Source organism: Camelus dromedarius, chromosome 25 (genome assembly GCF_036321535.1).
Source record: "Camelus dromedarius isolate mCamDro1 chromosome 25, mCamDro1.pat, whole genome shotgun sequence".
NCBI classification, from domain to species: Eukaryota; Metazoa; Chordata; class Mammalia; order Artiodactyla; family Camelidae; genus Camelus; species Camelus dromedarius.
The window spans coordinates 15,694,371-15,982,728 of record NC_087460.1 but is presented as its reverse complement, the minus strand read 5'-3'; the positions used below and the strand labels follow the sequence as shown (position 1 = coordinate 15,982,728).

Genomic DNA, 288,358 nt, shown 5'->3' with positions numbered 1-288,358 from the left:
GCAAAAGAATGAACTTAAACCTTTGCCTTACACCATGTACAAAAATTAACTCAAAATGGATGAGAGACTTAAGTATAAGATCTGAAACTATAAAACTCGTATAAGATAATATATGGGAAAAGTTTTGGCACCTTGGACTTGACAATGATTTCTTGAATATGACATCAAAAGTATGGGCAATAAAAGCAAAAATAGACAACTGGGGCTATCACAAACTTAGAAATATCTTCATATCAAAGAAAACAGTCAGCAGAGTGAAAGGCAATCTGTGGAAGGGGAGAAAATATTTATAAATATGGGATGTAAAATGGGGCGGCCATTATGGAAAACAGTATGGAGGTTCATCAAAATTTAAATAGAATTAAAATTTAAATTCATTAAAATTTAAAATAGAACTACTATATGATGCAACAATCCCACTTCTGGGTATATATCCAAAAGAATTCAAAGAAAAATGTCAAAGAGATAGTCACATAACAGTGTTTGTTGCAGCATTAATCACAATAGCTAAGAATGCCTGTTAACAGATGAATGGATAAAGAAAATGTGGTCTATGCATATGATGGATGTTATGTAGCCTCTAAAAAGAAGGAAATTATGCCACATGCTACCACATAGATGAACCTTGAGGACATTATGCAAAGCAAAATGAGCTATCATAAAGGACAAAATCTGTATCATTTCGTTCATATGAAGTTTCTAAAGTAGTCAAATTCATTGAAACAGAAAGTAGAATGATGGTGCCAGGGGCTAGCGAGGAGAGGAAGTGAACGTTCGTTGTTAACGGGTACAGAGTTTCAGTTTGGCAAGATGCAAAAGTTCTAAAGATCTGTTGCACAACAGTGTAAAAATACTTAACGCTACTAAATTGTACACTTAAAAATAGTTAAGGCAGTAAATTTAAGGTTATGTGTTTTTTTTACCACAATAAAAAAAAGAAAGCAAAAATAATAATAATTACTCATAAGCAAAGGCAACAAAAGCAAAAATAGACAAATGGGATTGCCTCAAACTAAAAAGCTTCTGCACAGTGGAGAGAACAGTCAACAGAGTGAAGAGACAACTTGTGGAATGGGAGAGAATTATTTGCAAACGATAAATCTAATAAGGGGTTAATATTCCAAAATACACAAGGAACTCACCTCAATAGCAAGAAAACAATCAGATTTAAAAATGGGCAAAGGACTTGAGTAGACATCTCTCCAAGAAGACACACAAATGGACAACAGGTATATAAAAGGCTCTCAGCATCATTAATCACCAGGGAGAGAGGGGGAGGGAGGGAAAACGGGAAAGGAAAAGAAGGGAAGGGAAGGAAGTGATTGTATCATTTTATACGTGTGACACTTAAGGCAGAGAGACTCAGGATTAATTAATAATGGAAAACTAAGCAAACAACAAAAAAGACAATCATGAATGTCAGGGAAAACAAAAAGTTGCTCAGAGAAGGAAAGGGAATCATAGCCTCCTAGATGGCTCACTTGCAAGTAATCTTTACATAGTCCTTATATTATAAACACTGAATGCCATCTAACCAAAAATTACGGTAAAGTCTTACCAGTATGATGGGGAAGGGGCCGTGGGAGGAAGGTATGAGGCTATACATGAGCTAAATCCTCACCTTCTTCAGTAGGAAGTCAATTGGTAATATTAAACACTTCTATTAAAAATCAAAAAATAACAGTATTAGCAGGTTATTTAGATATACAGAAGTAAATTCTAGAAGCTCTAAGAATATGTGTGTCTCTGGAGAACTGGAATTAAGTAGGGAGAGTTAAATAGGGAGACTTAAGTAGGGAGAGTGGAAGATTAAAATCTTTTTTAAAGGAATACCACTTATTAAGTCTTTTTAAAGTTTTAATTCTTGCTTTTATTATGTGAAATCTCAATGCAGAGAATTAGGTTTACTTATTTTCAAATCTCTTCATTGGAGGTAATTACTATGTATCACGTATCTAATCCTTGTGTCTGTTTCGCCTTCTGTTTCTTAGCGATTCTGGGCAATGTTACACAATTATCTATGTCAATAAAAATGTAATTTAAATTTAGGTGCCATTTTCCACCTTCGCTCAAATTTAACGTCTATTCAGAAGGTATTCGCGGCAATTTAGTTGACAAATTCTTACCCTAAATAGCTCAAAAATTGCTGTCATCATTATAGTTATTCATTTTATAATTATTTATCCGTGGTAAATGGTCCTTGTATTCGCCCTTAAAATATGACACAACATTTTCAAAGGGTGTTCCTCTATCATTTTTGCCTAAGCCACAGAATGATTATTAAAAGGCACTTAAATAATAATCTGATTGAAGGTTTAATTAACCACTTGGTTTCTTAAATGAGTTTTGGAGATGTGCCATGGTTTTAAATTGGTACTTCAGACTAAGCTGTGACTTGCTTTTAAAGACTGTATAAATTCTAGCACATCGCAAGCACTTGAAAATGAGTGAAGCAATCGACTTAGGTTCTGATATTAACCAGATTTGAATTTTGGAGTCTGTCGCCACAAATTGTGTGATTTTATTTGTAAGTTCTGAAAACTCCAACAGTTACTCAAAATGAAAAAACACAGGCTTCCCTCTGTAATCTTGGCCAAATCACTTAATCTGAAAAAGATGTCGTTTTCTTCTTCTTGAAAATAGGAATAATAACTTCACATTACTCTCTTTCATACTGCTGGCCTCACAGAGTGAAAGTTTATAAAATACTGAGGGCAGAAGGTTTCCTTCCCTTCCCTACTTCTGTTTGAAGGCATCACAAATCAAGAATCAGAGAACAGTCTCCTCCAGACATTTATCTCCAAAGGGAAAAATAGTAATGTTACACTGGAGAAACCCAGTAAGAAGACAGGTCAACATTATGTATCCCCTGAAATGAGACACAGAAAAAGATATAAGATCATTTCCGGGGTATTCTTGCCAAAAATGCAGAATCTCCATTTAATCTTAAGAGAAACCCAAATGAGAAGCATTCTCCAAAGTAATTGGCCAGTACTTATCGGCAGCATCAAGGTCATTGAAGACAAGGGAAGACTGAGTTGTCACTGATTGGAGAAGACTAGAGAGAACTAAATTCAGTGTGGAATCCTGGAATAAACCAGGGGCTTTAGGGGGGAAACTGGTGAAATTTGAATAAGTTTAGTTAATACTATTGAAACAAAGATAGATTACTAGTTTTGATACTTACACAAGGGTTATGTAAGTATTAACATTCGGGGAAGCCAGGTGAAGGGTATACAGGAACTCCTTCTTTTATATTTGCAACTTTTAGAAATATTAGTTCCAAATAAAAAGATTAAAAACAAGGATCAGAGAACAAATTCTTAACTTTTTTTTTTAATGGAAAAGGAGGAAACAAAATATCAATTGCTATGGACTGAATTTACTACCAAAATTCCTATGTTGAAGCTCTAACCCCCGATGGCACTTGGAGACGGTAGAGTTTGAGGGGTAGAGTTAAGTGAGTCATGAAGGTGGGCCCCAATCTGGCAGGATTAGTGTCCTTAGAGGAAGAGCTCTCTCTCTCTCTCTCTCTCTCTCTCTCTCCACCCCTTCCTGCTCTCTCCCCCCTCCCCCCTTCCCTGTCTCCACCACCCCTGCCCCCAAGCATGCACAAAAAAGAGGTCGCAGCAAGGTGATAGCCGTCTATAAGCCAGGAAGAGAGTTCTCATCAGAACCCAACCGCACTGGCACACTGATCATGGCCTTCAAGCCTCCAGAACTGTGACAAAATAAATCTTTATTGTTTAAATCACCCAGTCTGTGGAATTTTGTTATGGCAGCTGGAGCTGACTAACACACCAATTAAGCTATTAATTGGTGATTGATATAACAAACCGCCTTTCACTGGGGTTCAAATCCAAAACAATGTTCTATATGTCTCAGTTATTTCCTAAGGTTTTTATCCTTTTATTGAATGCAGCTATGTTCCTATTAAATAATGGATTCTTATTTGGCTCTAAATTATCACTCTTAGGTCCATCCTTGATTGACAATTGGCTGTTTTTCTCAATTTGTCCCCCAATCCGTTCTCCATCCTACTCTGTGCCCTAGATTGGTGACCTCTGTGGTAGGAAACTCCTCGCCCTGACCCCAGCCCCTAGCCCTCTGGCTTCTGGTTGGAGTGTTGATTCTTCCTGCTAATGCCTCTGCTCACCCCCTTCCGGCAGTGGCTGGTCCTGCAACAACTGTAGCTCCCACTGGCAGCCACTTCCAAGGTCACCACTCTCACCATCTCTGATAACACCCTTTCCTCTCCCGCCCTTCAGCTCTATGAAGGTAATGGCGTCCTGCTGTTACCGACCCCTGGGCGCCTTAACGTTGCTTGTTGGGTCCCTGAGTCCTTTAATCCACCTACACCTCTGTAAATAATCCTTTTAATAAACAGATCTGTTTAAACAATTCAACCGTTACACAGGATGAGTAAGTTCTAGAGATCTTACGGACGGCAAGGCGGCTATACTTAATAATATTGTATTACAGACTTGAAGTTTGCTAAGAGAATTGATCTTGTGTTCTCACCACACACAAAAGTCACAGCTACATGAGGTGATAGATGTGTGAACTGGCTTGACTGTGGCAATCATTTCACAGTGTACATGTGTATCAAAACATTACATTGTACACCTTAGATATCTACAGTTTTTATTAGTCATTTATATGTCAGTAACGCTGGAGGAAAAAGTGCCAGCTGAGTGTGCTGTCCCTTTCCTGGCAGGATTCTAGCCGATGCAGGTATGTTACTCAGAATCATGGGGGGAATTTAATAGGCTTTCTCTCTTCCTCTCCCCTCCCCTCTCCTCCCCTCCCCTCCCCTCCTCTTCTCTTCTCCTGTCTTCTCTTCTCTTTCCTCAAAGAGTCACAAGTACTCTTAACACCTCTGGATTCAAGCTGCATAAAATAACATCATCAATTGCACTCACTACACTATAAACAAGACTGTTTATTGTTATTATTATACAAGTGATTTTGAGATGAACTTTTATGGAAATTTGAAGCTTCTCGTACATTAGACACTTCCCTAAAGCTCTGTAGGAGAAACATCCAGTTCTAGTGACAATTTCAGCTCCAAAACACAGCAGAAATGAAAATACCTACTGAAAAAAAAATGAAAATATCTACCTAATCACAGGGCTGTATAGCCTAATGGTTGACAATCCAGGCTGAGAGATGTACAGACTTGGGTTCATATCCTAGTCCCAGGATAAGTTCATTAGTGTCCTCTTTTTTCCTTTTTTTGATTCCACATATGAGATATCATATGGTATTTTTCTTTCTCTTTCTGGCTTACTTCACTTAGAATGACGAGCTCCAGGTCCATCCATGTTGCTGCAAATGACATTATTTTATTCTTTTTATGACTGAGTAGTATTCCATTGTATAAATATACCATAGCTTCTTTATCTAGTCATCTGTCAGTGGACATTTAGGTTGTTTCCATGTCTTGGCTATTGTAAATAGTGCTGCTATGAACACTGGGGTGCATGGATCTTTTCGAATTAAGAATTCCCTCTGGATATATGTGCAGGAGTGGGATTGCTGGATCATATGGTAAGTAAGTCTAGTTTTAGTTTTTTAAGGACTCTCTATACTGTTTTCCATAATGGTTCCCTTTTCCCCACACCCTCTCCATCAATTATCATTTGTGGGCTTTTTAATGATGGCCATCCTGACTGGTGTGAGATGATAACCTCATTGTAGTTTTGATTTGCATTTCTCCAATAATTAGCAATATTGAGCATTTTTTTCTTGTGACCATTTGTATGTCTTCATTGGAGAATTGCTTGTTTACATCTTCTGCCCATTTTTGTTTTTTCCACTTTTATTTATTTATTTATTTATATTGAAGTAGAGTCCGTTTACAATGTGTCAATTTCTGGTGTACAGCATAATTCTTCAGTCATACAGGAACATACATATATTTGTTTTCATATTCTTCCCATTTTTGGATTGGGTTGTTTGTTTTTTGTCATTAAGTTGCATGAGCTGTTTATATATTCTGGAAATTAAACCTCTGTCAGTCACATCATTTGCAAATATTTTTTCCCATTCTGTAGGTTGTCATTTTGTTTCGCTTATGGTTTCCTTTGCTGTGCAAAAGCTTATAAGTTTAATTAGGTCCCATGTGTTTATTTTTGCTTTTATTTCTATTGCCTGGGTAGACTGCCCTGGGAGAACATGCTAAGGTTTATGTCTGAAAATATTTTCAGTATTCATTTTCCACTTTTAGAAATGGCTTGAGGTGTGGTGACCATATGACCATCTACGTGAAAAAGATGTGGTTAGGAGGGGAAGGTAATAGCTCAGTGGTAGATCATGCTGTAAGTCTATTTAAAAAAGAAAAGAAAAGAAAAAAGAATGCACCACAGGAGACCCGTGACGTGTGGGGCCAGGAGACCATGTGAGCTAAAAATTTTTAAAAAAAATTTTAATTAAAAAATAAAAAAAGATGCGGTTCCCACACCAATAACTGGGAAAACAGAGCCCGACTCACAGAGCAGCTGTAACACTCGACTTCTGTCAGTGCGCTGGATTGTTTACCCCAAGCTTACACAAAAAAAAGTCTCTAGCCTGAGGTTTCTCTAAATACATTTTTCTGCATAATAATGGACTCTTTCCATTTCTGCCTCTGCAACTGAGAGAGAATTGAGAACCACAGAATAATTCGTGATCATTATCTGTATGTTCCTATGAAGAGTGGTAAAGTGCTTATTGTGAGGAATGCATCTGACATGCTCATATTAGCATTTACAGCAGGAGATGTGCACCTCCCTTATCGCTTCATTTGTGGTTTACCAGTTATCCTCTGACCTAGTGACTCAAAGTTGTACCAACAGCCAACCTCTGACTATAGCTCCTTCCTCCTCAAGATGAGCAGCTCTTAAAAACGAGGACCGATGGAAGTAGCAGTCAATATGTGCAGTTTTCAATTTAGACGGTTACTTGGGACTTTTTAAAATCTGTTTTCATATGAGGATATTAATAAGGACAACAAAAACATGAATTAGTAAAAGAAATGTAACACTGAAAAAACTTGAAAACTTGAACAGGAAAATGCTGTATAAGTACAGTAAATACACAGATACTACAATAAAATGACAGTCTATACTGAAGAGGTGATAATCAAAAAGGCAGCGATTATAAGTGCATTTATGCTTGGCCTGGGACATCAGAAACACTAATTAAGACAGAAGGAAACAAGCTGAGAAGCAAAAAGCTGCTGTAGGATAAATTGCAAATAGTCTTGTGTTCAAATCGGTCCATTTTAATGACTCACTTGACACAGCACTAAAATTATTGGAAAAAGTATTTTGATGATTAAAGCAGCATTTTTATTCTTACTTTGGTATCTGTTTATGCAGAGAATAATGACTATAAAACAAGTCTATATTCTGTTTTAAAATTGGTTTTAAAGAATAAACTGGTATGTATTCCTATAGAAATGAGAATAATGTTTAAGGTAATATTCACAACTGAATGATCCTACTTGCTCAGCAGTAATAATTAAAATGGCTAGAATTACAAAGTGACTTACAAAGAGATGCTGGTGAAAAATATCCTAACGTTCACCTTGCCAGCTTTGCAATGAGCATACTCCCAAGTATTTTGACTTTTCAGGCGCGCTGCCCATAAACCATTGGCAGCAGAGGGCGCTCTTCTGTTAAAATCCGAAGTTCTTTTTAAAAAGCTTTTCAAGCTGCATATTCGCTAGCATCCAAGTAACAGTAGTTAAAAGTATTAGCGTCAGTTAACAAGAGTCCGTATAAGCAAGTTTTATTTAGGGGAAAAGGACATCGAAGTAGAACATTTATTAAATGTAATTTACTGAGACCTTTAATTTTTAGCAATGCTAGTCTTCCAAATTAATGTATTTGTCTGATTCATTCCATTAATATTTTCTGTTGACCAACTAGGTGTAAGATACCAGCATATATACTTCTAGCGTCACCCCTGGTATTGGAAAGGCTTGGGACCTTAGCATGTGCTGTGTGCGCTATAAGGGCAGGACATTCTAAAACAAAGTAAAAAAATTAAAAGACATCGTACTTAATGCATTCAAAAGTAAGGCATTCACTATGTTTGGAACAAACAGCAGATACAGTCCCTGTTCTAAGTTTACATCTTAAAGAGATCAACGATTTTGTAGCATCTGGATATGAATATAAAACAATATCTGCATATTTATCTCCCGCGATCAGTGGCTGGGCCGAATCCTGCGTGCCAATGTGCTCCGCAACGTCGGTCTGCTTCCCGAATCCCAAAGCGTGGTCTTTTTCTCCTCCTCTGACCCTCTCCGCCACCACCCCTCTGCCCGGAGCGAACCAGCTCCGGTCAGGGCCAAGTTGCCCAATATCCTCCATCGCTACAAGAGATTCTCTTCCCCAAGAACCGCAGTGGGGAAAGTTTCTGCATCGCCGACTCGTGCTGCCTAATTGGTCCTTTTTAAAAAACAAACAAAACAAAAAACAAAAAAACCCCTAGCTCTCAACCAGGAGGAATCATACACTTTGCATTTTCAGAACACTCCTTGTTTCGTTTTCAAGCTAATGAGGTCTTACTAGTAGTGATCATGCAAAAGCCTTTTTTGAACACCCCAAGTCGCAAGTCATTGGACAGGGCTCTAGCTGCGTGTCCAGGTCTCACGTGGTGCCTCCGCGGGCCACCCAGAGCGTGTGCTCGGGTGAAACCTTTAAAACTTTCTTTTTCTGTGGACAGCAAAAAGACCCAGTGTTAAATGCGTCGGCCCTAGGCTAGCCAAAACTGATCCATCTGGGAGGCAGTCGGCATCCCGGAAGGCCGCTGCATGACTCAAGACTTGAAAGGTTCCCGAGTTCAAGCGACTCTGAACGCCGCCGCCGCCGCTTCGCGCTCGTCGCCCGGCCGCCCGGCCGCCACCCTGCTGTCCCCGCCCGCCGCCCCGCGCGGCCCCGCGCGCCCGCTGAGGGGGAGGGGCGCGCTCGGCAGAGGTCGCCGCCCGGTTGAGCAATCGGGCTATGCAAATAAGCGGGGTTACGACAGCCAATCGGAGGCCGGCTCTGCTGTGACGCGCGCGCCGAGAGCCCGTAGTATTTATAGATCGTATTTAAAGAGCCCTTGGGAGTCTCCCCGGGCTCGGCTGGGCGGTGGCAGCGGCGGCGGTGGCTGCGGGGCTGCATTAACCCGGCGCGCGTGAGGTGGCGGGGCGGTCGCTGCCGGTCCCGTCCCTGTGGGGGTGTGGGGCGTGGAGGAGCGTCCGAGCACGTTCCATAGTAGTTTTTACCCACTTCCCAGTTCGGTCTCTGAAGAGGGGGGGGGAAATGCTGCAGCTTCGACAATAGTTTTGCTTAGAACAAAGCCAGGGATTTGGAATCTGAGGCTGGGGGTGGCGGGTGAGGAGTCGGGGGGGCGGCCAAGGTTTGAACCGACCCCGCCCCGGCCCCACATTTGAGCCGCAAACCGATGCCGTTTCCTGGGGCTGGGCTGTGTGTAGAGGCTGCCTTCCTGGGGGGAGGGGAGAACAATACCGCCTGAAAATCCACAAGTCGTGGAATCTGGGGGCGGGGTGTATTCGCGGAAAATAAATTGCAAGATAGAGCCAGTGGTTATCTTGGCGTTCAGTCGATTGATCTTCAGACTTCCCAGCCAGCGAGCTGCACACTGCAGTGCGAAAGCAGGAAACGCATTACGTCAGAAGAGACAAGAGACCCAAGTTGCAACGGTTGCATCTGCAGGGCTGGCTCTTTCTCCTCGGAGAGGTTCCGCGGGGCTCGGGCCCTGGGTGCTTGCCCGGGCGCGGCGCTGCGCGCTTTCACGCAAAGGGCCAGGAGCTGGCGGCAGCCGGGGGACCCCTGGCCTGGGTGCCCTGAGCGCCAGCCCCGGGCCGCCGCACGTTGCCCTTCCCGGCAGGCTCATTTAGAGCCACAACAAATTCCTTTTAAAGATAGCCCCGCGCTTAGCTGGATGTCCTAAATTCCAGGAAGGACGGGGTGAGGAACCGCACCAAGTGTCACTGCCGTCCTGAGTTTAGTGTGAGAAGGGAAGCAGGTGGCGGAATCCCAGCTGTGTGCGGAGCTGGACCGGTTCTCCACACCTTGTCAGTTACCTCGTTTCTCGGTGTTGATGGACATGTCACAAGAAACTTGTTCTCCGCCACGGACCTAGCTCCTGAGGCCTTGTCACTGCTTCTCAGAAATCACTTGAGGACGAACATGAAGCAGGAGAATAATTGTGAATTAGTACATTCTGTCTCTTGGAAAACGTTAAGGAGTTTGATACTAGCCTCACCTGCTCCCTCACTCAGCTGCTCCCTGGCTCGGGGTCATTACAAAGTAATCTCAGTAACCGGTCCTCCCAGGCTCGAGGTCCACTCCACCCGTGAGCAAAGTTTTGCACAAAAACGGTGGTAACAAGGGCTAATGATGATTATTGTTCTGTGCTAGGCAGCATGCTGAGAGCTTTGGCGGACTGTCTTGTTTAATTCTTAGGATAGCTGTGTGAGGTGAGTACTATTACCCTCATTTTACAGATAAGGAAACAGATTCGGAGAATCGATGTGTTCTCCCTGGGTGGGAACCAGGCACTACCTGTGGGGGCGGGGAGATTACTTTGATCAGGGGACTTTCCAGGCTCACCTCAAGTCATACCAGGAAGACAAGATTTTTCATTCATCCCTGCTGTCAACTACAGTAAACCTAGTCCTAGTTAAACAGGGTGGGTGTCAGGGGTCATGCTTAATCCTCTAGAGCAAGAGAAACTGCTCTGGAACACCTAAATTATTTAAGCCAATTTTCTCATTGCCCTGAGTTTGATACGGTATCTTAAAAAGTCATTTAATGGTTAAATTTAATATAGCCCTTCATTCCTAGCTCAGGCCATTGGATAATGTCAGACAGAACCTGTTATTGTTGAACATGTAGGGAACCTAAAGGAACTGAGTGAGTTCCCATGTAAGTTAGGAGTGGAGCCATGTTCAGAATTAGCTGTTAGCCTAGGTCAGGGTCGGGTGAGTCCTGTTTTTGCTTTTCCTTTTGGTTGTCTTTTCCCTCATCACTGTCATCTAGGCAGGAGAGAGCTAGGGAAGGGAAACTGGTCTGTGACTGGTGTCTGAAAAGGGAAATTCAAATGAGGACAAGTTCAGGGGGAGGAGGTTATTCCTGTGTGCATCATTACGATTTTATGTAATAGAAACAAGTGATTTGAAAGCCAGGCACCCGATAGAAGTTGAAGGCCAGTTGTGCCCCATCCCAGATGGAAGGCCTTAGACCAGCTGTGGAGGGTGAGACCCAGTTTCCTCATCTGTGAAGTGGCAGCCTTGCCCCTAACGTTCCCCTCTGCTGTCAACTCTGCCTCCTCTAGTCTTCTGCAGGCTGGTGTTTCTCAAAGTTCTCTCCTAGGGCCAGTCTCTTCAGCACACTCTCCTGGATGATTTTACCCAGGTCATGGCCCTTTTTACTGTTTGAAGTCTTTGTCCCTTGCCCAGGTATCTTTCCTGAGCTCCAGATCTGTATACAGAACATCTCCACGTGGACACCTCAAATTAAATGTTCCAAACTGAACTGCTCTTTATCTGTTTCCCAGGCGCCTATGACGAAAGATAGGCCCTGCCTCTGCACATCCCCACCCAGTTATTCAAGCCAAAGCCTGGCTAATTCCCCTTTCCCTGATTGTGTTGGTTATACAGTCAATGAATGGCCATCTCCTAGGTCAGGTTGTCAGCTGCCTTCTGGCTACCAGCCCCAAAAACCTCCACCGTGCAGCCGGAACCCCTCCCTTGGTCCTCTTCAGTGGCTCCCATTGCACTCAGAGTGAAGTGTGGCACGGGTTTCAGAGCCACTCAAGATCGTGCTCAGACCTAGGTCTCTAGCTTCTCCCCTCGATGGCACTCCACCTTTCAGCCATTCTTAAATTCTTTCAATTCTTCTAATGGTGCCAGATTCTTTTGTTGTTTCCCTGAGCTTCAGCAGAGGCTGTTCTGAAAATGCTGCTGCACCTCATCCCCGTGCCCCTTCTCCTGACGAAAAGCTCCTACTCTTTCAGTTCTCCTCTGTCACTTCCTCCAGAAAGCTCTTTGGCCTCCACCCAATTCCACGGGCGCACAAAGAACTGTGCTTTCCCATCACAGTGCCGATGCACTGTGTCCTGAGTGTCTTTTAACTGTGCTGAATCTAAGTCCTTATTTAGGTAGTGGGGGAGTGCATCAGAATCATTCAGGGTGCTTTGTCCTCCTGCACCTCAAAGCCCCATCTACCCTTCACCATTCCCAGTCTGCCGTGAGTGTGTTGTAACAATCAGGACTCAATGAGCCCATGCTACTAATGATGTGCTGTGTCCCAGGGGGTGTTACGGGAAGAAAGGTTGAGAACTGCTGCAGTTCCACAAGGAAGGGGTTGTTCTGTCCCTCGTGCCTGGCCCAGTGGAAGGCACAGAGTAGGAGACAGTCAGGAAATACGTGTAAGATTGACTGGAGATGAAAGGCTTAAGTCAAAATGTACATTAAGTCCCCAGGACAGAACAGGCATGGGGTAAACCTGGACTGTCTTTCCCTCCACTTGCTGAAATGGAGCGTCGTACCTGCCATCCTTGTCACCCTTTATCCCGCAGGTAAGTGAAAGTGAAAGATATTTACAGCAGGTTCCTTCAGGCCTGCCGCTTCACTACAGCTGTGTTTAAAAAAAACACCTTATGAAGCCTGGGCCTGATTTTTCACTGACACTGTTGTTAGTGAGCAAACTGCCTCACATTTGTTTTTTCTCTGATGGTGTGTGTGTTTTTGTTGTGTTTTTTGTTTTGTTGCTGTTTTTTTCAAGGAGAAATATGTCTCCCCAGATCGTTTTTAGGGGGAAGCCGTCTTCAGAAGAGGAACTTTATTCAGGTTGTCTCTGAAAAAGTGGGACTGAATCCCGGGAGGAGTCAAGACCGGAGGTGGAAAGGTGTAAGTTGGAGGCTGGTGAGAGCTGAGTCTGGGCAGGGCTCTGCAGGCAGAGGGATGGCTGCGAGGCATTAATGGCCTGGGCTAGTTCGGCCCAAAAGAAAACAAGATGCAGCTGGCTTTGGAGTCGGGGCTGGATTTGAATTTGGCTCTGTGGCCTTGGTTAATGGTATAGCTTCTCTGGGTCTGTCCTTGGCTTCCTCGGTAAAGTAGGGTTCCATTTGTCCATTGGTTTTGACAACCAGTGGGGTATATTTGCAGAAATCTTGTATATGATGTAAATGTAAAATGCTATAGAAATATAGGGTATTATTAATATACTATGTAATTATAAATACAAGGCATTAAGTTATGGACTGGAATTCAATACACATTTATTGAGTATCGTGTGGGTAGGTGATAGGGCACAAAGATGAATGAAAGAGAAAAGGAATTTATACTTACTGATCCTGCCAACTTTTATTCCAGGTATTTTATACTCATTATCTCTTCTAAGAGCACCAAGATTCTGCCCTCAAGAGGTTTATTTTCAGGAAAATGACACAGGTACATATTAAAATTCACATCAAGCAGCTATGAGAATGCCGCACGGTCAGGTGGGAGCACGGGTGATGGAGCTGTCAGAGAGGAGGGAGACATAAAGAAGTAATGGCATTGATCCTTGGGTCTTGGAGAAGAAATAGAATAAGCAGATCCATCAGGAGGGGGAGGACACGTCCAGCGGAGGGGACAGCAATGATAAAAGGATGGAGCTGGGGAGGTGCCAGTAAGTGAGGGGAGAGGCGAAGTGGGGAGGCTGATGGCAGTGGGCGGAGGGAAGGGGCAAAAGTGACACCAGGTCTGATCCTGCTTCTCTTTATATGTCATGTACTAAGAAATAGGGATTTCATTCTATAGGTAGTGATGAGTCAGACTGCCAGGACATTTATTTTTTAGGAGGAAAGTGACACAGTTAGATTTGTCCCTTTTAGAAAGGTAACTGCATGGAAGCGAGACTGGGGACAAGGACTCGGGCAGGGAAGTGACTGCGGTAGTTCAAGCAAGTGGTCGTGAAAGCCTGGAACAGTGGTTTTCAAACTGCGGGTCACAACCTGTAAGTGGATCTTAAAATGATTTTAATGGGTTGTTCTTGTCTTTAGAAAAAATAGGCTTAAATGAAAAAGAAGATATTAAAGAGTCTAATGTAATGAGGATCAATGGTTCATAAAACTTCTGTCTGATTTACTTGTTTGTTATGCATAAATTTTCTGGACAGCTTGAATTTTTAATAAATTCACTTCAATAGACTTAAATCATCTTCAACATGAACAAAGTGGATTTACTTAAAACTTGGCATGTGTAAGTGTCTGTGTTATAATAGAGCCACCATCATTTTGAATACAAAGCATGACAGAGTTGAAGCCATTGAGTGTAATATAGGATTTATAACCTGGAAAAATTTTTTGAATGAAAATGGATAATTATTAGATTTAAATCGTGAGTTTTTGCTTGGTTGCATTTTGAAAATTGTATCTTAGTGACTTGATTCAAAACTTGAACTGCAGAATGCATATCCTGCGTCATGATACAAAATGTATTTCTCACCATGGGTCATGATTGAAGACAGCTTCCAAACAACGACTTAGAAGATTGGGGCAGTGGCTGTGGGGTGCAAGAGAAGGGAAGGGTCAAGGTATCATCAATTTCTGAGGTAGAATTAAAACTAGTTAACTAGTTGGATGTGGCGGGAAAGGAGAAGAAAGGTAGGATAACTCAAGGGTTCCTGCGTTGGCCTGCCAGGGTGCGTGGGGTACGAGCTCAGTTCACTGCAGCCAGCATCTCTTGATAGGAAGCACAGACGCAGAGACGGCTGAGTAAGACATGGTTGGGGCCCTTGAGAGACTCTCCCTAGGTGGAAGAGACTCAAGATGGCGTATGTTAATAAAATATGGCAAATGCGGTCATAAAATTAGGCAGAGGGAGCTTGGTGGCCTGGGTCCTCACAGAAGCTTTCTAGAAGAGACATCCTTGGGCTTGAAGGAGGGCTAGTCATCCAGAAGTAGACAGATAGAAAGGAAATCCTATTGCGAAGAGCAGAGAGCTGGAAAGCAGGATGTGTGTGTGTGAGTGGGTATGTGAGTCAATGTTGTCATTAATTTCGTGTTACTAGAACACTGAGAAGCCAAAGGTGAGGTTGGCCCAGGGAAAGAGATGGGTCGTGAAGAGCTTTGTCTGTCACGCTAAGGAACTTAGCTCTTGTGTGAGGTGAAGGGGGTTGAGGAAGGTTAGGAACAAAGTTTTAGGAAGCTCGCTCTGGCTGCAGTGGAGAAAAGTTCTCACCAGGGAGCTAAATTGAAGGTCAAGAGACTAGAAATGGGGATATTAGATTTAGTTCAGGTGAGAGGTGATGACCTACGTTAGGACAGTGAGCAAGGGATGAAGAGAAATGGATTCAAAAGTGGGCAAGGCGTGGTCACTAGTTGGATAGAGAGAATTCTGTCAGTCGGTGTCTGATCAGGAAAACAAAACCCAGGCCAGGGAGTTTCATGGAAGAAATTTAACATGAAAAACTATTGCAAAGGGTGTAAAATAGAAGGGCAAATAGGAAACAGCTGGAAATCCTGAGATCAGGAGGAGCAAGGTGCTACCCCTAAGACAAGAGGGACCAAAGGGACAGGTGATGTCCAGAGTCTAGGAACTGTGGTTGCCTGGTGGGAGCTGGCCCACGAAAGAGATTCAGTCCCTGAAGCGAAGAGAGGGAAGTGCCCTCCCCTGGACCTGTTATCTCTGTTGGCCAAGCCTAACTAGGAGCTAGTTGGCACGGGGCCTGGGAAATGTGGCTTGCTGTGTTTGGCCTTTTGCAGGAAGAACAAAGCAGAAGAAGGAGAGAAAATAGATCTGAGCGTAAACAGTCAAGTTAATTAGGCATGAGGAAAAAGAAGTAGATATATGGGGAACGTATGAAACTCTCATCTTGCCTGCTTGTGCAAACAGTATCCTGGAAGTACTTCAAAACCATTGGATAATTGTGCATTTTATTCTTCATTTGGACTAAGAAGACATTTCCTCACATTTTTTTTTTTTAATAGCAATTTTACTTGGAATTCTAAGCTTCTGTAAGGGGCAGAGTTAAAGCATCAGGGTTATAGCTAGTTTCAGAAAACATCCAGATCGTCTCTAGTAACACCTCTTTTCTACTGCCAGCTGTCTCCCTTCCAGACTCCCCCAACATCCTCCTTCCAGGAATCTGAACTGTGATTCTGTAGAAAACCTGTAGCTTGATATGTGTGGTCATCAGGGTGGTCCAGGGTCTGAGGCATTGTTCTGTCCATCAATCATGCTTTTTTTTGAGGAGGGTCAGGAGGAAATAATTAAAATCCCTCGTTTTATTATCAAAATATTTTAGAAGATTTCCAAACAAGTAGTCATTGGCATTTGATACAGCCACCTGCTGTTTTGCTATCTTTAATCCTAGCCTAGTTTATTTTAGAAACCAGCCTAATGACCAAGATGACTCTTTAAAACATGGAGACTGTGGCAAGGCAGATCCCTCACAGAAGGGAGACAGGGACCCAGGAGCCAATAGTTTGTTGTCGTTTTTTCCTGTTGGCATGGATCCTATCTTTAAAGTATAAGTACTACTACTGGATATTCAAATCTGTCAGTACATGTCAAGATTGCCCTACACAATTATTCACCAAACTTGCTGTAACTTGCTGATAGAGCTAAGTAGATGTCTATGTGAATTAGTTACTCTGCTTCTGTAAATGTCCACAACAGGTACAGTGTGCTGGCCTCCCGGTTGATGGTTTTCCCCATGGTAAGAAGTAGTTGGAATAGCTCTTCCTATAATGAAATATTTCAATGTTTATCTAGTAATCCACAGACATCGTAGGAGTTCTGTCGTTCAGCCAGAGCTCAGTTTGTCTGGTGGTTTCCCATTGTGGGGATTCTCTGAGCTGATCTGGGCGGCCCTTTTGGAATCACATGGCAGGACCCGTTCTCTGCTGATTGTTGCTGCAAACCTTATGTTCCTATTTTATTTAATTCTATGCTGTTACCATCTGGGTGGTTAGGACTTCTAGATGTAATTTGTCTATTTTCTTTTTATAGCCAAGAACACTAAGTGACATAGTAAGACCACGTAGCCTTCTTATGGCTAAATGACACCAGTTCCCATTCCTTACCATGTTTATGCCCTGTTTTCTAGCTTAATCAAGTCTTTGTGCTATACTCTGTTCCCTTTCCAGTTTCTCCACATTCTTTTAAAAATATGAAGCCTTAGGCTGGATGTGAGTTTCTAATGAGGGTTTGACCATCCGTGCATATATTGGGAAAAATTACTTCATGGTTTTTGCATGTCCTATTTCAGTTAGTATACCGTAGGATCACGTCAGCTTTTTTAAAATAGCAGTTCCACATTCCTGACACATTCCTCGTTGAGGTGACCTGTACACCTGGGCAGTGCTGTAAGACTTCCTTTTAACTGTTTTAAGTTAGAGCATCATGAAAGTTGTTATGGTGGCTGTAACTACCCTTCAAGAAAAACATGCTTCAAAACAGATCATCGTCATCAAAGTCTTTATTTTAAGGCTGTTTTTTTTCTTCCCATCGTTCAGAGTCCTTTGCAGGAGGTTGGCTAGCGTCAATTAATTATACGATTTCAAAGTGAAATTTTACACTTAAACTCTGTGTTTGATTTTAGACACCCCACCACCCCTGCCACGGAACACTGTTCATGAAGGGCGCCTCTGCTACTCCAGTACTCAGCTGTCTTCTCCATTAGTTCTTGGGGGTCAGCCTTTTGGGGGGGAGCTTCAACTTCTCACAGACTTTGCTTAAGACTCCTTGTGACTAATGAAATCAGTAGATTTTCATAAAATTTATGTATCTGAGAAAAGTTTCCATTCAAAAATACTATTTTTCATGTGAGTCAGTCACTTATTTCCCTCGCTCCTACTTCAGCTTAATCATGCCTAATATCACTTTTAAATTGTGCTTATCAAAAGGAAAGAATAGTAAATTTACAGGTCCTGATCAATGCTTTCTGATTTCGGACAGTGTTCAGTTTACATGCAGTATCTGGCCTTCTCTTGGGAGTTCGTTAGATTACAAATGGACAGTATCCATCTAAACTTACAGTGCGAACCATTCCTTTCAGTGAGGCTCAGGATTCATTTTGATCATCATATTGATTGACAGTATTGTGCTATCATCCATTTAATTTTTGTCTCTAGATGACTGTAATCCATTTCATTTCTGTATTGGTCAGGGTTCATTTATAGAGAATAAAATCTACTCAAGGTAGTATAAGCAGGAAAGGATTTATTGTGGGGTTTTTAATGGCTTAAGAACCATTGAAATGGCTGAAGAAACAGACTCAAGGTTGAGCTTTAAGGACAAGTCACAAAGCCACTCTGCAGAACTGGCCACCCAGGTAGCTACTGCCTCTTCTCCAGTCAGGAAGTTTCAGGATCCAGACATACAGCACCACTGCCACAGCCACTGGCTTCACAATCACTTCATACTCATTACAGTCCAAACCAGCAAAATAGATGCGCCACCCCCTGCCTTTGAAGCTAGTGACTAGACAGTGGGGGTGCTGTGCTAACGCTGTCACAGAAAAACCTGACACCTCCAGAACGGTGCTTGCCAGCAGAGGCAACAGAAGGATGACTAGCTCTTACAGAAGTGTGCTTCCCTGGCTGATCCTAAAATTCTAGGACCCAGCTGCAAGGAATCTAGGAGACTTTCCAGCCCCTACAGAATAGATGGGCACATTAGAAAGATAATGGAAAGGATGTTGAGCACCAATCTACAAAAGCCATCACAACCACAATCAAATGGCACCTAAAATTCATTGAAATGGAAACAGTTCATACTTCCAAGGCTTGCATGATAAGTGGAAATGCTTTTTTAAGAATAAAATGGCCATCACTTTCAAGGATAAATTATAATTTTGTTATTGATGCAGGGAGAAGCCCTTCCTTGTAACTCTTAAATATACCTCCAAAAAGATTTTGATATAAGATTAGTATTACAATAGCACACCACTCTCGGTAGTGACTATTAATGGACCAGTTCTGTCTTTGTACAACAATATGTGAGCATCTGCCCTGTGCATTACATTGAGGTAGTGCAGTAGAGCTTGTGAACGAGCACACATATCACATTGCCCCTTCCCTCAAACAACTCCCATTATAGCGGGAAATAGAAATAAACAGAAATGAGAAGATAGGGTCTCCAATTGAAAAAAAAAATCTAAGTTCAAATCTCTTATTTTATTCATCAGATGTGTAACATTGTCATATATGTATATACATACCAAGAATAATTATAATATAGGTAGTCTGCTACCTCAGTAAACAAAGTGTTTAGCTCAAAGAAACTAAGTCAGATGAATTCATTTTAAAAACTACCTCCTATATATAGAGAGACAGACAGACAGAGGGAAGATAGAAAATGGTTAGAATTTAGTAGGCCTTTAACAGACTGTAGCTGTTAAGTAGTTGTGATAATAAAAGCAAGAGGAATTCGAAGAGGATGCAATAAATGATGGATAATCAAGTAAGTGATGAAGGTTAAGTACCCTGTAAGACATTTAATCATCTGTGTTGTAGGAGCTGATTTTCACGCAAAGAGTTAAAATTTCCACCCAGATAGGTTTTAAGAAACTTTCTCATCATATTTTCAACAGTGAAGATAAAAAGTTTTTGGACATCATAAAACCTCCAATGACTGTAGTGTCAATTTTTTTCGATGTTATAATGTATTTTCAGCGTTGTTTAGTTAACTCTAACAGCATACTCTTTGATCGAAATAGTTAAATCTAATATTTATAATATACTTATTTATATTAGATATCAAGTTACAGCTTACTTACATTGAAGTTTATGCCTTTTAACATACAGTTCCATGAGTTTTGACAATGCACAGAGTCAAATAATGACAACCACAATCAAGATACAGAACATTTCCATCAGCCCAGAAAGTTCCTAATGTGTCCAGTCAGTGTCCCTTGTCTCACAGCTCCTGGGAAGCACTGATCTGTTTTCTGTTCCTATGCTTCTGCTTTTCCAGAACCTGACATAAATGGAATTGTCCAGTAGCAATCTTTTGTTTCCAGCTTCTTTCATTATAAATATTTTACTTTAAATATTACATTTTATATTATAAATTTTATATTTTTAAATAAAATACATAATTGGGCCTAATTTATTTAATAAGCTTTTAACTAACTTATAAATGTAATGAGTTGGAGTGCCTTTAGTCATCTTTGGCCTTTTACTTAAGAATTAACCCTTTCCCCCTCAAAAAACTGTTGTATTACAGGCAGTCAACAAAACCTAATTAACAGGATATTTTGTTGTTGCTATGCCAAAAGTAAAAACCTGAACTAAATAAAAAAATGGACTTGCATATTTTGGAGCAACTTATGTATATAAGGTAACCTATAGAAAAACAATTCCTTCATGATTCTTTGAAAGAATTGAAATGTTAAATATCTGATACACTTTGTTGTGGTTACAGTAACGTCTGCGAAAAGCATGCCTTTTTCACTTGTAAGAGTTTCAATTTTGCAGTGTATATTCGCCTTGATGGTAACTGCAAACTGTGCTGTTCCCTCTTCAGTTCTGACAGCAAGTTCAAAGTCTATCAAATTTGTTGTCTGAGCACAGGGTGAAGCAAAACTTTCAGCTTAAAAAAGCCTCCTAGTTGTATTTCTTGTTAGAGAAGTTCCTAAATGTACCACTGGGGCATCTTAAAATTTGATTTCAGCTTTAGTTGTGGACATGTAACTGCTTAGAAGCAGGAGGGAAAAAACATTTGAAGTAGGACCCATCTTTTGGTGACTTTTTGCACACTGCAAATCCTTTAGCTGAATATTCCCGGGGTCCTCAGTGACCATTTTTAAAAATAGCTTTATTGAGATAAATTTATATTTCACAAAATTCTCCCATTTCTAGTATGCAATTCAATGGTTTTTAGTATGTTTACGTAGCTGTGCAACCATCACCATAATCTAACTTTAGAACATTTTCATTACCCCAACAAGAAACCTTGAACCCATTAGCATTCACTCCCCATTCCTCATACCCCCGGGCCCCAGGCTAATCTGCTTTCTGAATAACAATGATTTTTAATGTGATAAGACTTTTTTTTTTCACCCTGTAGCTAAAAAGAGGCCACATTTTCCTATTCATGTTAAATTCTGTAATTTTAAATATTAACTTGGTGTAATTCATTGTTACCTTTGTGAGAATGCCTAGATCAATTTGAATTTTTCTGAAAGTAGTTCTTTTAAAAAAAAAGAGAGAGCTCTTTCCTTTTCTTCCTTCTTTGCAATTTTTAAAATTCTTTCTTTGAATCCTTTGAACAAGGGACAGTTGGTGCTCAGGAAAGCAAATATTAGCATGAGTGGTTTCCAAAAACCCCTTCCTTTAGCAATTAACAAGAAGTTTACATAACTAAAAATATTTCAGCAACACACGTCTTCTCAACAAGTTACTTAGTGAAAGTAAACAACAAAAATTCTAAAATATATGAACAGCAGCACTTTTGTGAAATGTGTATTTTAAGGTTTAGTTCTGTTTAGCGTTTGAAGGAAAACCTGTTGGGTGGGGTGGAGAGATACTGCTTAACTACTGCTTTGTATTCTTTGACTGGTGACCTCAGCTCTGGCTTGAGTTTTTACTACTGGTTAAGAAACTGGTGTTTGTAGTTCTGTCTGTAACAAAGATCTCATTGCTAAAAACAAATGTTTAATTATTAGAAATAAGAGTGCCTTAGAGATATACATTGCTCAGGATAGTACACTCAGCAGGAAGAAGGAACCAGAAAACATATTCCGTTTGTGGTAACATGGTCTAAGTTGACATCTTAAAGTTGGCTTAGTGTTTCAGAAGAGAAGGTTCCTCTTAAACTTACTTAGTTATATATTTGTTCAATTATTTTTTGTTAGTTTATATATTAGTTATTATTGTATAACAAATAACCCCCCAAAATTTAGGAGTTTAAAAGAACAATAAGCACGTATTATTTCTTACAGTATCTATCCATAGGCCAGGAATTAGAAAAAGCCTTCCCCCGGGGCAGTCTGGACTCAGTCTTCACAAAGGGCTCTCTCAGGTGTTCCCTGAGGTTGATATGTCATGTAAAGGCTTGACCGGGGCTAATGCTGGCCCACCCATGTGGTTGACAAGTTGGTGGCAGCTGTTGGCAAGAGATGGTAGTTTCTCCCTACGTTGGCCTCTCCATAGAACTACTGAACATCCATGACGTGACACCTGACTCCTCCCAGAGGGAATACTACAGGACAGGGCACAGCTTCAGAGTCACCTAAACCGTTACCTCTGTCTTACTTTATTGGTCACATAGAGCAGCGTTGGTTCATTGTCAGAAAAGACTACATACAAGGGCATGAACACACCAAGGAGGTGAGAATCCCGGGGGACCCTCTTGGAGCCTGGCTACGCAGCTTATATATAAAGCCTTGCAGATAATTTTTGAATGTTACCAAATGCAAAGGCACTACTTTCGTTTCAAATACAAAAAAAAAAAAAGTATTAATATGATATATTAAATATATCTTTATATTATATATTAAACATATATGTATTCATTGTATGTTGTATATATGTAACATAATATACATTATGTGTATATGTAATCTCCCCAGTGAACGGCCAAGGCCTGGTGAAGATGCAAACTATTTTAATTCCAAGGCAATTAATCATCTGTTCATTGAGAATATGCCGTTCACCTAGAACTATGCTAGAAACATTTGTTAAGGGATGTGGCAGAAATGACAGGGTCATCTCAGAATTTTATCTGAAGGATATCTTTGTAACATCTTTCACGAATGATGTCCTCTGCCAAAAGTTAGGTATGGAATTCAGCCCCGCTCCTCAGGGTTATGCCTGTAGCTTCAAATTCTTTGGGGGGAAATTCTGTTTGTTTTTTTTTTCCCGGTCTTGAACGGAAGCAGAATGCCACCTATTAGAAACAGGGACATTTTGTCCCTTCATATTAACACCAGATATAGTATGACATGTCTCCTTTTCGCAGAGAAATGTAGATTCTAGACATGCTTTGTTTTGAGTATTGGGATTCACCCAGCATGAGTAGATACATTGGAATTTTCCTATTCTTCTATATTTGCTCACAAGAGAAAAGGAAGGTATGCATCAAACTGTTCACAGAGGGCATGTGAACAGTAGCTGGTTATCTGCTTTACACCTTTTGTTTCTTCTTGAAGCCGCAACCCACTCCATCCGATGGACCGCTCGCCTTCTTATTCTTGTCAATTGTTCCAAATGAAAGCTGCCATTTTCTCTTCAGTTCTCTCTCTCTGGCTCTAGCAATTGTTCAGTTTGCTACCCGAGAGCCCCTGGCCACAGTGATTTGTTCAGAGATTAGGCTGTGACTCAAGCCAGACCAATCAGAGTGCTTGCTGAGGGTTTTTCTAACCGGCTTCTTTTAAGAGAAAGGCCTCTTCCCTCTCCAGTCACAAAATGATTCTTGAGCTGCCAGTGGCCAGTTTCATTCCCGGTGGAAAAGATTCAGTGGGAAAGAATGGAGTTAACAAGCAGAGAAGAGTGAAAATGGGACAGAGCTGGTCACAAGTCTTGGCTCCCAGAGTCCTCAGGGCCAGCTCACACACTTGCCCCTCCGGAAGCTTGCTTATGGGAGCAAATAAATCCCCGTGTTTGTTTAAGATGGATCAAGTTGGGTTTCTGTCACTTATGTCCATAAACCCTGACTAATACCTCTTGAGAACTTTGGGAGGATTCTGTTTTCAATCTTATACGTTAATTGTACAACTCAGACTTTTTTTGGATGTGAATGATGGAAACTATTTGAGCTAGCATAACCAAAGAGAGAGTTTACTGGATCCAAATGTATGGGGGTTTCCATGTTTCCAAATGTATGGGTGATGCTGGCCTGAGGAATACCCAGGAAGCAAGGATCTAAATGCCATCAAAACTCTCTGCTATTTTTCTTTCTGGATCTCAGCTGCGTTCCTCAAGTATGGACTTGCTTTTGTCATCCAGTGGGGACATGGTCACTGTTGGCCGATTCTAGGCCCACATGTTCTCAGTTTCAGAGAAGAAAGGTCTTCTCCCCATCTTGGGTTAGCAAAATCTCAAGGAGGGGTTCTGATTGGTCTGGCTTGGGTTACATGCCCATTCCTGCGCCAATTACAGTGGCCATGAGTGTAGGTATGGTTCACATGCCCTCTCCTTGTGGCCAGGGTTGTGGAGTCACATAAGAACATGGCAGTTCCTGTCTAGAAGCAATGTCCAGGGTGAGGGAAAAGGAATTGCCCTTCAAATAGGGAGAGAAACTGGCTCTGACTAATCGCTGGGGAAATCATTCAAAGTATGGCAGCAGATGCCAAAAATTTTTGTGTTTTCCATAATTTTATATCATTCATATGTTTTGTAACAAACAGGTGACACTTTGAAAAGATATTAATCTGTATTCTATATTTGTTTGGTTTCAGTATTAAATGCTCTTCTCCGGAAGTAGTATCAAATTTGTAAGGAACCTCAGAAATCATCCGGTTTGACCACTACTAATGCAAAATACTTTCTTACATTGCCCTGGGCCAGGGGCTTGCATATCTTCATGTCTTCAGTGATGATGTGAAGCATGAGTAAAAATACATTTCTCTTTGAGACAAAGGATCGGGACATAAGAACTAAAGCATAAGTTGACGAAACCAGGAGCTATTAATTGATCTGCAGTCTTTGTGTTACCTCGGGAAAATCACTGTCTCTCCGGTTTCCTATTCTTATCAAAAATGAGGGTAACAATGCCAATACCATTAAAGGTTTAAATATATCACTGGGGGTGGGGAGGGCTCTAATATCTTATAAACGCAAAGTACAGGGAGCAGTTCTTTCTTTCTACTGCTATGAAAATGACATCTATTCCATTAAGGTATAAAAGTAGTCTGAAATGTTGGATGGTAATCTAAGTTCAATTGGTATATTCTTTAGTATTTAATGAACACCAACTTGTTCCAGATCCTTTATAGGGTACAAAATGTAGTCTGTGTTCTCCTGGACTTTTGAGTTCTTCAGCAAGAATTTTGTGTGCTGTTCTGGGACACTGTCTTTTGTCAGTAAAGTACTTTTCCCTGAAGTACAGCCAAGATTTTAAAGGCATAAGTGGCATTCAGAATTGTGAACATTTGAAAGACTGTAAATCGGCTATATGTGCCACGAGTGTTTAGAAGAATATGACATTAAGTATCAAAGCACCAAGAATGGTGGGGAGGGCATAACTCAGTGGTAGGGTGTGTACCTAGCATGCGCAAGGTCCTGGGTTCAATCCCCAGTGCCTCCATTAAGAAGTAAATAAGCCAATAATGCACAAAAATTTTTGCTACAGATTTTAAGTGAAAAAGTTAGGTTGCAGGTTTTATATAGAATATTTGTTTTCAATCCTCGGAATGCACAAACAAAGATGCAAGACAAACGAAATGCAAACAAATTACTTTAGATTTGATAGGGCGAGTAATAGTTCCCTCCTCCTCCTTTCCACTTTACTCTGCTTTCCAAATTACCCACAATAAATTTTATCTTGAAATTATTTTTGGAAAAGGTAAATAAACCTAATTACCTCCCACCTACAAAAACAAAAAGCACTAAGAAGGTAAAAATCAATGTGAAAGTCAACATTTAAAGAGAGCAGTTTATGCAACATTATGTTTGTCCTACTTGAATATTCAGGCAAAATAATAATAGTAATAATAACAACAAATGTCCATCTCTGTGGGCAAGAAAAGCTGTGTCATCCCTGAAATTCCAGGGGGGCTCCTGCACCCCTAGGCAAGCTCTTCAGGAAATGCCCAGGGTCCAAGGTAGGACGGGCACTAGTTGGCTAGAGATTTGCCCAAGCGTGCCCTTCAAGTGTGTGCAGTGGGGAAGAACATGAACAAATGTGAATTTCAATCCCCTTCTACCTGCCGGCAGTGTGCGTTTTGACCTGGGTTACTCAGCCTTCATTGGCCTCAGTTTCCATGTCTGAATTTAAATATATACACACAAATATATTTAAGTATATGAAAATAAATTTAAATATATATATCACATACATGTACATATTCTATAACAACTAACTAATTGCGGACTTGTGTGGGTTACAAGAGATGATTATGTGAGCTACGGTGCCTGGGATGTAGTAGACATTCAATTGGTGTTAGTTGGATTGCATTTGTGTTACTCTGTCATGAGCTAACCCCACCTCTCTGAAGGGTAGTGCGGTTTAAAGAGCAAACTGTAGGGTTGTGAAGGCAGAGAGACTGGGGAAATGAATGGCTGGCAGAGCACTCTCAGAGTGAAGGTTTCAGGCAGTCGTGAAAGATCTTCCTTCCAGTGGGTGGGCAGAGGGGAGTACAGGCTCCCTCAGTCTGTCTGCCTTGCTTATTCAAGGCAGCCTGATGGTCTTCTGAACACGTCTAAGTTCCTTTGACCTGCAACCTGGAAAATCAGTGCTTAGTCTGAGTGGAGCCTGTCCTCAACTCCCCACCCCTCACCCCAGACCCCTTAGGTTGCTGTCCGGCTTTAGTCCTGTTGAGCAGCTTCCAGAAGACAGAGGAGAAGGGCCTTAGGACTGCCTCTCAGCATGTTGTTGATGTTAATGCTTTAGTTGCTGCAGGTCTGCATTTTGAAGTAACATTAAAACCAATAGGAGGTGGAGCTAGGGCTGTAACTTTAATTATGGTTAATTAGCAGAACGATACATCTCCCAGTGATTGCAGTTTGAGGGCTACCAGAGAGAACTGTCATTTAGGGAGCCCTTGCTGGGTGCACTCCTTTAATCCAGCAGCACTGTGGAGTGCTCACTGCTTTCCAGAATCTACTCTCCTGTTTTGAAGAGTCAGCATGGCACCGTGGGAACAAGGAGTCTGGTATCACTAGCTAAACTGGCAAGAGATTGCTGCCTTAAACAGAGCTACAAATTCTTCATTTCAGTGAGAAATGTAGCAGACAAATGCAGCAGAATCTCCAGTTCGTTTCTCAGTGCATTCTCTCCCTCTGAGCAGCCAAATGCAGATGGTGGCTTCGTGGGGAAAAGAAATACACCAAGGGAAGGAAGCCAGTCTCGAGGCAGTGTGTCATCCAGGCCCAGTGAGGCTGAGAGCCACCCCTGTCCCTCACAGAGAGCACCACGTCTCTCCTAACTAGGGTGCCGTGTTATTGCTCTTGGACTCCCCTTTCCAAGGCTTTATCTGTTTTTGTAGATAAAGCCTTGCTTCAATCACTGTATATACACAGTTGCTTATATTTTGTTTCTTAGTTATACTTAGTTTTCTCAGTTTCTTATTTATAATTAGTACTCCATTCATGCCTTCCTCAAATTACACTTTAAACACCTTGACTAGGGTTTGTTTTATAAAATTTCCCCCAAAACTGTTTACTCACTCTGGCCAGCACTCTCTTGAGTTACTCTTACATATCACGAATATCATCCATCCTTGACAGTTAGAAAGTAATCTTGTTTTTCTAGTTGCTGGTTTCTTTCTTTTCTCTATCAGCATCAGTAATAAGCCATAGTAACGCTGTATTTGCTCTTCAAGGCTCTGGAAGAAGTAATTAGGTAATTTTAGGTCTATAAATTATGGTGGAATCAAATTTTACCTTACGGATTTTGAGGACTGAGTTGAATCGTATGGCGCTTCGATAGATTTGCCATTCAACAGCTGGGTTTAGTTGGCTAGCATCGTTGTCGTAAACAAACTTGCAGACAATTGAAAAAATGGATCTCTATGACTTGGGTACTAGATTGTTTTCCCCCCTTTGTGACTATGTATAGGGGGAGATTTTAAAGTTCTTTTATTTATTAGCTTATTAATTTATATATTAATTTCAATGTATTAATAATGATCACTATCATGTAAAAATAAGTGGCTGTCTTCAAACTTAGCATGCACGAAATCCTGTGCATCAGGTCCTGGGTTCAATCCCCAGTACCTCCTCTAAAAATAAATAAACCTGATTACCTCCCCCCAATCAAAAAAAAAAAAATTCCAGGGGAGCTCCTGGACACTTTTCTGAAATTACCCCACGATCAAAATAGCTATTTTTTAAAAAGAACTCTATCAAATCTGGGAAGTTTTAAGCATTGGAGTAACAACTTAAAAAGGAGCAAACTCTTGCTACCACAAACTGTGATAAAGGACAATATTGTGATTCCTGTGACTGAATCATGATGACAAATCCAACAGCTCAAACCTGTAAAGTAACTATCTCTGTGTTCTCATTTGCTCAGGGTATTGAATCAAATCTTTCTTGAAATACAGTCTATGTAAATCAGTTACAGTATATCAGATAATAAACTCAGTGGCTTTTTGAGGCATTTTCTCCTGTTTGAATTTAAACTTTTATGTTGAAATAATTTCAGATTTACCAAAATGTTTCAAGAATACAGGGAACTTCAATATACACTTTATATAGATTCACCCAATTTTTTAAAATTTGCTATTTTATCACTGTATTATTTTTTGAACCATTTAAGGGTGGTGTCATGCATCATTCCCCATTATCCCTTTACACTTCAGTATGTGTTTCCTAAGAATGAGAATATTCTTTATATAATCACAGTACAGTTACCTAGTGGAGGAAATTCAATCTTGCTAGAATACTTTAATCTGTGCTGGAATTTTGTCAGTTTATTCAATAATGAACCCTGTAGCATTTTCTCTCTTTAGTGCAGAATTCGGTTTGGGGTCATGCACTGCCTTTAATTGTTATTTCTCTCCATTCTCTTTTAATCTGAAATAGGTCCTCAGCCTGCCTTTGTTTTTCATGATGTTGGCATTTTTGCTTTACAGAAGTTTGTTTTATGGAATATTCCTCTGCTTGGGCTTGTTTGATGTTCCCTTGTGATTAGATTCAGGTTGTGCATCCTTACGTAAGAGATACTGTGTCCTTCTCAAGGTATTCCATCCATGATGGACACAAGATGTCCATCCTTCACTGACAATTTAATTTTGGTAAATTAATCAAGGTGCAGTCTTATTTCTCCCTATTTAGTTACTGGTTTTCCCCTCTTTGGCAGTTACACAATCTGTGGGGCCATGTCTGTTCTTTAGACCAGCGTTTGCACCATATGTCAGACCATCACAGAATTAGAAGAGCTTTTTTTTTCTAAGTTTGTAATGATTCCTACTATGTATGTGTACAAAAAGTTACTGTGACCATCTATGACATTGCTAATAGAAAGCCAGCAAAATAGAACGACTGAAACTATAGACTCTGGACTTGGATGGCTTGGATTCAAATCTCTATCCCACCACACGTCTGCTTGAAAGCTTTGGTGAGTTACCTTTCCTCCCTGTGCTTCAGTTTTATCATCTATAAAATTTAAAAGGGAAGAATACTGCCCTATTCATGGTGTAGTTGTGGAATTAATTGAGTTAATAGTATGTGCCTGGCACATAGTAAGCACACGATAAATACTGGCTTTTTCATGTAATACATATTTGTAGTTTATACATAGCAACACATTTTTTAGGGTATTCTTTTAAAAATACAGGATAGTATCTAAAAATCCAAATAATGAGGTCACATTTTTACATGCAGCTATTGTTCTTCCACTACTAGATTCAAAACATAAACTTAGCCAGGTGTATATGTTTTTTTTAATCTCTAAAGCCAGTGCTTTGACTTTATATTTATTCATTTCTTGAGCAGAATTTACAGCAAGCTCCTAAAAGGTGCAGGCACAGTTGTAGGCATGGGGTAAACAGTGATGAACCAGGATCTCTGGTGGAGGGGATGTTCTAGTAGAGGATATAGATAAAACCAAAGTAATGTGTGAATTAAGATAATTTCAGGTAGCACAAAGTGCTCTGAAGGAAACCAAACAGGGCGGTGCAGTAGAGAGAAACTGGGGGCCGGGGAGGCAGTAACAGATGACTGGGTTAAGGAAAGAAGGCCTTTTATGACCTGTCTTTAATGTCTCTTCATTGCTTATCTGACCAAAAAATTTAGACTTATGTTTGGAGCCGAAACAATGTGGAACAGATCTCCCCTAGTGCATTACTCTCTCTGTAAATAAGATAGCATCGTGGTTATCTGACGGTTTTCAGTATTGCCGAACGTGTATCGGTTAAGCTGATCTTGAATAGTGCTGCTCTTAATTGAAACTGTGCCCTTTTATCATCATCTCTTCTTAATTAAGCTGCTGGTGTTGATTACATAGTTCTGTTTAGAAACCAGTTGCATAAACACTTCTTCCTTCCCTCAATGTATTTTCTATCCTAGCTGTTACGGATGCAAGTCTTCCTTTAAAATATGCTTCCTGGTGTCCAAAAGTAAACCCGCTTACCTCACAGCACACATCAGCTTTCCCTAATTTCTCCGTGGTCTCCCGTTTGCCTCCTCCAGGGCTTCACTGGCCTTAGACATTAGAACATCCTCAGATTATCTTTCATACCTTTTGAGGTCTTACTCAGGGTCTCTCCTCTGACCCTCCTGGATGGGAGGTAATCCAGGCTTGAAAATCAGACATTCATTTGAAACTAGGATTTACCACCTCCCAGCTGAGTGAATTTGGAAGAATTGCTTAACCTCTCTGTGCCTTATCTCTAAAAATGTAGGGTAATAGCAAGGTTTGGATGAAGTTAAGCAAGATTATGTACCTGAAACCCTAATAGAGTATGTTGCCTAGAGTTCAAGGTACTCATCCAATAGGGCATCCTTTTGCCCAGCTCATACCTCTGGGAACTTCTGTACAGCTAATGAGTCTCTCTCCACGGACTCCCTGAAACTGGTCCAGTTCCCTTCAGGAAAGAGTTTCTTATCTTGGGAAGATAGCAAATACCTGGATGATGAGATATTTTCCAGAAGTACCGCAACAGGCTAGTCCAGGATTTCTTAGCCTGGGAACCACAGCCCCTAAAGGCCAGGAGCCCTGAAGGTGCCTGGAGAGAGTGGGAGGTGCACAGGCTTGATGAGCAGCTCTGCCCATTCTGATTGATGGGACTGGTCCTGGCTGACACAGCAGACATGCCTGCCCTTGCTGGTTCTGCTCCGTAGGAGTTCTGCTCCCAGTTCTTGATGGCACTATTGATACAGCGTTGCCTTTTAATTCCTAATAAATGAGAATTTAACGGTTTCATCATCATCCTTGGTTCACAGTACTGATGCACCTACCATTTGCCCGTCTCTTAGTGACTCAAATTCAGTAAGAAATCGTGGGATATATGGGGAATGTTGAAAAGTATTTACGATAGCCTAAGGCAGCAGCTGGAATTGTTTTCTTTTTGTTAAAACTAGATGTTTGGTTCTGACTACAAAATAACACATCCTCAAAACTGGAAAAATTAGAAAGCAAGCAAAATGGTTATGTACATAGTATTCCAGAACAGCATTCCTCAAAAAATGTGATCTGCTTCAGAATTTTCTGTTTGCTTGTTAACAATGTCACTTCGTAGGGCCTCTAGTAGACTAAATCAGAAGTGACATTTAATGAACTTCACACGGGACTTTTCAGGCAGACTAAATTCCCATAACTTGGCCCCTACCATATATTTAATACGTTTCCTGCCCTTCAGCTATTAAACCTTTTACTTCCAAATATCTAAAAGCAGGTAAAGATTCTGAAAATGTCTGTTTTGTAGAGTGATTTGCAAGTTTTTGTAAACCAGTCTGCAAGTTTCTAGTGAATTAATGCTTTGATAGGTAAAAAGCTTTCTACAATAAGGTGTAAGAAAAACACTGATCACCCAGGAAAATCAGGTGCCAATTTACATACATTTGCAAGCAAACCCTGCCCATCTCTTACATGGAGAGGCAGTGGTCTTAAAAGCTGAGGGGCGTCCACTGAGATTGCATTAGCTCTTTTATTTGGGTTTTAGCTCACAGATACCAAGTGTAAGGCTAATGCACAAAATGCACTCCTTATATGGGGAAGCTGGGGCCAAGTTGGGCTCCACCCGGGCTTGAGGCCTCTGCATTTCACCACCCCCTGTCCAGTGTTTGTTTTGAGTCCTGTGGCTTTGAAAGAGGTGTGGCAACCAGGGTGGAGATTCCAAGAGTGCACAGTGGCCAGACTTATTATACCTGTAGGCATGGCTTTGTCCCTGTGGATTTAGGACACTGTGTACAAGGATGATGTTTCGAGCATCAGGACTCATTGGCCCCAGAAATGGTTCACTAAGTCTGAATTTTTTTTTTTTTTTCCTCAAGCCAAGTTGCATAAAGGAAAGGACTTAGAAAATGGGCTTTGGGGTCAGATAAACCTGACTTCAAATTCTGACCCCATCATTCCAAATTCTGTGACCTTAGGTCTCAGTTTTCTCATCAACAAAACAAAACACAATTCCTAACAGGAGGGTAAGGATTAAATGTCATAATGTCTGTAGAGTGCATGGCACACAGGAGTCTTAATAAATGGTGCTATAATTATATCCTTTCACTTAAACTTTGAGCACCTACTCGAATACAGACCTGAGAAGGGAGGAAGGATGGAATGAACCTAACACTCACAGGTGGTTTTTCTTTGGGGGAGAGGGGAGCCAATCTGAAGGTACTAGCCTCTTGATGAGGACTGAGTGACCATCCCAGGTCCCGGCTCTATGCCAGCTCAGCAGTGACTTCCCAGGACTTCCCAGGTATCACCAAAGGACAGGTAATGGCTGCAGAGACAGAGGGAGAGGAAATCTGAGACTTCAGGGCAAAGCCCTAAGCAATTGTGCTAAACAGAAAATTTTGCTTTCTATTTTACCATAGGTACATGTTTCTCTTTATGTAAAAATGGTGGTTTTCCCTCCCCAAATCTTCATGTTAAATTGGTATTCTAGGGAGCCAGCACTATGTTTATCCTAAAGCCTCAGATGCCTCGGGGTGAGGCCACACAGCAGTTTGAGAAACAGCCATCTAAAATCTAACAGAAGAGCCCACATTCCTCCTTAAGGAATCCAAGTGCTGTTGACTTCTCTGCTCTCTGTCCCTTCCATGTGCCTTCCCACTTCCCAGACAGGAACTTCCACGCCTTAGGTCTTTTTTCCTGGGGTGGCACCCTGCCTGAAATGAAAGAACTTCCTTCCAACTCTCTCTCCTCTTCCCTGCCTCCCCTCCAACACCTGCTCCACCTCTAACTCCCAAGTCCAGATGAAAAGACATCCTGGGTCCATCTCACAGTAACTCTTCCATTGCTCCAAGGAGAAGGACCTAGCTTTTTTCTTCTTGTATCCTCTAGTGCAGGGATACTTAGCAGGCACTCAATAGTTACGGATTTAATCACGTAATGAAAGGAAGACAACTGTAAAGGAGCTGTTTTAGAAAGACTTCTCCTCACACCCAGGATTGTCCTCTGGGCAAAGAAGGTAGAATGAGCCCAACCTTTTCTGAGGAAGGCCTGCTAGTGCATTGAATGTGGACCCTGGAGACCTGGTACAAACAAAAGGGCTTTGCATTAATTATATGGCTTTATTATACTTTGTTCTCCCATTATATATTTTTAGGGAAAGAAAACTTTTAAGTTAAACCTTTTACATTTTGCAGATAGATCCAGTGTTGGAAAGTGAGGTAAAAGAGATAAGTTGCTGAAACTGATTCATTTTTGTTTCCACCTTTTTAGTTTGTCACAGCAGGCAACATTCAGTCTTGCAGTGATTTTTGTTTTTCTTAGAAGTTTCCCCCATTAAATAGATAAGTAATGATGTGCAAAAGCTCCACCCCCCACCCCCCCCTCCACGGATGTACAGCTGTTGCGAGAGGAAAGAAATGAAGCCATTGTAAGACTCCACTGCTCTGAGAATCTTGCTATATATGGCTTTAAATAGACAATAAGCACTGAAAATTGTTGGATGCAGCAGTTCAGTTCATTTAATTGCAGATACTAGAAATAACAACCGCCAAGAAAAAAACAGCAAAAAGAATAAATAAATCTCCTTTCAGACCCATTTGCTCATAAAATGCATTACTGCCCTGCAGGTCTGCATTACCTCCTACCTACCAGGGCCCTAGCCATCCTATATATAGTGCTGGGCATATCAACATCTTAAAGAAATACATGACCAGACTTACACATTTATTTTTAATTTTCATTTCTATTCTTACTTATCCATACTCTAACTGCTTTAGGGCCTATTTGAGAGTCCAGTTCAAGAATTATTTATTGAGCTTCCATTATGTGTCGGGTTTGTGCACATAGTTAATGATTTTGATTCTTGATCTACAGTAACTGACAGCCTAATCAGAGACATGTAAAGAAAGACATACAATAGACCTCATTTACCAAGCCAGAAGACCCAAGGCCTTCACTACTTGACCTGATTAGTGTGTGCTTTATCTTTCTCAACAAAATTTTGAGCTTATGTCCTGCTCTACAAATCTCAAATTCACTGAAAAATGCAAATCTGTATAAGCACTCACTGATGTCTGGAAGGAGGCAGCAAGAAGGATGGGAATTTGAATGTTACTGTGGTATTTTTCATTGGAAAATATGCAAGATAAATGATTACTCACAGTATAAGCCTAGCTTTAAAAGAAGCTTTTAAAATTTTAGGCAAATACTGTAATAATTCTTTCCCATTAAAATGGAAAGTATACTTCTAAGTTAAAAAAAAAAAAACAGGAAAAATTTTAAAACCATGAATGTTTTCTTCAAAAATTTGCCCCTAATTCAACCTTATTGAATTACTTAATGTTTTCAAAAGTAGAAACTGTCAGCCTTTTCAGGGATGTTTTCTGAAGTTACTTGCTAGTGACTAAGCAAGGAATTTTGAGTAAGATTGCTTGCCACTAAGTATGGACCATTTCTAGGTGGCTCAGGGTATTGCTGAATTTTAATTACTGCCTTTCTCTTGCCTTAGTGAGCATCACATGGTAAAACTCCATGAACAAAGACCACAGAGGCCTCTGTGGTTGAAAACTGATCATAGAGAATTCACAGAGTTCAGAAAGAAAGGTGTGAGGGTACGAGGTAAATCTTACCAGATTCCTCACCCTAGAGAACCCAGACCTGTAAGCGCTCAGTGAGTGTTGAGGGAGGCTGATCATTTACCTTGAAACTCAGGTGAAAAATAACCACTGTGAAATGGCTTAAGAGCTTATCACACACAGGAACTGTGTCCAGTTGGAGATTTTGCTTCCAGGAGCCACTGAATGTCAGTACTCCAGGAAGAAAGTCAAAATGCTTTGATGAGATCTGACTTTCCTAGAGGAAAATAGGGCTGGTGTCCTTTAGCCAAGACATTTATACTCTCGCACCTTTACAAAGAGATCTGCAGAGAGATAATTTACTCATTAAAACTGCAATCCGGGCTTGACTTACCAAGTGACTGTAATACCTCTTCTTTTTGTGACCCGCCAAGCTTGGGTTGGAATCAGGCATTCCTATTCACGCTTCTGGCTGTAGAAAGGAAAAAGGATGCTTTAATGATACTAGTGAGCCATTCCATTTCAAAGCTACGTTTGCAGTTATCTGCTACTTGTAAAGTAGAAGTGTGGTATCAGAAGCTAGACCTCCAATAAATTAAATCTTCAATGAGTTATGGCAGAATTGGGGGAAATCATGGTATTCTTGTCCTCTTAGTGCTTTGAGCTTATTCTTACTCTAAAACTCGACATCCTCTATTCTTCAGTCTCACCATACATTAATCTTTTTCAAGGCACAGATGGTGTTTTGTTCACCACCAATAGATTTCCAGTGGCTAGTACACTTCTTAGTGCATGTTAAATCCTTAAAATAATAGTTGTTAAAGAAACACATGGACATCCATTAATATGTAATCTAATGACCATTGGGTAAGCAGTGCCGTGTTAGGAAAGTTCTCTTTCCTTTAGAAGCCTAGATTTTTTATCACCAGTCTGAAATATTAATATAAATAGCTAACAGGACTGTTGACTTGTTTCAATGATGTAAAGCATTACAGTAGTTTCTTATACATGACAAAGTGGGGGAAGATTGTACACTTAGTATTTTTGTATGATTCCAAGATCATCTTGGAAGTTCTTTGCATGGTCTTTTTTTTATAATTGCAGGTGTCCATAAGTGATTTTTTGGAAGTTATCTTTACACTCTCTTCCATAGGATTTTTTAAAATGTCTTCAAGAGAAAGGAGGGGAGGGATAAATTAGGAATATGGGATTAACAGGTAGACATCATTATATATAAAGTAGATAAACAACAGGAATTTACTGTAGAACATAGGGAACTATATTCAATATCTTATAATAACCTATAATGGAAAAGAATCTGAAAAAGAAAAAAATACATGTTTATAACTGAATCACTTTGCACATTATACACCTCAAACAAACACAATATTGTAAACCAACTATAGTTCAATTAAAAAAGAAAAACAAAAACAAAATGGGGGCTAAGTATATGTCCCAAATTTATAGCCCCAACCTGGACCTCTCGAGTTCTAGACTCATAGATAAACTAATTCCTTTACATTTCCACAACATAACCATGTAGGGTTCTTGATAATTTCTTTCTCGGGTCAGCTCCTCCCACAGTCTTCTTCTCTATCAGTGGCAAATCAGCTTATAAAGCCATTCAAAATTGGCACCCTATTACTTCTCTGAACTCATCTCCTACTTATCTCTCCTTTGCTCACTCTGTTACAGTTATATATCCTTCCTTGCTGTTCTTTAAGCACACTCAAGAAGCTCCTGCCTCAGGACCTTTGCACTTGCAGTTGTCTATTTGCGATGCTTTTCCCCTAGATATCCCCTTGGCCTGCTCCCTTACCACCCTCAAGTCTGTACATGAATGTCATCTCAATAAGACCTTCCCATCTAAAACTGAAAATTGTCTCCAACCAAGTCCCCACCATTATCAGCACTTTCTACCCCACCGTCTTGCCTTACTTTTCTAGTTTGCACTTACCACTATCCGAACTACACAGAACTTAGGAAGTGCTTAGTAATTATTTGTTGAATGAATGACTATACATGGAATAGTTAGAGCCCACCAAATCTGCCTTACCCACCCAGATCTAAGAAAGTTCTGGAGAAATCTACTGTTAAAGTCATTGTTTTGAGAAAAGTTATAAATACTCAGGAGAATATGATTATAAAGTAAATGTGCCATTTGGGCAAAGATACCATTAGCCAAGAGGTACCCATTAACGCCGTAATAAGTACTACTTGTCAGATGAGCGGGATTTATCTAATCAAAAACAAAGCCCCGAGGGGTGGGGACAAATTGGTTAGAGTAAGACAGTGTGGGTCCAGCATGTGAGGTGGGGAAGTAGGAAGAGCAAGACGGCCAAATTTGCCTTTTAAAATTTTGCCGAGGACTTCACTGTGCCCAAGGGCTATATATTCTCTCTTCTTTTCCTTTCGCCTTTACCCTGTGAGTTTTCTCAGCACCTTTTTACAGCCATCTCTACTAACCAAGAAGGAACTGTTCCTATGTCAGTTACTTTTTCCAGCAAAAAAAAAAAATACAATGCATTATTTGTATAACATCATCTGAGATCTAAAACTTCTTTCAGTGTCCACCTGTAATCTTCTTGCTGGAGTTTAAGCTGATTCTTTCTTTGCGCTGTCTCTAACAGAAAGAACATGTCTGTTTAGCAAATAATTCATAGAATATCTCTTCCTACATTCAGAGATCCTCAAATTCTGTACTTAATAGGCCAGCTGAAAAGTTTAAAAGCTCACCGTTATTTGCTTTAATGTGGGGCAGGGAGAGGGGGCAGTTTAGTGGAAGTACTCTAGCCAGTATTTATAAGCCAAATTTAGTCAACCCGCTTTGCTGAGACACTGCACCTCGGTTTTCTCCAGTTTAAATATTCCAGACCTTTAAGCCTTTTCCTGTGAGGCCTGCTTCACAAACCTTTAATTAGTTTTCTGGGGTTTTTTCATACAGTCATCTCAATTCTTTCTTTTCTCCCTAATAACATGAAAACTTTCCAATCAGTAGATTTCTTTTGAGTCTCTGAATTCTAAACATGTATTTATACCCTAGCTGAAGAAAATGATGTATCTTTAAATAATGTATTTTCTTTACCTAAAACTCTATTATGCCAAACAGCTTATAAGTGTATTGTAGGGATAACTTAATCAGGAACCCAGAGTTTGAAACTTAAAATATAGACAGCCTAGGCTTGTGGATTTGTATTAATCCTGTGTGAAAAGTCAGAGTTTTAAAAAATTATCTTTGAAGGAGGATTTTGTGTACAGAAAGCATTATTCAGAATTGTTTAATTAAAAGTTACAAATTCTACACAGTAGTTTTTTTATAAAGTTACTAAATTCAGTTAACAAATAGTATTGTTAGGTCCAGTAAATATTTTCATTCACATTAAGGGCCATCAGTTAATGTTTGATCTCATTTACAGTTAAATGAACTCCTTTGAACATCTTAAATTCTATTTACTAATTTAAAATATCTGTGTTCTTTTTGACAGTCTAATTGTCTGATTTCACAAATGAAATTCTCCCTGATACCAAGTAAACCATAAATCTAATAAAATTAAACTAAGTACAGTGAACTTGAATATCTCTTAACTATTCTAATATGTGTATCAACTTGACAGGACCTCAGCTTAAATCACAAGTCCAAATACATTATGTACTATGTGTTTTAAAGTAGGAACTGAAAAACAAACTAGTCTTGTAAACTCTAGTAGACAAATTCCATACATTGGAAGTACCAAAAATGCTAAGTATATACAGATTTCTGAACATAGAATATGTTAATACGATGAGAAACTTTCCTACTCTTGGAATTGAAAGTTGCTTAGCCGCTAAGGAAGTAATTATGTCATCCTTCACAGTTTGGGGGAATTACCGCCCCATGAAAGTTTTACATTGTCTTTTCAGCTTGCCAAAGCTTCACAAGGACCAGATGGTACAGGCTGAGACAATATTGGATCCTTGTCTGTAACACTGGAGGTGCATACTAGCCTCTAGTAGAGAGTTCATCATTTAAAACAAAAGGTGGTCACTTAGCCAAAGACCTTAGATCTGAGTCATTTTATCCTAATTTTCAAGTCAGATTAGGTTTGTGACACCCACCCTTGAAACTGCCTCATTTGATTAGATTTTTGCATTTCTTTGGCTTTCAAAATATTTAAAGGTCTTTTTAGTCAAAAGCTGGCCTTCTTTTCATAGATTTTTAAAGTTTTGGAACCACCCATCTCTTGTAGGTATTTAAAATAACAATCCATTAAATTCTATCTCTGTCTCATGGATTTGTCTGGTTATTTTATCATAAGTTCTGAAATCATCAAAATGACACCTTACAAATCCCCTTCTAAAAATATATTCCAAGGAAATATTTATAGATGTGCAAAAGAATTTAACCACAGGGATTTCATCACAGTATTATTTTTAGTAGAAAATGACCTAAATGTCAAAGTCTTTTTTGTTATTTAAAAATCCTGTGAAGGCAGGAACCAGTTTGTTTATTTTTTATCTAGAATCTACCTAATGGCATTGCACATAGAAGGTGTTCAATATATGCTTGCTAACTGAATAGATAACTAGGTAATCTCTTGACCATTTCTCTGCAGCAGTTTTGACACTAGAAGCATGGCTTGTAGGGACTTTATATTCTAAAACATCTCTGTGAGCCATTCTTTAAAACGAATAATCGATTTTTTTCTACGTCTCATGTCAAGTGCTATGAAAACTCTCAGCTTTAATCCTCTCCTTGTAGTAATAGGACATGGCCCCAGGCTCCTCTTGGTAAAATTCTAGGTCTCCCACCCCTCTTTAAGATGCAGTTTTGAAAGAAGAAACAGAAAGAGGGACTTCTTGATACTCTTGTCACATCTGTCCTTTGACGGTAGCAGAAGATGTGGGAAGGAGAATGTCCCCAAACCAGCTAAGAGATGTGTCTGCCTTTGTTATCAATTAATCATATCTACATGCTTACATTTCCCAATGTTTGTTCAATAAACATGGATTCCTTCTATAATAAAGTAGAATAGGTTTTAAAATTATGCTTAAGTAATTCTATAATCTGCTTTCAACTTTTTTCACCATGTGTCCCAATGCCCTTGTCGGTCAATGGCAGGGGCATAGATCCTTGACTACAGTGTCACACCACGGGCCATGGAGGCTGGTGCTCTGCTGGGCTGAAATTCATTGTCATTGACACCTTAACCTCTACCACACCAAGAGTGAACCTGGTAACTCAGAGAGCAAAAGGGGGAGTCCAGAAAATATCCCAAAGCTTCAGTGACAGGCTGATTTGGCTCCTGGGAGCTCTGCTCCCCTCCTTGAAATGGAAACACAAGTTGGCAAATTCAAGATCTTTCCCAAGTCTTCAAGTAAACAGGCAGGAAGTTCTGTTTTCCAGGGCGAGGTAGACAAGACAACCAGATGACACTCTGTGGGCTATAAAAGGGGTGTGCACAAACACAGTTGTCAATGTTGAACAAGGGTTAAGATTTACTGTGAATGAACAGAGAGATCAGCAGGCCCAAAGACGAAGGGTGACAAGTGGGAAGAGGCACAGGCGTTTACCTCTGTCTGCACTGGGTGGAGTTGCTGGGAGCCCTTACATCCTTAGCAGCAGCCCTAGTGCTTGTGGGTGGAGTTGGAGTTTCAGCAGCTGCTTATCTCAAAGCCAGGTTATCATAGAATATCACAGAAATTGGTACAAGATCAAATTATTCACCTGCCTTAAAATTCTGAGATGTAGGTAAATGAGAAAATAGCAAATATGTTTCTGGGGTCTCACAGGGACCCTCAGGATTGGGAATCAATAGCACGTTGGATTGTCATCTTCAGATAATTTGTCTGCGGGTCTCCTCCCTATCCAGCCCCATTTCAGTCCCACAGCTGACATTGCTGGACTCCCATCTCCACCCCAGTGGCTCCTGATCTCCCTCCGCACTTTGAATCCCCAGCTCTCTGTGGCCTTCCCTCAGCTATCCACTGGATATTGAAGAACAGGGTATAAAATCATTGTAATATGTGATGTGGACACGGACGTGTATGTGGTGTGCAACATTGTGGTTAAAGGCAGGCTACACCCATGTGCTGATCCTGGCTCTGCTAGTCTCTCTGAGCCTATTTCATCAGAGTTAAAGTGAGGATAATGCAAAGTTCCCAACATTGTTGTCAGAATGAAATGACATCATGTCTGCTGAGGCACCAAGCATAGTGCCCAACTTAATGTGCGACTGGAAGACAAACCAGTATATTTTTCAAAACATGAAAATATGGCCAATAGCGGATGTGTTTCTCAGTAGTCTAGTTATTTTCCTTCTTTAGTCTTACAGCTGGTCTCCCGTCAGCTCTTTCTTAGTTCTGGACAAAAGAAATTTTAGCTATAATAACCACATCCAATTTAAATGTGGTATTCAGGACAACGTACTATACTATTGACTGTGAAAATGCAGAGATTTGGGATTTATGATCCTCCCGTTAAAATGGAGACCCCCTAAAACCAAGTTCCCCTGCCAAGTTTATGATTCACTTCTCTCTCCAAAACTTTATTCCCTTTCTTGTCCTGCCCCTGTTCCCCTCAGGATTAAGGAATATCAAAGTAAAGGGGGGATTGAAACAGAGCAGGACCCTGCAGGACCCTCCTGAGTAAAAAAAAAAAGTCTCTTGGGGATCTCCATTTCTTGTTTGTAGAAAAAGGCTTTAGTCTCCTAGGCTTTCCCGGAGTTCCAAAGAGCAGACTCAAGCAGTTACTAATTAGAGAAATGAGGGAATGCAGAAACAAAGGAAAAGCGGTCAAGCAAGACAGCTTGAACAAGCTCAGCATTGAAACAGAGTCCTAGTCCCTCCTCAAGGGGTAGACATAACAATTTGATGCATATCCTTGAGCTGTTCTGCAGAAACTAAGACCCTCATCCAGGTGGAGAATGGTGACTACATGCTCAAGCACATAGACCCAAGATTAGCTGGAACCAGAAGGTTAATGAATAAGATTCCAGAAGCATCACTCTCTTATCTCACCACCAACCAGTTAGAAGAAGGTCCACAAGCTACAACCCTCACCCTAGATGTTGCCTTTAAAAACGCTTCCCTGAAAGCCATCAGGGAGTTCCGGTCTTCTGAACACAAGCTGCCCTTTCTCCTTGCTTGGTGCCCTATGATTGAACGCTGTACTTTGCTTCACCACAACCCAGTGTCAGTAGACTGGCTTTGCTGTGTGGCGGGCAAGTGGACCCAAATTTGGTTCGGTTAACACCATGTGGCTTCAATATGTAGGTCCTAAGGAAGATCAAAGAAAGGCTTCTTCCTAAACTAAGCTGCTTTGCCCTTGCCTACAGTCTGCTGCTCGTGTAGGTCTTCCCTCTGCAAGGATAAGGCATTTCCTGGCTGCTCTGTGCTACCTTACCCTTCCCTCGCTGAGCACGGCTAGTAGAGCTTACAAGCCGTAAACTCCAACAGAGACTTGACCATGGAGGTAATACTCATCATCTAGTCCCTGTTTATATAGCACTTTGTATTTGTCTCATCCTTCACAACAACCCTACGAAGTAGCTATAATTATCCCAATTGCACAAAAGAAGGCATTAAAGCCAGAAGAGATTAGGTAGCAGTGGTGGAGTTTGGATTCAGAGCATGAATTTTTCACTGCACCAGCCTGTCTTCCAAATATGCTTATTATTTATTCATTTGGGCTTTTTCATTTGTGGATTAATTAGTTCAGTTGTGTCCCTTTCCATAAACTATTAATGGCAATACCTCTGAGCCAATGGCTAACGTTACAGTGAGGTTTTCTTGTATTTGTTTCATTCTTCACTTCAAGTTACAGTCACCGATTAACAAAGCTCCCGCCCTTCAGTTCTTAGGTGTGGCTTATTATGTACTTTCAGGACAAAGCTAAATGCTCTCTATACATACGTATTAAACTAACCAAGTGAATGAAGAAAAAGGGGACTCATAGTGAGAACCCCAAATCACTGCTATCCTCCAAAGTGTGAACCCAAGAACCTAAGTCAATATCTATTAATATTGACTCAAAAAGTCGAGCCCAGTGTCACTGATTTTCCAAATGAAGGACTTGAGTTACTTGTTTTTCATGATGAGGTGAGCCAGTGCAGAGCTAACTCAAATCCTTGCTTCTCAAATGTTTTTTAAAAAATAAATTTGGAAGCTGATATTTAGTTATAGCAAGCACATTCAAAAGGTGGCAATAACAACCGATGTTTCTTGTCGCCCAGTTTTTTAAAATAGCTTACCTATGTGTTCCTTGTTTAGACAGTCGGATATTACTAAATATTACTGAAATGCTACCTGCCAAGATTCAGCCCACAGGAGTATTTTTATAGGCAAGTTACATCTCCCTGAAAAAATTATCGTAGGAATACACAATACCGCCTACATCCCAGGGTCCAAAATCCACAAGCCGCTTCTAAGGACCTATGTCCCCCAGCAGCAGTTTTTCCCAAATGAAAAGAGCTCATAAAAATCTCAAAGGAAATGAAAACATCTTTTTAAAAACTTGAAGCATCAAACCATCCAGTCTCGTAAGAAGGGAGAAAACACAGGCTAAAAATATGCCCATGTTCTTTCCAATCCTGTTTATTACTCATAAGTAAAAATGTCCTGTATATTTTACTCATCCATGTACCATACATTTTATTCACATTTATTCAGTAGCAACAGGGCTAGAGGTTCCTGACAGTACCACGGCTTTGTCATTTGTGCTCATGTGCTTCAGTCCCTCTGGTCTTGGTTATTATCAACAAGAATCACGCTTGTGAATTACAGTTGGGGTTTAGAGAAATTGCATCAACCGTGAAATATCAGACATTTAATGAGTGTTTACCACAGGGGAGACACTGCACTAGGCACTGTGGCCATATTCACAATGAAAGAGAACATTTTTTTTCTCTCTAAAATAAAAGTGAAACCCAGATATTATTACTAGGTGCTTAATAAGATATAAACAGATTACTGATTTCTATAGACCTTTGAAGACTGAGCCATGAAAAAAAAGAAAGAATTTTTTTTAAAGTCTGAGTAAAAACAATTTGTGAGCTAGTATTTTGAGATGATCAGTGTTTGAAATTACAAGATTCTCTCTAGCTGCATTGATTCTAGGGCCCTGTGTATTGCTGTTTAGAGTGGCATTCAGCAAAATGCATTCTAATTTGAACTGAGTGAAACAAAATTGATGCGAATCTCTCAGAGCCTTTAATGTGGTAATGAGTTCCCCAAATGTATTCGACAAAAGAATTTTTTTTAGCAGCACATTTACTAATATCTAATGGTACCTATGTATATGTCCACGTTTGTCTTCCCAGGAGTCTGGAAGTTCAAAGAGAATTTCTTAAAAATTTTGTGCTCCTTTTTGTTATCCGAAACAATTAGAAGTATCTTTTGAACCATCAGAATGACTGCCTTATATCTGAGTAGTGTTATGTGATTTCAGTGTCCTCATTTGCATTTCTGTTTGTGATTGGGTAAATAGCAAGCCAAATAAAATCATGCTATGTTGCAAAAACAAAGATTTCCCAGTAGTTTGAATAGAGGAAAGTGGTAGGAAAACTGAATCATTACATTGAGCATAGTGTATAGACTTGTTGAGCTCAAGAGAAACTGCTCTGGTTTCTAGAGCAGGATGCCGGTGTGTGTTATGTCTCTATATGCGCAGGTATGACAGTTTATAAACGTTAGCATAGTTAAAATTGTAGAACTTTACAAAATTGTTCTCCTGATTATATTTTGCAGGACGTTGTTAGAATTACTAGCGGAACAAAATAAGCGATAGTCACATGTTAAAAAGAAAAAATAACAACAGTGCTAATGGCAACACATCAAAGGATTCATCACATGGGAAAGCAAAGAAATCATGCAGACAAGTAGAAAAAAGCCCACAAACACCTGTCTTTCCACAATTTAATGCAATGGTGACAATTTAGTTGCAGCAAAACAACATCAACCAGGATGTTAATTCTGTGGATTCACATTGTGTTGATTTAATTTGACTTTGACTTATAAATTTGCTCTGGTTTTATTGACAGATGAGAGCCACAATAATTATGCACACTTTAGCTGACAAAATCTGAGAAAAAAAGACACACAAGGGAACTTTTACTCTAAATACTTTCTAGTACTTATATTAAAAGCATTATACTTTCATAAATACGTGTAAGTTTCATTATATTTCATTTCTAGAACATTTATAAATATATAATATAGAAACATTATAACCAGTTATACTTGAAACCGAATATTCAGATACTAATATTAATCTGAATAACATACCTGGTTTGCCTTACTGATGCCACGTTATGGAATCAACTGTTCTGACTTTCAGACACCAAAGTTAAGTCTAAAACTGAAGGCACATAGTAAATTTTGGCTGAATACTGAAGTTGAAGCCAGACCTCAGTGGATCCTAAATTATAAACATATGTGTACTTTTAAATTTTTCACTCAGTGCCTTATGACATATATGTTTTAAAGTAGTTTGGACCCATAAAATTTAATATAGAAAGAGCATTTGTAACACTGGTGATTACTTTTCAAAAATCAAATTATGGCGCTCTCTTTTTCAGTATCTTTTAAGCATAAATTTACTGAAAAGCAAGATTTTTTTTAAATCAAGGAAAAGAATAAGACTATGTCTGGGGGAGGGGGGTAGCATATGTGTGGGAGGGATAGGGGTCCATGGATAAGTAGCTTCCTGCAGTAAAGACCGTGGGCTTTACATCCATACGGTCTATGTTCAAAATTTACTTCCTCTTCTTTCTAGCTGAATGATCTTGGGGAAGTTAACTTATTTTCCAGACAGTTGGTGTCTTTATTTATAAAACTGAGGCAATAAAATTGACCTTTCAGGGTTGTTGATAATAATGTTCAAGTTAATTTATATTGATAATAATAAACAAGTTAATTTATGTAGATGTGTAATAACACAGAGGCCATCACCTAGTAAACAGTCCATAATGTGTGGGGCAGTAATTTCTTAGGGGAAAACATTTTGAAGAGGCCCAGTGTAAGATGTGATCCAGCCTCTGCCTTTACTAAGCAAAGTACATGAATATCTGGGTGCCTTTTCTGCCTTCTGTTTGGTGCTGTGACCATCCACAGAACGGAATTCTCCGGAGGCCAGAGATGACTGAGCTCCTTAGATGAGAAGTGTTGTGACAAAGAACAGTGATGTTCCGACCGGTTCTGTCATCATCGTTGCAAATGCGCCACACGGGAAGACTTTGATTTCACCACCCTCGTTGTCTCCTGAGCTTTTGGCTCAGACAGCTGCTGGAGCCAGCGCCTCCCGTGTCCCTCAGAGAGCTGTGAGCATCGAACCAGAGCAGCCACATATGAACTCCTTCCTACAACCAGGAAAATCCCGAGTCTGCTCATTATACCAATCATATCTCTAGAAAAATGGAGAAGTGGGGAGCACTTTGCAGGAGGTGGGCTGGAATTCACCCCGTTCTGCACAAATTTCAGTTTCTTCCCTGTGAAGTTCAGTCCCTGACCTGCAGTCTGGGAGAACTGGGATTGTTTCCATTATTGTTACCATCAGCAGCCACGTTGTTACTTACACTGTACAAAGATGTTTCTTCTTGTCTTGAAATAGGGCAAATGCAGTGTGAGGAACGATCATTAAAAGTAAAAATATGCCCCCTCATTTTTCTAAGATAATGCTTTAGAAAACGTCGTTGGTCATCTAAGACAAAGCTTAGTTAGGTGATTTAATTGTCACTTTCAAGAATTTACCAAAAATCTCGTTTTAGATTATTTCAGTATTTCTATGGCAAGAATTGTCATTGTATCTTGTTTAATTAATGTATTTGCTGTTTTGCTACAACTGTGTCCTCTTTTGGAATGTTTGTTTTTTTCATAGAATGTTAAATACATTTATTTCATAAGTACCGGGAGAAAATGAGAACACTTTCAAGAGCTGGACACCTGCTGTATTTCATGCATCATGCCAGCAAAAACAACCAACAACAAGCCAGTAAAGGGAGGACCAGGGAGACACAACGTCTGCCAAGAGACGGCCAACAAAACTGGTGAAAGAGGAGGACTCGGATTATTCTGTCTTCTCCTGCCCCTTGGGTGCCCCACAAGCCATTCAACTTCAGCAGAGCATTATTTGCACCTGCCTTATTGAGGAAGCAGACATCAGGCAACATGGGCTTTCCTTCACCATGAATTTCCTTGGGTCGCTGAAGAGAAAGGAGCTCACTTCCTGTCCAGGGAAGCCTTCTCGACTATGCGTGATCTCATCCTCTCTAGTCCTCTCCATGGCCTTGCTCTCCGTCAGTCATCCTTCCATGAAGTTCCAGTCACCCTGACCGGCCTGACTTCTCCTCAACCTGTAAATATTTTATTTTCCCCTTCCCTGTCCTAATGTCCCATCTACTTTTCTTCATTACCAACCCTTCACTTTTCAAATCTAGGTCTACTCCTTCTACTCGCCTAAATTGGTTCTCCTGGAAGTCCCATGGCTTCCAAACCCACTGGCCTTTTCTCTGTTCTTACCTGTCTGACCTCAGGAGCATCTGACTGTTGACCATCTACTTCTGCTGAAATTCTCTTCCTTCAGGTCTTGGACTCCCCTCTCCGACCTTTGACCTCACTGTGCTTCACAGACTTTTCTTTCTCTTCCACCAACTAAATGAGTGCTGCTAAGGGTCTTTCCTGACCCTCTTTTATCTCACTCTCTTTGTGCTCTCTTTTGGAGAGTTTATCTCAATTCTTTCCCCCTTTTGGAAATGATTCCAAAAACTCTTGTTTCCTATCCTTACTTCTCTCCTATTTCAGTGCCTGAATTTCCAATTGCCTGCTACACACCTCCACATCCCCAAACAATTTAAAATTTAAAATCAAAGCAAAAGGAGTCATCCCATCTCTGAACCTTGCGCATTTAGATTAATGCATTTTCCTGCCTCCAGGAGCATTTGGGAGCACATTCAGCTCCCTTATTTCTCTCATTCCCTCCATGAACTTGGTGAAAAAAGACCAGACTTTGGAACCAGATTGACTTAGGTTGAATCCCTCTTCTGCTGCTTTGAACTGTGACCTCGGGCTAATTGCTTAATCTCCCTGAGTTTCTTCATCTGGATTAATCAAGTGCCCATATTTGCCCAACCTACAGATTGTACCAATTAAGTGAAATGTTTCATAAACCACCTTGAATGTGCCTGATGTGCAACAGACATGCAAATAATTTTTCTTTATTTTGCTTTTTTAGTTTTGCTTCCAAATAGTCTCTCCTATCTTAGCATTTTTTTCTCTCCATGTCACTGACATTGTCACCTCTGTTGTGGGACACAGTGGGGTGGCCGGTCAGTGAGCCAGTGATACATGGGTTGGTAAAAGAATTTAGCAGAGATAAAGTATGGGACTAGAAAGGAGTTTATTAGCATATGCTGTCATAGACCTCAGTGGGCCACACAGACGAGAGGTGCCTGTGTGAGCCCCGAGGGCCGGCTATTGGGGTCTTTTATAAGGTCAGGTCACAAGGTGCCTGATTGGCTTGTGCACAAGTCTCTGATTGGTTGTAGGTGAGGTAAGAGGGTTACAGTCCATGAAGGGTGATGGGGTTTATGACTCTGATGAGGTGAGCTGAAACAAGAAAGCCTGAGCTATTGTGCTATTAGGCCTTACCTAGGGCTGTTAGCTTGTTAGGGGAAACACACCCAGGAAAGGATGTACTGTGTCTGTTGAAGGGTCACAGGCAGACCTCTGAAAGCCCAGGAGTTGGGGGGCATTGGACTTTGAAGGAGGTCAGTTGGCCCCATTACCGCTTGTCTAGATCATTGCAACTTTTTGAAAAATATTTTCTTGCCTGTACCATCTCCCAGCCTCCTGTCCATCCTCCTTCCTACTACTGGAGTTCTTTCTAGAGCACTGACATAATCTTGTGATGCTGTAGAGGGTAGATTACAAGTTCCCCGTCTTGGTATTCAAGTTACTCCAAAACCTGGTCCTTTTCAACCTTTTAAAATCAGTACTTCACACACATGTCCCTAAGCCCAGCGTTTTAGCCAGACTGGACTCTTAGCTAGACATTCTTCACTTCCCCACCTCGTTACTTTTGCTCACTCAATGCTCTTTAGTGGCTAGTGGTGTCCTAGGGCCCAGTTAGGTCATGCAGCTTTGGGACTTACTGTCTGCAGCTTAGTGAAACAGTCCTCAGAGGAAACCACAAAGAGGTGGCTTTACGTCACACAGAAATTTTGGGCCAGGAACATTTGTAAGTGCTTTGGAAGTATTAACTTAGTCCTTATAGTGACCCTATAAGTTAGGTATTATTATAATCCTAATTCAAAAGATTGGGAAACCCAGGCATTAAAAAAAAAAGTTATGTATGCCCTGTGCTCAAGGTCATAATAAAGAACTAATAAACAGCAGAGCCAAGCTTCACATACAGATGGTCCAGGGAGTTAAGAGTTTGCTGCTGACTCACCCCCGTGCTGTCTCCCCTAAGTGTCTGCGGGGGCGGTGCCGAGGGAAGCAGCTCCAGCTAAGGTCACCAGCCCACGTGAAGCCAGACCTCAGCAGGCAGGACCAAGATGTAACGCCAGGCAGGTCAGGAATGAGATGCGTGGATGTGTGAGGAGGTCCAAGGTTGACAAGTGCAGGATGAGCAGGCAGGAATGACGGTGAGTGAAGTTCCGTGGCTCCTGACCACTTCTGGCACGGTGCCCGCCATGACTTCTGTTGTGATCAAGTTGGGTGTGGTCCAGGGACCCAACCCAGGCACGTCTGTCTTATTAACCATCACTTGTGTGTCCCTGTCCCCTTTGAGAGGTGAGCCTCCAGAGAGGCCGCATCGTGGGTCCCTCACCCTTGGAGCTGCCACAGTGTCTGACATGACACCTGTATTTAATCAACAAATAATTATCCAGTGCCCATTTGTGTTACGAACCCTGTGGGGCTTAGGACCATTTCATGGTCCCTTCCCTCAGAGTTGCTTTGGTGCATTTTCCTCTAATTGGATCTGTAAATTGTATTTGTACAAGACATCTGATTGCCAAGAGTTTTCTCCGCAGTCTTTGCAGAAGCTATACAAATCCCCTTAAAACTGCAGGGCTGTCTGGAAATGAAGTAGGGCTGAAATGGCTCTGGGGAGTTGTAATTAGAACTGCAAAGGTATCACACCGGTTCCTTGCCGTTTGTGAATCAAACCTGATCCCAGTAAAACTGCTACACTTGGCTCGATTACAAGGGCTGTGCCCTTACCCTTCTCTGTGTTCCCCCTGGTGTCTTGCACAGATTCTAAATATAGTAGGTTTGCTGTATATTCCACCTGATAAGAAATGCTAGTGAAAATTTCACACCTGAACACTTTCTCTTTTTATCTTTGAAGTTTAAAGTTGTTTTCCTCAGGGGAAAGTTAGCAGTTACAACACAGAAAAGTCTCAGTTATTTGTCACAAGTCCCCAACTCTAGAATTTAACAATAGCAGGGCAGGGAAAGTTTGAGATAAATGCCTCTGTTTCACAAGTTCACACAAAGTAAAATTCGTTCTATTCATTATTGACCAGCAACCTAGACACTCGATGTTTTGCTTCTCCTTGGGATAAAAAAGTTTTTATGGCCGTTTCCCCTAAATCATGTAATTATAGGGATTTGGAAATTACTGGATCTACTCTCTGGCCTTCAGGCAGAACTATGTTTAAAAACTTCCCTGAGCAGTTGAGAACCGGCCCTGTTCTTAGAGACCTTTAGAGCAGATGGCACAACCATGACCAGTAACCTGCTGTGGTGTTTAAAAGCTCGGGTCTTACTGCTAATCTAATCTTCTTTTCAACATTTCTGTCTCTTCCTCTCTTCAGTGAGGCTTGACAACAACTGGGTGACTTTGTATAATTACTTCAGAGTCATTTCTCTTTCTCAAGAAGAGACATGAAAACATTTAGGAAATGGAATTACTAAAGTGTATACGCCTGTATGTGGGATCTTCCTGGACTCCAGAGATGCTTTTATGAATATAGAGAAAAATGACTTGCATATATGGTGTCATTGAACTTGGAGTGCAAATATTTGAGATTGAGTCCTGATGCAAAATCTTACTAGCTATGTGGCTTTAAAGCAATATAATAATCTTTATGAGATTCAATTTTTTATGTGTAGAATGAGATCACGGTAACCCACCAGAGTGATGTTTTATATACTGTGAAATATATAAAACATGAGTGTTGGTGTCCCAAGTATAAACGCCCCAATCCTGTTCCATCTCTACTTTAGCTTTGTAGAAGAGATTATTCTTGGTCTTAACATTTTAAAAAAAATCCAAAACCATGTTTCTCCTGGGATGGGAACATGTCCATTTAGCCGTAATTCAACATTATTCAGTTATCACAGGAAAACAGGAAGTTATCCTTGTGTACCTACCTTCTTCATGAGGTTGTACGTTTCTCAGGGCAGGGATTCTGCTTTATTAATCTTTACTGCCCCCGCTGTCGGCACAACGTGCAGAGTGGGTAATTAGCAAATATTTATGGGCTTCAAGAATTGCCCGACTGAATTATTTAGACCACTTTAAATGTTAGCTGGTTACCTAAAGGGAGATTTGATGTGCCATTAATTACCAGCAACTCCTTCTCATCTTCAAGTGTATGGAAAGATGTTTTTCTTCCTGTCCCCTGCGTACACCACCGTGAAGAGCCTTAATATTGAGTGATACAATGTATCCTAAATGCTGAACTCTTCTTTGCCTGGATACTGTATGTTCATCCTGAAAGTGAAAAAAAAATGGTGGTTACACAGATCTGTAAGATTAATTATTAGACAAAGAAGCAAGAAAGATATTTAAAAAGGGACATGAGTGAAAGAAGGAAAGAACATTTAAATGGCAAATATTTCACTCCAGGGATTTGCCTAAGCATTTGAAAATCTTGGGGCCAATTATGTGAACTCTGGAGACTGTTGGGAGGGTAGTTACAGCTCTGTGGGTGCTGGAAAAGAATATGTCTTTTCTTTGCACAAGCTTCCAGAACTCGTTCTCATGAATGCCTAAAATATTTGTTTTATAAAATCGTGTCAGGAGGGCTTTTTCTTCTTCTTCTTCTTCGCCCTTGCTTCAAGAGAAACGATTGTCCTCGTTGGCTTCTTCTCAAATACAGCTTCATGTTAGTGTATGTTGTTGGATGTTTGTAGCAACTTCATGAATTCTTTCGCATTTTTCAGTTTAGCTGTGTGATTTAAGCCTTTTCCACTGAAAATGTAAATTCACCAAAAAGGGTGTAAGTGAGAAATTTTGCTTTACCTGTTCTTTTTGGTTAACCTAATCAACCAAAAGAACTACCTGAGTTCACCTCCCAAGGTCTGGGGAGGAAATGAATAGAGATGTTTTTCCTAAAGATCCTTGGGATTGGGCATCCTGCACATTTGGCCCAAGTGGGCCGATGGTCAAAGAACCTGGGGGGATCCCAGAACCCACGAAACAGTGTTTTTTTGGATGGACACAGCCTATCCATGGCACTTGGACTACATAAGACCATTCATACCCAACTGGAGAAATTTTTGATCAATCATAGACTCTTTGCTGCTCATCATGAGTGTAACCTTACCATTCCTCACAGTGTAGTACTGCAGACACCTAATAGGAAATCCTCTTACCACCCCAGGTACAGAGAACACTGACACCGTTGAAGTACGTGATTTGAATGCTGGGTATCATGCAGAGGATTTACGCATTCTGGGATTACTCTTCACAGCAAGGGAGCCTCTGTGATTAGAGCCTGTCCTCCATCACCTTCAGACCCTTTTGGAAGTTCTGGATGCCATTCTAATATTTAGTGCAAACCAGGGAAGTAAGCCAGAGTTAAACCTTTTGATCGGAAATTAATTTGGAACCCATACCTCACTTTTGAAAGGATGTCATGTTAAATTTAATGCCTCTCCTAGTACGAGAAGCTATATGAAATAAGCCTTCTGTCAAAATATATGTTTCAGCCACGTTCTGATTTACTCTGGGAATTATCCTCTCAGCGTGGGTGGAATTGAACTGAAATTACCTAAGTAATTAAAATAATTGATCATGGTAGTAGGTGTAAGAAAACAACTTCCAATTTCTGCATCACTTATGTGAGTATCAGGTTACTGTGCTTTTGAGAATTGGTTTGGTGAAGGCTGACAAGGGCAGAGCAACAGTTCTCTGGGTTTGGAAGAAGTCTTTCCCCTTAAGGATAGATGCTTTCATGAAGAAAAGAAAATTGCTGAAGCAGAAAAACTACAGAGGTGACCTCTAGGTAGATAAGAGAGAAGACTTCTATGTCCATTCTGGCTAGATGGTGAAAAAAAATCTAGGTGTCTGGAAAGTGGGCCCTACTAGCTGGGGTTAACAAAAGCCTTTTCCACATGGACTCAGGAAGAGGGGTAGGGAGGATGGACCTGCGCTTTGGGATGGTGTACAAGATGAAATTCTCTAAACTACCTTGTTAGCTAGATTTCCTAAATTCTTTTACTCTTTCTGTTAACTTTCTTTGCAATTGCTCAGCCGTCTAGTAAAAGCTCTTTTGAAGCTACAGATCTGTTAGGCCTATTAAGGATTATAAAGAGCAGGAATGGGTGAGAGTTCTGAAGATGACATCACAAAACTTTAACACCAGAGTGATGGCAAAAAACAGTCATCAGCGAGAGTCTCCCAAGAAGGCGAGGAAGCGCTGCGTGACCCAGTGCTCTGACCTCTGCCCTGACCTGCGGAAGCTGCTGGGTTTTACCAGATTAAGAAAAATGATTTTAGTGGGAAGGGATAAACTGGGAGTTCGAGATCTGCAGATACTGACTGGCATATATAAAATAGATAAACAAGTTCATACCGTATTAACACAGGGAACTGTAGTCAGTATCTTGTAGTAGCTTACAGTGAAAAAGAATATGAAAATGAATATATGTGTGTCCATGTATGACGGAAGTACTGTGCTGTACGCCAGAAACTGACACAGCGTTGCAAACTGACTATACTTCAAGAAAACAAGAAAAAGAAAAAATGATTTTCCCTTGCAGGTTGGATTGGTGCATTTAGCCTAACTAGGAATGAGATGTTTCCGTTAGCTAATGAGGCTGCACAGACGCAACTGAAGATTTTGGGATGTGCTGGAGGCATCCATGTGACTTTGTATTTGAGTAAGCCTTTAGTCTAAATGCAAACATTTAGGAACAAAAGGTAGAAAAATCTACCATAGCACTGGAATATGTGTTGCCAGTGGGCAGGTATTTGCTGCCAAGGAAAAAGCCATGTAATGAGGAAAGATCTGTTAGAAAAAACACTGGGGAACTGACCAGCACAAAGTTCATGAGGTCAAGGGGCTGGCTCTTTACAGCAAGGTTTCCAAGAACACTATCAGTACAGAAGGGTAGCTGGCATATAGTAAGAAGCCTCTAAGGTGGTCCCCAAAGACCCCCCACTTCCTGGTATTCACACCTGTGTGTAGTTCCCCCTTGCATTGTACCAAGGTAAGGTTGTGTGACCAATAGCATATGAGAAAGTGATGGTATGTCCCTTCTGAGATTAGCTTAGAAAAAGATTTCAGCTTCCATCTTGGGAGATTATCTATCTATCCATATCTCACTTTTTATCTATCTTTATTTCATCGGTCACTTTCTCTGGGGGAAGTCATGTCATGAGCAGCCCAATGGAAAGGCCAATGTGGTAAAGAACTAAAGCTACTTGCCAACAGTCATATGAATGAGCTTGAAAGCAAATCCTTTAGCCCCAGACAAGACTTCAGAGACTGTAACCCTGACCGTTTACAGGACCGTGATCTCATGCATGACCCTGAGCCAGAACTATCCACTCATTCAATCCAGATTCCTGACCCTCAGAACTGTTTGAGATAATAACGTTTATTGTTTTAAACTACTAAATTTGGGGATGATCTGTTGCACACTGATAAATAATGAAGGCATGGCAGTATGGAGCCGAGAAATCCAGGAGGAATGTTAAATAGAGGAGAGAGACTCATATCTTAGCAATACTCCAGTTCATTCTCAGAACATCTTCTGATATCAGGGGCTTTTGGTTGGACGTTAGATGAGAGGTAAGATGTTGATTAGCTCGTCCTCGTCAGATCTTCCAACAGAGGGAAGAAAATGCCGAGTGTGGACAACAGAAACTCAGTTGGACAGGACCATGTAAAGTCAGAGTCCAAGCTGAGAGAAGCTTTTGGGAATCTGTTCAAGAGTAGAAGGAATTACCTACCAACGTGCAGGAGTAATAGGTGAGTGGAGAAATCCACTTTCCACAAATTGACTTCAAAATGGCGAGGAGAATGGCCATTCAAGACAAGGAGGGGCTCAGCTTGTTTTTCACCAGCAAAGTCGGAGACCTTATGGGGAAGGGTGGCCCGAGAGCAAGGCATTCATGGTAATTGTCTCCAAATAATCTTTCTGCTTTCTGGGGAAAAGAAAAGCACACGGGTCCATAAGCAACCTCAAATCAGAGAGAAGCATACCCAGGGAAGGGGACTTTAAAATCTCAACTCTAAGAAGTCCTTGTCTTACTGTAATTAACTGAAATTTCCAAGTGTCAGATTTCCATGTGAGTGAGGTGAACAAAACAGCCAGCTGGGTTACATGTCTTGCTCTGGGAAAGCTAACCAGCTAAATAGAATACTCCATGGAAATATTGAAAAAGTTTAAGTTTAGAAGAAATTTCCTGACAAAATCTACCCCAGTCAAAGCATGTGGCGTGCTCTGATAAAACAGAAGGCAGGGCAGCCACTGATTGTGTCCTGAGAGGTCCAGTGGATCCTAGGGAAATAGGAGTGGTGGTCCTGGTAGTAAGGCTGTCTCTGAGATACCAATTAAAAGACAGTAGCTTAGGAAAGTTTCCCAGAAGAGCAGACTCTCTCTGAACCCTTCCCTTTTGGGGATGGTGATGAAACAGTGAGAGGTGTATTAGAGGCAAGGAGAAAAAGACATTAAAGATTGAACTATAGACCAAATTATTCTGCCAGTGCCATCTCCAACCAAAGGTTATCCCAGCAGGGGATAAAAGAAATTGAGAAATGAGACTAATGGGGGAGGGTATAGCTCAGTGGTAGAGTGCATACTTAGCATGCATGAGGCCCTGAGTTCAATCCCCAGTACTTCCAGTAAAAATAGATAAAATAAATGAGTAAACCTAATGACCTCCTCCCCCTCCAAAAAGAAAGAAGTGAGACACTAAATTATAAATCTGTAGGGTATTTTGAGAGGAAAAGCAAATAATGGGAAAAAGTTGAGGACAAGTATCATTCTAGCATCAAAATGTGAGGATTTATTCTTATTAGGGAAAGTAGCATTATATTATAGGATTCCTCATCTGCTTCTCACACTTGCTAGCCAATAATTTACTTAGGCTTTAGACAAAGTAGGTCATTGATTATATTATAGGACAATAGGAATTATACAGTGTTAAGAGGAAAATTAAAAGTAGGTTACAAACAGGATATGCAATATAATTCTACTTTTGTTTTTTAAAAACATGTATGTTAGACACAGGGCCAAGATGGCAGAGCAGGAAGACCCCGAGGAAGGCCTTCCCCCATGGGAGGAAAGAGGTGTGATGTCTCCAGTTCACTCTTACATGTCTCAGAAGAAAAGATGTGCGGCATAGATAGACATAATGATAAAGCAAATAGGACAATATGTAAAATGTTGGTGAATCTGAGTCAAGGGTATATGAGAGATCCATGTATTATTGCTATTTTTGCAAGTTTGAAATTGTGTCAAAATAAGAAGTTATAAAAATAACGTTAGGGATGTACTGGAATTGATTTGTACCAGGCATCTGCTCCCAGTGAGCAAGCAGGGATGCAACTCAAGTTTTTAGAAGTTTAGGGGAAGTTGCCAGAATATTTACAAGGAACTCTGGAAGCTTCTCAGATCTGGTGGAATCTTTATTCAGCACAGGTGATACCCTATGTGGCTGTGCATCCCTATGGAAACCTGGGGAGGCCCATATTCCACTGGGAACATGGTAGGTTACTGCTTCGTTCAGATACCCTTCTCCATAACTTTCCATATCCTTTGCTATTCCAAAAAAATTTTTGAGGGTGATTTATTGGCTTTGCATATATCCTCTCTACAAACTTAAATCCCCTGCTGCACTGTATTTTGCCTGGTCTTGGGCGTGTAGGACAAAAATGAGGCCAGAGGAGGTATGGGAATATTAATCAGCTGAGAAATGCTCTATGAGCATCAAAGTTGGAAATATCTGGAAAATAACCTTCTACTCCTGGCTGAGGACATAAAGGGACAAGTGGGAGCTTTATGGATTTTTCTTATCCCTAAGCACCACCGCCTGGCTCCTCCATACTCATAAAGCTTTGTACTACCTCAAGCAATGAGGAAAGATCTGCGGCTAAAAGAAATAAGAATAATTTTACATGAAACATTGACATCAGCATGCTGTAATGGAGATAAAGCAGAATTTGGTCACGAAATACCTGGGTTCAAGTTTGGCAAACCACCCCATTTCCTTGTGTCTTCATTTCTTTATCCATAAAAGCTTCATGTTCTGGAAGGTAGGCAAAACGTTCTTATGCAACAAACAAAACAAACAAAAACCGATAACCATAAAGGGAAAGACTGATAAATTGGACTACATTAAAATCAAGAACTTTTAATCAGAAGACATCATGAAGAAAGGGAGAACACAAGCCCCGAGCCAGGAAAAAAATAAGCTGTAATATAAATAAATGACAAAGGACTCATAGCCAAAATATATTGAGAACTCCTACCAGTCAATCAGAAAAAGATAATCAAACGGAAAAAATGGGCAAGGGATTTCAACACACACTTCACAAGAAAAGATATCCAAACGGCAATAAACACATAAAAAGGTGCTCAATCCCATGACTAGTAATTGGAGAAATACAAATTAAGTTGAGACAGTACTACACACCCACCCAAAAGGATAAAATTAAAGACCAACAACAGTGGTATGCTGACCAATAGCCAGAACAACAAGAACGTTTACATGCTGTCGACAGGAGTATAAATTGGTATAACTAAATGGAAACAATTTGGCATTATTTAATGAGGGCCTATTTTGTGACTAGACAATTCCACTACTGGATATATTTACCGTAACTCATGCTCATGCACCCCAGGACACACGTACAAGAAAGTCCATAAAAGCATTATTTGCATTAGCCAAAACCTGAAAATCATCCAGATTTCCATCAACGGTAAATGGAAAAATAAGTTGTGGGATATTCATTCAATGAAAATACTTCAAAAAAAAAATACTTCATTGCAACGAAAATGAGCAAACTGCAGCTGGAAACAACATTGGTAAATCTCAAAAACATCTTGTGTGGAAGAAGTCAGGCACAAAGGAAAACAGTATAATTCTATTTAAGACTAGTTAAACAAACAAAAAATACAGTATTTAGAAACTCACAGACGTAGAAAACAAACTGTGGTTACTGAAGGGGAAAGGGCTGGGGAGGGATAAATTAGGAGTTTGGGATTAACGGATACACATTACTATGTATAAAACAGGTAAACAACAAGGACCTACTGTATAGCACAGGGAACTATACTCAGTTTCTTCTAATAACATAATGGAAAAGAATCTGAAAAAATATATATATATGCATGTATGCATATAACTGAATTGCTTTGCTGTACACCTGAGACTAACATTGTAAATCAACTACACTTCAACTGAAGTGTAGTTGATTTACAATGTTAGTCTCAGGTGTACAGCAAAGCTATATATATATATATATTTACATATAATTTAAGGATGCATATATGGGTGGTTAAACTATAAAGAGAAGAAAGAAAATGATGGCCATCAAGTAGAGGCTAATGAGAGTTGAAAAAGGCATGAGGGGGTTTTGGGGATCTGACAGTGATTCTTGATCTGGATTTGAGCAAGTTTTATCAGCAAGCAATAGTTTCAATTAATAAATAAGGTTTCAAAAATCGCGTAAGGATGGATTTAGACTTGCTGAGTGTAAAGTCGCTGAGCGTAAAGCTTTGGCAACTGCTTATTGTGTGTCGGTGCTAGGGCTGCACGTGCTGTGTTTCTTCTGGATCCGGTGGTTGCGCGGTGATTAGGTTAATTCCTTGAGCTGGATGTTTTGTGAACTCTACTATGTGCATACGCATTATATTTCCTAACAAAGGGTTTAAGTTCTGTTTTAAAGGATGCAGTTCTCTCCGTCTTACCTACATCAGATGTCTAAGCTAAATAAGAAATGTAAAGGCATTTTAAAACTATAATCTACCGTTCTTTATACTGCTGTTTCTATTAATAACAATAGGCAAATGCCTATAAAGAATCAAAGAGCCATATTTAACAATGACAATACTAGAGTCACATATCCTTGGTTGAAAAATCATATTTCTAAGGGCCAATGGCTACCCGCCGAAAACTCTTGTTAAAATAAATTCATCCTGTCTAGACCAGCTCAGCATCACAAGTGAAAACAGATGACTTAGTTATTTCCTTTTCTTTTTAAAATATGGCTAGTAATGCTCATTTATATGACTGTGGGGCTAAATATGTGAAGATTAGGTCAGAAAACTCAAGGTAAGACTTGAAAATCAAGGAGAAAAATGCTCATTGAAGAGCTAGACGCATAATTAAATTACTATGTTTCTTCTGTTTTCTTGCATATAGCTGAGGTTTATTTTAAACAGTGAGTATTTATTACTGTTGATAACATCGGTGATAAGAGTAATAATAAATAGTGCTGAATTTCAGCAAATGTTTTAGTTAATATCGTTCACTTTGTGAGCTTAGTAAGGATCTTTTCTTCAATTCTCTACCCTACCGTGTCTGCAGTCTGTTGCCTATTATTATTAATAAATTATTAACAAATTAGTACTTTCATACTGCTGCTGTCTCTTCAGTGATTTAGTGACATACATAAAGACAGGAGTTTTTATGGGAGAGATCGCTTCTGTATCTCCTAGGAATAATCCTTAACTTCCCCCTTTCTCCATCCACAACTAATGTCACCTGGTCCTGCTGATTGTACTTTTGTCTTTTTCACAAAAATCTCTGGATTCTGTGTTTTCTTCCTTCTCACTGGAAAGGATTTTAGTTCCCTCCTAGAAGCTATTAAAAAGACCTCCTAACTGGTCTTCCACTTTTAATCTCTCTCTCCACTAATTCGTTCTTCACATGAAACACTTTCCAAAACAAGATTCAGTTGTGTCGGTCCCTCTCCTTAAAATCCTGATGGCTTACTCCAGCGTCTAGTTTTACCTCCTGCCACCAATCCCTCCCGCCCCCCACCCACACCCCCAACATCCCCGTGGACTCCAGAGATAAACAATGCTGCAGTTACACTGAACCTTTGGGCATGGTCCCAGCCCAGCCTTCCTGTGCCTGTGTGAGCTTCCTGTTTCTTTCCACTGGCACACAGTAGGCACTCAGTAAGTGTTCATCAACTTTAAGGCTGTTAGACCTTTATGGAAAAACTCCTGGCTCCCGCAGGCATTTAGTTGCTTTCTGCTTTGGGCTCCCAAAGCCACTGGTTCCCCTCTTTATTATCCTTTTGTAACTCTTTTCTCTTCAAGAACAGGAACCCTATTTTATTATCTTTGTATCTGAATGCTACCAAGCGTGTAGTCAGTGCCCAATAAAATGTAACTTTTCTTATTATTTTTCTATTTTTTATGAACCATACAAACAATGTCAGCAAATCAGTGAGGAAATTCCTTTGAGGGACCTGGCAGTGGCCGCTGCTAGGGAACTGACCCTTTCATTTTAGCCTCCCAGCTGCATGGACTTTCAGTAACTAACAACTGGACGTTTCCTCTGTACCAGTTACTGTGCAAGGTGCTGGGACACAATGAATCATAATCCCATTTTCATGGCTCTCTTACCTGGTGGAATGATAGACCTACCACGGTTGGGTCTGAGAAAAATATTTTCCTATGTGCCTCCGCTCATAGGAGATGCCTGGAATGTCCCACGCAGAAAGGATCAGCTAGCCTTTTTTTTTTTTTTTTAATCTTAGCCTTTAAAATAGCTCTTTTCATCATAAATGCTCAGACAAGCATTTCTCAGCTCCTCTGTCACTTTCAGAGTATCCCCCAAAGAATCTGATTTGAAAAAAGGAATCTTCAGTTGTGATGACGTGAAATTGATCCTCGGTCACACGTTCTCCTTTCTCAGACAGCAGCACTAACCACCATCCTATTAAGTGGCGCCAATTACGTTTGAGAGCACACCATGTGACCAGGGTGCCATCCAGCCCCGTTTGAATGAAATCTTTTAGATTTACAGGCCATGTGGAAAGTAAATAATCACAGACCATCAAGTAACTTAGGGTGAAAGATAAAAGATACGATGCTAAGGCATTCCTTTTGTTTAAGAAAATAATTTTCTTCCTTTGTAATGTAACCAATGTCGTATTTTTTTTTTCCCTAACAAAAAGACTTTAAGGAAAGGCTGTATGTTGATTATTAAACACATACATGTTAAACTCTCATCTTCCAGACCAGGTTGAGAATGAAAGTCAAACATTCTGGTTAATTATCTTCCTGTGTATGTCATTCATAGATGATCAGCTTTCCAAGATTTAGAGTTGATAAAATTCACATAACATCATAAATATAGTGATATAATTCAGCCTGGCCTCGGGAAAAATGAGTTAATAGCTAACTTTTGATCTCTCTCCACCCTGCCCAAAATTCTCTTCATTTTGTCACATTTCCTAAACTTGAACCAATTCAAGTTTTATTTCAGTTAACAAGCTCTGCATTGAGAATACGGACATTCCAAGGGGACTGGTCATTCTCAACCTAGTACCATTCGGTACCAGATTGGTTGTCTCCCGAAAACAGTCTAGTGAAAATTAGGGTCAGATAGATTTTTTTTTCCCCTGAATCCAGCTGAAAATAAAGGCAGTTAGGTAATGAAAGTTCTAATGAATAAGGAGCTAGAAGAAGTGGTGAAGTAGAAGGAGGAACACTGTAGAGAGTGAATTGGATCATTTCTAGTGAGGGGCTTTGGGATACCAAAGGAAAACAGGAGAACATCCGGTACTCAGAGTAAAGATCATTAGCTGGGCTACTTTCAGCAGCAAAATTGGCTTACGCAGAAGTCAGGGAGGTTTTACACACACACAGGGTTCAGCTCCACTTCTCTGTCAGCGCTTGCCTTTGCCTCCCTCTGCGTGTTGGCTTCACCTGCTGCCTACTGAAGAAGGCTGGAGCAATCCCAGGTGCCGACTCCAGATACAACACAGCCGTATCCAGAGGAATGTGGCGCTGCCTCGTCCTCTGTCAGTACAGGATGGCCAAACCTTCTCCTGAAGCCCCCAGGCAACACTCAAGAGGGGAGGGCTCCAAATAGAAGATTCATAAGCTTCAAACTTTTGCCTGGATTTCAACTCTGATTTTAAACTTCTCTTGAATTATTATCTACCGTCATTATACACCAGTCACAGAAACATCTGTCAATAGGATTTTCTATGTACCGAGCACCTGTTAATAGAAACAGTCTATTAAAGGAATTATTGAGGGTTTTAACTAGGACATCGTGCTTCCTTTTTCCAACCAAAGCTGGTATAAAACAACTAATTTTTGCAATAATGGTTTCACAGACAGACTACTACATGTATCCTGTAATTTAATGAAAAGTTAATTTGATACATACATGAGTACTAACATTTTATGATTTCATGTTAAGAAGGGATTATGTGCTGTTTAATTTAATATTTAGGTGCATTTTCTAGTATTCTAGTATCATGGCTATTATTTATTCATTTATTTATTTATTCTACTAGTATTTATTAGCTTTTTATTTAATTTTATTTTTTAGTGTAATGAATTATATTTTTATTAGCTCTATATTTTATACCAGGCACTAGGCAAAACTCTAAGGATACAAAGTTTGGCAAAAACAGAAAGAATTCTCATGACCACATAGATATTTTTCTCAATAGGCTTAGAAGATTTAATCTCTTGAGAGAGACTCATATTTTAAAAATCATCCAAATGAAAACAGACCCTGAAAGACGTAAGAAAGAAAAAAATAAATGAATAGCCAAGTTTTCTTCAAAGGGATAAATGGTCTGATACATGACTAATATTGTATTTTAAGAATTATTTTCTTAAAAGCTTCTTAGGGAGGTGAGTTTGCATTTTGAAGAAAGCTGCTGGGAAACATGAGACTCTCAGTCCCTGCTGCCTCACCTCTATAGATGGTAAACACTTAATGGGCTCAAACTGATGATACCATCTACCATTACACCTTTGCAAATAGTTATCTCATTATCAAATGTGAACAGAATAATGAAAGAGGGGAAGACTCACAGAATCTAACAAATACATATCTGTCCAACTAACAAAGCATGCATTTTAAAGAATTATATTTGTGTTTCACAAAATGTACAAATTTTGACCATCAAGACCTTGGAGGCAGAGGCTTTTTTTTTTTTAATAAGTAGATAATTTATGCAACTCCCTAGTTTTATCATGATATTTTATATTCAATATTCACTTGAATATTTTATACTGAGAAAAATAAGGAGAATTTATTTCTCATTGTCCATTTGTAAAATCTGCTGATTTAGGGGAAAATTCAAAGTAAGGCCCTCAGGGTTAGAAACAAAAATACAATTTTGAAACGACTGTCAAGTGGAAATGCATTCAAACAGCAATTTCTGTTTATACACAAAAAAAATCTCAAAGTTGACTGACACTAAAGCGGGAAAAATTACGTAAACTCACAGGAAATATAAGTGCATCCTTCACATCCGATTCAATTAGATCCAATTTGACTAAATAAATACATTGCAAAATCCAGAAGGGTGTTAATGAGGGCATGACTAAAGACACTAGCAATGAGAAGAGTAGACAATTGAGCAATATTGCTGCACAAGATAAAAGGCAGACTCCTTAGCATGGCATGAAAGGGCGTCACAACCAAGCTTCCGATTGCCTTTCCTGCTTCACCTCTTGCCAAACTACCCCACGTTCCAGTCACTGAGTGCGATCTGGGATTCCCCACATCCTCGCATCTCCCTGCCTTTCCCCCAACATTTTATTTTGGATATTTTCAAGCTTAAAGTTTTAAAGAATTTTTCAGTGAGCACACAGATGTTCACCACCTAGATTTTATTATTGCTGTTCTATTGTACTTATTTTATAGCACGTCTGCCCGTCTCTGTGTCTGTCTGTCCCTCAAAGTAAATGGCAGTCATCAGTAGTCTTCACCGTTAACACTTCAGGCAAATTCATTAACCAGAGATCAGTACTTGTTTATGGCCTTTTATTTTCCTGCTGAGATAAAATTTACATATAGTAAAATACAAGATCTTAAATATACCATTCTCTGAATTTTGACAAATGCTGTGTAATATAAACAACTGTGTAATATAAACCCCTACTGAGATACAGCATTTTAGCATCATTCCAAGAATTTCCTTCATGCCCTAGTTCCCAGTTAATTCCAGCCTCAGCCTTCCAGACGCAACCACTGCTTAAATGTTTTTCCACCAGAGATGAGATTAGTCTTTCCTATTGAAGAATTTCATGTAAATGGAATTATGTGATACATACTCTTCTCTCACCCAGCATACAGTTTTTGAGTGTAGCTGAGTGCATCAGTAGTTCATTTCTTTTTTATTGCTGAGTAGTGTTCCTTAGTATGGCTATATCACAATTTGATTATCCACTCTCCTGTTGACAGACATCTGGGCTGTTTCTAGTTTTGTCTCTTACAAATAAAGCTGCTGTGAATATTCTTGTACAAGTCTTTCTTTGGACATATGTTTTCATTTCCCTTGGATAAATATTAGAGGAATTGCTGGGTCATAGGGTAGCTATATATTTTATAAATAGTCAAATCTCTTTCCAAAGTAGTTGTATGTTACACTTCTCTGCCAGTGTATGAGAGTTCTGGTTGCTCAACATCCCCATCAACATTTGGTGTTGTCAGTCTTTAATTTTAGCCATTCTGTTGGGTGTGTGGTAGCATATTGTTGTGGTTTCTCTAGCGACTAATGATGTTTCTCTAGTGACTGATGATGTTGACTGACGATGATAAGGCCTTTTTCATGTGCTTATTGAATATTTGTACACTTCCTTTTGTTCAGATCTTTGTCTTTTTATTACTGAATTCTAGGAGTTCTTTTTATAACCTAGCTACCAAGCTTTTGTCAGATACAAGTTTTTTTAAAATGTTTTCTCTAGCCTGTGAGAAAATCTATTTATCTATTCATTTTCTTAATAGAACCGTTTGATAATCAGTCTTTAACTTAATGAAGTCTAGTTTATCAGATTATTGCTTTCCATATCCTGTCTAAGAAACTTTTGCCTGTTCCCATGTCAAGATATTTCCCTATGTTTTCCCTTAAAAGCTTTTATGGTTTTAGCTTTCATGTTTAGATCTATAATCTAACTTGGTTTCCTTTTTGTATACAGTGTGAAGTAGAAAATGAGATTCATTTTTTTTTTGATATTGATATATAGTTATTTAGGAACCATTTGTTGAATAGAATTGGAATTTTGTCAAAAATCAAATGACCCTCTTAAGTATGGATTTATTTTGGGGCTCTCAGTTCTGTTCTATTGATTTTTGTTGATATTTATGCCACTACCATAATTTATTTATTACAGTAATTTTATAGTAAGCCTTGAAATCATGTAGTATAAATGATCCAATTTTTTTTTCAAGTTTGCTTTGCATTCCAGGTCCTCTGTGTTGCCATATACATTTTAGAATTAGCTTGTTGAGTTCTACCAAAAAAATCCTTCTGGGATTATAATTTGGGTGGCATTGATCTATAGATCAATTAAGTGCCTTGTCCTTTTTAAAAATTTTTTTTTTCTCCATGCTTTTTTGTATGCTAGTCTCCCTGCCTGAAATATACTTCTTCTGTCATCACTGAAAGGCAACTCCTATGCATTTCTCAGGACTCAGTTCAAATTGCACTTGTGTTAAATCTTCTCAGCCATCCCTCTCCGCAGACAGAATTCATTGCTTATTCCTTCTTTTCAGCTCCACAGATAGTTGTACATTTTTCACTGTAGCTTACATTATATTATACCTGATTTTGGCTTACATGTCTTTCTTCCAGACTAGCCTAAAAGGTCATGAGCAGGGACAGTAATTTATTCAGTGTTATTCCTCATCACCACGTATAGTAACTGGCACGTAGTAAATGATCCTTAAATTTTTATCCATTAAACTCTTTATTTTGTGTCTACTATATACCAGAGGTTACATCTTAGCTGAGGAATACAGAAATAAATAAATAAATAAATAAATAAATAAATAAATAAATAAATAAATAAATAACTATGGATAATGCTAGGTGATATAAAAATAATAAAACCAGAAGAAGGGATAGAGGGAACTAGAGAACAGAGGTACAGCTACTTTATATCGGGGGGGCCAGAGAAGGACTGAGGAAGTGACATTTGAGCTGATAAATGAGTGATTAAAAGGGAGAATCCAGAAAGGCTTCTGGGAGGAGGAGCCTTTCTGGCAGAAGGAACAGGAAATGCGAAAGCCCTGAGGTGAAATCAAGCTGAGACCAAGGAAGGGACAATTACTGAGCAATTAAGCATGTCTAGCAGAGAAGGGAGTCTGGGAAAGCTTCACAGAGCTGAGGCTTGAGAAAATGAGTAGGTGTGTTATTCTAGCAGAGAAGTCAGAGGAAAAATATTTTCGGCAGAGGGAACTATATATGGGAGGGAGAAACATACAGTCAGAGGGGAGAGCGGTAAGAGATGAGATGACAGAGGTAGGCAGAAGCCAAAAGATGTAGGTCTGAGGGCCTGAGAGAGGAGTTTGGATTGTATTCTGGTTGCAAAAGGAAGTTATTAAGGTCAGAAGTCAATATGGTGTATGCTTCGTGAAGACAACTGTGGGTCCCAAGTGACAAGCAGACACTGGTGTGTGAGGAAGAGCAGAGGCCCTCAGACAGTTGGCAGATGGTTGCGGGGACTGGGTGACATAGAGGGGAGGTTTGACTAGAGTTCTTCTGTGGAACTGATGAAAAGTTGTCACCTTCAGACTTCTTGTCTATGATTGACTATGAGACATGGAGAACAGGGTTAAGGATGATTTGTTCCATCACAAGTGGAAGGGAAGCAGAGTATGAGGGTGTGTCATGGAGCCACTGACTGAGGTGAGGAGAAGGAGCACATTTGGGCAGAGGGTGTAGGAAGGGAGAGAGGCCAAGAATCAGGAGTTCCACTGTGGAAATGTTAAGCTTGAGGTGCCTGTTAGCTATCCAGGAAGACAAGCTGAATAAATGATTGGATGTATGAGTCTGGAACTCAGAGGAAAGGTCAGAACTGGATGTTCTTGGGAGCCATAAGCATACGGCAGGTATCCAAGGCCATGGGCCTGGATGAGATCACTGGAGAGAAAAAAAAGAGGACTGAGGAACAATGGAGGTCTGGAATGAGGAACTACTGTCATAGGATAAAATCAGAAGGCTGTGATGGCAAGGAAGCCTAGAGAAGGAAATGGTCCCACAAAGACCGTAAGTAAGAGATCAAATCGAATGATGGGTGGAGATTTGCAAGTAAGAACTTTGCAAAATGAAATTATTTGGCAACCTTCATAAAATCCATTTCAGTAGGGTGATATTCACAAAGCCTGATCATAGAGGATTGAGAACAAGGTGGGAAAGGAAGCTGGTAACACGGACAACTTCAAAATTTTGTCCTGAAAGCGATCAAAGAAGTCTGTAGCAGCTAAAGAGGATTTGAAGTCAAAGGATTTGTTTTCATCATTTTTTTTTTTTAACATGGATGATGTTACGGCATGTTTGTACACAGATGGAAATAACCCAGCCACGAGGGAGGGAGTGAAAGATAAAGGAGATAATTTAGGAACCAAGACCCTTGTTAAGTTCTCACCAAAAGTTTAAAGATTAAAAAATACATATATTTGTGAGGTGATAAATGTGTCAATTAACTAGATGGCAGGAATCCTTTCACAATATAAACATGTATCAAATCACTAGGATGTACACTTTAAATATCTTACAATTTAATTTGTTAATAAAGTTGAAAAAATTTATGAAATTTAAAAACTATTATTTTTTCAAAAAAGCTTTTTGTAAAAATAAAGCAGACACTGAAAGGTACTTAATTTACATAAAGAGAAAAAAGAAGGGAGGGAATGCATCAGCTATGTATACCCTAAACAAAATATGCTGAGCTGATTTCCTTTTTCTGCTCTTTTCCAACTCCTCAGTCTGAAGCGTAATTATAAAGATCAACACAGTATTACTGACATTTAAAAATATACACCCTCTAATTAGTAAATCTATCATTGCCATCTCCATTTTCTATCAGTATTTCCCTGTTGGCAATGACTGAAATGCCATGAAATGTTGGCACCCACTGAATGCTGATGGCATTGATTAAGCCCATCCTCATACAAGACCCCAGAAAACTGAGAGGCAGAGTGTTCTAAAAAATTGCATGCATATAATTCACTTTTAGTATTTAAACTATTAATATACTGATATGAATAAATGACTATTTTCCGTTTGATTTATGACCATATAAACAAACAAAAAACCTTGTTAAAAATGAGATGAAATTGGGAGCACAAAAGGAAGGTTTGGCCTTGGACAGGAGAAGGGACATTTATTCCATCACAAGTGGAAGGGAAGCAGAGTATGTGAGTCCTCATGTAGGTAGGGTGGTTTTGGTGGTAGAAAAACAAAATAAAATAAATGAAGGAGTGAAAAAAAAAATGGTAAGAGGCTCCTGAGGACTTGAGGACTTAGGGTGTTAGGACTAGAAGAGGATTGAAAAGCCTCAGAGGTTTCCAGCACTCGGGAAGAATGTGTGTGTGCTGAGGAGGAGTGCTGCTGAGGACACCACTGACCCGTTCATTCCTTCCTTCCTGCCTTCCTTCTCTCACTCCTTCAACAAGCGGCAGCATGAACAGGACAGACACCAGTCCTGTCCTCAGGAAGCTTTTGGTTAAGATACATAACGGTTCTCCATGACTCTGTTTCTCATGAGACATTACAAGTAAATGTGTGGCTAAAATGTTCCGTGGTCTTTAATAAGAACAAGGGCTATTTGTTGTTCCTGAAATGTGTTCCTCAGTTGAGATAGCTTGAGATACTCTTTTTCATTATAAGAATAGCTTCTTGTGATGACCGCATCATAGCATTTGAAGTCAGTTGGTTTCCAATTCTTGTCCTTATATAGTTATAGGGTGGGCACAGTTATTCTATTCTTTTGAGTAAAGCCAAAAGCTTTTATCTGACCCCCTCCCTGAACCTTACAGGTAACTTGTGATTGCATTCTTTCTTTAGATGCACTGATATAATCATTAAAGTTCCTGCCATATGACTAAATTGAAATACAATAGAGCTTAATGATTAGGAGCATGGATTTTGAAACCAGATTACCCAGATTTGAAGAATGCTTCACCACATACAAATTGGGTGACTTTGGGAAAATTACTTTCTGGGGCCTCAGTTTCCTCATCTGTAAAATGGGAATAATATATAGAGCTAGATACACACAAAGGAGTGCATGTACATGTGGTGAAACCTAAATGAGCTCTGTGGATTATACCAATATCAATTTCTTGGTTTTGAAATTGTACTATATAGTTGTGTTAAGATGTTAACATTGAGGGAGGCTGGGAAAATTGTGCATGGGACTTCTCCATACATTTCTTGGAAAAATTTCAGGAATTTATAATTATTTCAAAATAAAAAGTTAGAAAAATGTGAGTATTAAGAGTACCCATTCCATGGGTTTTCAGGAAGATTAAACGTTCCGATATGTATATCTAAAGTGCTTAGAATGATGCCTGGTATACATTAAGCATTATTTAAATGTTAGCCATCAGTTGAAGGTGATTTTCATTATTTCTGCTCTGATTCATTTTTATCATTGAACTCCCTGAAGGAACCCGTATTTCTTTGATTTAATAGCTCTTGAGGGAACTATGTGTCATATGAATATTCCACATAAGATATGTACATATATTTATATTTATAATTTAGTACAGTGTCAGGTACCCAATAGGCTTTCTACAAACGCTCATTCAACATTCTCCTAGTGTTAGCATCTTATGTAACTATGGTACATTCATCAAACTATTAACTAAACTACAGACTTTCCCTGATTTTGCCAGCTTTTTCCCACTAGTGTCCTTTCTCTGTTCCAGGATCTAGTTCGGGATACACATGACTTGGTTTTCGCGTCTTCTTAGTCTCCTCCTGTCTGCAGCAGTGCTCCAGTCTTTCCTTGTTTTCCATGACCTTGATAATCTTGAAGAGTTGTGGTCAGGCATTTAGTAAGTTTGTCAGACCTTTTTTCATGATTAGACTAGGATTATGGATTTGGGGAAGAATCTTCCAGAGGTGAAGTGTCATTGTCATTGCATCATATCAGAGCATACACGACATCCACATGACGTATCACGGATGACGTTAACCTTGATCACTCTGCTAAGGTGGTGATGCCAGGTTTCTCCTCTGGAAAGTTATGGTTTGTTTTGACTTTCCATACTCTTTTTTCTTTCCATAGTTTGAAAGCTAGTCACTACATCCAGCCCATACCCGAGGAGCAGGGAATTAAGCTTCACCTCTTGAAACAGGAGTGTCTAAAGATATTATTTGAAATTTTTTGTAAGAAAGATTTGTCTCTTATCCCCAATACATTTATGTATTCAATTATTTATTTAAATCAGTGTGGACTTATGGATATTTATTTTATTCCTTGAATTATAAACCAGTACTGTTATCTATTTTGTTGCTCGAAATGTCCAGCTTTGGTCCTTAGGAGTTCCTTTTGGGTTAATGCTTGAGTCTTTTTGACATACTCCCAATCTTTTCTGTTTCTAACCATTCTTTGAAAGCATAATAAATGATGACATACACAAAAACGTGTCATATACAAACTAAACACATTGGCATCCTCTAGAAATGTAATCTGCGTTGGCAGGTAACTTTAATTGTGGCTTCTGCAGTGGATATACTTCTTGATATCACTTCTTTTCGTGTGAAGTTTTGTTTTAAAAAAAGTGGGGTTCCTTGAAATTGTTCACGTATTATTCTAGTAACAGCTAGAAGTACTATTCCACTCAAAAAAAAAAAAAAAAAGAACTTGAAAACCAACTGATAGAATATTGAATATTCCCTATGCTCACTCTCCTGGAAAGTGAGAAAATTGTTAAAGGAATCCTTTAATAATTTTGTTTTCCTATTAAAAATAATAGTACAGTTAATAGAACTGCTCGGTTGAGAGCTGTGACTTAGAGTGTGGTAGGGCCTCATGATCTTAGTATCTTGCTGCTTTAGAAATTCTAGAATAACACTGCCAAATGCTCTCATAATGCCTTTCTAAATATTTATCTGAGAGATTCTTGCAGAGGCTTTTCTGAGCCATCAGGCATTCACGAACATGACTAAACTGGCAGCCAGGCAATTTTCTGGAGAGAAATGCAAATGTGATGAAGATCTTTGCATCATCCATCCACAAGTTAGTCCAGAAAGAAGCCAGGAGGCTGAGCTGGAAGAGGAACAAATGAGTTTATTTAGAAACCTACAGAGTTTAGTAGGCCTGTAATTTTAATAAACTTTTAAAAAAAATCTAATAGTGCAGAATACTTACTTTGTACAAGGCATTAGAACAGACACGTTCACCGTTCTTATAACTTGAGAAGTTAAATCTTTACCCAAGACTGTTATCTTACTATTTTCACTGCAAGCAACGGAAAATCCAAACTGCAGTGGCATGAGAAGTTTATTTCTCTCTTGTGCAAAAGTCCTTGAGCCGATCTGGTGCTTCAAGAGATGAATGGCCTTGACCTTGTGGTCTAAGAAGGCAGCATATGTGTTCTAAACAGGAGGAAGGAAGGAGAGGTCAAAAAGGGCTCCCATGCTGCTCTTTAGGAAGGTTCCCAGAAGCTTCCCGGGGACACTTCGGTTACACCCTCTTGGTCAGAACTTAGGCACGTAGCCATATCAAGCTGCAAATTATGCTGAAAATGTAGTCGTTCTTTTTCTAAGTGGCTTTGTGCCCAGCCAAGTCTTCTAAGGCCACAGAAGGGAAAGACAGCTATTAGCCACAGCCAGAAGCCTCTGCAGTAGTCACCGTGGCAGAGATGGGATTTGAACTCAGAGATGTCTTGTGCTCATATTCTTTCTGAAGCAGATCTGTGCATGGAGAGAAGTACAGGCAACATGTTGACTTGGCCACACTTTCAGCGTTCTCAAGTTAACTGAAAGAAAGGAACATGTATGCAACTGGGGACGCAAAGAAGCTGAAGAAGTGTAAACTGGGTTTGGAAGCTCCCTTTACCTGGGTACAGAGTAACTTTTTTTTTTTTTAATGCCAGATTTGATTTGTAGATTGGGGATGTCTTAAATGGATAATCAGATAGTATCTTATCTTCTTCCTTTCCAATCCTTGTACTTTATTATTTTTAACACCTTTATTGTAGTGTGATTCCTGTACAGTAAAGTACACATATTTCAGATGTACAATTTGATGAGTTTTGATAGATGTATATACACCACAATCAAGATAGCTAACATTTCCATCACTCCCCAAGAGGTGCAAATTTCGAATTCCCAATTTCTCCCTTCCCACCCCACTTCCTGCCCTGGTAACCATAAGTTCGTTTTCTATGTCTGTGAGACTGTTTCTGTTTTGTAAATAAGTTCATTTGTGTCTTCTTAAAAAAGATTCGACATATGAATGATACCATATGGTATTTTTCTTTCTCTTTCTGGCTTACTTCACTTAGAATGACAGTCTCCAAGTCCATCCATGTTGCTGCCAATGGCATTATTTTATTCTTTTTTATAGCTGAGTAGTATTCCATTGTATGTGTATACACCACATCTTCTTTATCCAGTCATTTGTCGATGGACATTTGGGTGCTTTCCATGTCTTGGCTATTGTAAATAGTGCTGCTGTGAACATTGGGGTACATGTGTCTTTTTGAATTATATTTTCCTCCAGATATATGCCCAGGAGTGGGATTGCTGGATCATATAGTTAATCTATTTTTAGTGTTTTGAGGACTCTCAATACTGTCCTCCATAGTGGCTATACCAGTATTCATTCCCACCAACAGTATAGGAGGGTTCCCTTTTCTCTACACCCTCTCCAGCATTTATCATTTGTGGACTTTTGAATGATGGCCATTCTGTCTGGTGTGAGGTGATATCTTATTATAGTTTTGATTTGCATTTCTCTAACAATTAGTGATGTTGAGCATCTTTTCATGTGCTTGTTGGCCATCTGTATGTCTTCTTTGGAGAGATGTCTACTTAGGTTCTTGGGCAGAGAGTAATCTTAATAAGTCTTCAGGTCTTCCCAGAAAGGAAGAATAATACTTTGAGGACCACTGTCCATCATCCTAGACTAGACCCGTGCTGTCCAATAATACAGTAGCCACCAGCTAGCTATATATGGCTACTGAGGACTTAGTGACTAGTTAAGATTGAGATGTACTGTAAGTTTAAACCACATGCTTTGCTTCAGACTCAGTACAAACAAAAAATGAAATGCACCACAGTAATTTTTTATATTGATTACACGTTGAGAGAAAAACATTCTTGAGGTATGTTGGGCTAAATAAAATAGACTATTAAAATAATTTCAGATGTTTCTTTTTACTTTTTTAATATAACTACAAGATTTAAAATTACATATGTGACTCACTTTTGTGGACTGTTATATTTTGATTTCAATTTGTCCTACAGCTGTCCTGCCATTGAAACAGTTTTTTCAAAATGCTCATAGGATCTGTGAGAAAGTTATTTCTGAGATTTCCAAAAAGAGGGATGTGGCAAACTGGCTCAAATGAAAGACCCAGGTTCTTTTGGGGGTCTCTCTCTCTCTCAGCTTCTCTGAAATGTCAATGACATTGACTATTCCTTGGGTGACTTGTGTGGACTGACTCCATTTGGATCGCACTGAGCCTCTCCAGCCCACACTTTGGAGGCATATGGCCATTGTTATTACTAGACCGATGAGGATATTTATTGAGGTTACTTTTTGAAAACACCTCTGTTTGGTTTAGTCACATCCACAAGGGACAATCCATCTGAGTTAGACTCAGTAATAACTCCTGGTCAGCACAGTCTCCTTGAAGAGCCTGATGATTTCTCGAAGATGACTGAAATTGAGTCCTCGAGCACATTTGCAGATTGTGTAATAACTTAATAAGTCTTTGGCTGGCTCAGAAGTACTGAATTCATTAAAGCAATTAGGTGCTCTCTTATTATCCTCTTATCTACCTCTAGCTTCAGACTCCCTTTGGTGGTGATTGATCTACACTTTCCTGTTGAAAGTTTAGTGTTCTCTATGTAGGAAAGGAAGGAGGACTTGAGGAGTTCTGCATTTTTGGTCCAGTAATATTTTATCATATATTTATCATATATCAGCAGTGAGCATATATTTTCCTTGTTCCTCTATTCTGAATATAGTTATATATATGTGTTTATGTAAATATATATACATATTTTGTATATACATCTATCTTATTATTATTTGAATATTATATATATGTAGGTAGATAGATAATCAGTTCTTATGTCCTTAGCATTTTCATCATATTTCATCTCATTCCAGATTTCAAATATTCTATTTGTCCATCCTACCACTGTAACTATCTTTTATTAACTGCACATTATTCAGCACCTGCATTATTCATTTTAACTACTTGCACTAATTACACGAATATCAAACACATTACACTGATATCAAATTAAAATATTGCATCATCTATGGCTTTTAAAATAAGCCTTTGATAAAGGACTTTAAAAGACTTTCTTGTTTAACAAACACTGTCCTTGATGACGAAAAAATCAAAGCATGTATTAACGATGAAAGTGAGGGAGAGGAAGCGGTGGCAGTGAGGGAAGACAGTTGTTGCCTATTCAGGGCGGATTGGTTTTTGAAAAGCACCAGTGTGGTTGGCTTTTAGGTAACTTAAGATCTTTAATTTTTGGAGACCACTATTGTTTGGTTGTCCCCCAATTCTTCTCTTCTTCTGGGACCAGTACCACTTATTTGGGGAAGCTTGTCTGCCTTGAATTCCAACCTAGTGGTTCTGGTGGTAACGGCCAACTGTAGTACCCCAACCAGTGGCCATAAAATTGGTCATATGATGCAGATTGGGCCAATGAGAGTTTTTTTCCCCAGGATTTTTCTATTTGGAATTGAGGAAAGAGAGTTTGTTCTTCATTGAAGAAAGCAAAGGAAAAAGGGTGTGCCTGACCATGTGATAGGTTTGAGAGCATATCACTGACATGCAAAGAGGAACAAATTTGGGGGATGGACAGAGAGTTCTCGGGGTGTTTGTGTATCTCATTTCATTAATATCTAAATATACATCCTACCCTTAATGACAATTCACTTATGCAAACCAATAAATTTCCCTTTGCCTACCTGAATTTGAGCTGTGTTTCTGTCACTTGAGAACCAAAAGTATTCTTGCTAGTATGTTATCCTTTTGGTAGTCAGCCTTCAAGATGGCTGTCAAATCCTCAACCCTGGTAGCCTCACCCTTGGGGTAGCATCCTTACAGAATTTTTGTTTTCTTTTTCTTTTCATCCTTACAGATTGAATAGGAATGTGATCAATAAAGCATAATGGGTGTGACCTCTACAGCTAGGTCATAGAAAGTATTAAGGCTTCTATCTTGATACCTCCCTTTGCTTGTAGAGGAGGAGGTCAGCTGCCATGTTGTACGGACACTCAAGTAGTCTCAAGAGGTGGCCCACATCAAGACAAACTAAGGCCACTTGCTAGCAGCCAGTACCAGCTCTCACCCTGTGAGTGAGCCACCTTGGAAGCAGACCCCCTAACCCCAGAAAAGCCTTCTGGTGACTGCAGCTTCATGAGAGACCCAAATTAAAACCACCTGCCAAGCCACCCCCGAATCCCAGACCCACAGAAACTGTAAGAGATAATGAATATTTACTGTTATTTCAAGTCACTGGTTTGGAGATAACTTGTTAGCCTAAGCAAATATGTTATCTGTATCACAACAGGTAATGCATACAGCCTTGTAGGAATATTGGAAAGAAAAGTGAGAGCCTTACTACAAGAACATTGTCCTTCCCAGAGGGATGGTCAGAGACTAAGTTGGCAGCCACCGATACCCAGTATTCTTATCCCATCTGCTTTACACACTTACCTGCATTTTATACATTAGCACCAACCGTCATGGAAGCTATTAACTCAGTATAGAAGAAAAATAGCAAATCAACTCATTTGAATTCCATTTCATGACAAAGAATAATCTGTTAGTTTAAATAAGATTCTATATCAACTTTTAGTTAAATATATTAAATCTCAGTTGCTGTTACTCATAGAAAAATATTAACTTCTTATGGACATTTAAACACATTTTTTTCCCATTGGTCAATATAGCAAACAATTTCTCTCAGACAAATGAATAATTGAGGACTTCTGATACTATCATCCAAAGAGGATTCTAATCATTAGATTTTCTAACTGGCTTCTCTGCTAGAATATTGGATTTTTAGCTTGCTGTAGAATAATACACAAATACAATAAAAAGTTTTATTTTTTGATGTGATGTTTTTTAAACTTGTTAAATAACATTAAATATTTACTCTTTTTTCCTACTTTTATTCTCCAAGTTTTCTAGTTTTTATAATTATTGCATACATTTCTTTCTTTTTTGGGGGGGATTCAGTCCAGCTTCATGCTCAAATGACAATTCAGCAAATGGTTGTAGGTGGCTGTTCCCTTGGTCTCAGTGTGAGGCAGAAGCTTGAAAACCAAAAGATCCATATTTGTTCATGGCCTCGGCATTAACTGGTCTGACCTCACGTACCTTCTCTGTACTTATTTCTCCCATTTATCAAATGAGTACTTTGAACATGTATGATCCTACAATTCTATAAAATTGGGAAAGTCGCTGAAAATTGAGTCTTCAGTTATCCATCTTGTAAATTGGCAAGTAAGAAAAATCATCAACATTTGTATGTGTAAGGCAATAGATTTTTAGTTGGACTTGTGTTCTTGATGCCTAGAGTTGCATTTTATACAATGATTTCACTGTTGGAAAGATTTTTGAAAAATAAACATTATCAATAAGGTAAAATTAGGTTTTAAAATGCTGTTAAGAAAAAGTACCTAGGAGTCAGAAATGAGTCATAATTATAAAGATGACAATACCTTACATTGGAAAAACACTTAACATTTTCAAGAAATTATGATTTCAATTACAGCTGAATTGCATATTAAATAATATGTGTGAATAACCCAGTGGGGTAATGCCGCTTCCTTATGTTCTTCCTGATTCTTTGATTGTACAATGAAAAGTTTCTGGCAGGCTGGGTCTTCACAATAATAGTACAGCTCGCTATCTATACTACAATATAAATACTCCCACAGCAAACACTCAGTAACTCTCAGTCAGCCAGCATTTTATTTATGAAACTGTTGAAGATTCCTTCTCTAAACCAGTAATGAAAGATTGTCATGACCAGTAGAGTTTTACCGTTTGGTGTTTGATGTGGACAAGAACTAGCATTTATCTAGTTACAGTGATCCTGGTGCATTGTGTGCTGTATTTCATCAGATCCGCATATCAAACCTGTGAAAGAGCTACCATCATTCCCATTTTCAAAACAAAGAAAGAAAGGCAAAAGAAGATAATTAACTTACGCACTCTGATACAGCAAGCAAGAGGAGGACCTGGGGTTTGACGTATCTCACAGGACAGCTTTCAAACTTTCTGTGAAGCTACAGAATCTTTTCTTAAAGCAAAAAGCTTCTGTGCACGTGGAAAATAGAAAACAGATAAATCCCTGGATGCTTCGGTGGAGCAGCTGGTTTTGGAGCTTTACTTCTCTTCCTGCCTCTGCCCCCACCGCCTTGGGCCATCCCCAGTTTGAAAACTACTGGATTATATCATTACACCTTCTTATTCTAGTTTTTCTAAAATCAACCATCCTCGTTTAGTGTACCAAATCGTTCTCTACTAACAAAAATATTTGACAAACCAGAGCAGCACAGTAATAATGCAAAGTAAAATTTGTCAAGCTTTAGAGATTATTATACAGAGATAGATAATGACGATGGTCATGATGACAACGGTGATGATGTTCACTTTACAGAAAAACTGCATTTTGTTTAGTTTCAGAGTTAAATAATAACACATGTGCAGGCCTTTTGAGGCACCTAGCCAGTTTCACTCTTCTCTCCCGAGCAGCATCAGAGTAGTTCTTTGTGCGAGGCTCCGTGCAGGTGAGTTCACCTTGTGTTTTTGCCTTGTATCCCCGTGGATTCGACAGGGATGGACAGGCCTGGAGACGGGTGGCCTGTGGTGTGGCCTGGCACGAGAGACGTGCCCTTTCTTCTCCCTTGCAGTTTGAACATGAAACACCCAGGGAGGGTCAGCACCGGGGAAATGCAGAAGTGAGGAGAAAGAAGACAGGAAACAGAAGCCATGAGTAAGCAAAGCCATGAGGCAGAGGGAAAGTGAGTGGAGTGGAGTCAGTAGCAATAGTTGGAAAAATAAGCAGGTAGAGAGAAAGAGCCAGAAGAGCTGAGTCATGTGTGTGGCAGCCGGCCAAGAGTTCCCGTGAGGTCACCCAAGGGTTGTTGACACGACTCGCCTGGAGCTTTTACTCAGTTGCTGCTGAGCGGCTGTAACAAAACTCTAGTTTTCTATGAGCCTGCCAATGAGACCTTTATCTGTCTTTTCTACTTCCCCATATCATCTCCTTTTAAATAAACCTGCATTTATTGAGCCAAGGGACAATTCTGTTTCTGCACCCCGAAAGAATCTAATTAACACAATATTGGAAGCTTGCACGGTGCTCGGAACATAACAGCCACTCCATATATCGTGACTATTATTATTTTGAAAGAAAGCCTTCAAGCAAGAGCAAAAACTGCAGACTAATGCTCAAATCCAAGAGTCACAGTTGGTTTGCATTTGTGATTTGGTAGCTTTTCTCCCTCCTTCTGCTTTAAAGGGTTTTTTTTTTTAATTTATTTAAATTTTAGGAGAATGCCCAAATTGGATAAGTTTAGGTGTGGAAATAAAACACATGTTCTAACAATTTAGGAGAGATGGATGAATCTCTTGGGATCTGAGGTTTCACAAAATATTTCAAATTATTTTTCAAATATTATTGGCTTGGCAAAAAACAAAATGATTTGCTAAAAGAATTTCTCCTTTTAACATTCAAATGGCCTCAAGGGAAATGTAATGTACATATTTCTAACTCATTTTCCATAACTCAGTATTGTTTAATAGGAATTGACTGATGTTTAAAAATTTGATAGGTTTTTTAACTAAGAGATGTTTCTGGACGGTGATAGTGCCTTTTCAGAAAAGAGTTGAATTAGATGTTTTTTGAAGAGGGTCTCAGAGCTTGGCCTTCAAACCTTACCAAATATTTTTCCTTCCTTTGTGTAACAGAAAAAAGTAATCTCTGAAAAATCTCCTTTCTTCCAGTTATGAACAAAAATATAATAATTTGAATTCCAGAAAATTAATGGCAACAGGGAAGAAACCAGCCATATTCTTAATCTAGGTGTAAAAAAAAGAAAGAAAGAAAAGAAAGGATAAGAGGGAAAAGGAACAGAGAGAGGAAAAAAAAATGAGTGAGATGATAAAGGATTATAGGTTTGTGAACTAAATGATATGTAATCAGCAACCCACATTTCTCTGTGGAATGCAGGTGGTCTCAGAACTGTGTGGAGAGCTCAGCTAGTGTGAAATTACACTTTGATTCGACTCCCCTGGTTCCCTAGTCTGCTCGCATTATAATACTCAGCAAACTTTGCTGAGACCCCCTTCATAACTGACTGCCTTTTCTCGGTGCCGTGCACTCCGTGAAGGTGGAGTCCATGTCTCTTGTTCCCCGTTATCCCCAGAACCAGCATAATAAATACCCAGCGGAGTAGGGGCGCTAATTATTTGTAGAATAAAACCTTATAACATGGTAATGCCTGGGGGTTAAAAGCACAGGCCCTGGAATCAAATTCAGTGTCATTTTCCACCTCTGTAGAGAGGACGCACAGTGCCTGCCTCACCGAGTTGCAGTGAGGATTATAATGAATACATGTACAGCCCTGAGCAAGGTGCTTGGCATGTTAGTAGTGTTCGAAAAATGTTCGCTATAAAAATAATCATTAGTATTTCCTCATAGCAATGAATCTCAGCACTTTTCTTTTTAAAAAAAAAAGAATGTTTTTATAAAAGCCAAGTGAAGATAGATTTTTGTTAAAAAATACACATTGTGATGTAGTTATGCACATTTTATCAGCACAGCCTGAAGTATCACTGGTGATGCTCTCTTGCAAATCTCTCTCTCTCTCTTTTTTTTTTTTTCCAATTGGCTGGTTGGCCACTCTCACCATTCGTGAGTCATTCGATCGTACTCATTTCTGGCTGAATTCAGTTGGCTTGGAACAGGCATGCCAAAAACTGTGAAGGGTTGTAACTCAGATTCTTCCAGCCTAGTAAGTATGTCAGTTGTCTAAAAGAGTGGCCATGATTTAATGGTTACATAGTCAAGAATTCCTAGAGTAAGATTTTTCTTTTTCCAACACTGGCACGACTCTGCCCTTGAACAGAGTGTACTCAGGTCACACTGGAGATGAGGCCGCTGCCCAAATGTCCCTTGGACAGATGACACACAGATTGAAAGGCTATAAATGACTTGCCTGTGAGTCCAAGGATGACGTTAGCTTTTAACTGAACCCAATCACAGGCTGGAGGGCAATAATGAGAACTAGAATTTATTGAACACTACCAAGTGTGAGATGGTTTATAAATATTATTTCTAATTCTTACAACAAACCTATGAAAGCCACTCCATCTTGCCCACTTAACAATTAAGGAAATTGAGACTCAAATAGGCTGTCCTTGCTCCAGAGTTCGCAGATTTAAGATCACTGGACTGTACCGTTGTCACAATTTTTATATAAATCTAGAACTGTTCTGAAATACAAAGTTTATTTTTAAAATAAAATTAAAATAATCCCTTTGTAAATGGGAATCCTCTGAAGAAAAAGTTGATTAAAAAAAATAACTTTCTAAGACATAGAATCTGGGCAAAAAAAAATCACTAGAACTGAGAATAAACCTGGTTCTGTTTTGACTTCACTGCAAAGAGCCTCTGCTCTGCTGCCTTCTTAGTGCTCGCACGTGGGATTTATAATAAGATGGAAACCATTATGTGGGGGAGGTTTTGCTTTGCTGCTGGGCTGTAGACTTTGTGAGAACACGAGTGTTGCTGGTCTTATTCACTGCTCTATCTTTGCCGTGCAATCCAATGCCTGGCATGAAATAGTGCACAGTAAGTATGTATTGCATGAGTGAATGAATGAATGAATGGCCGCTTCTCCTTGGTGGCCTCAAGGAAATGGTATGAGTAGACACCACTCATTTATCAAACATGTTGTCAGGCATTGCTTTCATTAAGGTCTTCAATCAGCAAATAGTGCAGGGACCTGCTGCTTTAGTAAATCCCTTATGATGGCAGTCCAGTCTTGAGGGGTGCTAAGGATGTTCCCCCAGTCTCACCAGCACAACTCCTAAACACACACACACACACACACACTTTCAAATTCTGTCCATTTGCCAGCCATGCTGTCTAACTGGCACCACTTAAAAAATTGCCCCATTGAGTAAATAAATGCTCATTTAAGAAAAGTAATAAGGGGAAAGTCTTACTGCATAGTCAGCCTTAGGGAGGGAAGGAGAACTCTAATAGAGGGGATGTGACAGTTAAAGAGCTTGCTGGAGTCCAGGCGAGGAAAGCCAAGGGGCGTGATTCTAGGCCGTGTGGTGAAGACGGTGTACTGGCGGGTGCCCTGTGCCCTGGGCAACGGTGACTGAGGTCTTCACTGCGTGGCTTCACAGGCAAAATGGCAGAACCCACTCCTGCCTGATTGCAAAGCCAGGCCTCGTTCCAGTCCGCTGTGGAGTGGACAGTGGCAAACTGTCAGCGTGACTCTGCTCTTATGTTCCCAACTCTGTGAAAGCAGGAGCTTCGTCTGACTTGTTCACTGATGCACACTGAGTGATGACATTGCCTGTAAGCACCAAATAGGTGCTCGGGACGTATCTGTAACTTGAAGAAGCCAGGCACGTTCTGTTTTAACGATTTCATTTCCTGATCACTCAGGGAAAAAACAGACATAGGTAAGGAAACCCACAAATTGGCAGCTCTAACAATTGTACCGTCTTTACAAGAACGATTCTTATTTCTGATTCTCTTTGCTTTGTTATTTCTATTTTTTAAAATTATGTGCTGTTTGATTATTTTATAAGTAACAAACTTATTGCTAAAATTTTTAAAAATTATTAAGAACTCTGCATTTCACCACCCACTATTTTTCACCGTTCAGTTTGCTAGATAGCCTTCTGAACACATACGTAAATATTTCTTCCTTCTTACAAAAAACAGGATCATACAACTTTATAATCTGTTATTTGCACTTAACATACTGGGACTAAGTGATAATAAATATGCTTGTATGTCACCATTCTTAGTGGCAACACGATATTCTTAAGTGGCTATACCATATTCTATACTGACAATCTCCTAGGGTCCATTTTTGGCTAGTACAACTGTGCTAAATATGTATCTTATTTGTTTGCAAACATTAAACAAGCTTTTACTGAAGGCTGAGGTCAACAGGAGAGAATAATACAGAAAGCTTAAACCTGGATCCTAGAGCTGGTACTCTCAGAGTCCACAGGCCTCCCTCCAAGGGCCTGTAGGCCACCTTATACTTTAATCCTAGCCTGCTGTCCCACTGTGGAGTTTCTATCCATCTTTTGATTTATCTTTCGAATAGACTCTGCCCCTGATTTTTCAGGGAAGCTTCATTGTCCATTGTCCAGCTTTACCTCCATTCTCCCTTTACTTCCATTCCCATCCAGAAAATGTAATCCTAGCAGGATAGGATTCAAGAAAAAAATGTGTATTTCTTAGGGTGACCTACCCAGTTACAACCAGCTCATTGGCTTCTGCCAGCTCTTTAAGGCTTACACTCTTAGATAGTGAAGGGAATTTCCTGGTACCTCGCATGTTACATTTTTATGTCCTTAGCACCCTCGTCTCTACGCAGCCGATACTCTGAGCTCATCTTGTACTGACACTGACCTGCCACAGGGACCCTGTGCCACTCCTTCTGTTCTGCAAACCTGAGTCATCACCACAAATCTTTCTCTCTTTTCAGGTCCCACATTACCTCTGGATGGACCCCACAGCAATGTATTCATGCTTTTTGGGGGGGGGGGGTGAGGCGTGGTGGGGGAGGTAATTAGGTTTATTTATTTCTTTATTTTTAGAGGAGGTACTGGGGACTGAACCTAGGACCCTGTGCATGCTAAGCACGCGCTCTCACTTGAGCTACACCCTACCCCCCATTCATGTTTTTCTGACTTTAGAAATGCCACAGGCCATGTCTCCATTGAACACAGAGAAGCAATTACTCAATTCAATGAATGTGTATTGAATAACAGACATGGTGCAAGACTAAGTCAGAACAGGGACAGTGAATGAGGACACTGAAGGGGTAAGAGACATCAAAGCAGAGAAAATACATAGGCAGGTAGGTCTGGGAAAGGCAACACAATGTAGCACTGAACCTTTCAGATTACAAGCTACACCAGGACAGGGAGTTTGTTTGTTTGTCTGTTTGTTTGGCTTTGTTTTGTTCTTACACCACTGTACCCCCAGCGCCCAAAACTGGCACATCAGAGACATTCGATCAGCATTTGTGGGATGTGTGAATGAGCGAGATATGACTCTTGACCTCCAGAAGCTTACACTCTAGTGAACAAGAAACAAAGGCTGTGGAATATAATAAATGCTCCTATAGGGATCAACACAGTGGGAGCAAAGGCACCAAATTCAGTCTTGAGGTGGTTTAAGAAGGCTGGGGACTAAAGAATTTGGTCCCCCCAGTTTGCCACAGGCTACAGTAAGGCTGGGAAGGTGCTAAAACAACTATTTCTATCTCCTAGCCAAATGGTTCTGCTCCAGAAACAAATGTGTTGAACTGAGTCAGACCTTTTACTCTCAGTCAGTTTCCTACTCTGTGTAGCTATAACTCAGTTTTCTTCGTGAGTGGGCCTACCTTTAATCGGCCTGTTTCCACGTTACTGCCTATCATGAGAATCCAGATATAAATTTCTATGAATAATTTTAATATAACCTTCCTTTTTATCATTGGTGCAGGCGCTGGGCTTTCTGATCAAGTATTAAGGTGAAGTGGAGAAGGAGAGGAGAGAAAACAGGTCCTTAGGAACAACAAAACCAGAGGGAGGGGGTCTGTGGATTGCTGAGTTACTAAGGAGACCTAATTTCTAAAAAACTGCTCTCAATATTTAAAGGGAAGCTTTCCCATTACAGAAAAAAACTAGAAACTAAAATTAAGATTTGGAAGGAGGGTATGGCTCAGTGGTGGAGCCCATGCCTAGCATGCAGGAGGTCCTGGGTTCAATCCCCAGCACCTCCATTAAATAATAATAATAATAATAATAATAATAATAATAATAATAATAATAATAATAATAATAATAAAGCTAAGGTCATCAAAGCCTTTCACAACATCACTCTGAATATGTGGGTGAGAAGGTTGGGGATGAGGCTTGGTTGGTAGTCATGCTTCTACTTTGGGCTGTTATAAAATAATTTGCATTCTATCTTGAAACTCCCTTGGTGTAGGCCTAAAAAAGAAGAATGTATCCTTTTAGGAAAGGCAGTTATCTCCTAAAGGAAAGCAAATTATGCTGTTGAGCATTACATTATGGGTCCTTGTTCCCAAGTAAACACAGAAGAGGACTTTCTGGCAGAAATTTTCAACTACGAGAGGACCTCTGACTCCAAACACATTGTTAGCGCTCGCAGATTCCTGCAGGAGCAATCAATGCACAGATGGTGTATTCTGTTGAGATTCTTGAAGGGGGCTCTGTATGTTGATGGTTATCAGTTTATGCACGAGACTGACATAGCTGCGTTTGCAAATAATAGACAAGAACATTTAGTGATAAAATAGAAGGCCATTTGGACTATTAACGTTTTCATTATGGCAAGTGGAGAGTGGTGCGTAAAGTTGCGGGTAAGTATGTTTCTCTCTGTTAATGCTATGCATGCTTTGCAACAAAGACTTGCTGAATATAAGTTGAGGGTGGTGGTGGTCATGCATTATGGGTAATATTGAAGAGCTAGGCTACGAAAGCCTGCATTTCCTGGGTAACAAAACATTTAATGTGAAAACTATGTATGTAATTTCCCAGTTCAACTCAAGAAGTTAAAACTGATGGATCAGATCCTGAAATCGAACCATCTAAAGAAGACATCCTGTTTCATTTTTCCAGGAGAAAGGCAAAACAGCCACGCGTTTAGTTTGTTAATGCTTCAGACTGGGACTGTTCTCTGGGCAGGGTCGGTGCTGCCTTGCACCTTCACACAGTTTTTCTCACTCTGCGCGTAACACTCACTCCCCTCGCTCTTTCAGTTCAAGTAGCAACGCTGCTAATGAAAACGTTTCCAACTAAATGTCTAACAAAGTGATTCTGTGTTTCTCTTTTCACACAGTGAGGTAATCATTCCGGAAAAGCAAATAAATCATTCTCTTTTGGGGCGAAAGCCTTCATATTTGATAAGCGATTTGAAAGTAAAATGAGATTTTACATAAACATTTTACACTTTTTATGGACTTACCTTTACTGGTATTCTTTCCAGGAAAGATCATTACTAAAAGAAGCATGTACTTATCAAAAATGCGTACGACAAAGTACCGTTATAGATAATGTGGGTTAGAGAAGTAGAGAAATCTTGCAAAGTGAATATGAGACAAAACCTAGTGGTAAAAAGGTTCTAGGAGAGTAGTGTTAAAGATAAAAAAATAAAAATGTTTTGCTTTATGTGAGCATAGAACCACTACCTAGAAATACACAGAAGATAAAAAGAAGATGGGGAAACAACAAATTGCTCAGAGAGAAATATATATATAAAAGAAAAAGAACTAGTAACTCTCTCTTTTCAGAATGTCATCTGCTTCTTAATGTGGCCCCTCTGGATGGCTGCCAAGTCAGAGCTGGACTGGAAATGTGGTCATAGAATCTGAGACATAAACTTTGTTTCACATTCTTGTTCCATCTCTAAAATTCTTTTCTACTATATTTAAAATATCAACTGGCAATTAGTTCAGCAATTTATATGTATGTAGAGACCCTCGGCTCTAGTGAAACCTTATAAAACTGTTTATAACATACCACAGTGGAGAAAAAAGCAAAATGACAAAGGACCTGCCCCTCCACCCCCACCTTTGGCTTTGCACCCTTCTGGCTAGAATTATATATAAAAGCAGTGCAGTTTTATTTTAGTGTGACTGCTGCTGAGAACAGGGGTCACAGATAACCACCTTACAGACTAAGCAATGCCAGATTGGACTTTATAGCGTTTTGTTGGGAGGTGTAGGATTTATATTCAAGGTATAAATTTGGCACTTCTCAGTGTATATTTATTGAGCATCTACTGTGTGCCAGGTACTAAAACCAGTCTCCATGGAGGATGCAAAAATGAATGGAACACAATTATGTCTTCAACAAGGTTGCAATCCAAGTGGGAGTTATGAAACATTACAATCAGCTACAATAAAGGTATGTCTGGTATGAAGCTTTGATTGTCTGATGTAGTCATAGCCACCTTCAAAGAAACACAGCTTAAAATTGTTACTTTCTGTGTACATGATGCATACCAGTGGATCTGAGACCAGCACCTAAATCTGGAAGTTGTCTGGGCCACAAACTCTGCCCAAGACAGGGGTCTAAAATTGGTGACTCCCTCACTGGCCAGCTTGATTAAGTTCACCTTCCTGAAGTTTGAATGTGAGACATGCAGAGAATAAGTTTGTTGGGAATGTGGCTGAAGCTGAAGATGTAGAGATAGGTGGTTACTGTCATTACGATAGCAGAAAATTAGAATAAGGAGCAAGTCATGGTGTGCTGCTTGAGTAGAGGGGATGGGGACGGCAGATGGCGAGAGCTTCCTCTGAGCCTGGAGGGTCCCAGAACGAGCATTGCTATGTTCTGGATTCAGGTTGTGTTCTCCACTGATCTGACTACAGAGATTGTTGCTCTTTCTCTTACTTCCCTGCAGAGCTTCACAATCTAGTCCTGTTAATTAGGGGAGAATCGCAATGTGCCTATTCCCTGCACACTGAAAAGGCCCTCCTGACACAACCAAAATATAGGTCTAAGGGTTAAATGAAATACCTAGCAGTGGGATTGTTCTAACCTTACAGTTTCAGCACCAGACACTTAGAAGGCCCCACAGATATTGACTGAAAGATGTAGGTACAGTATAATGAGAGCTGAGAAGAGTGGAAATTACTCCTTGTTAAAGAGAATCAGAGACATGCTTTTATGGAGACAGTGTCATCTGAGCTGAGCCTTGAAGTCAGAGGGTGCCTAGTTGGGAGTGAGGGAGGAACTGCTCCCTGAAACATATTTTCCAAAAATGGGACTTCTTAACTGTTTTTAAGTTTTTATGTTGTCATGAAAGTTTTTTAAGGGAAGACGAAAATACATTGGAGAGAACATTAGGAACATAGTAGTTAAAGGGTGGTACCGTTTGAAGGTACAGTGAGTCCTTCAGTATCCATGAGGAATTGATTCTAGGACCGCTGCAGATACCGAGATCCAAGGATGCTCAAGTCCTCTATATAAGGGGCATAGTATTTACATGCAACCTATGTATATCCTCTCATATACGTTTTTTTTTTTTTAATTGGAGTACAGTCGGTTTACAATGTTGTGCTAATTTCTGGTAAACACCATAGTGATTCATTTATACATAGGCTCTTTTTCATTATAGGCCATTACAAGGTATTGAATATAGTTCACTGTGCTATACAGTAGGACCTTGTTATTTATCTATTTTATATATAGTAGTTAATATCTACAAATCCCAAGCTCCCAATTTATCCCTCCCCACCCCCTTCCCCCTGGAAACCATAACTTTGTTTTCTAGGTTTGTGAGTCCCCTCATATACTTTAAGTCATCTTTAGATTGCGTATAATACCTAACACAATGCAAATGCTATGAAAATAGTTGCTGGGTGCACAGCAAATTCAAGTTTAGCTTTTGGCAACTTTCTGGAATTTAAAAATTTTCAGTCCGAGGTTAGTTGAATCCCCGAATGCGGAATCCATGGACATACAGGGCCCGCTGGATCCGCTTCTCCGTAAACCCAAGGCATAGATCTTATACCTGAGTCTCTACTCCGCCCCCATTAGAACCTGCTTCACTCATGTTTGAGGATTAGGGAGGATTCAGACAAAATAAGAATTCCAGGCAGCAGACAAATTCTTAGTGGCAGCAAAAGTAGGGAAGGAAGGAAATTTGGCGTCAAGTAAAGCACCTGAAGGAAGGAAGGAAGATACTAATGGGAAATGAAGGTAGAAAAGTAGCCTCACATTTGAACTTGATTCTGTAAGTATTTGTGCTGTAGGTGTTTATGATTTCTGAAGAAGGGAGGGATGTCAGCACTGTGCCTGAATAGGATTAATCTGAAAATAGTATATGAAGTGGCATTAAAGAGGGGAAAACCATAGTGAGGGTGGGGTTGGGACAAGCTAAGAACCCAGCACAAAAGCCCAGGTGAGGCAATGTGAGTTATTGTCATTGTAAAAGTACATACTTTACAGTGTTACTATTTACTATTTGTGTGTGTATCTTGCATTTATATGCATCCTTATTATTTATTTAGTACAGCTCTTTATGGTAAGCCAGTACCACAGCGATACTGCACATCTTTCTTTAATTTATAGCAATAGGATGGCATGCAAGATGCAAAATTCTCTAGCAGCTTGTTTCTTCAACAGCACATAAGGAATAATGAAAACCACTCCACACACTGTTTACTATTTTGGGTAGAGATGTTACTGAAACCTACCCAGTCCCAAATTCTTTTACAAAGTGATGCTTTTTTAAAAAATTTATTCTCAAATGCTCTGAGAATTCTTAGATTTGAAAGAAAACCAAAAGCAATCTACCTTTGAATATTGAGTTTCATATCTTAATGTTGCAATGCGTAACATCACACCTTTTAGAATTCGATAAACTCACATTTCACCCTGTGAACTTACGTGCATCTCAGCAGCCTGCTTCTAACCATCTGAAAGCAAGCTCACAATGAATGGTTTTCAAGTGTTCTACTCGAGAAATATTTGAAAAAGATGGCCCAGCAGTATATTGATAATGGCATCAAAGCTTTTCTTTTGTTTCTTCTTTTTCTTTACTTTGCAGGACTTCTGATTTCCCTTAGAAAAAGAATGATTCTCAGTCTTTTTCTCTCTGAGGCACAAATGATGGAAGATAATCACATTCATCATACACTCCCATGGGAACTAGCTGCACCTCCTACTCAAGAAAGCGTCAGAGAATTCAAGTCAGCTTGGGAAGCATGCGCTAAGGATAACCTTGAACATGAATTAAATGTTTTAAAGCCAGCCAACTCGAGTATGAGATACTCTAATATTAGTTACAAATGACTTGTAGATATTCACACAACTAAATCATCTCAACGCCTTGCTTGGTTGACAGCTGTGAGCCTAGATGACGTTCTCACCAGCAAGCGTTACTCCGCGTGGGTTAAGTACACACACGACACACTCCCCCGCCATCTGTATGCATCCACCTTCCCAGTCTTAAGTAGACATAGACTCTCACAGTTTTTCATTTTTATCTCTGTTTTCTAAACTTTCCTGTTTCAAACTCTATCAACAATTACCTACAATGGCATAGAATTCGCTCTTTGATTTTATCTGTAAATATATTTAATCACAACAAATTTTCACTTTGAAAATTAGATTGGTTATGGAGGGTTCATTTTGATCTTTTTTCCCATAACATTAACTTCAGGCTAATAAGTATTCTAAGCCGTAAAGAGAAAACAAAAAGTATTTGACATGTTCAAAGGTAAAATCCCTTCTCTCATCTAAAATCATGAGGAAGGGGGGAGGGTATAGTTAGGGGGGAGGGTACAGCTCAAGTGGTAGAGCACATGCTTAGCATGCATGAGGTCCTGGGTTCAATCCTCGGTACCTCCTCTAAAAATAAATAAATAAGTAAACCTAATTATCTCCCCACCACCAAAATAAAAAAATTTAAAATCATGAGAATTTGCACTCTCCTCACAATTTTATCTGTTAATAGAACATATTTGGGTAGACCTACTATTAACTTTAAAATACAAGCCAGGAGAAACAATTGACTCGAGTGTCCATTAGTCTTCGTTTGTTGATGTAATAGCTTACTTCAGAATGGTTTTCTGGAAATACATATTTATTATATTTTAGTATATTTTTGTGGTTGGCCACATTCTTATCATTCTGACACACGTCAAAGTTCATTTTAGGATCTCTTTATTTTTTTATTCAACAGATTTTTTGAGTGTCTACTCTCTGTTCTGGTGATGGGAATTCAACAGTGATTAGAATAGACACAAATCCTAGCTCATGTATAGCGTAGTTCCTAGTCGGGGAAAGAAAGAATGTGATCAAATAAGTAAGTGAAACATATTGTGTGACAGATGGCAATAAGTTCTATAGAAAAAAGAAATGCAGATAGAGAGGAGAGAGAGTTCTGGAGTGGAAGTTGCAGTTTTAAATAAGGTGGACAGGGACCTCACTGAGAAACTGGCCTTTCAGCAAAGACCTGCAGGAAGTGAGGGAGTGAATTATGGGGTTGTCTGAGGGAAGGAGCCTGCCAGGTAGTAGGAACAGCAAGTGCCAAAGCCCTGAGGTGAGCGCCTGCTGGTCTGTCCAGGGAGGAGGACGTGCCATTAGGAAGGTAATAGGGTCTCTTGTGGACATTTTGAGGGTTTTGCTCTTGAATGAGATGGAAAGCTACTGGAGGTTTTTAAACAGAGGAATGACAAGATCTTAATTGTGACTGACTTGAACATCACTGGATGGGATAAAATATGAGTTTGGAGTCACTTTAGTGATGACTTCTAGAGAGCCAAGGTGTTTTATGGAGCTGGGCAAAGATTTAGTGTCTGAGGATTTTCATAATTTTGGTATTTTTTCAGGAAGTCAGGAAGGAAGGAAGGAAGAGAAAGAAAAGGGGGAGCGGGTAAAAAGGAAGAAAGAAAAAGAAGTCAAGTATTGTTGAGACGCTGAGAGTAGAAACTTTCATTATAAGCACAGTATCCATACTCCTGACAAACCTGGTAAATTAAAACAATATGGGGAATATATAGTGCTCTTATAGTCACAATAAATAGATGATAAATGCTTTGTTTTTGCTCACAACTTTCCTTCAAGCCAGGACAAGCCCTTCTACCCGGTTTGTTAGTTAAACTGTCTGCAAAATGTCCGGAAATTATATTTGAAAACGTTTCCTTGGCGTCTTGGGATGTTCAGTTAATTAATGTCTTGTAAAGTGCTTCAAGATCCTCAAGAACACAAAACCACCCTAAAAACAAGAGTTTTCGATTATTGCAAGGAAGGACATGACTTGGGGCATCTGTTTTACCTTTGTATATTTTACAAAATATACAAATCTGTATATCATATTGGTGATAATTTCTCCCACATACCATTATCAATAGAAGCTGTTTAATAGTGACTCGGAGAGCCTATTCTGAGAAGCTAAAGAATCGTTTTGGAAACGCTAACAACGGTATTGGCCTTTATTAAACTGTGGCCCTGTTTTACTAGTGAAAAAAAATTAACAAAGAGCTCTTTTGAACAGCAGTTATCAAATGTGGTCCAGTTACCCCTGGAGATTCGGAGACCTTTTTAGGAGTTCTGCAGGGTCAAACCTATGTTCATAATAATACCAAGAAGTTGATTTCTGTTTTCACTTTCATTTCTCTTATGAGTGTATAGTGACGTTTTCTAGATTCTAAGTGTGATGTCTAAGCAGATAGAATGCAGGAACAGATATGATCTAGTTTCTTCTATTAAGCCACACATTCAAGAGACTTGCAAATATGTTAAAAAAAAATGCTACTCTTCTCGCTGCTTTTAAAAAGATAGTTTTTTTCACTGGATACTTGACAAGGCAAATAATCTTCCACGGAGACTAGAAGAATTTAGGAAAAAAAGAAAAAAGTGACTTGCTTCTTTCAACTGAGGACATATGAAGACTGAATTAGACACCTGGTCCCAAAAGGTTAATAATGCCCCTAGATTCCAGAATGTTAAATTGACCTGCACAAGTAAAGCTCTGTTGAATGCACATTGCCACAAATGGAATAGAAGCAGCTCACAACGTATCTAATGACTGTGATTAAGGAGAGATGGAAACTAGGAAAATCAGGCTTGTAATCTACAGGTTGTCCAATGAGCACCTCCATGGGGAATTAAAAGGAAGCAATTTTTAAAAATATTTCTGATAATCTAATTTTCTTCAAAACAAAACAAGCATTAAATGAAGTACTATTGCATTAGGTAGACAGAAACAAAAGTTAAGACGCTTACATTGACTTGCAAAGACCTCACTTAGAATGAATTATTAGTTCTTTTATTTTCTTTACAGCAAATTATCAGCAAATCTGTACTGACTACTATGTGCTAAGCTCTCTCTGGGCGTTGAGGATTCGGGAGCGGGGAGGGGTCCCTGTCTCATGAAATTTATATTTCAGGGGAGGAACAGACAAACAAACGAATGACCAAGATAATTTCAGATGTAATATGTGCTAAGTAAAGGAATAAAACAGGCCACTGTGCTAAACGGGGACTAGCTGAAGGGTAGAAGTAAGAGACCAGGGTGGGGAGTGCTGATGTGGGCTGGGTGTTGGGGAATCTCTCGCTGATTTGCTGGTGTTAAGCTGCCACCTGGGAGAAAGGAAGAGGCCAGAGAGCAGGAGAAGGCAGGTACCAGGCCCTGAGGAGGGAATGAGTCTGACACCTACCTACGGGGAAGAAAAAGGTGACTAATCTAGTTGGGGGGTAGGGCAGCTGGAACCTAGTGAAGAGAAAGGTCACGGGTGGTGTGATTCAAAGGAGGTAAAAACGACCTCATGAAACGCTTGAAAGAGTTCCACTTTTCTTCTGAGTGTGATGAAAAGTCTTTGGAGAGCATGATCTGGTCACATGATTCAATGTGCATTTTGAAAAGATTCAGCCTGGCGGCTCTGCTATGGGAAACGATTGCAGAGGAGCAAGAGTAGAAGCCAGGAAACCCGTTAGCTGATGACTGTTCCCCCGGGGGGGGGGGGGGGGCAGAGGATGGTGGCTTGGACTGCAGTGATCGCAGTGAGGAAGAGGAGAGTGGACAGATATGGAGCAGATGTGTTCTTTGTCTGAAAGAGTGTCTAAAACTTGTCTGGCTCAGACGAGGAGTTTAGCAAATGGTAGCCACTATGTCTTTGCTGCGTTCTTGAGCTCGAAGCTGGCAGAGATTCACGAATTTGTTCTCATTCACAGGACTAGTGAATTCAGCCAATGCCCCATTCCCACTGTCACTGGGTACTCTTAAACCAGCCACAAAACACCTGACCTGAGGTCTTTTTATCTCTCAATCTTTTCTGCATTTAGCTGCCATTCTGATCTTCCTCAGACACAGCTTTCATCATGTTTACCTTGCTGATAAGAGCATTATATGTATTCACGTAGTTACTGAGTAATTGCAGTGAATGAGGCTTGTTGGGGTGGGTGGGGTTCACACACCTAAGATTATTTCTTGCCTCTGGGATTTTAGAATTTACTTGGGGAGATATGATTAACCCATACGAAATAATAGATCTAAAAGAGATGGCATCATTAAGGAAGCTTTCAAAAAGGAGGTAAGACTTGTTCTAGATCTTAAAAGAAGTTAGTAAATTCTAGCAAAGATGCCCAGTGAAAAAAAGGAGCAAGGACATAACAGCCTAGAGTTGTGGCACAGAGAGGAGATTTCCTAGTGTTGTGGCACAGAGAGGAGATTTGCTTGAGGAGAGGAAAGCATCTGCTTTGGGAAAATGTGGGGGACAAAGTCACGGGGCAGGATGGTGCTGGGTCGTGGGTGCCGTCAAAAGTTAGGCACCAAGGATTTGGATTAGATGCAGTTGGATATAAAGAGTTATTAAAGATTTATAAGCAAGATTCAGTCTTAGGTAAGGCTTAGCTGGGGCCAGTGATCATCCCCCCCTCTAATTTTCAAAGTAATTATCAGTGTCTTTAGGTGCTCATTAGGAACTTGGCTTGTAACTCTGGACTTTTCAAATATATAATCTGTATGCGTGCAGCCTCTATGGAGTAGGTACAGAGTAAATGTTTGATGATGAAGAAAGACCTGTGTAAGGAAGAGTCATTTGGCAACGGCATATGACCTGAACTGAAAAGAAGAAAACCAGGAGGTAGGGAAATCCCAAGGAGGCTGTTCCAGTAACGCAGGTGTGAAGGAGGAGTCTAGAAGAGGCAGATGTGAGAAAATACTTAGGAAGTATCACTAAAAGGAGCTTGCATGTGGAGTGGGTTAAACATTTAAATTTTCAAATCAGAATGTTTTGAAGGGTCATGATGCCACGGTGGCGGGGGTGTGAGATGGGAAAAAAATTGGGAGAGGGAATTAGTTTGGGGGAATAAGATGGGGCATTTGGGTTTGGATGGGCATTTGAGATGATGACTGGATATCTGTTTAGAAATGGTCTGGGAAATTAGCAAGAGGAGAATGAAGCCACTAGGTAGAGACAGGGCTGAAGTTTTGTCTTAATGTCATTCTCTACAAGAAATATTCATAGAGGCCCTACTATGGGCCGAGAGGTAGAGGATGTAGAGTTAAATGAGGCACGGACTTTGAGAAGTTAACAACCTAGTGGAGAAAACAGATATGCAAAAAAGGAAGGCACAGTCTAATGAAATAAGTGTCTAGAGGAGACTATGTGCTGGGTAAGTGAGCTAAGTAGCACCCATTCAGTGGTACAAATTTCCCACCTGAGACAACTGATGGGGAGTGTGTGGAGAGGTGGCTCCTCCTGCTTGACTTTCCCTGCTCTGTGTCCTGCTGCTCAGCCACCACTGTCTCCATCCAGGATTGGCACCCAAACAAAGGCAGTGGTCTCTAAGCAGATGTAAAGAAGGCCAGTCACCAATCAGGTGGCCCATCAGGAAGACTGTCCCAGCAAGACCCTTCCTATTGAACAATGAATGACAGATGCATTCAGATCCTCTCTCTTGGGATGCTTTAAACTCAAGTCACAGACAGCAGTCACCAGAAGCAGAGATAGCAGTAGAGGCTGCGACTGTGAGTGAGGAAGAAGCAGGGAGATGCTGATTCGGGAGAATGGCTAAAGCAGCAGAGTCCGGGCAATGGGTGCTTGTCAGTGAGGGGCTGAGCAGGGCACCTGCGCCTGTCATTGGATCACGAGGACAGCAGTGGATTCCTGGATGAACAGTAGTTCTGGCCATATCGTGATATGGTTTTCTAAGGTTTCCTTATTTCCTTTACATAAATCTGCAGCATTCGCCATGTTCTGAACACGTCCTGGCATTTTATGTCTTGTGAGAGCCCAGCTAACACAAAGGCATTCCTGTTGTTTTGGGTTTGATTCTATCTGCAGAAGAGGGTTAATACGATCTTCACAAAACAGAATCAGAAGGACGTGCATGGGTGCACGCGTGTACATGGCTGCCTTCCCGGAGGAGTGGGACGGTAGAGGGCAAAAACTTCAGTTACGTCTTAGCGCAATACTGGAAGCCCCAGGTTTATATATACTTTTTGTTATCCTCTCTCTCTCTCCCCATCCTGGTCCCAGTGTGGGCCTGGGTGCTTGTCCTTGGGGAGGGCAAAGAAAGAGAAAGCCAGGGAGACTATTCAACGTGGCCACCAGGCTTGAGGAAGGGAAAGCCCCAAAGCTCGCAGCAAGTGCAGCTGCCAAGAGAAGAGAGGACTGTGAGCGTCCAGACCAGTTTCCCAGTGTCCAGACTGCTAACCACCAGGTGAGGGTCACCCGATTTGTTCAAAATGAATTTCACTTTAGACCAACTGAATGGACTATCTGGAGGAGGGGCCTAAGAACGTGCATTTTTGTAATTATGCCCGGTGATTCATGAAGTGCCTTCCTTTGAGACCCACGGCTCTAAGCCCCGTGTCCAGGAAAGGGTGTTGGGGAGGAGGCAGCTGGCTCTGAGAAAGCAGTCAGGGCTGGACAGTCGAAGCGCTTGACGTGCGTAGGTAGATAGCACTGGAGGAGTGAAAGGGAAGGAGAGAGGAAGCGTGTCAGGTGAAGCAGGAGTGGAGGGTGCACGGAACAGAGACTGGGACGCAGGTCTGCTTCGGGGAATCCTGAGCCTAGATGATAACTGAGACATGCAGAGGGATGAGGGTTCTGCTAACGCCAGAATTTTCAGTCAGCGTATACGTGCTATGGAAAGCTTTCCCCTCCTCTCTAGCATAGTCCGTTTAAGATTTATGGAGCACCAACTACAGAGAGAACATTGTATTAGCAGCTGTCAGAGAAAACAAGAACTTAGCATGTACTTGAAGTTGGACAAATCTGTGATTTACATTGAAGAGTGATGACAAAGCAACATAGAAATAAGTGAAAATCGTTCACTTAACAAAAACTCATTGTGTCTATTGTGTGCAGACACTTTTCTAGACTCCATAGGGTGTGGTTTATCAGAAAGTGATGTGGGTGAGTTTAAAGGCAGATTTTTGTAGGAAGGTAAAAGAGGCTACAGATACTTGAAGGCATTCTGTCTCAGTAAGGACTTAGATTCACACTGTTCCAAAGCTGGGTACATAGCTTCCTTCATTCAACCTTCCATACATTTACTGAGTGCCTATTATATTTGTAGCTGTAAACGTAAAACACAAAAATCTGTGCCCTCATGGAGCTTATATTCTGGTGGGAGAGAGACAAAAAACCAAAACAAATATGATACATTGATGTTAAGCTTTGGAGAAAAAAAAGCAGGGAGAGAGGATTTGGGAGGAGGGAGAGATGTGGTATCAACCATGATCTTTTGGGAAACTCATTAGAAGAAGGCATTTGAACAAGATTTGTAAGTAAGTGTCAAAGGAAGCTCTGTGGGTATATATTGGGTTCCAGATAAAGGGGCAGCAAGTACAAAGCCCCTGAGGAATAAGCCTGCCTGTGTTTCCCAGGAACAGCCAGGAACCAGCACGTATGTCTAGAAGTTAGGAAGGTGGACTGTAAAATAGAGAAAAGTGTTTGACTTCATGAGGTTGTTGTGATGACTAAGTAAGATGATATGTGCAGAACACTTAGCACCTACTTGACCCAGAGCAGGCATATTCTTTTCCCTTCCCTGTCTACTGCTTCCTCTCTTCTGCCTCCTCCACCTGGTACCAGGTGCTAGGAGAGCGAGACAGGAACCACCCTTGCAGAGTACAGTCCACATAAGGCGTAGGAAGACGGCTGGTACAAGGTTTACTGACATACTAGTTGGGATTTGAAAGAACTGTTTTATTCGTGTTTTGTGACGTGGATTAGAGGGACAAAACTGCAAGTAGAGACTCAGATGGGTGGTCCTATTAGGTACAGGTGCTAGTCTGCCAGGCCTCCATCTTTACAGCTCTCCCAAACCTTTCCAGGTAGTTTATCAACGCAGACTCTGGGCATGCTAGCAGTTTTAATTGTTCCATTGTTTAATGTGTTAACTCCCTGACGTTAACTGATTAATCTGTCTTCTAATTAATGTTTGAATGGTTCTCCTCAGGTCTAGACTATTAAGGGCACTTCTACTTAAAAACAGTTTGTCTTCAGCTTATGCCGTCAGGGGCAACTCGGTACATTTATGGTCACTATTTAGAGTGACCTGTGATGGCTTCGAAATATCCAGAAAGACAACAAAAGCAACAGACCCTCTCCCCCTTCCTTAGTGATGAAAGGATGTGTGGCGTTTGTTTGGGCCTGGGGCTGCGTTCCCAGCCCCAGAGTGCTGAGACTGGTAATCACCAAGGCGTGCTCAGAAAGCCCCGGGCTGGGGAACTGGCGGCCGGGTCTCTCCCTAAGTCACCCAAGTCGCCTCCCACTTTTGATGACTGCATGTTTATTTACTTGCAGGAAAAGATAGTAAATGAACGTGCCCAAGTGTAGGCCGACCCCAGGGCTGGCGGGATTTTCGCAGCTTCTCTGGGCGGACCCGGCAGGGGTGCGGCGGGGAGGCCTCCGGGCCTCCGCGGTGCGCGGGTCCCAGTCTGCGGCTGCGGGCTCGGCTCTGCGGCGGGAGCCGGGGGCGGGCCGCCGCGTGGGGCCTCCAGGGCGCCCTCCCGCCCGCGCGCCGAGGCACCGCCCCGCCCCGCCCCCGCCACCTCCAGCGCCCCAGCCGCCCGCTTCCTCCGCCGGCCCGGCCCCCGCTCCTCCTCTGCCGGCCCGGCCCGCCCCCTCCGCGGCCGGCCCGGCCCCCTCCCTCTCCCCGGCGGCGCTCGCAGGCTCTCTCTTCCCTCTTCCCACACCGCCCTTAGCCGCTCCCGCCCCGCACGCCCGTCTGGAGAGGAATCGAGGGCCGAGCGCATCGATAGCTCTGCCCTCTGCGGCCGCCCGGCCCCGAACTCATCGCTGTGCTCGGAGCTCGATTTCCCTAGGCGGCGGCCGCGGCGGCGGAGGCACAGCGGCGGCGGTGGCGGCGGCAGCGGTGGCGGCGGCTCGGCCAGGAGTCCCGGCCCCCGCCATTTCCGACTGGGAGCGAGCGCGGCGCAGGCACTGAAGGCGGCGGCGGGGGCCAGAGGTTCGGCGGCTCCCAGGTGCAGGAGAGAGGTACGGAGCGGACCACCCCTTCTGGCCCCTGCCGGGGTCCCGACCCTCCTCGCCGGCGCCGGGCGGGGCCGCCGGGGAGTGAATGAATTAGGGGTCCCCCAGGGGCGGGGAGGGGGCGCGGGCGCGGGGCCTGGGCGGGCCGGCCGGCCGGCGGGCGGGCGGGGTGGGGGGGGGTCTGCAGGGGGAGGCGCGGGGACGCGGCGACGCGGGGAATGAGGAATGGGCGGTGCGGGGCTGAGGAGGGTGAGGCTGGAGGCGGCCGCCGCTGGTGCTGCTTCCTGGACGGGGAACCCCTTCCTTCCTCCTCCCCGAGAGCCGCGGCTGGAGGCGGCCGGGGAGAAACTCGCGGGCCGGGCGGGCTGCCCCTCAGGGCGGCCGGGTGCGGTGGAGGTTACCCCCGCTGCTCTCCAGCCTCCCCTCCCCCTCGTCGTCCTTCCTTCTCCCCTCGCTCCCGCACTCTTCCTCCCTTCCCAGCACTCGGCTGCCTCGCTTGCTGCCTTCTCTGCTGCATCTCGCATCTCTAGGACGAAGGTATAAACTTCTCCCTCCAGCGCAGACTGGACGGCTAGTGGTCCTTTTCAGTGTGTAGGGGGCTATATGAGTAAGAGGGGAGGTCACGTTTTGGAGGAGCATACGAAAGTGCTTAGAGACCACTGTTTGAGGTTATTGTGTTTGGAAAAAATGCATCTGCAGCCGAGTTCCTGACTGCTCCCCTCCCCCACATATGGGCTGTGACATTGCTGTGGCCACAAAGGAGGAGGTGGAGGTAGAGATGGTGGTGGAAGAACAGGTGGCCAACACCCTACAATGTAAAGCCTGCGACTTAGTGAAAAGGAAAAAGTTAATCCCAGAAGGTCTGTTTTGCTTTGCCGAGTTAAAACACACGCCGAAAAGCCGCAGAGCAGAAGCAGGGCTTTTTCCTGGCTACTTGAGTGTAGACAGCAATAACTAAAATCGTACTTGAAGTTTAATTTGCGTGTTGTTGCCCTTCTCCCCCATTTCTTCTGTATTACCTTCGTCCGTACAAATTTGACCCCCATCCCAGGAGTTATTACAGTACTCAAACAGCACTCGCACGATTTTTTTTTTAACTGACTTAAAAGAGGAGTTAATTGCCGCAGTCTGCCAGCCAACTGCCTGAAATACTCCTAGGCATGTGCATGCTGTGGTTGAAGTCCTGCACTAGCCTTCTTAAATCTTGATACCCATCAAAACAAAGGGTTAAGAACAGAAAGGTGTTTTCTGATTTTTACACAGTATACATGTTACATTTGTAATGGGAAAAAGAAAATCATTCAAAAAGGAATTCCAGAAGGAAAAAAGTCTTCGTAATCATCATCTCAGAATCAACCTTGTGGGTGATGTCATTCTTAGGTGACTAAGGTCCAGAATGCTGACTCGAACGTGTAATAGACCATAGACATGAAATATGGTTGATACCAGTACTATTTATTTTGAGACGGTATCCATCCACAGGCGTTCTTGGTTTTAAGAGATGGTTAATGAAATGATAATTGAGTTTTATGACCAAAAAAGTGAAACATTTTTTTTTCCTCAACAAAATGTTTGATTCTGGTCCCAGTTCCACCCTTTGCTCCCTTTTGTATTTTTGGGTGAGGGGGCTCCTTCTTGCCTGTGATCTTCAGTAAGACTGTGGGAACTCAGATCTCTCTCGTGGATTTAAATATTGCTTGATTTTTTAAAGTCTAAGTGAAGGATTTTTTTTAGAAATGAGCACTGCATAAAGGAGTAGACCAGAAGGTGTGTGTCTTTCAGAATTCACACATGTATGTACAACTAAGCTCTAATCCAGTATTTGCCCACAATATCTCCAAGGCTGGCAAACTTACTGGTCATAAGGACCCAGACCCTTTTACACGCTTAACAGTTATTGACAGTCCCAGTCTGGAGTATGTCAACATTTACCATAAATAGCAATTAAAATTGAGGATCAAAAAAAGAAATAAGTCCATTATTTGGTAACATAAATAGAATTCTTAATGAAAAATAACTTTTCTAAAACAAACATAAAAATTAGTGAGAAGAGTGGCTTTGTTTCACACTTTTGCAAATCTCTCTAATTGTATGGCTTAGTAGAAGACAGCTGGGTCTTCATAGCTGCTTCTGTATTCAATCTGTTGTGATCATACGTCTGGAAAATTCTACCGTACACTTGTGAAAGAATAATGGTGGATAGGGTAAATCGCATCATAGCAGTATCATGAAACCAGTTTTTGACCTCTTGGACCCTCCTCAAAAGTCTTAGGAACCCTAATGGGTTCCTGGACCACATTTTGAGAACTACTGTTCTACGCTATCCAAATTGTTTATGAGGAGGTGGGAAGTGGGGGGAGCAGGGCACCAGAGGGTACATTTTGGTGTGATTATCCTCACCTATCCCATTGGCTGTGGCCAGTATTTGGAATAAAAAGGGGAAGCAAACAGGATGTGATACATGTTTGTAGTGGCTCTAGACAAGCCTATAGGTGGCACAGAGCAGGCCAGGGAGCAACGGTTGGTGATGTAACAGTTGTCTGGCCTGTCTGCTCTTTGTGAGTGGGTTCGGGAACAGGGCAGGAGTTAGCTCATATGTTACCACTTGGAAAACCATATTACTTTTTTGGGGGTGGAGGGGCCTATTTTGATAATTCTTGGTCTTTAGTAAATAGGATGCTGCATGTATATAGTGTTTATACACAGTATCTGCACATCCCTTAGTTTGGAACTGCTTATCCCTTACTAAATGATTGGGCATTGACTGCCCTTCTTTCTGCAGTTCACTACTTCTAATAGTATCATGGAGTTATTGAGGGAAAGGAGATTAACATAGATAAATTCATTTTTATTTCAAGAAGTTTGAAACAGCTGACTAAAACGTGTTTCTGTCTTGCACTGTTCACCTTGTCAGTTGTCAGTATTTATTGCTACTGCTGGGAGATGGTGTGTGAGAACCAAAGAGTAAAAGTCATGTGGATTACTAGGAATATTCACTTTCATTTTTTAAACATTCTCATTAAAAGCAGTGCTTGACTTTACATATTATATTTTTCTTGTGCAAAGTGCTGTTTTTCAGCACTGATACAGGATTATATACTGTGGATTGATGATCACATTATTTATACTAAATAGTTAATTCAGAATTCTCAAAGTTCTCTTACATTTTATGCTGTTATTTTTCCTAGCAGATAATTTACAGATTAAAATGCCACCAGATACTGTCCTGTAGTGTCTCAATTTTTATTTCCCCAATATACCGTCCAGCTTTATTTGATGATTCTCTCCCCCACCCCCATCTGATTCTTGCTAACTGTCCAGGAAAACTACTGTGATGATGCCTTGAAAAAGTTTTCTACAGCTGTTGGCTACGACAGAGACATTCAGCATATCCACTCGTAACTCTTAGGGGCCCGAGTCAACGAGGAATATGGAGGAGATAGCTGTCAACAAGTTTTGTGTGGGTGTGTCCACGGAGTATAGAGCAGTGTGCTCGACACTTGGACTCAGTGAAGTCATGGCGTGCTCCTTCGAGAGCCATTAACTGCTGCAGAATGGCAGCCTGGCTCTTCAGATAGAACAACCTGAGTCGAAGATAAAAGGACTATGTACACTGAATGCATTTTTCTCAAATGCTGATAGGGGAGTTTGTAAATGAAGTACAGTTCATTGCAGTACACATCTGTAATCAACTGGAGTTTTCATCGTTGAATTTTGTAAGGTATTTTGAAATAATTTCCCGTGTAAAGGTGAATTTGTGTTAAGAGGTATTGATAAGAGTGTTTGGGCTATATTAATCTCATGTGTGACCCATGTTCTAATTTAGTCACATTTTAATTATTTTTATTTTATTGTAAGGCCTGCTGAAAATGACTGAATATAAACTTGTGGTAGTTGGAGCTGGTGGCGTAGGCAAGAGTGCCTTGACGATACAGCTAATTCAGAATCACTTTGTGGACGAATATGATCCTACGATAGAGGTAAATCTTGTTTTAATACTACGCATATTGATTTGTGCAAGCCCATCCTTTGGGTACCAAAAAAAGATTTCTCTGATCATTTTCTGTGACTGCTCATTACCAGGCAGTCATGCTGATAATACTTTTATTAAGTGATCTGAAATGTACGTGGGTTTCAAGGCTTTACCCTGTTGTTATATGTAACCGTGGATATGGAGAGCCCGGCTTGTCTTCTCCCAGGAAAATGATACCAGGATCCGTGGCTTTCACTCTGTGTTAGTACACGTGCATTTTAATTTGAAGTGTTTTTCAGAGGGTGAGAATGTAAATTTACATCTCATCTGTAAGATGAGACATATCTAACAGTCATTTTTTAAAATGTGGTTATTGTTTCTATGGGTTTTTGGTATTTTGATGTCACTTGTAGAGTTGATTTGTCTTGGTGAAGTGCAGTCATTTGACGATTGAACTGATAACACTTAATTAGTAGTATTTTCATGTTTTCTCCTCACAGTGAAGTAGTGGAGAACCTCCAGCTACCTGATGCATTTTAAATAGCTCATCCTTTGCTTTTATGTGTGTGTCTATCAGGTGATGTATATAAAGGTCCCACCACCAGTCCTTACCTCTGCTTTGCAGCCCTTTTTCAATTTACTCAAGGAAATTTTAGAATTGTTTTTATTATAAATTTATTCATGAATAATTTTCAGACTTTCTCAGTTTCATGAAAATGGACCAAAGGAAAGGCCAACAGCAAAATAATAGAACAAAGGCCTGGAAGAGACCTTGAGAGGTAGTATTTCCCACTCACTGCCTTCTGGCAGCACTGTTCTCAAGTGATCTCAAGCAGATGAGGATTTATTTAATCCCAAAGACCTGCAGGAGGAAATGGCACATAACTGTCCGTGTTAACTAATCTCCAGAATGTAATTATTAGTGTATTTTATGCATAGTCTGAATCTTCATGTTAAGTTTAACATAATATCAGCTTGTCTTTGAAATAGACTTATGTTGTTAGACTGTTTTTTTGATGTCTTTACCCCAGGTTAAGCAGTCTTTAATTCCTTAGCTTTTATTCTAGATCTGATATATACCAATTTTTAAAATCAGCTCTGTAAAATTTTTCAGAACTTTCTCTGAGTCCCCAGCTGTAGAATCTAGAATAGCTCAAAATACCCTGTACGGTAATGGGTAATGTCTTAAAAAAAACAAAACCCACCTTGACTGCACTGAGGTCGATTCTGAGGGCACTGTTGTCCTTAGGAAGATGTTTGTGCCGTATAGAACTTTGAGGATTGATTAGGTAACTGTTCATAGGGAAATGACAAATATTTTTGGTACTGCTGGAAAAAAAATGGAGGAATAACCCTTATTTACAAAGATCTGATTTAAACATAGAAGCAACTTTTATTTGGCTTCCAAGTTTTAATAATTTGCATTAGTGAAAGGGACTGAAGCGGACCACCTGTACGATAGTTTCTGCATTTTTCTTGGCAAGTCAGTTCAGTGCTGATGGTTTTGTTTTTTACTTCAAGGAGGATTAAATAGTTCACCTGTTTCTAAAGCCAAGGTTGCTCAGCATACTGCACCATTTAAATTAGAAGTAGAAGGAAGTTTTAATAGAATTCAAGTTAAGCATGGAAGTGTTCCTGGGATTCTAGAATATGATTTTAGCAGAAGTGCCCTCTGTCTTTTCTGGAAGTCTGAGTAATTCCATTACACTGTTTCCTATCAGAGGTCAAGAATATATATAATAATCTGATAATAGATTAGGAAACCTTTTGGTCAAAAGTATTAAAATGCAGTATAAATCTTAAATAAAGTTAAAAGTCAGTCCTTTATTTTGGGGGAAGGTAGAAGAAGGTTATAAGTAAACTCAAACCCATTAACTCTGATTGTGATTTCTGCCAAACCACAATACTTGACTCAGGGAAGCATTGATAACCTGTGAACTTTGAAACTGACTTTCCCTCACTAGTGTAGCCATCTGGGAAGAGGCGTCAGAGATTGCCTCTTATCTCCCAAGTATCTGACACGTTAAATTCTCCGTGTAGTTCAACTAGGAGAAAGGCAGGAGAATTCAGTCGTTTATTTTGATAAATAGATAAGCAAAAATACTGACATGACATTTTTGTAAAAAGTTAAAAAAGAAGGATGGAGGTATCACTACTGCTGTGAAGTTTTGATTGGCAAATGATACAGGTCAGAGGGAAAATGGGAGAGGACATAGGCTTTTTGCACATTTGGAATTCTCATCAGTTTTCCTACATTGAAACAAATAGAAAAAAATTGAGGGAAAAAAATTTAAAAACAAATTTTAATTTGGTAATAACCATATTTTCTAGTGGTTTAGAATTTGCAGAAATTTATACTGTGAGATAGGTAAGGAAGGTAGTCATTTCTTTCATTTTATAGATTAAAAATGGTTTCTGAGAGGCTGCAACTTCCTAAGGATACTTAGCTAGGAAGTGGTAGAATTTTAAACTTTTTGAGACCAGGTTGAGTGAAATTTCCACTGTACCCTTGTATAACTTTTAAAAATTAAAATTAGCTTTCAAGCTAAGAAAATATTTAATATTGGAGGCTGATTGAGATTTATCTATATACCAAAATTTGACCTGAGTGTACTATCTAGGGGCATCTTACTGGCACAGATATGATAGAGAATTAAACAGGTCTGATGCATCGATGGATCATGTTTAAATTTGCACTTGATGATCACCTTTACTTCTATTCTGAAAGATTTTTATGAAGCCCATTGAAGAGTTCCAAGAGGCAATGAAATACCTTGTTAGTGGTGCAGGGTTATTAAAAATTCAAAGCAGTCCCCAAACACAATACCAGGCTAAAAATAATAAACACTTTTATAGTTTGGAGATCATTTGTTATTATAAAGACACCTTCTATGAAGTGTGTTTTCTAAGGTAAAACTTGGCGGAAGACGAAAAAATCTCGCCCAAAGAAAATAGAAGTAGAGTTCAGAACACCCAGTTGGTCAGTTAGCAAATATATAAGTTATCTACCGTATGTAACATACAAATAGATACAGAAAGAAGTATTTTTTTCCAGGCCTTAGTTCACTGATATCTACATGCTTCTGTTAGGTGACACTTATAATTCAGTCCAAATATTATGCCCTTCTTCGATGAAACAGTTTTCTATTCAATAAGGAAGAATGGATTCGTAATTGGATTGATTTGTTCCATCTTTAGTGCTCTGAGCTGTGGAGTGTTTATTCAAGATATATCAGTTTCTTTTTAAACAAAAAATTTCCATGTTAATTATGGAATTTACTTGCTGAGAGCACTATCTAATGTCAGCTCTTTTTCTGGTTGTGAGGAATGGGTGGTGACTTTGCCCCTCAGGGGACATTTGGCAATAATCTGGAGATATTTTTGGTTGTCACAACTTGAGGAAGGGGACTGCTGCTGGCGTCTGTAGTGGGTGGAGGCTGGGATGCTGTGACTGGTGTTTCCAGCAGTGCACAGGACAGCCACTGCAGCAGTAGTGACGTGGCCCAGAATGTCAGCGGTGCTGAGGTTGAGACCCTCATACGTGTTGTGTGCAGCTTTAAACATCCCTTAAGTTGTGCAATTCAAGTCCCTGAATATGGTTTATGTTAGATTTTTAAAAATAAAAGATTTGAACATACTAATAGTTCATTATATTGACGTACTCTAGCATGCTATTAAAACATTCTGTTTTTAAAATAAGGTATACAAAGCAGTTTGGTAAATGCATTTCTCTTCAAGGCTGTGGCCAGCTCTTCCCCCCTTTCAAACGAGTGCCCTCTACTGGTCAACTTACTTCCTTTTATAATAAAACATGAAATTCCAAGTTCGGATATTTTTCCTGTTTAAACTAGGTATAATCAATTTACAAATACATAAATTTTATTTGAGAGTCTTATTTTATATAATTAATGTTTTAACAATCTAAAGTATCAGTTTCACTCTGCTAATATTATGATTACTGTGTGGACTAGGTAGGACCAACTAATTAAATATGTGGGTGAATATTTTTAATTGAGAAAGGAAATGTGGCAGTGTAGGAGAAGATGGGGTGGTTCTGTTGTTAACACTGATTGAGGTTACTTTGTCTGAGGGAATTAAAAAGTGGCACCGTGGCTCTGAATTTCTAGTCATGCACACGGGAGGTACCTTACAGAGCTCAGAGCTTCATGGTGTGTTACGTGGGGTGTTAGGAAGGGCCTATTTGAAAGTGACAAATTGTGGAAGTTGACATTTTATAAATCTTTATAGGACTGTAGAATAGTTGAGAGCGCCTGACTTTTAGAGTAAACTAATAACAAAATTCAGGCACTGTATTTAGGTCAATTTAAGAATAAGTATTTACTTAGTAATAACTGTTGAGACCTGGATATTAAAAATTACTGGATGCGTTTTATTGTAACTTGAGTTTTTATAATTACAAAGCTTTAAAGACATACAAATGAAAGTTGGTAATGGAAATAAATGAGAGGGGAAAAACTTTTTATCCTTTGGCATCTCTTAAGATTACGGTTTTAACATTGCAACTAATTCCTTAATTCTATCAATGTTATTCAGTGCCTGCTCTGTACCATGCAGCCTTCCTTGGGCCTAGAGATACACTGGGAAGCAAAAGGGACCAGCTCACGGCTGTCATGGAGCTTATTAGTCTTAGATGTATTTTGAAGAGCGGTGTTTGTAAACAGCGATCCTTATTACATGTAACTTAGTTTGGAGGCTTTATTGCTTTAGGACAACAGATTTCTTCTGTGTCTTAATTACATTGTCTCATAGTGCCTAGGTTTCTGGAACAGTTATAGTATTGTGATCTTAATATAATAAAATTAGAGCTAGCGGGAAAAATAAAATATTTGAGAGGATTAAGTAGGGATATATTGCTTCCCTAAAATAATTTTTGAACTTTTTTTTTGAAAAATTTCAAACCTATGGAAAAGTAGTCAAAAATAGTGCAGTGAATACTTGTTACCTTTAAACTGCTCATACTTGCTTTGTGTGTGTGTGTGTGTGTGTGTGTGTATGTGTGTATACACATACTTGAATACATGATTTTTTTTAGCTTAAATCTTGGAGAACAAGTTGCAAATGTTAGGACCTTTTACCTCTAAACATCTACCTTCTAGCCCAGGGGTCTGTACACGGTGGCCTGCTGGCTGTGTGTTTGTGTAAAGTTTTGTTGGAGCACAGCCATGCTTGAGTGTATACGTGCTGTCTGTGGCTGTTTTTGCTCCACAGTGGCAGAGCTGAGTGGCTGCAACTGAGACCAATTACTGTCTGGTCCTTTATGGAACAAGTTTCTGACCCTGTTCTAACAACAGGAATAGTTCCTTGTATAACTACAACGCAGGGACAAAATTTGGGAACTTCAATGCTGATATAGTACTTTATCCAATACATAGTCCATATGCAAATTTTGTCAGTTCTCAGAATGTGTTTTTAGCAAGTCTGTTTTTCCCCCTGATCCCAGGATCAAAAATCAGTTGTCACACCTCACAGTCTAGCACAGTTTCTTAGCTTTTCTCGGTCGTTCACGACAGTGACACTTTTTGAAGAATTCAGGCCAGTTGTTTTGTAGAATTTCCTCTCATTGAGTTTTGTCTGGTTGTTTCCTCATGGTCAGGTTCAGATGAAACGTTTTTGGTAGAAATACTGCATAAGTGATGTTACGCCCTCCTGGTGCATCACATCAAGGGGCATGTGATGCTGGTTTGTCCCGTTACTGATGGTGTTATGTTAACACTGATTATTTGGTTAAGGTCATATCTGCCAGTTTTCTCTCTATGAAGGTATTTTTAGTTCCTTCATAATTAATATGTACTCTGTGGGGGGGATACTTTGAGACTATAAATATCCTGTTCTACAACATACTTGCACCCAGTGGGATGTAGTATCCACTGATCATTCTCACCAGAATAAATGACTGCCACAGTGATGGCAAAGTGGTGGGTAATCTAACTCTGTCATCACTTCTGCATTTATGAGTTGACATGTACCATAAGTAAGGGTCCTCTCTTTTCTCCTCTGTCTCCTTGTTTGGTTTGTCTTATTTGTATCAGCATGGACTCATGGATTTTTTTTTTCATTCAGTGTGTTGCAGTCTATTCCTGTAGTGATTGATTTTGATGCTCAAATTTGTTTTTGATATGGCCGGTGGAATCCCTTTCAAGCTAGCCTCCTTTCTTTGACATGTCCCCCTCAGTTTTTGAGCTCTTCCTCACTTTCTGGCACGGTGTGTTCTGGGTTCACCGTGTTCTTTCCCTGTCCCTTCCCTGGATTCAGCCATTTGTCCAAAGAGCCCTAATTCCTTTTACTGGGGAATGGTATTTAGAAATTCAGATCTGGATGTTAAGTGTGTGTGTTGCTGCTGGGGTGTCACTGCTCTAAACCCTTTTCGATGGACAGAACTAATAAATTTTATTTAAAAATCGTGAGTTCATTCTTCCCTACCTTCCTCCATGTCTCCTTTCTCTCATGCTGAGAACCCTGGTTCTACCTTGTATAAATTTTAACGTTAAACAGTAGACAGCCGTTGAAATAATGATAATGTCAGTCTTAAATCCTGTTTCTTGCAGTATTTTCTAAGTAACACAGATTGAATGAATGAATTCAACATTAGGTTATATTTTTATTTGTGCAGTTGGAACTAAATGTTTTTCTCCACTGAGAAAAATAGGGATCCTTTTCATTTTCAAAGTATTCTTAAACCATTTAGGAAAAGATTGAGCTATTGGCTACATAAAAATTAAGACATCTTTAACAAAATTACAAGACAGGTGGAAACCTGGGAAAACTGTTCGTATCATTTATCAATCAGAAAGCTCTCCTCTTTCTGGATTAGAAAAAAGCAAACATCCAAATAGAAAAAAAAGGAGGCTAAAGATACAGATAGCCAACCTATCCACAAACACATACAAAATGATGTTGAAACATATGAAAAAACACTTCATTAAGATAGAAATGTAAGTTCAAACAATAAGCATTTAAAATTTTCATACTGACTAAGAGAGAATGATAACAGGTCTGGAAAAGTCTGGAGAAACGGGAGAAACGTGTGCACTTTATTCTATAGTGGGGCATCCGTGAGTGTATATTCTTAGAAACTTTCTGGAGGTCATCGTTTTGGCAATATGTATCAAAATGGAAACTACTTGTCGTTTGACCATGTATTCCACTTACAGAAATTTATCTGAAAGATTCAATTAGATAAATGTTTAAGATGTATACCCAGGAGTGTTTATTGCAGTGTTGTTTATAATTTTTAAAGTGGAAATAATCTACACATTCACCAGTAGGGGATGGGGAAAGTAAGTTATGGTATATCTGTACAAGTTACACAGTTGTTGAAAAGGATTCGGCAGATCGGTATATATTGACATTGATAAACTGTCCATCATGTAAGAAGCTGCACTTTGTGTGGAGTGTGATTCTAGTTATTTAAAAACAATGTGAATATGTATGTAAAATATGGTAGGACATATGCCAAACTCTCATTCTCTGTAGTGTTTTGGTTTTTAAAATGAACATCTTCTGTTTGAGAGGGAAAAATAAATCCTCATTTTTGAGGGAGAAAAGTCACTAGAGTATACTGTTAGATTACTTTATATTTACCCCTCCACAAACACACTTTTAAAGCCTTAGCACATTGGATAATACAGATGTATCTTAGATAAACTTGGTATCAGTCCAATTAAAGAATAGCTGAAGGATATATAATCCAACACATGGAAGTTACATTGGCATCTGTAATTATTAAGATGTGATCCATGATCGCTCTAGCCTCACATTCTGACCTTGGCATCAAGTGAGGGTTGGGGGAGAATGCCACATGGCTTCACCAGGTTACAGGTGTATTCCTGTCATATCCTTATTTTCAGAATCTGTTATGCTGATTTCCCTTGAGTTTATTCAGATTTTTTGAACAGTTTTATCTCTTGAATATAGTACATATTTTATTCTGTAGTCCTAAGTTAAGATTCAACACTTTATAATTACAAGTATCCATCATTTAGTAAAGAAGGCTTTGTTTTCTTTATTCTTAACTTTAATGAATGTCTTAATGAAAAATTCTGTCGTAAGAATGAGCTCTTTTAAAACACTTTTGCTCCCTCATAAATGTAGAAATCCTTCTTAAATCCCAGGGTTTTAGCTCTTTTCCCCTGGAGCTCCGTTATATTTATTTTGAAATATAGTGAATGGTTTTGGAAAAAGTAGTTCAAATGTCAATGTCCAATGGTTTTTATAAGGACAGCATATTGCTGCTGCTGTGTAGTTCCTAGTAGCCAGTAGCCTGCCTCTCCCTTTTTGGCCTATAATAGCATGTACGATATAAAATGCAAAATAATACAGTTAACTTTTTATAGCACTTGTCATTTTATAAAGGGATTTTCATGGTCTTTAATCCTAATCTGTATGCAAAGGCCTGTTCATTGTTTACCCACTTTTACAGCTAAAGGAACAGTAGTTTAGAGTAGATGAGAGATTAAGTAGTTTGCCTACACTCACACCGCAAGTAAGTGGAGTTCTGCGGCTGCCCGTGGACTGAAGATTCAGGAGTATATCTCTAGCCTAGACTTGAGCCCTGAGCATCAGACCTGTTATCAGAACTGCCTACAGGTCACAGCACCAGAACAACCCACGAACATATGGAATTCAACATGCCCCAAGCTGAACTCCTCTTTTCCTCTCCCTTCCCCTTCTGTTCCCTTCCCTAAACAGTAAGCTCTGCCATTAAAAAAGGTTGAGATATAATTTACATAACATAAAACTCATCCTCTTAAAGTGTACAGTTTGGTAGATTTTAGTATATTCACAAAGTTATGCAACCATGACCCCTGTCTAATTCAGTAACATTTTTATCACCCTGTACCAATTAGCAGTCACTTCCCAGTCCCTTCTCCTGCCAGCCGCTGGCAACCACTAACCTACTTTCTGTCTCTGGATTTGCCTATTTTGAATATTTCATATAATTGATAACACACAGGATGTGGCCTTTTGTGTCTGGCTTCTTTCATGTAGGATCATGTTTTCAAGGTTCATCCATGTTGTCACGTTTCAGTACTTCAGTCCTTTTTATGGCTGAATAGTATTCTCTTGTATGGATATTTATTTATATGTTCATCAGTTGATGGGCATTTGGATTGTTTCCTCCTTTTGGCTATTTTGAGTAACACTCCTGTTAACATTGCTGTAAGCAATGAATGAGGGTTGTTCTGTCACTTTTACCCAGTGTTTCTCAGAACTCTTTGATCTCCATCTTACTGTTGTTGCCTTAGTTCAGATTCTATCATTTCTTGTAAAAGTTTCCTAAACTCACCTCCCAGCCTCCTGTCTGGTCTCTTTCTATAATTTGTCATAATAATGCTACCAGTGAACCTTCTCAGTCTGATCTTCCCTACTGTCTAAAAACATTTCAATGATTTAGTATAAGATGAAGCTCAAAACTCCTTACTATAGCATATAAGACCTTCGTAAGTTGGCCTTGTCCAGTTTCATGTCTTTGTGCATTCTCTTTGCTTCTTCCTGCCTGGAGTGGTCCTCCTGTCTTTCTTAATTCACATAACCAAAGTTGATCTCTTCTTCCTGTTTGCCACCATTGTACTTTGTATTGCATGCATTTCATTGTGTTTTAATTACTTGTTTACATTCTTATCTCTTCCATCAAATCTAGCTCCTTAAACTCAGAAACTTTGTAATGCCTGGCAGAGTATATGACACATAGTAGATTTTTAGTAACTATTCTTATGATGCAAGGGAGAATGGAGTAAATAGGTGAATAATAAATCAGCCTGTGTTTAAATATCCCAAATTCAATACAATATGTGGCCGTGTCTCTTTCCTATTGTAATTCTAACATAACCAGGCTAATAATGTACACCTTTCTAGCTGTCTTTTGAGAACTAGCTGTGTACAGCAACTTTTGATGGTTTATAACCAATAGTGTGGAATACATCATTCTGTGATAGATTCAAATAATCTTTCAGGAGAGTAACAAAATACTTGAGCATTAAGAGAGTAAAAGTAAGTTGCTCATTTTTTTCTATAGCTGTTATTCAGCAGTACATGAAAAGTACTTGTAATACTTCACACAGTAAGAAAATCTTAACATTTCAAAAGTAAATCCTCAAATAATACTTTAGCTGACATTTTCAGCAGTCCTGTTGATATTTACAAGAGTATCTGATGTAATCAGAGGCATGAAGATGGAGATTAAATGGGATAAGGCTTGTAATATGCTTATCACAGTATCTGACGTATAAATAAGGGCTCAGTAAATGTTGGCTGTCGTAATTACTATTAACAGTAACATGATTGCCTTTAGTAAGTTACTAATTTCTTTAGGTCTTTACTCTAGTATGTCTAACCATGTCAAGGTTAACTGCCTGGGTTGGAAAACTAAGTTGAGTCTGTTAAAAGATGAACATACCGAGTAACTTGGTTACTATTAATTATAATAGAAAAACAGCAAAATGATGTCCTGGTCAATGAGTTTATCTTATTCTTGAGTAATGTAGTCCTAACTTTCAAATTTCTCCAGTGGGTCTAGAGATAAGTTTCTGTACATAGAACAACACTTAAAGGCATGTTAATGAACTGGAAAACACTTAAAAATTACATAAGTCAGCACAAGAAAGACAAAAATTCCAAATTGGCAAAGGACACAGGTAATGGGAATAAATATGAAAATATAAAGAAGAAAAACTGTATAATATTATTAGTCCTCAGAGAAATAGATATTAAAGCGATAGGGGTTTTGGGCCTAACAAGATGACAAAAATAAAAATATAAAACTCATTGTTGAGTGAGTGGTGATGAAATGGGTACAGTCTTAATGCTATGTGGAAAAGTAACACAATAGTAATACAATCTGTTGTTTATATTTTTACATTAAAGGTAATGTAAAACTTTTTCATGTATAAAACTTGTATTAATACCTTTATTAAAATACTCAATATGTTATAATTTTAAAATTTACAACTTCATTGTTTTAATATAATTTACAGTATCTTTAACTTGTGTTTACTTGGACTGATTTATAGTGTCTGCATTTATTTACATTGAATGGATTTATTCATTTGTTCAACAGACAGTACTGATTACCTACTGTGTTCAAGGCTGCCACACACATGGTGCATAGTGGTGAGCAAAACAGATGTGAGCCCAACCATCATGGAGTTTAAAGCCGAGTAGGGGATGTAGACTTGAACAATTACACGTAAATACACAGTTAGAAATTACAATATGACCACCAGCTGCTATGTGGAGAATTTATTGTAAGGGTAGCAGCAGGGATCCCTGCTAGGAAGCAGTGGCAGGAGACTGCATGACACAGGATTACCTTGGACTAGGGTGGTGACGGTCAGTGCTTGGATTTGGAGCATTTTTTGAAAAAGAGATAAATGGCATAAGATTGTGGACATTAAATGCTTTTTTTTTTTTTGGTAAGATATTTTAGGATGCCATGTTGAATGTATCTATTGTAATAACTATCATTTTTAAAAAAACAGACCAACCATATTTCCTTAGCATCTTTTACCAGAAGCGGCATTGACTGTGTGAAAGGCTGTGACCAGCCCTGTGGCTCTTGATACGTGCTGCACTTGCTTTCTAGAAGGATTGTACCTGTTTATCACCAGAAGTGTCTGGCTTCTGTCTACACTTAACTTTTGCATACCACAGTATATGTTATTTAGAAACGGCTTTTTCCCCCCCTACAAATAAATAAAATAGTACTTTAGTTGGGAGTAAAGGGAAATACATGGAATAACTTTCCTTCATTTAATATTGTATTACATTGAGTTAGTTTTTAGGTGGCTTGCTTTTATCCTTGTTTCCAAAAGATGTTAATAACCTATGTACCTGATATAAAAGTTTATTCTATTTGAAAGACTGGAAATGACACTAATTAAAAATGTGAAGTCTTAATCCTGTTCTTGCTCTGTCTTTAACTAGTTTCATTGTAGAATCTATGTGGTTTTAAACTGATTAGGCTTTGACAGCCTGTGCTTTCTCAGTGACGATTTTTTTTTAAAGTATTAAAGTAAAATGTGTTGAGAATATTTAGATTTGTGAAAAGGTATTTTGCTAGCTGAGAGCAGGAGATGGCAAACTTCTGTAAAAGGTCACTTGGGTATTTGTCACATACTCTTTTTTGTTTTTAAACAACCATTTAAAAACATGAAAACTCTTCTTGGTTCATAGGCTATACAAAAACAGGTGGCCAGGATTTGGCCTGTGGGCAGTAGCTTGCTGTACCCTTATTTAGACTCCAGTCTTGGGAAAGATTCTACATTGGTGCATAATTTTTTTCTACCTCCTTATACTTCTTTTGTCAATGGGTAACCTGAAGTTGAAACAAAATCTTTAGTATTTACATATCATTTTTGTTATGCTTGTTATCTGCTTTGCCTTAAAAAGTGTTAGTTCTTTTCAGATCATACCTCTCCATTTAACACTTTTGTTCTTAAGTTTTTACCGAGTTGCACTGCCTTTTTATATAGCTCAGTGACTGTGCTTCTAAGGGTGACTCTAGTTAAAATTAACTTGGGAAATAACTGAATTTTTAACCTAAACCTATTATTTGTGATCTGTAGATTGCTCCTCGTTGTTTATAGGTAGGTTGTAGATTACTTTTTTCAGTAACAGAACTTTGCTGTCAATTTAGGATTTAGAAGGGAACAGATAACAGGAATGAATAGGGACTGCTTTTCCAGTTTCTCAGTCCCTTTGATGGAGTGCTCATGGGAATATATTATGAAATGCATGCAGAAACTACTAATACTCCACATTATATGCTTTTGAAACACAAAGTGTTTGAAAATTTTGTAAATGGGAGTTTATTGAGGTATATGTACATCTTGGAGGTGATATCCACGGGCAGATGGTGAGTAATCCCCCAGGCATGCCTTAGGTAGAGATTTGTGTGGCTTAGAAAGTATAATCCTTAATTTTATTGTTGATAGAAAATTTTAAAGGCTGAAGAAACTATCAGCCTTAAGGTTAACGTAAGCTAGTGTTGGCACTTGAGGAACGTGAGGGGACAGCAGTAGGTAAGGAAAAGGCATCTTGGGTCTGTTTTACATGCTTAGTAGCCTCCCCTGGGTAATGAATGGATTGACTCTAAGATACTGTCCTCTGCTCTCCATTTCCCCTCTTTCATTATACTTCAAAACACTGCTTTTCAATTTCTAGTATACAGGAATTCTTTTAAGTAGTTAATTAAGGGAATAAGCTAAAATAAAATGTCAACCAAATGTTCACATCCTTAGTCAAGAGTTTCTTATTTAGAAAATTAAGTAAATATTCATTCTTTTTTTCTGACTGGTGAGATCATTTTTATTATGGGCAATTTTAAATATAGTTTACTTTAAAAGATAAACAGAAGATCCTAGTCTAGTATGGCAATCTTTTCACAGTTTTTAAAATTAAAAGCTAAAGAAAGAAATGCATTTAATGTAATATCTATATTACCCTCCCCAAAAAAAAGATAAACAAGAGATGAGTTATTTCTTAAATTAATGATCTCCATCAGAGACATACCCTTTGTTAACATTTTGATGGATGTACCATCAGTTTTGTAATGTATGTATGGATACATTTATACTGATATGTAGAGATATTTTATTGGGATCATGCTACATACGTATCTTTGTATTCTCCTTATACTGGAAACATTTTTCAAACATTTTACCAAAAGCTTGATTTTAAATGACCACCTTTTAAATGATAGGTCTATAAAGTAATTTATGAATTAAGGGTGGAACAATAAGAAACAGTGTCCTTAGGTTTATACTTTATACCCCTTATCAGCCCTGCCTCTGATTCTATGACTACACATGGCACCAGCCGTTTCCTTATTTTTTGAAGCCTATTTTGGCAGAGGGTGTGTGAAACCTTGTAGTCATAAGTATTAATCAGAAGTCTCAGATTTTCAATTCCAGATTGTTACGTTACCCACCCTCTTTCCTTTACTCCATCTTGAGAGCTGCGTAGTCTCTAAGATACCGTCTCTTCCTCCTTCCTTCCACCTGCCTCTCTTTTTACTAGAGGCCTCCCAGGATTTGCAGACAGGTCATTCTCTTTAACTTTATCATAGTATCCATCTGGCTGTTAAATGTTCCCAGGACTTCAGAAATGGATAAATAAGGGTGTTAAAATTCTCTGTATTGACCATTCTCTTACGTATTCCCTAGGCTGGAAGTAAAATTAATGCATGGTAACTGTGAATTGCTTGATTTTTCTTGCCATCTAAATCATCCAGAATAAAAGAGTTAGTAGAGCTGTCTCATTTTGTAATAATTATTTTCCTTTATAGAGAATTTGGGTCTTTTTGTTATGAATATGGAGATTTACATTGTTGGATCTCTGTATAACACCTTTTTAAAAAAAACTTATTTTTAACTGCCATAAGATACACATTTATATATAATATATATACATTATATATAATATACCTTTATATATATAATTTATCATTGCAGCCATTTTAAGTGTACAATCTAGTGGCATTAAGTAAATTCACAGTATTGGACAACCATTAGCTCTGTTTCCAGAACTTTCTCACCATCCCAAACTGACACTCTATGCCCATTAAATAATAACTTTCCAACTGCCCTCTCCCCCAGCCCCAGGAACCTCTATTCTACTTTCTGTCTCTGTGACTTTACATAGTCTAGGTATCTCAATATAAGTGGAATCATAGAATGGTTGTCCTTCTGTGTCTAACTTTTTTACTTGGCATAATGTTATCAAGGTTCATCCCTATTGTAGCATATATCAGAACTCCATTCCTTTTTATGGCTAAATAATATTCCTGTGTGTGTGTGTGTGTGTGTGTGTGTGTGTGTGTGTGTGTGTGTCCGTGTGTGCCCCCACGTGCACGTGTTTATCCATTCATCTGTTTAATAAACACTTGGGTGGTTTCTACATTTTAGCTATTATAAAATATGCTGCTGTGACCATTGGCATACACGGGTTTGGGTTTCTGCTTTCGGTTCTTCTATTTGTATATCGGGGAATGGGATTGCTGGATTTTATGGTACTTCTGTGTGTGACTTTTTGTTCTCTGTATCCTCGCTAGCACTTGTTATTTTCTTTCTTTTTTTTTTAAGTAGCCATCCTAATGGGTATAAAGTGATAACTCATTTTGATTTGTATTTCCTAAGTGATGTTAGGTATCTTTTCAAGTGCTTATTGGCCATTTATGTATTTTCTTTGGAGATTTGCCTATTCAAGTACTTTGCCCAGTTTTGAATTGGGTTGTTTTGTTTGTTTGTTTGTTCCAGAGTTGTGTCTAACATCTTTCTTAAAAATAAAAGGTGCGCCATAATAATCCAGACTGTGTTTCTCCCTTCTCAGGATTCCTACAGGAAACAAGTAGTAATTGATGGAGAAACCTGTCTCTTGGATATTCTCGACACAGCAGGTCAAGAGGAGTACAGTGCAATGAGGGACCAGTACATGAGGACTGGGGAGGGCTTTCTTTGTGTATTTGCCATAAATAATACTAAGTCATTTGAAGATATTCACCATTATAGGTGGGTTTAAGTTGAATAAAATAGACACTGAGGGGTAATTGTATCTTCCACTTATTGAGTCTTTGCTAACTGCCATGCACAAGTTATCTAATTTAAATTTTAAAATAATTTTTATGAGGTAGGTAATATCCCTGTTTTAGAAATGAAGTTCTTAAGGATTAGAGCAATTGTGTAACTTGTTCTGGATCACATGGTAGTAGTGATGGAATTGAAACGTAGGCCCATTTGACTCTAAAACCTGTGCTCTTTACCATGCTATACTGGAGAAACAAGGCTTTAAGCTAGATCCATCATAAAAATAAAAACCATGAACAAAAATGTGAAAAAGTCATTGAGATGGTGCCTTAAATTTAGGTGCCGAATAGTATATTTAGTATAGAATTCCTTGGAATCGGATAAATGTTGGCCTTAGATAATTAAGGAAAAAAGCTTAACTCTGAAGTTGTAAGATTGAAGTGTTAGAACAATACAGTATTTAAAGAATCTGAGAAATTTGCATAAAACCATCTACTTTTAATAAAATAATTGTCCAATAGATATCAGAATCTTTCCACTTGGTGCTCTTTTTTTAAAGAATGGAATGTGAAGATTATGTTTATGTTATAATTCGTATTTTTAAAAAAACTTTTTAATTCTACATATACATTTAACAACATATATAGTATATGTTTCTAAGATTAAATTTTTTTAAATTAGGTGTAACACTCTTTTGGCCTAGAATCGTTCAATATTTCTGTTTTATCCTTCTGACCTACCTGCATATGAACCTACTGGATTGTAGTTTTACTATATTTCTAGGTATTTGATCTTTCAAGGGACACAGAGAAAAATAACTTGAAGGAGGAGAAAGGAAAATTTGGTGTGATGGGAACTAGGTCTTTTAGCCATATTTTATGAGATGAAGTTGGACAATTTTTGAAAGGTTTTTGTTACTAATTCTTCTGCTATAACTTTTTTTTCTTCCTCCCCAGAGAACAAATAAAAAGAGTTAAAGACTCTGAAGATGTACCTATGGTCCTAGTAGGAAATAAATGTGATTTGCCTTCTAGAACAGTAGACACAAAACAGGCTCAGGACTTAGCAAGAAGTTATGGAATTCCCTTCATTGAAACATCAGCAAAAACAAGACAGGTAAGTAAAACTGTAATAAATACAAACCTCTTCTCTGCAGACTATTTTATGTGATTTTAATCATTAATCATCATTTACTATTACATATTTTAATATTGTCATTTGGGGCCAGGAGGGCAAGAACATTAATACACATACTTGATAGCATTATTGTTATATCAGTTGATATAATTTGTCAGTTTTTTTTCTATTATACTAAAATAGGAAATGAAACAATATTTATTTGGTAAATGTTCTCTTAAGGATGTGGGAGGCAGCCCTTTTTACTCCAGTGCCTGTGGTATTATTTTTGGCTTTGGTTTCTTTCTACACTGAACTTTTTTCTTCAACTCAGCACATCTTATATTCAAGATTCAAGAAATGTGGGAATTTTCTTTTTTTTTTACTGTTATATTTATAAAGTCAAAGAACAAGGAAACAAATTTTGAGTTTCCTATTTTAGAAGTGCTTTTAAGAGTATTATGTCGTATGTTTTCTAGACTGAATTTTGTTGTATTTGAAGAATTTTACTCTGGTAGAATTTTTGTAAGGATTTATTTATTTTTGAAGAAAGTTTTATTAAAGCAAGAGAATATTTAAAAATTTTTCATTTACTGTGTTGTTCTGATAAAAAATATTGCCAGCTTGGTCCTGAATTTTTCAAAAACTATCTTTATGTTAAAAGTAGCTTTTTCTCTAGGTAAAATAAAATAATTGGTATTATTTAACCTATTTGTATGAAATAAGAGTTTAACATATAGAAAAAAATCCTAGAAAGGAATATGTAAGGTTATGATGGGATACTAATATGTTCCACACAATATGGAACCTTTTATGGGGCCTTGCCATATGTGCAACTATGAGCCCAGAAAACCAGTTTCATGGAATTTAACTTCATAATGCTAGAAGCTGAAAACTGATGAACATCTTGTTACATGGTTTAACTGACAAAAACACACTCTAGACCTTTCACTAAATTTTATAAAGGGGGAAATACTTTAAAGTAAACCATCATTCAGCTAGTATGTATGTCTGTTTCCCTAGTGGAAGATCACATGTACCACTTTCTAGTTGTGCAAATTTGATACACAGTGAAAAAAAAAAAAGAATTCTATTTTAAGTTTTCATTTTGGGATTAAAAGCTGAATTTCTGGGGTGTTTGATCATAGTATAGATATCTCATTCTAAAATCTGATTTATAAGTTAAAGAAGTATTTGGTATATACATTATTTCACTTTACTTTGGAGGAATTAAAATTTCATTCATATCATTCCCAGGTCCCAAAGACTGGGTAAAGGTTTGGTTTTCGTCTTCTTTGTACTGGTCTTCTCTGACTTTGATTTCCCTTAGGAGGTACTCAGAAAACATGATTATAGTGTTACAACTTTTTCTCCCATTTGCGTATGAAAAATTTTCAGATATATAATTGAAGGAATTTTATTGAAAACATTTACAAACCTACTATCTAGAATATACCATAAATATTTTATTAACTTGCATTATTTGCAACTTTTAAAAGATACCTTTTAGACTAGCGAACATGTTAGTTTACATTTTCTAAAGAAAAGAAAAAAAATCTAAGGGACTTGGCCTAATGTTGTAAAGGGCTGCAAATAAAGCAGTGCTTCTCATACTTCAATACGCATATGAATCAACTGGGCTTCCTACTCAGATCCAGATTCTAATTCTGAATTAGAATTAGGGTCTAGGTTGAACCTGTGATTCTGCATTTTTAGCAAGCTCTCAGGTGTTGCTCACTTTGGTACGTGGGCTACATTTGCAATAGAAAGGCAATAAAGGGCAGTAAAAGGAAGTCTTGTTATTCCTACAGTGTTGCCCTCCCCTTCTCATTCTGTAAGAGCCTAAGGAGCTGTATCTTCTTTCCTAGTTGTATGGTTACTACCTCAGAAGTATTGCTTATTCTTAGTGTTTGATGTTAGTGCTTTAACATACCCCAGCATCATAACTAATCAGAAGAATACCTGGTTTCCTTTTAAAATAGATGTTTAGGTTTTATACTGGTTTTGTGGGGGGGTGGGGGGGATAGGGAACGGGATATAGTATGTGTGATACCAGTGGATTAACTTAAATTTGCTTTGTAGACATTTTTTATGGATTGTTAAAATATAAGGAATACTTGTACTTTATTTCTTAACCTTCTGTCACTCAGCTTTTCTTGTATTTAAATCCTGTTTCATTGATACTGTTATGTAATTTATGTTGCTAGATTATAATCAGATATTTAGTTTCTGATCTTTGATTTTTTTCTCTTTATTACATGGACTTGTTGATTTGCCTTTCAAAAGTTTATTCATCTTTCTCTGTTGAAATTAACTTGATATTTGCATGCTTTTGGAAGACTTTAAAGAGCTATTCCAAGTAACTGAGAAAATGATATATGTAAATTTCCATAAATTTTACATCCCCAGATTTTGTGAAAATTTGAAGCCCTATTTTCTGCAGTGTTTTATTGTGCATCTGCTATTTATTATTCAAACAAAATAAATATGCTTATCCTTGTTGCATTTAATCAGCAGCTACTTGCTTCACGCCCTAAGTTTTGGTCTTGAGCATGAACTTAAAATACAAACAACAGAAAGTTATATTCAAGTCAGCAGGAACAGGACATTCATTTAGAACTTTTGGTAGATATAAGTCAGGGGCTGGCTGACTTTTTCTGCGAAAGGCCAGATGGTAAATAATTTAGGCTTTGTGAGCCACAGGTGGTATCTGTTGCATTTTTTTTCTTACAAACTTTTAAAAATGCGGAAACCATGCTAAGCTTGTGGCCAGTACAGAAGTACAGGCGGTGGCTGCACTGGGCTTGCAGGTTACAGTGTGCTGGTCATTGACCGTCTGGGGAGCTGTGTTCTTTGACTAGACGTGGGAAGTTAGGTCAGACTTAAATTTTACAGGTGAACATTAGTAATTTTAAAGTAAAACATGTATTCTGTGAAAGAGAAATAGTTTTGCTATGGCTTTTTTAAGGTAAGGGTTGCAGACTATATATTTTACCAACTTAATTAGTTTCTTATTTTAAAAAGCCCATTATATGGCTAGAATATGATAAATTCTATTTTTTAACCATCATTTTAGTCCACATCCAAAAGGCCACTGGTTTTTACTTTCTGCCAGTATGCTGTTTGTGGCCCCTATGTTCCTAGTGTATAAAGACTGCTACCTGGTTCACGTTTATCTGGGCAGTTACGAGGTGACATTTTCCTGGCCTCTTTGGACAGTGCATGGCAGTGTTGGCAAAGGCTCTTGAAACCAAAACACTGACACCATGGTAATGAGCTGTGTGTTTTCCAGTCTGCTAAAATCAAAAGTGGGGAGCATTCAGTAAAGTGGATGACAAAAGCAGAATTCTCTGAGTATCTGCCACTCGCGATTCAGCTTTTTGCTCTCTGGACATCTCAATTTGAGCATAAGATGAAAACTTGTTTTATGAACTTAAAAATATTGAGTGATTAATTTTCTGGTTTTTGCTGTTAATTTCTAGATACTTAAAATTAATTGTTAGAAGACCTCCATTAAAGAAAGCTCATAAGCAAATAGTTTTCACAGAGCAAACTTAACAAAAACACTTCCTTATATGCCATATTTCTTTGTTTAATAGTAGTTGGGTTTGTGTACATAAGATCAGTATTTTGAGCCTCAGCTTTTCACGAGTTAAAAGTAGGTAAAACAGTTACTGAGCAGCTGCTGGGCACCCACTTTATAGCCTCCCAAATAATGATATTGTTGCATTTCAGTGGCTCCTGAGATGGGTTATCATTGGGCAAGGTTTCTTTCCCGTTCAGCAGAGTGAAGTTGCTTTTTAGAATACATCTTGTTCCCCCCATTCCTCTCCCTCAAGAAGGCTAGTATTCTTTCATCTGTCTACAGTTTGGGTATTTGAAGTGTTATTTATTTCCTTGAAAGAGTTTTTGCAGATAATGAGCCATTCAACTGGAACAAACGCTTGTTTAAAATTAAATGGCTTAGTGAAAGTGTTATAGGCACCAGGTATAGAATGGTGTTATTCGTTCGTTCTTTCTCCTGTACTGGGAATGCTCTATTTCTATAGTCTCACGGTATGTTTTCAGATCATAGCTGAGCTGAAAATATTGTCAAATCTCTTGATTTAAAAAAATTCACATTATATGAAAAAAGGCGCTTTTGTTCCTACATGTACTTTTGTTTCAATTGTAATTCTTAAAGTTTTGATAATATTAACATTTGAAAATGAGTATACTTGGCAACAAGCCATGTTCTCAAGAATAAATCATTACATGGCAGTTAAGACCTTAGGAACTACTCATAGTGGGTATTAAACATCTGTTTTGGCTGCACTTAATCTTCTAAAATTACCTACAAATTTTGGAATATAAAACCAGTGTTCTGTGCCACTGGTTTAAGATACACAACAAGGATCAATAACGTTCTCTTGATGTCAGTATGACTTTAAAGCATATTATCAGGAAATAAGTAATTAAAGTCTGAGGAAATATGGTAAATAAATGATTCTTTAAAATCTAATTTAAATGTCTTATTAGTAAAAATGAGAAATGATAAAAGTCACTCTGGAATAACTGTTTCTCAGTGTTGTTAATTATCTTAACCTCTGAGGTCCTCATACTGAATTCTTGGTGGCGGGTAGTAATCATTTCTTTTTAATTACTGGCTTCCAATTCTCTCTGCATTGCTGGAAACAAAAATCATATATTCTGGCATTGGTGATGGGGATGTGCACACTTAAAAAGTAGACACTTTCAAACTAATTTTAGAAATGAGTTACCATCAAAATTTGCTTCTGCTAAATTAGTAGAGGACCAAACCCCTATTTTACCCCATCATAGTGTGTTTCAGTACTTTTACATTGACTTTGTGACTTTTTTAAAAACACAAATAAAAGTTTATATTACTGAAAAATATGAGCTTTACCTGGTTTATATATATATATATATTTTAATTTCTTACATTGATTTTCAAATTGAAGAGAATCATTTGTGAAAATATCTTAAATACATGCTCATGCTTTACGTTTTACATGCTTTACTAGAGCTATTTTAACACTTTAAATTATTTCTCTAATTTAAGCATGAGGATTTCTGATACATAATTTTTAAGGACTTAAGAGTAAAACAAACCCTCTCCTTGAGAATTAATGATAAATATAAAATATTAAAAATTTTGGATACAGGTACAAATGGCTATCTAATTTAAAGTACCAACATATTTAATGATTTCAGAAAATAATTGGAAATTTTAATTTTGAAGTTGGCTTAGCTAGCAAGTTGATTAAATTGATTCCATTAAAAATAGGATATAAAAATTTCCTTGGGCTATCATGCGTTTTGTATTGGATAGCTAAATTAAAAAAAAATCATAAAATGGTATAAGTAACCTGAGCGGTACATTATAATATATAATCAACATATTATTTAAATCCCTACTTCTTAACTGAAATTTTTATGAATTTTAAATTAAAATTTTACTTTAAAGGTAAATTACTGAGTCCCACTGAAGCAGTTCTTAATATATTCTTGAGATTTATAAGAATTAATATACCCTAAAGAATTGAGGTCCCCTTTTTTTCTTAACTGTTGCAGGCAGTGGATGTGCAATGACTTCAGCATGCAAAAATTAAGCCTTAGCTGTTGGTTTACTTAAGTTAATACTTAAATGGCTGATTCTCTGTGCCTAATTGAATTTAAAATTACAAACCATACTTTTGATACATACTAGTTTTTTAGGTACTGGGTCCATTTTATCACGTTTGGTTCATAGAAAGACTGCTGTTACCAATCCCAGAGAGCTAAAATGTGCCAGTCCCCGTTGTGAATCATTCATTCTTAAAATTAAAGGAACAGTTTAAGGTCAAAATTAAATGCGTAATAAAATATACCACTGACATCTTTTCCTAAACATGTCTTTCTTTTCAAAGAATGAGCACACATATTTAAGTTAGTCTGTACAACATGTAGATGAATATTTGTGTGCATTTCTCTTTTAGATGCAGGCTTCTAATTTGGTGCTGATGTTTCTCTGGGCAAACCAGCAGTACAGCTATCGGAACATTTTGTCCTCTCAGCTACCACCTAATTCTCTAGACTGGAGAGGACAATAAAACCTTGACTGAGCCCCAGACAGCCATATATGATTGTGTTTGTTTTCATAGATTTCTTTCCATCACCTTGGGCAGGAAAAGCCCCCTCTGCCCCTTCAGAGTATTTAAATTGGAATAGAACGTATGACCAGTATAGTTGAATATTGTTTTAAAAATTAATTTTTAAGACATTTCAAGATATTTTCATTTTCTGGTAAACGGTCCTCATTCAGCATTTTTATTTAAATAATGTAGTTCTCCATTCATAAAGTCCCAGTCCCAGTCTCAGTTGTGGGCCTTGGAAACTGACTGAACAGTGTTGTGATTGAAGATAGGACTTGATTCCAGTCTCTTGACCCAGCTATATTTTGAGGTATTTTGTGCGTGTGTGTTTAAACAAAGGTTAAATATCCCTTTTGCACCATTTTTCTCCTCATTCCTCACTCAGAGCAGGGGTGGGAATCAGTGGTACATAAGTCACTTGTTTTCCCAAAATCAAAGAACTACTTTAAGTCTAACTTCAGTTTAGGCTTTGATTAATTCCAGAACTAGCAAACTAAAATGACTGCACTAAGTTGATACATAGGTTCCTAATTTAAGTTTTTTTTTTTTAATTCTAATCACATTACAAAATAAAACTGACTTTAAAGAACAAACCAGGATTTAAGCCCATATTTTAAAATTGAATCCCCAGTTTCATTCAAACAATCTGATGTCTGTTTAAAAACAAATTCTCAAGTAAAGCTCATAATTTCAAACTTCTTGCACATGGCTGTCCCAATAAATTATTTTTACCAATGAAACAGACTTTAAAGAAAGTTGTGTTTTACAATGCAGAGAGTGGAGGATGCTTTCTATACATTGGTGAGAGAGATCCGACAATACAGATTGAAAAAAATCTGCAAAGAAGAAAAGACTCCTGGCTGTGTGAAAATTAAAAAATGCATTGTAATGTAATCTGGTAAGTTCAGCATATTAATTTTGGCAGAAAGCAGGTTTTTTCAAAGGTGACAAAGTAGTAACCACCTTAGAACTTACCTAGGTGTGGATTCTAATGTGAAGTATTAAAAAGTAAGAAACTTGTAGTTTGTTTCCCTGGTTAACACATTTATTTTTAATCTAATGGGAATTAATAATAATTGAGGTGTTTCTGATGACCATAGACCATTAGATGACCATTGTCACAGGGTCTAGAGAGAAGAAATGTGAGGAGCCGTACAGAGGGGCCCAGAAGGCGGGAAAGGGCCACTCTGACGGTGTGTTTTTCTTTTGGACATTCCACAAGCAAACTCCTGTTCTGTCTGTGCTTTCTGACTCAGTGGCATCGTCACTTTTTTACCCAAGTGAGAAACGTGGCAGTCTTGGGATGATTACTAAACCCCTTTTTCACCCCCATCTGGAGGCAACTACAAATCCTGTTAAGATGTTACATTCTAACTTTAGTTACATCATTGGTTCAGGCCCCTATGAGGTCTTGCTGGCACTGTTGTAACCTCTTACTTGGTTTACCTTTTGCTGCCTTCATTCACAGTGTAACCAGAGAGAGATACTTAAAAGAAACGTCATTTTCTTATCTTTAAATCTAATCACCTGTTACTATAGAGCAAAGTCTCAAGTTTCATAGCGTATATATTGCTCCTAACACCTTCCTCCCTCTTCAGCCTTTGGCCTTTTCTCTAAAAACTCCTTGCCTGAAATGTTTTTGTCCTTATGTAAATCAGTACCTCGTTATTTCTTACCTTCCCTTGAGTCTCGGCTGTTGCTCTTGTTTGGAAAGCCAGTGTTCTTAGCTCCTAGCCTTCCTGATACACTTCCATGATTGTCTAATCTCTTGTTCTCTAAGAATCTTTCTTTCAGCCCCATAGACTGGGCATAAAGCTCTGCCTGTGTGTTCCCAGTATACTGCTGGTAACTGCTCCATGCTCACCATGTTAAACTGAAATAACCCCTTTTATATTTGAGTCCTGTACGGTAAGAATCTTAGCCAGAATCATATATTTTTAATCTTTGCATGTCCATGGCCTAATGAGATTCCTGGCACACAGTAGCTGCCCAGTTGGATTTACTGAGTGAAATTTCTCAATTTCCATTGTTAAACCAACCCATATTAAATTTGGTCTTGCTCAGAAAATATTTCACTGAATTGATGCCGTAAAGTACATGCCAAAGCTTAAGATTTTGATGCATATTATTTGTAACATGTAATGTTCTGTGAGAACATGAAATAAAATTATAGAACATCATTTATTGTACTGATTAAACTAAAGGTTGGTATTCTTTATGATATGAGTTTAAATTTTGAAGTAATATATTTTCCCCAAATATAAAATAAACATCTGAATAATAGCCTAAGTTCCAAAAGATACTATGTGGTATACTGATGAACTAAACTCAGAAGAAACAAAGCGTGACTGGCATGAATTTTTATTGAGATTTGTGAATGCTTAATATTTTTTGAGTATCACTGTGTAAAGCAATATTTTAATTTAAAAGTTGTGGTAAAACAACACCATGATGTAGTCTGAAAAGTAAAACATTTAAAAATAATAGTAGGCTTGACCAGATTTAGGTGATAGTTTTTTTAAATTCTCTCCTCTTATTGTCTTATTAGATGATTTTAAAAGTAGAACTATTTAGAATAAGCTTTATGATTTAGTTTTTATTTAAAGCAAAGGTGAAAGCATATACTTTTCTAACATTTCTGATTTGTGCAGACTACGTTGTCAGTGACTGTGGTCTGAATGTCAGATTGTTGGGCATGATGAACCGAGTCCTTAATTTTTTCAGTGGATATGGATAGCATCTACATAAAGAAAAAAGTACTTGGGTAATACTTAAAATTTTAAACAAAATATTTTTACAGAATTAATTTGAGAAAGGTAAATATGTACAAATTAGTTTCTCTTCATCCCAAAATGATGAGTTTAAACAAAATAATTATTTGTCTTTTATGTGTTGTGAAATGATTAATTCCCACATGAAAAAAGGCATTCAATGCCCTATTTTAACATTTCCCTAATCATTGAAGTCATTAATTTTAGTGAGATTATATAAGAAGGAAAGTTCAGTGCAATATGAATGTAAAGTATTTGTCAGAATCTTAGAAGGTAACATTATCAGATTCTGCCCTCATTGTCTCCTAAATACTTATATATTGTCTTCACCTTAGGCTGTGTCTTCTCTATACCCGTCTCATGGTTCTTCATTTTATCTGCTTCCCCATTTTGGTACCATTGACATTTTTCTTCATTATAAAAGGAGTTGAAATGGGGTAGACTACATAAGGATGTGTGATCAAAGGGAATTTGTGAGGGTAGGAAACTGGAGGAGATCCTCTTTTATGATTCCATGTCATTCTAAGAGTTTATAATTATAAATTAGGCGTTGGTGAGCTATCAAATAATTACTCATTATTATATCATTGGAAGTTTTTTGCTCTTTATATGTGTTGAGGGTTAGCATGAAGGTTTATATAAAGCCTTGACTGTATTGCTGATAAGCTGTCTGACCACTTTTCCCCTTTGAGTGAAACAGAAGCATATGTTACATCAGTAGTGATACCAGAACATGAGTGAGTGCAGTCTGGGGGCTTCTTTGGGGACTTTTATTCACTGGTATTTAAACCAATAATGCTGGTGGCTCTCCTACCACTATTTCAATGTGAGCAAGCCTCTCATTCCCATTCTGTGTTTAATTCTTTAAAAATATTGGTAATACTTTTCTAAATTTTAGATCTATTGTGAAAATTAGTTAAATGTAACTTGAATGAAAATGCCCTGAACTAATTTTGTTATTATTTTGAAATATTAATTGTAGAAGATCTTAGTAATGCAGTAAAGGAGAAATGATATATCACTGTTAAATCTTCAAATTTTAAATTATTTTCAAGATAATATATAACTTAATGAATGTGTTTATATTAATATTCAACAGAGGTGGTTTAAATGAGTAAAAACCCAGTTTTCATTGCTCTTAAAGTGGCTTGATTTATACAGCTTCATTTGGTGCGTGTTTGTTCGTAAGACTCCCTCTAGTGCTAGGTTTGAAAACATTATTAGGTTAACAGGCTTTTTTTTTTTTTTTTTTGATACTACTCAGTTGAAAGATTTTAAAATATATACAGGATCAAATTTTTCTTTAATTTTTTTATTTTTCTTCTATATTTAATTTGCTTTTTAACAGTGGTATGACAAGAATTGACTTACGTATGGATCTTACAGACCAGTATTGCAGGGTTAAAATCTGCTGTCCTGCTGCCACTTTCAGAGTGCCGTTTCTCATGTTGGGTATGAATGATTAGGTTGAAAATTATTCTGACTTGAAATCACTTTTAGCCATTGTTGACTTAGATAACTTGCTTTGACCACAAATAGATGTAGGCCAAAATGACCAAATGGAAATTTCTTCGAAGATACAGCATTTGACTTTACATGGCAAACTTTTGAATACTTAATATACTAAATAAACAGAAACTTAAAAAAAAAATTTTTAAGATTGCCTCCAATTTGGCAGAGGACACCACCGTTAAAATGATGTAGCTCCTCTTCCTACAAAGAGAGGTATCACATTTTTCAAGGTAGTGTGTTTTGTGTTGTGGTCACTGGGAATTTCTCATATCAAAAGTATATGAATTGAAACTAATGCCTTAACATATATTATTTGAAAACTGAAAGCATATTATTGTTTACTTGGTAATTATTTAAATTTAATAGATTTAAATAAGTATGGAACCAAAGCTCAAACATTACAGTATTTATGAAAACAGTACATAGTTGCGTGGCTTATATCAAATGTCTAGAAACTCAGGGAGAATGGAGTATAAATACATATTCACACAAATACATACATATTTTGGCCACTATGGAAAAAATTAGTAGCAAATTAAGTTCTGGGAAAAAGTCATGTGTTAACCATGTATAAGATTCTGTGCCATTGACTTTAGTGAAAATCAGTGTTCCTATTTATATAAGCCAAATATCCATGAAGACATTTAAGAATATATTCAGTCGCCTAAAGAGAAATGTTAAGTATCCTTTCTCAATATTAATGTTTCCATTAGTAACATATCCTTCTGTTACCTGTACACCCCAAGCCATCCTGTATATTCACATTTTAATACTTGTTATTTGTTTCAGGGTGTTGACGATGCCTTCTATACATTAGTTCGAGAAATTCGAAAACATAAAGAAAAGATGAGCAAAGACGGTAAAAAGAAGAAAAAGAAGTCAAAGACAAAGTGTATAATTATGTAAATACAATTTGTACTTTTTTCTTAAGGCATACTTAAGTAAAAGTGGTAATTTTTGTACATTACACTAAATTATTAGCATTTGTTTTAGCATTACCTAATTTTCTTTCTGCTCCATCCATACTGTTAGCTTTTATCTTGAATGCTTATTTTAAAATGACAGTGGAAACTTTTTTCCTCTAAGTGCCAGTATTCCCTGAGTTTTGGTTTTTGAACTAGCAATGCCTGTGAAAAAGAAACTGAACACCTGAGATTTGTCTTGGGGTTTTTGGTGCATGCAATTGATTACTTCCTATTTTTCTTACCAATTGTGAACTTTGGTGTGAAACAAATTAATGAAGCTTTCAAATCATCCCTATTCTATGTTTTATCTAGTCACGGATATGAATTAATTACTAATTATAACTTCAGTTGAGATTTCATGATTGGTTTTACTGAAACATTGAGGGAACACAAATTTAGGGGCTTCCTGTAGATTCATCTTGTTGGCATCGTGTCCTACGGTTTCAGTTACCCTTAATGAATGTAAAGTTATATTGTTCACAAAGGTTTTCTCCTTCTTTCCACTGCTACTTGTCATGGTCACATTCCCCAAAATACTATATTTTTTCTATAAAAAGGGAAAAAATGGAAAAAAAAATACAAGGCAATGGAAAATATTAAAAGGCCATTTACTCTCCACCTTAGATAAATTCCTATAATACTCTGAATAGCTTTCCCTGTTAAGGCAGACCCAGTATGTAATGAGGATTATAACAACCATTTGGGGGCTATATTTACATGCTACTCAATTTTTGTAATTGAAAAATTTTAATGTGTAAAAAATTCTCATAGGAATTAAACATAGTCTCCCCGTGTCAGAGTGCTCTTTCTTAGCATAACTTTTAAGTCTTTTCTTGAACTTCAGTCTTTGAAAATGGTTTTAACTCTGGTAGTGATGTTAAAGATTATTTGGGCCACTTAGCTTAGTAGGTGTTAAAGAGACCGAGGTTGCAAGGCCAGGCCTTGGGTGAACCTTTGAGCTTCACAGAGTTTCACAGGATGGACTGCATCCCTGTGGTCTTCCAGTGTGGGTCAAAAGTGGGAGCCAGGAGAGAGCTTGGATAGCTCAGCAAGGTACATTCTCGTGTGGTAGTCCTACTCAGGAACATCACTTTTATTTAAAAAAAAAAAAAAAACAAAAAAACCCAAAACAAGACAAACCATTATTTTAAATGAGACTTTAGGGTGGGGTGACAAGATTTTAATTTTTTTAAACAATGAAATGTTTAAAAAGTTTCAAAATCTTGAGTATTGGCTCTGGTTCTCTTAACACCGGCTAAAGTAACATTACATAAACACTTCACAAGTTTGGTCCATATTTAAGAATATCTAATACTTATAAAATAGATAAATTAATGTTAACAAAATGATTCTTTCAGTGCATTTAAAATGTTAACTTATTGTAAAATATTTGAAGTGAGATGGTGTATCGAGGTGAAAATATCACTGGACAAGGAGAAAGGTGACTTGGATTCCAGTTAGGTGTCTTTCCCAACAGTGATCTGATGGGCAGATCACTTACTGTCTGTTTCTTCATGTTTAAAGAAGTCATCTCCGAGGCTGTATCTAGCATTACAACTATGTGATTTACATTCAGTTTACATAAGGGTGTACCTGTTTGTCAGTCTCAGCACGGTCTGTAACTTTTTACCTATGTTATCATCTTCAGTACCAGTCTTAGGCAAAATTGTGCAAGAGGTGAAGCTTATTTTTGAATATCCATTCTCCAGTTTCAGGACTTCTCCCATATTAGTGTTGTCTTGCCTGCCTACCCTTCCACATGCCCCATGACTTGATGCTTTTTCTTTTAATAGTTCTAAGTCCCCTAACTTCAAGATTTATTGCTGCTTTGGGTGTCTTCATGAAGGCTTCCCATCAAGTCATATCAGAATGCCCTGTATCTTATTTCCGCAGGCTCAACATAATCTGACAGATACCACAGCGGAATTTGACCTAATCGCTAATTTTCAGATGGTGGCTGTAGCAATTGAATCTTGATCCTTTGAACATCATCTCTTTGCTGCCTGGCCCATTAGTGACTAAGTAGGCATTTTCATACTTGCTTGGAGTAGACAGAACCCTATCCAGTGGAAGGAGAATTTAATAAAGGTAGTGCTCAAAGAATTCCTTACACCATCTGCAACTAGGACTAGCCCTGGTAATAGTGATACATTCCATTGTTTTAAAAACTAAAATCTTACAATGAATCAAAGATACTTTAAAATTTAATTCATACAGCTTACTTTTTAGCAGAACTCATTTATTCAGCAAATATTTGCGTGCCTACTAGATGCCAGGCTCTGCACAAGGCACTGGGGATATTACAGTGTCTCCACACAAGGGACATAATCCTTCAGTAGTGCTTATATTCTAGAGGGGTCTCTTGGTGAGGCCCTTGGCACATGACCCAAGAGAACATAATGCATATTGTAGTTCTGCAAAGAAAGGATTGGTCTCAAAGGTTTCTTTCAGTTCTGAAATAACTGTTTTGCTCTGATTCCAAACTTTAATCAAGCAACTTTTTAAAATTAAGTCAATCAGTTTACTTCATTGTTTTGAAGGAGTAAATTTGATTATATTGTTTATTTTGCATAAGTATGTGATTCTATTGGGGCAGTTATAAAACAAATTAAGTTGTATGTCAGATAGTATTAAAATTCCCATGTGTGTAATATTCTAGTTGGTTTCTTTGTCTAAGTAATTAAAACAGACTTTAAAAATTAAATATTGAATTCTAAACTAGTGGTGTGTATCTGGGTGCAAATAAACAGATGCCTGAACTAATTCACAGAAAAGGAAACTAATGTGTATAAATCAGCGTGATTTCTGAAATACTACACTAAACTACAGGTTAATGGATCATTATCTAGGTAGGGTGTTAAGACCTAATATAGTACCTCCTCTTGTTTCTACACAAGAGAAAGAAATGGCCATATTTCAGGAATTGTAGTGCATAGCTGAGGGGATTTTTAGGACTCTTGAATTTTTGATGTAGCTGGGCAATTTTTTTTTATGGCAGTGGTAATTATTCTTTATTATGTGAATTTTGAATGGTCTAACAAAAGGTTTGTTTTTGTAGAGATTTTAAAAGGGGAGAGAGAATCCTAGAAATAACGTTACCTAATTATTACAGCCTTAAAGATAAAAATCCTTGTTGAAGTTGGAAAAAAAATTGCTAAATTACATAGTTTTAGACATTAACATGTTTGTGGAAAAATGTAGCAGAAGTGTGTAGTATAATTTGAGTGAATATTCCCAATTAGGAATTCTAGGCTCTATTTTAACTGAGTCACACTGCATATACGAATTAGAACCTAACTTTGTAGGTTATCAGAATCTTTGCCACCATTGCACAATTTTGTCCTAAAATATATAGAACCTTTGTGAGGCATGTTAAGTTGCAGTTTGCACAAGTTCATCTCATTTGTATTCCAGTGTTTTTTTTTTTTTTCTTCTAACCATGTTTTTCTAAACAATATATACACATTTAGGTTTTTTGGTAGGCAATAAAAACTGTCATTTCCATTTGTCAAACAGAAAAAATTTCTTGATTATGTATTAAATGATTTTTAACTACCCATTAGTTACTTTAAGCTGAATAACTTTGGTGTTAATATTGGGTAGCATGAAATCTACATTGAGAAACTGAACAGCATACAACTGATAGCTGTAAATTCCTTCATAAAATGAAATTTCTTTCTTTCTAAAGATATATTCACATGAGTTCTTGAAGAATAGTCATAACTAGACTAATACTTGTTTTAGTTTAATAGTTTTAAGTGCCTGTTTGGGATAATAGGCAATTTTAGATGACTTTAGGGAAAACGGAGTTATTACCTGCAGAAATGTCAATTACAGAAGGTCCCCTTCTCTATAGAGCTCAAATGGGTTATGTAATGTTTTATCCACAAGTTTCCAATTCCACTGTCTTGTGTTTTCATGTTGAAAATACTTTTGCATTTTTCCTTTGAGTGCCAATTTCTTACTAGTACTATTTCTTAATGTAACATGTTTACCTGGAATGTATTTTAACTATTTTTGTATAGTGTAAACTGAAACATGCACATTTTGTACATTGTGCTTTTCTTCGTGGGACATCTGCAGTGTGATCCAGTTGTTTTCCATCGTTTGGTTGCGCTGACCTAGGAATGTTGGTCATATCAAACATTAAATTTAAAAATGACCACTCTTTTAATTAAAATTAACTTTTAAATGTTTATAGGAGTATGTGCTGTGAAGTGATCTGAAATTTGTAATATTTTTGTCATGAACTGTACTGCTCCTAATTATTGTAATGTAATAAAAATAGTTATGGTGACTATGATAGTGTGTATTTCTTGATGGAAACTTGAAACATTTGCCCTGCAGTTGACACGGGACAGTTTATAAGCCACAGACGCTACGGTGTATTAGTAAATCTTTTTTGCAACTCGTAAGTTAGATATATTTTTTGTATATGAAAGGTGCTGTGAACATTATGCAAAGGCTTGAAATCTTGTTAGGTTTAGGCCCTTTGCCACGTTAACTCATGTAGATGTGGATGCAAAAGAAAGAAATCTGCCTTTATGACAAAAAGAACAGTATAACATTATTTATTTTTATTAAAGAAGGTAATTGATACACCTTGTTTTAGGGCCCAGAGGGAGCCAGTAGCAAAATTAATAATGGAAATAATTAAATAGGTATATATGTAATGCCAACTGCTGGCAGGCTATTTTGAGTCCAGAAGTGATCTTAACTCTCTATACATATTATTTTAACTGCACCGAAATCATTACCAGATGCTATTTCTTTTCCAGTGAACCTTGAATACGTGCTATTAATGTACCAAATGGGGTTCAGAATGAGGAACTCCCTCAAAAGTTCAGAGGAATAAATTTGTGAGAAATCATTTTGCTTTACTTAAATGTGCATTAAATGGCATTCTCTTTTCAGTAAAATGAAGGGGTAAGAATAAATGGCAAAATTTTATTAACTAAAAATTACATTGTATTGTCATTCAAAATTGGATACTCATCAATTTTTAACTGGTAGTCGGCTACATACGGCTAAACTGCTATTTTAGTATAAAAACTGAGCATAAAGGCTACTGATAAAGCTCTCATTATGTATAGAAGTTGAAACATATTTTAGTTCATTAAGGCAGCTCAGGTATTTGTTACACAGTGTGTATCTTGACATTTTAAGTAAGAATTATTTTTGTAGTATCTGGGATATATGAACAGCTGGCACTGGTTTTCTGTCAAATTAGTCATAGGGATCAGTTAGTATCTGAATAATAGCGTTGTTTCATAGCTCTGTATTTCCTAAGGAAGTATAATGCTTCTAGTTCTTTCATTACAAATTTGCCCCGTCCAATAAGTTCTCTGATCTTCTCTGGGTCCTTCACATCTTTGTTTTTAAGGAAAACATTCTTCAGACGCCTTTTAAAATAGTCTGCTCCTTTTGGATAGTCTCGTCCAAGATACAGCAGCTTAAAAAAGAAAGATTACGTATTTCTGAACAGTCTATGTCATACAACATTTATAAAATTGGCAACACAATTACTTACATTTTTATAAAGATTCAGTACTTCTCCTCTTAAAGAATTAGCCATTTTCATTTATCATGGAAAGCATCCACTTTTATATATAATATATATACCTAAAGAAAAAGAAATGTTTTTACAAATAACTGCATTGTAGTCTTAAAGAATCAAAGAAAAAAGATTCTACATATGGGGAAATGGTACCTTTTTCTTTCTCATCCAGTAAATGTTACTGAGCACTTTGACATTCCAGGCACTGAGGTGTAGCTATGAACATGTCAGGTAAGATACCTGTTCTCACAGAATTATGTCCAAATTAATGCCCGTATGCTTCCCCTATTTACTAATAATGTGAACTAATTCAAGTAACTAGCGTACAATGTAGCAGAACAACTTTTTTCTGAGTTCATTAGTATCAGCTTTCATGCAATTTTCTGTTGTTTTCCTCCAAATTGCTGTTTTTCTGCTTTTATATCACTTCTGAGCTTTCCTCTAGAAAACGTAATACTTTTCTGTCCATTCTTATAAGTGAAAGGACAGAAAAGTTTTTTAAAAGATCTGTATACATGGTTGCAGCTTAGAGACGGAGCTTCATTGAGGATGATGTGAGTCGGCCCTTTGCGGGAGAACCTCTGATGTCAGTATCTTAGGCCGATCCTTCTGGGCTGGTCAGATTCGTCAGACAAGTCTTCCAAACTTCTGAGGATTTGCTAATTCAACGTTAAGAAGTGGAAGAGGAATCAGGGTTTGCATACAACACTGTACACCCAAATTCACCTAATCTTCCAGCGTGGTTCTCACGTACTGGGTATGCCTGCAACCCACTCCAGAGACTAGTGTTTTGTCCAGAAATAAACCTCCAGTCTTCTGGGAGTGAGGGGTGCAGTCACTTAGAGGTGGTTCTCAAACAGTTTTCACGTAATCCTCGCTACCTCATTCTTCATTTCCAATTCCAGTGGCCCTGACCCCAGTAACTTTGAGAATTATGCAGTATAAATTGGCTTTTCTAGTGTGCTAGGTCACATTTGTTTTGCAGCTTCCAAGGTTTTATTGTCATCTCTTTTCATTTTTCTAATTTATATTTCTTTACTGAAAATTCAGTGGAGTTGTGGAAGGGAGTGAAATTAGATGGGTGTATTTAACCAGCTACATCAACACCTAATTTCATTTTTAAAACTTTTTGGGGTGGGGGGCTGAAAGCCATTTTTTGTGTGGTTTAATTTTACTGAAGAATGATTCTTAAAAGCCTTGTGCTTTTAAAATAATTAAGTTAAATCTACATTATAGCTTGTTTGATTCCTGGCAAAGAGCATAGCTCTGTTTAATTCACAATTTGTAATTTGTGAAAGCTTTTAGAGATGTGGCTTAAATTGTCCTTTAGCTGTTGCCCTTTCACAAATTATGCACAATAAAGGACCTGCCCAGCAAAATAAAAGTAGCTGCTGTGACTGAAGTAAATTTGTCTCATTCTTCGGTATGTTAATATATATGAATTTTAAAAGTTTATATTATATTGCATGCCGACCTTCAGGCCTTTATTTTAGCCTTCAGGAAAAATAGGTTTTCCTAGGTTCACAACTGGTGAACAACTTCAATGCAGCAGGGAACTGGGCTTGCTCCTTGACCCTGCATAAAGTCGTGGAGATTACTGTTCTTTGTAAAGAGCCAAAAGAGTTAGGGACTGGGAGAAGTCCCCATCATTCTGAGATCTTGGATGGGGGCAGGCATACAGTTCACATCCATAGCTCTTTCCCAGTGACTTGTGGGCTAAGGATTTAAGCCTTAATCAACTCCACTTCTGGGTTAAGTGAGAACTGTCATTTCACTAGAGTTTTGGTGCCCAAAGCCCTGGTTAATCACTCTTCCGCATGAAGTTCAGACTTGATTCAAACAGAATGAAGCCCATTTCCCCAAAGTAGTTGAGTCTAAAAAGCTTCACACAAAAATCTATCCCCAAACACTTGCCAGCACCAAAGGGCATGTAATCCGAGAGGTGGGTGGCAAGAGACTTTGTCCCCCAACGCTGGTATACTGCTTGGTCTAGGCCTACCCGGAAGCCAGATTATACAAGAGAGCTGAAAGGAGATGGTTACATATGGCAGGGGTAGGTACTGCACCTGTCTGCAAGTAGAAAAGAGAGACGAGGAAATAGGCTTCTTAACGCAGCTTGTAAGGGGTACTAGAGGACAACCAGGCTCACTGGGATAATCTCATAGCAGCGATCCCCTAGAACACAGCCCAGCCTGTTCTCACACATCCATAGCAAATCCTCCTCCCTGGGGGGAAGCTGGAATGAGAACTTGAGCAAGTCTCTCCCCTAGAGGCCCACCATTTTAGGTAATTTGTGATTACCATAACACCTCCTTATCCCCATCAGACTTGACTGAGGTTTTGTATCATATACACTGTAGTTTGGCTGAAAAACTAACTTAAAACAAAAGCTTAGTTCCATACCAAACAGCTTCAGAACTCTATATGAAGTCGACGTTAAGATGTTTTTATTTTGCTGCCAGAGATCTGGAGATGAGATGTCATAGCTACCACACAATCTGGATTTCTGGGGAGAGAGTAAGTAACACTTTAACCTACAAAGACCAGCTCAGTCAGCAATGTTTATTTACTAATACTACATTTAGTCAACGAAATGGGAAGGCATAGCACACTATAAAACTAGATGTCAGACATGAGAAATGGTGCCAGTTATTTTAAAGCATTTCTTGACAGAGTTTAGGTCTAAACCCATGGAGAACTCAGGCTTTGGAAGGAGCTTAATTTCTTAATCACTTAATTTTTTCCAGTTTCCCTGCTGGTGTAAGTTGCTAGAGTTTCTTTATGTGGGTAGACTGACATTCTTGTGCTATCGGTTGGTACAATGAAAACGTGACCTTGACCTTGGGCACATAACTTTAGCAAGTCTTTCTGGGGCTCAGAAACCTTCACACCTGTAGGTATAATTTACCCAGGAATTGCCTCCAACCATTACCACTTCTTGTTTAGAGCTCCTAGAAAAAAAACAAAAAAACAAACGGCATACACCTTGCCCAGACAGTAAACAGAACCATGTCCAGGGAGAAGAATCCGAAGGTCAGTTTCAAAATAACCAACCCTCTGGAAGCCAACTTATTTACCTCTTTGTCTAAACCGCCAGCCGAGCCCCGCCCCCGCTGGCCTGAGCTGCTGAGGCCCAGGCCGCCGGCCCGGTATCCGTCACCTGACCCAGCTCTGTGGCCGGCGGCCCCCTTCTCGAAACCCGCACAGGCCTCGCCCCAACCACTCTAGGGAAATAGGAAGACGGACTGTCAACGTTGGAAGACGCTTACAAACCCTTTCCCACAGCCGGTGGTCCTCGCCCAGAGCAAACTTCACCGCCTCCACACCCCAGGACCCGGAAAACGGAATAAAACGCCCAGGCGCTGCACTCACGCACTTTCCGGCACGCCACAGCCGTAAAATCCTCCGGCCGCTCCGACTCCTCGGTGCGTCCGCCGCTGGGCGGGGCGGCCGTGGGCGTGGGGCAACCTATCAGGGGAAAGGGGCGGGGCGCCGTCCGGAAGAACCCCAGCGCGACTGCGCGGACCCAGATGGGTGGATCCGCGCGCGTTTCCTGGGGCGCCAGTGGGCGGAGCTTGTCGTCCTGACAACCCGGGAGCGTTTTCCACACAACCCTGAGCTGCGACTTGGCCGTCTGCGGAGGTAGTGCTTGCCTCGGCATGGTGAGCGGGGAAAGTGGGGAAGCCGGGTGCAGGGGCAGGCATCGGTTCTCCTGCACTGTGTTAAATGATGTAGTAAGAGCCTATCATGCTTCGTTAGAGGGAAGAGAGTCGGTTTAAGGAAGAGCCTGCACCCTTGAGGGGGATGGGCCTTCCCCTGATCTGTGGCCTTCCCTCCGGTATCCGGCGGGCAGGTGGGAGTCCAAACCAGTTTCTGCAAATGGGGAATGGCCAGTGCAGTCAGATGGTGACTTAATCTCGAACTACTGCTAAATTTAAAAATCGGTTTCAATCTAGTAACTTCCAGTAGTAATAGACGTTCCCATGAAATTGCTTTCTTACTGCAACTTGGATGAAATGTGATTTTGGTTTTGCCTCCTCAGCAATTAATGCAAAGCTGTTGCAGTTTACTCTGCTTTAAAAAATTATGTTATGTGGTGTTTTGTGGAAATTTGAATTGTTTTGTGATCCAGGGTACTCAGCCTGTCCTGTATTTATATTAAGTATGATAAAGCTTCCCGTGTTGTTTTTCTGCATGCCTCAGCGGTCCTGTCTTCTCCAAGAACACAGGCCAACATGTAGCTGTGAGGTGATCCCGTTTCCCATTTTCTTAAACGTGATTTCCGTCGTCGTCTATGATTAAAACTAGAGGAAGCGGACAATGTAATTAGTTAATTATTTTATTCATTAATTAAGGGAAATGAGGGGTGTGTTCTTTGTGCTTGACACTAGGCTGAAGCCACGGACAAAGGTGAATATTACATCCTCTCCCTGGTATGGAAGACAGACTGAGCAAGTTAATTACAATACGGCTTTATAACTGTAGTAATTGAAGTAACTACTGTGGAGTAACACAAAGTTGGAAATGTTGAAATTGGGGAGGAAGAGGAGAGGAGGACAGGAAGGAAAGAGCAGTGCTTTCAATCTGTGTTTTAAAGTATGATTATGAGTTTACAGAGGTTATGAGAAGAAATAGGGCGTGGAGAGCGTTCATGTCAGAGAGAACAGAAAGTAAATGGATTTTAAGCGGACTTAAAACTGCTGATAACTTGAGGAAACACTAAGCACCTGTATTATTTTCCAGTGGGTACGTAAGTCTCTTAGATACCTGTAGCAGTGTTTCTCAAAATGTGGTTTCTGGAAAACTTGCTTCTAATACACCTGAAATACCTGTTAAAATGCAGATTCTGGGAACAGACTGGACTCCAGATCTGCTGTATTAGTTTCCCAGTGCCGCCAAGTAACCAAGTACCACACACTAACTGGCTTAAACCATAGAAATGTATGGTTTCACAGTTCTGGAGTTTAGAAGTCCAAGATCAAGGTGTTGTCAGGGCTGTACTCCCTCTGCAAGTGCTAGGGAGGGATCTGTTCAGACCCCTCTCCTCGTGTCTGGTACTTCTTAGCTTGTGGCAGTATTCTTCCATTCTTCACTGGCCTTGAAGGGGGGGGGGGTTAGCGCGCACGCATCTGTGTCCAGATTTCCCCTTTTTATAAGGACACGAGTCATATTAGATTAGAGGCCCACCCTGTTCCAGTATGACCTCATCTGAATCTAACTAATTACATCAGCAATGACCCTCTTTCCAAATAAAGTAAAATTCAGAGATACTGGGAGATAGGACTTCAATGTATGAATTTTGAGGGGACACATTTCAACCCATAACGTGAACTGAATTACAGCAGGGAGGGGTAAGTGAGCGTGTACACTTTTAGGTCAGGAATATGCATTTGTAACAGGCAACCAGGTGATTCTTATGCCCTTTGAACTTTTTGAGAACTACTCTACTACATGATACTCTTACAATTTGCAGGAGGGGTGAAGATACGTATTTATTCCAAACCTGCTTCACATTAAGAGCATTAGCGAGAGATGGCAATTCGCCCGTCTTTAAAATGTGGCTACCTGGGAACAGGGGCAATGCTATTTACATATTCTGCTTTGTAGTACTTATTTCGAGATGGAAGTATGTTAACTTAATTGATAGCAGATATGATAATAAAACTAGAGCCCATTTGTAAAAATTATGTGAGAGCCAAGTCTCCATATTTCTTATTTATATCATCTCCAGCTTCTGAGTGCTTTGTGTGTAAATCATTAGTAAATATCGCTGAATGAATTAGTGACATGAATGCAATTGTCAAGAAGATAAAATCTACTGCTTTGTGTCAGTTTTAACATTTATATTTTATACGGTGATAATCTTGTGACTTAAACAAGTAACTTATACAAGTCTTCAAATGTGGCAAGTATGTAATATTATAGTCACATAATCTACAAATTCCTCACCAGAAATATAATGGACACATGGGCCAAATCAGGAAATTACAAGTAGTGTTACTGAAGAATACTTGTAATTGTAAATATTCATGGAAATGCTGTACTTCCCAAAATATTTTCCAAAAAAGCATAGATGTGTTTTAAGACGCATTGCTGAATGGAATCATTTTGTCATACTTTTGTTTGCTTTAAATCACTGATTCCCTTTCTACAAAATCAGCAATCTAATTTTACAGAAAGATTATTTCTTTATAATATAAGCTGATTCCCACACTTTCAAACTTGACGTTAGTACCGTACTTGGTACTTCAGAACCCTTTACATCAGTGCCTTCTTGAATGGTACTATGTTTTGTGATGAGCCATTTCATTAAACATGGATCACTGACTGATTGTTATAAGAGTGTAAAATTTGCTTACAAAAGATGCTTCAGTGAGTGAATTAGCTTTGTTTTTCCTAGACTTGCGTATAGTTTTCTCTGAATTCTTTTTTTAAAAACTTTTTATTTTGAGATAATTTTAGATTTACTGTAAAGTTGCAGAGAGGGTACAGAGAGTTCCCTAATAGTCTTTACTCAGCTTCTCCTAATCTTATCATCTTAGGTAATCACCATACTTTTGTTAAAAATGTATGAATTATTTTTCAAATTTACCAGTTCTTTTGTTTTTCTAACTTTTAGGGTCCCAAATTGAAAAAGGTAGGTAGAAATTATTTTCTCAAAATAGTTTTATAAGCACTGACATTGTACAAACAATTTTTAAACATTTTCTGGTAGTTTTATTATAGTTTATAGAATTTACTAAGCTTAGTTTTTAGACATTAATGCTATTTAAATTATGGTATAATCCTTTGTAAAAATAGGACATATTTCAAATTTGACTTAAAAAGATAATGCTGATTTCACAAAGACTTTTTAAAATAGCCTTTAATTTCTTCTTGTGTCCAGATTTGAGGTTTTCAATTACTTGTGCTTGAGAAAATGTTGGATTAGGTAGGAACTCCTCTTCTTCATTTCAGATAAATACACAAAAATTTAATGAAATTTTTTTGTACTTTGTCAAAATTTGAGTGCGTTAAGGGATGTCTAGAATACCTTTTTCTCTCTTCTTCCCTTAGCAGATTTATGCTTTAAAGCAGAGGTTATAATCTCTTGACTGGCAAAGCAGATTTACCTACAGACATATCTCCTTTGATCTAAAAGTTTTATTTTAATCAACTGCCAAACTATTTTCATGCAAAAATGTGATCTCCACCTATTCTTGAAAAATTGGAAACCTGATAACATTGGGCCTACAGTCTTACAAGGCAACAATTGGCGAGACTGAGTAGCAGCTAGCCCTTTTGGAAATACGTAAACTCTTCAGTTTGCTGTAGTCCAGACCATGACCAAATCCCTTGCTTTATTTACCTGCCTGGTCCCAACAGGGATTTAGATTTGGAATGCTGGCTTTAAGGCAGATCTGAAAGGTCACAACTGTTAATTTTCCCCTGTGGAACCAATCATACTCTCTATGTTCATAGCACGTGCATTTGAACATACCTCAATTAAAACTCATGTCATTTTATTACAGTAATTTATAATTGTGAGCTGTTCAAGGTCAAGAGCATATCATATTTATTTCTGTGTCTGTAGCATTTAGCACAATGTCTGGCATGTAGTAGAAATCCAGTCAATATTTGTTAAATGAGTATGTGAAGCCCCATTTACCCTACCCCTACTTAAAAACACTTGGGTCCTTGACTGTTTAGGAGAAATGCTTATATAAATAAATTCAGTATTTATACAATTAAACATTTCTTCCAAAAATAATGTTGTTTGCTTTTCTCAGTCACTTGAACCCACTACCAACCTGATACTGTTTCAGGGGCTCTGGCCATAACGGACCAAAGTTTACGTGGGCTCGGGCCCCATTCTTATGGGGGAAGTATTCTGGAGAACTCCAGTCATTTGTATGTGGGTCTCCAATAGTTTATTAGTTTGTGTGGACGTTCATTTTTGGCTTTAGATTGTGAAATTTTAGAGGCATTGTTTTAAATCTGAAAACTCATTGTTCCAATGACTTTGGTACTTAATCATGTATGTACAGATGTTAAATAAACACTTTGGATTATTTTCTTCATAGTGTTGTTTCTCTTAGAGAATGGTTAGATTCATCCTCTGAAATCTGAATTTGAACAAAGGTGGAAATTACTCACTTTTTAATTATTTCCATTCTTAAAGATTATGGCTTGGGGATGAGGGGAGTCTGTGAAAGGAATTCACAGTATGGTTAGGAAAACATTGAAAGATATATTTTATTCTTCGATTTCTTAGGTTTTTTTTTAAAGGGAAAAAGTAATAAACACACATGGTACAAAATTAAAATAGCCCCAAAATGTAAATGTTCCTCCTATCCAAGACTAAAAGAACTACTGAGTATCTTTTCATACATTTTCTAAGCACTAAAAAGTACACACACACACCCCTTTTCTCCCCGCATATGGGAGCATCCTGTACCTCCTATTTTTCACTTGATGATATTGTATTTTATTAATTCCAGGATACTCATCTTTTTACATTTTAACATGACTGAAATTGACATATGCCTCATGGGCGATAATAACTTACAATCACTGTAGTACTGAGTTGATGTCTGTTTCTTCCAGAGAGGATGTTTGCTTCTGTCAGTCACATGGGCTTACCACCAACCTGATACTACTTTAAATTCTCTTCTAGAGCGTTTTTGGACTGCACTGGTATGAGTCAGACTGCAGATCTCCATGAACTAGCTTGTGCTTTAAATTTTCAGGGAATTCTTTTCCTTCTTTATGTTCATTTTCAGGATTGAGATTTGCAAGTTTCCCTGCTGTATCTTTCTGTTCCTTTGTCTGTACCTAATATCCATGTATATACCGGCGTCTCCTTTTAGATTCCCATCTTGGGCATTTTCTTTTTTGCTATGATTTAAAGGTACATCTTACATCTGATGGCATCATCGATTCTATGCAGTAAATATGTCTTGGGGACCTTTTTTTGTTTCAGCACATCGAGATTACATCCCTTTTCACAGCTGTATCACATTCTGTTGAGAGTATATCTGTGATTTTTTTATATTGTCCCTGTTTTTTGCTACCACAAACAAGGTAGAAATGAAGAGCCTTGTACACGAGGCCTTGCAAACATATGGAAAAATGGTGGTTTTATTGATTTAGCAGTGTTGTAGACAGAGTACAGCAGCAAGACAGAGTCTCTGCCCTCATGAAACTTACTTTCCCGGCTTTATTAACATATAATTGACATATAACATTGTCTAAATTTTAAAGCACACAGTGTGATGATTTGACATACATATGTATTATGAAATTATTACCTAAATAAGGTTGGTTAACACATCCATCACCTCACATAATTACCATTTTATGTGTGTGTGTATTGAGAACATTGAAGATTTACTGTCTTGGGGGGAATTAGGTTTCTTTCTTTCTTTATTTATAATGGAGGTACCTGGGAGTGGGGAGGGTATAGCTCAGTGGTAGAGTGTGTGCTTAGCATGCGTGAGATCCTGGGTTCAATCCCCAGTACCTCCAATAAGAAAATAAAACTAATTACCCACCCCCCAAAAAAATGAATGAATCTTGCAAACCATGATTTGTAACCTAAAGAAGTAAATCACACAAAAGGAAAAATATATTATTCTACTTGTATGAAATACCTAGAGTAGTCGAACTCAAAGACAGAAAGTAGGATGGTGATTGTTAGGGGCTGGGGTTGGAGGGGCAGGAGGGGAGTTAATGTTTAATGGAATCAGAGTTTGTCTGGAATGATAAAAAAAAGTTCAGAGATGGGTGATGGTGATGGTCGTACAACAGTGTGAATGTACTCAGTGCCATTAACTTGCACATTTAAAAAATGGTTAAAACGGTAAATTTTGTTGTGTGTACTTTATGACAGTGAGTAAAGAAGTAAATTACAATCGTATACATAAAGTATAATTGGATTTCTGTAAAATTCAAAAGTAAGAAAACTACTTTTCTTACTGTTTAGACATATATACATATGTAATACAACTTTAAAGAAAAACAAGAAAATTATCACAAATATCAGTGATTATCTCTAGGAGTAACTTTTTTTTTGATAAATCAGTATAACTTCCGGCATATGTTGTGGAAAGGATTCAAAGAACTGCATGATATAGCTGGAACCTATTCCCATTGGCTTTTTTATATAAGCCAGATTTCTCACTTCTTATATTTGTACAAATTAAAATAGAATCTGTGTGAATTCTTGTTTCATTCAGCAATAGCCAACATTTATCCATGGATCATGAACTAACCAGCAAAAAGAAAAAACCCAACCATCTCATCAAGAGATGTATATCTAGTAAATTTTCACTTTTTGTATTTTAATATTTACTCACCAACATTTGTAATATAAAATGTTGCTTTATTAAATTGTATACTGAATATAGTAATAAAATTAACGCAATCCAGAGCAAAATTTGTATTGCTTAGAAACTTAGAGACAAGGAAATTTAAATTTTCATACATATTTTGACAACATAAATATGATAGGATCGACAAAATTTTTCGAATGTATTACATTAGGATAAAACTTGGTGGGGGAAGTGGAATGGAAATATGAATTCAAAGAGAAAAGGATTAAAATTTTTATTAAATGTTGTTCATATTTCTTGAATTAACATTAGGTATTAAATCACTGTAGTATGTGGATCCATCAGATATAATTTAAATAGTGATGGATATATTTTATTTAGTTAGGTTTTTTTTTGTGATGTATGTATTTTAAATAGTGATGGATATATTTAAAAGAGTGATGTAAAATCTTCTTGTGCATACCATATACTAGAAAGTAAAACATTTGCAGCTATTTAAACTTGTGATAAAAAAGTTTTCAATGCCAACTTAAAAATGTGTGAAGCTTTTCAAAATTCTTTTAGGGAATCTATGAACAAATAATTTTAGAAGTTACTGATCAACTATCAGCTGAGGAGGAGAAGCCAGACAAGAAGTCTAAGAAGGAGGGACTTGCAAGAGAAGAAACAAAATCAGACAGTGCCAACCTAAAGCCTAATGAACGAAATATTTCAAGAGAAGGGAAGAAAACGTTGTCAAGTGATGATGACAGAGGAGTAAAATGAGGGCTGAAAATTGGCCATTGTCATTGGAAGCGTGGCCATCTTAAGGCTCCATGACAAGAGAGGTTTTAACGGAGCAACAGAAATGGAAGCCTGATTGGAATGGGGCATGCAGAAAATGGGGAAGTGGAAGTAGTAGGCAACTCCTTTTAGGTGGTCTGATACTAAGGTTACCAACACTGGAGCAGAAGGTGGAGAGGGATGTGAAATCTAGGGAGGTAGAAATCTATGAATAACTAGAGGTGTTAGTTACAGGATCCAAGCCTTAACTAGACAGTGAGGAATAGGATCTACTGTAAAAGTGACAGATGCAGCCTCAGAGAGCTGAAGTTCGTCTACTATACCAAGAGGGAAGGCAGACAAAAATAGAGGTAGGTTCAAAGATTTGATGTGTACAGGAGAGTATCCTCTTAACATTTCTAGTGATGTAAGAAGTGAGGTCAACAGCTGAGTAGGAAAGAGGAAAGGATTTTGGAAGGTTGAAGAGTGAGGAGAATGGAATAGTTGTAGGAATACAGGGTGGTGCTTACAGCCTGTTTAAAATTTGTGGTCACAAATCTGAGCTCTAGTATTTTTCTCTGGCAACGTCCAGCTGCTCATACTAAATAAACGGAGAGTTGCCTTTAACTCGAACTAGGAGTTTGCCAGCTAAGCTCCTCAGAGGGAGGGGAAAATAGGTCAGGTGGAGATATATAAGTTAGTGATTGTGGTGATGAACTGTGAAATTTAACCGGGGTAAGAAAGAAGTTGGGGCGGAGGTGATGAATGGTGAGAAAGTGATAGGGGTAATAGATTGGAGATTCCAAAGGAGCATCCTGCAGTAGGTGAGCCGAAAACCGAAGATGGGCATCCAAGAGTCTGTATATCCCAAGGATTAACCACTCTGTTGATTCCGAAATTTAGATGGTGTGCTTCTGTTTCTACACTCTCACTTAGGGAAAATGGAAGGGAGGTGGTTGTCACCAAGATAGTTCTCGAGTCTGTATGCTGTAGTCCTGATCTCTGCTATACCTAAATTCTCCAGTTTCAAAGCCTGCAAGCATTGTCTGGCTCCTCCACCAGCACTTCATACTAACTATATTTAAATTTCTTTAAACAGTTTCTCTTGCAAATTTGCATTTTCCTGACTACTATTCTTCTTTTTTGACCCTTCTCTGACTCCTTCCTGTCCTTGCCTTCAGTTTTAATCATTATCCAATAAGTTAGCGTATAAAGCATTTGTTGCATCCAGTATCCTATCTGCGTTTCCATTGTCAGGACTTTATTAACTATTGTTAATAGTCACCAAAATGGTATCATCTTCATAATCACGTTTTCCCTAATTCCAGGTTAGTTTTCACAATAACATTCTTAATAGCCACAGCCCTTCTCGAAAACTTTTAGAGGGTTTACAATTCTTTTAGAATAATGTCCACACTCTATAGCATAGGCTCTAGCCTTCTTTTCCATTCTATTTCCATCATTACCTCTCTCTGGAGCCTCCCCAGGGCCTGTCCAGTGCTCTCCAACTCCATATTTTATGCCTGCATGTCCCTCTTCTTTGGATATCTTCCCCTCATATCTGAGTGTTAAAATCTTTGGGGCACAAACTTAAATTCTAGCTGCTCTATAAAAATTTTACTTGATCCCAGCTGCCAAAAACAATCTCCCCTTCCTCTGAACTTGCAAAATAACTCTCTTTATATCTGTTAGTCATTAAAATACCTCTAATTTTTATAGACATGTAGCAGTGTTAAGTACATCTTCACATGTATTTTATTTTAATCCTTACAAAAGTGAAACGAAGTTTTCTTCAGCACCATTTTAAAGATGTGAAAACTGGGAATGAGAGAATTACATTGTATATACTTGTCACTGTCACTCTTGCCTTTGAATAATTTATATGTGCATTTTTCTTGTTTCCCTACTTTGTCCCCAAGGCACTGAGTCGAGGCTTTGCACTTAATAGGCAGTCTTATTTGAATGAGTACAAGACTGGGTTCATGGAAACAAAAGTGTTTTTCCATAATTACTATTTGAGGGATATGTGTTTTAAAGTAATTTGGGTACATGCTAATAGCTTTTTTAAAAGTTGTGGCCTTTGTTAAGTCTGGCAGTAAGAAAAAGAAAATCACCAAAGCTGAACGATTGAAGCAGCTACAAGAGGAGGAGGAGAAACGACAAAAAGAGGAAGGTATGAAGTACAGATGATACTGTTTTCAAACTCAGGTACTACCAACAAAAGGTTGGTGTTTCTGTAATCCAGTCAATACTTTTTACAAACAGTTTTCAGAATTTTTAGTTTTTTTTAATTTAATCTGTTTCACATTAGCTATTTACTATTTAAAGGGTACCCAGAAAGTTCTGTTAGTACACACCAATCACTCTCTGATATATCTTGAAGTAGAGTTGCCAGATGTAATACAAGATGCCCAGTTAAATTGGAATTTCAGATAAATAATGGATAATTTGGGATAATTTGTCCCATGTAATATTTGGGGCATGCTTAAACCAAAAAAAGAGTCCATTGTTTATCTGAAATTCAAATTCAACTGAGTATCCTGTATTTTTATTGGCAAAATATAGCAACCCTATTTTTTTTATTTTTTATTGAAGTGAAGTTGATTCATAGTGCTGTGTTAGGCAACTTTATCTTAAAAGTGTTTATATTCACTGATTAAATTAGAGGCATTGGTGCTTATTGTGCAGTAAGAATTCTGAAACTCAAATTAAATATGGGAAATATACACTAGCGAGAAATACACAGAACAGCCTAAGATCTTATAGATTAATAATATTTATTTGCCAATTTAAAGAGGACTTTCATTTGTTAAAGAATGTCAAATATAAATTAATAAAAGTATTGATTCTTTAAAATGCCAAAAAGCGATTTTAAAAATCTGAATAGTTCAAGTGGTTGTAGCTTTTAGCATGAAGAACATCTGTTGATTTCAGATTCAGACTGTAAAAGTCTGTATCCTCAGGTTTCCATGCTGATTTTTTTAGGTATAATCATGTAAGTCCTTTTTAGGTGACTCATAAGAATTCAGTATCAGAATCCTACATCTTGGGAAAGTTTTACTATATGGAGCTAAACCCATATTCTTCAACATATATTTCATTTGTTGTTTCTTAGTAGTTGAAAGTAAGAGAAAATTAAGGTAATTCCGACGATGCAGATGTCACAAGATTATGGAAATCTTCTGAAGATGTTATCTCTTCTTAATTACCCATGATAGACCTGTCATTTTTCATTGATTAAAATCATTATTGGATTGCTATAAACTTTTTGGAGAAGAGAAATATCATTGTGGGCCAGAAAGTTTGAGAGTCGTGTTAATTTTTTGAAAGAAATCTAGCACCTGTTTTATTTCTACCACATAATAAAGGTTGTGACTTCTATAAAGTATTCCAGCCTCACTGTATCTTGAAAATATTTGAAGTAACTTTAAGGGCTTGAAAACAGACTGAAAATAAAACATTTTGCTGTTCTTTAGAGGAAGCCCGTGTGAAACATGAAAAAGAAGAAATGGAGAGACTTGAAATACAACGAACTGAGAAAGAAAAATGGCGAAAACTTGAAGCAAAAGTGAATACACGTTAATGATATTATTACTGAAGACAAACTACGTGGCGTTCAGATCTGTCTGGCCATTTAATGTTCTTCCGTGTAGCTACTAGTAGCATTTAGGCCTTATGTGAACTGGTTTAACTCATTTAATCCTATCAGAGAGTTATGGTGGGTAAATTATTACCCACATTTCATAGATCAGGAAATTGAGGAATAGAGAGATTAAGAAACTAGTAAGTTACAGAGTCAGGACTTAGACAGTAGTAGCCTGAGCCCGTGCTTATAACTATTAAGTTATTATTCTCACCTTTAATGAAAAAGAATATGAAAACAAATATATGTATGTATATGCATGACTGGGACATTGTGCTGTACACCAGAAACTGACACATTGTAACTGACTGAACTTCAATTTAAAAATAAAAAAGGTATTATTCTCAATGTGTTATGGATAATTAAATAGGGACAAAAAATGTTCAAATTCTACCAAATGTCAAATGTTAAAATTTTGCTTCTCTTTTTCATCAGAATTTTCATTATTGGAACAGTAGGACTGAGATATTTTAATCCCAGGACAAAACCTCATTACTGTTAAAAACTGAAGACCCCCCCAAGGAGCTTTTGTTCACAGGGGTTATCTCCATCAATATTTACCATATTAGATATTAAAACAGAATTTAAAGACATTTATTATATTAAAAGAGATTAAACATTGTTAAAAAACATGAATAAAAAACAAGTACATTAACATACTTTTAAGAAAAAACAATTACAATATATATATATATATTTATTGAAATATAATTGACATGTTATTATTAGTTTCAGGTGTACAACATAATGATTCAATAGTTGCACATATTGTGAAATGATCCCACAGTAAGTCTAGTTAACATCCAGCACCACACACTATATGTATTTTTAAATTAGGAAAATGAGTGGCATTGTTTATATTTTTATAACCTCTTTAATATCTGACTTAACAGGAGACAACGGGATCTCATATCTCCTTCATTATTCCATCCGTTACAATGTGTTGTTTTGACTGAAGTATATTAAAAAATATCTGGCCTCACACAGTTACGTAGTGGGGAAAGGAGGAGTACTGTAGTAACCTTTCAGATCACCGTGGCTAGTCTTCTTTGATACTATACTGAAACTCAGTAGATGGTAGTACCTTAATGTGAAACCAAATCAATGACCTTTACATACGCTATCACACTAAAACACTGATCTGTTCTTAAACTTTGAATAGATCTTGTATCCATGCATGATTTCACAATATGATGCATTGGTTGCTCGGAAAAATTGGTTCACTGAATTATTTCCTTCCAAACGTTGACACATTTTTAGTATTCATTATCCAGAACATCACATGCATTAATATCATCGCCAATCAAATGAGAAAAGTGTTTAAGGATTGGGAAACTGTCTGACTCACTAGTGGTGGACCCAAGTTTTCTAAAATTCAGATTTGTATCTGAAAGCTTGAATTTTACCAGAAACAAGTACTTTGAGCTGTTTCGTGAAAGCGACACACTCACTTTGTTTTTGAAAGAGTGTCTGCTAAAATACTCCAGTAACTGCACACGTGTTTGTTTCTTAAGCTAGCATAGTCCTTTGATAGGTAGCAGAAGTGCGTTATGCTTACACCCCATTTTATCATACAGAAAAATACAAAGGCATATACTTAAGCTGTGACATTTAATGAAACTAGTAACTTTCACTTATTCTTCAGGTCATTCTTATGTGAGTCTGGCTGGTTACTGCCCGCCTCCCCGGAAGGGTAAGACCACCAGTACAGCCCGTGCCAATTTGTGCTAAGGCACCAGCAGCTTTACACCATCTTGCACCATCAGTGCAAATGTGTACACTGCAAAAAAAGCAAAAATGCCTTAGTATAATTATGAAAATAGATTTGACCTCAGATCCTGAAAGAGCCTGGGGGACCCACTGGGAGTCTGCAGATCCCACTTTGTAAACCACTGTTTCAGATTAAACTGCTTGGAAATAACAGTTACATTCATTCTCATTTTAGTATTCATCTTGAGGACTAAATACTTTGTCTAGTACATTTTAGATGCTACTTGTGAGACACAAAGCTGAAATTAAAGACAAGATCAATGTTATGTATTCGCATGCAACAGGCTCTAGAAAGGAGCAATGAAGAACTTGAAGAACTTTATTTATTAGAGAGGTGTTTCCCTGAAGCAGAGAAATTGAAACGAGAGAAGAGATTGCTGTCTCAGGTAAAACTGCTTTTTTATTTTTAGTTAATGCTTTGACAACAAAAGAGGGAGTTGTAATCTGGTATCCAGATTAATAACAAGAAAATTTAAATTTGTCTATAAAAAAATCTCTGATCTGACAAATCTCTCTCTCATCTTGCTTGTAATGAAGTAAATTCATATAGTTTTGTAGAAAACTATTTGTCAAAAATAAGATCCTTGACATTTTTATGTCCTTTGATTCTGATTTAATTTTGGGGACTCTATACTGAGGAAATTATCCTAATTCAGATATATAAGATACCCTAATTAAGATATATAATTAAGATGTATTTTTATATCTTAAGCTTAATGAGCTTAAGGCAATCTAGTGTTGCTCAAAACAGCATAACTTTGGAAACAATATAGATGATGATCAGGATAAAAAGGGAAAATTGTAATAATATGGCAAAAGATTATAGTATAATTTAAAGCAAAAAATTGTGAGTACAGTATGACTACAAATGTTGAACTTGCACTGACTAGAAAATGAATGGAAGGACTCATCCTGAAATGACAGTGGCGATGAACAATTAGTAATAATTTGAGAAGTAGAAGACAGCCCAAGTGTTAGCTTTTGTACACACAGGAGCTGTATGATTAGAAAGGAAAGCAAACCAAAATCAACTCATAAATACTGTTTTAAAGATTCAAGTATGACAATAAATAGAATATCTATTAATTTGAATTATTAAGGCTTATACATTATTTTGATGAAGAGGAAGTTTGTTATTTTACAGATATCTCAAGAAACTAGTTAAAGTCATAATATGTTTTTTGCCTAAATTGGGAAAACTAGGTTATAAGAACTCATACTTTGAAAAAGAAGGAATTTTTAATCTTTGGTTGAATTTTCACCCATGTGAACCTTCAAACATTTTTACTCCACAGTGGAAACACTACATTCAATGTGATGGGAGTCCTGATCCTTCAATATCCCAAGAAATTAATACTTTTATTAGCTTGTGGAAAGAGGAAACCAATGAGACTTTTGAGGCAGTGATTGCAAAGAGTAAACTAGTGCTAAATGTAAGTATTTAAGTGTTATTCTGTACTCTGATATTGACTCTAAAAATAGAGATAAATTAAATTCATATAGTATTTGCCAATTCATAACACTACTACTTCCTTGGCTATGGAGAGGATATTTGCTCATCTTTTTGGTCTCTTTTTTCTTTTTACAACTCCTAAAAACCTCTTGCCACCTTAGGTAAGATCAGCCTAACATAAATCTGAAGTATTAACTGTATGTGCGTCTAACAAGAAAAAAGATCAAGTTGCATCCATTTATGTAGATAACTCGAGTAGAAAATTGTGTGATTTTATCCTCAGCTGGAATTAGCCACTCTTCAGTGATTCAGTACACATTTTTTTAATGTTAACTATGTGCCAGGCACCACTTTTAAGCACAGGAAGTATAAAAATGAGTAAGAATATCTATTTCTGCAAATAGGATGGATAGGCTAGTCTGAGGAGCTACCGCTTTACAGTGCACTTAAAAATGCTAGGGAAAAAAAAAGTTAAAGGACATTTAAATCCATTGCCCATCTCAAAAGAAAGTAAAGGAAAATCTTGGAGGCCATAAAACAATTCAGAAAAGTAGGCAAGTCTCAAAGTTGCTTCCCAGAGCAACTGTTAACCCCTGGTGGTTTAGCATTCATTTAAAGGGACATCAGGAAGCAAAGCCTAGGGTACAAGCAAGGTGACAAGTTGGATCAGGGACTCTTTTATGGCTGAGAGACTCAAAAAGGTAATGTGGTCAATGTGGATAATTGGGGAAAACCTGCTCTGCAATGGGAGATGATAACTTGACTGGTTCACCTTTACTGTTTTTGTTGTTTGGTTTTTTTTTGGGGGGGGGAGGTAATTAGGTTTATTTATTTATTTACTTTTTTGATTAAACCCAGGACCTCGTGCATACTAAGCATGCGCTCTACCACTGAGCTATATCCTCCCCCTAAGAATTTTTAATAAAGGGTGAGTCAGAAGTTAGACTGGAAGAATTTATCAGAATACAGCACAGAGAGGTAAAGAGATGAAAAATATCAAAGAGTAGTTAACAAACATGTATAATGGCACAAAAAGGGCTAGACATATCTTGAAAAGGAGTACCAGAAGGAGATCTAGAGTAAAGGAGAGACAATATTCAGCGATAATGGCAGACAATTTTCCAGAATCCTCAGAAACCAACAAATCTCAAGTTAGGATAAACAGAAAGGAATTCGCACTTAGACACATCTACATAACAGTAGAAACTTGGAGGAATTCACAGTCTTCAGAGTCCTTTTATCCTCTGATGCTTTTGTTTCAATTCCTTACCACATTCTGGTGCTTCTTGTTACTGTGGTTTGCACCTTCTCCATGTTGCTATCAAATGGGATAACTCCAGACGCTGTTAAGGTCATAACATGCTTTGCCTAATTTAATCCGGACCACAAGTTTACGAGATTCATTTTACATATGAAGAAACAGATTGTGACATGCTTACAGTCCCCTACGAGACCTTAGATGGGCCTTATTCTGACTTTGCAAATGCTGCAAAGAGCCTCCCATACATTGTGAGATGTTTGGACACTAATGGATTCATCATACAGTGTTCTTGGCATTGCATATCCTGTCTACCAGGGAGGCTGCCATGGTGTGATGCTGGTCCAGGAATCTGCTGCTCTTTGATTAGCAGGGAGGCAGCAGGATGGAGACTAGAGATCACGAGTGATGAGATGGTTGTGACATCTTCCTATTATGAATGTGGAGTATAGAAGCGGAAGTAATAAATAGTAGGGGGAGATGAGAAAAGGATAAGTAAAACAAAAAGGGGACAGAAGAGGAGAATAATCAGTAGCAATAGGAAACTAAAGCAGGAAGCCACAAGAAAAAGAGAATGAATTGGATAGCAGTGATCCCATTGTAAACACTAAGTTCCAAATTATCCCACTTATTTATTTGACAAACTCTTAGATGACACTTACTATACCAGGCTTTCTCAGCCTGGTTCCAGTTATTCAGCTGAATTTCCCTAATAACACTATGACGTAGGCACCATTATCCCCATTTTACAAACGAAAAAGGCAAGGTACAGAGATGTTAACTAACTTGGCCAAGGTCACACCTGGTAGCAGGTGATGAGGATGGATGCCCAGGTTTTGGGCTTGAGCCCATAACTACCCAGCACTACTACGCTGTCTCTCTCAGTTTAGACATTTGCTATATATTATCTGTCAGTGTTCAAAATTAAATCCTGCCACTTATTAGTTGTTACTTGAACATGCTGTGCCTCCATTTCTCTTAATTTTTTTTTTTTGTTTGTTTGTTTTCTTTTGCTGGGGGAGGTAATTAGGTTTTTTATTTCTTTATTTTTAGAGGAGGTACTGGGGATTGAACCCAAGACCTCGTGCATGCTAGACCACTTGAGCTATACCCTCTCCCCAACACTTTAAATACCTCTCCACTTTCTTCTTACTTTCTGAGGAGTAGGATATAATTCTTAACTTTGTTCCTCTAAAGGTGAGGTACTTTTTTCCTTTGGCTGCTCTCAGGAATTTTTCTTTATCTCTGATTTTCTGTATTTTGAAAATGATATGAATAAATAAAGAGTTTTTTGTTTTTCTTTGTTTTGCCATTTATCGTGCTTCGTGTTCTCTGAGCGTCCTGAATCTGTAGTTTGGGGTCTGACAGTAGATTGGGGAAATTCTCAGTCATTATTATTTAAAATATTTCTCTTGTATTTTTCTTTTTCTTCTGGTATTTCTATTGCATATTTGCTACATTTTTTGGTAATTGTCCCATGGTCCTTGGATATTCTATTTTGCTTTTTCCAGTCTTTGTTCTCTTTGCTTTTTGGTTTTGAAGATCCCATTGATTTATTCTCTAGCTTAGAGATTCTTTCTTCAGCTGAGTCCAGCTAAGGCCTAAGCTTGTCAAAGGCGTTCTCCATTTCTCTTGAACTGTTTTTGATCTTAGCTTTTCTTTCTGGTTCTTTCTTAGGATTTCCCTTTCTCTGCTTTACATCGTCCTCTATTCTTGCATGCCATCTACTTTATCCACTAGAGCCCTTAGCATATTAATCGCAGGTGTTTTAAACTCCTGATTTGATAATTCTAACATCCCTGCCATGTCTGGCTGTGATGCTTGCTCTGTCTCTTCAAATTGTGGGTTTTGCCTTTCGGTATGCCTTGTAATTTTTTCTTGGTAGCTGGTCATGATGTAGTAGGTAAAAGGAACTGCTGTAAATAAGCCCTTAGTAACGTGGTGGTAAGGTGGGATTGGGGAAGGGAGAAGACCTGTGATTCGGCCCTAGTCTTTCAGCAAGCCTGTGCCTCTGGACGGTGAACTTCGCAAGTGTTTGTGGTTTTTCTTATTCCCTCTTAGGTGGGAGGGGATAGCTCGAGCCAGCTGGAGTTGGGTAGTTCCTTTCCCCGGGTGATTTAGGCTCTGATGAAATTCCAGGTAGGCTCTAGTTAATTACTTTCCCGAGATCAAGCCCTGTGAAGAACAGAGTGCTCTGGTTTGTGGGTCCTTTTCCCCTCCCCCTGTCGCAGGCACGAGGGGGTTTATTCCACTTATTTTTTGTGGGCACCATGTTGAGCACCTGCAGGTAAATCTTGAGATAGTAAATCTCGCCATACGCTGGCCGCTCACGCTCCCCGGGCTGCGTCCTCCCGGAAGTTGGTGACTCTCGCCGCGCTCCGCCCTGATCCTTCAGCAACTCTTCCTGCGGTTCATGTTTTCCTAGCTGGCACCGGCTCCCGCGCAGTGGTTTTTCCTCCTGACTCTGCTCAGGTAAACCGACTCCCTGAATTCACCAGTGGGTCTCCAGACTTGGGGACGGGGATTTGCCCTGTGTCGTCCTCTCTGTTATGGGTCAAAGAAGAGTTGGTTTTTCCGTCTGTTCAGCTTCTCCCTTGTTAGGGTGGAGTGGCGTCCTCCAAGCTCCTTACTGGTGGAACCAGATTGCCTCAGTTTCCTCACCTATAAAATAGGCACAATGAACAGTAGTAGTGGTAATTTGCAGAGCTGAATGAACGGAATGACGTAAAACACATAAAGCATTTAGAACAGTTGCTGGCACATAGTAAGCATTCGATATGTGTTAGTAATTCTCCTCCTCTTTCTCCTCTCTCTCCCCCTCACTGTTGCAATCATATTGTTATTCTGTTGTTCCGCAGTCTTAGGTCATGACCAGCTATGCCTCATCTGTTAGCTTGCTAATGACAGCTCTGTTTCACATGGTTGAGAACTCTAATAATGGAGTTTTTAGAGGCTATATTTTATTTTTCCATGCTCTTAAATAATGCAATAAATACAGGGAAGTATTTTTGTATGTTTTACTGGTGATGTGTTTCTCAATTCAAAAGTGATAAACATCCCCCATTTCGCATTTTCTTTGACTTTGTCAGATTGCTTTTATAGTAAACTTACTTTTTATGTTTACTTTTTCTTATAGTTAATTGAGAGATTGAAATTAATTTTATTGGAAACCCCACCATATGATTTGCAAGACAAAAACATAGCACAGTACCAGGGATCAATTCTAGAACTGCAGGAGCTCCTTCATCTTAAGTTTAACATAGCCACAGAAATACTTCTCAGAGTAAGTGTGATGTTTTGCTTTACACGTTACTAACTTTTGTAAGAGTTAAAATTTTATATAGTTTTTAAAATCCAGTATCTTTTTTTTTTTTTAAGAATTAAAACGTTATGGGAAAGTCAGTAGAATAATTTAAGACACATGTCGTTATCCACATTTAACAACTGTAAATATTTTAAAGAAATAAAACATTATCAATATAACTAAGGTACAGGATTTTATTCTTATGCTTGCTGAGGTTTACTGGGACCATTATGAAAATAAATTAGATATTCACTCTAAATGAATCAATTGACACAAGATTACAATGATTGGTAATTACTCTATTTTTGCCAAATATCTTAGCACTAATGATAATATCCAAATAATTGTAGAACCATTATTATACCTAAAAAAGTAATAATTCCATAATATATTCTAATACCTATCCATATTTAAATTTTTAAATACCTGTCCATATTAAATTTTTCCTGTCATGCCGTGAGTATCTTCTATAGCTGTTTTTGTTTTGTTTTGTTTTGTTTTTTAAATCAGAAAACAATCTAAGGTCACACATTAGTTTTGGCTGTTTTGTCTCTGGGTTTCTTTTGATCTAGAACATAGTCACCTTTATAGTCTTGGTAGAATATATTCTCTTTTTTCTGTGTTTAAATTATTTTATTTTTTAATTTTATTGGGGGGTAATTAGGTTTATTTATTCTTAATGGAGGTACTGGGGATTGAACCAGGACCTCATGTATGCTAGGCATGCACTCTACCACTGAGCTATGCCCTCTCCCAGAATATGCTCTAATTACCAGAAAAAAACTGCAAAGAAGGCTTAATCATCACTAAATTTATTGTTAACAGTAATATTCATAATTTTGCAACTATTTTATTTATATTGTAAGAGAAAGTCAGTAAGGAAATGTATTATAATTATTAGTAATCAAGATTTTTACTTTAAGAGAAAAAAGATACATTATATTAAAAAGATTAGAGAGAATATCATAGTGTTAAATTTGTAATGAAAATATCAGTAAGAATGAGATTTCTTTTTATTCCATATAAAGGAACCAGGTCTAATTGGGGTAAATGGCTGATTCAGGTTTAGGGCAGGGGAAGTGAAAGCTGGGGTTACTGAAAGATGGGGTTGAGTAATCTTGTGCCAGGAAGCAAGTAAATACTGAAAGACTAATGGAGTCATATCCAAAGGGACAGGACTGGCTTAAAGAAGCTCCCACTGGGATAATTTGAATATCAGAATGAAAAATGACTGTAATTGATGATAGTACGTTGAATAAATAAAAATGCATCAGTCTACAGTAATACTCCAAAAAGGAAGGCGGAAAGTGGGGTTGGGGGATAGGTTGGGGAGAACAGCTCTTTACAGAGGAATGCCATCTGATAAATGTGGAAGGAATGGTCAGGTAGAAAATCACCATTTTTCAATTCCCAGTGTAATAATTGATAAAGATCATCAATGTCTACCTAAATAATTAGGTGAAAAGTTGAGGAACACATTATTCTCATACTGCCAAAGTATTAGACCACAGATTACTTACTGACTGGAAAAAAACATACTTTGCAAGGTGGGTGGTCACCACCTTAACCAAGTGCTCAAGTCCACGTTGTTAACAGTGGGGTATCGTATGCCTTCTGATACAATGCAGTCTGAAGAACTCAACATAACCCACCATGCCTTCCTGCCAGAAATGGTTCATTTAATGTAATTAAAACTACCTACACCTAACGTCCAGTGTTCAAAAAATGAAGAGGATAGACAAGCGAGTTAAACCATAAGGAAACAACCAGATAAATCCACAATGTGGAACAGCTCTACAAGGCAACTATCCTGGATGCCTCGAAAAGTTAGTGTCAGAAAAAAAAAAGTATGGGAGAATAATCACTTCTTTAAAAAATTAGCAATAAATTCAATCCCCAATACTTATTTTTTAATTTGGAAGTAACAGTATTTATTTATTTGTTTACTTACTTATTCTGTTGAAGTATAGTCCATTACAATGTGTCAATTTCTGGTGTACAGCACAGTGTCCCAGTCATGCATATACATACATATATTCATTTTCATATTTTTTTCATTAAAGATTATTACAAGATATTGAATATTGTTCCCTGTGCTATACAGAAGAAACTTTTAGGTTTTTACATTCTAGGAACCAAATACATACTGGCTTATTCAAAGCCTTTAAGAGAGCTAATTTCTTAAGCCATAGGCATCAACCTATGTTAGTCTTAAAAAATTCTTAAGAGCATCCTTAAATTGTATGTTTAATGTTGGATATCAAGTATTGGACTAGTAAAACACATGATTCATCTGGATTCTATCAACTGGATATTTTGTTTTCTAAACTTGGTATGTTCAGCAATAGGCTAACTTCTGCAGTAACATAATGTACATTTTAATAGAGTAAGGATAAAGAAGCATTATGTAGCTCAAATGAAAAGTCATGACAATGTAAAAATTGAAAAGGGTAGCCTAAGTGTAACCCACAAGGGCTACCTGGGGATAAAGGAGCAATGTCAGTCCCTAGATACCTTAAGAGAAACTGAGTGAACAAGGGGAAGCACACTTAATTAAGTGAATAAGTTTTGTTTAGCGAATATTTTTTAAAACAACTTTTTGTTTTAATTGGACCTCATTTTTACCCAACTTACTCTTTTAAATATTGAAGGGATCCAACACCTAAGTGATAGGATAGCTTATCTAAGTGGCATAACTTATGAGGCCTCTAATCTTTATAAAGTTTTCTTTTCCTCTTGCAGCAAGCTAGTACTTTAGCAGATCTGGACAGTGGAAATATGGAAAAAGTCATTCAAGATGAAAATGTTACTCTCTATGTGTGGGCAAACCTCAAGAAGAATCCAAGGTATTCCATGGGTGATACTGTGGATACTGGAGGTCTGAAGGCAGTAGGGTCACATCGGGATGACCAGGCAGAGGCCTGTCGCATTACAGCATAGCATACTTACAAAATCTCATGTTAGGAAGTCGGCCAACTGGGCTTTGACTCATAGACCTGCCATTTATGTTAGGCAACTTACTTAGCATACTTGTTATGCTTCAGTGTATCAGCAGTAAAGTGATGATTATGTCACTTAATAGGACTGGGCTGAGGATTAAATGTTAACACATGTAAGGGTCATAGGGCGGTGACTAGTACAAATACACACTGAATAAATACCAGGTTTTCCTCTTCTTTTCACACTTAACCTCCCTCCCCACCAAAAAGTAGAAGTGGTGGGTGCTTTCTACATGGCAATCTGAAACAAACAAACAAAAATTTATCTTTGTGAACTGTTAAAAATAAGATTTTCACGTTTATTATTTTTTATGTATTTAAGAGATTGTTCCCCCAATCATTCATTTTCAACAAGTAATACCATTCTGAGGAATGATAGAGATAATGGTAAATTCATGACCACTCAGTTGCTGCTTTATCTCAAACATTTCAAATTAATTGAGTTAGTATCGCCTTGAGTTTTAGGGGGGAAGTGACCAGAATAGAGGTTAGGAGGCCTAGTTTCTGGTCCCAGCTCTGAAAAGACTGATCACATGACAATGGGAAAAACTGGAGTTTATTTTTGATATTTAGTCAAAGGAAGGAACGAACTGTTTTCAAAGTTCAATTTGCTACAGAATTCTCTGTGGGTTAATCGAAGTCAATATATTAATATAACCTATTTCATTGTAAAATATGTTAAATATAGAAGTGAAGGAAATTAATCTGTATAATTTAAAAAGAGTAAAAGTATGAGTAGCCCTATATTAACTACCCAGGTTTAAGAAGAGAATTAGGTGGTGTCGTATTACTAAGATAAGGAATAATGGAGGCAGAACAAATTTTGTGGTGATGGTGATTGTGATGGCAAGGGGGTGGTCGGGGTGACGAGTTCAGTGTTTCACTTGCTGAGTTTGAAGTACCTGTGAGACATCAGAGTGCAACTGTCTGAGCCATTGAGAGGAATCTGAGTTGGGTATATATTTTGGGGAGTCTGTAGCATATAGATCAATAGTCTTTAACTTCTTGGAAGTCATAGATTCTTAAGAACTTTAAATGATTACATATGTTCACCCATATGTAAGGGCATTTTTGGACCTTTTAAAGTTCATTCAGGGATGCTTCCCCTAGGAAATGTAAAACTCATGCTAAAAACTCCTGGCAATATAAATAATAATTGAAGCCATACAAATGATAATATGCAGGGAGCATATGAAGAGGGAGAAGAAAAGAGGGCCCAGGATGGAGAGCTGAGTGACGTGTACACTTAAGGGATAGTTAGGAAGGAGGCCATAGAAAGGAACAGAAAGAGCTGCCAGAGATGGAGGAAAGGAGAATGGAGTCATAGATCCTAAGAGAGTTCTGAGAAGGGTATCATCAGCAACTGGTTCAAATGCTGCACAGAAAGCAAGTGCGGGTTGGGACTCAGAACTAGTGTGAAATCAAAGTGGAGAGAAATACTGCTTAGGTATATAATTTCACAAGAGATCTAGAATTTCCTAGAGCCTCATCCTTTTTGTTAAATTAATTGACAGGTACAGAAGTGTCAGATTCTCCGAGACACAGATTGGATTTGAAATTCCAAGGATACTAGCAACATCTGACATTGCTCTGCGACTCCTGCATACTCAATATGATCATGTCACGCCGCTGAGGCCCGTTCCAGCAGCATCACAGGAAAACACCTCCACAGTAACTCCCTTTGTCAAAGGTGAAGTAAAGAGTGTAGAAGCAGCAATCAGCAAAAATCTCCAAGAAGAGTGTAAACAACAAGAAAATGAGTCTCACTCAGTTCATGAGGAAGAAACAAAAGTCATGGAGGAACAAGATGATACTGAAAGACAAACGGTAGGACCCTTGATATGTACATTTTTCTTCATGTAACAAATGAAGAAAAATTCATTCCCTTGAAGCATCTCAAGATTTCTTTTCTAACAACTAGCAACTGTGTGAAAGCCACTTTCTTGCCAGTGGCTCAATTTTGAATGTATAATTTTTTTCTTGCCTTCTATTTATAGTCACTATTCATAGTTGAGCCTGTTGCTCCAACATCGTAAAGTTGAGCACAGGAACTGGTCATTTTTATTTTAGAGTCAATCCTGAAAAGCTTTGAAGCAATTTAATTTTTGTGTATTTATTATACTTCAAACTCACTTAAGGGAACTTGTGATAAATACTTTCACAAACTGAAGGGTTATCTTACGTTACTCTTACTTTATCAGCTTTTGGTGTTGTAAGGTAATTATATAAAATTAAAATTGATATTTTAAAAACTGTTACATTCCTCTTAAAATGTGACATCTTTAGATATAATAATATATTATTTGAGCAATTTAATAATCATATTCCATTAGTTGGTTTCTGCTCTTTTTTCTATTTCCAGGATTTTCAAGCTACTTACTTATTATGATAGAATAAATTGTCTCTTTTTAGAATTTAGTAATACTTTCTCAGAATTGAGCAGCTGTTTTGTTTAGCCATAAACAATTTGCATTTCAGGAAGGACCAGGTTTTCCTACAAGTACTTAAGATATGAAGTGTGCTGGTTTATTGTTTATTTTCTTTAAACACAGGTAAGGATTAAGAATTAAACTGAATACAAATTTCAAATCATAATAAGGATTATTAAGATATTCTAAGAACATGTTTAATTGAAAAATTCCATTTAGAAATTCTATTTGATTACACCAGCATCAAAAATTATAATGATTCTATAGCAAAATAGAAAAAGGGTAAGACAAACAACAGAGTTTAGAGTATGATTACAACCATGAAAAATTTTAAAAGGCATAGGGGAGGAAAACCGAGAAAACTGTATATAGCTGATATTTTAGAGGTGGGAAAAAAGTTAATTTGTTCTTCTTTTAAAATCAGTCACTTTTAAATAAATGCTTTCTCAGCAATCTGGTAGCTTTTACAATAAGAAATTTCATTTTACCTCTCAGGTAACATGCTAGTTTTACAAAAGTTCATCAATATTTCTAATTTTCTTATCTTTCTTGGACATATGGAAAGATTACCCTCCTCACGCCCTTGAAATTAGGTGTGACCATGTGACTTGCTTTAGCTAATAAGATGTGAGTGGAAGTGACATACTGATTTCTAAGGGCAGGGGGGATAAAGAATGAGTAAATCAGCCCTGGATGTGACATTATTTAAATATGCAGTAAAAAACTAACTGAAGACCCTTAAACTTAAAATTTGGTAGGATTTATGATTGAAAATTCATGAAAACAAAGATCAAATAAAAAGGTATCAAAATTATTGTATAAAGAGAGTATCTAAAAATGTTTGATCTTGAGGGGAGGGTATAGCTTAAGTGGTAGAGCACATGCCCAGCACGCATGAGGTTCTAGGTTCAATCCCCAGTACCTCTTCTAAGAATAAATACATGAATAAACCTAATTACCTCCCCCCACCAAAAAAACGAAAACAAAACAAACAACCAACCAAAAGTTTGGCCTTGATCTGATAAAATGATTTCTATATAAAAGAAATTCCAGAAAGCAAGAAGGAAATGGATGAATTTAACATAATAATTGGCACTGAGATAGCTGGCTAAGATTTGAAATAAAATAAATTTCCATTTATGCTTCAGTCTACAGATTAAAAAAATGAATCGAAAGGTTTAAATATAAAAACAAACTAAACTAATCAAAATTCATAAAATAATAAAAGTATTTGAAGAAGACGTAGGGGAGTTATTTTATCATTTTCACGAGATCTTATTTAATCAGTGCATCAAAACCAAAACCACAAAAAAAAAAGATTCAAACGTTTGGATAGCCAAATAAACATCACTGTAAATAAAGTTGAAAGACAATGAACTGAGAAAAATATTGAAACATAGAAAACAAATGGTGTATCTTAATATAAAGAACTCACAGGGGCGGGGAAGGGTATATAGCTCAGTGGTAGAGCGAGTGCTTAGCATGCATGAGGTCATGGGTTTGATCCCTAGTGCCTCCAGTTAAGTTAGAAAAAAAAAAGAAACCTCATACAATTGATAAGAAGACCATTTGCTAATATAAAACTAGGCAAAGGATTGGAGTAGACGGATGAGAAAGAGAGATGCAACTAGCCAATAAAAATATGAAAAGATAACCAAATAAGTAATCAAATTGGAACTGACATTGTACCACTTCTTACCAGCTTGAGCATGAGAGGGTGCAGGCATTTTCACCCACTGTTGTTAAAAGTGTAAATTTGTACAGTCTTTCTGAATGGAAATTTGGCACCACATAAATGTACCTATTAGTGATTTATTATGAAATAATAGGATAAGTAAGTAAAAATGAATGTGCTACAGTGTTCATTGAAGTTTTTTATAGTAGCAAACATAGTTCATAGATTAAGCAAATTATAAAATATTCAAATAGTAGCCATTCAAATGATAAAGATTTTTGTAATTAGAAAATTTTATTGAGATATGCATGACATATAGCATTATATTAGTTTCGGGTGTACAACACAGTGATTTGATATTTCTATAGGCTGTGAAATAATCTCCACAATAAGTCTGATTAACATTCATCACCACATATAGCTACAATTCTTTTCTTGTGATGAGAACTTTTAAGATCTCTCTTACCAACTTTCAAATTTAAAATACAGTATTATTAGCTGTGGTCACCATGTTGTACATTCATCCCAAGAACTTATTTTTAACTGGAGGTTTGTACCTTTTGGCTACCTTCACCCATTTTGTTCACCTTCATCCTTGACCTCTGGCAACCACCAGTCTGTTGTCTGTATCTGCGTTTTGTTTTAGATTCTATGTAAAAGTGAGATCATCTGGTATTTATCTTTCTCTGACTAACTTACTTCACCTCGCATAACATCCTCAGGGTCCACCATGTTGTCTCAAATGGTAAGATTTCCTCCTTTTTGTGGTTGAATATTATTCCATCGTCTGTATATATCACATTTTCTTTTTCCGTTCATCTGCTGATGAACTCTTAACGTTGGTTCCATGTCTTGGCTATTGTGAATAACGCAGTGAATGTGGAGGTGCATCCATCTTTTTGAGTTAATGTTTTTGTTTCCTTCAGATAAATACCCAAAAGAGGAACTGCTGGATCATATGGTAGTTTTATTTTTAATTTTTTTGAGGACACTGCATGCTGTTTTCCGTAGATACTGTACCAATTTACATTTCCACCAACAGCACACAAGAGTTCCCTTTCTTCCCCATTCTTGCCAGCACTTATTTCTTGTCTTTGTGATAATAGCTATTCTAACAGGTAATATTTCATTGCAGTTTCGATTTGCATTTCCCTGATGATTAGTGATGTTGAGCACCTTTTCATGTGCCTGTTGGCCATTTGTGTGTCGTCTTTTGAAAAACGTCTATTCAGATCTTCTGCCTGTTTTTTATTTGGAATTTTTTTTTTTTGGCTATTGAATTGTATGAATTCTTTATGTATTTTGGATATTAGCCCCTTATCAAATACTTGATTTGCAAATGTTTTCTCACATTGGGTAGGTTGCCTTTTCATTTGTTGATTGTTTCTTCTGCTATACAGAAGCTTTTTAATTTGATGTAGTCTCACTGGTTTATTTTTGCTTTTGTTACCTTTGCTTTTGGTGTCAAATCCAAAAAATCATTGCCAAGACTTATGTCAAGGAATTCACCACTTATGTGAGTCTTATGATTTCAGATCTTATGTTCAAGTCTTTAATCCATTTTGAGTTAATTTTTGTATATGGTATAAGATAGTCTCTTACCACATTCATTTACACCCACCACACAACTTTCAGTATAGCTGGGAATAGCAATTTCTTTATGAGCAAAAGCTGTAATTACTGGCTTCCACCATAAAACAAAAGCATCTCTGGCCCACTTTCTACTACAAGGGGCACCAGTCTCTCTCTTATCCCTATGCTAGTAATTATTGAAACTATTAGCTTATTTATACGACTAATAGCCCTAGCCATACAGCTAATGGCTAGTATCACAGCTGGCCACCTATTAATTTACTTAATTAGAGGGGCAGTCCTGGCCCTAGTAAGCATTAACCCTACCACAGCCTTCAATACGTTTGTTATTCTTTTTCTGCTCACTGCCCTTGACTTTGCAGTAGCCCTTATTCAAGCTTATGTGTTCACCCTGCTAGTAAGCCTCTACATGTACACAGTAACACATAATGACCCACCAAGCCATGCATACCTGTCATAAACCCCAGCCCCTGACCTCTTACAGCAGCCCTCTCAGGCCTTCTCATAACATCTGGTCTAGTCATATGATTCCATTTAAACTCAACATTTTTATTATCCTTGAGCTTATTAACCAACATCTTAACAATATACCAATGATGATGAAACATTTTCAAGGCCATCATATACCAATGGTTCAAAAAGAACTTTGATATGGAATAATCCTATTATTTCAGAGATTCTCTTTTTTACTGGCTTCTTTGGAGCTTGTATCATTCAAGTCTTGCCCCTACAGCTGAATTTAGGTGGTTGCTAACCAATAGGCATTCGCCCCCTAAATCCATTAGAAGTACCACTTCTCAAGACCTCTGTCTTACTGGCCTCTGGAGTATCTATTACCTGAGTTCAACACAGCTTGGTAGGAGGAAATCGTAAGCATATACTTCAAGCCCTTTTTCTTACAATCTCTGTAGGAGTTTACACCACTATAAGCCTCAGAATATTAGGAAACACCTCTTACAATCTCAGATGGAGTGTACAGATCAACATTCTGCATGGCCACAGGCTTCCGTGGTCTTCACAAGATCATTGGCTCTACTTTCCTAATCATCTGCTTCCTAAAGTTTCATTTTACATCTCACCATCGTTCTGGGTTTGAAGCTGCTGCCTGATACTGACACTTCATAGATGTAGTGTAACTATTCCCATACGTCTCCACTAGTGTTAATTAGTACAGTTGACTTCCCATCAGCTGGTTTCAGTACAATTCAAAAAAGAATAAACCTTATGTTAGCATGAATATATTACTAGCCCCGTTACTTGTATTTATCGAATTCTGCCTTCCCCAGCTACAAACACAGAAAAATCAAGTGCTTAAAAATGCACATTTGACACTATAGGATCAGCATGCCTACCTTTTTCCACAAAGTTTTTCATTGTGGCCATTGCGTTTCTCCTCTTTGATCTAGAAATTGCCCTAGATCTTCTGCCCCTACCCCGAGTATCCCAGACAATCTAATAACAATACCCATTATAGCACTAATCCTAATTTCACTGCTAGCAATCAGATGAGCCTACAAGTGAACTCGGAAGGGGTTAGAGTGGACTAAATATGATAATCAGTTTAAATTAAAACAAATGATTTTGACTCATTAAATTATGATTAAATTTATAATTATCAAGTTCCTTTAGTCTACACAAATATTATTCTAGCATTTACAGTTTCCATTATGGGCTATTAATATATTGATCCCACTTAATATCCTCCCTACTGTGTCTGAAAGAAATAATATTATCATTCTAATCATTCTAAATACTCATTTCACTCTAGCTTGCATAATCATCTTACTAGTTTTCACAGCCTGTGAAGCTACACAAGACTGTCCCTGCTAGTAATAGTATCAAACACCTATGGCATTGGTTACATGCAAAATTTCAACCTTCTCCAATTTTAAAAATGATTATTCCAACTATTAATACCACAAATGTGATTATAAACAAACAATATAATTTGAATTGATACCACAACTTTCAGTTTACTAGTTAGTTTTACTAGCTTATTCCTTCTTAACCAATTTAATGACAACAGTCTTAACTTTTCATCAGTCTTCTCTGACTCTCTGTCAGCACCTTTACGAACGCTTAACAACAGGATTCTTACCATTAATACTCTCAGCCAGACAGTTGCACCGATCTAAAGAATCACTAGTGCAAAAGAATCCTATATATCACTGTTTATGCTATGGGTACTCCTAATAACTTCCACAGCCACGGAATTGATTCTACTCTCCATCTTACTTGAAGCAAAACTAGTCCCAACGTTAATTACTGTTTCTTGCTGAGGAAACCAAACAGAACTACTCAATGCAGAAATTTACTTTTTGTTTTACACACTTGTAGGATCTCTTCGACGTCTAGTTGCTCTAGTATATATCCAAAGTATTTTAGGTTCACTAAACATTTTAATAATCCAATACTGAGCCCAAACAGTCTAACTCTTGATCCAGTATTGTCATATGATTAGCATGCATCATAGCTTCTACTTATAGCAAAACAGCCCCTCTGTAAGTGACACCTCTGCCAGAGGGCGTGCAGAATCCCTTGCTGCCAGGCTGGAAGTTCTTGCAGCCAGACTGCTCAAACTTGGCTGCGGTATACCACGAATCACAGTAATCCTAAACCTTAAACTATATAGTGTATCCATCCCTTACATTATCCTTATGAGAAATAATTATAAGTAGCTCAATCTGTTTGCGTCAAACAGATTTAAAATCAGTCTTCACACACCCCTCCATTAGCCACATGGCACTTGTCATCATCAGAGCTGTCCTCATCCAAACACTTTGAAGGTTTTGCAGGGGCTGTCACCTTAATATTGCCCATGGATTCAACACCATTTATAGGGTTTTGCCTGGCAAAATGACATTTTTTCATGTGCTTCTGGACCATTTGTATGTCTCTTCTGGAGAAGGGCCTATTCAAGTCCTTTGTCCACTTTAATAATTGGCTTGTTTGTCTTTTGGTTGATAAGTTGTGAAAGTTCTCAATATATTCTGGATAACAGACTCTTATCAGACATACAATGTGCAGCTATTTTCTTGCATTCTGTGGGCTGTCTTTCTGCTTTCTAGATAGTGTCTTTTGATGTCCAAAAGTTTTTAATTTTGAGAAATTCCAATTTATCTATTTTTTCTTTTATTGCTTGTGCCTTGGTGTCAGATCTAAGAAACCATTGCTAAATCCAAGGTCATGGAGATTTATCCCTGTGTTTTCTTCTATAGTTTATACAGTCATCCATCGGTATCTGTGGAGGAATGGTTCCAAGACCACCCTGTGGATACCAAAATCTGCAGATGGTCAAGTCCCTTATATAAAATGGCATAGTATTTGCATATATCCTATACACATATTCCTGTGTATTTTAAATCATCTCTAGACTACTTAGTACCTAATACAATGTGAATGCTATATAAATAGTTGCCAGCAAGGCAAATTCAAGTTTTTCATTTTGGAAACTTCTAGAATTTGGGGGGTAAATATTTTTGATCCACAATTGGTTGAATTTGTGGATGTAGAACCCACAAGGTTTGGAGGGCTGAATAAGTAAGCCTTTTACCTATTTTGAGTTAATTTTTATATGTAGTGTGAGGTAAGAGTCTGATTTCATCCCTCTGTACATAGCCAGTTGCCTAGCACCATCTGTTGAAAAGATCATCCTTTCCTCAATTTAATGTCCTTCCATGTCAAAAATCAGTTGACTATAGATGGATGTGTTTTTTTCTCCACTCTCTAATCAGTTCAATTGATCTATATGTATATGTTTATACCAGTATCATAATGTTTTATTCACTGTTGCTTTGTACTAAGATGTGAAGTTGGGAAGAGTGAAAGTCCAACTTTGATTTTTTTTTCCTAGATCATTTTGGTTTCTTGGGGTCCCTTGAAATTTCATGTGAATGTTAGGATAAGCTTGTGTATTTCTTCCCAGAAGCCTCTGGGAATTTTCATAGGAATCACTTGAATTTATAGATCATATTATGTACCACTGACATCTTAAATCTTTCCATCACCACGGGATGTGTTCACATTATTTAGATTTTCTTTCAGCCTTATTTTATCATTTTCAGGGTATAAGTCTTGCACCTTGATTAAATCGATTCCTATATATTTTATTAGTGTTAACATTATTTAAAATGATACTGTCTTCTTAAATTCCTTTTGAGATTATTCATTGGTAGTATATTACAAATAAATGGATTTTTGTTTATTATATTTTGTCCTTTCACTTTGCTGAATTAGTTGACTAGCTCAAATAATTTTGTGCTGATTCTTTGGGAAGTTATATATAAAAGATGCTGTCATCTGTGTCTGTGAATAGACATGGTTTTACTTTCTCCTTTTATATGTGGATGCCTTTCACGTCTTTACTCATTGCTCTGGTAGAATATCATAACAATGGTGAAAGCCAGCATCCTGGCCGTGTTCCTGAATTCAGGGGTAAACCTTTCAGTCCTCAACGTTGAGCATGATGTTTGCTGTGTGTTTTGTCTAATGCTTTGTATCATATTGAACAAATTTCCTTTTCCTCATACTTTCTAGAGTGTTTATATGATGAAGTTGCACTGGTGTTTGTTGAAAGCTTTTTCTGCATCAGGTTATATGATCATGCAATAATTGTCATGTATTACATTGCTTGGTTTTAACTTGATAATTGATTACATTGCTTGATTTACTACGTTAACAACCTGGAATTTCTGGTGTAGAGACACTTGCTTATGATGCATAATCTTTTTAATATGCTGTTGGTTTCCTATTGCTATTATGTTGTGAAGGACTCATATCTGTATTTAGAAGGAATGTTGATCTGTGGTTTTCTTTTTATGATGTCTTTGTATGGTTTGTTTAAATTGGGGTTGGCATTAGTGGTTTAGAGGGCTAGGGCTAGGGGTTGTATGCAAGCTGACCCTGGGCTGGGCTAAGGTTAGAATTTTTTATTACGGTATAAGGTTTATAATTTATGGTTTACATTTTGATTATGGTTAATGGTTATGGCTGAAGACTTACGGATATGGTTTCTAGTTATGGTATATTCTTTCTGGTTATTTTCTGATTTCAGTTTCTGGTTACAATTTATGGTTTATGGTTCTGATTTTAATTTCTGGTTATGGTTTGGTTTATGGTTTATGATTATAGCTATATGGTTATATGATATGTAATTTTATGGCTTTTTGGTTAATTTAGAGTTTATAGTACAGGTAAGGGTAAGGTATGGGCTGGGGTTTGGGGTTTAGGGTAGGATTTTCCTTGGTAAATCTAACTAAAGCATTGTTAATTTTATCTTATCAAAAAGGCAGCTCTTAGTTTTATTGATCTTCTCTATTATCTTTTCAGTCTCGGTTTCATTTATTCCCGCTCTGATCTTTGTTATTTCCTTCCTTCTACTAATTTGGGGCTTCATTTGTTCTTTTTCTAGTTTCTTGAGGTATAAAGTTAGATTGTTTATCTGAGATATTTCTTGTTTCTTGATGTAGTCATTTATCTGTGAAATTCTGTCTTACAACTAACTGCTTTTGCCTTATCCTGTAGGTTTTGATGTGTTGTATTTCCATTTTTGTTCGTCTCAAGATATTTTTTTTATTTCTCTTTTGGGTTTTTTTTTTTTTTTTTTTTTTTTTTTTTTTTTTTTTTTACCCATTGGGTGTTTAGTAGCATGTTGTTTAATCTCTACTTATTTGTGAATTTTCTGGATTTTTCTTGTAATTGATTTCTAGTTTTATACCATTGTGGTCAGAGAGATGCCTGATAGGATTTCAGTTTTCTTAAATTTATTGAGATTTGTTTTGTGGCCTAACATATGATCTATCCTGAAGAATGTTCCCTGTGCACTCAAGAAGTATGTGTATTCTGTTGCTTTTGGATGGAATGTTCTGTATATGTCTGTTAAGTCTATCTTGTCTAATGTGTATTTAAGGCCAGTGTTTCCTTATTGGTTCTGCCTAGGTGATCTATCCATTATTGTATTGCTTTCTATTTCTCCCTTTATGTCTGTTAACATTTGTCGTGTATATTAGTTGCTTCTATGTTAGGTGTATAAATATTTACAAATGTTATATTCTTTTATTGGATTGACTCCTTTGTCATTATGTAATGACCTTCTTTGTCTTTTACTACTGTCTTTGTCTTAAAGTCTAATTTTTCTGATAAAAGTATAGCTGCCCCAGGTTTCTTTTGGTTTCTATTTGCACAGAATATTTCTTTTCATCCTTTCACTGTCAGTCTGTTTGTGTCTTTAAAGTGGGTCTCTTCTAGGCAGCACATTGCTGGGTTTTGTGTTTTATCCATTGAACCATTATGTCTTTTGACAGTATTTAGCCCACTTACATTTGGGGTAATTATTGTTAAGTATGTACTGACTGCTATTGTGGTAGTTGTTTTCTGGTGGTTTTTTAATTCTTCTGTTCCTTTTCTTGTTGTCTTTCTATGTGATTTTGATGATTTTCTTTATGGTATGCTTAGATTATTTTATCTTTTGTTTATTTACAATAGGTTTTTGATTTGTGGTTACCATGAAACTTACATAAATCAACTTATTTATAACAATCTATTTTAAGTTAATAACAACTTAAGTTTGAACATATTCTAAAGCTTTACATTTTTACTCCCCCCAACACATTTTACTTTTTTTTAATCATTTTTTTAACTGAAGTATAGTCAATTTACAATGTGTTAGTTTCTGGCATATAGCTTAGTAATTCAATTACATGTATATATATTCCTTTTCATATTCTTTTTCATTATTGTATCTTACAAGATATTGAATATTATTCTCTATGCTATGCAGTAGGACCTTATTGTTTATTTTATATATAGTGGTTAATGTCTGCAAACCTCAGACTCCCAATTTATCCCTCCCCACCTCTTTCCCCCCATTTTGTTTTCAACGTCACAATTTACATATTTTTATCTTGTGTATTTCTTAACAAATTATTATAGTTATATTTATTTTTACTACTTTTTCTTTTAGTGTTCACACTAGCTTTGTAAGTGATTAACCTACCATTTTTACAACATTAATCTGAATTTTACTATATATTTTTCTTTACCAGTGAGATTTATACTTTGACATGTTTTCCTGTAATTAATTAGCACCCTTTCATTTCAGCTTAAAGAATTCCCTTTAACATTTCTTGTAAGGCCAGTCTAGTGATGGGGAGCTCCTTTAGCTTTTGCTTGTCTAGAAAACTCTTTTCTTCAGTTCTGAATGACAGCTTTGCTGAATAGAGCATTTTTGTTTTGTTTTGTTTTGTTTTGTTTTGTTTTGTTTTGTTTTGTTTTTCTTTAAGGACGTTGTATGTATTATGCCATTCTCTTCTGGCCTGCAAATTTTCTGCTGAAAAATATGCTTATAGTTTTATGGTAGTTCCTTTGTATGTAACATGTTGTTTTTCTCTTGGCTGCTTTTAAGATTCTTCCTTGTTTTTAACTTTTGACGCTTGAATTACAGTATGTCTTGGTGTGAGCATCTTTGAATTTACCTTTTTTGGAACTCTCTGGACTTCTGGATCTGGATGTCTGTTTCTTCCCCAGGTTGGAAAGTTTTCATCCATTATTTCTTCAAATAAATTTTCTGCCTCCTCTCTCTCTTCTCCTTCTGGGACCCTTATAATGTAAATGTTGGTGTTGTTCCATACGTCTCTTAAGCTGTCTTCACTTTTTCTCACTCTTTTTTCTTTTGCTTGGGTGAGTTCTACTGCTCTGTCTGCAAGTTCTCCAATCCTTTTTTTCTGCTTCATCAAGTCTGCTGCTGAACCTCTCTGTTGTATTTTTCAATTCAGTTACTGTATTCTTCAGCTCCGTGCCTTCTATTTGGTGCTTTCTTATATCTTATTTTTGTTGAAATTCTCAATGTGTTCCTTCAGAAAGGAATCAATTTCTTTTCCCAGGCTCAGTGAGCATATTTAGGACCATTATTCTGAGATCTTTGTCAGGTAAATTATTCATCTCTGTTTTATTAAGGTCTTTTTCCAAAGTTTTATCTTGTTTTTTTGTTTGGGATACATTCCTCTTTTTCTTCACTTTCCTTGACTCTTTGTATTCATTAGATAAATCAGCCACCTCTCCCAGTACTGAAGGAGTGGCCTCCTGTAGGAGATGACATTTATCCTTCAAGGTTGCCCTAGCTCTTGGTTGTCTCTCAATTCTTTGTGATTGTCCAAGTGTCTACTATATTTTCAGTGCCTCCCCACAGTTGAGGGTGTTCAAGACCTGTCAGTGTCCCAAAAGGGAAGAGCTCACTCAGGACCTGGGTTCAGGCTGATTGGAAGCCAGACCTTCAAGCAACAGCTTTTAAAGTATGCAGATATGCATCTTTCAGGGGAAGACTGAGAGATAGTCTTCTGGGAGTTTCTGCTGCCTCTGAGCTGAGCCCTGAGGTGATAGCCAGTTTAAAACTGTTTGTTACTTTGCTCCTATCCTGTTGAATTCATGAATACAAGCTCTTCTAGCCACCAGAACCAGGCCATTCCCTGGGCAGCAAACACAAAAAACAGGGTACCAAACGTAAAAACCAGGGTACCAGACACATGTACAAGCTTCTCCTGGGAATACTGGTGATCAAGAGCACAGCAGAGGGAGACTACAGAGGTAGTGCCTGCCTTCTGAGGTCTCCGGAGAGGATACATTGGGCCCCTAGGTGTGTGTCCAGTTAGAAGCCTGCCCCTCAGGCCACAGCTCTGAAGGTAAAGCCTCATTCACAGAAGCACTGAGCTCCTGGGTCTGTTGCCCCTCTGCTGTGCCCTGGGAGTGGTAGCCAGTTAAGAACTCTTTCTTCATTTGTTTCAGTCCTATGGGACCTGTGGACGTGCACCCTGCTGGCCACCAGAGCCAGGCGATCTAGAGGTGTCTCTTGGGTACAAGCTTCCTTGTGGGACGTACTGGTGATCTGGAGCAAAGCAGAAAGAGAGCACAAAGATACCGTGCCTGCTGGCCTCCGTTGTCGGAGACTAATTCAGTAGGTCCCGAGATGTGTGTTAGATGCCTGCCCCTCAGGCCTGTGCTTTAAGATAAGCAAATAAGCCTCTTTCACAGAAAGTCGTGTTGCTTTTCAGTTGGATGCCTCTGCGCTGGGCCTCTGGTAGGGGTGAGTACACGCACAGGGGCCCTGTAAGAACTGCTTCTCAGTTCATATAGCCTGGTGGGCCTGGTGGGCCTGGTGGAGCCAAGCCTGATGGGCTTTCAAAGCTAGATGTTTTGGGGGCTAGTTTCTCAGGTGCACGTCTTAAGAGTTGAGGTGCCCGACGTGGGGTTCAAACCCTTATTCCTCAGGGAGAAGCTCGTGTTTGTGAGTTCCTTGCTGATCATGGGTTGTGTCGGGGGATGGCTTCATGGTGCGATTGCGGCCTCTCCTGCACGCTTCAGTGTGGGCTTCTTCTCATTCTGCCAATGTGTAGGAGTCACTCAGCCAGTTTGGGGTTTTTTTTCAGAGAACTGTTGCATATGCAGCTGTAGATTCAGTGTGTCCGTGGGAGGAGATGGCTTCCGGATCCTCCTACGTTGCCATCTTGGACTAGAACCTAAATGCTTCTATATGGAAAAATACCTAAGATGTGTTGTTAAGGTATTTTTCCAAGATACAAAACTGTATTTGCAGCAGGGTTTTGTTTTTGTGAGGGAAAAAAATACCTATTTGTGAAATCGTAGAAAACCCTGGCAGGCTATTTAGCCAAATGGTGGCTACCTTGGTGGTGGGGGAGAGCGTATGAAAAAGGTAGGATGGTGGTAAAGTACCGGTGATTTTTTAAGTTCTCTTTACAGTTCTGTATTATTTGAGTTTCCAGTAAATAAGTACAGAACACACATTACTTTCCTAATAGAATATGAAACGGTTTATTTCCTTTTTTGGTTTTAAAGGGGGAAATTTCATGATAAGCCTCAGTGACACTCCACCTGCTCTGTTGTCGTCATGAAATCCCCTTCCTCCCATCATCTCATCCACTTTGCCTGACATCCACGTGTCTCTTAAGACTTACCTCTGTCGATGGAAATTCAGTTAACCATCAAGAAGAGAAAGGAGAATTTTATGCGAGTTAAACTGAGAATTATAACCCAGGAGTCAGGCTCTCAGAAGCTCTGAGAACTGTTCCACCTGTTAGAAGTCGAAGGCGCCGCCATACACATCTTCTAGACAAAGGGTCATCCATCAAATGACACACTGACATTTTGCATAAAGTTCACCAAAGATACACAATCCAGGGAAGCACGTACCAAGTGAGCAGTAAATCACCGTGACCTCTTACAGAGTCGAGAAAGAATGCTGGTCTTCTAAGAAGTTACATCGCCGACATCAGAAGAAAGGGGAAAAAAACACAAAACATATTGACCTTTGTGGCAGGCGTCCCACCTTGGCGGAGGTCTGGTTAACGTGTACCGCAGATGCGCACTGTACGTTAGAGACGGCCCGGTACGGGCAGGGAGTATGTTATGCTTACATTTTCTTGTCCTGCTTTAAAATACAAATTTTATTCCATTGCTTTAAATTTTACCTCCACAAAATTCTTCCCTTTTCTTCAGGCTAAATTAGATGTGTCTCTACTGTGTCCTTATCATCCTGTTTAATTATTAGATTCTTAAACATCAAAGTATGATCTTGAGGACAAGACTATCTTGATAGGCTTTATTTATATTTACAGTAGGCATAGGGCCTGGTACATGTTAGGGGCTCAGTAAATGTTTATTGAATGAATGAATGAGTAAGTGAATGCATGGATGGTGAAGTGAGTGAAAGTAAGTCCTGACTTGAGTGATCTGTTGTGAATGACCTGTGCTGGAACAGTCACCCGTATCAAATACCTCAGCTTCTAGCCACATGAAAATTACTCTGTGTTTTAGAGACATTTAAGACTCTTTGAGTTATACTTGGCTGTGCTGGGAACCATTTCTGCTACTTCTTGGGAATCTACAAGCTTGTCACGAGGGAGTCCTGGGACCGTCTCCCCAGCAGTTGTGACCCCTGGGGTGATCTGGCCTGGGAGGTGGTGGTAGGAAGGCTTCATTTCCCACACCACAACGGCCTCAGGAGAAGCGTGCCCCTTGCAGTCCAGCCAAAACTAAGAGTGAATTTGAGGCAGCATTTATGGATGGTGGTGAGGTTTGTGTTCCTTTACAAGCACAGCAGTATAGGGACTGGCATAACCCTAAATGTCATCCATAACGCTGTTTTCTTGGTGTGGCAAAATATGCTCTGAACTTTAAAAACTAGCATGTAAATTCATGAAATTTAACTTGCATGTGTAAGTGTACATGTGTTTGTGTGAGTGTATTTAAATTAGGGACTACCTGTAAGATCAGGAGGCAAACTTACTATGTTTTGTCTTTAGAGGAAGAGATTTTTTAATTTTTAAAACTTGTTTTTAGGATAACCTGCTTATTTTTATAATTTTATGTTGATATATTTTAATATAAATATTACATTTCTCATATCTTTTTAGTAAATTTGGAGGCTGATTGCAAGGCAAATATTAGTATAATCATACAGAAGTTATGGCCCAGAATACCTGAATTTATGCTTGGTATGTGATATGATTTCAAGCAACAAGTATTTAGGACTTTGTTAGCTTAAAAACTAAGTCTCTTATTCCTAAGAAAACTAAAAACAGAGTTACCATATGATCCAGCAGTTCTACTCCTGGGCATTTATCCAGAGAAAACTCTAAAGATATGCACCCCAGTGTTCATAGCAGCACTGTTTACAATAGCCACGATCTGGAAGCAACCTGAAGGTCCATCAACAGATTATTAGATAAAGAAGATATGGTGTGTATGTGTGTGTGTGTGTGTGTGTTTGTGTGTATACATATATATATATATAATGGAATATTAGCCATAAGAAGAATGAAATAATGCCATTTGCAGCAACATGGATGGACTTTGAGATTATCATAGTAAGTGAAGTAAAGTCAGAGAAAGACAAATATATGATATCACTTACGTGTGGAATCTAAAAAAATTACACGAAGGAACTTATTTACGAAACAGAAATAGACACACGGATATAGAAAACAAACCTTGTACCAAAGGGGAAAAGGTGGGAAGAGATAAATTAAGAGTTACGTCTTCCTTTTTCATGAATCTATTAAGAATTTTGCCACTAGAGGGCTCTTAATACCATATTTTAGTTAATTTAAATGTGTAGTAATAATAATATGATAAATTTTAGGTATTGGTTAATACTGTCTTCTCAATTAATACATCTTGCAAAATTTTTAGAAAAGCCTAATTTAAGTGTAGCACAATTATGAGAAATGTTGCTTTTTAAAAATGATAGTGATCTTCAGAAATATTTTAGTGATTTAAGGGGCATGCATGATAGTATATGGGCCTTTGAACCTTTTAAACTTCAACTTAAAAATAGCCTTTGTTGAATGAAATAATGCCATTTGCAGCAATGTGGATGGGACTAGAGATTATCATACTAAGTGAAGTAAGTCAGAGAAAAACAAATATATGATATCACTTATATGTGATATCTAAAAAAATGATACAAATGAACTTTACAAAACAGAAGTAGACTCACAGACAAAGGAAACAAATTTATAGTTATCAAAGGGGCAAGCGGGAGGGATAAATTAGGAATTTAGGATTAACATACACCTAACTATATAAAACAGATAAACAACAAAGACCTGTACAGCACAGGGAACTATATTCAATATCTTGTAATAAACTATGGTGGAAAAGGATCTAAAAAAGAATATATATGTATATAGATATATACAGACATATATAGATAAGTATATGTAACTGAACCACTTTCCTATATACCTGAAACACTATATCAACTATACTTCAATAAAAAAAGTTTTAATTAAACAAATAGACAAAAAAGTCTTTAGGATACTCTATAAACAGATACCAGATTTAACAAAAACGTGAGTATATATGTACTATATATATTTAATATAAATGAGTATGTACAGTATATAAAACGTATATATGAAATATAAAATGTACTAAGTATCTTCTGTAAGGAATTCATCATGTTCATTGTTTTTTAATGGGCTGACAGTCTTGTGGAGGAGAAGTGCTGCGGTTCCTGTACATTCTGATAGGTGCAATGACAGAGATTAGGCATGAGAGTTAAGAGATCAGAATGACTCCTCTCCTAAAAAAAAAACAAAGAAAAGAAAAAAAACCAGAGTGAAGAGGTTGGAAGTCTTCTCTGATGAGGTAACATTTGAGCTAAATCTTTTGATAGGCATGGAGGAGTTTAGATGGAAAAGAAAGGAAATTATTCTGGTCAGAAGTAAAAGTGTAGAGACATGGAGTAAATAGCCTTAGAGATCTGGGGACTTCTCAGCATCATGATGGATAAATGTAAAATCTGCGAGAACAGCCCATGTGAAAAACCTAGCCTTACCATTCAGCAGCCTTCAGCTTTGCACAGATTGACTGCAGCACCCGATTTCCACGGTCATACCCGCTGCCTTGTTCTTGTTTCTGTACTCATTCAGCAAGTATTTATTGAATGCCTACCTATATGTCCTAGGCACTGTTCTGGCCCTCAGGGGACAGTGGTGAAGGACAAATGAGATTCCTGCTCTCATTATTTACTTGCAAGTCAGGAGAAACCAACAATAAATAAGAAAAGGCTGGAAAATAGCAGATATTAACAATTGCTGTGCGCAGAATTAAACAGGATGGTGTGGTAGGGAGTGACTGGTGGTAGCTAGATTGGGTGGTTAGGGAGGGCTTGTATGATGAGTTATTATTTAAGCTGAGACCCAAATGACCGGAAGGAATCAGCTATGTAATGACGAGGGTGAAAATATTCCGGTCTGAGGGAACGATCACCGCAAAGGTCACAAGACAGACAGGAGGACGGCCAGTGGCCTGACGTATAGCGGGCAAGGAGGAAAGTGGTACGTGATGACGTCAGAGAGGAAAGCAGAAGCCAGGTGAAGCAGGGCTGTGCAGGCCAGAGGAAGAAGCTAAGATTTTATTGTAAGTGCGGCGGGAAGCCGTTAGAGGGCTGAATGTAGGAGAGTGGTGTGTTCTATGGCCTCAAAAGGTTATTCTGGCCACGGTGTAGAGAGGGAGTTGTGAGGGGCCAGAGCAGAAGCATGGAATGGCGTTACATAGTACTGGGGAGGCATGAGAGGTCATGGTGGATTGGACGACAGGGCGGTAAGGGACATGGAAAGGTCGATATGTTTTGAAGGTCAAGTAAACAAATCCTGCTGAGTTTTGATTTTTGCGAAACTGAGCAGATGGTGATGTAGTTTACTGAGATGTGTAGGAATGGGCTGAATTGGTCGAGAGTGACAGTGGAACCAGGGGGGTTTGGGGGAACATGGTAAGTTTGGGACGCACAAGTGGAAATATCAAGTAGGCAAATGTGAACCTGGAGTTCCGAGGAAAGTCAGACCCAGCCACCATGTCTGTGTGTAGACTGGGCGCTTTGCTTCCAGAGTTGAGCATCACTGGCATTGATTTGGGATTCACTGCCGTATAGATGGTATTAAAGCCACAGGAATGAATGAGACTTCAGAAACTCAGGATAGTCATTCTGATCTTTTATCCAAAAGGAAGCATATGATGCTATATTTTTAAAATTCATCTTTAATTCCTTATCAAGAGCCAGTTCCAACAATTTATTCTGAAGCTCTAGTTAAATTATCTTTTGATGATGAAAAAGTTGGATTTCAGTACAATGAACCTCCTTTGTATAGATTTTCTCTTGCTGGACAATAAAATTTGAGCCATCCTATCACATGTGTACAGTATTCAGCACTGACATTTTGCAGATGTGTAATAGCAAGATCACCTGTTCCATTGATGATTGTTGATATCAGTCTCCTGTGTACTTTTCAAATACTTTCATGATTTTTGTGGCTTTTGATTGGTCTAGTTATGTTTTCACTTTTAAATCTTTTATCCATCTAGTGTAAAGTAGGGAGAATCTAAATTTATTTTATTTCAAATCTTAGCCAGCTGACTCCAAACACCATATAAACCTTGGCTTTTCCTATTGATCTGAAACGCCATGTGCTAATGTTCCAAGTGGATCCTAAGGTCTATTTCTGGAATTCTAGTCTGTTTCCGTGATCTTATTCATGACCCAGGTTATATTTTTATATCAAATTCAAATGACGTATATATTAAAAGAATTTCCACATTACAGTATCTGCACATTTTTCAAGTTGCAATGAAAAATACTTTGCTACTGTTCCACGAAGTTCTTCCATGTTACAAGGCAATTCCTTAATCTATTGAACCAAGGTGTCTTTGAAAAGTTATACTTTAGCTACCTTCTCTGCTTCGTATTGTTATTCTGTCAACATTTCCAGATAAACAGTTTTTAGAAAATATTATATTTCGTAGATTTATTATAAATCTATAAATCTAGTGCAATTCAAATAAAAATTCCAGCTGGTGATTGTGGAGACTTGGCAAAACACTATTAAAGTTTATCTCGAGGAAAAAAAAAAAATTCGTGGAAAACAGCAAATTTTGTAAAATGATTATGATGAAAGAGGACTTTTCATTACCAGATATAAACATGAGGATAATATTAAAGAAAGAAGTATTTTTTTCACCCTCATTGCCAACGAACACAAGGAGCTTTGGGATGTATAAAACTATGAAGAATTATAGTATCTGTCAGTGTGGCTTGGAGTTTAATTTTTGTGCAGGAGTATGTTCTAATGATATAGCTGCCGTGACAGGAAGACATTCTAGAACAGTTGTCAAGATTCATAAGGAGCTTGCGCTAGAATGTGCGTTGACCCATTGCTTACTTCCGCAAGAAGTATAACTTCAAAACAGAGTCATTTGAGCTAAAGAATAACATAAAATTGTAAAAATTGTGAGTCGTGTAAAGGCAGTGTGTTAAATACAGGCTTATTCTATTACGTGGTAATGGGGAAGCTGATAAATTTCTGTTGTTCATACTGAAGTATGTGGTTATCAAGGGCAAAGTTCTTTTGAGAAGGCCTAAATTCTTAGTTCCCTCCCAGGTTAGAAAACCAGTTTGATCTAAATGCAAAAGAATTCTCGACTTTTTGAAGATGTGAATTGGAAAGCCTGATTCATTTGGTTTGATACCTTTGGTATTATTGTTGAGGAAAATCCTTCCTGTAAGGAAGAAATGCAACTGGCTTTTTAATGACAGCTATAGCATATCAAAGGCTACCTAGATGTCCCCTGGGCACCTCAAAATCAACAGATCCACCATCAAATTCACTACGTTTCTCCTAAGCCTATTCTTCCTTTTCTTTGTCTTAGTAATTTGTAGCACCATCCACCTTACTGCCTAAGCCAGGCATCTGAAAATCCGTCTTTGCCTGACTCTTGCCTTTCTTCTGTATCCAGTCACCACCCAAGTTACATTGATTTAATCCCTTACCATCTCTCATATATGCTCCTTCCGATGGCCCTGGTTGCTTCTATCTTGAATTAGGCCCTAACCCTCCTACCTTGGACTTCTTACTCTTCACTGACAACCCATCCATCAGCTGACCACCAGAATACTCTTTCCAGACGCAGATTTCTTCCTGGGAGTTTCCCAGGGCGTTGTCTTTTACCCTTAGGAGAAATTCTAGTCTTCCAGTGGCACCCAAAGCTCTCCACAAGCCTCTCTCCAGCTTCCAACCTGTACACCCCCCTACCATGTCTCATGCCAACCATATCTGATGGTTTGGGGTGCTTGAAACCCTCTGTTTTGCTTCATGCCTTTCTGCCTTCACCCACACTTGGAATTCCCTGCCACCATTCTTTGGAAGACCTAAGTATCTTTCAAGATTTAGTTCAGACTTTACACCTTTGGGTAGCATTTCCTATCTTCTCCACCCACAGACTATTTTCGCCACAGAATGGACTGTTCTTCCCTTGTATCCCTGTTGTAGACCCCTTACTTTTCACTACAGCACCCACAAACTGTATTACAGCTCTTTGTTTACCTGCTTCCCTAGTAGACTAGCAGCCCCTTAAGTCAAGGACTCTCTTCCTTTCTTTTTTTCTTTTTTAATTCTTAGTATCTAGTGTTATCTATACAATTTAGGCACGGAAAAATTCTTTGGATGAGTTAATAAGTAAGAAGTTTCAGAGACCTGATGGAAAGGGTTGGCAGAGAATGCAGTAGTGCTGAAACTGGTCCAGAGGAGGTTACAGGGCAATGCAGTGATGAGAGTAAGGGAAAAGATAACTTACTAAGGGGGACTTGACTTTGTATGGTGGATGAGGATGAGAGGCATGGTGGGCCTGGCTGACCTGAAGCTTCTGGCTAGAATTCTGCTATAAGATTCCTCTATTGTTCTAGAAAAGTACAGGTGGTACTTGAGGCCAAATGAAGTTTGCTGGATATAATCCAGTTTGCAAATATTAGCACATGCATACCAATTTTTTATAACAACACTGCATTTATCTAGTGCTTTACAGTGTACAAAATTCTTTACTTTAATTATTTTATTTGACCCTTAGACCAGTTATCTCTCCAAGCTTCAGTTCCCATTTTTATAAAACGAAGATAATAGCTGTGTCTTAGGATTGTTTACAAGATATGTTTGGCATGCAGCCATGTACCAAATAGGTTCTTAGGTCAGGAATTTGAGGCTCATGTTGGTTAAATGACTTGCTCAAGGTCACAAAGGTAAGTTAATGGCAGATTTGGATATAAATTCTGTTGTCTTACCTCCTCTTTGTATGGTGGTCTTTTTACTACACCAGGATGTAAGAAGATACTGTCTTCTACATTACTTGGTGCATGGCATCTTTAATTTCCTTGAGAGGCTTACCCAAAAGCAGGCTTTGGAATTACTCATATTAGAGAGCTTATTGCCAAAATCAAGCAAAATCTGAAACTTGGCTAAAACCAACATGCAAATATAAATAGTGTTTTTATGGCTTGAAATGCTTCCTCACCTCTCTGTTTTATACGTGGGGGTTTTCAGTGGAGAATCTGAGCAGGCTAGTTCCTGCCTTCGTGAAGTTCTGTGGAGGTGTGCTCTCATTTACAATAATGCTTAAAATACCGGTTTCGAGTCCAGTTTTAGGCCGGAACAAGTGTCAGTCTGGGGCCCTGGAAGTGAGGTAGCAGAAACCTGAAGTGGGAACTGAAACAGAAAGAGAGTGAATCTGGGCTGAGTAGCCACTGACAGTCACACCCATCTGTCCTTGTCTGTCCAGGAAGAACCTGAAGCCACAAAATGTGACCTGGAGATGAAATTATTAAGTGAAACAGTTTCAGCAGGTACTTTTCTAAATTACATTTTTAGAATTGAACTTTATTGGGATTTTCTGCTTGTAAAAGAAATGTAGGGGCATTGTAGAGAAACAAAACAAAGCAAAACAACTCAGATGTTGCAGAAGTATATTTAAAGTGAAACTTCTTCCTAATCCCTCTTCAGAGATAACCAGCGTTAGCAGTTGTGTTTTTTATTGTTGTTGTTTTTTGTTTTTAATATGGGCACTCTCTGTCTCTCTCTCTCTCTTTTGACTTTAAAACCATGGGATTACATCATACAAATGTTTTTGTTCAAATCACTTTTTTCACCTAACAATATTTGTTATTGTACATACATACATGAAACACAATACATATTCTCCTTAAATGAATAGTATTCAACATTATTCTAAGTCAGAGCACATGGGTAACCTTACTTTTTAAAGTATCTGTGTAATGCCATCTAATAATGGAACATTATTTAAATCCTTATTAGTAGACAATAAGGTCACTTATAATTTTTTTGTTATCACAAGCAATGTTGCCTTGAACATTCGCAAGCACACATACACAAAAAGAAATTTCTCAACACTTTTGTATTAAGTCTTATTCTGGCAAATAGCAATTGCATACAGTTTTAAAGTGTCAAAATGATAGTGAAGTCTAACTTGTAAATCTTTTAGTTTGAGATTTATGTACATCTTTTCCATTAACTTCATTGTTATGCTACTTTCCCAGTACCTTTTACGGAATCTGCTTTCTAATGTATTTTTTAGCATAATTTTTTATAACAGGCTTCTTGTCTACTTCACTTTTTCCAACATACTTTTGTGTCAGCAGTCAACTAGGTTTGTATCTTTGTAATTTTTCTATAATTCCTGTGAGGTAATTTTCCTGTTAGAAATATGATACTATAGTCAATGCATGAACCTCTGTCAGTAACACCAAGGTTTTCTGCATGGTGCCCCCCAAATAATGCGTATCATAAACAGTCTGAGTTTGGACACAGTATTCTTTCTTTTCAGGTAAATCGATTACTAATTAGATACATCTGAAAATTACATAAGGTCTGCATTTTATTGAAGGTACACAGGGAAAAGGGGCAGTTGTTTACCTGAAATTTTCTTTGGATATTTCCATTTACTTTCAACGCCTAGTCTCCATGGGTTAAATTCAGTGCCATCTTGGTGCGCTTCCTTTGATGGAAGAGGAAAATTGTAATGAGAAACAGTAAGACTAACAGATCCTGAGTTGTTACTATATGTCTGACACCAGTTGTAAACTCTTTTCCTATATTAAATCACAGTGCCCCCAAGTTCTAGAGGATAGGCACTACTATTACATCCATTTTTTTGGAGGAAAGCACTCGGACTAGAGATGTTAATTAGCATGTCTTGATAAGGTCACACAGCTAGTTAAGTGTGGAACCTGTAAGTGGCCCAATCTCCTTTCCTTATCTATCACACTCTATTGAAACAATTTTGGTAAAAGTTGAGAACGGTGATGTGTGACATCACAGATCCCCTGATTGTGCACTGAGAATTCTGGGACAATAGAATTTCCCCTTAAAACTTCTCAACACAAGAGATTATCCAATCCAGTGTCTTCTCTTTCATCTTCCATCCCTGTATTTCTATGAGCTGGGCCTATTTTTGCTGGAAAAATGTTAGCTTTTATTTCGTACATGGACCAAAAAAAATTTTTTTTTCCATTTTACTTTCTTTCAGATTTTTAGCCCTAAAATGTCCAATTTTTAAAAATTCATTTGGTGGTTATTAAATTTTGTGTTAAACCATTTTTGGTCTTTTATAATGTAAGATAGCAGGATATGCCACCCCAAAATATGCCACTTAGGCAGAAGTGTTTTGAGCTGAAAACAATTAAAAAGATGCAGATGCAAGAAAAGGTCCCTCCCCTCCTCCTCTTTGCCTAAAAGCAGGATATAAATTTTCAAAAGTATTCTTCCTCCCCTCTGTACCAGGAGGGGCAAAGGTTAATTCTCAGAGACAACTTGAGACCCTGTCAGCCTGGAGGGGGCGCCACATAGCCAGCTTTACTAACTGCTTTCCTTTGGCCTGTTATTTTTCCACAAATGTATTGTTCTTTGTAGACAATGCTATATAAACCAGAGTTCTAAACCACCTCTTTGAGTTACTAATTTTTCCCAGGGTATCTCCCATGTATACGTGAGGTGTACATGTTAATAAACTTCTATTTGTCTTTCCCTTATTTATCTGTCTTTTATTACAGGAGTCTCAGCCAAGAACTCAGAAGCTAGTGGGAAAATTATTTTCCCACCCCTACAATAAACTACATTTTTGAAGGTTTTGTTTTAATAGTAACACATACTTATTGTATACAAATTCCTAGAATGTTAGTATATGAACTATAAATGGAGCCCTCCCCTGCACCTACCATTATGCATACGTGTTCCCACTTCCAAGGTTAGCTTTGTGAACAGTTCTGAATTAACCACATTTTGAAAAATTTTTGTAGCTAAATGAAAGCTTCCTTTACCACTGTTAGAATTTTATTTTATCTCCCAACTAAGAAAAAACAGAAATGTTATGATCTATTTAGAAACTGAATTAAACTGATTAATTTCAGCCCAGATGTTGCTGTTAGAGAATGCTTGTGAAAAGCCATATTCCTTTGAAGACCCTGAGGTTGATTTATACCAGTTCACAACTCTGGGTGGAGTGTACCACTTGGATATTTTGGAGCTTCCCCCCCAGTGTAAACCAGTGAAGGGCTGGATGATTGTGGAAGTAGGTTGATTCTTGAATCAAAATTTATGAATAATTTCTCACTTTTACTTTATCTCAAATGATCTAACATCTGATGAACTCTAACCCTATTAAGCAAGCACAAAGGAAAAAATGTAATTTTAAACTGTCTTGGATTTATAAATTTGACTCAGATACTAAAGGAGGAATCTGAAATGTTATGAATTTTGAAACTAGAATTCATACATATTAACTTAATTGTAAATCTATAGCACTGTGTTTATATTGTGCCAGTTTGGCCTTAATAATGATATTCTGTTTCAGAGGCTGGCGAACTTTTTCTATTAAGGGCCACGTGGTAAATATTTTCAGCTTCGCGGGCCACACACCAGCACTGCTGCAACTCCTCAACTCTGCCATTGTAACGCTAAAGCAGCCGTGTGTAAATGAATGGGCGTGGCTGTGTTCCAGTTTAACTTTACTTACAACACTGGTGATGGGTTGGATTTTCCAGGAACCATAGTTTGTGGATTCTGGTCTAAATCAGTGGTTCCAGTATGTTGTCCCTTAGCCAGAAGCGTCAGCATCTTTTGGCATCATCTGGGAATTTGCTAGGAATGCAAATTCATGGGCCCCTCCTCAGTCACTCTGGAGGTGAGGCTCAGCCATCTGTGTTTTAGCAAAACACACCCTAAAGTTTGAGAACCACTGGTCTGGATCCTTAATATACAAAGTGTGGTCCATGAGCCGGCAGCATCAGCACCACCTGGAAACGTGTTAGAAACGCGTAATTCGGGGCTTCACCTCAGAGATACTGAATCTGCATTTTAACAGGATTTTCAGGAGATTCATACACACATTCAAGTTTGAGAAGCACTGATCCAGGTGATGCCAGTGCTGCTGGTGCTCAAATACCAGTAAGGATACTGATGGTAGCAGTTGTTCATCATGTTTCAAGAAGTTCCTCATCCCTCTTTCAATAGGTAGCAACACTTGCACTAGTACTGACTTGGTTTAACTTCTGGTGGCCTGTGTCCCAGATATACCTGGTTACGTTGTGGTGGGCCCTTCCTTCCTTCCTTCCTTCCTTGCTCTCCTGCCCTCTTTTCTTTCTCCCTCCCCTCTCCCAGCCCCCTCCCACTCCCATCTCTCGGCTCTAACACATCAGGTACACAGATTGCCAGGTACTGGTCACCTACAACCCCATCCCATTAAGGGTCTTCATGCACTCTTGTATTAGAGCAGTATTTCTTAATTTTTATTTTTTTTCCCATTTTCACCCCTCTTAGGAGCCTTTGTAGACATTTTTTCCCCAACAACATCCCCCATGAAATATTGTCCACAGATATACTATTGTATGTGTTATATGTACTTTTGTGTTTTATACCTGAAAGAGTAGTTTTTTCATAACCCCTCAAACTAATTTTCACCCTCTTAAGGATAATACTGCTGTTCCTTTCCTCTTCTGTTTTTTTCCTCAATCATTATCTTTAATTTCATTGTGACATTTTGTTTGTCAGTCTATACTTAAATGTGACCAAACTGCGATGCTTATTAAAAATAACTATACAGCTCATTCAGCAATGTTTACATCTTTAGCTATTACTAGTCAGCTTCTAACTTGGTGTTATTTTGGTCATTTTCAAAAGATACTCAAAGAAGGATTACAGAAATACGTGTATCCTCCAGAAACTACAGAAGACTTTGAAATGGAAAACGCTTTCCCACCCATAGAGGTCATGCTTAAGGTTCATGAGAATGTCATCTTTTTTGAGGATCCTATGGTTGCAAGGTGGGATGCTGAAGGTACAGTAATGCCTTAACCAGCTTTGATAATTATGTCTCGAAAAGAGGTGTGATAATACAGATCCTTACGTCAAAACAAGAAATGCAGTGTGTAAACAGAGTTTCTAATCTTGCATATTTCTGTGCCAAATCTAGGGTCTTTGTTTTGTTTGCTCTTGATGGAAATGAATAGGGATTGGAGTTTAAAAATTTACTGAGTTTTATAACTATTAGTTCCTATATTAGTTTATTTTATCTGCCATATTCTCTGAACCGTTACTTGATGGTTATATAATTATGTTTTAAGAAAGAAGGAAATGCACAAAAATATCAAGATAGCATAGCAAATCAAAAAAAAAAACCAGCAAATGAAAAGCCTACTCTCTCTTGCAATGGCCAAATAATTCAGATTGGGGTGATTAAAATTTGATTATTTTAATGTTAATAACTTATAAATTGCAAATCTTACTGCAGCCAAGTCCTGGGGAAGGGGAGTGGGCAAATGGGAAACCTGAGAAAGAGGAAAACTAGCCACCGTATGCCTCTTTATAACTTTGACTGTTGAACCATGAAATTATTGCTGATTCAAAATGTTAAATAAGTATCAATAAAGTCAGAAGTACTAACAGAAATACAAGCTAACGATTCACCAGTCATTAACAAACAGCTTATTTTGGGTTGACTGGCTAAACTCTGAAAGGTCTTGTGAATTAAGCTGTGCAGTTCTGAGGCTCTTAGGTGGAAGCTATGTAGCTTTGTCTTTAATGTGAATTATCTTACATCCTATTTATTCGTGAAAGGGTTTACACACCAGGTGATAGGGTGGAACAGATAAGACCACCAAGGCACAGAGCTATTACTTAATCTATTTAGTTATGGTGGCAGAGAATTTAGAGAATATTTTGTGCTTTAAACTTTTTTTATGATTGCTACAATACTCCACATTTTTGCTTTTATAGACATAGCCACAGATATTATTTATTTTAGAAACAATTTATGTATTAAAACAGTATGTTTCTATCAATACGTTAAACTACAAAATATATCAAAATGAGCGTTAGGTAATTTCTTCCTTTCATGTTGCTTTAGAGGTTTCACTTTTCCATTCCATTAATGGTAAGATTCTTAAATATTTATTTATCACATTAAAATTTATTCACACTGCAAGGAAAAAAAGAAAAGAAAAAAGGACATTAATGAACTCATCTACAAAAGAAACAACACTTCCAGACATAGTAAACAGTCTTACAGTTACCGAGGACAGTGGGTGGGAAAGGGATAAATTCAAGGGTTTGAGATTTGCAAATGTTAACCACTATATATAAAAAGAGATTAAAAAACAGATTTCTTCTGTATAGCACAGGGAACCATATTCAATATCTTGTAATAACGTTTAATGAAAAAGAATATGAAAACAAGCATATGTATATCTCTTCATGACAGGGACATTATGCTGCACACCAGAAACTGACCCATGGTAACTGACTATACTTCAATAAAAAAAAAAAAAAATACTCACACTAAATTAGAATTCGACAAGGGAAGTTATCCCAAATGATTCAGGGAAATACAGCATGTAAAATTTGATTATGCAGTAATTATACAGCAGTAATCTGTAACTCCAGTACTTTTTAAACCATGGGGAAACTTTTTTGCCAGGAAATACTAGAAATCTGGAGAATTTATTATAGGCAATATTTAATTTTTACCTTTACAAATTAAAGTTATTTTGTTAGTGTAAAAGCAAAAAGAGGAATTATAAGTCACTTAGTTTTCCAATATAATTGTATTTGTTATATTGAATTTAAGAGTCAAGAACAGTCATTGGAACCCTCCCTGTGAGAAGAGGAGAAACCGTCCCTGTGAGAAGTGGAAATGAAGAGGGTATTCTGGGAAAGAAGTGATTCATTCACTCATTCTATAAATATGCTAAACAATAAGAAAGATAGAGATAAATGAGACGGTTCCTTCCTCCAGGAGTTTTCGAAGTTGTAGGAGAGGCAGACACAGAAGAACGTCATAATACAATGTAGCAAGGTGCTGTATAATAGATGGAGGTGGTGTGGGGCAGAACAGTGACTGGGTCAGTCTGGAGAGTTAAGGAAGGCCTTTTCCAGGATGGAAATTTAAACAGGTCCTTAAGAGACTAAGAGAACATTCACGTGTAAGTCTTTGTGTGGACATAAGTCTTCATTTCTCTTGGGTATATCCCTAAGGATGGAATTGCTGGGTCGAATGGTAAATTGATGCTTAATTGTTTAAGAAACTGCAAAATGTTTTTTCATAGTAGTCATACCATTTTACATGCCTGCCAGCAACATACAGGGTTTCCCATTTCTCCACATCCTTGCCAACATTTATTATTATCTGTTGTTGTTGTTGTTTTTCTCAATTAAAGCCACCCTGGTGGGTGTGAAATGGTACCTCGTGGTTTTAATTTGTATTTCCCTAAAGGCTGGTAATGTTGAGCATCTTTTTCATGTGTTTAATGTACTTTTGTGTATCTTCTTTGGTGAAATGTTTATTCAAATCTTATGACCATTTTTTTAAGTTGGATTGTGTTTTAGTATTGATTTATAAGAGACATAAAAGACTACCTATTATATAATTGTATTTAATGAAAAGTCCAGAAAAGGCAAATCTTCAGAGACAAGAAGTATACTAGTGGTTGCCTGGGGCTGGGGTTAGGAATGGGAATTAACTATAAATGGACATAAGAGACCTTATCAGGAGGATAATAATGTTCTAAAAACCGGATGGTGGTGATGGTTGCACAGCTGGGTAAATTTACTAAAAAATAAGATAGGTGAATTTTATTTGTTAATTAAAAAAAAATTTTTTTGAAGTACAATCTGTTATAATGTGTCAATTTCTGGTATACAACACAATGTCCCAGTCATGCATATAAATACATATATTCATTTTCATTTTTTTTTCATTAAAGGTTATTGCAAGATATTGAACATAGTTCCCTGTGCTATGCAGAATAAACTTTTTTAAAATCTGTTTTTATATATAGTGGCTAATGTTTGCAAATCTCAAACTCCCAAATTTATCCCTTCTCACCCCCTTTCCCCCAGTAACCGTAAGATTGTTTACTACGTCTGTGAGTCTGTCTCTGTTTTGTAGATGAGTTCATAGAAGAAAAGATGAGTCCTTTTTTTTTTTTTAGATTCCACATATGAATGATAAGATAAGTGAATTTTAAAGTTGTTTTTAAAAAGAAAGATGAACAGAGATTCTCTAAAAGATTAAGGAAGAGAACTCTAGGAAGAAAGAACTGCATGTGCTGAGGCTCAGAGGTATAGGATGTGGTTGGGGAAGGAAGAAAAGTGGCTAGAAACAGGTGTGAGAAGTGGCAAAGGATGAAACCAGAAATGAGAGTCAGAGCTTCATTCTGAAGGTCTCACAAGTCGTGCTGAGGGGTTTGGTCTGGATCCTGTAGACAGGAAGGAACTCCCAGGAAAGTTGACTTTTTGTTGAGATTCTACTCAATCAGTCCATTAGTCAATTAATGTGAAAAATCAGTTAATACACATTGTAGTAATTGAGGTGGTTTCTTTCACCTGATTTTTGTAGAGGGAAAAATGAAACTAATGTCACATTCTTCCTAATTATAAAGGTAAACACTGGAAGACTGATGGCATCAGCAATGTGTCTTACCAACCAGAAGACAGACTTATAACATTCAGCCTGGAAACCTTTGGCCCTGTTACCTTGATTCAAGATGCTCACGTTAACATGCCATACCAGTCATGGGAGCTAAGGCCACTTGATGTGAATAAAGTACTTTTGACTGTGACTACAGTATTTACTGAGATTCAAATACAAATTAAGGTAAACCACTGTTGTAGCAAGTCAAATCAAAGAGGGAAGCCTCCTTGGGGACTGTAAGACAGTGTCCAAGCAGTCAGTCATGGTGATTTACATATTGAAATATGTCTTTCATAAAAATATTTAAAATATACCTTGAGCTATAATTTCTAAATGAAATATTAATTGAATCAATAGTAATAACATGTAATAAGTAAAGTGCAAATCGGTACCCTAAAGTTTCTAGGAATAGACCAATTGATGAAGCTACAGGCCTGGTTGCAGTATGACTGTCAGAGTTTTTGATCCATTCGAAAGAGGCTTCTGGGTCTTACCACCCAGCCACTTGAAATCCCTTTTGAGGCTGGTCTCTGAATGAGCCACCGTTGCCCACTACACAGTCTGAAATGGAGAGAGACAGAAAGTAGATTTAGCGGGCACCTGAGGCTGAGGATGGAAATGGGGACTAACTATAAATGGGTATAAGGGATTTTTTTAGGGGGATGAAAGTGTTCTAAAACTGATTTATGGTGATAGTTGCACCACTCAGTAAAGTTACCAAAAAAATTATTGGACTGTGCACTTGAAATGGGTCGACTTTAGAGTATGTAAAATACACCTCATGAAAGTTGTTTTTAAAAAGAGAGAGAAAGAAAGAGAACCTGAAATTCCTTATGAATGTGCCAGGAAGGCTGAAATAGCATCAGATTTTGCTTTTAAAGTCAGATGAGAGAGTGAACTCTGCACACCTTCAGACCGCCACTTTGTAAACGTTAAACCTGGAAAATAATTTTGCATTATTATGTTAAAATTTTATATGTATAAAAAATTATGATCCTTAAAAGTTGCAACACATTGTTGTCAAATAGCTACTATACTTCAGTATGAACATATGCACTACTCTTGGATCATAATGTATAAAATAGGAGACCAGATAGATACTTTAGTTCAATCTCTTGATTGCTCTGATAAGCCCAAAAAGAGGCGATAAACTGCTTAAGGTAACATGAAGACTTTGTGCTGAAGCTTTTGGATCAGACCTAAAACATATCTGTCCTATATCCCTTTTAATATAGGATAAAACAGGATTTTTAAAAAATAGGATAAAGAACCTAACAGCTGGAACTGAAATGATAATGAGGTAACAATTTAACTTACTTATAGAAAAGGTTGTTTTTTCTCCTTGAAACTAGGAAAACCTCTGTAAGTTAGCTTCAATCAAACTAAATAACAAAAGGCATTCTTCTGCTTTGGAAGAAAAGTGGATGTCTCCTGTTTCTTTCATTATTGCTTTGAAAGAAGCTGGATTGAATATCTTCCCAACCGGACACTCTCATTTTTATGTTGTTACAAACTATAAGGTAAGAATGACTCTTTCCAAATTTAATGTGATGGACACTTGGAATGTTAGCAAGTATTAAGTATTATAGAAATCCTAAGGTACACCATGTTTTCTGCATTCACTTACATAAGATTACAGTTAGAAAGAAAGGAATGTATGTAGAATCTTAAAAAAGATAAAAGGAATTCATCTGCAAAACAGACTCACAGACATAGTAAACAGTCTTATGGTTACAGGGGAAAGGGGGTGGGAAGGGATAAATTGGGGAGTTTGAGATTTGCCAATGTTAGCCACTATATATAAAAATAGATTTAAAAAGTATTTCTTCTGTATAGCACAGGGAACTATATTCAATATCTTGTAATAACCTTCAATGAAAAAGAATATGAAAATGAGCATATGCATGTATATGTATGATTGAAACATTATGCTGTACACCAGAAATTGACACATTGTAACTGACTATATACTTCAATTTTTTAAAAAAAGAAGAAAGAAAGGAAAAAATGACAAGACCAGAAATCCGGAGTTCTCTCAAATTTAATCTTCCCCAAGAAAGTAAGCCTGTAGTACGACCTTCATGTTAATGCATGGAGCACAACCCCAGCTGGTCAGTTTAGTGCAGAGGTAGTCTGAGCAACTTCGTTTTATGTATTTTCTTTCTTCCTCCAGACTGGATATATGTAAGATTTCTTAAAAGAGTATATGACATAGCAGTTTCCCAAACATGATAAATCAGGCAAAATTAAACATACAGGGACCAGTGTACAAAACCCACTTCTTTCGGTTTCTTGGCAGAGCCTCCCTGTCTGCAGACTTACGTTACTCGTAAGGCTTTAGTTAACTGAGATGCTTGCATGTTAAACTGAGCTCCTTGAGGGCGAGGACCATTTCTTAATCAACGTTGGTTCTTCTAGTTAGCCCACTCCTAGAATACAGTGCATGTTTGGCAAACATTTATCACATATGAATGAAGACAAAGTAGCTTCTAATTATGAAAGGTGTTTTGGGCAGAAGAGTTCTATACTCAAGAACAAATTTATAATATACCAGAAAATGACAATATAGGTAGACAGAACATTTGAAATAATTGTATCAATAAGAGCATGTACATAAATGAGTAGGGAAAAAAAAACTACCTGGGTTTTAGTAACTCAAACTGCCAATTACTCTACAAATGCTGAATACACTATTCATCTTACCAGAATATAGTATTCAAGAATTTTTTTCTGAACCCCTATATTCTAGACATTGTTTTAGATGCTTAGGAAACTGAATAAAACAAAGGTTCCTGCCCTTGTGGAGCTTACATTCTAGTAGAGAGAGGCAAAAGTAAATAATAAACGTGATAAACAAAATTATCCTGTATGTCAAAAGGGGATGCGTGGTATGGGAGAAAGAAAATGTAGATCAGGAATAGTGGGGTTAGGGCAGCAATCAGTATTAAGTAGGGTGTGGGGGAGGGGGCTCAGTGAGAAGGTAAGACGGAGCAAAACCTCACGGTGGGGAAGTTAGCCAAGCTGGTATCTCTAGAAGGATGGCAGCTTCCAGGTAGAGAGAGAAGCTGAAACAAGGGCCCTGGGGGAGTGTGTCTGGGGACTAGAGGGGCAGCACGGAGGCGGGGAGCCGGGAGAGCCAAGGGAGGAGGAGGAGGAGGTCGGAGAGAGAACGGGGTGTAGGGGGGACGTCAGGTCGCAGAGGCCCTCATGGAGGATTGTGGATTCTACTCTGGGAGAAGGGGGACGCCGCTGCCCGTTTTGAGAAAGAAGGCATGAGATCTTAGAGTTTAAGTGCCTCTCTCCGTGTTGAGAGCAGACGAGACTGTAGGAGGCCAGGGATGGAAGGGAGACTTGAGAGGCGCCATGAGCCACAATATTGGTTTTTATTTTGACAGCTTCCTTTGGTAGAAATGAAAGCTTATCGACAAATGGCCCTGCTAAGTTCCGCTTTTGCATTTAGTTGGAGCAGGTGGAATACAGAATGTGATCCTAAAAATGTTGTATTTAAGGTATAGTATGCAAAACCCCATTAAACTACTTTGCCCTCCCAAAGAAGATAAAATACTGAAAAGCTAAATGAACGTAGACCATGGTTTCTCCTCTTAAAAGGTGAAAACATTAACATTCAAAATGGAGTTTTAAAACTTCATTTTTCTTTATTTTTGTCAAAACTATAAAACCAAACCATGTAAAGGTTATGCCTTCGCTGTCCATTATGGTATCAAATGCTCTTGATTTTAGGTTAGCGTCCTTATCTCCCTTCACATCAACTTAAGAGCAGATGAAGCCTTTCATGAGACTGTATCTGTGATTCACAAACTTCCTCTGAGAGGGTTAGGCTTCCAGTTTAACTTTCTGGCCCATTTCTACTGCTTGATTTAAAAAAAAAAAAAAGTATCTTACCAATTCTACAAGTTGACTGTTGAGTATTTTATCATAAATGAGTCACCCTATTTATTTATCCTGTTCATTATGTGTTTCTCCCATTAGAATGTAAGCTCCTTGAAGACAAGATTCTGTTGTTGCAGTTGTTTGTTATTTATTAATGCAGTTGGTTATTTTCCCTTAGTTTTGTTGTTGTTATAGCCCCAGCACCTAGAACAGTACCTGGCACTTGAAGCCATTCAATAAATACTTTTCAGAGAATTAATACATTTTGATAAGCTCCATAAACACCAAGATATAAACAGTTCCATGCTTAAAAAAAAAAAAGGAGACGTTAAGAATGTTTCTTTTAATGTTGGCAATTTGGGGAACTCAGTTACGCCCTTCAGATAAGACTTTCTGCTGCCAAAATACCTCATAGAGAAATCTGTTCAGTTCCTCTTCTAATATTTTCTTCAGGTGCGGGAACACCTTACAAAAGAAGAACCTAGTCAGAATCCTAACTGGAACTTTCTAATGTTTAGTGGTGACAGGGCCCAAAGTCTCAAGATCAATGAATCCAGTGAGGCATTCTCTAAAGCCCTCAAAGAAGAAACTGAGTTTCATTCTACTTTATATCACATGGTGAAGGATTTTGCTTCTGAAGAAGCAATGGAGAAAGTCAGGCTTTCCAGCTGTCAGTTTATTGACTCTGTATGCCATCTGCTCCTCTCAACTAGGTTACTCAGCTATTCTTAAATCCCCCCTGATAAATGTTACTCAGTATGAAGAAAGGATCAGGCAACTTGGAGAAAAATCAGGTATTTCATCAATAACGTAGAATGAGTGAGTATTTTTCAAATAGGCTATTAAAAGATCTAATCAGTATTTTATATACTCAAATTTTTTTTTTAAGAATTAGGGATTTTTCCCTATGTATACTTAGCCTACTGAGAGTTCCAACTTTTGACTGTATGAAAATTTGAATGGTTCTTTATTTCAATAAATTTTAACAAACAATAATATCTCCTCCTCAAAAAGTTCATTAAAAAGTCATAGGCAGCCTTCCTCCCCATTGTACTTCAGTGAGGAAGGCAGTCACAAAAAGGGGGGGAATATAAAATATCTTACAGTCATTCTGAGAACCTCTGGTTCCACGCTATAATCTCCCAGCTAAAAGTTACTAGTTTACAAACTTCAGATACTGAAACTTTAAAAAAAAAAAAAAATCTAGACACACATTGGGATGTGCTGCAGTCACACTGGTGGTGGCCCATTGTGCTGGAGTCTGGTAAATGGCCACAAGATATGTTCCAGAGACATCCAGGAGTCCCCAGCCTGTGTGGGCGCCGCATCCACGGATTTCTGGAAGAATCGGCCTGTGAAGAAGCTCATCAGCGCCGCAAACAGCACAATGAGCACGACAGAAAGCCAGAGTGCCCTGTTGGCCTCTCTGATGGAAGTCTTGAGGCTCGTTGCCCAGGAAGCTACTGTGCCATAACTACAAGGAAAACACAGATTCAGAATTCAGTCTCTTGTTAGAAACACTCCTTTTGTCAACAGTAATCAAGTCACACATCTGCCCTGCAGTCCACCGACACCGCCTTGTAATGTGCTTCATAATGTGGTCTATCATCTTGGCTTTGCCACAATCTACACACCCCTTTATAATTTTTAAATTATAAGAGTTAAAGAAATGTTGTGGTAGGTAAATATCTGAAAATTATGTGATTTAGGCATTATTTAACTCCTAACAAGTACATGTGAGTATTAATTCCATTCTTTCAACCAGGTAAGACAACTTACATTCTTGTGGAAACAAAAATGTTACTTACTGGGTAGAGCAGGATACGTGTGTGTGTGTCATATGAATGTACATAGAAACGTGTCACTTATTTCTTACCAGGCCCTGGGCTTTTGCTGTACTGAAATTTAAACTCTTTTAAGAAATACCCACCAAAACAAGCTTATTATATTAGCATTGCATTAAGTCTTTGAAAATAGTTAACTCTGTGTTAGACACTGTGCTGAGTATTTTACATGCTAATTCATTTAATCATGACAACAAAACAGTGACATAGGGACCATTATCATCCTTATTTTTTAGACGAAGAAATCGGTGCTCAAAAATGAATGAATTTGCCCAGGTCACGTAGCTGGTTAGAGAGCTAGAATTCGAGCTTGGGCCATCTGGCTCCAAGGGCAGGTTCTTCACGCTGTGGACGCTCCTGCCTCTTGTAGCCCACAGGTTCAGGGATAATTCTTGTAGACCTTACAGAGTTTGTTATTCATCTTAAATTTAACAATTTGAAAGCTCTTTTAGTAAAGAAATATAATTAAGATGATTAATGCTAACCCTGCCTTACCTCTCCCCATTCCACCAAAATGGTATTATTTAGCAAGTAGACAACTTACATCGAAGATACATCCCATTTTGATGGATTATTTTTCTTTTCAGAAAGACTGGGCTTTCTTGTCCTTTCTACTGCTTCTTCTCCAGGTGGTTCTGAGTCATCTTTAGTTCTGTAAATATTGTTTTTAAATATTAAACTATGGACAATGTGCTATAATTATTTATAAAATAATGCTAAATTTTATGGTATTAGTAAGAAAGCTCACAGGTATGTGTTTTGCTTTAGAAAGATTTGATAAATATCTAATTCTGAAAGTCAAATCAGCAAATTGATATTTTTAATCATTCATAGGAATTTAATTTTTAAAAGTAACTTTTTGTATTTAGAAACATAGCAAATGTTTGTTGTAAATAGTTGGGGTGCTAGCCAAAGAACAAATAAAAGGGGGAGATGTACGAAGAGCATGTCGGTCAATTCTCACCACTCACAATTAACCAGGGTTATTACTGCGATTCCTTTCCCTGTGTGTGTGCAGAACCACACTTTGGAAAACAAGTGTAGATGCCACTGTGTATTTTCTTCTTCAACGTGTAGTACAATTTTTCTCATTAAGCATTCGTTTACCACATTTTTTATATTCTATATTAACAATTGATTTTACTCTTTCCTCTGTAGGTTTTTTGAGCAATGCTAAATTCGAGTAACATCAAAGTGTCATTTCTTCTTTCTCTAAAGAAATCTTAATTTTAAAAGTGTTTATGAAAATATGTTTAGTATAAAACTAGCTAAAATAAATAGTACTCAGTGAGCTGGGGAAACAACAGTTGGGTTGACCGTATTTTAAGTAAAATCGTATTATCTAAAGAGGCACCTTTTACATGAACAAAACTTAATTGTTTCATTGCTCATGTTTCATGTTCACTGTTAACTTCCTTGGAATTTGAATATTGAAACCCCAAACTCAAAATCCCCTCACAATTGCCAAAGGGAACTGTGCCTCAAAGTTTCTGTTTTTGTTTTTCTGTCAACCATCTATAGAGAATGCATGGGGTAGATTCTAGTTTGATTTTTAAAGGAAACAAGGCCCAAGAGCCAGAATTCTTGTAAGAGCCTCAAGGTTTCAGTCTTTTGTTTGCAGAGACTTCTCAGTAGAAATCATACTATACTAACAAAAATTTAAAAGTAGATTATAGTCTTTTCAAGGAAACTCTTGTTTTTGTTTAAACCCAGATCAGAAAATATCCATTATGTTAACTCTAAATCTAAAAAAAGTTTTCAATACATGCAGTAGGCTCCCAGGATTATAATTTTTTTTGTTTTTGAAAAAAGGACCGAGGGTAGGCGCTGTGTCTTTTTCATCTTTATATCCTTTAGGCTTGGTAAGCACGTAATGAACATGTGAAAAATGAACTTAAAGTTGTTTCATTAAGATCTCTCCAGATGAGGAAGCTGAGACCAAATAAAGTTAAGCAATTTATCCAACATCACCCAAGCATTTCCTCATGGCTCTCCCTCTTGCCTTCTTCCTTTCACTATAGAAGGTGAATTTTTACTTGTTAAACTTGCTAGGTACAGAGATAGCAATAGAGAATTTTATGTCTTCCCTACTCCTCATTTACTTAAAGGGAAGACAGATGTATATGTATAATGCACATACATTACGTGTGTGCCTATATGTTGTACATAATTCATCTAAGTTGATGGACATTTTATTTTCGTGGCTCTTTACTGACCTTTCCTCCTGAAGGCAAGAAACCTAAATAGGAAAAAAATTATCCTCACAAATCTGGCAAATTCGTCTTTTCTAACTTAAGACTTCAAACCTTGCAGTACAGAGTACCACAAGAGTGAATGTATTCACAAGTAACATTTATATAGTGCTTTATAGTTTGTAAATGCCTTACACACTGAATTATCTTTTTGATGACGCAGGATTGAGCTCATCTCTGTAGAATGAAAGTGACCCCCACTGTTTATGCCCCAGTCACGTCAGGTTAATAAACACATTAAGCTTCACCTACTTTAGTTCACATTTTTCTTCTTCAGCATCTGCCCAGGAATAGGTGCTAATAAATCGATGTAATGAGGGACGATGTTCACTCTGCTTTGAGCCCAAAATACGCCTAAATAAAGATGATTATAGCCACTTGTCAAATTGGATACTTCTGTAGCCATTATCAATTATTTTCCACTACCTAAGCCAATACAAAAATGATGCGTTCTCATTTTTATCTTGGCATATTCACACAACACTTACAAGAAAACAATTTCATGATCATATACCAATTTTTACAATTATTCCACATGTGCTCTGTACAAATCACATGTTACTATATCACTTCTTTCAAACATTTCCTTCAGCCCAATTATAAAACAGTAAGTTTCCCAAAAGGCCACCATGAAAGTACACTTACCAACTGCTTGACCTCCGATTGAATCGGTCATTATTTTCCATCCCAGCCATCTTTAACGTTCAGACATTAAGGAAATAATAAAATAGGAATTTAGTGAAGTAAATTTATATTTTGTCACATGCAAATGAATTTGCTTTGGACTAAGAACGCTTAAGAATTTGCTTACCATTCCCGCATTTCCAATATTTCTGGGCAAAGAGGCAATGGTCACTCTTCGAAGAGAAGATGGCTACCCAAAGGGGGAAAATGTACGTTTAGAAAATTCTCAGTATTTTGTCCTTGTGTGAAAGACTGATGAATATTCTTGTATGTACACATCCATACACTTGACCACTGCTGAGTTAAACTGTAGACATATTTTCAAAGATTTTGTTATGGCCAAAATTGTCTTCCAGAAATATTCCACCAATTTATTTTATTTGGGGGTGGGGGAGGGGGCAAGCAATAACAACTTTATTTGTTAAACCCGCAGGCCGTGGAGATGGTGGACCAACATCCAAAAGAACCATCTTGCCTGGGTTTGGATACTAGTCTCTTTCTTTAATAAATTTATATTCCACCTTCTCCAACCATGGATGAGTATAATTTTTACCAATCAAGTAAGGAATATAAGGTTTTCTGTTTAGGTTTCTAGTAATAAGTCCACTGTTTTTCTATGCTGAATAACCATGTGTGTGTGTGTGTGATATATCTGCTCTGAGAACCACCTATATATTTTGCCTACATTAATTTTGTTAATATTTCTGGCAGAATTTTTTTCTTTTTTGCTGTTAATGCAGCCGAATCTCTTCTCTTTTGCTACTGTTTCTTTTAAGCTTGGGAAGGTTTTCCCCACTTCAAGAGGAGTTAAATATGCACCTGTTTTCAAGCATTCTTTTCATGGTTTCATTTTTTCCATTTAACATATTTAAGAATGAGTATGACATTTTAATAAATGGATATATTTATACATCAGCCTTGAGATTTGTACAGGAAAATGTTATATTTTGTGGCTCTTAAAGTTTAAATAAGTAGAACTTCAGAAAATAAAAGTATCTTAAACATAGGAAATAAAGAAGTTTTATGTGAATTCTTTTCTTAAACCACCAAACCTAATTGAATTTTATAGGTTAGTTGAACATCAAGATATCAAATTGTGGTCCAGAAACCTGAGTTCTAATCATGGTTCTGTCACTACATAATCATAACTAATTACTCTGTGAAACTGATTTTCCTTATCTGTGAAAAAGAGATTTAGATGGGATGATTTTTAAATTACTTGCTCAAAAGTTCGATGAAAAAATTCTGTGAAATCCTGATTTTCAAACTAATGAAAACTGCTATTTGACTCTCAATATTCCGTTCTCTTCTTATTTTAGTAACAGACCCCTTGATTTTGAGTTAGGCATATGTCCTCTAGAGTAAAAACTGTTTTCACCTTATTTCCAACCAAGAATGAAAAGGGAAATGTCATGTGGGACTTTGAGGAGATAAAGCCATCTCAGGCCATAAGGAGGAAGCAAAGCATGGAGGGTCATGACGCGGCAAGTGAGGGGGCGACTGGGCCCAGTGGATGTTGTGAAGCTGCTCTCCCCTTGTGAACTGCTTGTTTCCAACTTCAGTTTTACATGAGAGAGAAACTGTTGTTACACTGGCTTTCCTCTCGCTGCCGGGAAAACTTAATTGATACTGACAAATACAGCAAGGAGTATAAAGCATACATATACAAACATAAACATACGTGCATGTGTACGTCACAATTACATATGAATTAAGGCCTCTATTTTATGATTCATGTTTAAAGCCATGTTGCTTCAAATAATACTCTAAAACCATCTCATATAACATTTGATAGGCATTTGTCAAGTGAATTAGTAATTACCTTAGAGTTTAGGGAAGCCGAACGTTTTTTAATTTGGCAGTCATCTGAAAGGGAAAACATTTGAGCAGTTAAGGAATTACACGTGCAATTTAGTGCAATGGCCTTAATTCTTTACAAAGAAAAGCAATGGTCAGAAAATAAGACCATTGTGGACATCTGGTCATTTATTTGGTGATTCATAACATCAGTAATCTGAACCAGTGGAATACAGTCCTCTGTATCACTGCAGATGTCCACACTGCTTGCCTAGCGCACAGGGCACTAAATGAATGTCTGCTGAATAAAAGACTCCAAAAATCAGAAGGTCATCAAATATTATTTCTAGAAGAGATCAATAAAATGAAAATTCTGCTTCAAAATGTTCATGTTGTCTATTTATAACTATTGTAAGATTTATATAAACCTATAACCCTTATGTTAAGATAGTTTCCATGATCTCAGACATCTCCCTATTTCCCAGTCCACTGGTCAGCTGACTATGCCGCAGTCACTCCTCCTCCCATTGACGACAGTGGTCCATTTACACTACTGTGCCTTGCTGTACGTGTGGAGAAAGAGCCAATTCTAACATATCCCAGGTTGGACATCACTGGGGTCCACTCCATGGGCGGGATTAAGTATATTCTCTCATGTCAGCAATTTAATTTAATGAATTGTTGGTGTCTACCATAAAATCCTTGTCTCCTAATTTGTTTTCTAATTGACATCTTAATTTGGGCCCATAAAGTAACAGGGATGAGTTATTTCTTATATTCTATATATTATATCCTTCTTAAATTCTTCTAATATAACCTTAACATAAGGATGTTTTCCTAAAGACACTGTATAATAAGAATTAGTAAGAGAGAATGAAAGGAGAATGTTAGAAAAACATGATTGATACTCTTATTACCTTCATCTTCAAGAGGGTTAAAAGACCTTTCATTCTGCAAAAGAACCTGTTTTAGTTCTTCTAACTCAGCGTGCTCCTTGGCATACATTCTTTTCAGATTCTCTACATGCTGAATCATCACTTCTACTGCTTTACTAACCCGGCTTTCCTGGCAGGAAAAAACAAAACAAAACACATTTACATTGAAAATACTATTCTCCATACCCAGTTGTAAATCAGTGAATTAGACACGTGCTTACCTTCACTCCATGCCTAGAGCCTACTAAAATGGCGAGAAGGGTTTTGTTTTTTTTTAAGGCATGCGTACATAAGGATATATAGAACATGGAAGAGGATATAATAGCAACAAAACTGAATGCCTGCCAAGTAGGAGGACTCGTGGTAAGTGACTAAGACCTGAAAAACTGAACTCTAAGCAAAGCTGTAAGAAAAGCCAAGAAGCAGCCTGGCTTTTACCACAGAAAGCCGCAAGGGCTCAGGAACTAGTGGTGCCTCTGGAATTAAGCTTGAAGGTAGACACGTGAACAGAAGAAATGGTTGAGAATCTGTGTAAAAAGCAATCAGAGCCACAGATCACCGCCCTTACTCAGGTCAGCTGAGCAACTGCCCCTCTACCGCTTTGGTGAAAGACTACAAGGTTGGATATCTAGAGAAATTTAAACAGAGGGTCTGTGGATGGAGCAGTAACACACAGTTGATGGTGAGTGGATCATACGGAAAAGAACAGACGGAAGCAGAAGTCTGCATATATATATTGAATATTGAGATACATAGCCTTATTCTTCCTTCCAACCACCAAACACTGGTAGCCAGGCTTATACTCTCAAGGTAGGCAGTTGGAAGATTTTTCTCTGAGGAATCTAACATTGCAAGATGAAACTCTTAAAAACTGCTGACACTGAGTATGCCAGAAAAACTTCCTGGCTCGTGTGAAGCTCAGAGCCACCATGAAACTTCCCCAGCCAGCATATGCAGAGCTCCCAGTCAGCTGTATAGCGGGTCATCGCTAGTCAGAGGAAAGCCTCTAGCTTGAGAAAAGAAAGTCAACACATAGAAAAAAAGCAAGCTAAAAGAAATGAACTGTAAGAGGGGCAGGGCATAGCTCAGTTTAGAATGTGTGCCTAGCATGCACGAGGTCCTGGGTTCAATCCCCAGCATGCCTATGAAATGAATGAATGAATGAATGAATGAATGAATGAATGAATAAATGAATAACTAACTAACTAACTAACTAAATAAATAAATAGTAAACATAATTACTGCCCCCCCCCAAAAAAGAAATAAACTGCAGAAAAATGAAAACGCCAAGGAAACTATCAATATCTTCAGAGAGGTAAGATTAACTATTGTATCTATGAAATAGGAACAAGATATTATTTAAAAGCAACATTCTGAGTTTTTTTTTAAGTCTGGAAATTAAAAATATGACAAAAAATATGTAACTCGACAGAAGAGTTTCAAGATAAGGTTGAGGAAATCTCTCTGAAACTAGAGCAAAAAGACTACAAGGTAGAAAAGAGATGAGAAAAGACCACTTCAGGAGATCCAACATTCAAAGAACAGGAATTCGACAAGTAGTCAAAATGTAGAGAACATCCACCAAGTGTAGAAAAGGAAATAGCTCAAGAGAATTGCTGAATTCAGGAAATAACTTGCCAGCTGGGAGCGGCTGAGGATAAATTAGAGAAAAGTAAATAGAAAACAGCATAACAATCATGGTGAAGGGAAATGATTAACTCCATGAAGAACATGAATGTTGTGCAAAGAAGAAAAAGTACTAGACTACTGTCTCTACTATGAACAGAATTTATATGGTCATAATAGTGTTTATAGATAATATTGACCTGATACTATTCATCCACTAATTTTAATTTAAAAAAAAATTTGATATTTTCTACAGACACAAAAAGTAGACAATAAACCTACACATATCCATTAATCAGTTTCAAGAACCACCAACATTTTGCTATGAGTTTCACCTCAATTTTTGAATGCTGTTTTTTAAGAATAGATGGACATCATGTTATTTCACTCTTAAACATTTCAGTAAGTATCTAAAAAAAAGGAGTGTATTTCCTTAAATAATCACAATGCCATGATGACACCTAACATTAACAGAAACACTTTAATATCATCTAGTCCATATTCAAATTTCCCCAATTGTCTCAAAAAAGATTTATTTACAGATTTGTTTGAATTGGAACCTGAAAATGTATATTCATCATATTTTTTCTGTTTTTAGATAATGATGAGTAATATAAAATTAACTATTTTAAAGTGAACAATCCAGTGGCATTTAGAACATTCACCATCTTGTGCAACCATCACTTCTGTCTAGTTCCAAAACATTTTCATCACCCCCAAATAAAACCCCACACCCATGAATCACCTACTCTCCATTAATCCCTCCCACAGAACCTGGCAACCACCAAGCTTCTACCTTTCTCTAAAGAGTTACCCAGTCCAGATACTGTGTAAAAAAGGAACCATACAATACGTGACCTTTGTGTCTAGCACCCATACTTAGTTTAATATTTTCCAGATTCATCTACATTATAGCATATATCAATACATTCTTTCTTTCAATGGCTAAATAATATATTAATGTTGCCATAATAATATTGCAATCTCTTCACATCCTTGTCAGTACCAGTTATTTTCCTTCTTCCTTCCTTTCCTCTTTGTATTATAGCTCTCCTAGTGGGTGTGAATGTCAATATGGTTTTGATTTGTATTTCTCTAATGATTAAGCATATTTTCATGTGCTTATTGGCCACTTCTGTATCTTCTTTGTGAAATGTCTATTCAAGTCTTATTTCCTTTTTTCAGTTGGGTTACTTCTCTTTCTGTTGTTAAGCTATAAGCATTCTTTATATATTCTGGATACTAGACCCTTATTAGTTATATGATCTTCTAATATTTTCTCCCATTTTATAGATTATCTTTTCACTTTCTTGGTAATGTCACTTGATACACAAAAGTTTTTCATTTTGAGGAAGTCCTATTTTTTTGCTGTTGCTTTTGGTGCAGATTATAACATTGTATGAAGGGAGTATCTAGAAAAATATATCACAAAATTTTTATAATGATTGTCACTGCCTAATGCTATCGAGAGATTTTTCTTTACATTTTTATTTGCATGCTCCATTTTCCATTTTTTCTGTATTACATACGTATGTTTTGTACAATAAAGAAATGTTTTTTTAAAAAAACTTATTCCTAGAAATGTAATCCATAATGTTAAGGAAAATACATTCTTTCAGTAGTTTCACCATAACTAGAGAAATGGAGACAAATTACCTGATTAATGGCTCCCAGCATCTCAGCCCTACTGGCCACTCGTGCTGTGCACTGGCTGAGGAATGTTATGCTCTTCTCCAGCTTCTTAATGATTTCCTGAGCCTGGCTGTCATCTTCACAAAGAGGGGTTAAAGACTGCACAGAAAGGAAAGCATTAGTAACTATTAAACCCAAGTATTCAGCAAGTGATTCTAATACTGATTGTGTTGTAAATCCAGGTGACTCTGGTACCTTTATGGAAGGTGAAAAGCAGCAGCAAAGACCAATAATGAATGATACAGAAATATTAGCGTCTTTGTTGGCCATCAAGCAGGTGCTCCCAAAACCTTTTATACTATCTTATAGTATCATATACTATCTTTGATCCCTTCCTCCTTTACTTTCCAAATTTGCCCCTCCTTCATGTGTATTTATGTCTTTCTTCTATGATTAACAGGATGCAATGTAATTCATTGGCAATGGTAAAGAAATTATGCCTATAAATGAACTGAATGCATTATATGAGAATCATAGCTTGAACTTTTAAGAAAAGTAGTGAAAACAGACTGGAATTATATATGACTCTGACAACTATATTTGCTTTTCCAGTGATGACAAGTTGAGATTGGGGTGGTTAGGTAGGTGCACCTTCATTGCCTTATAAATATTTAATCTCAGATCTGTGCCCTTGATCCAAAGACATAATAATTTAATGGCTAAAGAGTTTCAGTAAGCAAGACAAAAAAGTTCTGAAGATTCTGTTTCACAACAGCCATGAATATACTTAACTCTATCGAAGTATACTTATAATGGTTAATATGATAAATTTTTACATAGAATATGGCTTCTACATTTTTATTTCATTTTTCCAAAATTAGCCCTGTTAGTTTTCCAACCCATCTTTGTATTGATGGTGACCTCATTAAACAGAAGAGTAAAAGTAGTTGTTCCACTTCTGTGCGCCTTACAGAGGGTTTGCCCATTATCTGAGAAGACTGGAGTCAGTTACCATTCTCTCTTTTCAGTTACTTAAATGAAAACAGACTTTTGATTCTCTTCTTTGAAGCTTAAAATTGATATTATCTCCTATTGCTCAGTTTTCTGCATAATTACTCTTTTGCCTGAAATCTATTTGAAAATCCAGAGAGAAGGCAGATGATTCATATAACTACTTTAAAAGACATTTATTCACACAAAAACTACTAGAGCTAATAAACAAATTCAGCAAGGCAGCGGGATACAAGATTAACATGCAGAAATCGGTTACATTTCTTTATACTAACAATGAAATATAAGAAAAGGAAAGTAAAAAAACAATCCCTCTTAAAACCACATCCAAAAAAATAAAATATTTAGGGCTAAATGACCAAGGAGGTGAAAGACTTATATGCTGAGAACTATAAAACATTGATAAAGGCAATTAAAGATGATTTAAAGAAATGGAGATATCACATGTACTTGGATTGAAAGAGTTAATAATATTTTTAAAGTGGCCATACCACCCAAAGCAATCTACAGATTTAATGCAATCCCTATCAAATTACCCAGAACATTTCTCACAGAACTAGAACAAATAATCCTAAAATTTATGTGGAATCACAAAAGACCAAGAATTACCAAAGCAATACTGAAGAAAAAGAATAAAGCTGTAGGCATAACCCTCCCAGACTTCAGACAATACTCCAAAGCTACCATAATTAAAACAGTGTGGTACTGGCAGAAAAACATACATATGGATCAATGGAATAGAATAGGGAGCCCAGAAACAAACCTACAGTCTATGGTCAATTTAATCTTTGACAAAGAAGGCAAGAATATACAATGGAGAAAACACAGTCTCTTCAGCAAATGGTGTTGGGAAAACTGGACAGCTTCACGTAAATTAATGAAGTTAGAATATTTCCTCACACCATACACAAAAGTAAACTCAAAATGGCTTAAAGACTTAAACATAGTGTCCACACAGGACACTATAAATCTTCTAGAAGAGAATGTAGGCAAAACCTTCTCTGACATAAATCGTAGCAATGTTTTCCTAGGTCAGTCTCCCAAGGCAATAGAAATAAAAGCAAAAATAAACAAATGGGACCTAATTAAATTTATAAGACTTTGCACAGCAAAGGAAACCATAAACAAAGACAACCTACAGACTGGGAGAAAATATTTGCAAATGATGCAACTGATAAGGGCTTAATTTCCAGAACATACAAACAGTTCATACAACTCAATAACAAAAAAACAAACAACCCAATCAAAAAATGGGCTAAAGACCTAAACAGACATTTCTCCAGTGAAGATATATAGATGGCCAATAGGCACATGAGAAAATGGTCAATATCGCTAATTATCAGAGAAATACAAATCAAAACTACAATGAAGTATCCCCTTACAGCAGTTAGAATGGCCATCATTTAAAAGTCCACAAATGATAAATGCTGGAGCGGATACAGAGAAAAGGAATTCTCCCCACTCTGTTGGTGAAAATGTAATTTGGTGCCACCATGGAAAACAGCAGGGAGATTCCTCTCAAACCAAAATAGTGTTACCGTATGATCCAGCAATCCCACTCCTGGGCATATATCTGGAGGCAACACTAAATCGAAAAGATACATGTACACCAATGTTCAAAGCAGCACTATTTACAATAGCCGAGACATGAAAGCAACCGAAGTGTCTGTCAACAGATGACTGGATAAAGAAATTGTAGTGTATATATACAATGGAATACTACTCAGCCATAGAAAAGAATGAAATGATGCCATTTGCAGCAACAGGGATGGACCTGGAGATTGTCATACTAACTGAAGTAAGTCAGATAAAGATAAATATCTTATGATATCATCTGTATGTGGAATCTAAAAAAATGACACAAATGAACTTATTTACAAAACAGAAAAGGACTCATAGACATAGAAAACATGGTTGCCAAAGGGGAAAGGGAAAGGGGAGGGATAAATTAGGAGCTGGGATTAGCTGATACTAACTACGACGTATAAAATAGATAAACAAGGTCCTACTGTATAGCGTGGGGAACTATATTTAATATCTTGTAATAATGAAAAAGAATATATATGTGTATAGCTGAATCATTATGCTGTACAGAAACTAATACCTTATAAATCCAAAAAATGTATAAAAAAGACATTTATTTGCTTTTATTGCTTACATGCTCCTTTAATGAACATTTTCTCTTAGCCTGATCCTGAATTCTTACCTCTTACTAATTCATAGCTGGGTCAGGCAGGACTTAATACTTGGTGTTGGTTTTAGTCATACAAGTAAACTCATTTGTAATTTTGAAAACCTTATTAATAACATGATCAAATGTGTCGTCCTCAAATAGTACGATTCTCACCTCTAACAGTTTTAGACAGTTAGTGATTTCTTTCTTCAGATTTTCTTCTGCCAAGTCACGGGATCTTTCTTCAAGCTTCACTCTTTTCTCCAAGGTGAACCAGTCGCATTTAAATCCCAAAGATAATCTGAGAAATTCGGCCTGTTGTCAAAATAACGTGAGAGTGAGGGGAGAAAAACTGGATGTGGTCAAATATTTCAGTTTAATCCCAAATATGCAGAGGCATTTCTTTCTCCTCCCAGCGACGTAATGCTGGCATGCATAGACTTTTCTTGCCCTTTGTCATGGCAAAGCCAAACAGACACCAAGCCTATGACAGCTTGCACAAAATCATGAAGTGACTGTAGGTGAGTCTGAAACACTTCTTTTTTTACTCAAAGGAAAAAAACATTTGCTTTAAACTTACCTCTACCTCCTTCTCATTAGTAGAAATGCTGCAGGATAAGAGAAAGAAGTTATTCAAACAGAATTCAACAGAAAAGCCAGAAACGTTAGCAAGCTACATGAAAAAGAGCTTACTTGTCACTCTGTCTAAAGTTAACGGACTTCACAGTGGTTACAGGGAGGGAGGAAAGAGCAGCATCTATTAAAAGACAATAAAATGTTATTTGGTTAAAAAGGCTTAATAGCTAAAGGCACGTTCAATCAACTGTTGTTACGTTCTCTCTCCACTAAACAGGCATCTCATTGAAATATGTCTGAGAAGATGGTCAGCTAACAACACATTTGCTTAAATGTAAGATAATGTTATGCTTTGCTACTGGGATCACAATGATATTAAATCAGAGGCTCACATTCCAGCCTGGGAATAGTCATTGAAGATGTCTGGGAGTCAAAGGACAGCCCGAATTACTTTTCTTTGCATTTGAATGTTTATTTGACTTGATCCTATGGTTAAATGTATACCTTTCTCTGGTACCCTGGTCCTTCTGAGGATCAAGAGTTTAAAAGCAGCAACAACAGGTGTTGTAGTGATTCTGGTGGTGGTGGTGGTAACAATAGTATAATAATTATTTTAAAAATAATATGGTGACAGTAACATCAACAATAAACCTAGTCTCAATCATTTACCACAGATTTACTATGTGCCAGTCCCAGAGCAAGTCTCTTTATAGATATTAATGGTACTCTTCACAACTACTTCACAAAGAGGGCAATATTAGTTATGAAGAGCATTAGGTTTAAAGTTGAAAAAACCTGGTTTAAGTCCTAGCTTTTATGGACAAAGAATGTCACCTGCCATTTCAGTAAATAAAGGATGTTGTGGCCATCAAGCCGTCAGCCCCGGTAGCCGTGGTGCATCCTGAGGGGACTTAAGATGGAGGAAAACAGGACGCTGGCCCTAGGTAGTTAAGTTAAGGTGCATATTCAAGGAATAATTGCAATAAGCCCAGACTCCTGCATCTTCCCATACGTAGAAAAGTGCTAAATTCATTAACTTGAAATATCTGAGTTTTTTAAATAACTAGCAGTAATCTTTTGGATATTCAACTACCTAATAGGTTGTTTTTGTTTTTGCAAAATCTCCTATATATCCTGTCTCCTCCCTTCCCTCTTCAGAACAGTCCCTCAGAGCTATCTGAGAGGCTATGTCTTGGGCTTAAGTCCTCAGGAAATCTGCTGGATAAAACATAATTCTCAACTGTTAGGTTGTGCTTTATTTTTTTCAGTCGACACTTTGATCCTTATAACTATGTGACCTGAAACAAGTCACAACTTCATCAAACCATCTACAAAACAAAGATGATTTTTCTATTTTTCTATAGTAGCTAACTTTTATGAGAACTTCCATCAGGCACTTGTCTAAGTGCTTTTTATATAGTTTGTTCAATCCTCACAGCAAATCTGAGATAAGAACAGTATCTTATCTACAGTTTACAGGCTGGGAAACTGAATCATACCGTACCCATCTCACACAGGTATTGGGGAGAACTAAATAAAACTATGCACATAAAGAATTTAGCCTTGTGCTTAGCACAGTATATTCTTAATAAAGGGTACTTTTAAAAAAATCAATCACTTCCACTTTGCAGATGAGGAAATTTAAAGTCAAGGTTAACATAGAAAACCAACTTATGGTTACCTAGGTGAAAGCGGGGTGGGGAGAGATAAATTGGGAGTCTGGGATTTGCAGATACTAACTACTATAAACTAGACAAACTAGATAAAATATAGGTCCTACTGTATAGCACAGGGAACGATATTCAGTACCTTGTAATGTCCTATAATGAAAAAAAATGTCAAAAGGAATACATATGTGTGTGTATGTGTAAATGAATCACTATGCTGTACACTAGAAATTAACACAACATTGTAAATTGACTATACTTCTGTTTAAAAAAAAAAAAAAAAGACTCAAGGTTAAATAACTTTCCAAAGTCATCGCAAGTCAGAGAGTGACCAAGCAGAGTCATTGACTCTGAAGTCAGAACGCTATCCACTCACTAGTCCATCCTAATTAACGGAGGGGAAATGGGGAGAGAAACATATTAGCACTTATTCTTTAAATACTGACTTATTTACTTTTAGATGGAATAATAAAAAAGATCTGAGTAGCACTTAGCACTCACCACCAACATTGGTGTGGTCCCTAGTTCACAACAGGGGATCTGGGGCTTAACAAGCAGTGCAACATAAATATGGTGAAAATGATACAGACTGAATCAAAATCAGTTCTATTTGGCTGATTTTACCTAGAGATGTAGATCTGTAGATGCCATATCTTTGCTCAGAAAGATTTCACCCCTAAAAATTACCGGCGGGAAATAGGGGTTGGAAGAGAACATCCCTTACCTCCTGCAGCACATTCTTTTCTGTGCTCCTCTCTTGTTCCTGGTTCCGCTATGGCTTCCTAAAACCATAAAGAGATTTTATTGCGGTACGTAGAGTGGAAATCCTCCATAACCAGTCATTTCCCAACTTCCTGTCCTCTCCCGCCCCACCCTGTGGAAACCACTCTACAGCAGCCAAAGACCTGTGCTGGGCATTAGGAAGAAAAGAGGACTGGCTCCAGCGGGGCTTCCAGTCTAGCTAAGGCATAAAGAAGAGAAACACACAGAAAGCTGCCCACAGGGTACAAGTCACCACCACGCAAACTAGGATGAGGAGCCAAATAAATGCAGTACGGATGAAGAAGTTTTCTGCAAAGGGAGGAGAGCGGCATCATGGCTTGAGAAGCATGGAAAGTCCCTGCTGACAAGGAACCAGCTGGAGCTTGAGGGAGAGGCAGGAATGGGTGGGTGAAGAAGTGGGGGTGATTTAGGACCACGGCACCAGCTTTTCAGATGGGCGGCCGGGGAAACTGATGAAATAGCTGATAAGATGGTGTCACGCTTGGCTTTTATTCCAGTGTGTTTTAAGGTCACTGACCAAGTGTCCTACAAACGTATCTGTATAACAAAAATCACCCTAATAAGAGAGTGGGTAATGTACTGCTCCTGGGGAAAACCAGTGGAAAAACTATAGATCATCATTTTTCAACATTCTCAGAAATTTTCCATAAAAAGCAAGTCCAAGACGAATTTCCTTGGTAGGGCCCTTGATACTATGTCGTGTAATTTTTGGACAATTGAAACTAAGATTTTGATCAAATGTAACAAATGCAGTAATACGGGTAAAACATTAGATCATTCTTATCAACATGTAAATCATCTTAAGTTTTTTGAATCCTCCCTCAACTCATGACGTCTTCTGGCCACGGCATTTTCTTTCTCTCCTGCGCTTCGTGGCCACGCTTCTGGGAAGAGGTGTCCACAGTTGCTGTTTCTAATTCTTCATCTCCTGTTAGTGACCAATGAACCACTCTGCCCCTGTACCCAACACTCCAAGGAAACTGCCCTCCCCGGTTACCTGGGGGCTCCCTACTGCCAAATCCAAGGGATCATTTTTCAGTCTTTATTTTACTTGACCTCACTGTAGCATTTAAAATGATCTATGGGGGGGGGGGGGGTATAGCTCAAGTGGTAGAGCACATGCGTAGCCTACAAAAGGTTCTGGGTTCAATCCCCTGTACGTCCTCTAAAAATAAATACGTAAACCTAACTACCTCCCCCCACCAATAAAAACAAATAGATAAAAATATATTAAAAAAATTTTAAAAATAAAAAAAAATTTTAATTAATTAAATAAAATGATTTATAATCCCCTCCTTCCTGAAGATTTTTCTTCCCTTGGTTTTCCTCGCCTGACGCCGCCCCATCACTACAATAGCTCCTTCTTGGTGTCCTCCGCTATCGCCTTCTCTTATTAGGGAACAGAGTCATGAAGAGTCCACTGTCCTCAGTGCTCTCTCCCTGCCTGCCAGGGTCCTTGGGAGCTCCCATCCACATGCGTGGTCCTTTGCCGATGACTCACAAATGAGTGAGTTTGTGAGTCATGCTACCGAAAGGCCCACAGGTAAGTTTATGAGTATGGATAAATAGCTCTATATGAAATCTCCTTACAGAGTACTGATGTCTCATCTCAACCAAACTTGATTTATCTCAAATTAAATTAAATTTACCCCGTAAATTCCATTCTTCTTACTCTCGCCTGCTCTCATGTTAATCTATCCATTCTGTAGGTTAAGCCGTAAGCCGGGGTGTCTACCTTTTCCCATGCCGCTGACATCCATCACTGAGTGCTGTGAATGGTACCCCCTCACTATCTCTCCAATTAGTCTCTTTTTCTCCATCATCACTAAATTCATACCATCCTCATCTCTTGCCTGAATTAGTACAATAGCATTCTAACGAGTTCCCCACTTGCATTACTGCATTTTCCAATCCATCATTTTAAAGTTTTTTTTTTTTAATTTCTATCTTTTTCCAAGATGAGAAGAAGTGTGTTCTCTCTGAAGACTTCTATGAAAGACTAGAGGACTCGAATTCTCCTCTGTCCAGTTTTTATAAGGGGCAACCACATTCGGCATGTGTGTGAGCCAATACTACGCTCTCTGCATACTTTACAAAGAATTATTCCAAATCACATATCCAATCACCCTACTCTCTTCAGATATGAATAGTATAAAATTTTTATCTATCTTATTACCTCAGATGTATACATGCCACAGCCTTCTCTTCACTTGAGTTAGCTGCATGAGTCTCTGTTTCTTTTAACCAAATAGGCCTAACTAAAACAATGTTTATACACTGATGGGAAGACAATAATATTAATACACACACAGACACAGACACAGACATACACACCTCTGTGCACAGAATGCAGGGAGGGGCTAATGCATGAGTAAGACTCTTGAGGAAACGTGGAATTGAATCCATGGTCTACTAGTTACCCTTCGATAATTATAAATTCATACCACTGACAAGAAGCCTTCTAAAAGAAAGGAGTTTAACTCCTTTTCCATACACATTTCACTGTTTGCCCTCATGATGCTCTACAGCAGTTTGCCATAAGGCTGTGTAACATTCGACACCACTCAAGGCACCCCCTCCATGACACCTTTCCTGTCCCCTCACCCCAACCACTTCTCTTCTCTATCACTAACCACAGTCTAATTACTAAGTAATCATATATTTCCTCCCTGAATCACAACATATCCTTGAGGTAGATATCATTGTTTTATTTAGCCTTATTTATTAAGGCATTCATTTATTTAAGAGTACCCTATTGATAGATATCTAGCTGGTTTCCAGCAGACTTTTGCTGAATAAATGAGTGAATGAATGAATGAAGGAAAAATTAGTGTGGAGTCACGAGGTCCTACTTCTGACTCTACTGTGTGACCTCAGACAAGTCACAAGGATGCTTTGGCCTCAACTTCTTCATCTATAAAATATTGGTATAACTAAATTCTATTAACCTCATAAGATTCTGAAAAGACAAAATGAAATTGTGCTTATAAGAGTACTACGCAAACTTAAAGGGACAGTTCCACCGTTGTATGGGTTATTACTTTTATTTTGACAGGTGTACATTTCCTTACCAGATTTAACGTGGTTTTTCCTTCACTCACGGAGCCCTGGACTACAATATTTTCAGGAGCTGGACTTCTGCCTATGAGAAAGAGGAAACACACCAGTTAGGGGTTGGGGAGGGCAGCAAGAAGTAAAAGAGGAAGAGGGTGGCAATGTGGCAAAGGCCTTCATACGTGAGACCAATTTTGTACTAAAAAAACTTTAAATGTGTCCGAATCAGGACCAGACCAGCAAAATTTCCCAAGGAAGCTAACCATAGGCAATTTCTTAACAGAAATGAACATCTGTATAAACAGCCTTCAAATAATAGGGTTTATAAAATACTTTTTAAGGCTGGTGCTGCTTTTTTAAATCAAACACATTGCTAGTGTAATTACAGAAATGGAGTGAAAGAAGGATGAACAATTAGCAACTTCGTAGCTTTTTTTATAGCTTGACAAACAGGTTTTTTTAAATTACATATGCAAGGCTGATAACACAGTATGATATCCTTCCAAAACACTGTATCTGTCTAAATGTCATCAAGCTAAGATGAAAAGATGCACTTTTAATTTATGCCAATCCTTTTCATAATTTCACTTTATTTACCTGTACCGTAATATACTTGATAATTACTTGGACATGATCCATTGTCCTGAATTTAGTTCAGAGCAGGCACAAAGGTCACCTGCTATAGTTAGATTTTGTTTAAGAAAAAGCAATAATTAAAGGATATATTAGATTTTTAACACTTAAATGGAAACAAGAACAAAGTGGTAATCACTTTCTTCGGAGATATAACATTTTTTCCTATACATTTTATTTTAGTTTAAAAAAAAATTTAGGATACATGATAGATTCATATGGTCCAAAAATGAAAAAATGTAAAATGTTTTCCAGTGAAAAACTTCCCTCCCATCTATGCCTGTCAGAAATGCATTTTCCCTCCTCATAGACAATGTTACGAATTTTAGTCTAGACTTTCAGAGATATTATATATACACGCACAAAAGCTTTTTTCTATTCTTTTTTTCACAATTTTTACATGCAATACATAATGTTTTGTACCTTAGGCTTTTTTCCCCAAGAAACAATAGTTCTTTGATACCTTTCAAAGAAAAAAGGTTTTTTCTGTGTGTTTTACAGGGTATTGTTAGTATTCCATTACGTGGATATGCCAAATACGTAAATTTATTTCCAATATTTTGTTATTACAAACAATGCTGCAGTAAATAAACATCCATATATGTCACATAGTATGTGTGTACTTAGATCTATAGGATAAATTCCCAGAAACCAAGTTATTTTATCATGGGATATGTACATTTAAAATTCTGATAGATACTGGCAAATTCCTCTCTATATTAATTACAGTAATTTACACTCCCTGGATTCCATTTCTACAGTTTTACAGCGCTTCTAATTTAGCATGTATATCTAAAATTTAATTGTCCAGTTCAAACAACAGATGAAATTTCCGTAATTTTTTTTTTTTTTTTTTTTTTGGTGGGAATGAGAGCTTCCTGTGAGTGTTGACTGTAGTGATGTCTCACTGGGAACGGATGAGAAGAGCCACTTCATTTTCAGACTCAAATGGCAGAAGGGAATCTAACATTATTTAGTTAATTTTTGCCTCCTGAGTGGACCATCACTAATTGGTCCATCCTTTCAACCTAGTAAATCCTAATTGGGATTCTGAGAATTTCCTAAGTAACTCCATATCTGCGCCACCGTTGAGAGCAGTGTGCCCAGTCCATCTTTGCTATAGGAAGTATTTAAATCCCATTGAAATATATTGTATTTTTAAAATTCTAAATGCAGAAGTGGAAAAAGTTGGTAACATCATAAATGAAGGCCATGTTCATCTCTTGGACTTCTTTTCTCTAGACTATGTCTTCAAAATTCTTTTATAAAATAACATGACAGAGCTACTGAGGATAGTACCCTCCACTGAGGATAGCTTCCAGGTTTGCTGAATGGAAGCTACACTTGAAGCCTTCAGCAGCTCACCTCCACTCTTTAGCCCAGCAGAAACTGATCTTTTTTCCTCCTCTTTCTCACCCAGTGGTTTACATCCAAGGTCAGCAGAAGCCATATTCAAAATTTCTGATCCAGAATCTACCATCAGGAAGAAACGAACAGCATGAACACTATGCAAAAGGATTATTTGCGTATGTTCTTTTCATTTGCACGCACCTCAGCAGGTCAGAAAACAGCAAACTTACAGCTATAATACTAACATTCTATTTTTGTATCTTTTCCAATCCACTCACCACTTGGAGTCACAGTACTTTCTGTAGATGAAGTGTGTCCAGGTGATGGTAGCGTGGAGTGTTCCCTGTCAAAGGAGTAGAAGAAAAATTTTTGAGTGTTGGTTCCAAAGAATTTTCCTAGAAATTAACAGGATATGCCCCCAAATTCACACACACAAACAAACCAGCAAACCTGGACTGTGGCAGGCTCTCAGAATATGAGCATTCAACACCATTCTCCTTAAGTAGAAAAAAAAAAAAAAGGAGAAACAAGTTTAACAATTTGACATTTTCCATTCCAGAGAGGCTGTGTTAAGCAAACATTTTCATACAATTTTAAATGAACCCATATTTGCTTTTCTCTTTTGGAGAGGAGACAGGAACGGGATGGTATAGGGAAGATTGGTACATATACTTCCTCAAAGCTGTACTTGCAAAAAAAAAAATCCAATTTTAAGTATACTCACAAGTCTAATATTTAAAGAAAACCTGATGAATTCTTGGGCAAAGCAAATTCTAAACTTAAAGGGCACATAGAGTTTATATCATGAACTTAAATTTTCTTTAAACAGAACGTTCTAGGTGGGCATGAGACAACATTTCTATTTACGGAAATATTACTCAACCTAAAAGTTCTGACTCGGTGATTTAAAAATGGTTCTCAATGTTCCAGCTAGACACGTAATACGTTTTAAATTTAATCCAATTCTCAAAGATCCCAGGGATTATATCTAAGTCAGCACCTATTACTTGGCATTCAAGTGGAGCTTAACGAAATTATAGTCCTAGCCTGCCAAGGCAAGTGTTTGAAAGCCTCACTTGAGCTTCCTGATCTCTAACAGGAGCTCCTAATTTGGGGGGAACTTTAGGACGTTACGCTGGATTACTTTGCTTATTCTCTTTTCAAAAAATATAGTGGGCACATAGGTTCCTCTTGAATAAAAAGCTTTTCTAATGTTTTCATGATTAGTTGGTTTATTTAAGAAAATCCATTAAAATTTCATAAATTAAAACAGAAATCATTTGGACATAACAAAACCCTGCACTGACAATACAAAAATGGACACATTTAAATATTCCATAATCAAACCTAGAACTTATTCCCTGACACAAGCCACAGCAGGTTTCAAAGCAGGGATGCTGGATATCACACACAGTACTGAGAATCTATCCAAAATAACAGTGACTACAGTCATGGGAATGAAAAGGTTTAGCAAGAGCTTGCTGAGTACATAGTTATTCAACACAGACAATAACGGCTTACATCTGTTCAGCATATTAAAATTTACAGAAGCCCTTTTATGCATTATCTTATTTAATTCTCCCAACCATATGCAGTGGGTTTTAGCCAACAAACAAACAAAAAAGGATTTACTCATTTCAGATAAGGAAGATAAAACCAGTGATTAAGCAATTTCCCAGAAGTATTCCGATAGTGGCATCAGCCTCTTCACCCCAGCTAGACTAAACACAGTGTCCTCCCCACTGTCTCTGAGATACCCTAAGGCCGTTGGAGGGGCAAAGCCTTTCTAGCTGTGGTCTTACACTGGTAGATGATTTGCATATAAACTTTTTAAATGTTCACCTCACATGTTTAGAAAAATCTACAATCAAACTTGCACAGCAAGAGTTTACACCTAATTCTTCTATTAATAAATGTTGGGCAATCATCTTTTTTTTGTTTCATTTCATCTCTGCTTTAAATATCTTTGAGTCAGACTAGATGTGACTGGAGCCCCTTGTGACAACAGTTTAATTTAACTCAACAACATTCATCAAAAGCCTTTCCCTGTTTCTGGCACAAAACAGAAAGGCTGGAGTGACCAAAAGCACAGTCCTTGTCCCAGAGCAGCTCACAGGCCAGTCAGGAAGACAAACATATAAAGCAAACACTCCATAAATTATAGGCAGCATTCCACAGAGGAAAGTAATACTCATAGGACAGAGTAGGGTAACATTTGAATTAAATTTTGAAGAGAACGTGTACCTTATACTCCACAGTTAGTTAAATGATAGTAGCCTTCTCCTTAAAATATTTAAATAGATTGTTTAGTAACTATTATATGCTTGTTTAACAACTATTATATGCTTGTTTAACTATATGCTGATATATACGTAAGAAATGAAGTTATAAAAATAGGAAAAAATGAAACATCCTTCAGTTTCATTGAGTATCACACCATGTAAAAATCAGCAAGGATTGATTCTTTAATAATAAAAAATTGGGCCCATACATATATCCAGAAGGAACCCTACTTCAGGATGACACCTGCACCCCAGTGTTCATAGCAGCACTATTTACAATAGCCAAGACATGGAGGCAGCCTAAATGTCCATCAACAGATGACTGGATAAAGAAGATGTGGTATATTTATACAATGGAATACTACTCAGCCATAAAAACTGACAACATAACGCCATCTGCAGCAACATAGAAGCTCCTGGAGAATGTCATTCTAAGTGAAGTAAGCCAGAAAGAGAAAGAAAAATACCATATGAAATCGCTCATGAGAAATCTAAAAAAAAAAAAAAAAAAAACATAAATACAAAACAGAAACAGACTCATAGACATAGAATACAAACTTGTGGTTGCCAAGGGGGCGGAGGGTGGGAAGGGACAGATGGGATTTCAAAACTGTAGAATAGATAAACAAGATTATACTGTATAGCACAGGGAAATATACACAAGATCTTATGGTAGCTCACAGAGAAAAAAATATGACATTGAATATATATATTTTCCTGTGTAATTGAAAAATTGTGCTCTACACTGGAATTTGACACAACATTGTAAAATGATTATAAATCAATAAAAAATGTAAAAAAAAAATCGGGCCCATTAATACTCTATAAAATATAAAAGTATGCTTTTACATGTGGCTTGAAGTAATCCTTATCACTGTGCTATAATTAATAATATATATTTTATATAATAATAATTATTATATTGCACTAACTAAAAAGCTAATTTTTTCAGAAAAAGATTTCTTATACTGATCACAGTCATGGATTCTTGTATTTGAATTTAAGAGGTATGAAAGGAAACAGTTATTTTCTATTCAATTCACTGATTTCTAAAATTAGGGAAAAGGGAACACACATTATTTCTGTAAACTTTGTTTTTCAAAAAAGGCTAGTTATTATTTAAAATCAAAATAATAGCTACAGCAAAAACACAGTTTGCCTCCATTATGTTACAGATGAGTCTCATTTGTTGTTGTTGGTAAACATAATATATTTGCCGATTAAATTAAATAACAATCCTGTGATTTTGGGTGAATTTAGTAGCCATGCATTACTACATTATTCTGGAACAGTTACAAGGAAATTGGATATTAGTGGTTATTATCCCCAATTCATTTATCTATAAATCTCACTGATCAGAAAACACCCCATTACATATCTCAATCCTAGATTTTCAGACATTCAGTTGAACATTTTTTCCCAGACAAAAGAAGGAGATTTTTCCCCCCAAAATTTAGGATTATAGTTCATGAAGGTTGGAGATAAAGCCCCTCAGGGTGTCTGTGCTTGTGAAGTGGTGGGGGTGGGGCGGGACAGACATAACTCAGCAAAAACTTTCCACAACTGTGTCCTTTACTTCCAGCTTCAAAATTTACCCCTATTCCTTCCCAGACCCACAGGAGAACCTAACCCACACAACAGCTGTAGGACTTGGGCAGATCATAAAAAAGACAAGCTACTAGATATATCTTAAAACCAAGGACAATCAAAAAATTGCCTAAAAGCAAGAAAAAGAAAGTTCAGAAGAGAGACTTACATGGAGAAGTCTGGCTCAAGTCAATGGGTCTAACATGCTGACGGCATCAAGCAGGAAGCATACTCTTCCTGTCTGAGCCATTCAGATATCAACCTGCATAACATTTACATGGAAATCCGTGGTCCAGCCCATTTGCTTTTGACAGTAAAAGTCTACCATAGGGTGGGGTAGCCAAGGCGCTCACGGAAGAAAGTGAGACATTCTCCCACGGGCTGGGTCAGCCAATGCAGGACAAACACACACACATACATACACACACACACACACACACACACACACACACACAGAGCAGTATTATTTTAATATTTAGATAGAAAAACATGATGAACAGTAAGAAATAACTTCTAAGATATTAGTAAGGGCAATTAATAGGCCTAGATAATTACTCTTCTACATGAAATGCTATTTTATCCATAGATTTTATGATCAGAAACCCTTCCACCAATAAATACTCACATTACCAATGTAATTTTTACTTTTAGATCCATTTTGGGCAATTGACACTGCTCAAATTAATACGATTTTCTGAGAGAAGAAAAACTGAACATAAGGAGCCTTTATAAACTTATTTCACTCTAACTCAAAATACCCATGACTTGGAGTCAGTTTCAATGTTCTAAAAAGAAAGGAATGTAAAACTGAATGTCAAAAGATTACAACTGCTGTAATCTAAACAAAACTAAATGCCTTCACAAGTTTTTTTTTTCCCCCTCCAATTTCCAACTAAAAGGACACCACACCTTCAGATCTACAGGACACACCTACCACTTTGAGGTTCATTTATAATACAGTTATCAGCCAATTTCTACATGTCCCAATTTTGCAACTGGCAATGTTACTCATTTTCCAAAGTTATTAAAGCTGCACCCACACACAGCTTGAGAAAGCAGGAGAGACAATGGCCAGGAAATCTTCTGAGATATTTTAAAATTGATTCTGTTCTTTGCTTCATAAATCATCTTCTCCTAGTGATAGTAAATCATAAACAAAAACATGTCATAACAAGAAGGAGACCTCAAAGGGGATCAAAAGACACTTCACATTTAGTGTATGTGATTTATGTAACAGCCAAAGTGAAACAGAAATTCATCTCCGTGTCCCCTGACCTGTATCCTCTGAGCTTCACGCTGCTGACAGTTCTGGTTCTGGGTGACAGTTACAGCTGCTATTTTCTGGGTGTCTACCATGAACCAGGTACTTCCCTTACGTTATAAAGTATCTTGTTGGGGTCAAATCTGAGATTGCAGTAAGTAGAGGGGAGAATCAGTTTCATTGTCATAGAATTTTCATGGAACTTCTTAATTCTTGGAGTGTGCAGGGACACACATAGGTACCTAATCACATGTCCAGTTTTGCAAAGGCCCAGACACACTGTAATTGCTATTGACTCAATGGTGGGAGCCGTGAGGCAGGAAAGAAAGACAGATTAGAACGAGAGACACCTGAGCCCCAGGGAGACCCTGCCAAGGGTGAGGAAGAACTGAGCAAGTTGGGCCAAAGGAACAGCTGGGTCTAGCTATCAAAGGGAGCAGAGATACACAACATTGTAAAATGATTATAAATCAATAAAAAATGTTAAAAAATAAAATAAAATAAATAAAATTTAAAAAAAAAAAAAAAACCAAAGGGAGCAGAGATCCTCAAGCCGGTGGGAGACAGTGTCTCCAGCCAGCCCTGCTGGACTGTCTCTTTGCATTGAAAAGCAGAGGATAATTTTAAGAACTGCATCGCAAGGAACCCACTCAACATCACACTCAGACCTCAACTGCAAGTGCTGAAAACAAGAAGGGAGAGTCATCTCTCTACTGACCAGGGAAGGGAGATCACCAAAGGTCTAGACACAGGGTTTGAAGGAGGTCAGCCGTGGGGTAGGGCCCGTGGGCAGTGTGGACAGCAAAGAGGACTGCAGAGAGGTGAGTGGTGAAACTGACTGTCTTCTCCCACAATCTCTCAGGGGGTCAAGCGTCCTTCCCTGGGACCCACTAGTTGGTGAGGTCAAAAGGACATTGGGATATCCTGGTATGCTCCCCTAGAGGTTCTTGGAAATGTTGAGAAGGGACCCCCTGAAACAAAAAGGCCTTCCTATTCATCAGCAAGTGGGGAAACAGAGCACTGAGTTTTGTCTTTCCTCTCAAAGTGACCTACTGGGTTTGCTTCCACGGACTGGCTAAGCCAGAACTCAGCTGTTGCAGATATATATAGGTGTATACATATGTGTAATATATATATATGTGTATGTGTGTATTTGAATCCCCAAAAGAACTCTGCAAAATAATATCTCTGTTTCACAAGGGACGCACACAAATTGAAAGAGGTTAGGCCATGTGTCCAAGTTCACACAGCTAAAGAGTAACAGAGCCAGCTTAAACCCACACCTGCTTAATTCCAAAGCCCATGCTATGTGGCTAAAAATTCTAAGTCATTGCTTGGAAATATTTCAAATAAATACAAAAGTAGACAGGATGGAATAATTACCCTTTGTGTACCCATCCTGCAGATTGAACAATGATCAATCTATGACCTATCTGGTTTCCTCTATACCATCACCCACTAAACCTAACCTGGCATTATTTTAGAGCATATCCCAGATACCATTAACATTTCTTTCATAACTATTTTAGTCTGAGTCTGTAAAAGACAAAAACTGGAAATAATCTCTTTCCTTTTTTCCTCTTTACACTAAAATATCCCAAATAAAAAGATTTCACTGGGTCACTAGGGTAGATCTATTCTCCCCAAGAATGTCCCAAACTGGACCCCAAATTATTTTCCTATGAGATGTTCTTCTTGAGATATTTCTCTTGTTGGAGTCCCTTGCTCACCCAAAGATCCTCGTATAAGTTCTGATGGTCACTCTCATCTCATGCTGTGCTTTCTGAAAAATCGCATATAGCTTCCTCTATGAATATGGGAGGGAAATAAAAAAAATAAGTCTCGGGTTCTCAGGAACACCAGTCAGAAGGCAAGGCAAGACTGTCAACTCAACACGCTCATTGAGTGCTCACGCTCAATGTTTTCAACAGACCCTGTAGGGAGTACAAAAATAAATAAGCTAACAGGCACTCAACAAATATTAATGGAGCAGCCACTGTTCAACGAATCTATGCAGGGAGATAGCTTAACATTGGTTAATGGCCAAACAAAGGCAGTCTAGAATCTGATACAGGAACACACATAAGAAAACAAGTAACTACAATGTAACCAAAATAAAGGTGACAACCAGAGGAGGACACAGTGACTAGGGTCCAAGAAAAGAGTGAACTTGTTTTTCCCTGAGTGGGATGCTTGGGAAAAGAGGGAACTGAGGCCTGAAGGTCAAGACTTTTGCATTGTCACAGAGAAGCAGAGCCAGGGAAAATGCCCATCTCTCCACTTCTAATCCATTATGATCTCCACCTCAAGAAGGACTTAAGATGCCTGACTGTGAACATTTCTTGCTACCGCAAGAAAGGTTTTATGGAACCCTTGGTTTTTGAAATGGGCCTTGACACGCAAACAGAATTTGAGATCCGGAGAAGTGTACAGCGTTCTGGGCAGGGAAAACAGTGCAGGCAGCTTTGTATGATATGTTCTGACAATACAGACTACCTCGCTCGGCGACACTTAGGGACAACTCTACGGCAGTGACAGGGAAAGGATGGAAAAGTAGGTTGCAATCGGATTAGAGAAGAGCTCACGTACCAGGTCAACTTGTTTGTCACAAAGGCCTTCAAGAGTGACAACATTCTGACAGTTGGAAGCCAAAGAATTAAGAAAACACAATGATTTATGGGTCGCTGAGGTAAACATGGATTCTATGTTTCGTAATTTTTTAATATTTGATAGTGAGGTATTTAATTATTTTCCCCCCAATTTTGTTTATTTATTTATTTTTTAATTGAAGATTGAAGTATAGTCAGTTTATTTCAAAATGTAGAATAGATAAACAAGATTGTACTGTGTAGCACAGGGAAATATATACAGGCTCTTGTGGTGGCTCACAGCGAAAGAATGTGACAATGAATGTGTGTATGTTCATGTATAACTGAGAAATTATGCTCTACACTGGAATTTGACACAACATTGTAAAATGACTATAACTCAATAAAAAAAGTTTATATATTTAAAAAAATGTGGACATCAAATTAGTTAATTTAATTAATTTTTGGTGTACCACGTAGAGATTCAATTATACTATATATATTCCTTTTCATATTCTTATGTTTTGTAATTTTAATTTCAGATTTTATTCTAATTCCCTGTACTTATCATCACTGAGAAAGCTTAGGCAAGCACTGTCGAGGGAGAGCTTTCTATCTGTTTCAGAGATGGGTGTGGGGTGGGGGATGAAGGGGCAGGAGGTGGGGTTTACTCAAGGGACAGGCAGGAGGACGTGAACAGGATGCACGGATTCTTCAGTGGAGCGGAAACCTGGAAAGAGGATGGTGGGAATTGGTGGCATCAGCCACAGAGTGCAGGTGACAGCCCAGGTCCTGGGGACTACAGAAGAAATGGCGCAGAGACGGCATGGAAGCCTTCAGGGGGCCCACGCATTTCCCCAGGAGCATCTGACAGAAGTTTCTTGTGTGATCTCTGTTAGCTCCTATTTCTTAATGGGTGTCAAGAACACAGACAAAACCCCTCGGTCACATGCCCTGATGAGAGTGGATAAGGAGGCCCTTTTAGACACATAAGGCAGTACGTTTCTTAGCCAAAAAACTACCAAGATAACTGTGAGTAATTATTACGATTGAAATGTCTAAATTCAATGTTCTAAGAGAAGTTGTGGGAAGGGCTTAATCTTTGAAGCTAGACAAACCTGAATCTGAATCCCAAGTTTGGTACTTACTGTCTTTTAAAATATATTTTTATTGAAGTACCGTCTATTGAGTGATTGTGGTTATTTAACTTCTCTGAACTTCAGTTATTCTGTTTGTAAAAGCAGATCATACTTAGCATTCAAAGCTGCAGAGAGAATCAATAACATGGCATGTGGAAATACTTTCTTACAAAGTACCTGGTACACAACTGATGTTTGTTTCTCTCCCCTTCTTGGTGAAATCAGTACCATATAGAAAGGAAATTACTAAGAACCAAACATCCTGTAAGCTTCCAAATTCAACTTCCTTTATTAAAACTTTACAAGAATTGCTAAGTAATAGTAAAACAGATTCATTTCCTTCTTCTTTCCTTTTCTTAGCTACTCAGTAGGATCGGTACTAAGGATGGGGAAAATGTCAGATACACACACTTAAAAAGAAAAATAAGAACTTGTATAGCTCAATTTTAAAATACACCTCATTTTTTAAATCAGCAAGAGCTCTGTGTAGACATCTCTCCAAAAAAGGTATACAAATGGTCAACAAGTACATAAAAAGATGCTAAACATCATTTGTCATTAGGGAAATGCATATCAAAACCACAATGAGATACCACTTCATATCCACTAAGATGGCTATAATCATATCTTCAATAATAATAATAATAAAAAGATGGCTATAATCAAAAAAGTAGACAAGTGTTGACAAGGATGTGGAGAAACCGAAATCCTCATACATTGCTGGTGGGAATGTAAAATGGTGTAGCTGCTTTGGAAATCTGTTTTGAAGTTCCTCAAAATGTTAAACTTAGAGTGACCCTCAGATGCATTCCTTCATATATACCCCAAAGAATTAAAAGCATATGTTTACACAAAAAGTTTTACACTCATGTTCATAGTAGCATTATTCACAAAGTAGAAGCCAAAAAGTAGAAACAACCCAAGCACTTATCAATGGTGAGTGCATAAATGAAATGTGGTCCATTCATACACTGGAGTATTACTCAGTCATAAAAATGAAGTACGGATAATAAGCTACAACCTGGATGAACCTTGGAAACATTACACCAAGTGAAAGAAGCCAGTCACAAGAGGTCACATATTGTATTATTCCATTTATACGAGATTTTCAGAGCAGGCAAAACTATAGAGGCAGACAAGGTGGGTAGTGGCTGCCTAGGGCAGGGGCAGAGGAGCAGCAGAAATAGATTGCTAACAGGTAGAAGGTCTCTTTCCAGGGCAATCAGAATGTTCTAAAATCGATTGTGGAGATAGTTGTGCAACTCTGTGAATCTTCTGAAAAGAATTTAATTGAATGAGTTAAATTGATGAGTTGTTTGATATGCACATTATAACACAGTAAAGCTACTTTTAAAAAAGGGAAAATGATGGACTGCCAGGCCCTAAAACAGAACAGTCAGCTCCATCTGGCTGAGAAGATCACAGAGCTCAGGCTCAGACTGCTGATGGAGGAAGGGGCTCCAGACACATCTCCTTGACCTTGGGAGTTAGCCTCAGGGCCCTCAGTTATTCAGTATTCTCTTCTTGGGTGGAGAAGTGCCATGAGCACCTAACTACTCCACTGGATACTCTTGGGCATTGCCCTGTTCTGTGCCGCAGAGCCCCTGCACCTTGAAGATGGTCTAGCCTTGACCTCAATTCTTAGAGAGTCAATGAGATGTGAGGCTTCTTACAGTCCATAGTGAATTCAGGTCTCAAACCACCCTGCCTCTCAAACAAAAAGTTCAGCACACTTCATCAAAATCTCCTTTTGGTCACATATCCTTGAGTTTATAGTTAGAAGAGGCAGAAAGCACCCCAAATCAAAGACTGACATTTCTCGTGCATCTGAATTTTGTGGTGTAAGACTTATACTTGCTATAAGAGTCTCAATAATACTTAAAAAAAAAAAAAAAGGACTACCCATAGAAGAGGACCAGGATATGGCAGTGCTAAAAATGAAGTTGAAATACAGTCCAATACTCACGTCCATACTTAGGTCATTATTCATGCTGGTGCAACCTGAAAGATCTGTTCCTGGGTGGGGGCCGGTGGCAGGGCCTGGGCACCTGGCAATAGGAAGTAAAGTTCCTTACTACAGTGGAAAAGTTGCTAATTTCAGCAGATCCCAACCTGTCGCATAGTTCCCCTTCCCCGCCCCAGTTTTACCAAACGTCTAATTGAGTTCAAGGCTTAAGTAAGTCATAATGAAAGAGAGCCCAAAGCTCCAGCAGAGAGAGGGTAAAAATCCCAGAGAATCCAGCCAGAAATGAAAATGAAGTATTTGCAATTCAAAGTCTTGCTTCCTGACCCTCGATACAGAAAGGAAATTTCATTGCGGTAGATACTGCTCATAGACTCTACTGACATTTCTTTTTTTGTTTGTTTTTTGTTTTTTGTGGGATTTTTGTTTGTTTGTTTTTTGTTTTATTTTTGTTTTCAGGATAAGGTAATTCAGTTTATTTATTTACTTTAATGAAGACACTAGGGATCGAACCCATGACCTAGTGCATACTAAGCACACACTATACCACTGAGCTATACCCTCCCCCCTCCACTGACATCTCTGAGCTTTTTCTAAGGAAGATCAGTCTGTGCACTCTGACAAGTGAGTGAGCTCAGACGAGCTTCAGGGGAGAGTGAGTGTGGGGACAGGATTAGATTCCCAGAGATTTGTCCACCTTGAGCGTGAAGGAATAAAAAGATCATCAAAATCTGTCTGAATACATTAACTGAGCAGTACATAGTATGTTCAAAAAAATAGGGAAACATTTTAAGTAGCCTAATTTGTCTTTTACATTTTAGAAGGGGTATTATGAAATTCAAAAGAGCTAATAGAGAAAACTATAGAGGTATTTTTGCTTTAAAATTGTCAATTTTGGGGGGAGGGAGGGTATAGCTCAAGTGGCAGAGCACATGCTTAGCATGCATGAGGTCCTGGGCTCCATCCCCAGCACCTCCTATAAATAAATTAATTAACATAATTACGCCCACCCCCGCAAAAATTGTCAATTTTCAGAAGGTTAGAGAACTTATATAATAAAAATTCCATAATAAAGATATTATGAATATGTCTGTGTATGTATGACTGAAGCATTATGCTGTACACCAGAAATTGATACAACATTGTAAACTAGCTATACTTCAATAAAAAACAAAGATGTTATGATCTCTGGATATGAAATTCTAACTGATTAAGAGGTTTGGCAACAGGAATAGGCCACCCACAAAGAGCAGGTTAAGAATATTTTGCTTCTATAACTCACTTTTGTCTTTCAGTCACATCCAAAGCACCGTCCTCTATTTCTCCATATTTGGACCTTTCACATGAAGCATGGATTTGGTTGGCTACACGTGGGAAAGGCGTCAATTCCAGTCTTGGAACCCCTGTAAGACGATCCAGATGCAAGGCATCTACAGCAGAACAGAAAAAAATAAAAACAGAAATTTATAAATGATTCAAATTATATATATATATAATATATATAGCATAACATATATAAGGTATATAATATATAATAAACAAATTCTTTCCCTTTTGGGAGATTAGACCATTTCTGAAAAAGCAAAAGTCAGTTCAATTCTATTCACATTTCAACATAACCCCTCATCTCCTAAACTTTGATGTCGAGTTATAAGGGGTGGAAATGCCTTTTTTTTTTTTTTTATTAAGCAGGGGCTGGGGGTGGAGAAGGGGAAACAGAAACCCTTGCCTAGTAAGCAACTAGAGAGATCAACAATGATCTGCTTCCAGAGGGCAAAATCCAGCCAGCTGCCTGTTTTAGTAAATAAAGTTTTATTGGAACACAGCCACACCCATCCATTTAGTATCGCCGATAGCTGCCTCATGTGCTGCAACAGCAAAGCTGAGTAGTTGCTATGGAAACCATACGTCCTGCGAAACCTAAAATACCTACTAGCTGGCCCTTTACAGAAACAGGTTACCAACTCCTGAAAACAGTCCAACATTGTAATTGGAACCTGTTAAAGAGGGCAGGAAATAGAGTGACAGATTTTTTTTTTTGAGTAAACTATCTTGATGTTTTTCTGAGTATAAGAAGCAGCAGAGTTTAATAGAAAAAAACACAGGCTTTGGAATCAATCACAATTTTTAGTTCAAGTCCTGGCTCTGTCCCATTCCAGTTGTGTGACCTTGGTTTATGGATATATAGAGTGCCATGTGTTTAGGCAAATCGCTACCTCAATGTTCCTGTTTCCTTCTCTTTACAATGGGAATGATGTTAGCATCTACCTCCTGGGGATGTGGTGAGGATTAAATGAATTAACAGTATGTTCAGTGCAGAGAACTGTGCATGGAATAAAAGCAGGCACTCCTTAAGTGCCATCCTCATGTTGTGTTGTCACCGTCACTGAATTTGTACAGGTGAAGTCATCTCTGTAAACTGCTCATCTATTGTCTGACACAAACTGGCCACTCGGTAATGGTGGCAGTTTTCCCTCATCTAGTTGAAATGATCCAAAAATCACTCTACTTTTTTTTCATTCCTTATTGATTTATTCTGATAACTACCCCATTTCTTTTAGAACCAGCCATTAACTTTTACTTTCAGTCACACCCAGATTGTGATGAGAGACGCCACCGCTTTGAGCATTTCCGAAGGTAAAGCTCATTCTCCTCGGGTTGGCACTGAGTCATAGTCCGCCATGTGACCCACATCCTGCTCCAAACTTGTATTCGACTGTATTCTGACCCACATCCCCTTATTTCCAAAGTGACTTGTCCAACTTGGAATTTTCTTCAAGGACTTGAGTCTTCTGCATTCTTCTTTTCTTCCCCCACTCATGTCACTATCCCCAGCTGGAATACTTTTTCCATGCTTTTTGCTTTTCCAAATGCAACCCATCTTTCAAGGCCCCATTCAACACTCATTTCTTCTATGGAGGCTTCTCTGCACCCAGGCCTTACTCCCTGAATAATCTGTGAGCTATTTTAGGACTTACTCTCTGTTATGCACAATTTAGTGCTTGGCACAGAGTAGGTGCTCAAACGTAAGTTGATTGAAGTCAGGGATAAACATCTAAGTGTTCAACAACTTTGGCTATGTAACTGTGATTAATTCTTTTCCCTTTCCAAACAACCCCACTCCCGGTCATGTCTGATGGGGCCCAGGAGAGGCGTTACCCATGCTCACCCAGCAGAGGTGTGTCCCAGCGTGTGTGTTTGAAGGTCAGGGGTAGCCGATGTATTCTTGCTTCTTGACTGTTCCGTTGTTTAGGGCAACACCTCCTCTGCACAGAAAATCAAGTACTATTAGCTTTCTAAACGGGTGTAACATATTTCATAATCAACTCTCTTCATCTCCAAAAGTAGAAAGAACATCACTATTCTCAAATAACCCCGCAAGAGAGATCAAGAAGAAAATAAATGACACCAAGAAACAAAGCTTTCACGCTTTGGATCAAAAGGTATACTCTCCGAGTAAAACAGAATTCTTATTAAAGATCACTCTTCATTCAAGTAACAGAATGATAACATCGGTTCCCAATAGTCAACACTTTTATATAAACAAAGGCTTGGGGGAAAGAGGTGTGAGTGAGGGGCAAGTTCAGTTACATAATTCTTCTTCGTGATACTGTAATCAAAAAGTTTTAAATATTACCATTTGCGAGGGTTTATCAAAGTCGCGTGTGTACACATGATAAAGAAAAAAATAGGTTTCTTGCTTCATCTGAACATCTCTCAAGAAAATCAGTGTAGAGTTTGAACACACTAGTACGTACTGGACTTACCTTTCTACATTGGCATATAGTAGATTCACAATTGGCACTTAAATAGTTTCAAAAAGCTTACACTTACCAGTTGTCCTTGGAGAGGTTGATGAATTCTATCTGTGCCATTCAAGGGAATGCTGGGAAGAAATTCCTCATCTAAACAGCTCTGTCGTGAGAAGAAGGGGGAAGGTATTCACAGACAGAACCATGAAAAAGTCGCAGATACAAAACACATCAGACTTGAGAGAAGATGTGATGCTACCTGAGGAGGACAAAAACTGACTCGTTCTTTATCTTGTGTCGTACGTTAAGGGAACAAGTGTGTGATGGCAAACCTCTCAGTGCATTTTCCCCCATTCCTTGTGCTGGGAGCGAAATCCAAAGATCAGGCTCAAGAAACTGAATGGCCTGGTCATTAAAATCTTCAAGCAGAGGCCAGAGAAGCTTACTGGAGACACAGAGTGGTGAAAATGATGTCTGCGAAAATTTTCACAGCGATAAAATTGTGGCTTTATTCCGAGAGGTAGATACATACCTATCATATATTGTAATAGAAACTGGTGTTCTTGAGGTGATTAAAGTTACATTATAATAGAAAATTGTGTTCTTGAGGTGATTTAAGCACATTTAGATAAGGAGATTTTTTTCTGGTTCAACTTATTGTAGGGGACTTTTTAGGCACTCTGCCTAGCTTAATCTCCTACATGAAATTTTTTTTTTTCCTGCTTAAACAGATGTGCCCGCTTTATGCCCTGGAAACAGATCCATGCAAATGTCGCCCTTCCCTCTTTCCTCCTCCAGCCCCTTCCCTCTCGTGCCAACCTTGCTGTTCCTTCTGTTCTTCGCTTATGAACAGAAAGGAGAAATTCACCAAGTGTCATAAGGGAAAGAAATACATTCAACGCTACCACGCGTATCTTAGGTTATCCAGACAGAAGGGAGTTGAAAGTTTAATTCCAATGGAGGAGAAAAGAGACAGCAACCATCAAAGCCCATTCACGAGTCTCGGAAAGGAGGGGCCTAAGATTAGAAAACTGGCCTTTTGCTAATAGATACAGTAAATTCTGAATGCTACTTCTTGGAAAGATGTTACTAGGAGCCACTCACTGACATGCATTCTCCCCTCCTGTTGTGCTAAATGCTGTCAGCGCATAAGAGAACAAAGTCCACCAGGGCATCTTTTTCTAAGATGGTTATGTAATTTTATGATTAAAATGATTGCATATGATAAATTAGCTTCAAAATCTTATACAAACTGGACAACGTCCCCACAGTAAACACATCACAGAGGTCTGGGTCTTTGTGTGTGTGTTTGTTACCTGAAACAGCAAGCCATGGAGTTGTCCTTTGATGAACTTCTGTCTTAGTGATTCAACTGTTGCTACAAAGAGAATTTACAGCCAGCTTAATATGACAGTTTGTAACCCCCTTTTCTGTTAATTCATTTCATAAACATTTAACAGCTTTAAATTTGGGGCCTGAGGAAAGGAGAGAGAAGACGATGGCTTCTGAGGATGGTGGTCGCCACTCATGACTTGGGAAAGTGGGAAAGGAGGACAAAGCAGGTGGGAGCTGAGAAACCACTATTGCCCTTGAGTACTTAACATTAACCTTGACAGATGCAAAGGGGTGAGGGTATAGCTCAATGGTAGAGTGCATGCCTAGCATGCCTGAGATCCTGGGTTCAATCCTCAACACCTCCATTAAAAAACAAAAATAACCTAATTACCTCCCCCCAAAAAAGATGAAAAAATAATAAATAAAAATTAAAAAAATTTTTTTAAATGTTATAGTTGGGCAAATGAATTATCTTCTAGGAGTAAGTCACAGAATTATTTATCTTAAAATGGGAAGACGCCTCAGAGGTCACTCAGTCCAGCTTCTGACCCACGGAGAAATCCTCTCTTCAACAAGCCTTTGCTTGAGCTGTGAGCGATGGGAGCCCTGGAAGTGGAGCCCCAGAGCCCCTGACTCCTACTAGTAGGTCTGAGGTCACGAGAACCCTGAGGTCCAGAGCATTTAAGGGGTAACTGGTTATTTGTGGAGCTGAGATCTGACTCACAGGACAGTGCTCACTTCACTATACTCTTTTGTGAAATTAAATATATTTGCCTTTCTACTTAACTGAAATCTGCTGCCCGGTAACTTCCAAATGCTCACCTCTGGAATAATGAGAGTGGGAGAAATACCTATTTCACTTTTTGAGTTAAATAGTAACATGTTACTTATTTGACAATCCATACTCTTTGAAATATAGCCAAGAACCAGAAAAGAGGCTGCTATCTTTGGAACGACCGAAACAGACGTTGATATCCATGCCCTTGATTCACGTGGCCCATCCTCACATTTCACTCAGACAGTGGGCTCTGAATTTATACACAGTTCTCACACGCCTGACTGTTTTCTCAGCCCACAGATGATTAAAAACAAAGATTAAATGAGGGTCAGAAGCTCTGCTAGATGGAGGCATATTAATAGCTGCCACTTTTTTAAAAGATCACTAACAGCCAGGAAAATTAACAGCAGATACTCCGGTGCCCAAAACACACAGAAATCTGGTGCTTCTTATTTTAAAGACCAACAGTTTTATGTCTCAAAAGTCGAGAGAAATTCTGAGCCATGAAAAAAAATGCTAATACATGTGCAAAGTACATAATCTAATGTTCAATATTTTCCAGGGAATAAAAGCTTGAAAAGCTCCAATGATGTGGCAGACTACCCATGTAAAATTTATTTTGTATGAGTTCTTTTTGTAAAAATAGTGCTTCTCAACTAAGCCTGACATAGTGTGTATTAGGCCCACAGGAGGAAAATACATTTTAAAAATATTTCTAGTATACTTAAATAATTTTAAAATTTTAAATTCTTAATACTTAGAATTTTAGTGAAGATTCAATTTTTTTTAAAAAATTCTGTGTTAATTGCATTAAGAAATAAGCCTCTGTCTACCTCCTGACCTTTATCGAAGCAACAGCAACCAAAGCTTTCAGAAGTGGCCGACATTATGTTCCCGAAGTTGTGTATCTCAAAACACTGTCTTTGAATTTCCAAATTAAGCTTGTGTTTCAGAAGGAATAATGAGTTAGTATGAGACTGTCTAAATTGCCCATCTGCTTTCCCATCAGGCGATCTTGGATTTTAGAAACAGTCCATCTCAAAACATTCAAATTGTAAACTTCATTTTAGCAGATGTTTCGTGCAAGGTGTAGCAACTATTTTCATACGTTTCATAAGGCAAAATGAGCTGGCTTATGACCCAAATTTGCATGCACCTTTGCATTCTTCTTTGTGTGTCTGGGGTTGGACCTGCCATGTCTCTGGGGCATTTGGGTTTCACAGGGAAGCAAGGAAAACAATGGCCACTCTATGCCCTGCTGTTGCCATCTGTGCTGTAGGATGAGACCAGGTGTCCTGGATACACTGCCTTTGAAGGAAGCAGAGATAAAACAACTTTCTAAATGACTATGCAATAAGACTTTCAGGCAAAAAGCCCGGCAATTAATTGGCTGTTGAAAAACAAAACCATAATATTAGAGCTGTAATAATGTAAGCTATCAATGATGGTTGACATTTATGGATTATGGACTTTATAACACAGTATATGTGTTACTTAATGTTCTATAAAATAGGGCATTAAAATACTAAAGTTCATTGAAAGCCACAGTCTAGAAGAAAAGAATTCACAACACATAGATCTGTCAAGGGACTTGTATCCAAAATATATAAAGAAAAGAAATCCTATAACTCAGTAACAAAAGGACAAATGACTTAACTTGAAAAAGGGCAAAAGACTTAGGAACTTCACAAAGAAGATAAGCAACAGCCAATCAGCTCAACAAAATAAAATCACAATGAGATACCCAGTAGAGCAGGGAAAATGAAAGAGATTGACGCCACCAAATACTGGAGGTGTGGAGCACCTGGAACTCCCCACGCATTGCTAACTGGAGTGTGAACACTTTGGAAAACTGTTTGGCAGTTTCTTAAAAAATGAGAATTGTAGCTACCCTAAATATGACCTAGCAGCTCTGCTTCTGAATGTTTATCCCAGGTTAACTAAAAACACAGGTCCACACAAAGACCCATACACACACGTTAATGGCAGCTTTCTTCCTAACCACCCAAAACCGAAAATAATTCAGATGTCCAATAGTAGAAGAGATAATCAAATTGTGGAATATTTATGCAAAGAAATATGACCCAACCATGAAAAGGGCATCCCACTGACAAACACAACACAAATAAATCCTGTGCTGAGGGAAAGAAGACAGATACAGAGGAAAGTACCTACTGTATAACTCAATTCTAGAACAGGCTAGACTAACTCATAGGTGACAGAAATCAGTTGAGTGGTTGTTCCTTGTGGTGGTGGAGGTGGGAGCGGGGAGAGACTGGGAAGCAGCGCAAGGGAACTTTCTGGGGTTGCAGGAGTTCTGTGCTTCAATGTGCACTTGTCACACTGCTTCAACAGTACACTTCAGATCTGAACACTTTATGCTATGTTAATTATGCACCAATAACAAAGAACTTTAAAACTACAACAAGAACGAAATACTGTGGTCTATGAGATAAACAGGGTTTGGAAGGGACCCTAAAATATATACGCAACAAACAACACAATTACTAAATTATTAGTACCTAGGAAGAGAACTTGGATCACTGAGACATGCAACTTAAAACGACTAAAGGCTGACCCCCAGGATGCTACAAATGCACAAGAACAATAGAGGGGAGATGCTGGTGACACTTTCAATGGCACAGTACTGGTAGGGCGCTGAGAAAACGCAGATGGAAATTGAACCCTCAGGCGGCAGGGCCGCGGAGGCAAAAGCAGGAGGGAGTGCCACCCGCCACGACCAGAGCTCTTCGTGGCTGGGACGGCTCCTCTGTGGGAGGGAGGCCCAAGTGAAGGATGCTGGCTTTTAATTTTCTTAAAATGAAGCTGAAAGGCTCCTGCTGCCTGTCAGCAGCCAAGCTGAGGGCTTTTTCCTTTCCTGCTGAAGGTTCTAGTTCTGTTCCCCCGACTCCAGATCCTCAGCCCAGGAAAACTGTGAATGAAACGTCCAGATTGCTCTCCCAGGTCATTACCTGATTGTCAGTGGTGCATGAGGTAGTTTAGGTGATTGACAGAAACCTGCTCTAGCAGAACAGACTGTACCCAGCATGGCCAAGCACCAGCTACTCTTTTGCATTTGCTGTGTTCTTTATAAACAAACCACTATGGTATTTTCCATATGGAAGAGGGTATGGGGGCTCGGCGAGGTAAAGTGATCTGCCCAACTTTATCGAAGTCTTTTGTAGACTTAGTGTCAGAAAGTAGGTTCACCTTCAAATCCCAGGCTCTCTATCATTATGCTCTATACTGCCTCCTACATCACTGCATCCATATCTATGTCTGTAATTTGGGAAAATGCCAGCTCCCATCCTATCAGAGCTGTCCAGCAAGGTATATCTGACTTTGCTCTTCTCCTTGGTCCTCACCCCAACACTTTAAGTGTCTCCGTCTCCTGAATGCCCCTTCCTATTGCATTCCTTTCTTGCGTACTGACTACCCAGGACACATGGGTCTCGTCCTGCATTCATCCTCAAAGCTCTATAGCTGCTGGCTGTCCCATACCTCATGCCCTCCGTGCTAAGAGCAGCAAGCTAGATTTTCCAGTGAGCTCATCTAGGTGAACGGTGTCTCTAAAGTTCACATCAGATACTATGTTCAAGTAAGGAATTATAATATATAAGATCTTCTTAGGCTCCCTCCCCAAAGAAATATTTCTGGTTTCTAAAGGAAATATATGTGATTTCACTCACTGTCTATTGAATGAGTGACTCAATGAAGATTTCATGGAAATTGGGGCAAAGAGAAGATGAATAGCAAAAGGGTGACAGCTTGGGTTAGATCATTTAGCCTATGCTTTTTGCACAGTAGATTCACCCTAATATGTTGTATGCCTACCCTTCGTCTAAAAAGATTTCCTTTTTAAAGCAAATATCCATTTATACTTCCAGTATTGCTCTTGTAACAAGATACTTAAATACATATAAAGAAGCAGTAGAAAGAAAATATGTAAGTAACCATTCAAGAAATTTAGTAGTTCTAATGGCACATTCCATGGGGCAAGCATGGACACTAATCCCCTTATAAATCAGTCCAGTCCTGCGGGAACTGAAAACTTCAACAATATTATTTATTAAGCCTTAAATTCAGCATTTAAATGTCATAAACAACCTCCCAAGTCCAGTTTGTGAGCACCGTCATTGACCTGAGCATTTGGACGAAACAGCTGCGCCCCCACGCAATTTGCTAATGAACCGTTCTCAGATGCAACAGAAAGCAACTTGCCTTAAACACTTCATGCCTTTATGAAGCTCACCAAGAAGTTTCACAAGAACTAAATGGATTTAAATATTTTTATCGTCTGACTCAGAATTCAATGTCTGACTCAGAATTCAAACAGTGTGTGGTGGCAGTGGTCATGGTGGGATGTGTGAGGATGTGTTTGTGTGATAACTGTTCTGCCTCGCTGACATTTGTTCCTGGTCTGTCTGGAAAATCTGCTATATGAACTTCGAAAATACATGCTACCTAACTTCCCCTCTTCTTGCAAAGGTTGATTTTTAAGGGCATTTTAAGAAAGGTCTCCATAAGCAAAGGGTCTTAAGAGCAAAATCTTGATATGTGTGCTTTCTTTGGACAGCAAGAGACACAAACAAATAAAGGAGATCATAAAACCTGGCAGACTGTGGGTGACTTAAGATGGAAAGGAGGCATGCACCCTGCTTTATCCAGCCAGAAAAAGTACACGCATTCAACCTAGAGCAGCTGCTTTCACATTCTGTTTTAAATGGTATTTGGACCAATTATTCCCTGAGGATAGATTGATAAGACAACAGCAGTTCATAGTATCAAGAAGTCTACTTTGGGATTTTACAAAGTTGACTTTTCCAAGAAAGTACTACAAATCATGGCGTGGGGGGGGGGGGGAGTGGAGGAAGGGATAAATTCCTAGTTGTATGAAACTATGGGGTATAACATTGATTTAATAAAAGATAAATGTAACTGGATCGAAAGATTATTCCTCTAAGCACTGGGTCTAAAACAAACACACCATAAACCAAATTTGGAATGCCTTCATGTTCGTGCCTCAAGACCAACAGTTCTAGTCACAAGGGAACCTTCTCCAGTGTCCTCTGACCAATACAAAATGTAACATATAGATGATGTAATTTAAAATATGCTTCGTATTATCCGACAGAGTGAAGCAAAGTAAAATGATACTTAGAGTTATTAAAAATGAGCAAGCTCTTCGAGGCTTAAAAATAATAATAATAAAATGTTGAATAACCACTGCTATTTTAGAACTAGCCAATTCCTCTACACTCTCAAACAGCTTTCTTGAATAACAGTAGAAAGGGTACAATAAGTTCAAAAGAAACCCATGTCTAAAAATTTCCACCTCTAGCTTACCTTAACCTTGTATTTAGTCATTACCCGAATCAATAACTTTCTATAAAAAGAACATTTATATTGTTAGCACAAGAAGCTGGTTGAACAAAAGCAGTTGTCTGATAAATGGTCATAGAGATAAGCTTTATTTCTCCTGAACTGTGTTTCTAGAACAAAATAAGCTTAAAAATAATCTGACATATGAATTTTGACAACTGTCTTCTCACCAAAATCCTCAGTAAACACTTATCTACTTTTGGGTAATACAGAAAAAGGACAAATAGTCTCATTTTTAAAGCAAAATATACATATGGAAAGAGCACATTAAATTTTTTAAAGAATTTTCACACATATTTAATATTTTGATGTACATGGAATTAATAAGCATTTTGCCCAAGCCTAAAATTCCTGCTTAAATGAACACAGAGAGGCAGGACCTTTTCTACCATATGGTGGGTACAAACTGGCTAATAAAATCAAGGTATAATATGTAAACAATTTGCAAGTTGAACTATCCCACGCATACAAGATTTTTTCCCCATGTTTACTTTTACAGATATTGAGAAATTTTGTTTAATTTTTAAAGAAATAACAGTCATGGAAAAATCCAGCTTCTAATAAACAACCAAAAGGGAAAGTTAATGGTTAAATCCATCCACCTAGCCACTAGGCAGACCTCCCCGAACGCCCACAGCACTGCCTTCTGGAACCACTTCACTGCCATGAATGCAGTAATAATACAGCAGCTGTAATCCAGAAAAAGGGCTGTAATCCTCTGCCCCACCTCAGAGTGGACTGAATTCGGACATAACAGATATCTGCTACTCACTTTTTGGTTTTCTCGTCTTCTGCTCAAGTGTCTGGCAAGAGTTCACTAACTCAGTATTTATAGTCTGGCGATTCCGTTGTTCCGAAATTGCTTCCTCTAATTTATGCCGCAAAGGCTTAGCTTTCTCACTGGCAGAGTGGGCTGCCCGATCTCCATCCTCCACCTGGATACGGACAGTTAATGCTGAATTTTAGCAGGGTGGCCGAGAAAGCAAGCCATTGAGTGCTCACCCTGACTGTGCACACGAAACTGAAAATGTGCTTTTCTTCTCAGGGAAGCGATAAGCCTCCACTGAACTTCTGCAATTCTGTGTTTGCATGGGCTTCGTATGCCTGAGCTATTTCTACAGCTGTCCTGATATGTCAAGTTGCCTCTTTCTGCAAAGTTGTCTCTTTCATCAGCAGGCTGTTGACACCGCCTCTTACAACTCCCCCTTTACTTCCTCCGCTCACTGCTCCTCTCGAAAGGGACTGAACTTCGCAGTTCCTCTTTGTTTTCTTGTTCCTCCTCCATTTTTACTTCACGGTGTTAAGAACATCTGAGAAGCCTTCCCCTGCATATAATGTAGTCAAAGGCCATCCTACCTGCTTCTCTGCGTCCTCCAACCATTGGCTGGCTTCTTGGACCTTCTTCCTGAAGATGGCTTCCTGGCTGACAGCATCTTCTTGCAGTTGTGTGATGGCTTCTAGTTGTTTCTGCCTGGAGTTTAAAAAAAAAAAAAAAAAGTTCAAACCACAAGCTGTCAGTGACATTTCAACTAAGAGTCACCCCTGGGAAGTTATGACAAATTCAAACTTAATACACTTCCTCAGAGAAGAGAGGAAAAAGTGAAAGTATTTAGATATAGATAAATGCTTCACAAATACGGGATTTTAATGAAAACCATCATCTTGCTCACTTAGCCTGATAACATAACTTTATAGATAAGGACATTTAGTTTCCTATTTCACACTGGAATATTCAGTTCCCCACAAGCTACAGTCATAACACTTAGCTACACTGGTTCTACAATGAGGTCACTGTGACAGGTGTAATATTTATACATCACAGCTAGCTTTTTCCAAAAAAAGAGAAAGGAACAGAAAAGGGAGAAAGGGAAAAGAAAAAAAAAAAAGAGTGGAAAAAAATTAGAAATAAGCGCTTTGCTTCATGAACTTAACCTTAAGAATTGTCAATCGTGGTATATAATATGTACCATGAGAAAGGAAGGGCTGCTCCCAAGAATAGATAAAAGTTACCTGTTAGTATTTCCACTGCAGTCCTCTCCTCTCTAAAGCCCCTCCCTTTCTTCCTAACCCCTCAATCTCTCAGTGTTGTTATATTACTTCCCTTTTGGATCCAACCCTGATCCCCCAAATATATAAAAATGCATCTGTTAGCTGATGAGATTATTAAAACTATGCTATATACCCATATATCAATGACTATCTGGAAACAATTTGACCTGAATAAAGACCTTAGCTCAAAGGGATGATAACCTTTGGGAGTTTTAAAGCAGTGAGGAAGACATTGTCAGGTTTAAGCCTTTTGTGGGTCTCGCAAATATTAAGACAAAACCCAGCCCTGATTACAAGAAGGACCATGGGAGAGACAAGGATGGTCTCAGAGAATGCTTCTACCACTATGGTAAACCAGCAAACAAAACCCTAACTGAAAATAAAAACTACCTAAAACACACATTCTCCTGAGCATCGTTCAAAAGCATGTAGTCAGTTTTTTCTTTTCCTTAAATTGTGGTGAGAACATTTAGCATGAAATCTACCATTTTAACACGAGATCTACCATTTTAACACATTTTTAAGTGTACAATACAGTACTGTTAACTATAGACTTAATGTTGTACAACAGATCTCTAGGACTTATTCCTCTTGTGTAACTAAAACTTAATACCTGTTGAATTATGACTCCTCATTCCCCCTTCCCAAGCCCCTGGAAACCACCATTCTACTCTCTGCTTCTGTAAGTTTGACTATTTTAGACACCTCACAAAAGTGGAATCATGCAGTATTGGCCCTTCTGTGACTGGCTTATTTTACTTAGAATAATGTCCTCAAGATTCATCATGTTATCACATGTGGCGAAATTTCTCTTTTTTTTTTTGAAAGCTTTTTCTAGAAAAAAAACACCGAATATTTCATTGTATCTATACACTGTATTTTCTTTCTTTATTCAATCCACTGATGAACATTTAGATTGTTTCCACATCTTGTCCATTGTGAATGACGCTGCAATGAACATGAGTGTGCAAATATCTTTTCGAAATTTTGCTTTAAATTCTTTTGGATGTGTACCCAGAAGTGGGGCTGCAGGATCATATGGTAGTTCTATTTTTATTTTTTGAGAACCTCCAAACTGTTTCCCATAGCAATTGTACCATTTTACACTCCCACCAACAGTATACAAGGGTTTCAATTTCTCTACGCCCTTGCCAACACTTAGTATCTCTTGGGTTGTTTTTTTTTTTTTTTTTTTTTTTTTTTTTTTTTTTTTTGATACTAGCTTTCCTAACAGGTGTGATTGTGATTCATTCATCATTGTGAATGACTCATTGTGGTTTTTATTTGCATTTCCCTGATGACTAGTGATGTTGAACATCTTTTCATATACTTGTTGGCCAATTTTATGTCTTCTTTGGAAAAATGTCTATTCAATTCCTTTGCCCATTTTTAACTGGGTTGGGTTTTTTGTTAGTTCTTCTTATATTTTGAATATTAACTCCTTTTCAGACATATGGTTTGCAAATATTTTCTCCCATTCAACAGGTTACCTTTTCACCCTGTTAAATCCTTTGCTGTGTGGAAGCTTTTTAGTCTAATGTAGACTCACTTGTATATTTTTTCCTCTGTTGCTTGTGTTTTTGGTGTCACACCCAAAAAATTGTCAAGACCAATGTCATAAAAATTTCCCTCTAAGTTTTTTCCAGGAGTTTTACAGTTTTAGGCCTTATGTCTAAGCCTTTAACCCATTTTAAGTTCATTTTTGTATATGGCATATGATAAGGGTTCAACTTTATTCTTATGCATGTGGATTTCCAGTTTTCCCAATATTATTTGCTGAAAAGACTATTCATTCCCCATTGTGTATTCTTAGCAACTTAATTGAAGATCAGTTAACCATATATGCATGGGTTTATTTCTGGGCAATCTATTCTTTTCCATTGGTCTATATGTTTGTTTTTAGCTTAGTACCATACTGTTTTAATCACTATAGTTTGTAACTTACTCTGAAAACAGTGTGATACTTCCAGCTTTGTTCTTCTTTCCCAAGACTGTTTTAGCTATGTGGGGTCCTTTGTAGTTCCATATGAATATTGGGAACTCCCCATCTCTCAGCTTTTCCCTGGATCAAGAAAGAGCTGGGCTGTTGTTCCCAACATTCCAACTTTGCGGAGGACTGCCCAAAACACTAGCTTCTATCCACCTGTCTCAGTCTGCAGACAAAACTGGGGATCCTGTAGATGCCAAGGGGGCACTGAGAACAAAGACGATGGTTTGAATTGGCACACGAGCACTCATCATAGTCCCTCACCCTGGCTCTTTCTTGGGGTTGTTCTTTTTTATTATTGTAAAATAAAATTCTATTTGAATTTTGATGGGAATTGCACTGAATCTGTAGAATGCTTCGGGTATTACAGACATCTTAACAATATTAAGTCTTCTAATCCATGAACACAAGCTGTCTTTCCATTAATTTGCATCTTTTAAAGTTTCTTTCAGCACTGTTTTATAGTTTCAGTGTACATGTCTTTATTTCCTTAATTAAGCTCTTCCTAAGAATTTTATTCTTTTGATACTACTTTAAATAAATTTCTCAGTTTCCTTTTCAGATGGCTTATTGTTTTTTGTCTTAACATTTTTTTTATTGAGTAATAGTCATTTTACAATGTTGTGTCAACTTCCAGTGTAGAGCACAATTTTTCAGTTATACATGAACATACATATATTCATTGTCACATTTTTTTCCCTGTGAGCTACCACAAGATCTTGTATATATTTCCCTGTGCTATACAGTATAATCTTGTTTATCTATTCTACATTTTAAAATCCAGTCTGTCCCTTCCCACCCACTGCCCCCTTGGTAACCACAACTTTGTATTCTATGTCTATGAGTCTGTTTCTGTTTTGTATTTATGTTGTTGTGGGGGTTTTTTGGTTTTTTGGGTTTTTTTAGATTCCGCATATGAGTGATCTCATATGATATTTTTCTTTCTCTTTCTGGCTTACTTCACTTAGAATGACATTCTCCAGGAACATCCATGTTGCTGCAAATGGCGTTATGTTGTCGGTTTTTGTGGCTGAATAGTATTCCATTATATAAATATACCACATCTTCTTTATCCAGTCATCTGTTGATGGACACCCAGGCTGTCTCCATGTCTTGGCTATTGTAAATAGTGCTGCTATGAACATTGGGGTGCAGGTGTCATTTTGAAGTAGGGTTCCTTCTGGATACATGCCCAGGGGGGGATTTCTGGGTCCTATGGTAGGTCTATTCCTAGTCTTTTGAGGAATCTCCATACTGTTTTCCACAGTGGCTTTCCTTGCTTCCCTCTCCCACTCTTAATGATTTAGATGTCTTCTTTTACAGTTTTGTGTTTATTCAATTTTTAATTCATGGTAGTTATAACCTTTCCACTTATGAGTTTCTCATTTTTATAGCATCTTGCTTCTTTTCTATTTAGAGTAGACCTTTCAATATTTCTTTTAGCATGAGTTTAGTGTTGCTAAACTCTTTTAGTTTTGCTTGTCTGTGAAGTTCTTTCTCTCTCCTTCTATTCTAAAGGATAGTCTTGCTGGATAGAGTATCCTAGGCTGCATCTTTTTTTCATTCAGGACTTTGACTATATCTTGCCACTCCCTTCTGGCCTGTAGTGTTTGTGTTTGTGCAGAGAAGTCAGCTGAGAGCCTCATGGGGGTTCCCTTGTAACTCACTCTTTGTTTTTCCCTTGCTGCCCAGATGGCTTATTGTTAATGCATAGAAATGTAACGGATTTTTTTGTCTTGATTTTGTATGTTGCAGCTTTACTGAATTTGTTTATTAGTTCTGTTTTTTGTGGAGTCTTTAGGGTTTTCTATATACAAGATCATGTCATCTACAGAGATGATCTTTCTCTCTTTCTTGTATTCTCACATCTAATTCACTAGTATGTCAGATCTGATCTAGCCTTAAAATATAGTTAGAATCCAACCACTTCTTATCACCTTCACAACTATCACCCTGGCTCACATTACACCCCTCACCTAGACTACTGAAATAGCACCTAACTCAGTGGCTTTTTAAAATCATAACCCAGTAAATATTTTATATTTCAACAAAATACACACACACACATACACACATGTAGCTGAAACAAAAGCTTTATGAAATGTTACTTACTCTTACTATGTGCGTTGTATTCTGATATTTTATATTTTATTTGTAAAAATGGGTCATAATCCAGTAAATTGATTTCAGGATCTTTAACTGGTGATCTGTTATTGAAAAAAACCTCTTCTCACTGCTTTCACTATATAGACAATTCTCTCCCTGGAAGCCAGGATGGTTTTTCAAAACACAAGTCATATTACTTCTTGGCTTATAATCTTCCAGTAGCTTCTGATCCACTTAGAATAAAATCCCAATTCCTAAACATGAACTGCAAGGCTCTGGACCTGACCCCTGCCTATCTGTCCAACCTCATCTCCTACCACTGCCCAGCACTCACTCCACCCCAGCCATGCTGGCCTCTTGCTGCTGCTCAAACATCCCAAGCTCATTACAACCCCAGGGCCTTTGCATTAGCTATCTCCTCTGCCTAGAACACTCCCCAGATCATCACATAGCTCGCTCTCTCACTCCATTTAGCTATCTACTCAATTTACCATTCCTCAGATAGGCCTGTCCAGACCATTCTTTCTAAAATTAAGTCCTTCTGCTCCTGGTCATTCTCAGTCTTCTTATCCTGCTTTAAGATTCTTCATATCACTTACTACTGCCTGAATTATATTATATAATATGTTTGTACATTGTCTGTGTCCTTTAATAGAGGTTAGTCTGATGGAGGTAGAAATTTCTGTTCTATTTTCTAGAATTCCCTAGCATTTAGGAAAGAAAAGAAAGCTGGCAAAGAACTGGCACTGGGATGCACAAAACCATGTACCAGTGAAGACGTGCTTTTCTCACCAAGTCCTCCAAGAACACTGTTTGTCTCATTGACTCACTCAATTCTTTCCATTCCTCAGCACTGAACTGCACCAAAATGGAAGTTTTCTCCTCCTCAGCAAACAGCTAACTCCTGAAAGTTTCCCTTTAATAAATATTTCCTACTTCATTTAAACATAGAAACCTCTCTCATCCCCAGAAGATACTCCACTCATTTTCTTACTCATAGTTAAGACCCAAAGCCAAATCACTTTGTGTGTAGCCTCTACATGGCTTTGTCTCTTTTAAACTATGTTTAGAAGGCAGGAGCTAAGCCATCCTTACACTGATGAGTATTATTTTACCCAGTGCTAGGTTCCTAGGATTATTATTAATAAATACTACATTAGATTTTAACAAGGAGATGATAGGGGATTAACACTTGAAAAGAACATAGGTTTTGAAGTAGAACATACCTAAGTCTGATCCAAGCTGGTACCTGATCCCACCTGCGTGACCTTGGGCAAGTTACTACACCTCTCTAGAGATAAACTCATGTCATACGGAACACAGTGAGCTCTCGACAAATCACACCTACTGTTATTCAGCTGGGCCGTTTGTGTGTCTAATAGGATAACACAGAAGATTCACCTACTCTGAGATGACTCCAGTGCAGGCTTCTCTCCTAATAGTTCTTTGTAGCTGAATAGAAGAATTTACATGTTCCCTTTTGTGAAGATGGTATCTGTGTAAGGAAGCGGCGTATCTACTTAAACCACATCTTTACCGCTACGGGGAAGTCTGGCTCCCGGCCCCTTAGGGAAAACAGATCATCTTCTCGATAGTTCCTTCTGGCATTAACCTCTCTCTGATATCTAGTTCCCTTATTTGGGGGGAATAAAAATAGTTCCTTCTTGCTATTTTCTTTAAGCAACCTTGGCCTCTAAGTGCATCTTTTTCTTTTACTTTATTCAAATTCAGAATACACTGATGTTCACTCATTCATTCATTCAAGAAGCATTTCTTAAGGGGATGCTCAGTACCGTATTAGCAGCTATAGAAACGGTGGTTAACAAAAGATATCATCTCTGTGCCTGTTCAATATGTGGTCTACAGTGTACAAATTTCAAGAGTTCCCCCCACCCCCCCAAAAAAACATGAGAATCGAGGTGAGAGGAAGGATAAGATTGCAAATTATTTTACATTTAGAGCCTCCTATTCTCTGTGACTCCTTTTACTTGAAACTGTATACTAAGATGGAACACAAAGCCCAATAGGATAGGAGTTAACAGACTCAGCACCAAGTCCTTCCAGCAAGAGAGCTATTCATAGATGTTTCCATTAATAACTCTCAGGTCTTCATCAATTCACTTTACATCCTTTTGCTGCAGTCCTCTGTAAAATTACGAGGTTTTACTAAACAATCTCTAAGGGACATTCTGGTTAAAAGAATTCTATGTTCTGTGATTCCAAACTCCTTCTCTAGGGGAAAAAACTCTTTACATGGGTTTCCATGGGTTTTTTAATTTACTACTTGCAATTTTGGATATTTAAGTCAATTTCTTGCCATTTCACAATTCAACATTGTCAGACAAAACGTCTTCCTGAAAAAGTGTCATCTGAAATCAACGCATACAACTAGAAAAAAAATAAACTGAATGCCGTGGCACAATCACAAACATGTTACGTATATAAAGCATGGGTTTCTTACATATAAATGATCATCACCTGGAAAGAAATTCTTTTCTGAAATAAAAGTATTCCAGCCTGAATTGCTTCAAAATCTCTATCAGTTTGACAAACTCTTTATCAAGTGATTCTTTGTGGTTTCTCAAGCTGCTCGGCATTAATAGGCAAAGATTTAGTTTCTCCTCCATGATAGATTTGAATTCCTATAAGAAAAGTCACAGAACAAACTCCACTATTCCAACGTTAAATATAAAGATATAGCAGGCAGTGTAACATGCTGTGGCCATTCCCATCTCAATAGCATTCACTGTTATTGGACCCTAAACTTCTAATTGAACAGATTCTCGGTTGCCTAAAGATTGATCATCCTGTGGGTTGATTATCTCAATTTAACAACTATATATTGGGTACCCATAATGTGCCTAAAATTGAGCTTTGTTTTCTTTTTCTTAAGATAAGTGATCATTTTATCAATAATCACGATTGCTTTAGAACAGAATAGGACTAGGAAATGCAGTAAAATCAGTATCTGTTCACCAGCATATCCAAAGGCAACTTTTAAAAAAGGTTAGTTTGGCAAGAGGATGGAAATTAATATTCCAGAGTTTTCAGAGTTTACTTCTTGCTTTAGCTTAACTTAGGGGGCTGACAGATGTTAGGAAGTCATCTGGCAGTCAAGAAGCAGAGATCATTAAGTGATGGATAAATTAGAGATTTCTTTTAATTCGCTTCCTTTCTAACAAAACTGAATAGTTACCTAAAAAATTCCCATTTTTCCAATGTTCTGCTACTTTCTGGTATAATAAAATTGTCAGAGTCCCAGGAATAAGATTCTTTGGCACAATAACCATTCTATCAAAGTTAGAGAATTTTGCTAGACCAAAAAATATCCAAGGTTAGACTAGCCAGTTCCCACAAGGGTCCAAATAAAATACACTTGAATTAAATCATCTTATTTATTCTTTGTCTCTCCAACACATATCTTCACACTCACACACTCTTATCTAATCATCACCCTCTAACTCTCACCCATACACATCCCCGGACATACTCTACACACATAATCAGACTGAGACATCAGAGCACTGCAATAAAGACTTAGAAGTGCTCCTGTGTATAATAAGTATTACCTGGGTTGAGAAAGTAGAAGAAAAAGCAGGAAAATCTCAAAATATAGAACACTCACAGTAAGCTTGTTCTCCCACTTTTCTCTCAGAGTAATTTCTGGATCAGTTACCCACGGTAGAGAACTTCCAATGAGCGCTTCAACTTCAGAAACATCTTCATGCTGAAAAAGAGTTCCACATTTTCAACCAGGAATTCAGGCGAAAGGCATGTGTTATTATATAAGAAGAAGTAATTTAGACAAAGTTCTATATGGGTAATTCCAGAAGCCACCAGAGAGAGTTCCTTGTCATCTAATGCCACCCGGTGACCTTCCTTTATCCTAGGATGTTGCCATGTGTAGACAGGTGCTAATTCTTATCAGGTGCTCTGTGCATGCTGAATACATACAGCTAGAATTGTTTTCCAGAATAAAATCTACCCAGTTTCATTTCCGTCTCAAACAGGAGGAAGCAAGCATTTTCATGGATATTTTTCATTAATCAAACTAAATGTTACCTACTACATGCTGGGTACTGTGAAAGGGACTAGAAATACCAACATGAAAATGTTCTCTGCTCTCTCTGACCATCTAGAGTTTCCATCAAAAGTCAAAATAGAGTCAAAATAATGGTATTAGCCATTAGCAGAAAGGAAACAGTTCAATAGATACCATGTCTTCAGCCCTTTGATACTAAAGATTAATCTGTAAGAAAAATCAGCTCAAGCAATCCATCCCTAACAGTCAACCTTTTAGTCCTGATTGACCTAGAATAGAAAATCCACGTCAGGAAGGTTTGAGAAAAATCTCATTTCATAGTAGATGAATCTGGGTCTCAACACAGATTCGCCTGTGCTCAGCAAACAGGCTGTAGGTCAGTTAGCTGCAGAAGAAGTTCCCACCCACCCAGTGAAACCACGTGATACACCAGTGTTATACAATACCAGCTTCTGAAGCGTAGCTGCGAACTCCACCCCCTGCTGCTCAAGTTCTCCCAGTAACAGTGGCATTTCTTGGTCCACCGTCACGTCCAGAGACGACAAGCTGATTAAATTGCACTGCCACTCAGTTTCATTGTTCTGAAACAATTACCAAAATGTCCACAACTCTGTCATCCTAATAAAGAACATGCACTATTTTTATTTTATGAAAATGATGCCCATGGGTCAACGTAATTATCCCCATCAAATAGTTCTAAATAGTCTTATGAAATCCTCCCTACCTTGCCCCCAAAACTGTTTTCATTTTCTCTCTTGGATGGCTTCAACTTAATAGTTATTCATTCTTAAGGAATCTTATGTGTCCAGTAGATAACATTTACATGCGGGTGATATAAACTGCTTTGGCTCTAATCTTTTGAAAAGAGGGGAAGGGAAAGAAATTCACACACACACAGAGTTGGAGGGTGCTCGGTAAATCCCACTGAAAATAGACTGGTTTCTCTTGTGTCTCTTCTATTCACAGAATAACTCTCAGATGATGTTTCACGAAGCCTTTTTCTCATACTTCTTTCAAAGTCTTTGTCTCCTGTCACATTTTCAATATATGACAACAACACATTTAACATTCTTCTTGCTCTCTGTTGGACAAAGGTCATAGAGTTCACTCCAGGTTCCAATTAGAAGGCAAAAAACTTCTCATTTCACTAGTGGGGCAAACCTCATAGCCAGAACTTGCCAGCTCTTTAACCCCTGTTCAGAACTATACAAGTCCACAGGCTGGCATCTCGGCGTTGCTACTGTCTCAGAGGACTGAGGATAAAAACACATTGTCACCGCAGATTTGCCGCCATTTCATTCAGTCTGGCAGTGTGGCTTGGTTTCAAAAACACAGTAAAAATGATGAGTATTTGAAACAGAATGTGGGGAAAGCACAGCCCTTCAGCAGAATGTTCAAGGCTGCCTGAGACGGCCGTAGGTGAAGGCAACATATGCTGCCCTGTGTCCTTGGCAGGAGACATTCAAACAGCATTTGCCCCAAGGACATTCTCTCCTTTCAGGCTCATACCATGGCTGTCAACAGGAGGACATTCTGACATATCCATCATCTACCCAACATGGAAAGACCATCAAAGTGATAAAAGAAAGCAATTTGTTAATAAAACATTTCCTAACATAACAAGCACAAAACTGGAAAGTACCAAGGAGTGAAAATACAGTAGGAAGGCGGGTCCCAACATTTTGCCCCCAAGAAGGCTTTTGACTGCTTCCACCATGTCATAAAGAATTGGGTCTACATAACAAACTGGAGAGTTTAAGGCAATAATTCTTGTTGCTATTTTGAAATTAGCCAAAAACATATAAAAATGCTCATTTATGTGCAGAATGTAATGATCAGTGTCATTAGTGTGGATTGGTACAATTATATCCTAAAGCAAAGACATTTCATGCTGTTTCTGAGCATCTTTACTTTTGGCAGATACATTTACTTTGGGGATGTGGGGAAATACTGCAAATGGTTCATGGATCTCTACTTGCTGACTTTCAGACCCCAGGCTGGGGAATCAGTGCAGGCAGTTTGTCCTGAAAAATATTAAGAATATAAAGACTTCTAAATCCAGATTCACTGAACTTCCACAATCCCATGCTCGAGCCTCACTAGAGGTTTTAGCCATAACTTGAAAAGCATCCATTCTTCCAGGCTAAGAGACTTCAGACTTCGTTTCTAAAAACTAATCAACAGATTCCCTCAAAATGTCATGGGAACTTTCCAGCAAGCTATGGACCTTCACTTAACAGTAAAGTACTGCACGTGGTGATTTTTTTTTTTTAAAGCCTTCCATTTGATGATAATTACCTACCTCTGCAGACTGAGCAAGAATGAGTTCACAATGTAAAGATTTCTCTCCTTCAGAGTTGATATTCTTACGCTCGCCATTAACGGTCAACTGGATTCCATTTCTTGAAAAAATAAAAATAAAAAAATAAAAACCAGTAGTCCAGTGTGGTTAGGTATGTCTCCAACATTATGTTTTAAGTCACCAGAATAGAGTTTATCACCAAACAGCCAGTAAGCACCCATGTGTGCCAAGGATTGAGGAAGGTACTTAGGATAACAGAGGGGAATAAGAGGTAGCCTCTGCCCTCCCTTCGGGGGCTGCATGAACTAGTGACTCGAGGTGGTTGCAAACAAGTAAGCTACTTTTTTTTTTTAAGAATTAGAGCCGATAGTTGAATTTTTAAACTTTTCACTGAAAATCTAGATTTCTGGCTTTCCTTAAAAAATCAGAATATATGGCCACTGGATGTTAACAATTATCTGGAGAGAAGCAGAGTAGCCCCCCACCCCCCACCTTTATCTGGATAATGTGCTTTTCTCACTGTCATTCCCCTAATGTAAGTGTGGGTACTGACCCCACTGACTTTTCTCATCTTCGTTACCTGAGTGGCTCCTGGGAATTCCTGGACTAGCATACTACCATCATCAGAAACCAACGATTGTTAAGAAAGTGTGTTAGGAAAGAGGTAAGAACAACATGCCTTGCATGCACTCAGAAGGATTACTTAATCTCAAGGTATAGGGAAAGTGAGGGAGGGGGATCAAAATCTCGTGAAGGAGTTCATTCTCTTAGGAGAAAAGCAGAGAAAAAAACATCACCTACAAAGTTACAGAAGAAAAGAATGCAGCACATTCAAAGAACTGCCTACAGCTCCATTAAGTAATGTAGGGTGGGGGCACATGAGAGAAGGCTGGTGAGGGGATGCTCTGTACTTACATGATGAGCTCCTGTTGCAAGCGCTGTAACTCATGAGCCAGTCTGTTTTTATCGCCTCGTAAGCCCTGAAACCACAGACAACATTAGGCTGCACGTGCTACTCCAGGGGGACATTCACATTTATGTTTAATAATCCCGCCCTGTGAGTTGTGAGATTACTATGGTATACCTCAATAATGCGTCCGTGTTCTATGATGGTTGACTTAAGTTCTTCTATACTCAAATCCTTCTGAAAAGTGGGAGAGAGAATTAATAACAAATAAATATATGAATTCACCAAATCATATATACTAGACATCAGTCTGAGCCACAGAATTGTAAACGCTCAAAGATGAGACCGTCTACTGATCTCATTATTTGAAAGCTGAACTAGTCTGTGTTTGTGATTAAAATTATACAAAAAGTGTGGGTCAACAAGGCAACTATATCTGACTGGTGTTATGTTCTGTGTTTGCTTGGTCCAACGGAATCACACCCTGAAAGGTAATTCTCTTTATTTTTTTAGGTTTTTTTGGCAGGGAGGTAATAAGGTTTATTTATTTAACTATTTCTTTTAAGGGCAGTACTGGGGATGGAACCCAGGACCTCATGCATGCTAAGCATGCACTCTACCACTTGAGCTATACCTTCCCCCGGTAATTTTTAAATTCAAGTCAAAATTATATTTATTGTTATGATACATTTAAGAAAAAATCAGACTTTACCTGCAAATGACTAATCAATTATTAAAGCATCCAATTTTATCCAGTTCAAACCACATCTCTGTTAAAATCATAGTTTTATACTGCAAGACCAGAGAGTGTGGTCAGTGTCTGACCACACCTAGTGAGGTCAGCTTATCCCATGTCTAGCATGGTGCCTGGCACATGAGAAGTACCCCAGGAATGCTGGGCGGGAGTGCAAAATGGCAGAGAGACCAGAGTTACGGAGGAACTGAGCAGCCACCATTACCACAATGTCACTACACGGAGGATGAGAACACACACCATAAGGAGAGAATGCTGGTACAATATTCAGTATCCCCATCAATGTCCACAAGCCGTGAATGACTCCTTTGAAACTTCATAACTTGCAGGGAAGGGAAAAGAAGAGAAATCCTGCTCTTCCTTCACTTTCCTGTCTTGGAAAGTGGAAGTTTATTAACTTAGGCTGCGTCCTTCCTGGATCTCTTAAAGCCACCAAAACCAGCATCTCTGTAGCTGGCAAACTTTATTTCCAGATAGGCTATGACCACAGGATACAAGGATGAATAGAATAATATCTATCTATCGAATCAATCCATCAAACTAAGTAGAAAATAATCTGGGATATATTCTTCTTCCCTAAAAATGAATGGCTGCCCACTTGTTTGTGTTGTTATGATTTAAAATGGTATCACACTATCTAGCCAGTGACTGGTAAACTGGAACACTATTATGTATTGAATAAAGGAATGAATACCACTAGAATTTAAGGAGGATATATTAAAACTTATTCCAGATGGAGAAGTCAGTATTTTTCATTCAGAACATTTTTGCTCTTATAAATAAGGTCTTGTGACAGAATATTAGAATCAGATGTTTTAAAAGGGGTGAAGTTACACGAATGACCATCTCCTTCCCTTATGATTTGGAGAGAGCTAGTGAATCCCACAGGCTTTCATGGGAAGAGACGGTACCCACCTTCTGCAAACTTGCATCTTTATGAAGCAAAGTGTTCTCATATGTGTGTAACTGCATCTGGAAAGAGACAAATTTAGGGAAGGCTGTTTGGACTCCGCTTTGGTAAAGGACGGTGTCACATAGGGAGACAGGGAGACATGTTTCTGAAGCACCTTTAACGTGCATGTGTTTTTCACTTTATAAAGAACATTCCCATTAGCCTTACAACAACCCTTGAGGCTGGGGTCATTGACCTCACTCTACCAGGAAGGAAATCGAAGCTCAGCACTATCCAGAGACTTGCACAATGTCACATCCAGTAAGTGACAGAACGGAACTTCGAATCTGAATCTCCACCTCCAGCCAATAGCCCTTCACATAAGAGGATGTAGGGCGTCTTCATTTTTTTGGTGAGATGAAAATCTAGGTAGGACATGAACACAGACTCCACATGGAATATGACAATGAATATATATATGTTCATGAATAACTGAAAAATTGTGCTCTACACTGGAATTTGACACAATATTATAAAATGATTATAAATCAATAAAAAATGTTAAAAAATACAGTTTAAAAATGTTCAACATTTCTTTTAGCAAAGTAACTATTAAGGATTTATCAGTTTATTCAAACCAAAAGCAAGCTTGTTGGCATGGACTTCTAAATAGGATGTAATTGATAAAAACCATATATTGATTGAATGGAAAACCTGGAAAAATCATCAGCACAATCAGAATCATCATCAGAATCATATATATTTGATGTCCCTTTATCGTTTTAAAGATATTTTCACATAATCATCTCGTCTGAGTTTCCAACAAGCTTGTGGATGAGGCAGAAAATCTCATACCCATCCAGTAGATGAGAAAATTGAGATTTAAAGAGGTTAACTACTTGCTTGAAGTTATAAAGCTTTTAAGTCGAGAAGACAGGATTTGAATCCATGTCTTCTTGATCTTTCCACTAGTTTATAACAGTTGTGTTTTCCAAAACAGCCATCCTTAGAATAAAACTAATTTTACTGTCTAAATTATAACTGCTGTAATATATGTATATGTACATACACACATGGAATTGGGGTTCCGCTAGGAAACCTGAGAATTCCACACACAGACATAAAATTTCAGCACATCATTTCAAATATATCCTACAACAAAAGCATTGTTCAAATAAATCATTAGCAATGACAATAAGCATGACACAAATTCCTGAGTTAAACAACTAATAATAGTTGCCTTCTATTTCCTGATAAGAATGTATGGCAGATATAACCCAAAAATATACGAAAATAGACTTTTTAGGTGCTATATAATCATTTTTTAAATGATTCGATCAAGGATAGATTTTTTTTTCCCCATCTCTCTTCATTTTCTGCATTAAGAAGTTACAAAATCTTCCCTAACTTAGGGATTTACAAAATCAGATACTGTTAAATTAGAAATTGCCACTATACACAAGGATAAATAATAACAAGTGTTGGCAAGGATGTGGAGAATTTTGAACCCTCATGTACAGCATATTACAGGAAATGTAAAATGGTGCAGCTACTTCGGGAAAAAGTCTGGCAGTTTCTCAAAAGGTTAAATATAGAGTTGTCATATGATTCAGTAATTCCACCCCTAGGTATATACTCAAGAGAAATTAAAACATATGTCCACACAAAAACTAGTACATGAATATTCACAGTGCTATTCGTAATAGCAAAAAAAGCAGGAACAGCTCAAATGTCCATCAACTGATGAATGGATAAACAAAATGTGTTACATCCATCCAATGGAAAATCATTCAGCAATAAAAAGAAATAAAGTGATGATATATGCTACAACAGGGATGAACTTTGAAACATGCTCAGTGAAAGAAGCCAGTCACAATAGACCACATAATGTATATGATTCCATTTAAATGAAATGTCCAGAATAGGTAAATCTATGGGGACAGAAAGCAGATTAGTGGTTATCTGGGGTAAGGAAGGAATGGGGAGTGACTGCTAAAGGGATTTCTTTTTGGATGATAAAAGTATTTTAAAATTGGTTTTGGTGATGGTTGTACAACTCTGAATATACTGAAAACCACTGTGCTGTAGACTTTAAGTGGGTGAATTTAATGGCATGTGTATTATATATCAGTAAAGCTGTTACATTACTAAAATAGAAACTGTCTTTTATGTAACTCAGACATCTAGAGAAGTACAAATTTCAAAGTTTATAACCAAAGGTTATTGTGTCAAGGAGTCATATACAACATTACAGAGTAATATTCGTTTGATGTAAGAAAATATTTTACCAGTATTTGAGAAGTGCTTACTTGGTGCTCATTCTCAGTTTTAGATAATTCCTCAATCTTCTCTTCCAATTTATATATATCCATAATGTTCTTAGCATTCTAATGTAAAATAAGATAGTATTCTTAGATTCAGACCAAAAAGGAAAAATAAAAGGACATCACAAAATCTTTTTTAGGAAGTGGTATTTTCATCATCGACATTATAATCCATTTTAAACTAAGGGACAAAATTTTAGACTTTGTCCAAAAATAACATGATCCTTTTAACACGATCATCCAGGAATGCTCTCGGTAATCCCTTCTTATTTTCCAGTCCACCTCGGCCACTCACTCCCCAGTCATCTTCAGGCTGGTCATTACCAGCAACTGAGACCCCTCCATCACCTTAAGTGCAAGCATCTCACTCTTCTACCATGACTTCTTGCCCTTCCAGACTACTTCTTTGCACACCAGCAAACCTTCAGTCCCCACTGGAGCCTTCCATCCATTGACCCTAATACCGTCTCATTATCCTTCCACATTCCACCTTCCACCTTCCACCTTCCTGTGAACTCAGTCCCATCTTGACTCAGCTTAAATTCTTCCATGGTCAATCACTGTAATCACTCTCTTCCACGTCCCCTCAATGCCCTTGGCTCTTCCCTACTTTTGCGTATTTTCTTAACTTCAGCTTGCCACCCACCCCATGCCAGCTCCCTTTCAGATAAACATTGTTGAAGAAAAAATATCTTGTAAATCAACCATATTTGAATTAAAAAAGATTTTTAAGAGAGAAGCATACATATTAAAAGAAAAATACAAATAAACCAACAGGTCACATATTACATTTGTAACCTTTAACCTCAATGTTTACTGCTGATCATATATAATCCTAGTCCATTCACATGGCTATTTGCTTAAATCAAGAGTTTGCAAACTATACCCACTTCCCCACTTCAGCCCCACAGGCCAGCTCTAGCTGACCACCTGGTTTTGTAAATAAAGTTTTATTAGAACACGGCTGAGCCCATTTGTTGTCATACTGTCCATGGTTGCTTTCACACTGCAGTGGCAGAAGTGAGTGGTTGTGACAAAAGCCAGGCAAGCCTAAAAATATTTACTATCAGGTCCTTTACAAAAAGTTTGCCAACTCCTGACTGATTTCATTCCTTCTCTCTCCTTGAACTTCCAATACCTCCACCAACATCCTCACTCTCCGCCAATGACTTTGCTCTGTATTTCACTGAGACATTAGAAGCAATCAGAAGTGAATTTTTCATCTGACTTGGATATATAGTAAATACCTTTGGCTATATTATGAAGCACTTACCGAGCTGAACACTTCTCTACCTCTTTTGTTCCTGCTTCATTTCTAAGCCTCCAGCAGCTTTTGCCTGAATAATTACAAGGGCCTCCTAACTGGTCCCCTCGCTTCTTCCCCTGCCCCACTGCAGTAGATTCTAAACCCAGCATTCAGAGCTGCCATGGTAAAACTGAAATTAGACGATGTTACTCCTCTGCTCAAAACTGTCCAGCAGCTCCCATCTCACTCAGCATAAAAGCCAGGGTCCAAACAATGCCTATATGAGACCCTGTGGGTCTGGGTCCCCGCAGCTCTTTGCAGCATCTCATGATACCTGTTCCCTAGCTCCAGCCATGCTGGTTTTGCTGTCCCTCAAAAACAGCAGGCAAGCTACAGCCAGAGGTCTTGGAGCTGCTGTTTCTTCTGCCTGGAACGTTCTTCCTTTCCAGTTTTTAACAAAATGAGTAACTTCACCATTCTACTTTCCCTACCACCCTAGTTTAAATTGCACACTCCCCACCACCACCACCCCAGTTCTGCATTCTGGTCTTCTTTTCTCTGTGGCACTAATCACCATCTCACGTGCCAGTTCCACATGGGCTATTTTGCATAAGCTTGCATCCTCACCACCTAGAATGGGCTCTGTCTCCCAATGACTGTGTATATAATACACAAAGTGAACAACTACCCAAACCATTGTGTTGTCACTCTTCACAACGCATCAGATTTTTACCTCCTACAGGAATCGTAGCTAGTAGTGACATCAGTTTGCCTTTTGCAACGTAAATCAACAATTTGCATTATGCCCTCTCATGATGAAGGGTTGTAAGTCTCCTTCCTTCTATCTCAATTCTAAATTGGGGGGAGGGGTGCAATTCTTTGATGCCAGTCAATCATCTTAAATATGAGGAGAAAATATTTCACACTGAGAGCTTAATTGTAAAGCATTAGCTTCACAGACACCTGGCCTTGTAGTGGAAACATGTCTGAATCCAATGTGGAGTTTCTTTCCAATCTTTAATTGTTCCTTTTCAACTCATTATGATTTTTTTCAACTCATGACGATATTTTGGATAACTCTTCAGACTGTTCATTGTAGCTTAATAAATACTTCTAATAAACTTAAAGAAAGCCGAAAAAAACCCATAAAATGATTGACATTCAGACGGTACCTATAGACTTTTCCTCCAAAATAGTAACTTACTAGCAGATTTTCTACTTGTTCTTTCAATGCTTTAATTCTGTTCCTTAAAATATGTTGCATAGACTTTTTTTTTTTTTTACAGATTTTACTAATATTTCCTAACATGGATGAGGTACCTTATGGTTAACCAAATAACCTCACATGCATTATCTTAATTTGTAAAATAACTGTAGGGAATATTTATTATTAACCCCCCAAAAGATAAATGGCTTTTCCAAGGTCAAACTTTCAGTGAATTTAAGATGCGGGTCTTAGACTTAAAGACCTTTGCAACCGAGCTCAGTGGAATAATAATGGCAAATTATTAGACAATGTCTACACTTTCCTTCTTGGTTCGTATACTTCTTATATGGGTTAAATTCATTTCATCTCAAATCAGAATTTTAAATTCCATTTCTTCCATGGATGATTACAAAGGTAATAACATACTTCTGTCCAGACAGGAAAATCCTGTCTACTGTTTCCCATTGTCATTTGACAAAGCAACCTGGTCTCTGGCCCACAGGAGCCTGAATAGCTACATGATTTCTGTTTAAGCCAGGGTCAGGAACCATGACTGTATGATTTCCGTATGTTTACCTGAGCCCATTTAACGATTTCAACATACCTCTTCTTGGAGAATCCGAATCTTAAGAATCAGAGCCCGGTTTTCTGTCTCCTTATTTATTAAGAGAAAAGTAATTAAAAAGTATTCGAGAAGTTTATGAAAAATCACATATTTTTTTCCAAGGCTACCAACATTTTCTTCTTCTATCAACCTTAAACACGCCACTGACACAGCACAAACGAGCCTAGTCTGAACATATTCTCCATACGGGGTAAGCCTTTGGTTTCCAGTTTCTTGGGATCTGGGAGCAGTCACTCTTCTTGACTCAATCTAACTATGACAGGGAAGGAAAGATGAAAAAAAGAAGGAAAAAAAAAAGAACAGCCTGGCCTTTTTCCCTGCTACTTTACCGCTATCCACTTACGACATAGTGTGAACTCATCTAATTGAACAGCACTTTGAAATCACACAGACCTCTAGCTTTCTACTTGAAGTTGTGACTATTCCCAGATTCAACATTATCAGAACATAGGATTATCAAAAACTGTTTTATAATTAAGAGCCACAGATTGAGAGCCATCAGAATAAAAAGTATTTTAGGACAGGATACGTGCCAAAATGTTTACAGTAAATCTTATGGCTAGGTAGGGTAAAAATATTGTGGGATTTTATTTTCCTTTGTCAATATGCATTTGCTTACTTTTTGTTGTTGTTGTTGTTGTTTTGGAGGGGGTATTAGGTTTATTTATTAATTTATTTTTACTTTAACTGATGTACTGGGGATCAAACCCCTCACCTCGTGAATGCTAGGCATGTGCCTACCCTCTATCCCCCTAAAAATGTCCTTATTTTTATAGTGTGAACAGTTATTACCTTTATAGTATAAAAATAAAAGGGAGACCCTCTCAGGCTGGGGTAGTTGGAATCAGAAGACCTGAGTTCACTTCTCGTTCTACCAGTTATGAGACAACTGACTGAATAATCAAAACATCTCTAAACTTTACCCTAACTCTATTACTTTTTAAAAAATAAAGAATAGCAACTTCTGACACAAATGAACTCATCTACAAAACAGAAACAGACTCACAGACATAGTAAACAAACTTATGGTTACGGGGGGAAAGGGGGTGGGAAGGGATAAATTGGGAGTTCGAGATGTGCAAATACTAACTGCTATATATAAAATAGATTAAAAAAACAAATTTCTTCTGTACAGCACAGGGAACTATATTCAATATCTTGTAATCTATAGTGAAAAAGAATATGAAAACAAATAGATGTATGTGTATGTATGACTGAAACATTATGCTGTAACCAGAAATGGACACACTGCAACTGACTATACTTCAAATAAAAAAAAAAAATAGACTGCCATGTAGGGGAGCAGGAGCCCCCCCTCCACACACACACACAAGCTGGAAGAGTAGGAGATTGAAGGGGGCAGTGAGTCATTTGAATTTTATGACTGGAAGGTTATCTGGTTTTCTCTCTATCCCAGTGAAGTCCTTTTAACAACAAAAACCACAACAAAAAAGGGCAGCAACTTCTGTTTCTGCCTCACAGGATGTCTATGATGATCAATGAGGAGAAACATTAAAAATTCTTTTGAAATTGTAAAACACTTTTACTTTTGTAAAGTACAAAAGATGAAGACTGTACAGGACCCTGCACTTGAACAGTAGACGCTAACATCAAGCTCTCAGAGGCAAGAGGGCACTGACTGCTTTGCATGTATTCACTCATTTCACCCTCCCAGCCCTAAGGGAGGTAATATTATCCATGCCCATTTCTCATAGGAGGACACTGAGGCTTGGAGAGGTAACATGGATTGCGTAAAGTTACGCAGCCCTGAGAGTCAGAGCTTGGAAGCTGGCAGCCTGACTCCCAAGGCTGAGCTCCTGATCATGTCTCTACACGGCTTCCGCGCAGAAGCTCCTCAGCAGTCCCCAGATCGAGTCTTTCCCGTAATGCAGAGTCAGCTGACCCTCAGTGAGTCTAGTCCCCACATTTTCCTTTTGAGGCAAGAGCTAAGCTAAGCTGTGTTGGTTGTAGGTGGTCACGAGTGAGAGACACAGGCCTGGAATCCAAGTCTCCTGATGACTTACAGACCTAAAAATAAACGATTTGTCTGAATGGTTTTCAGCTTGGCCCACCATGGTTAGCAACGCTACAATATTCCTGGACTATACCAGAATTTTGAAGATTATTACTAAAGTTCTAGATACTAGTTTAACATTCTCAACAAAAAATAATTAATTCTCTGGCAGTTGAGCTGAAGCTTAGTTTAAGTAACATTTTGCTCCAAAAATGACAAGCATGTGTTTATTTACTGTAAGGACTGATTTATGGAGCTTATTAGTAATCTGTAAGTACTGAGAAAATGGATCTTTTTTTAAACCAGAGAAAAAGCTGAAAGTTTGACAGGGAAGATTTTTTTGGAAAAATCTAAGTGGTTTTAACATCAGATATTTATGATTTCACCTATTAACTTCAGGAGATACTCAGAGATCTTCTCAAACCATTGTGAATAAGACCAAGTCATTTGTAAAGAATTTTAATCCTGGTTGAAAAGAAAAACAGAGTTTGTTTTATCCTACCTGCCTTTACTTTTCTAAGGTGTTACCAATTCATTCATCAGCCTACCGATTTCTGATTTTTACCGCCAAATAAACTCTGTTGCATTGCAGGGATGTAAACTATATGCCAATTTCAAAGTAGTTGGATGACTTACTAATTGTTTGTTCTGGGCTATAACCATGGTCTTCTGCTCTTCTGAGGCGCTCATACAAATTTTCAGTTCCTCCAGTTCTTCTTTTAACAGATTTGTTCTCATAATAGCCTGGTGGGCACTGCGGGGGTGGGGGGAGAAAGCAATGAGCAAAACCTCAAATATAACCGTCAAAGATACTAAGTACAGCCACAGGCTATTTTTGGACCCAAGTTGAAAACCACTGAAAAACTCAAACCAGATGCCAACAATAGTAAAAATATACCCAAGATCTTTCACAGTCCTTGGAAAAGGAAGGGTTTCGGGTGGAGCATGGTGGGAGAAAAAGGATAGAAGGAAACCAACATATTCCTGAAGATAAAGGTTTGGAGCCTCCCTTCGAAATCCATCATTGGCTGAATCACGTGGTTCTTTCCTTCCACTAATAGGATTTAATATTACCTAATGCAATTCCACAGATATTTATTGAATACTACCACATTCAGGCGGTGCACCCTGCAAGAGGACCCAAGATGTTGGACGAAAGAGACGTGGTGCTTGCCTGTAGAGAGGTTACATACTAGTGAAGGAGATGACAATTAAACAGTTACAAAGAGTCTCTATATGATATATTTTTATTTAAGTCATTTTTTACAGCATTATTTACAATAATGAAGCATTGCAAACTAACTAAATGTCCAACAAAAGGAAACCTACTATTCTAATAATCCATATCATAGATTTATCTATCTGTACTCCTCAAAGATCATAAACTTTCCTGAGCAGGATCTTGAAGAAAGTAAGTTTTTTTCCTTACTAGGAAATTACATTGACTATTCAACCAATAACTATTGAGTTCCACCTGTGTGCCAGTCATTACACTAGACACTGAATAAGACAAAAGTGAACCCAGTCATGAGAATGCCTCCCTCCTAGAGTTTATAGTCTAGTAAGGTCAACAGACAATTATAGTTGCCATACAGCATAACAGGAACCCAGGTTGGTGGGAACCCAAGTTCTGTAGACACTGTGTAAAAGGGAGATAGCTCAGATAATGAGAAGGAGAGAAGAGGGGGACAGAGGAGTAGAAGACAGAAGCTCAGTGAGGAACTACAAGCAGTCAGATATTGTTGGAGCCTAGAGGGGAAAATGGGAAGTAGAGATGAGGCATCAGAGCTCCACCATGAAGGCCTTCGCAAACCAGATGAAGGAATTTGGATTTTATCCCGAATATAAAAGGGATTCATTGAAATGTTTAAAGCAGGGGCATGATGTGGTCAGACTGGCAATTAAGAAGGGCCTTCCTGCTGGAGTGGCACCTGCTGCGGATCATGAATTTTTGTATCATCCTTCTAGGGTATAGGTACCCTGAGGGCACATTTTAAACCTGACTCATCGACGAATTTCTCATAATACTTAGCATGGGACTTTTCATACAGTAAGAGTTATCCAGAACCACAGAATGTTTGGATGGATTCACACTGGACCCATAGGCATATTGGTCTTACACAGAGACTTGAGTGACACAGAGAACATCATTGCTAACAAACATTGCTGGTAAGAAGGTAAAATGGTGTAGCTGCTTTGGAAAACAGTTTGGCAGTTCCTCAAAATGCTAAGTATAGGTTACCACCCAGGAATTCCACTCCTAGGTAAACATGCAAGAAAACCGAAAACATATAGCCACACAAAAACATGTACACAAATGTTCGTAGCAGCAGTATTCATAAGAGTTAAAAAGTGGAACTAACTCAAATGTCCAAAATGAGGTATATCCATACAATGGAATATTACTTGGCCATAAAAAGAATGAAGCAGTGATATATACTAAAACATAGAAGAGCTTGGAAAATTTTGTGCTAAGTGAAAGAAGCCAGACACAAAGGTCACACATTGTATGATTCCACTTATATGAAAATGCCCAGGATAGGCAAATCCATAGAGATAGGAAGTAGATTAGTGATTGTCAGGGGCCGAGGGAAGGGGAAATGGGGAATGACTGCTAATCAGTATTGGATTTCTTTTTGGAGTGATGAAAATGTTCTGGAATTGGATCATGGTGATGGTTGTATGACCTTGTGAATACACCAAAAAACACTGCATTAACTGTATACTTTAAAAGGGTGAATTTTATGCAATGTGTATTATATCTCAATTAAAAAAAACAGATTTATTTAAAAAAAAAAAAGGAAAAAGAACTGAAAGCTCCCAGCACACAGTATCCCCACCACGTCTCACCTTTTTATCTGAAGGTGCAATTCAGTGCAGTCCTGAGATAACTGGCTGTTAGCTTCTTCCAAGGTTTCTAATGCCAATTTAAACTTATTATTTTCCTCCTCCAATTTCTGCTTGTTGAAATGCAGGTCTGTTACATAGGTAATCAAATCAGACACCTCTCTGCAGGTGAAAGAATGACTGAGAATACTCTTCTAATCTCTAATCCCTCCCAACCAGAATAAGACATATGGTTAAGGCTTAAATATTCCTGTGCGATTTTCTACTTTGTCTTCATTCATCCTCATAAATGTAGTTCATTCACACGATATTTTTCCAAGCTTTATTAAAACAGCCTCAAAGATTTTTCCAAAACTGCCAGATATTCAGCATCTGCCACTTGTGAAGTCAATTTCTACAGCTTTCGTTTCTCCTTCCCAGTTCGCACCCAACATCCACCTCCATCCACACTGAAGAATTCCTGTTTCTGCCCGGGTTATGGAAAATCTCAAAATAAATTGACACTGTACTCTTTCAGTCAAGATATCTTGGCAGGTTTTATTAGGCCTTTAACTAGGAAACAATTCCTAGAGTCTTATGCGTGTAGCCTGGGGCCCACAATTTAGGGCTCACCTTTCCTAACATTTTCTACAGCTTGATAATGTTTGTGAGTATCACTCCTGCCCCCAACATTTGATCATAAGCCTCTTGAGAGTCCAGACTGCATGTGTCATGGAGTCTCAGGCCTCATCTTCCTCTTTGTCATCTTATCCCCGTGCTTAGCCCAGGTTGGGCACATGACTCCTAGTCCATCTTTTTGCATGGATAAATCTGAATTTGCAAAGGTAAAATAAGTGAGAGGCAGAGTCACCTCGCCTTAGTTTCTAGAACTCACATTTAGCAGAAGACAGCTTTTCTCAGTCCTATCGCAAAGCATCTATTAAAGAAGTGCTTTAAAAATAATCCCCCATGGACCTAGACATGATCAAACTAAATGAAGTAAGTCAGATAAAGACAAATATCATGATTTCACTTATATGTGGAATCTAACATATGACACAAATGAACTTATTTACAAAACAGGAACACTCACAGACATAAAAAACAAACTAATGGTTACCAAAAGGGAAAGGGAGGTTGGGGAGGGATAAAATAGGAATTTTGGGTTAACAAATACACACTATATATAAAATAGATCAGCAGCAAGGTCCTACTGTATAGCACAAGAAACTTTATTCAATATCCTGTAATAAACCATAATGGAAAAGAATATGAAAAAGACTATGTGTATATATGTGTATAACTGAATCACTTTGCTGTACACCAGAAACTAACAATGTTGTAAATCAACTATACTTCAATTAAAAAAAAAAAAAAAAAACAGAACAAAAATAAACAAAGCTTGGGAAGGAGAGAGAATGACAATCCAGGCCAATGATACCTAGGCCAATGCAGGGATATAGTTTGAAGTCTGGATTAGGAGGTAAACCAAATGTAGGTCTTTCTGTTGTTTTTGTTTGTTTGGGAGGGTAATTAGGTTTGTTTACTTATTCATTCATTCATTTATTAGCAGAGGTACTGGGGGCTGAACCCAGGACCTCCTGCATGCTAAGCAAGTGCTCTACCACTGAGCTATACCCCCTCCCCTCAAGTGTAGGCCTTTTAACCTATTGACCTGAAACATCATTTATCTCTAACTTGAGGTTTTAATAAATTTGGAAAGAAAAAATCCCTCAAAGTGCTTAAGGTGAATGTCATAACTCTACTTTAAATAGAACTTGTTTTCCAGGGAAAACATATGAAGCTAAAGAAGAAGGGTTTCATGAGGGAGAAAATGTTAATGTATGTCATACTCATTTCCTATCATTTGTGTTCTTAGTAAAACTACTTCTAATGCAATTGGGATAGAATAGTTAAGAGTTAATAAATTACATTAGCACTACCACACACACACACACACACACACACAGAGCTAAGCGACTGTATCGTAAATAAAATATGTAGATCTATGAAATAAATCAAACATAAAAAAGAAAAGTTGAGGCACTTGAGAAAGCCTTACAAGTAAAGAATGCTTACAAGACTTGATTAGACACGTCTCCACCCAAAGCCTCGAAGCTCCGTGATGCAAAATCTGTTGAATCTGTGGTCATCTTAACTGAAAGACATACAAGAGAGTTTTTATGAGAAATCCAGTTCCCCAAACCGCAAGAGAGTGGCAGAACAATCCCGAAGAAACACACACATACTTCCTCGGCCTGATTTTATGCTGTCCTGTTCAAAAGCAGAATCATCAATTCCGCTGCATGATCCACGAGTCACTCCTTCCCTGCAGCCAAAAAACAAAACCAATGAGCTCGGCCTCTCTGCCAAACCAAAGCTGAGCTAATTTTTCAGATGTGCTCTGTACTTTCTTGTTCAGTTCTTTCTGAATTTTAAAACCATCTATTCATTCAGCAACTACTTGGAACCCAACACTGTGCTTAGATAGGGTACTGGAAGAGAAACAGAAGGCATCACCTCCACCTTCCACAAACTTTTTAAATGAAAAAGAAAATGTGTTCACAGAAATAGGAGGTGATGTACAGAAGCTACGATTCGGGGATAGGAGGTCTCAGTGGATCAGTTGACGTAGTTTGAAGTGATAAGGGGACACTCAGGAAGGTAGCAAGACCACCACCTTTAAAGAATTGGGAAGGAAAAGACATGAACAGCCAATACTTTGGGATACATGGATGGTCTTATGCTCTCTTTCTCACGGAAAACCCAGTGGAACCTAGTTGTACTTAAAGCATTTTACTCCTGAAATTTAGGGAACCCTCTTCACAGGTATCTGTCCAGGACCCAAACTCTAGGTTTAACCCCAAAAACAAACATATTAAAATTTCAACCATTTCTTTTCCAATAGCCTTTATATGGTGATTTAAGTTTTGTCACTTAATCTCTCTAAATGCCAAACCCTTAGATTATCTATCTCTCTAGAGCAGCCACAAAATGCTCTAAATTTGTACTTACATCCCGTTGGGTTTCAACATGCGATGTCTGTCAGAAGGTGGCTGAGCAGAAGAACTCATACATCATTCTTACTATTCCTAGGTACACCATTACCATTTTTGAGTTTCTGTTCTTATATTTTGTATTTATATGTTCTACGGTTTTTCTTTCCTTTATATTTGTTATAAAAATAAGTTTTCCCTTTTTCCCTCATTCCATTTTATAAATAAACTATTGATATTTTTATTATACAGTCAAACCTAAATATTTTAGAAAAAAATAGAAAAGTCATAAGAAAAGAGAACAAAACATTAAGGCCATCATGCAGAGGTAATCATTGTGGAATATGTTCTTCTCAGAGTTCTCCTGTGCACATTTTTATTTCTTAACAAATATGGGATTGTACAGATATACAGATCTATGACCTATTATTTGAAATAACTATGTATAAATATTTCTCTATACTCAAATATTTATCTAACTATAATTTTGAGAGACTAATTAGGATTCCAGTGTATGAAAGTATTATAATTTATTTGCCCAACCATTTACTTTTAAATATTTAGGTCGCTCAGAAGGGAGGGTGTAGCCCAGTGGTAGAGTGTGTGCTTAGCATGTAGGAGGTCCTGGGTTCCATCCCCAGTACCTCCATTAAAAAAAAAAAAAAAAAAAGAATTTAAAATAAATAAATAAACATTTAGGTTCCTTATATTTATCACTATCATAAGCAACATTCTGCAAATATATTAGATGACTGGATATTTTTCCTGAAGTTACATTATTTAACCATGCTGCATATTTTTAAGGGTTTGATACGGATTCCTAAATTGCCCTTGAAAACCTTTGCCAACCTCCACTACAACCAGCAAGGTATGAGAGGGCCTGTTTCTCCATCAGCCCTGACAATACGAGATGGTGTCATTCTTCTAAATCTTTGCTAAACTGATAGGCAACAATGATACGTTCTCTTTACTTGATTTTTTTTTCTCTTTTTTCTATTGGCAGGGTAGAGGTAATTAGGTTTATTTCTTTTTATTATTTTTAATGGAGGTACTGGAGATTGAACCCAAAACCTCATGCGTGCTAAGCACGTGCTCTACCCCTGAGCTACACCCTCCCTCTGTTTGCATTTCTTTGATTAGTAGTAAGATTAGATATTTTTAGGTATTTATCTTGCCTTCACAATTAACTCGAGTAGGGCAAAGATTTCAGATGCATTTTTTTAAGTCATCTACATGTCCTAACCCCATGTGAAATTTAGCAGGTTGGCCACCCTTTGGGCTTGACGCGTTCTTTAAGAAGATCGCTAGTGCGCATCAGCTGATAGGTGGAGATCAGGGGCTGAGTAAAAGCCACAAGATTAGGCCTCCTGTCAGTGAAGATAATATTTTTCCACAGTCTGCCTGTCGACTGAAAAAAACTGCATAACCTATAAGTTGAGAGTTATGTTTTATTTGGTGGATATTCTAAGGACTTCAAGCCTGGGAGACAGCCTCTCAGTAGCTCTGAGGGATTGCTCTGAAGAGGCGGGGGAGAAGCAGGGATAAATAAGAGTTTTTGCAACAAAGACCAGATAATAGGACTTCAAAAGATTGCTGTTAATGAAGGAAAACCAGATATCTCAAGTTCAGGAATTTAGCCCTTTTCTGTGTATGGGAAGACAAAAGAGTCTGGGCTCATTAAAATCATTCCTTTGATATCCACCTCAGCTGTCTAGGACCAGTATCCTGTTCTTCCCATCGTAAGTCACCACTGGGGGCGGCTGCAGAGGCTGAGGGCTTGGCAGCAGGTGGCCTGCTTGTCTCCAAGCTGAGTTCCCTCCAGTTCACCTTTGGAGTGGTGGTACTGGCTGGTGGCTCATATCTGCAGCATCCTTTGTTTACTGAGATGGCAGGCAATAGTTCTTGTTTGTTTGTTTGTTTTTGTGGGGGGGAGGGGGAGTGATAATTAGGTTTATTTATTTGTAGAGGAGATAGTGGGGATTGAATCCAGGACCTCATGCATGTTAAGCATGCGCTCTACCACTTGAGCTATACCCTTCCCTCCCCTAGGCAAGTTTTCATTCACACGCCAAGGGCACCTGAACTCATGGGTGCCATTCTGCTTCTTCACCTTTTTTTCTACTTCACTATCCTTTCCTTTTCCTTTTAGCCTCCCTATGTTCTAGCCTTCTAAATTACGCTCCCTGCCTCCATCTCCCCACTGATCTTAAAAGGGAGTTTATGATGACTTTAAACGCATTTGGAGACTTAGCCATCGATATCAATAATTTGCTTGACTCCTCTGCCAACTCAGTTCTTCTTAAGAACATAGTAATAGGAGATGCCCCAATCATAATGAATGTTATCGTAATTAATAGGTTCTCAAACAGTGCCCATCTCCCACCCACCCCATCTCCCCCCATCGGGATCAGTGTCTCCTGGAAACATGCTAGAATGCCAATTACCAGGCTTCACCCCAGACCTACTACATCCTGGTGGTGGTGGCCGCCCAACAACCAGGTGTCGTGTCATTTAGGTGATTCCAGTGCAGACTCAAAGGTGAGAAGCACCAGATAGTATTTCCATCCACACAGAAAACAGTGGTTAGCGTTCATAATCGGTTGTTAAAACACAACCTGAAAACACATCCCGCTGGGACAACGATTACCGTTTGTTCCTCCCGTGAGCCATCCATTCTTTCACGATGGCCTGGAAGGTTTCCAGATTCATCTGCGGGTCTCTCTTCTCAGGATCGAGCATGTTCCACAGCTCCTCGAGGACACCCTCTTCAGAACCCTGACCAGCTGTTTGTCTCAGGTAATCTATTATTTTGGTGACTTCTACTGAGCCTTAGGAAGAAAAAAGGCAAGTTAGTTTTGAAAGATGGGGAGAGATTATTTTTTACAAGTGAGGTGTTTAACTCTTTCAGGTCCCTTGGGTCCTGAAAACACGCCGCACGTAGCCGCCACAGTCCTGCTGCGTTGCCATCAGAGAGGAGAAAGAGCGCTGGCTTTGGGTTGGAGTTTAACAGGCCAGGCCCAAGTCGTGGCTCTAGAATATCAACTGTGTGGCTCTGGGAAAACGACTCAATCCCTGTGAGCCTCAGTCTCCTCGTCTGTGAGATGGGGTGATGATGCCTACACCACACAGAGCTGTTGTGCGCTTGACATAGGAATGATACATGTGATCAATAATCACTTGTGAGAAGTGATCAAAACGCCACTTTACTTTTGTCTCATTCTTAAAATGTATTTAGTGAAGGAGGTTTTGCCTCTGCCCTCGATGAAGTTTCAGTCTCAAGTAAGTAGTTTGACTTTTATTTGGGAGGGTCGGGTTAGAAGAACCATTCTTAGACAGTCCTACCACCACATTCAGAAACTAACATCCTACAGACCGTGTTAGTAATTAACACGCCCATCTCCTTCAAGCACGCGACATCTCTTTTACTCTTAACTAAGGCCTGCCTTGGGCTAGCTGCTTGAAGGGGAGAAGGAAAAGGAAGTAGAAGGTTGACAGGGCAGATGTGGGAGTAAAGAATCTTCCTCCAGGAGATAAGCAGAGACCTTAACATTAAAAAAAAAAAAAAAAAAAAAAAAAAAAAAAAGTCTCATACATAATTAGAAAGAGGAGAGAGTTGTAAAGGAGAGTGAAAAACTTTAAAGAGAGTATTAACTTAATGGAAAATATCATTCGGCTGTGACAGGAAGAAATGGAAATAAAATTATTAGTATAGTTATTTAGAGAGAGGATTTTTATTCCTGCTTGCAGTAGAATTAGGGAGTTGGAAAGTCAAAAAGAATACCTTTATCTCATTTTCCTCCACTAAAACTCTAAAACCTGGATCCTATACCTCAAAACTGAAAAGGTCTCCTGTGAGAGTTTTTTCATGTGTCAAATTAACTGCCCAGCTCCTTGGTCAAGCATTAGGCTGATAAGCACTACTCCTTTGGTGTGCTTAGATCTGGCTTGTGCAAACTGTCAATACTACATCATTTAATGTACAGCCCACTGTCTCAGAAATATTTAACTGTGCCTTGACCTTTAGCAGGTGAAACAAAGCTTTCTGAGAGGCTGCTCCCAAGTTATAATCCTCAATTTGGTTCAAGTAAAATGTTCCATATCTTTTTAAATTTTTTTCAGGGGGGAGGGACGTAATTAGGTTTATTTACTTATGTATTTTTTAATGGCAGTACTGGGGTTTGAACCCAGGACTTCATGCATGCTAAGCATGCACTCTACCACTTGAGCTATACCCTCCCCCTTTCCATATCTTTTTTAGATTGACTGATTAATATTTTTGTTGACATTAGGAAGGAAAAATAGTATCTTTACAGTTGGGAAATTTGTCAGACACCACACTAATCAAGTGATCAAAGGTAAAAATCCGGATATACTGTACTGAGAAGAACATGACATCACTTGTGTAGTGTGGCTGTGAAAATGTACAACCTGAATAATCAAGAGGAAATATCAGATGTTCTGTGAAGTAACTGGCCTATACTCCAAAAATTTCAAGGTCATAAAAGGTGAGAAATCTGAGGAACTCCTCCAGATTTAAGGAGACTAAAGAGTTGTGATAACTAAACACAAGGTGTGATTCTGAATTGGATCCTGGACCAGAAAATAAAAAAAGCTGTAGAGAATATTCTTGAGAGAAGTGGCAAAACTTGAATATAGGCTTTTTAATTGCATCAACGGCAAATATCCTAATTTTGGCAATGGTTCTGTGGCCACTCAAGCCAATGTCCTTGTTTGTAGGAAATACACTCAGGACTAAGGAGGCACAGTGTCTCCAAGCTTCTCTCAAGGGGTCAGAGACACAGCCAAGTCTTTATCCTCCCTTTCCTTTGGGAAACAAGGTTCAGCACAGCCAAGCAGGGTAGAGTTTCTCTGTATAGACATCCCAGCTGGTAAGCAGGAAGGAATAAAAAAAATATCATCTTTGAAAAAATTTTTTTCCTTCATTCACTTCTTTTTTGGCGGGGAGGGGTGGTGGGCGGAGTTAGGTTTATGTGTTTCTATTTTTAAGGGAGGTCTCGGGTTCAATCCCTGGGACCTTGTGTATGCTAAGCATGTGCTCTACCACTGAGCTGTACCGTCCCTCTAGAATATGACCTTTTGCAACACCTAACAAAAGAATAAATCTAGTCCTCCAGCCTCAAATAGTCTTGTTTTCTGATAAAAATACATGCACCACCTATGCAGAATCTTGCCCCAGAAAGAAATAAATCTTATATCTGATCAAACCTCTAAACGTAGGGGACAGAGAAACCGGTTGGATATTGGCCACACAATCACCCAAATTCAGATTGGAGGAAACTATGAGATATAAGAACCAGTTTCATTAACAAGTAACTCCAAATACAAAAAAAGAGAGAGAACAGAAAGGGAACACAGAGATAAGCCAGACAACCAATCGCATTAAACAAACCTTTCCTGGATACTGATTTAAACCATTAAACTATTTAAAAGAAATTTCTCACACCAACTGAGAACACTTCAGTACTGACAAGATATTTGATGTTAAGAAAGTACGTTACAATTTTAGTCACAATAATGACATTGAATAGTTGTGTTTGCAATCAGTCTTTATCTTTTGACTGTACTGAAATATTTACAGAGGAAATAATGATACGTACTGGATTTCTCTCAAATCCAAAGTGGAGGAGAGGAAAATGGGTAGGGTTAAAAATGAGACATAATTACTTATGACACATATATAAAAGCGTTCATCAAATTATTCTCTATATTCTGTGTATGTTCATATGTTTGAAATGGTGTGTAACAAAAAAGTTATAATCCAAATAAAACAAAAACCGCACAACATTGTAAACTGACTATACGTCAATAAATATATATATATATATACACACACGCAAAAAAAGAAAAGTAAAACCTTATTGACCGAGGAAATTGTAGAAATCATTAACAAGTGATTAAGAATGGTTATTCAAGGAAATACGATTACTGATGATTTTTTTCTTTTTTTTCTATATATTATTCATTTTACTTCAATGATCATGAGCCATGTATGTGCTAAAAATTACTCGTGGAAATTTTAAAAAGAACACAGCTCTAAGGAAAACAGAAGTGAAAATCTAAAATTAACTTAAAAATTTGAGCTACACTTGCAGAGTGGTTTTATACATCTGAAGTATGTATTTCTTGCAAGACAACACCTCTGTGATTTAAGTAGTTCCGATCGATGATTGCAGATGGGACATCAGCTGATAAGCTCAATGAAATCATTCAAGACACTGGTAAAATATGCAAAGCAGGTTCAAAGAAATTATAAAGAAATAACCAACATCTAAATAGCCATCCTTACTCCCAAATTAGGTTACACCCACCACACGTGTAGACACAGATACGCAGAGCACCACACATGAACCATTTCCCTTTCTCTCACAACAGAAAGTACAGATGACTCGATGAGTACCACTGAATATTTGAGCAGATAATTCTCGACTGACCTCTACATTTTCTGTCACATGCACAAAAAATACTCGTAAGCCACTCTTCATCACAGGTCCTGGTATTGCTGTGGGTTACATCTTCCTTGCCATCCTCAGTTCCTAGGTTCCATCCTATTAGAAGAAAAAGTTTGCAAACCCACATGCTTTTCTGTGCTACCATGATTAATTGCTAATTTTCTGTTTTAATTTTCACAAAGGAAACATTTCAATAAAGAGCTGCCCACAATCCTGGTTACTTAACTTGACTAGACCAAGACAAAAAGGGGTCTGGAAAGGTCTCTGATTATTCATTTTTCTTTTCGTTCTAAGTTTTATGAAGGTAGAATAAATGGAGAGATGAAGAGGGAAATGAAATTCACTGCTCTGTAAATCAAAAGCACTTTGTGAAAAAGCAAATAGTGTAACACAAGTAGAAATATTTTAAAGAAAAATCAAAAGAAAGCAAAAACTAGCTATTCAGAAAATGTGTCATTTTACATCATTTTGGTTTTCAGTGCCAATCGTATGTGGGACTTTGTAAGCAATTCTCCAAATAGAATTCCAAAATTTTAATTGAAATTGGCCTACAAAATTTACATTCTCCCCTGGTCTACTTTATGATCTTGACAGTGGAACTCACACCTTCTTATACATTTTACACAAACACAAATGCTAAAATGGTAGCTTTCAGCAAGGCACCCTGGAACTGTATGAATTTTAACTCCCCTCTATCTATGTATTCCCACTGTGACGTTCTAATTTGCCCTGGAGAAAGTTTGTTTTCAGGTCAGTAGAGAAATACCAATGATTATGATTGTAAACATAATCCAGAATTTCTATCAAGTTTATAATCCAAAGCATAGAAAAGACTTATATTTCACATATAAGATGTTTTTAAGAGAGAAAAACACATTTTGAAAGGGAAAAAATGGGTTCTTCCTTCCAAGTTTTGATCACGTACACCGGTATTTTATTTTAGTTCAAGCAGTTCAAATATTCTGATAGTGGTATATTTATTGCTTTATTGGAAAAACAGATGTTAAAAGATGAATATTTACCCTCTTCATTCAGAGATAATTTTTTCACCACTGAATCCTGAGGAGTGAAAAATCCGGAGCTTTGATCAGAGGCAGAATCAAAGTCAAGTGTTAAGGAACGAAAATCATTTTCATTACAATAGTTGTTCAAATCCTTGTTAGAGAAGCGCTCCCTTTTTCTGATCTGGGATCTCAAAGATGTGCAATTCTGGGGGCTCTGTGATCTCGGCCTTGAGATGTTTTCAGACCTTGTGAGGATAGCAGAGTGTGCTGCACTCTCAGGAGAGCTGGGGTGGGAGCTGGTTGGATCTCCTGGAGATGCGATGTGAGGAGGTGAAATGAAGGCTTCACCTCTCTCAGAACTCGAGGAGAGCGTGTTGGGCGGAGGCACTTGGGCAGCAATCATTCTCCTCAGCACCTCTTCAAGATCCTTCTTGGGGTTAGTCTGTGGACTGTCAAAACTGCTAGACTGGTATCTGACAATGTGTTGGATGGGATGTGAAATCTCTCTCTTTTGGATGGCTCGGATTTTTCTGCAGATGCTTTCCACTGGGTTATGCCGCTTCTCAGTTACCTTCTTTGCAGAGGCCATGGTTGACTTTCCTCCAACGACGTGGCTGAAGGACAGGCAAAAGTAGACATGTTTTTCAATGTTAGCACTGTCCTCACAATCATTTAGCAATAGGTTACCCATTCCTGGATCACCTTTGGAGGGATCAAGATCAGATGTCTTTAAACCACTGTCTTTAAACAAATGTCCACGTGTTTTTAACTCTGGCTCTCAAACTTCTAGAAAACAGTAACATTAACATATATAAAGTACATCCCAGGTGCCAGGCATGGGACTAAGTTTTTTTTGTTTTTTGTTTTTGATGGGGGGAGGTAATTAGGTTTATTGACTTATTTCTGGAGGAGGTACTGGGGATTGAACCCAGGACCTCATGCATGGTACACATGCACTCTACCACATGAGCTATACTCTCGCCCTGGGACTAAGTTCTTTACTTGCGTCAACTCATTTCATCCTCAGAACAACTCCATGAGGTACGTGTTACTATTATCTCTACTTCCAGGCATAGTGAGAATAAGGGACACACCCAAGGTCACCTGAGACAAGTACCAGAGGCCATATCTGAACCCAGGCAGTCTTGTTCCAGAGGCTGGATTCTCCACCATATTGCTTTTCATTTGTATGTCAAATATGACAATGGTGATGAAACAAACTCCCATTTGAGTACTAATTCCGATTCTCATCTGCTGAGAACTTACTAAATATGCCCTTTATTAAGCATTTTACGTGTACTGTGTCTAAACTTCACACAAAACCCTGTCAGATATGTAGAAATATCCTCTCCTTACAGATAATAAAACTGAGGCTCAAAGAGATCAAGTAAATTGCCAATGGTCACATCTCTAAGATTTGTGCCACAGAGAGTCTGACTCCAGCATAATTTTATTTAATGGCAGCATATATGACCTTGAAAAAAAAAAAGCATGCTCTCACTTCCTATAAGACACTAATTAAAAAATTTGGAAATAAATCCAAAATTTTGTCTAAACTAGTAAATTTTAAATTAATCTATGCAAGGAGTTACAATAATTTAACAGTTGCAAACAAATAGTTGAATAGTTACAAAGAGTTTGAAAGTTATGATTTTTAGGACCTTAAGAAAAATTTCCATTCATAGATCTTTTTCAAAAGTTCCCTAATAGAAAATGAACAAGGGTATAGCACAGGGAACTATGTTGAATATCTTGTAATGCATAATGGAAAAGAATATGAAAAGGAATATATGTATAATTGAATCACTATGCTGTACACCAGAAATTAACAAAACATTGTAAACTGACTATATTTCAACAAAGAGAAAATAAAAAAAAAAAAAAGAGGATGAACATGGGGCACTTAGAAAGACTGGAAAGAAGAAAATCCTCAAAATATTTTTAATCTGGTTCATTTTACCTCCAGATTATGGCCACCAGTTCCAGCTAATGAAGTTTCCATCAACAGGATCCTTCACTGTTTAAGGTAATGATCATCTTCAAACCTTTATGCTGTCACCTGGTAATACCTTCCTTTCCATCTATTCAAGGCTTACCTTTCAATGCCAAGCCCCAAACCCATTCCTCTATTGAAATTCTGGAGTCAGTGTATACTTATGGGACTCAGACATTTTGTTCTCTCCTAGGATGTGTAACTGTACTGTATGTCAATTAAATTTTGTCTTCTATTCTCAGATTGTTTCAAATGTGTATGCATGGTGTCTCCTCAAAAACACTGTTGATTCTTGTATTCAACAGCCATGGTGTGATTCTCTCCTAGATACTCAATACAGTATTGTTGAGGGGAGGGTATGACTTCAGTGGTAGAGCGCAGGCTTAATATGCACGAGGTCCTGGGTTCAATTCCCCGTACCTCCATTAAAATAAATAAGCAAATAAATAAACTGAGTTACCTCCCCCTAAAAACAAAAACAAACAAAACACTAAATAAATAAATAAATATTAAATATATATATAGATACACATTATTGTTGGCATCACTGATAATCCACAATTGTGAATAATACATACAATTACCAGGCTAGAGGCCTTGTCCCCTGGCTGCAGTGAGTGTTGGCTTTCAACTACATGTAGCTACCACTTTTTCTAGAGAATTTTCTCTGGGCAGATGGGAACGTTTCCTTGCTCAACTGAGAGGCTGGAAATGAAGTAGTGGTAATGACATGAGAATTCACCTTGGGAGCACAACACACACCAAATCTATGGCTGACTGGTGGTGACACAGCTGAAGCCATCCGACTTCCCCATGACAAGTGAAGACCCTCTTACAGATAAACGACAAGGTCCTACTGTGCAGCACAGGGAACTTCTAATAGCCTATAATGAAAAAGAATATGAAAGGAAATATATATGTATAACTGAATCACTATGCTGGACATCAGAAATTAACACACTGTAAATCGACTATCCTTCAATTAAAAAATAGAAATTAAAATTAAAAAAATTTTAAAAGACCTTCTTAAAGACTAGTTAGGTGTCTGCCAGTGTTCTCAGTGTGACGTGACTGTTTTCCCTTCTAGAGCCAGTGAACTGAAGGACAGGTTGAGCTTGGGGCTAATCGAAGCCCTAGAACGTGAACCTCAGACTCCCAGACCCACCTGCTTGTGAACATCTGCGAACAGCGATGTGGGATGCTATTCAAGCCACAGTGAGAGGCTGCACTTTGTGGGCATCTGTGACTGATCCAGATGAACGTTCCCAGCATATAAGACATCACATTTGTATTTGCTTTTCCAAGGCATTTTTCTGCTTCTACCATCTGTTTTCTAAACTTCCATGACTCACCTAAGTGAGTCCTGCTCCACGGTTTAGAAACTAAACTTACAAAGAGCTCATTTAAGACACTGGCTCTTCATGAGCTAACAAAATTTCTTGAGTAACTTGTTTTGCTTTTTCTAATGTAAAGCAGAACACTTGTGGGAATTCAGTAAGTAAGATGCGATGATAAAGAGTTCAAAATTTGTGCCACCTTCTCCATTTATGGCCTGGAAACATCTCCTGTCCATCCTGTCCAAACCTCTTTTTCAGTTTTAGATCCTGCTAGAAAAGACGAGCTGCAGTCTGCCATAACACTTAAAAATACAAGTCTCACTTGCTTTGTGCAGTAACTGTCTTTGAAAAAGTACTAACTGAAAATTGAAAACTGAAGGTTAATTGCACTGGTAGAATCAGTTGCTTGGAATCTCTCTTTTAAAAGGAATTTCCTCCTTGTTTATCTATTGTAGTTGATTAACTATGTAATATGTAAAGTTGGTAGACTTGTAGAATCTCAATGGCAAGAACTGCTACTTTCGGTTTTAAATTCTCTGAACCTCAGTTGTACTCCATATCATTCATCCTTTTAGGCATTTAACCACTACGTATTAAGTACCTAAGTTGTGCTAGACCCACTGCAGATACTGGTGGTGGTACCATGTCTCCTAAAACTTGTGGTCTGTGAGAGACACAGATATAAACAAGTAAGCTACAAAGATTGCCAGATTAAATCCAGAATGCCCAATAAAATTTGAATTTCAGATAAACAATTTCAGCTCATTGTAAGTGTGTCACCTTATGCATCAAAGAGTTGCACAGGAAGAATTTATACTGAAAAATAACTTGTTGTTTATCTAAAATTCAAATTTCTCTGGGCATCTGGCATTTCTAACTAGCTAAATCTAGCAACCCTAAAAGCTACAGATAATAAATAATTACACACTAGGAAAGAAAAGTGCCAGAGGCTATGAGAGCATACAATAGGGGTTATCCTAGTTTTGGAGTGAGGACAGGGAAAATTAGGGGCATCTATTATGTTGTCATGTGCTGTGCATAACGGTATAAATACTGTTTGCTAAATCCATGATTATAAATTAAATAGTAGAAATTAAAAAGTGGAATCATAAATCTGCTATAGGGATATGCATTTGGATTCACATTAGATAAATGTAATATAATGTTAGAGATTATCCAGACAAGTTATTTCACTAATTTTTTTTGAAGTATAATCAGTTACAATGTGTCAGTTACAATATGTCAATTTCTCATGTACAGCATAATGTTTCAGTCATATGTGGACGTAACATATATTCTTTTTCATTATAGGTTACTGTAAGATACTGAATATAGTTCCCTGGGCTATACAGAAGAAATTTGTTTTTTATCTATTTTTATATATAGTAGTTAATATTTGCAAATCTTGAACTCCCAGTTTATCTCTTCCCACCCTCTTCCTCCCCACCCTCGTAACCATCAGATTCTGCACTATGTTTGGCTATTTCACTAATTTTATTTCTTTATTCATCCTATTTGTGATATGTCCCATTGCTCCTGTTTCTAGGATGAGTTCCATTACTATTATTGCCTCAGTTGCCTTATTGTATCTAATAAATCTCCTGAATCAATACTTTTCAACCTTCTCCCTGATCAAAAACTATAAAGCAATTATTAAAAGCCCCTGATGCAGGGCAACCTCTATGAAATAAGTGTGATTCGTCTCTTATCTAAAGTATGGTGATTTTCACCAGTGACGTAACTACAGAGTTCAACATTAACCTCGAAGACATTTGCAGTCTTCGAGACTTAAAGAAATCTTCTGCATTTGCTCTGACTTCCTAAGGGGCCTTCAACAGATTAGAATAAATTCACCATGTATGTACAATTGGATAATATCTCATTATCTTTAGGAACTTAGAAACAATATAAGAGCATAATTTGTGTTTTTCAATATCCATATTCTTCAATCACAAAGAAAGAGTGGTTTTTCTCTGCAAAGAAAGACATCAGATTTACACAGTTACAAAAATAGCATCCATGAAAAAGATTTCAGGGTGATTCAGAAAGCAGCTTTAAAGAGCTTTCTGAATCAAACCCCAACTCAAAAAAAGATTATGTTGACAATGTAATTATCTTTCCTTTACCAACCACTTAATTTTTTTTCTCCCTTTACTAATAGTTATTGCTTGAACACTGAACTTCTAAACTTTAAATCAGGTGGACTTACTTTAACAATCATTTGTTACTTTATTTTGAAATCCAGGCAAATCTTTCATGGCTCACCTGAGTGAGTCCTGCTTGGTGGTTTAATTAAGGTTAAGCCCTTAATTAATGTGTGTTAAAAATGCAAATATATATGTATGTGTAGATGTAGATAGATAAACAAGGGGTTCCTTTTGCCAAAAGAATCCTTAGTTAACAATTAGATGCCAGTAAACTCCTTATCTAAGAAATGTAAGAACATCTGCTCACCAAGATGTTCCCAAGAAACTCAACTTTGGCGAGCCCAGTAGGAGAGCAGAACTTGGTTTTCTACTTAACCAGTAAACTTTATATTTGCCAAATTACATTGTTTTTAGTCTCTTTGTAACTAGTATTTAATGTAATAAAATAATAAGGCTTTTTCCTGCCCCCTCTACATAAATGATAGCAGCTGTATATCAAAATGAAATGATTTGCAAACCACAAGTCCCAGATTTAGTAAATGCTCAGTGAGTCTGTCATCTGCAAACCTTTATCATCATTACTAATAATTGCAAGCTGGTAAGACTGGAACCAACTCCTCCCACCGCTCACCTTGTTATATTAAGCTCCTTGACTGGGTCACAGCAAGCTTATTATAAACATCTCATATTGGAACAATTCCTGAAATAGCACAGTCATACATTATGCTCCTGAAAACTGACTGAGTTCTTCTGTTTCAGTTCTTATTATATGAAGTCTGGTTTTCTTCTCAAGAGACTAGGAAAAACCCTATGATAAATCTCTAACTCCAAGAACTCACGTGCTCCTACATTCTTACCATCTGCAAAACCACATAACCGCCTTCTACTAACACACATTCCAGATGACCAAGGCTGGAAACAATTTAGTGCTTCACCTATCCAAAAGCCCTCTGCAGACAGTTCTGGGATTTGTCTTGAAAGCAAAGTGTCCGGAGAACCTAGCTTTATCACTTTCAACTACTCATCTTTTTCCCCCCAATTTTTTTCAGAGTTTCGGGTTTTTTCCTAGAGTTGTTTCAATTTCTCAGTGAGCTCTGTTAAACCTCCATATATCAGTCAATATTGAATTTGTCTCATTCACAGCAAACATTGAATTTGGGGTTATGGTGAGGAGACAACAGAGTAGCTACATCTGGGGTTGCTTTTCCCTGTTTAGGGGAGGGTTTTCTTGACCTTCCATGACTAAGAGCCACCATCAGCCAAAGTATAATTATTTGCTTGGGGAAAACTCACCACCTTATTTTCACAGCACTCAAAGAACCACCTTCTGAGGACTGGGGATGGAGAGCAGAGGCCCTGCGGGATCAGATGATGTGGGTGGAGCTAACATCTACCTGGTGGTACGGAGTGAGGTGAGAGACAAACGTAGAAGAGGGAAGACTCTTATCAGCTACACCTGCCTCTTTGGTTTAGCCAAGATGAGGAGAGGCGGGAGGAAAGGCAGGTGGGAGAAGTTAGGATGCCCACCTGGACAGGATGGGCACCATACTGGTATGCTTCCCCCCACTAATCACCACATTATTACAAAATAAAAACCATCCAGAATAGACTCTCTCTTATCAGGGTGAAAGACAAGTCACCTTTTAAGTTAAATCTTGTGTGTTTCTATTGGGCCAAACGCCACATGGTTCCTAAAACATGAATGCTATTAATCATTGTGTCTTTTATGGGACGAAATCAGGTTTGGGGGAGACTGTATAAAAATGATGTGAAATGCAGTAATTAAGTGAAGAACTAGATGAGCAGTACGTTAAGCTCCATGGGAGTTCAGGATAGCACGATTCAATGTGGGTTGAGAAGCCTTTATAAAGTAGGTGGGATTTAAGCCCAGCTTTAAAGAATAGAGTATTTCGGAAAGGCAGGGGCTTGGACAAACCTGTGAGCTGGGGAGAGATGACTAAAGCCTAGGGGTGAAACTCAGCCTGTCGTTTTGGCAACATGGGGTAAACAGTCTGATGGGAACGCGAGAGAGGTGGGAGGTGGTGGAGCAATGAAAAAAAATCAGTTGCCGTAGGTAGGATACCAGCAGATTCAGAAACCAATGAAACCTCATATAATGCCATTTCCCACCCAGGGAAATGATGTGCAGCTGTGACAAGCATTTTAAAAATAGAACAAAACAAACCTACCACAAAACAAACAAACAAACAAGCCAACCAGAATCAGGGGTCCAAACACACAACCCAAAGTGTCATAACCGGAACATTTTGTTCTCAAACTGACTGCTGCCCGTGGGGCTTCTCTGGCCGGATCACTGCAGTCCCTCATCACACGCTTCACAGACTTCAGCGCCGCTGATTTTCTCCCTCCGCCCCATTTTCTCTCTTCCCTACTCTGCATAGGGTGCTCTGAAAATCTACCTGGGGAATGTTGAGATTTTTATATACTCTCCCATTCCTGTGGGTCATTATCATTTCCGTCACCAAGTGAGAGGGAGAGGGCGTGTAGTAGTTAAGAATTGGGGTTCTGGAGGCAAATAACCTGGGTCTAATCCCAGCTCTGCTGCTCCCTAGTGTCGTGACCCTAGACAATTACTTAACTCTCTGTGCCTCAGTCTCTTCATCTGCAAAATTGCATCAATATCATATATGACCTCCTGGGTTTACTGCAAGGGTTAAATGAGATGACACATGTATGATACACTTTCTGAAACCCAGTGTGCTTATTCCATTATGAAATAAACTCTAAAAGCACGAAATAGGGCCCAGAAAGAAATAACCAATTAACCCCTTTCTCTCATTAGACTTGCTCTGTTTAATTTCCCTTGACGTGAAATCTCTTATAGCATCCGTGCTCGTGATCTTCTTATCAATCCACAGATACCGAAACCAGCAACACCCAGAGATATTTGCCTCCTAGTCATAAAGGAAGCCAGTGGCAGAGCCAGAAATAATATTCAAATTCTGAATCCACTAGACTATATCGCCTGTCTGACGAACTACACTTTCTTCCCGCTCGACGTAAATGTGTCCTACCTGATGTTTCTCAGAGCAGCGAAAGGAGTAACGTGAACTTATTCAGGAATAACCTGAATAAATTCCAATGGCTTGTCAATGAATTGAATAAACATGTCATTTCATCACTTATGTGCTATTTATTGATCATTTGTTTATTCCACCACTTATTGTTTGCCTTGGGCTGATTCTAACAGGATATGGTTGTCTGGTACCCATGGGAATGGGTTCCAGGAACCCCTCAGATACCCAAATCTGTGGATGCTCAAGTCCCTTATAGAAAATGGCATAGTACGTGCACATAACCAAACAGCTTCTCCAGCCCCAAACACATGTTTTGTTAACACAGGAGGGAGTGCAAAGGGATAAAATGCAGACTTTACCCCCAAAAAGCCCAGATGGGGCTTTGGCTTCTGGATATAGTGCAGGGAGAGTTGTTAACATGTTGTTTCCTTGCCAAGTCATTTCTTCTTTAGGTGCATTGACCAGACAGCGCCCCCTGATACTGCCAAACCTGAAGGCAACTGTCTGTCTTGTTATAATTATAGAACCTCTAAGAAACTCCATCCCCAGTCTTTAAAATAACATGGCAAGGAAATTAAATCTTGTGTAAATTGGCAAAAAAAAAAAAGAATTATTTAAATAACACATATCTCCTTCTCTCTAATGCAATCATTAATGTTTTTAAACATTAGCTGGATTTCTGGGATTAATCTCTGGTTGATCCAAGGGACTCCAAAGGTAGATTAGATGAAAAGAGGGTACTACCAGAGGAAAGTAAGGAAGGAAAAAAAGAAACCCAGATAGTGAAATCCTCCTTCATGAGAGGCATGGCCAAACATAACATACCCTTTTTTTTTTTCCAACATCTGCCCTATGTAAAATGCATTCTGTCTTTTCTTTTTTTTTTTTTAAGGCACTATTTCTTAGAATGTACTCTATAGCGCCCTCAGAGTGTAGATGTCATTGTCTTTAAATTGCTTTCTGTTAATTAAACTGTAATAAGCAGAGGCAGTGCTTATTTTCAATTTTCAGAAAGATCCTGTCCCCTAAAGAAAGGGACCAGGAATTTTAGTGATCTATGGGTTCCATTCCTAAAAGAAGGAACACAGAAATGAATACTTTGGAAGAAAAATCAGCAATATCTTTTTTGGCAGGAGGTTAAAATGAAGTAAGGCCCTGAAGATATTACCAAGATATGTATTAGCTGAATAGCAATCATCTGTTGCCTTCCCAGATTTACCCTCTGAAATAAAGATCTGAAGATCTACCCCTCCTTACACAGTGTCCCAGCACACTGACCTCTGGGGATGGATGGTTCAGTCTGACTCCCCTGCCCTCTGATTTCCCACTAAACTTGGCCAGTAGGAGGCACCAGCAGAAAATAAATGGGCATGAGCAGAACCTGGGATAGTTTTCTCCTGAATCGCACCCTGCCAGGTCTGTCTGACAGTGGTCCAGGCTGTTCCATGGCTCTGCCAGGCAGCCCCCTCCCAAAGCAGTAGCCCTCACTTGATGGCTTCCTGGACCCATGACGTCAACACCAAGGGGTGCTCCCCACTCCTTAATGTTACCCTTAATCCTGCCCACACCTTCATGATTGAAATTCTTTTCAGTCTTGCCTTTTAAAAAATGTGCCATCTGTTTCCTAAAGGACCCTGACTGACAGACACTTGGAGATTCTTTTAGTTGTCATGTTAATTTCCACAGCCCAATATGGTTGTCATTCACCTGCTACAACAGGGATAATAACCTCCCTTAAAATGTTTTGTTTTTATTTTTAAACTCTGTAGCCTCTCCTTCTGGGTAAGCACATGCAGCTAATGCAAAGAAACAGATTTGACCTAACAAAAGAAAAAAGAAAAAACCCAAACACCCCGCAAACTTTCTTTTGAAAGTTTTGGTAGCTGTTTCCAAGCTGGTTTCCATAGAGGTTGTATCAGTTTATCATCTCACCAGCAATCTGTGAGGCTGCCTGGTTCCCCACACCCTCAGCAACACAATGTGTTGATCTCTGCCAATCTGATAAGTGAAACATGGCACCTCATTTTAATTTGCATTTCTCTCCTTATGAATATGGTTTCATGTGTTTAAAGCTATTTGTATTCCCATTTCTATGTTCGGTTTGTTTGTATTCTTTGGTCATTTTTCAATAGGGATTTGATTTTATCAATTTACAAAAAGCTCCTTACCTATTGAGGAATTTAGCTCTTTGTATTTTGTGTGTTAGAAATGCATTTTTACAATTTGTCCACTTCTGGTTTTTTTAATGGTATTTTTGCCACGCAGATTTTTAAAAACATAAAGTCTAATTTCAGTCTTCTCTGTGTGGCTTCTGAGTTTGTATTTGCCTTAGAAAGCTGTTCCTGACTCCAAAACTCCATGTTTTTTCTAGTACCTTTATGATTCAATACATTTGACTTTATTTTGGTAATGGGGAAATAGGACTCCACCTTCTTTATTTTTCAGATGGCTATCAGGTTTTTCTAGGAAGTTATCCTACAGATACACTTGCACATATTTACAAAGATAAATGTTAAAATACATTTGTTATAGTTTTGTTTGGAATGGCCAAATATGGAAAACAACCTTTGCATCCTTCAATAAGGACTGGCTATATAAATTACAGTTCATTTTCACACTGTTATAAAATACAGCTGTT

General features: G+C 38.2%; 5 protein-coding genes and 2 long non-coding RNA genes across 31 annotated transcripts; 4 read left to right on the top strand and 3 right to left on the bottom strand.

Annotated features, from left to right (window-relative positions):
• The first annotated feature begins 9,183 nt into the window (after positions 1 to 9,183).
• On the top strand, positions 9,184 to 47,946 carry LOC116150333 (uncharacterized). 6 transcript variants are annotated; one of them, XR_010377818.1, is made up of 6 exons: positions 9,184 to 10,477; positions 12,477 to 12,579; positions 12,805 to 12,910; positions 13,376 to 13,453; positions 13,879 to 14,000; positions 44,512 to 47,946. It is a non-coding gene; the product is annotated as an uncharacterized LOC116150333 (long non-coding RNA). The 6 variants fall into 6 exon arrangements; XR_010377820.1 differs by having other exon boundaries at positions 9,184 to 12,579; positions 44,512 to 46,205; positions 46,640 to 47,946; XR_010377819.1 differs by lacking the exon at positions 12,477 to 12,579.
• A 1,221-nt stretch (positions 47,947 to 49,167) lies between these two features.
• On the top strand, positions 49,168 to 89,517 carry LOC135319322 (uncharacterized). 2 transcript variants are annotated; one of them, XR_010377822.1, is made up of 3 exons: positions 49,168 to 49,406; positions 86,225 to 86,338; positions 88,989 to 89,517. It is a non-coding gene; the product is annotated as an uncharacterized LOC135319322 (long non-coding RNA). The 2 variants fall into 2 exon arrangements; XR_010377823.1 differs by lacking the exon at positions 49,168 to 49,406 and adding an exon at positions 77,912 to 77,946.
• An 8,547-nt stretch (positions 89,518 to 98,064) lies between these two features.
• Positions 98,065 to 134,707, top strand: KRAS (KRAS proto-oncogene, GTPase). Of its 6 annotated transcripts, none has more exons than XM_064479119.1 (7): positions 98,065 to 98,397; positions 101,713 to 102,112; positions 102,250 to 102,371; positions 117,713 to 117,891; positions 118,863 to 119,022; positions 125,931 to 126,054; positions 130,229 to 130,345. In XM_064479119.1, the coding sequence occupies exons 3-6, from the start codon at positions 102,261 to 102,263 to the stop codon at positions 126,048 to 126,050; spliced, it is 570 nt and encodes a 189-aa protein (XP_064335189.1). In that variant the 5' UTR covers positions 98,065 to 98,397; positions 101,713 to 102,112; positions 102,250 to 102,260; the 3' UTR covers positions 126,051 to 126,054; positions 130,229 to 130,345. The 6 variants fall into 6 exon arrangements, with proteins under 6 accessions (XP_064335189.1, XP_031299793.1, XP_064335187.1 ...); XM_064479120.1 differs by lacking the exon at positions 98,065 to 98,397 and adding an exon at position 126,281 and having other exon boundaries at positions 100,495 to 102,112; positions 125,931 to 126,046; positions 130,229 to 134,707; XM_031443933.2 differs by lacking the exon at positions 101,713 to 102,112 and having other exon boundaries at positions 98,066 to 98,397.
• A 252-nt stretch (positions 134,708 to 134,959) lies between these two features.
• ETFRF1 (electron transfer flavoprotein regulatory factor 1) lies at positions 134,960 to 139,401 on the bottom strand. Of its 12 annotated transcripts, XM_064479121.1 has the most exons (6): positions 139,235 to 139,385; positions 138,853 to 138,912; positions 138,365 to 138,467; positions 136,115 to 136,620; positions 135,935 to 136,026; positions 134,960 to 135,856 (listed from the first exon to the last, which is right to left on the bottom strand). In XM_064479121.1, the coding sequence occupies exons 5-6, from the start codon at positions 135,983 to 135,985 to the stop codon at positions 135,644 to 135,646; spliced, it is 264 nt and encodes an 87-aa protein (XP_064335191.1). In that variant the 5' UTR covers positions 135,986 to 136,026; positions 136,115 to 136,620; positions 138,365 to 138,467; positions 138,853 to 138,912; positions 139,235 to 139,385; the 3' UTR covers positions 134,960 to 135,643. The 12 variants fall into 12 exon arrangements, with proteins under 12 accessions (XP_064335191.1, XP_031299806.1, XP_031299807.1 ...); XM_031443946.2 differs by lacking the exon at positions 138,853 to 138,912 and having other exon boundaries at positions 139,334 to 139,401; XM_031443947.2 differs by lacking the exon at positions 138,853 to 138,912 and having other exon boundaries at positions 139,338 to 139,395.
• A 106-nt stretch (positions 139,402 to 139,507) lies between these two features.
• Positions 139,508 to 198,609, top strand: DNAI7 (dynein axonemal intermediate chain 7). 3 transcript variants are annotated; one of them, XM_031443951.2, is made up of 16 exons: positions 139,509 to 139,623; positions 142,581 to 142,598; positions 149,125 to 149,209; positions 150,513 to 150,604; positions 152,734 to 152,835; positions 153,745 to 153,882; positions 158,297 to 158,443; positions 161,207 to 161,310; positions 162,978 to 163,290; positions 185,278 to 185,341; positions 187,922 to 188,082; positions 189,690 to 189,846; positions 193,448 to 193,662; positions 194,832 to 194,999; positions 196,875 to 196,988; positions 197,824 to 198,609. In XM_031443951.2, the coding sequence occupies exons 1-16, from the start codon at positions 139,621 to 139,623 to the stop codon at positions 198,100 to 198,102; spliced, it is 2,160 nt and encodes a 719-aa protein (XP_031299811.2). In that variant the 5' UTR covers positions 139,509 to 139,620; the 3' UTR covers positions 198,103 to 198,609. The 3 variants fall into 3 exon arrangements, with proteins under 3 accessions (XP_031299812.2, XP_031299818.2, XP_031299811.2); XM_031443952.2 differs by lacking the exon at positions 142,581 to 142,598 and having other exon boundaries at positions 139,508 to 139,623; XM_031443958.2 differs by lacking the exons at positions 193,448 to 193,662; positions 194,832 to 194,999; positions 197,824 to 198,609 and having other exon boundaries at positions 139,508 to 139,623; positions 196,875 to 196,961.
• Positions 195,503 to 268,903, bottom strand: IRAG2 (inositol 1,4,5-triphosphate receptor associated 2). Its single transcript, XM_010993004.3, has 35 exons — positions 268,815 to 268,903; positions 266,760 to 266,918; positions 264,546 to 264,663; positions 261,875 to 261,925; positions 258,803 to 258,880; positions 256,517 to 256,573; positions 255,025 to 255,084; positions 254,856 to 254,920; positions 253,941 to 254,040; positions 252,085 to 252,219; positions 251,222 to 251,323; positions 250,075 to 250,238; positions 242,811 to 242,925; positions 242,227 to 242,389; positions 235,276 to 235,337; positions 234,042 to 234,122; positions 233,377 to 233,473; positions 231,490 to 231,637; positions 230,211 to 230,292; positions 219,838 to 219,884; positions 219,666 to 219,730; positions 219,403 to 219,510; positions 217,422 to 217,492; positions 214,292 to 214,349; positions 212,018 to 212,081; positions 211,905 to 211,932; positions 211,499 to 211,639; positions 208,165 to 208,299; positions 204,865 to 205,012; positions 203,973 to 204,016; positions 202,278 to 202,340; positions 202,112 to 202,161; positions 201,719 to 201,820; positions 199,759 to 199,866; positions 195,503 to 198,844 (listed from the first exon to the last, which is right to left on the bottom strand). Exons 1-35 carry the CDS (start codon positions 268,886 to 268,888, stop codon positions 198,601 to 198,603), a joined length of 3,387 nt encoding a protein of 1,128 aa, XP_010991306.2. The 5' UTR covers positions 268,889 to 268,903; the 3' UTR covers positions 195,503 to 198,600.
• Positions 268,904 to 272,374: 3,471 nt separating this feature from the next.
• Positions 272,375 to 277,810, bottom strand: LOC135319273 (inositol 1,4,5-triphosphate receptor associated 2-like). The gene is made up of 3 exons (XM_064478791.1): positions 277,224 to 277,810; positions 276,184 to 276,297; positions 272,375 to 272,559 (listed from the first exon to the last, which is right to left on the bottom strand). The coding sequence occupies exons 1-3, from the start codon at positions 277,792 to 277,794 to the stop codon at positions 272,375 to 272,377; spliced, it is 870 nt and encodes a 289-aa protein (XP_064334861.1). The 5' UTR covers positions 277,795 to 277,810.
• Between the last annotated feature and the right edge of the window lie 10,548 nt (positions 277,811 to 288,358).

Coding starts and splice junctions, on each gene's coding strand:
- KRAS (XM_064479120.1), top strand. CDS start 102,261: ATGACTGAATATAAACTTGTGGTAGTTGGAGCTGGTGGCGTAGGCAAG. Junction 102,372..117,712: donor AATATGATCCTACGATAGAG/GTAAATCTTGTT, acceptor CTCCCTTCTCAG/GATTCCTACAGGAAACAAGT. Junction 119,023..125,930: donor CATCAGCAAAAACAAGACAG/GTAAGTAAAACT, acceptor TTTACAATGCAG/AGAGTGGAGGATGCTTTCTA.
- IRAG2 (XM_010993004.3), bottom strand. CDS start 268,888: ATGACCACAGATTCAACAGATTTTGCATCACGGAGCTTCGAGGCTTTG. Junction 219,885..230,210: donor ATAATGACCTAAGTATGGAC/GTGAGTATTGGA, acceptor TTTCTACTTAAG/GAGAATGGTGTTGAATGCTC. Junction 208,300..211,498: donor ACTGTCTAAAACTGTTAGAG/GTGAGAATCGTA, acceptor CTTTCTGTGCAG/TCTTTAACCCCTCTTTGTGA.
- ETFRF1 (XM_031443946.2), bottom strand. CDS start 135,985: ATGAAAATGGCTAATTCTTTAAGAGGAGAAGTACTGAATCTTTATAAA. Junction 135,857..135,934: donor TACTGAATCTTTATAAAAAT/GTAAGTAATTGT, acceptor TTCTTTTTTAAG/CTGCTGTATCTTGGACGAGA.
- LOC135319273 (XM_064478791.1), bottom strand. CDS start 277,794: ATGGCCTCTGCAAAGAAGGTAACTGAGAAGCGGCATAACCCAGTGGAA. Junction 276,298..277,223: donor ATTATCTCTGAATGAAGAGG/GTAAATATTCAT, acceptor TTCTTCTAATAG/GATGGAACCTAGGAACTGAG. Junction 272,560..276,183: donor ATGTGACAGAAAATGTAGAG/GTCAGTCGAGAA, acceptor TTTCTTCCTAAG/GCTCAGTAGAAGTCACCAAA.
- DNAI7 (XM_031443951.2), top strand. Junction 152,836..153,744: donor AGAAGAGATTGCTGTCTCAG/GTAAAACTGCTT, acceptor TTTACTCCACAG/TGGAAACACTACATTCAATG. Junction 193,663..194,831: donor AGATTCAAATACAAATTAAG/GTAAACCACTGT, acceptor CCTTGAAACTAG/GAAAACCTCTGTAAGTTAGC.